At 51.5% G+C, this 285,561-nt stretch overlaps 2 protein-coding genes and 1 long non-coding RNA gene across 6 annotated transcripts; 2 read left to right on the top strand and 1 right to left on the bottom strand.

Annotated features, from left to right (window-relative positions):
* Positions 1-48,186: 48,186 nt before the first annotated feature.
* LOC101176140 lies at positions 48,187-89,786 on the bottom strand. The gene is made up of 5 exons (XM_030810239.1): positions 89,441-89,786; positions 69,521-69,686; positions 51,116-51,384; positions 50,410-50,541; positions 48,187-48,384 (listed from the first exon to the last, which is right to left on the bottom strand). The coding sequence occupies exons 1-3, from the start codon at positions 89,661-89,663 to the stop codon at positions 51,231-51,233; spliced, it is 543 nt and encodes a 180-aa protein (XP_030666099.1). The 5' UTR covers positions 89,664-89,786; the 3' UTR covers positions 48,187-48,384; positions 50,410-50,541; positions 51,116-51,230.
* LOC115834734 lies at positions 84,661-85,370 on the top strand. Its single transcript, XR_004029602.1, has 3 exons — positions 84,661-84,671; positions 84,978-85,028; positions 85,329-85,370. It is a non-coding gene; the product is annotated as an uncharacterized LOC115834734 (long non-coding RNA).
* A 72-nt stretch (positions 89,787-89,858) lies between the features above and the next one.
* Positions 89,859-158,776, top strand: CTDP1 (CTD phosphatase subunit 1). Of its 4 annotated transcripts, XM_030810235.1 has the most exons (13): positions 90,000-90,313; positions 102,217-102,300; positions 103,002-103,095; positions 104,910-105,038; positions 111,786-111,936; positions 117,427-117,517; positions 120,026-120,192; positions 121,344-122,384; positions 123,957-124,098; positions 124,249-124,455; positions 132,765-132,927; positions 141,521-141,687; positions 157,948-158,776. In XM_030810235.1, the coding sequence occupies exons 1-13, from the start codon at positions 90,000-90,002 to the stop codon at positions 158,084-158,086; spliced, it is 2,889 nt and encodes a 962-aa protein (XP_030666095.1). In that variant the 3' UTR covers positions 158,087-158,776. The 4 variants fall into 4 exon arrangements, with proteins under 4 accessions (XP_030666096.1, XP_030666095.1, XP_030666098.1 ...); XM_030810236.1 differs by lacking the exon at positions 132,765-132,927 and having other exon boundaries at positions 89,859-90,313; XM_030810238.1 differs by lacking the exons at positions 90,000-90,313; positions 102,217-102,300; positions 103,002-103,095 and adding an exon at positions 103,855-103,990 and having other exon boundaries at positions 157,948-158,304.
* Positions 158,777-285,561: the final 126,785 nt, after the last annotated feature.

The following is a 285,561-nucleotide window of genomic DNA, read 5'->3' as shown; positions in this document are numbered from 1 at the left end:
TTTCTGAGCCATCACAGAGTCAGGGGCATCCAGGGAGCACGCTGAGATGCAGCCTCTGCTTCAGCCCGACAGACATGTAGCTGCTTCTGGAGCACGCCCGGGGAACGCCCTTTCTTCCTGTGGATGCCAGCTGGACTCACTGTGCAGACAGGGCCTGAACCAGACCAGAGACACTGGCTTCTAGGCGAGGGACCTTCTCAGCGCAGGACCTGCAGCTGCCTTTCCCACACTCACACAGGCTCCTCCCATTGTCCTAAGAACCCTGTGGAGGTACAGGCAGGGTTACCCAAATGCTGACTCATGTGAGTCCGACAGAAGCACGGTGCCCGCCCAAGGAGTGTCGACCTCACGCTAGCCCCTGTGATTATTGTCACTGTTACTGTGAGCTGCTCTGTTCAGGAGGGGAAGCCATGCTGTGGAGGCTGAGGAGCAGCTGGGACGCGTGCCTGGCCCTGCCCTCCAGCTGGCCTCCGTTCCACGCGTGAGAACCTTGCCTAGAAGGCCCTGGGGGGGGGGGCCTCCTGAGCCCCCCACCCTGCAGCTCCCCTCATTCTCGTGCAGTGGGTCCCCTTTGCTGTTGGACTTGCAGCTTCTGCAGGCAAGAACCAGGTGACGTACCCTCCGTTCTCCAACAGCAGCTGTGGGGCAACTTGGGGTAGAAGTGAATGAATGAGTGACAAACTGAGGGTGCAGATGCCTTGGCTGCAGAGGAGCAAAGACAGACATTTCATTTGACTGCTCGGAAACCACGGAAGCAGGAAGAGAATGAAATGAAATATTTAAAGTGTTGAAAAAGGAAAAAATAGACCCCAACCTAGAATTCTGCACCCTGTGAAATTATCCTTTAAAGTGAAGGAGGAAAAAAAAGACTTTCTCAGAAAAACAAAACTTGAGGGACTCAGTTGTCAGTAAACCTGCCCTGTGAGAAATGCAAACGGAAGCTCTTTAGAGAGAAAGAGAATACTACTCAGATCCAAAGACAGGAGGAGTATTGGAGGAAAAAGCAAAGTAAGATAAAAACACCGTGTTCCAATTCTCCACTGATCTAATAGATAATGCATTTGGTCGTGTGTGTTTATATACGTTAAATATGTATGCTGACATATGTATATACGTATGGATGCCTAGGTATGCTATGTGTGAGTGAAATCAATTGCAGCAATGATACAAAGGATGGGAGGAAAAAATTAAAGTGATTTTGTTATTAGAAGGTGTCACACTATCCATGAAGTGGTATTCTATTATTTGAAAATGGGCCTGGATTAGTTGTTCATGTATGTTATAAACTTTAGGGCAACCATTAAAAAAAAAGTATAACTGATATGCTAAGAAAGAGAAAATGGAATCATATAATTAAAACCACAAAGGACAGAAAAAAAGTAGAAGACAAAAATAGGAACAGAGGACATGGGTAACAAATAGAAAACAGTAACAGACATGGTAGATATTAACCCAACTGTATCCATAATTACCTTGAATGCAAATAATGAAGATGCACCAGTTAAAAGATAGACTGTCCAGGAAACAAGACCCAACTGGATATTGTCTATAAGAAACCCACTTGAAATATAGGTACATGTAGATTAAAAGTAACTGGATAGAGAGATTTATACCCTGCTAACACTAAGGAAGTGGGAGTAGCTATATTAATTTCAGACAGTACACTTCAGAGTGGGGAGAGGGTCAGGGATGAAGCAGAGCATTCCATAGTGATAAAAGGGTCAATTTTCCAAAAAGATAACAATCCTGACAGTGGGTGTGACTGCCAACAGAGCATCAAACTAAACTACCTAAGGCAAAATGGAGAGAAATGCAAGGAGAAATAGATGAATCTACTATTAGAGTTGGAAACATCAATGTTTCTCTATCAGAAATGGATAGATCCAGTAGGCAAAAGAAAAAAAATCACTGAAGATAAAGTCAAACTCAACAACACCATCAATCAAATGAATATAATTGACATCTATAGACTACTTCATCCAACAGCAGAGTAACATCCTTCTTGAGCTCACCTGGAACATTCACCAAGACAGACCACATCTGGGTTATAAATCATACCTTAACAAATGTAAAAGAATTGTGTATTAGTCCACTTTTACAGCAGTGTGAAAGTGGACTATCTGAGACTGTGTAATTTATAAAGAAAAGAGGTTTAATTGACCCACAGTTCTACATGGCTGGGAAAGGCCTCAGGAAACTTACAACCATGGTGGAAGGCAAAGGGGAAGCAAGGCATGTCTTACATGGTGGCAGGAGAGCGAAGGAGGAAGTGACACCCTTTAAACCATCAGATCTCGTGAGAACTCACTATCATGAGAACAGCATGGGGGAACCACCCCCATGATCCAGTCACCTCCCAGCAGGTCCTTCCCTGGGTGAGAGCAGACATTGCCTGATTTCTGTTTGACATGGTTTGGCTCTGTGTCCCCACCCAAATCTCATCTCAAATTGTGGGGATTACAAATTTCAGATGAGATTCGGGTGGGGAGACAGAGGCAAACCATAGCAAATAGAAATCAGGCAATGTCTGCCCTCAGACCTCAATGGAGTTAAACTAAAAACCAGTAACAGAAAGGTAACTAAAAAATCACAAAATACACAGAGACTAAACAACACATTTCTACATAACACGAGAAAAATACCAAGGGAAATTTCAAAATGTTTTGGGCTAAATGAAAATGAAAACACAACTTACCAAAATTTGTGGGATGCAACAAAAGCAGTAATTAGAGGGAAATTTATAGCATGTATATATATTAGAAAAGAAGAAAGATCTAAAACCAACTACCTAAGCATCCATCTGAGGAGACTAGAAAAAGAAGAGCAAATTGGATCCAAAGTAAGCAGAAGAAAAGACACAACACAAATTACAGCAGAAATCAATAAAATTGAAGACAGAAAATCAATAGAGAAAAGCAACGATACCAAAAGCTAGTTATTTGAAAAGACAAAGAAAATTGATATGCCTGTAGCTAGGCTAAGAAAGTGGCCGGGCGCAGTGGCTCACGCTTGTAATCCCAGCACTTTGGGAGGCCGAGGCAGGCGGATCACGAGGTCAGGAGATCCAGACCACGGTGAAACCCCATCTCTACTAAAAATATAAAAAAATTAGCCGGGCATGGTGGCGGGCACCTGTAGTCCCAGCTACTCAGAGAGGCTGAGACAGGAGAATGGTGTGAACCCAGGAGGCAGAGCTTGCAGTGAGCCGAGATCGCGCCACTGCACTCCAGCCTGGGCGACAGAGCGAGACTCCGTCTCAAAAAAAAGAAAGTAAGAGAGAGGACACAAATGAATATCAGAAATGAAAGAGGGGACATCGCTACTATGGATCCTACGGACATTAAAAGGATAATAATGGAGTCCTATGAACAACTCTATGCCCATTTGTAACCTAGATGAAATGGACCAACTCCTTGAAAGACACAGTCTGTCAAAACTCACACAAGAAGAACTAGCCAATATAAATAGACCTGTATCTATAGAATAAATTGAATAAATAACTAACAACTTTCCAGGCCAGGCGCAGTGGCTCATGCCTGTAATTCCAGCACTTTGGGAAGCCAAGGCTGGAGGATCACTTGAGGCCAGAAGTTCAAGACCAGCCTAGCCAGCATGGCGAAACCACGTCTCTAAAAATGCCCAAAAGATTAGCTGGATGTGTTGGCACACATCTGTAATCCCAGCGACTTGGGAGGCTGAGGCAGGAGAATTGCCTGAACCTGGGAGGCAGAGGCTGCAGTGAACTGAGATCATACTACTGCACTTCAGCCTGGGCAACGGAGTGAGACTGTCTCAAAATTAATTTATTTATTTATTAACAAGTTTCCAAATCAGAAAACATCAAATCTAGATGGGTTTACTAGTGAATCTTGCTTAACATGTGAGGAATAAGTTATGCCAATTCTCTATAACCTCTTTCAGAAGATAGAAGCAGAGAAAATATTTCCAAACTCATCCTATGAGGCCAGCATCACCCTACTACCACAACAAGATGAAGAAAAGAAAACCACAGACCAATATAGCTCATGAACATAGATGCAAAAATCCTCAGCCGAATATCATCAAATGCAATTCCATGTAGAAAGAGAATTACACACCAAGACCACATGGGACTTACCCCAGGTGTGCAAATCTGGTTCAACATTTGGAAATGAATAATGTAGTCCATCACGTCAACATGCTAGGGAAGAAAAATTGCATGGTCACATCAAGAGATGCAGAAAAATCACTTGACAAAAAACCAGCACGCATCCGTGATGAAAACTCTGAACTAGGAATATAGAACTTCTTCAACTTGCCATAGAATATCTACAATAATAATGGTGAGAAACTCAAAGCTTTCCTACCAGGATCAGGAACAAGGCAAGGATGTCCTCTCTCACCGCTTTTCAATATCATACCAGAAATCCTAACTAATGCAATAAGACAAAAAGGGGAAATAAAAAGTATACTGATTGGAAAGGAAGAAATAAAACTGTTCACAGATAACATGATTATCTATGTAGAAAATCCAAAAGAATTGACCAAGAAAACAACAAAGAAAACCCTCCTGGAACTAATAAGCAATTATAGCAAGTTTGCAGGATACAAGATTAACATACAAAAGTCATTTGTCTTTGTGTATACTAGCAATGAACAAGGAATTTGAAATTAAAAACATAATACAATTACATTAGTCCCCTCGAATGAAATACTTAGGTATAAATCTAATAAAATATGTACAAGTTCCATATAAGGAAAACTACAAAACTCTGATCAACAAAATCAAACAAGAATAAAGAAATAGAGACCAGGAACAAGGCAAGGAGAGAGACTTCTCTCCTTGAGGATGCTGCAAGGCTCACTGCAGCCTCTGCCTCCCAGGTTCAAGCAACTCAAGAGGCAAGGATGCCCTCTCCCAGCTCTTCTCTCATGTTCATAGACAGAAGATTCAATATTGTCAAGATGTTCATTCTTCCCAATTTGATCTATAGATTCAATGTTATCCTAGTCAAAATTTCGGCAAGTTATTTTGTGGATATTGACAAACTGATTTTAAAGTTTATGTGGAGAGACAAAAGACCCAGAATAGCCAGCACAGCTCACTACAAAGAAAGGATGATACTGGCAAAGGAATAGACAAATAAATCAATGGAGCAAAATAGAGATCTCAGACATAGATCCACATAGATACGGTCAACTGATATTTGACAAAGGAGCAAAGGCGATACAATAGAGAAAGATGGTCTTTTCAAAACATGGTGCTGGAACAACTGAGCACCCACATGCAAATAAATGAGTCTAGACTCAGACCTTACACCTTTCCCAAAAAACAAACTCAAAATGAGTCTCAGACTTAGACACAAAACACAACACTATAAAATTCCTAGAAAATAACGTAGGAAGAAATCTAGACGGGCAACACCAAAAGTATACGTTGTGAAAGAACTGGTAAGCTAGACTTTCTTAAAATTAAATTTTTTTTGCTCTGCAGAAGAACACTGTCAAGAGTGATGAGAAGAGAAGACACAGACTGGGAGAAAATATTTACAAAAAAACACATTTGATAAAGGGAAAAATACGAAGAACGCTTAAAAGTCAACAATAAGAAAAGCCCAGTTTAAAAGTGGGCCAAAGACCCTCGCGGACCCCTCAGAAGATGGCAGATACACATGAGAAGATGCCCCGTCACAGTCATCAGGGAAATACAAGTTAAAATGAGGAGACACCTTCACGCGCCTGTTAGAACAGCCGGCCTCCAGAACACCGGCGGCATCAAGGGCCGGCGACGACGTGGCGCTGCAGGAACGCTCATTCACTGCTGGACGGGATGCAGAGAGCACGGCCACTTTGGGAGACAGTTTGGGACTGCTTACAAATGTAAACATGGGCTCTGACCCTGTGACCCAGTGTGCACGCACCTTGGTACCTGCCCAAAAGAGCTGAACTCCTTCGTCCACACGGAAACCTGCACACAGAGGTTCACAGCAGCTTTCCTCTCACTTGCCCAAACTGGGACGCGACCAAGATGCCCTTCAGTCGGTGAATGGATAAACTGGGCACTTGCAGGCAGTGGAGTGTCACTTAGCACTAAAACAGAAAAGGAACCATCAAGGCATGAAAAGACAGGGAAGCAGCTTGAATCCACAGCACTAACGGAACAAGCCAGTCTGAAAAGGCTACTCACCGCGTGAGTCCAACTAGACGACATTCTAGGCAAAACTATGGAGACAGTAGAACGATGACAGGTGGCCAGGGGTTTGGGGAGAAAAGGACAAATGGGCAGAGCACAGAGGATGTTCAGCAGTGAAACTGCTCCGGGGGCACCACAGGGCGGATGCCTGGGATCACACGTTCATCCAGACCCACCAAGTGAGTGGCCCCAGGAGGGAGCCCTGCAGTGAGCTCCGGGATCCAGACCATCGTGATGCATCCATGCGGGTTCATCGCCCGGCACAAATGCACATCTCCAGCCTGGGAGGTTGGTGGTGGGGGAGGCTGTGCCTGTGTGGGGGCAGGAGACATATGGAAACTCTCTGGACCTTCTTCTCCACGTTTCTGTGACTGTAAAACTGCTCTGAAAAAGTAGTCTTTTAAGAAAAATCAAACATTAAAAAAAAAGAGGCATAAGCAATGTCTAAGGTCACCCAGAACCTAAGTGTCTGCTGGGATTGAAACCTGCGTCATGGTCTGAGGGTGACATTGATGGGAGGTCACCTGGCTCCGCTCCAGTGCCTGGCCGAGCTCCAGCACCTCACTCCCTGGGCTGCCTGGACCACAGGAGGTGTGGAGTGGGAGCATTTTCATCAGCCCCCAGAAGGCAGGATGAGGAGCTGCTCATGGTCCCTGGAGGAGTAGCACCCACTATCCCCAAGACAAACGCCCGCAGTTCACCACCTGTAAGATCTGACGTGATCTAGACAAAGGCATTTTAAATCCATGACTCAGGAAAAACAGCGGAATTAATGGCGGGTTTGAGTGCTGGGCCCTCCCTGCCTGCATCGTGTCCAAATTCGCAGCCAGGGAGACGCAGACCCCACATCTCCTCTCCTCTCCTCTGGGAGAGCACACATCACACGCCGGCATCCGACAGTTTCTGCAGCGAGGGTCGCTCTGTGGGATAGAAGGTCCTTCGGAAGTGTCTGTGGAACAAGTTGCACTATTACTGAGCTACATATTTTTATATGAAGTGCAGGGAGAAGTTCATGATGACATTGCACAAGATTCAGGCTGGTCTGTGATGGAAAACCCAGGCTGAGCCAGGCAGCGTGGGGGACCCCGTGCTCTGTCCGTGTGGGAGCAGAGCCCGTCAGAACAGCCAAGGGCTGGGTGACCCGGAACAGCTGCCTCTGCCTGAGCACGTGGGGGTCCCACAGGTTCTGGACTCCCTCGTCCAAAAATCTGTGAGGCAGATGCCAGGGAGCTGAGAACGCGCCCACTTCCTGCTGGGGGCCACCCGGCCTCCTCCTGAGGAAGTGCTGGTGTGGAGCTGGGCACTCTTGTCCAGCTGTGGACTTCACAGGGGTGGGGATGAGGGTGAGACCCGAGGTCATGAGCTGGGGGCACCACCCATACCCGGGCACCGACAGCGGGTGGCTCGCAGTGAACCCAGCATCGCCTCCATGGCCTGTCATCATCGGGACTCCGCTGCAAGTGAAGAGGTGCTTGTGTCCCAGGGCACAAGCCGCCAGAAGCCCCAGAGGAGCACAAGGAGGACCCGCCAGGAGAGGGCCGGGTGCTCACGACAGGGTGGGCACCAGGTAGGAGGCCTTGAAGGACAGTGGGGATCCCCAAAGCCAGGAAGACGCGAACCACGTAAAGAAAACTCACTCACAAGGTATGAGAAATCGGCGTCCCTCCCTCGGCTCAGATTAACCAAGATGGCAAGTTGCATCCAGGGTGAAAGCCACAGCACCAGCCCGGGTTTGGGATGACACGGCGGCTGTGATCTCGGTAGCCACAGGCTTCCCCGTCCGACTCGGCCGAGAAGCCTCTCCGGCCACCCCTGAGCTCCGGGCTTGGACTCTGGAGTGGTTGCTGGAGTCACTTCCCACCGTGCCGGTCTAGGGCTGCAGGAAGGCACAGCATGTGGGACGCTGGCAACTCACAGCTGCCTCCCAGCCACACCCCCACCTCCTGCAGGCTCCAGGGCCCTTTGTCTCTGAGAACGAGAGCTGCACCTTGTCCAGAGGGTTTCACAGGTCTCAGGACTGGGAATGGCGCTGGGCGCGTGGACAGGTGAAGTCCATTGTTCCTGCTGCTGCCGATGTGAGCCGCAGCCCACACCCGCCACCAAGGGGGCAGAACGGCAGCGTGAATGGAGAACTACTCATTTGCCAAATCATTTAAAGCAGACTTTTCACAGCTGAGAATGTCACCGCAAAGCACAAATGACTTTGTTCCAGAAAGAAAAGGGAGAGCAGGGCACAGAGGCAGATCACGGGAACACGAGCAGCGCCTTCGGGAACACGAGCAGCGCCTTCGGGAACACGAGCAGTGCCTTCCACGCTGTCCGGGGAGGGCACCGAGACAGACCACGGGGACACGAGCAGCGCCTTCCACGCTGTCTGGAGAGGGCACCGAGGCAGATCAGACCGCGGCACACTGTCTGGGGGAACCCTCTTTACCAGTAAGGAAAGTGGTGCTTGAGGCTGAGAGGAAGAGACCGATTCCAGGTGAAAGGACTATTTTTAAAGACTCCCCAGCTAGCTGGTCTGTTTCTTCATTAATTTTCCTTAAAAGCTTCACTTGTGAGACAGGCAAATGCTCGCCACCTGCCCCTGCCCCTGCCCCCGCCCCCATCATAAACCAGCACACCTGGAGGCGGGGACTCACGGCAGGCAGGCCTGGGAAGGTGTCGGGATGTGCACCATGACCCACCTCCCGGGATGGCCACAGAGCTGGGGGTGTATTTTCTGCACTTTTTAAAATGACTGAAGCATTTCTAAGGTCAAAGTGGAAGGTTCAAATAGTCCCGCCAGAGCCCAGAGCAGCCCCTGGAATGTCCTCTCCAACACATTTACAAGGAAAAACCATCTGATTGAAAGCGAGAGACTCCGTGGTCACGTCTGTAATTGGCCAGAAAATCACCTCATGAAGGCAGTGTGTGGTTTGAACTATGTCTTATTCCAAAAGAATTTCATTAAATTATATTTTAATAAATGTGGGAGGTTATAGATGGCACTTCATTTCATAATAGAGCCTGTATGCCGTGGCAATTAGCAGTGGAACATGAGCAGGACTGAGCCCATCGTTGTGCCTGCGTAATGTTTTCATTACAGGAATTACAAATAATCTATTAATCTTCCTCTAAACACCCAGCAACATGCAAGCATTCCTCACCTCAAAGTCGGTTCTAAGTAAACAAAATAAGATGCCAAGAGGCAGCGTGTCAGCATAGGATTTACAGAGTGAATCAGAGGCCTTTGTATGATTGAAGATATCATTAGCCCTCGGGTGCCACGTGTGGCAGCCCCAGGAGCCGGCCTCACCACTGTGCAGGAGCTCTTCCTGTCCAGCCTGGTGGGTCTTTCTGGAAAAGTCCGTTTGCCCAGGTCCCGCTTGCCCCCTGCCACTGCCGTCGGAGGAGCCTCAGGGAGCCCCAGTGGGCCCCGTCCCTCGGGAACCAGCTGCTGCCACGGCTGCCACAAGCCACGTCCCAGAATGAGGGGCTCCCTCAGGAGGAGCGTGTGGCAGAGGAGAAACTCCCCAAGCCTTTCAGACAAAAATGTTAGGTCTGTTGAACTCTCCTGAGTGGCAGATGGAATGGGATGGCCCAAATCCGAAGGAACATCTGGAATCTCATCTTTCATCTTCTCCAACAGAAACGGACACCAGACTGGCTTTTGCCAAGAATACCACAGCCCTGGCATGATTTTTTAAGATCTATAAATTTATGGTAAATTTCCTCAAAACCAAATATTACAGCATTAACGAGGCTTGGGCTGGGCGCTGGGGAGGGGACGTCCAAATAGAGCTGCTGGGGGCAGCCCTGGGACCCCCTCTGGAGTCTCCTGTTCTGTGGGAGAGACCCTGACTCTCAGAATGCAGCAGTGGGCAGAGTGCGGTGGGTGACAGGGACATGGCCCTATGGGTGTTGGAGCCACTATCAAGACGGCTGAGGTGGGAGATCCCTGGGAGACTTGGCCCTGAGCCACTGGCAGAGGGCAGAGGGGCGTCTGTGTCTGAGGTCAGGCAGCCTCTGCCGAGGCACCTGTGCTGAGAAGCCACCTGTCCCTGGAAGCCACCTCCCTTCAGACGTAGATGGCCCTTTTTGCCTTGACTGCTAGGAAGCTGAGTGTTCAAAGGTTACCACTCTCTGAATCCCACGACCCCTGCCCTCCACCATCATCTCATCCCTGCGAAGTGGTCTGTTCTTGATTGAGAACAACCTCAAATCCCTTTTGGAAACAAATGGGCAATACATGAACGTGTGGTGGGAGCTCAGGCCCCCAGCCAGCTAGGAGACCCTTCCCCGCCCACAGGGCGTCCCTCCACACGGCTCCCAGACCCCCCACCTCTCAGACCCCTCCCCCACACACAGGGCGTCCCTCCACACAGCTCCCAGACCCCCCACCTCTCAGACCCCTTCCCTGCCCACAGGGGGTCCCTCCACACAGCTCCCAGACCCCCCACCTCTCAGACCCCTTCCCTGCCCACAGGGGGTCCCTCCACACAGCTCCCAGACCCCCCACCTCTCAGACCCCTTCCCTGCCCACAGGGGGTCCCTCCACACAGCTCCCAGACCCCCCACCTCTCAGACCCCTCCCCCGCCCACAGGGCATCCCTCCACACAGCTCCGAGACCCCCCACCTCTCAGACCCCTCCCCCACACACAGGGGTCCCTCCACACAGCTCCGAGACCCCCCACCTCTCAGACCCCTTCCCTGCCCACAGGGGGTCCCTCCACACAGCTCCGAGACCCCCCACCTCTCAGACCCCTTCCCTGCCCACAGGGGGTCCCTCCACACAGCTCCGAGACCCCCCACCTCTCAGACCCCTCCCCCACCCACAGGGGGTCCCTCCACACAGCTCCCAGACCCCCCATCTCCCTTCTCAGACCCTTCTCCAAGAAATGCTTTGAATGTCAGGACTAAGCTCTAATTTTCTATCTTGCCCCAATTCCTATCTAAGGGGCCTAGGGAGTCATACCCTTCAACCATGAATTCTCATCAGATGGGTCTTATTTGACCCTACATATATCGTGACTTACTTTCCAGTCTGACTCTGGCATAACATTATAAGACGATAAAAAAATCAAAATATTTCATCCCAAAATATAGTTCCTTGCCTGACCTTGAAATTACCCTGCAAAGTCTCTTGTGGGAAAATTCTATAGCGAATCCCCTTCCCCTTTGTTTTCCTTCCTTCCTTTGCAGATCCAGGAGATAATTAGATCAGAGCCGGGCACCTTTTAGGTCTGATAAGAAACATTTCACAACCTGCTCCCTCTGAAGTCCGCTATCTGAGAGCTTCCTCTGCTCAGTAAGACTTGGTCTCCACAGTCATTTATCTCAACCTCACATTTCCTTTCTGTTGATCCCAGGTCGTCTTAAACTCAACCAATTGTCAACCAGAAAATGTTTGAATTCACCGATAGCCTGGAAGGCCCCACTTTGAGTTGTCCCGCCCTTCTGAAGCAAACCAATGTATTTCTTCGATGTATTTGACTGATGTCTCATGCCTCCCTAAAATATATAAAACCAAGCTGTACCCCAACCACCTTTGGCACATGTTCTCAGGAGCTCCTGAGAGCTGTGTCACTCATATTCGGCTCAGAATAAATCTCTAAAAATATTTCAAGGAGTTTGACTCTTCGTCAACAAACGTACAAAGCAGTTGAAACACAGTATCAAAACAGTTATGAAAGTATTTTTTTTTTTTTTTGAGATGGACTCTTACTGTTGCCCAGGCTGGAGTGCAGTGGTGCCATCTCAGCTCACTGCAGACTCCGCCCCCCGGAGTTCACGCCATTCTCCTGCCTCAGCCTCCCGAGTATCTGGGACTGCAGGCACCTGCCACCACACCCGGCTAATTTTTTGTATTTTTAGTAGAGACGGGGTTTCACTGTGTTAGCCAGGATGGTCTCAACCTCTTGACCTCGTGATCCGCCCGCCTCAGCCTCCCAAAGTGCTGGGATTACAGGCGTGAGCCACTGCACCTGGCCAAAAGTATTTCTTAAGAAACAAAATCATAATGCAGCGATACATCCTTTCACACCGGTGCAGTAAGAACAGCATCCCTCGGTGGTTCCAGTGAACTCCATCATTCCACGTAGTGATGGGCAGACAGTGTTGTGAGCTATTTGCAACAGCTGCAGTTTGCATGAAACCACAACTTCTAGGTCAGGGGATTTAGCTTGCAGCATGAAGAAATGTCAGCTTCTTTCCTGTCTCCATGTTCTCCTGCTCTGACCCCAATCCTGCCTGGGCCCTTCAGTGGGTCCCAGCTCCCAGATGGGTCTGGGAGAGACCCTGCCCCTGCCCTGGCCCTGATCCCCTGACACAGGAGCCTTGTCGCTCATTCAGGCTGCAGGCCGAGCCAGGTACCTTCCAGCTACCCTCGACTATTCTGAAATACACATTTGGCCTTCCTCCCTATTTCCTGGCATACAACTCCTAAAGTCCTTGGGGTCTCCTAAGTGATGTCTGTTTGTCTGCTAAGGAGATGACAGTGGTTGGCTACTCAAGCTGATCCCCAACAGGACTGTCGGGGGGCTTCCAGTAATGGACTCTGGAGGTTCCTGGAGGGTGAATGCCCAAGGAGGGCCTGGGAACTCCGGCCCCTTCCCCACACCTCACCCCATGCACCTCTCCAACTGTATCCTTTGCAATACCGTCTATAATAAACCTGGTACACGTAAGTGCGTGTCCCTGAGTTCTGTAGCTGCTCTAGAGAATTAATCGAACCCAGCCTGTGGGCCAGAAGTTCCGAAGGCTCAGACTTACCGCTGGTGTCTGAAGTGGGTGTGGGTATGGGGGAGAGTCTTGGGGACTGAGCCCACAGCCTGTGGGATCAGACACTGTCTCCTGGGGAAAGAGTCAGAATGAATTGAACGCAGTCGGAGTCCCTGCTGGTGTCTGTGCAGAACCGACTGTTTGCTTGGTGTGTGGGAAAAACCCCACACATCTGGCCATGGAGTCTCTGTGGATTGTTGTGGGTAAGAGCAGAGAAGAGTCTGTTTCTTCTACTCAGGACCCCCAGGGCCACAGCCCCCTCCCCCCCCCCCACCGCCCACTGAGATCCTGCCAGGCAGGAGTATCTGCAGGAGCCTGTGTAGCCCCATCTCCACCCCTGCCCGTAGCCACAGAGCGAAATACAAGCAGTTACTTTTGGTCCTGCGATTCAAAATCCCCTTCGCCAGGCAGGGGACCTGGAGGCCTGGCCACTTTCCTGCAGTGCCGCCTCCCCCGCTGCCCTGAGAGGGCCTGCGTTCTCACTGGTGGGGTCTTGGGTCACCAGCTCGGACGCCCCTCCCAGGCGGTGAGCATTTCCAGGACCTGCAGGGCTGGGCGGGTGCCTGTGAGGGCCCCGTGTCTGGAGCTCCACACGCGGCCGCAGCCCCACCTCACTCCTTCAGGCAGAGGTTCTCCCACAGGCCGCGGCAGAGACTCCCTTCAGACCAGAACGTGGGCTGTTCACCCCCAAGGCCGTCCCTGCCTGGCACCTCCAGGACGGCGACCGCCCTGCTCCCTGAGGCTTTCCTGGGTTTGGCTCTGAAAGCCCCACACCCTGGAAACCCCTCGGTCCTGGGCAAATTGGCCGCCCTAAGGCCCAGCCTTTCTCAGATCCTCAGCCGGCCTCTGCCTCGCAGCTTTGGAGAAGTCGCCCAGGGTCCCTTCGAGGAGCCGAAGGCCTGGCAGGAGTGAGTCCCCAGAGGGCAGCATGAGGCCACCACACCCACCCAGGTGAGGTCCCAGGCTCCTCTGTGAGCCGCGTCCCTGTAGCCTGTCCTGAGACTGTCCTGGCAAAGAACCATACACTGGGGACTTAAAGCAATGGGACGTTACCCTCTCCCAGCTCTGGAGGCCCCAAGCCTGAAACTAAGGTGCCTCCGAAGGCTCCAGGGGAGGGTCCTTCCTGCCTCTTCCGGCGTCCCCAGGCGTTCTGGGCTTGTGGCTGCATCATTCTGCCCTCTGCCCCCTGGGCACGCAGCTGATTCCTCTGTTTGGGCCCATCTCTCCGAATTCACATGACCGTCCTTTGGTAAAGACACCAGCGCCAGTCCCTGACTCCGGGCCTTCCCTAACCCAGTGTGGCCTCATCTTAACTAAGGATGTCTACATCGACCCTATTTCCAAATAAGGTCACATTTGAGCTTCCTGAAGGACACGAATTTGGGGTGCTGCTCAGCCCAGTACTCCAGTTTCTGCAACAGAGAGCAGAGCCCCCACCGTGTCTCTGTGGCCAGGACAGTGCCCCTCACCAGCTGGATTCTGGGGTCCTGGGACCCCCAGGGGAACCTGGGCCGTGGGTCTTTCAGCTGTGGGTGTCCTTTATGGACACCGTCTGCCGAGGGCAAGTCTGACCCCCAAACTCTCAGCAGCCAAATGTCCCTGGGACACCCCCACCTGTGCCGAACAGCGCTTCTCAGGGGGACCACAGGCCTCAGGGCACACTGCTGCTAGATGCGCGCACACACGTGTGCACACACACATGCACACACAGACACGTGTGCACACACAAACCCTGCTTCAGAGCTCAGCCCCGGAGGAGCCCAGCCTCCTCACATTTCTGTACTTCTTCAGTCGGTTACAAGAGTTTGCATTCTTGATTGCTTACTTTGTATCTTTGTAACCCAACACTACTTTATTTCTTGAGGGTGTAGCATCCACCCAAATTCTCCGGAGTTCTTCTGGAAGGGGACTCTGTCTCTTCTCCCCTAAACTTACTATGTAGCATAACGATTCTTAAGCTTTAGAGAAAGCCATTGTTTAGCCTTTGTTGGCAGCGTGAACATAGTTTATCATCTTTTCCATCAGAAAATGCAGCACAGCACGGCCGTCCTCTGTCTCCACCTGTGTGCCCGGAGCCAGGGATGCCCCTCCTCGCCCTCCTGCCCAGGGAAGCTTCCCTCTGCCTCCCCCAGGGCTCTTTCTCTGCATTTGCCCCTGGCCCGGAGCCCACCCTGCTCTGCTCACCCAGCACCTGGACCCCTCGCCGGCTCCTGAGCTCCTGCCTTGGCTTCCCCACTGGGTCTGCGCTCCTCTGTGTGCTGGGGCTCCCACACCCGGTCTGCATTCCCCGCCTGGTCTGCGTTCCCCGCCTGGTCTGCGTTCCCCGCCTGGTCTGCGCTCCTCGCCTGGTCTGTGCTCCTCTGCTCTGTGTCGCCTCTGGCCCTGCTGTCACCACTGCTCCCAGCCTCCTCCGCATCCCAGTTCTCCATGACTGCAGTCCATGTGCAAAAATGCACAGACCCAGGACACCCGTGGAGACTGCGAAACGGTGAAAGGGTGTGGGGTGGGGAAACAGCTCTGGCTAGGGCCAGCCCCGCTCCCCACTGCCCTGGCAGCTCCTCGCACATCCAGCTGCACAAGGCACCAAGATTGCACACGGAGGAGCCTCATGGCCTGCGGGATTCATGGCTGCTGGCCAGAGACACGGCCCTCCAGAATGGTTTTCACAGCAATGGTGATTTTGAGGATTGGAGCCAGGCCCGGGACCTGCACGCACACAGGGTGCCCTGGCAGGGAGACCCCAGATCCCGGGCGGGGGGAGCCACTGCCCCTGTCCAGGTGAGCCACCGTCTCTGCCTCCTGCAGATGTCTTTGAAAAGGTCATCTGGACACGCCACAAGAGGCCGTGGAGCACTGTCCCCGACCACCCGCCCTCAGAGTCCCCGTATGTGAAACGCCAAGAGGGTTCCGTGAGGTGAGGAAGGAAGACGGCGCTGTGGGGGGTGCCCGGCGTTCACAGCGCTCACAGGAGCCTGCCTGGCCCTTCCTCCAGGCCTGGGGTGGCTGAGCACGGACCACACATGCTCTGCCTCTTTCCCCACGGCCTGTGGAGACACAACAGCGGCCACGCGGCGGGCAGGGCCTCCAGCGGGCGAGAGCCTCCACCTAACTCTTGTGCTCAGCACACACTACTGCACGCCAGCAACATGCCAGGGGCCTCAAGGGCCAGGGCACAGGGAGGGATCTCTGCTCCCAGGACAGGAGCCCTGTGGGGGGATCCAAGGCCTGAGCCCCCGCGAGCAGCTCCATCAGGGCCCGAAGGCCCGGTCTCCGTGAGGCCCAGAGGGATGGAGACTGACCCCTCGAGCCGGGCACTTCCCACAAGCTTCCTGTCCCTGCCCTCGGTACCCCTGAGGAGCGCGGCCCCTCCTCACTGTGGGTCCAGGCCCAGAGAGGAGGGCACTGGGGCTGCTGGGCCTTTTGGGGCAGGCCACGGGCACCCTCAGCTCCGCAGAGACGCCTGAGAGCCAGGGAGATGCCTTAGAAAGGCAGCTCCAAGTCTTCTTGCTGGAAGCTTTCAGCACTGAGTGCAGATGCCAGCCCCAGTCCTTGGCCCACGGACCAGGGCACAGGAGTCTGAAGCCGCTCACAACATCCTGTCCTCCAGGGCTTAAAACGCAGCCGGGGCTCACCCCCTCTCGGGGGCTTCTGTGTGGCCTGCACCTGTGAGGATGCCGGCGGGCTTGGCACACAGGTGGCACCGGGGTCAGCTCCACGGGCACTGCCCCCACCCTCGCTCCCGCAGTGCCTGAGCCCCGCAGCCCTCCCCACTGCTGGTGTGCGTGCACCTAAGGCCCCTCTGGGAGCTGCACAGGGTTCACGCCGGGTCAATCCACCGTCCACTGCACGGAGGCGCCAGCGGCCCGGGGCAGCTGTGCTGGGGAAGGCAGCAAAACCCTTAATCTAATGATGTTTTTCTCCACCCGCAACCCTTGCACGCTAGGAGCCACTCTCTCTTAATTAAGCTCAGCTCCCACATGCTTTTAACCATGCAACTTTAAAAGAAACATGTATCTTTCCAAATTAACGTTGTATCTAAGAATAATAAGAGAGCAAGAGTTGTACTAATTAACTTACCGTCGGCTACAGAACTCATTTGCCAGTGTCATGTAGGCTTCAAGGGGAGCCGACATTTATTCAGTACAGAGGACATTCCAGGGCACTGGTCCCACCTGGGCATCACCCCTTGTTTCCACAGAGCCCCGAGAGTCTCGGAGGCAGGAGCCCAGGGACAGTGCAGAGCTGGGACTTGGGTGAAGTGTGTCTCCCTCCCAAGCCTATTCCATATTCCAGAAGGATCCAGAGCCTTCCCTCCCACATGCCAGCTCACGGCATTGGCTACAGTAATAGTCAGTCTGCCTAGAGTGTGTGCTTTTGATTGAAAAAGCCAGGAAAAAATCTTTTTCAAAGAGTGGAATGTTCGAAGAATGGAAATCTGTGAAAATCAGCCCGTGTGATTTATCAGGGCTCATTTCCATGAGCCGCAGTTACATTCTCGACTGTGGCCAAGGACGCTGCCTGCCCAGCCTTCGCAGGGTGAGGCGCGGGGACACACGGTTTCCGGGACCTGGCCACAGGCCACTCTCCAGGACTGACTGCAGGGACCTTCGCCTCCGAGCAGCCAGGAGAGATGGAGACACCCAATCTGAGATGTTGTGACAGCTGCTTCACAGGCCGAGCTGCGGGACGATGGCAGCGCCCTTCCTCCACGCTGAGCTCCGGAGCTTGGAAGCTGAGGCCACCAGCTCTGTCCCAGCCAAGCTCTGAGCATCACAAGCTCAGAAGGAACAAACAGCAGGGTCCATGCTGGACAGAGTGCAGGGAGAGGCCCCTTGTCCCTCACCCACGGCACGGAGCATGTGATGGCAAACGCTTCTGCTCCGAGAGAAAATGGGCAACGCCTTTGCAACTGACCAAGCAAACACAGACACCAGATCTGCTTTCTAAAATTCCAGGGCTGTAAATCTCACACGCCCCAAGCAGGCAGAAAAACAGAAGAACGCTGTTCCAGAGCGAGTGCGCCCAGGGGTTCCCTGGGCTTGGAGGGGCTGAGCCTGGGAGGACGAGGGGCTGCGTGTGTGGATGGAGTTGGCGGAGCTGGTTGCTGCATGGCTGAGGGAAGGGGCTGAGAGGCCGTCAAGGCTCACCTGGACGTTCAGTGGTTTCCCAGTTCTTCCCCTCCAGCCTGCAGCCGCCTGCACCAATGGCTGGGCCCGGGTGGGATTTTCCAGCACGGGAGGGGCGAGGCAGCTTCCCTAGGCCGAGAGGCTGAGGGGAGCAGCGCCCAGCAGCAGGCGGACCTGAGGTGGGAACGCAGCTCAAAGGAAACGGCAGCAGCCAGTGTCCATGAGAGGACTGGCCACGTGGGCCCAGCTTTGGGGCTCAGGGAGGCCCCAAGACTCCCCACAGAGTGAAGCTGGGCCAGGTCAGATGCAGAGCCACGGCCCCGGACACACGACAGAGATACAGATGCAGAGCCACGGCCCAGCCACATGCAAGAGACACGTGCCCTATGCAGCCCCCAGAGCAGTGACCTCGGCACAGCAGGGTCCAGTGCACTCCAAGTGATGCCGTGTTATTGAAAATCCTCATATTCTGTAGAACACGAGGCCTTTGCTGTGGTTTATGGCCAGTTCTAGAGAGCCCAGGCTCTTGCCACTGGTGTCCCCAGAAAAGGGGGGACTCATAGAAGAGAAGGGGCCCCTGTGATGAACAGCTGGGCCCTTCCCCCCAAGCCCAGGGTAAACGGCCCCTCCGCAAGCCCCAGGAAGACGGGACCCCACGTGCTCCAGGAAGATGGAACCCCATGTGCCCTGGGGTGATGGAACCCCCACATATCCCGGGAAGCTGGGATACCACGTGCCCCAGGATCACAGGACCCCCCCCGTGGCCACAGGACACCGTGCACTCTCAGGTGCGCTGTCCTCCCTGACTGACCGAGCTCCCCCAAGGCCGTCATCACCTCCTAGGTAAGGGCTTTGCCTGGGTGAGCGGAAAGTGACCGCGAAGGACTTGCTCCAGGCTGGGCTGGGGCCTGTCCCAGCACCGTGGCCAGGCTGGTGGCCTTGGCTGGTCAACGTGCCTCCCAGTTGGTGTCCCTGCTGCATCTGCTGCTAGATGTGGGCCAGGACCCCAGAGCATAGGGGTGAGCTCGGGGCCTGCTCCACCAAGTGACTTTCTCTTTGGTAAAGCCCCTGCCACTCAGCCACCCCAGGGCAGGCTGAGCCCCCTCCTCTGAGCCACCCCAGGAGCAGGCTGAGCCCCTGCCACTCAGCCACCCCAGGAGCACGCTGAGCCCCCGCCTCTCAGCCACCCCAGGGCAGGCTCAGCCCCCGCCTCTCAGCCACCCCAGGAGCAGGCTGAGCCCCCGCCTCTCAGCCACCTCAGGGCAGGCTGAGCCCCGCCTCTGAGCCACCCCAGGGCAGGCTCAGCCCCCACCACTCAGCCACCCCAGGAGCAGGCTGAGCCCCTGCCTCTCAGCCACCCCAGGGCAGGCTGAGCCCCGCCTCTGAGCCACCCCAGGGCAGGCTGAGCCCCCGCCTGTGCTGCCCTCTGGACCCCAGCATCTGAGAGCAGAGGGTGGGGCCGTATTCAGACCCCGGGCCTGGCTGTCCTTCCTCCCAAATCTAACCCTAGCCCGGATCCACACCCAGGTTTCCAGCTCTCTGGGTCAGGCTCCCTGAGCCAGCACCCTCCAGAATGTGCCTCTCTTCAGATCACAGGCCAGCAGGGGGGCGAAGGACAGCACCGCCCCACCTTTTATCTGGGAGCTTGGCCAGGCAGGGGCTGGCCCGAGCAGCAAGAGCCTCCTCTTCCTCACGGCACGGTGCCTTGGAGGAGTTGCATCTTTTTGCCTCGGGAGCCTGGCGCTTCAGAGCCTCCCTGCACTCATCCATGCATGACGGTCACCTCCACTCGGGAATGGGCGTGAGTTGGGCAAAGGGCTTGGTTGGCTGTGCATATAAACTGGGCATGTGCTCTTGGAAATAAATTTATAAAATCCCCTGAGAAAGTAAAGTGGAGACAGCCGAGAGGGCCCCGCACACCTCCCTATGGAGGCCCAAGGCTGAGGCAGCTCTGTTTCCTCCTCACCGGATGCCAGGTTCACCCCAGGCCGTGAGAACCCAAGCCTGAGGCAGTGCAGCCAAAGGCCCGATCCAGCCCAGAGCCGTGCCCTGATTAGGCCCAAAGGAGAAGTCAGGATCAGGGAGAGCAGAAAACATCTGAGCAATCAGACACATTGGGAGTAAAGCTCCTGCCCACCGTATGGTAACAGGCAGAGTGAGTCAGGCAGACTGTGGGAATCTGTGTAGACGGGTTTGGTTGGTTTTCTTTGCTGTTGTGGGGGTGTTTGTCTCCATCTAATAATTTTCATTGTGTGCTAATAAGCACAGTGGTTTGGCCTGCATGGAAACCGCCCAGCCAGCCTTTTCTCTTTGTTATGCAAAGGTTTGTAGGGGCCCAGGACCTCCAGGGTCAGGGGAGGAGCAAAACACCTCTTCGATGTGGGAAGAGGGCTGACATGTCACGGCTGTGGCTACAGACGCCGAGGCAGCAAACTGACACTGCTGCCCCCACACCTCTGTGCCCTTCAGAGGGCGGCGGTGACCCATCGCCGGAGGGGCCCCCGTGACCCATCGCCGGAGGGGCCCCCGGCCAGGGTGGATGCTTTCCCACGGAAAATTGGGGTCCCCTTTGGCAGCTCCCATGGGTGACCAGGAGCACGGCCACATCTGCAGGACAATGGGAGTGGCCCAGCTGCCCTGACAGTGCCTCTTCCTTTGTTCCCTCCCTGGATGGGCCGAAGGGGTTGCCCTGTCTGGTATCTGCTGGATGACCAAGTTCCCTGAGCTAGAGCATCAGGCTGGCCTTCCTCTCCTTAAATAGTCTTCAGGATGGACACACTGCAGCTGTCACGCAGAAAGTAATGCCCAGGCCGGGCACGGGGACTCACGCCTGTAATCCCAGCACTTTGGGAGGCCGAGGCGGGTGGATCACGAGGTCAGGAGATCGAGACCATCCTGGCTAACACGGTGAAACCCTGTCTCTACTAAAAATACAAAAAACTAGCCTGGCGTGGTGGCAGGCACCTGTAGTCCCAGCTACTTGGGTGGCTGAGGCAGGAGAATGGCATCAGCCCGCGAGGCGGAGCTTGCAGTGGGCCGAGATCGTGCCACTGCACTCCAGCCTGGGTGACAGAGTGAGATTCCATCTAAAAAAAAGAAAGAGTAAAAAAAGAAAGTAACTGGCCCAAAACTGTATTTGTCATGCAGGTTCCCAACCTCCAGAGGCACTTTAAAGACCATATCCTCACAAAATAGGATCAAGTAAAAGCTGCTCAGTGGTGAAGACGTGGAGCTGGACCAGCCCCGGTGCTGGGTGCAGCAGCCACTGTGCAGGAGGCCATATCTCTACCGTCCGAGAGAGTTGGAGCCAGAACCACACCTGGAACCCCACTCCTCCTAGAATAGAGGAATGGCCCAGGTCACACCCCAACCCCACCAGTACAGCAGCTGCTTTGCAAAGTGGATGTCTGCAGGTGCTTCCAATGCATGTCAGAAGTAAGCTGGAGCCCCGTCCACACTCCTTCGTGCTCCGCTGGGAGGCTCTGCAGGAGGTGGCCGCTGGGTGGGACGCCAGAAGGTGGCTTCATCTTCCCTGCAGGCTGGACATGCCCCTCACTGAGGGTCCCAGGGTTTTCTTCAAGCCTCTGTGTCAGAGCCAGTGGGCAACTGTGCTGGCTCTGCCCACCCTGCCCACGTGGGCACACATGGGCACACCTGGCTACATGCGGGCACACATGGGTATCTGCAGGCACACGTGGGTACATGCGGGCACGCCTGGGTACATGCAGGCACACCCGGGTACATGCGGGCACACGCAGGTATCTGCAGGCACACGTGAGTACATGCGGGCATGCCTGGGTACATGCCGGCATACTTGGGTACATGCAGGCACGCCTGGGTACATGCGGGCACACGTGGGTACATGTGGGCACATGTGGGTACATGTAGGCATACTTGGCTACAAATGGGCACACATGGGCAGGGCAGCACTGGCAGCTGCTCACTGCCTGTCACAAGCCATGACCTCAGCTTTGACTTTGCAGGTATGCCAGGTTCAATTCGAAGGCAGGCCGTGGCAACATGTGTGTGCATATTGTATAAGCAATGTAGCTAGAAACAGTAGCTATTATTATCCTAAGGCTAAACATGGATTGTTTTTTAGGTGAAAATTCAAAACCAAGGGAAATTACTGCCATCAGGTTGTGGCTGCAGCCAGAGCTTGCCTCCCAGTCTCACACTCATGCTCTCCTGTGGAATCAGGCTCTGCAATTCTTTTGGCCGGAGCACAAAGGACCTGCGACACGGCCTGGGGAGACGGCTCCACCGTCTGAACAAAGCAGCAGCATGGAGGGAGGGGTGGGGGAGGCGAGCAGTCCCGGCTGTCTGCTGGCTTTCCGCTTTCTAAGCTTTTATTTTCACAGGGAGGAGAGAGAGGACGCCTGAGTTTGACAAGAGGGTCTCAGCTCCCGTGCTGGCCACTCTACTGCCGGCCACAGGGACTTCCGGGCCGTGGTGCCTGGCCGGCCTACTGGGTGACAAGCTTGGAGGACATGTGGAAGGGCCCAGCTGCTGTGAGGGTGCCGGCGTTCCCTCCCTCGCCTCCTGCCGCATCTGCTCTGAGCTGAGTTCTGCCATCACAGATGTGGGGTCGGCAGAGAGACCATCTGGCAATGAGGCACATGTGTCCGGATGGAGCGTCTGTAAGGGACGTTTGCAGATGACCCGCCGAGGTGATGGTGGAACCCGTCGGCCGTGGAAAGCAGGAGCTGGTGCTGGCTGTAGCGCCCGGACCCCAGGCCTCCCGCCTGTGGCCCAGCTTCCCGGCCGCCTCATAGCTCTAAAGCGAACGCCCTGGCCAAAGAGACACATCTCATCCCCAGCAGTCCCCAACTCCTGATGCAGCATGGGCCCCTCACTCACTCCTCCAGGCAGCCCGGGGCCTGCGTTGATAGAGCCTCTAGCGTGGCGGACCAGGTTCTGAGGGTCTTTAAAACAGTCACCAATGGGAGGTTTTGTTCACAGAAATTTAACATTGAGAAGCAAATGGAAACATAACAGAAAAGACCGATTACGTTTCCCAAGTTGGAAAGAATCGGGTTCCATCTGTCCGGGAGAAACAGGCGTCTCCACGTGCTGGGAGTGGTGCGTGGGAAGTAGAGGAAATCTCAAGAACAGCAAGCCAGGGTCGCTGACCCGCAGGGAGGGGCGCCAGGGGCCCAGGGTGGCCTCTCAGATTCACGAACCAGGGAAGGGACCCCAGTAGACGTGGACTCACCCACATCGCCCCTGGGGGAGGCTCCCCAGCCAGTTGAGGACATACCCGGGGCTCCAGCCCCACCCGCAGCCTCCCTCCCAGTCCATGAAGGATTCGTCTCACCCATGGCAGGAGGTTCTCACCGCGTGGCCTGTGAGTCCTGGCATGGGGTAAGTTCCCAGAGGCTCTGCCAGTGGGTCTGCAGATCAGAACTACATTTGTGACAATGCTAAGTGACACCGGGTGACAATATGTCACTACTTTTGTGACAATGCCTTCTCCAGCAGGCAACATCTGCAGAATGGCGACTGCATGGTGGGCACGGGACGGTGGCTCCACACCCTGCCTTCCCACCGCCAGGCACTTACTGTGCAGTAGAAACAACAGCTCCACTTTTAAAAGGCCCCCTGGGGCAGAAAAGCTTTCCGTTCTGTTCTATCTCGGCCTTGCACACAGCACAGCAGGTGGTCACAGGGAGGGGAGTACACAGGAAATGCAGGCAGAGTGCGTGTACCACACATGGAAGCTGACGGGACTGGGAGAAAGTGTGTGGCTGAGTCTGGAGCCACGGCCCCCACCCCCCAGCTACGTCTGTACCTGAAAAAACAACCAACAAGCCACAGTCATCGGGCCTTGGGCAGGCATTTTCTTGAAAATGAGCAAAATGAGCCTGTTGCTTTAGGGTAAACTTGCAGTATTTGTTGCCAATAACAAAATTTGAGCTTTCAAGCAAAAATTAGAATTTTGGAAAACTTGTATCCATCACTGTGAGCTTCCCAGTCAGCACTTCAAGACTTTTCCAAGGAAGTTGGTGGTGATATTCGCAAATGTGACTTTTGATATTAAATAAAGACACGCATCAACATTTGGAAGCTCCCCATGACTCGATGAACTGACCTTTTCCAATGACTGTTGCAGGATGCTATGAAGCCATGCCGGGTAAACCCACCCAAAGCACGTGATCGCCGCACATCACAGCCTGGCTGAGCGTGGAGCGCGTGCACTGTGGTCTCAGGTTCCACAGCAGCTCACCTTGAGGAAACCGTCACTTGCCATGTGTTGCGTAACGCCAAGAAAGACGATGTGCAGTGATCCAAAAAGGCTGGTAAATAATCCTCTGTCCCAACTCAATGTCTGTGTGTGGCCAGGTTTTCTTCTCAATTTCAACCAGAGCAACAGTATCACAGCAGTTCAAATCAGAGAACCCAGTGAAAGAGGTTTGCAAAATATAAGATAATGCCATTCTTTTTACTAAAAATATTACTAAAATTTTATCCTATATGTTAACACTTAATGGGTTTATTATTGCTGTTTTTAAACGGATCAGAAAAGGATGAAATGGTCTGCTTTGCAGCAATGTGGATGGAAGTGGTGCCCATTCTCTTAAGTGGAACAGAAAGACAAACGCTGCATGTTCTTACTCATAAGTGGAGCTGAATCACATGTGGACACGGAGTGTGGAATGACAAGCCGTAGAGTCCGGGAGGGAGTTGGGGGGAGAAAGTACTTAACGGGTACAGCACACCTTATTGAGGTCCCCTAAAAGCAGTGGCTTCACCACTGTGCAATGGGTGCCTGTGACAAAATTACACTTGTGCCCCATTACATAAATCTAAAATGTATAAGTAAATTTTGAAATGTAAACAAAAATGAAGCCATAAGTATTTTTAAATGTCTCAGTTCTAATTGCTAATACGGTATACATCTATACATATATACATACGTGTATATATATATTATACACGTATGTATATATTATACATACATGTATGTATATATACACGTATATACTTATATAAATACATGTGTATATATTTAGATATACATACATATGTATATATTTAGATACACATGCATGTGTATATATTTAGATACACATACGCATGTGTATATATATTTATATATACACATGCGTATGTGTATATTTATATACATATATATATATGTTTTTTGTTTTGTTTTTTTTTTTGAGACGGAGTCTTGCTCTGTCGCCCAGGCTGGAATGCAGTGGCGCGATCTCAGCTCACTGCAAGCTCCGCCTCCCAGGTTCACGCCATTCTCCTGCCTCAGCCTCCCGAGTAGCTGGGACTACAGGCGCCCGTCACCGCGCCCGGCTAATTTTTTTGTATTTTTAGTAGAGACGGGGTTTCACCGTGTTAGCCAGGATGGTCTCGATCTCCTGACCTCGTGATGTGCTCGCCTCGGCCTCCCAAAGTGCTGGGATTACAGGTGTGAGCCACCGCGCCCAGCCGCTAATACGGTATATTTTGAAGGTTATAATGCACAAAAACAAAAGCTCTGAGGGTCTTCAATAATTTTTAAAGTGTAAAAATGTCCCAAGACCAAAACGCTTAAGACCCACCGGTGACTACAGCTTGGCACACGCTGGGGTTCCTGCCCATCTGTTGACACAGCCGAGGCCGCCCTGCGCCCACTCCGAGCTCCCGGGCCCTGCGTGTCTTGCCCCGCGGAGGCCGCCGGGGCCCGGGCTGGGGACTTGGCCCGTCTAGATTCTGTCCCGGCCTCTGGGCATCGCCTCTCGGGAGCCGGACCCCTCGATCGCCCGCGGCTCCTCTCAGCTCCCCCAGCACAGTCCGATCCGCGCGGCCCTGTCCAGGCCCTTCGCGATTTGGCCCCTTCTCCCCGCGTCCGGCCGCAGCTGGGAGCACAGGGACCGGGGCCCCGGGAAAGGGAGCGACGCCCCAGGAATGACAGCGCTGAGCCCCTGCGGCGGGACAGGCTCTGGGCGTCTGTTTCATGGAGTTGGAAAGAAAAGAACGTTTGACTTTCCCCGAACATCGGCCGCCCGCGACTCACGGATCTGAGGCCAGGGAGGAGCCGCGGCCCCAGGAACCCCCCGGGGAGGCCTTTCGGGGCCGCAGTCGGGAGCCCGGGCCACCCCCAGCCCCCGCAACCTCCCCTCGTGGCCCCGAGAAGCCGGAGACCCTCCCCGCGGGACACGCGCCCCCCACTCCGAGCCCCCCGAGCTCCTGGAGAGGAGGAATCCGCCTCCGTCTTGACCCCGCCCCCGGGGACCCCGCCCCCCCGGGACCCCGCCCCCCGGGACCCCGCCCCCCCGGGACCCCGCCCCCCCGGGACCCCGCCCTCCCGGGACCCCGCCCCCCCGGGACCCCGCCCTCCCGGGACCCCGCTGCTGCATCTGCCTCTCCAGGCTCAGCCTTTCCCCGGGGGTCCCGGCCCGGTCTGTCCCCCCAGAACGTTCTCCCCCAGTCCAGGCCCGGGCTCCCCACAAGCGCCCCGCGACCCCTGACCCCACCGTCTGCCCTCGCCCGGGGCCGCAGCATGGGGGCTATTGCGGGGTCCCACGGGGGTTGCTTGGCCGCGCCTGGAATCGGCCTCAAGGTCCCCCCACGCCTCCCAGGGCGGCCGGACTCAACGCGCTCCCCGGGAACCCCGGACCCCGCGCGGACGAGCAGCTTCCCAGAGGCCTCAGGAAGCCCCGCCGGAGGGTGTCAGCGCCCCGCGCTCCAGCTCTGAGCAGGTCCCGCAAACGCCCCAGCGTGTCCCTGCCGGTGACCCCGACACCCCAACACCCCAACGCCCCGCACCGCCCTCAGCAGCCGCGCCTTGGCCAGCGGGTCCGCTGGTGCCTGCGGCCTCTGACATAGAAAACGAGGAAGGAGGCCGGCGGGGTGGCTCACGCCTGTCATCCCAGCACTTTGGCAGGCCGAGGCGGGCGGATCATTTGAGGTCAGGAGTTCAAGACCAGCGTGGCCAAGATGGTGAAACCCCATCTCTACTAAAAATACGAAAATCAGCCGGGCGTGGTGGCGGATGCCTGTAATCCCAGCTACCCTGGAGGCTGGGTTGAGGGCCCTCCCGGGCACGTGCTGCTCCCAGCGCTCTGGGCCACGGGCCTCTGCACCTGACGGAGACTCGGTGAAAAAAAGCTGCGAACACGAGGCCTAGAACCAGCTGCACAGCAACGCCGGCGACAGTCAAACCAACGCGAAGGGCCTGGCAGCCGCCCTAGCACCAACTCCAGCCGGCCTGGGTCACCACATTCTCCTGGGGGCTCCTGCCATGTCTGTTTACATGCTAACAGGATCACAGCAGACACTGTGTGAAATCAGTGTGAGCACGCTGTTCACATGCTAACAGGATGACAGCAGACACTGTGTGAAATCAGTCAGTGTGAGCACACTGTTTACATGCTAACAGGATGACAGCAGACACTGTGTGAAATCAGTGTGAGCACGCTGTTTACATGCTAACAGGATACAGCAGACACTGTGTGAAATCAGTGTGAGCACACTGTTTACATGCTAACAGGATCACAGCAGACACTGTGTGAAATCAGTGTGAGCACCTGTTACATGCTAACAGGATGACAGCAGACACTGTGTGAAATCAGTGTGAGCACGCTGTTTACATGCTAACAGGACGACAGCAGACACTGTGTGAAATCAGTGTGAGCACACTGTTTACATGCTAACAGGATCACAGCAGACACTGTGTGAAATCAGTCAGTGTGAGCCACACTGTTTACATGCTAACAGGATGACAGCAGACACGTGGTGAAATCAGTGTGAGCACGCTGTTACATGCTAACAGGATCACAGCAGACACTGGTGAAATCAGTGTGAGCACCTGTTTACATGCTAACAGGATGACAGCAGACACTGTGTGAAATCAGTGTGAGCACCTGTTTACATGCTAACAGGATGACAGCAGACACTGTGTGAAATCAGTGTGAGCACCTGTTTACATGCTAAAGGACACAGCAGACATGTGTGAAATTCAGTGTGAGCACACTGTTTACATGCTAACAGGATGACAGCAGACACTGTGTGAAATCAGTGTGAGCACGCTGTTTACATGCTAACAGGATCACAGCAGACACTGTGAAATCAGTGTGAGCACTGTTACATCTAAAGAGACAGCAGACACTGTGAAATCAGTGTGAGCAACTGTTTACATGCTAAAATACAGCAAACTGTGAAATCAGTGTGAGCACGCTGTTTACATGCTAACAGGATGACAGCAGACACTGTGTGAAATCAGTGTGAGCACGCTGCTAACAAACACCAGTGTAGGAGCACCTGTTTACATGCTAACAGGATGACAGCAGACACTGTGTGAAACAGTCAGTGGAGCACTGTTACATGCAACAGGAACAGCAGACACTGTGTGAAATCAGTGTGAGCACGCTGTTTACATGCTAACAGGAGACAGCAGACACTGTTGAAATCCAGTGTGAGCACACTGTTTACATGCTAACTGGACGACAGCAGACACTGTGTGAAATCAGTGTGAGACGTACATGCTAACAGGATACAGCAGACACTGAAATCAGTTACACCTACATGCTAAAGGAGACAGCAGACACTGTGAAATCGTGTGAGCCCTGTACATCTAACAAAGAGAACTGAAAGTCAGTGTAGACACGTTTACATGCTAACAGGACGACAGCAGACACGTGTGAAATGGTGACAGCAATCAAAGACACAGAATGTGAAATCAGTGTGAGCACGCTGTTTACATGCTAACAGGACGACAGCAGACACTGTTGAAATCAGTCAGTGTGAGCACGCTGTTTACATGCTAACAGGATGACAGCAGACACTGTGTGAAATCAGTAGTGTGAGCACGCTGTTACATGCTAACAGGACGACAGGCAGACACTGTGTGAAATCAGTGTGAGCACGCTGTTTACATGCTAACAGGATGACAGCAGACACTGTGTGAAAATCAGTAGTGTGAAGCACACTGTTTAACATGCTAACAGGACACAGCAGACACTGAAATAGTGAAAATGACATGCTAAAAAAAACACTGTGAAAATCAGTGTGAGCACACTGTTTACATGCTAACAGGATGACAGCAGACACTGTGTGAAATCAGTCAGTGTGAGCACACTGTTTACATGCTAACAGGACGACAGCAGACACTGGTGAAAGTCAGTGTGAGCACACTGTTTACATGCTAACAGGAGACAGCAGACACTGTGTGAAATCAGTCAGTGGAGCACACTGTTTACATGCTAACAGGATGACAGCAGACACTGTGTGAATCAGTCAGTGTGAGCACACTGTTTACATGCTAACAGGACGACAGCAGACACTGTGAAATCAGTGTGAGCACACTGTTACATGCTAACAGGACGACAGCAGACACTGTGTGAAATCAGTCAGTGTGAGCACACTGTTTACATGCTAACAGGATGACAGCAGACACTGGTGAAATCAGTCAGTGTGAGCACCTGTTTACATGCTAACAGGGCACCTGACAGCCAGACCACTGTTGAAATCAGTCAGTGTGAGCACACTGTTTACATGCTAACAGGAGACAGCAGACACTGTTGAAAATCAGTGTGAGCACACTGTTTACATGCTAACAGGAGACAGCAGACACTGTGTGAAATCAGTTCCAGATGTGGAAGCACACTGTTTACATGCTAACAGGATGACAGCAGACCACTGTGTGAAATCAGTCAGTGTGAGCACACTGTTTACATGCTAACAGGACGACAGCAGACACTGTGTGAAATCAGTCAGTGTGAGCACACTGTTTTACATGCTAACTGGACGACAGCAGACACTGTGTTGAAAATCAGTCCAGGTGCGGTGAGCACACTGTTTTACATGCTAAACAGGACGACAGCAGACACTGTGTGAATATCAGTGTGAGCACACTGTTTACATGCTAACAGGACGACAGCAGACACTGATGTGTGAGACCAATCAAGACGACAGCAGACACGTGTGAAATCAGTCAGACACTGTTTACATGCTAACAGGACGACAGCAGACACTGTGTGAAATCAGTGTGAGCACGCTGTTTACATGCTAACAGGACGGACAGCAGACACTGTGTGAAATCAAGTGTGAGCACACTGTTACATGCTAAAAAAGAGAACGAAATCAGTGTGAGCACACTGTTTACATGCTAACAGGATGACAGCAGACACTGTGTGAAATCAAGTCAGTGTGAGCACCTGTTTACATGCTAACAAACACAGACACTGTTGAAATCAGTGTGAGCACACTGTTTAATGCTAACAGGACGACAGCAGACACTGTGTGAAATCAGTCAGTGTGAGCACACTGTTTACATGCTAACAGGACGACAGCAGACACTGTGTGAAATCAGATGTGAGCACACTGTTTACATGCTAACAGGACGTTGACAGCAGGTAGCACACTGTGTTGAAACATCAGTCAGTGTGAGCACGCTGTTTACATGCTAACAGGACGACAGCAGACACGTGTGAATCAGTCAGTGTGAGCACACTGTTTACATGCTACAGGACGAAGCAGACACGTGGAAACATCAGTGTGAGCACCTGTTACATGCTAACAGGAACAGCAGACACTGTGAAATCAGTCATGTGAAAATCAAGCAAGTGTGAGCACAACTGTTTACATGCTAACAGGATGACAGCAGACACTGTGTGAAATCAGTGTGAGCACACTGTTTACATGCTAACAGGACGACAGCAGACACTGTGTGAAATCAGTCAGTGTGAGCACACTGTTTACATGCTAACAGGACGACAGCAAGACACTGTGTGAAATCAGTGTGAGCACCTGTTTACATGCATGCTAACAGGATGACAGCAGACACTGTGTGAAATCAGTCAGTGTGAGCACACTGTTTACATGCTAACAGGAGACAGCAGACACTGTGTGAAATCAGTCAGTGTGAGCACACTGTTTACATGCTAACGGGCGCAGACACTGTGGAATCATGGAGCACCTGTTTACATGCTAACAGGAGACAGCAGACACTGTGTGAAATCATCAGTGTGAGCACACTGTTTACATGCTAACAGGATGACAGCAGACACTGTGTGAAATCAGTGGTGAGCACACTGTTTATTTTTTGTTTTACATGCTAACAGGATGACAGCAGACACTGTGTGAAATCAGTGTGAGCACCTGTTTACAGCTAACAGGATGACAGCAGACACTGTGTGAAATCAGTCAGTGTGAGCACACTGTTTACATGCTAACAGGATGACAGCAGACACTGTGTGAAATCAGTCAGTGTGAGCACACTGTTTACATGCTAACAGGACGACAGCAGACACTGTGAAATCAGTTGAGCACCTGTTTACATGCTAACGGACGACAGCAGACACTGTGTGAAATCAGTGTGAGCACACTGTTTACATGCTAACAGGACGACAGCAGACACTGTGTGAAATCAGTCAGTGTGAGCACACTGTTTACATGCTAACAGGAGACAGCAAACTGTGAAATCAGTGTGAGCACGCTGTTTACATGTAACAGGAACAGCAGACACTGTGAAATCAGTGTGAGCACCTGTTTACATGCTAACAGGGACGACAGCAAGACAACTGTGAAACACACTGGTGAAGGTACACTGTTTACATGCTAACAGGAGACAGCAGACACTGAAATCAGTCAGTGTGAGCACACTGTTTACATGCTAAAACAGCAGAATGGAAAGCAGGAGCAACTGTTAAGAAAGGATGACAGCAGACACTGTGAAATCAGTCAGTGTGAGCACACTGTTTACATGCTAACAGGACGACAGCAGACACTGTGTGAAATCAGTGTGAGCACCTGTTTACATGCTAACAGGACGACAGCAGACACTGTGTGAAATAACAGTGTGAGCACACTGTTTACATGCTAACAGGACGACAGCAGACACTGTATGAAATCAGTAGTGTGAGCACTTTAATGCTGAGACAGCAGACACTGTTTACATGCTGCTAACAGGATGACAGCAGACACTGTGGACAGTCAGTGTGAGCACACTGTTTACATGCTAACAGGACGACAGCAGACACTGTGTGAAATCAGTCAGTGTGAGCACACTGTTTACATGCTAACAGGAGACAGCAGACACTGTGTGAAATCAGTCAGTGTGAGCACACTGTTTACATGCTAACAGGACGACAGCAGACACTGTGTGAAATCAGTCAGTGTGAGCACACTGTTTACATGCTAACAGGACGACAGCAGACACTGGTGAACAGCAGTGTGAGCACCTGTTTACATGCTAACAGGATGACAGCAGACACTGTCAGGGTGTGAAAACAGTCATGGGAGCACACTGTTTACATCTAACAGGACGACAGCAGACACTGGAAATCAGTGTGAGCACCTGTTTACATGCTAAGGAACAGCAGACACTGTGAAATCAGTCGTGTGAGCACCCTGTTTACATGCTAACAGGACGACAGCAGACACTGTGGTGTGAAATCAGTCAGTGTGAGCACGCTGTTTACATGCTAACAGGATGACAGCAGACACTGTGTGAAATCTCAGTGTGAGCACGCTGTTTACATGCTAACAGGACGACAGCAGACACTGTGTGAAATCAGTCAGTGTGAGCACACTGTTTACATGCTAACTAGGATGACAGCAGGACACTGTTGTGAAATCAGTCAGTGTGAGCACGCTGTTTACATGCTAACAGGACTGACAGCAGGACCACTGTGAAATCAGTGTGAGCACACATGTAACGGAGACAGCAACACTGGTGAAAAGCAGGTGAGCACACTGTTTACATGCTAACAGGAGACAGCAGACACTGTGTGAAATCAGTCCAGTGTGAGCACACTGTTTACATGCTAACAGGACGACAGCAGACACTGTGTGAAATCAGTCAGTGTGAGCACACTGTTTACATGCTAACAGGATGACAGCAGACACTGTGTGAAATCAGTCAGTGTGAGCACGACTGTTTACATGCTAACAGGATGACAGCAGACACTGTGTGTGAAATCAGTCAGTGTGAGCACACTTTACATGCTAACAGGATGACAGCAGACATGGAAATCAGTCAGTGTGAGCACACTGTTTACATGCTAACAGGACGACAGCAGACACTGTGTGAAAATCAGTCAGGTGGGATGTGGAGCACAGCTGTTTACAATGCTAAAGCAGGATGACAGCAGACACTGTGTGAAATCAGTTGTGAGCACGCTGTTTACCATGCTAACAGGATGACAGCAGACACTGTGTGAAATCAGTCAGTGTGAGCACGCTGTTTACATGCTAACAGGATGACAGCAGACACTGTGTGAAACAGTCAGTGTGAGCACGCTGTTTACATGCTAACAGGATGACAGCAGACACTGTGTGAAATCAGTCAGTGTGAGCACCGCTCAAACACAACCCTGTTTTACATGCTAACAGGATGACAGCAGACACTGTGTGAAATCAGTCAGTGTGAGCACACTGTTTACATGCTAACAGGATGACAGCAGACAGACACTTGGTGTTGAAATCAGTGTGAGTACGCTGTTTACATGCTAACAGGACGACAGCAGACACTGTGAAATCCAGTGTGAGCACGCTGTTTACATGCTAACAGGATGACAGCAGACACTGTGTGAAATCAGTCAGTGTGAGCACACTGTTTACATGCTAACAGGATGACAGCAGACACTGTGTGAAATCAGACAGTGTGAGCACGCTGTTTACATGCTAACAGGATGACAGCAGACACTGTGTGAAATCAGTCAGTGTGAGCACGCTGTTTACATGCTAACAGGACGACAGCAGACACTGAAATCAGTCAGTGTGAGCACGCTGTTTACATGCTAACAGGACAACAGCAGACACTGTGAAATCAGTGTGAGCACACTGTTTAGAAACACAGATGGAGACAGCTGGAGCGTGTGTGGAGGTGGGCCGGGGGACTGCGGCTTTTCTTAACAAGTGTCACAGTCCTATTTAACCTCTTATGTTATTTTAGTAAAAACTTGAACTAACTGTTAGAAAGGAAATCTACAAATCTGAGCATGGCAATCCCATTAAAAACGTTTGGTCTTTCCCATCGCCGAAAGGCCAGGGCCACGCTCCTGCAACCATCACTGCAAGGTCATCTCTTGCTAAATCCGCGCCCCAGGTGTCCTGAGCCTGCAGCTGGTTCCGCACTGAGTTGTGGTTTTCTCTAAATGCACGTACTCTGAACCAGTGAACAATCTGAGAGACGTGGGTACCTTTGCTGAGTACTAAAGCCAAGGTTGATTTGAAAGTTAGGCTGCTACAACCTGGCCAACACAGTGAAACCCTGTCTGTACTAAAAATACAAAAAATTTGGGCGTGGTGGCGGGCGCCTGTAGTCCCAGCTACTCGGTAGGCTGAGGCAGGAGAATCGCTTGAACCCGGGAGGCGGAGGTTGCAGTGAGCCAAGATCGCGCCATTGCACTGTAGCCTGAGTGACAGAGTGAGACTCCATCTTAAAAACAAAAAAAAGAAAGAAAAAAAAAAGAAAGGCTCATTGATTCCCATCAGCCTTTGACAGTGGAAGGGAGGTCACTGAGGGTTGACTGGAGAAGAGTGATTTCCCGAATGGGTTAAAATAAATAATTTATTGGTGACTCCTGTCAACATCAGCCAGTCCTGCTCATCACGCCCATCCCCTCCTCTGAGGGCAAATTCCAGTGGGGACTTTAGGATGGTGGCACCAGGGAGACCAGGACACCAGGGACATCAGTTCTGCAGGCGCGGCACACCTGGAAGCACAGGGCTGGCCTCCCAGGCTGACCTCTGACCCCAGGGTCATCTGAGGCCCGTGTCCATCCCACCATCCTGCTGCCACACACGGGGGTCAAGTGTGTTCCTCGCAAGCGTGGCCTGGTTTTGGATCACCGTGATAAAGGGCTCCGTGTCACCGAGTGGGAAGGGCAGAGGGTAAACCAGTGTTTAGCTCAGTGCCCCCATTAGCCTCCAATGGAGACATCACGGCGGCACAGGATCCACGTGGATCCATGTCACGTGGAAAATCCTATCTGGAGCAACACAGTAAGTGGGAATGAGACCCAACACCCTCGCTCCAGCTGCCAGCAAGATCCTGCATACCTAGCAATTGACGAGACCTGCGCCTGCCCTGGAGATGATTTCAGGAGACTTTGCAGATGCAACTGTATCTATCAGTAGCATGTAATCAGATGAAAAGTCCCAAATCCACCTGTAATTTTCACAAAAATAATAGGCAGGAATGAGAAGCCACAAGATGCCTCACCGGTGGGCTCATGGATCCTCTGCACGGCTCCCGCGGCCAGAAGGCAAATGCCCTCATGCTGATACTCATTATTAGTTAAATTTTCATTGCTTTGAGAGCAATTGCTTAGAGAGGCCCAATTTAAGAAAGTTTCAGGCCAGGCGCAGTGGCTTACGCCTGTAATCCCAGCACTTTGGGAGGCCGAGGCGGACAGATCACGAGGTCAGGAGATCGAGACCACGGTGAAACCCCGTCTCTACTAAAAATACAAAAAATTAGCCGGGCGTGGTGGCGGGCGCCTGTAGTTCCAGCTACTCGGGAGGCTGAGGCAGGAGAATGGCGTGAACCCAGGAGGCGGAGCTTGCAGTGAGCCGAGATCACGCCACTGCACTCCAGCCTGGGCGACAGAGTGAGACTCCATCCGTCTCAAAAAAAAAAAAAAGAAAGTTTCATATCCCCACATCTAAGTGAACAGAACAAAGAAATTGAAGAAATTCTAAATCTCTTTTTGAAAGATACCTCTACATATAAATTTAGACAGACTTTCTATTAAGCAAAAGTTGGCAACCAAAATTTGCATTAAAAAAACCTTTAACTTCACAATTTTATGTTTAGTATTTACCAGTGAAGAAACTCTGCAACCTATGACCTCACAACACTGCGGTCATCTAACAGGGCAGAGAAGCGGAGAATGGACGCTCAGTTCTCCTCCACTTGTCCAGGTGTTGTAGCTACAACCAAGAGCCAGAATAGACTGTGGGTTTCCGCTCACACGTGGCCAGACACCATCCAAGACTCCGCAGAAACAGGCAAGCCCAGGCTTGTCTACTGAAATGAATCCAGCGTTGGTTTGGTGTGAAGACCCCGCCCTTTCAATGTAATTTATTAAAGGTCATTTTCTTCTAGTTCAATGAATCCAGCGTTGGTTTGGTGTGAAGACCCCACCCTTTCACTGTAAGTTATTAAAGGTCATTTTATTCAGGGGTCCCTTCCTCCAACTTTAAATTTGGAAAACTAGAAAAGGTAAGACACAGACACCAACACTTTGACAATAGCAAATATCTCTGGAGAGCCTGAGGTCAGACATAAGGAGGGAGAGGAATTAAAAAAAAAAAAATGGTGAAGCAGAGACGCAGAGAGGTAGAGGCTCCTCCTGCAGACACAGGGCTGAGGTGTATACAGTAGGTGATAGAGGGGCTCCTGCAGACACGGGGCTGAGGTGTATACAGTAGGTAATGGGCTCCTGCAGACACGGGGCCGAGGTGTATACAGTAGGTAATAGAGGGCTCCTGCAGACACGGGGCTGAGGTGTATACAGTAGGTAATAGAGGCGCTCCTGCAGACACGGGGCTGAGGTGTATACAGTAGGTAATAGAGAGGCTCCTGCAGACACGGGGCTGAGGTGTATACAGTAGGTAATAGAGAGGCTCCTGCAGACACGGGGCTGAGGTGTATACAGTAGGTAATAGAGGGGCTTCTGCAGACACGGGGCTTAGGTGTATACAGTAGGTAATAGAGGGCTCCTGCAGACACGGGGCTGAGGTGTATACAGTAGGTAATAGGCTCCTGCAGACGTGGGCTGAGGTGTATACAGTAGGTAATAGAGGGCTCTGCAGACACGGGGCTGAGGTGTATACAGCAGGCTAGGTAATAGAGGGGCTCCTGCAGACACGGGGCTCAGGTGTATACAGTAGGAAGCAGGAACTGCAGGACACCCTGGGGCTGATGACAGTCATTGGGCCACATTTCAAGGCCAGATTTTCTGGGATTTTTGGGGAGGATGAGCTACATGCCCGGCTTTGTGGATTTAGTCCATGGAATTTGCAACACGATTTTCCACAAGTCATTGGCCCTGCCATTTAGACGGAAGGTATTGATAAGTAATACATTATTTATAGGCTCCGCTCAAAGGTATTTTCACATTTTTCTAGTCCTGGTGGAGACATTGATCTGCCCTGAATATTTAAACAGTGCTTAGATTTAACCCCGCTCCATGCTTTGTGCCCTGGCGAAGCTGGCCGCTGCCACAGCTCCAGGGTGTCACACTCCACATGGTCTTCCCCGCCTTCAACGGTCACTTGGGGCTGGAGATGTGGCCTAACACTAGCCCAGTCTGACTCGCCTCCAGGCTCTGGCTTCTGGCACCTGGACAAGGAGACCCTCACTTTCATGGTCCCAAGGCACTGTCAGAAACCACTTTGTGGTGTCAGGAAGAACCAGTCTCAGGATAGTGCAGAACAGGGAGATTCAAACAAGACCACGTGGTTGGTGACATCCCTGAGCTGCTGGGTCAAACCATCCCTGAAGCCTTCTCTTCTGGATGTCAGCTACAGAAGCTAATAGACCCCCTTCGTTATATTATTATTTAAGTCAGTTTGAATTGTCAGCAATCTGACTGATACAGCTCAGTGAAAGTTGAAAGTTATAGTTTAATTTCCTACCACTTTGAAAATCCTGCCTAGGCCAAAGGAAGCACTGAATGGTGTCTTCTAAGGGAAGTCCTGCTGTATGGCTTGTAAAGATTGGCTATTCGCGGTTCCCGCGAGGAGGAATTTCACCGACGCCACTGTTGCGGCACTTATTTTTCTGTGCATAAAGACTGCTAATTTAGGACTTTATATCCGCCACAAAAAAGTCAATTTTATGAGACTGGTTCCTTTTTAAAGCCCACCTCTCTGCAGTAAGAGAATATTTAATAGTAACAACAATATGCTTGTGAGAGCAAACGAGGGTTGCAGCTCCAGTGCAAGAGGCAAACCATGGCTAGTCTTGAAGATTTTCACTCATTTGCTTTTGAAGGAGCTGTTAACTGAAAACGTGGGACTCAGAGCTTCGGGGACTTTCCGTGTTGAGTGTTCCGCCAGCAGTGCTCGCATGTCTCAGCAGCACAGAGCTATTTCTGGGGAAAGCAGAAATCATAAACCCACTGAAAATACCCATGATTGATCCAAGCTTCCTCTTTCAAAGAAAAACCGGAAGTTCCTCCTTCCGTATTCTTGTGGAAAGCTTTGCAGGTGCAGGGCCATGGGGCCGGGGAGTCTGGGGAGCAGCCCTCCTGCCGCTGACGGGTCAGGCCGGCTCCGTGAGTGATTAATTCCCAGGTCACATTTCTGTCGACAGCTGGGAGACGATGATTAAAACTTGAGTGTGTTTATTCCTTTGCATTGGAACTTGAAAACATCAATTTTTTTTCTTGGATAAGTAATAAGAAAAGTAAAACAAGATGAAAGAAAGGAGAGTTTGTGCTATGGACACAGTCAAAGACCTAGAAAGGCCCAGTCCTGGAAGGAGTGTGGGAGCAGCTTGACAGCAGATGGACGGAAAGAGCCACAGCGGAGGCAGCCCAGAGACACCCGGAGATCAAGGGCACGTGGTCCAGGCCACGTTTCGAACCACGGGCAAGAGAGTGGCTGCTTCGATCCCTGGAATAGAGACCATTTTGGAAAGTTAATTTGGAAGCCTGTAAGATGCAAATTCCAAGCAGATTAAAGTTTGTAGTGATGGGGTTTTCTGTAGACAGACTTTTTCTAGATATCCAAAGAGCTGATCGGGCACGGGGCTCCTGATCTGCCTGCCAGGCTCCACGGGCAGAGCCTAGAGGTCCCATCCGGTGCTGAGGCTGAGCCACACTTGCCTCTGGGGGAGCTCATCGCCGGCTGCATCTGCAGGCTGCTCTTGCAACGCCCTTACTACAAAATGCAAAGAAGACCCACTCCACGTCCTGTCCAGCTGCCTCCGTGTCTAGAAAGGGGCCCGTCCACTTCATGTCTGAGTGACAGGGGCCTGCCCCGACAACACAGCAGCCCCGCATGCCACTGAGGAAAAGCCTCAGCGAGAACAGAGACGCGTCCGGGGTGCTGCCCGGGGGCACTTGGCTCCTGCAGGAAGGGCTGGCGGGACGCCTGCCGGGGTGTTTTGGAACATAAGCCACTCTGTGTGCGTCTCACACAAGCAATTTCTGCTGCAGCAAAGCACGGCCCTTCTCTAAGCAGGGCAACACCGGCCACCCTCCTCCCTGCCACTCAGGCCCCAGCTCTCAGCCCAGCCACACACGCTGCAAACCCGTGGGTGACATTTCCCCTTGCTTCAAACCTCCATCCCACTTTCTGGTTTTATTTTATTTTATGCATTTTATTCTATGTGATCTATTTGTAATCTGTTCTGGAACTAGGCCAGATTCAAATCAATTAACAAATTGGCTGCTTTAGAGTCTGGTAACCCCAACTTACCAGAGTCACTTCCAGGTGGATAAAGCCCCCATGTACAGGGATTTGGGGAGAGATTATGCAACGTTCTGTAGAAGTAATGTTTTTACACTAATTTGTTAATTGCAGAAGATCAGCACAGAATCTGAAACAGATCAGTAGGAACCAGAGAACGCCCACGCTGCAGCTGCTGCCCCCAGCCCACACCACTGCCCTGGGGCAGAGCCGCTGTCCGAGCGTTAAGTCTAACCGATCGTGCTTCCTCCAGAGCTCTCCACCCACCTCCAGAATCTGCACCGGGAGCAGCCTGTGTTTAAGGACTCTGATGGACAGACGGCGGGGTGGACGTCCCACCCTCACGAGAGAGGCTGCCGGACACGTAGCCAGGCCACTGCGCCCAGCTGGCCCTGCAGAGCTGCTGCAGGAATTCAGGCACGCTTGATTTGAGAGCAGCAAGCACAGGGACGCCCATTTGTCACATCCAAATAAGCAGGTGTCAGTCTTCCTGCCCGACTCCCAAATCAGGGCTGAAGCCTGCTCTCTTCAGCTTGAAATGAGTCAGCCCGGGGCTAGCGAGCAAGCTGGGGTTCAAGTGAGGTAACACTGGCCTGGCCCACCGAGGAGGAAGGGCTCACGCTTCAGGAGCAGAGGGGCCCCACCAGTCACTCCCCAGGAACAGGGGTGCAAGCGAGGAGGGGGCAGAGTGGGGAGAAGAAGCACAGGCGAGCCCCGAGCCAGGTCCATGAGGGGAGGCACAGCTCCCCCAGGTTTCTACATGGCCACCCGGTGTTGAAAGGGCTGGGGAACCAATGTCTCCAGGGATGGCTCCCATGGGCAAGCCCCCAACCTCAAGGGTGGGCTGCGAGGTGACACGGACAGGGCTGCAAGCCGGGCCGGGCTGCGTCCACCACTTTGCTGGGGTGAAGGAAGGTTGACCGGGATCTGGAATTCTCACAGGTGAGGCACAGGCACTGGGCACACATCTGCCTGCTCCTGGGGAACATGGTTGGAGGCCGAGGGCGTCCTGGCTCTAGTGGGGCCGTGCTGTGTCTTCCCTGCAGGCTCACCATGTCTCAGACTGTGGCGTTCCCTGCAATGAGTCCTGCCCGAGACGCAGGCAGGGCACTTCCATGGGGCCTGATATGGGGCTCTGTGATTCCGAGGGCAGCATGGCTGGGTGGAAAACCACAGTGAGAAGGTCATCGAGGTGTTTTCCACGCTAGAAGCACCCTCAACTCCAGTTAAACACACAAATCCACCACCCTGTCTCCAACAGCCCTGGAGAGCAACTGGGCTCCACTGACCTTAATGCCACTGGAGGCTTGTGTAGATGAACTCACATAGGCAGAGCTGCCCAGTGCCCGCTGGGGGTCCTTGCTGACAGGACTCCTGGGTGTTGTGGGGGTGAAAGGCATGAGTAAGTGCATCTGAAGCAGCAGAGAAGGCGTCACAGAAGAGGTGACAGCCCCGGGGACAGCTCAGGCCCAGGGAACCTGGGGAGGCAAGGGAGGAGGCATTTGGGCCGAGGGAACTTTCCAGAACCCGGCGAGGATGAGGGCAGACCATGTTGTTTTCTTCCGTTGTCTTGTAAAGACGCGCTCTTAGAACCAGCTCTGCTGGGTGACAACGCAGAGAAAAACACAGTTACTTTTGTTCTCTCCTGAACTTCAAGTACAGTAAAGAGATTTTGTAAAACAAAAAGCAGCTCACACAAGGGGAAAGAGGCAGAGACGTCTGCAAAGCAGAGGGACCTGGAGCCAGCATCTCTGTGGACCCCAGAAACGACTCTGACACAGTAGTGGGGACAGGGCACCCTGATTTAGATCCTGAACCCCAAAGCCCCTGGGACTGCGGGCCAAGGATGATGCCGGGGGGAGGGCTGGAGGTGCAGAGGGGCCTGCACAGGCTAAGGACCCTTCCCGGCCCCTGCCTCCTGGGGCCACCTCCCCTTCCTGTCTCATCTCTGCAGAGACTGAAGCGATCCCTGGGCCTGGGCAGCCATGAGCTCTGGAGGGAGTCCCTCTGCCCCAGCGCCAGGCCAGCCTCCTTCCCCGCTCGCTCCCAAGCAGGAGAGCCTCTCCTCCAGGGAATCCGACCTGCTGAAAAGGAAGCCCAGAATACAAGCAGACACGCATATCTGTCAAAACACCCGGGCAAACTCTCTGTATTGTGGGAGGTGACAGACAATGCCCCAAATTAACCTGCCCAGAGGTAGCAATAGCAGCTAATTACACAGAGCCTGGAGGTGAATGCTGAGAAAATCAGTTTAGAAATTTGGGAATGAATGGTCTGCAAAGATGAAAAGTGAGGTACAGGGTTAGGGACTGCTGTTTGCAGAACAAGCCTTAATAAAAATAAAAATAAACACATCCAAGTACAAACTGACCCTGAAAAGGACCAGCCTCCAACAGAGAAAGACGGGTTTCCTGATGGCAGCAGCCCCCGGGGTGAGAGTCCCAGCAAGAGCTGTTCACTATTCGGGAAACTTCGCCTGAAATTGGTACCCCCACTATTATTTTTGCATGTGTCTCCTAGGGAAGAGAAGAGGCTGGTTGGGTTGTGGAAAACTGATCTGTGAATTTCAAGTCTTCATCACCCCTGAGATCTCTTTAGGAAGAGCACCACGTTGGTGATGCTGCGTCTCTGAGAGCCTCCTGCTATTGGCGCCGTGTTAGGGAGCCGGAAGGAGGCTGAGAGGTTCTGAAAATGAAAGCAGAATGTTGTCCAGGCTGACGCGGGCACCTGGTGAGCAGAGGGACCGTCCATGAATCTGCGTCCCACGAGATGCACATGCAAACTGGAACTAATGCCTGCTCACAGCCTCATGACACTCGCGGCGTCAGTGCTCTGGGCAGGCCGTCCACACTTAAACTCGGTCGGCACCGGCGCTGGGTCGGATCCTGGCCATCAACCACACATTCTACAAGCGGCTCCTTCAGTGAGTCGCAACAACACTTGCTGATTCTGGGCCACAGTTTCCCCCTTGTGAAAGGTGAGGCCAGCACCTTAGCCTCACAGAAAATAAAAAGTGTCCTAGAAGCAGAGGGAAGTGTGGTTTAAAACCCATCAAAACCACAGCGAGGGCCTGACATCCCATCTCCCGACGGTACCACAGCTTCACAGTTCTAGATGAGAGTCACAGACCTCATTCCAGGCAAGCTGGGAACTCCAGCCAGGTCTGGGTTATTATTTCTTGCTAGTGATTTTTCAGAGAGGTTTGTATCCGCTGGGAACCATCAGTCACGTAGTTGCTGTGTGCGTGTGTGTGTACATGTGTGCGTGTCTGTGCCTGTGTGTGTGTACCCTGTGCGTGTGTGTGCTTGTGCACCTGTGCTCAGTGCCTGCGGTGTGAAGAATGATGGCAGTGGGGCTGCATGTGTGTGTGTGTGCCTGTGTGTGTCCGTGCATGCATGTGCATGTGTGTGCACCTGTGCTCAGTGCCTGCGGTGCAATGAATGATGGTGGTGGGGCTGCGTGTGTGCGTGTGTGTCTGTGTGTGTGCGTGTGTGTGTGTCTGCACCTGTGCTTGGTGGGATGAACGATGGTGGTGGGGCTGCGTGTCCTCCTACCATTGGCTCCGACGGTTGGAGCCAATCTGGCCAGGCCGGTCCATGCATTCTTTCTTTTAAGGATTTCCTTGGGTAAAGCCTCTGCTTGTGAGTTTTCATGCAAGAGAACGTTGAGTTAAAGTCATTTTAGGGAAAAAAAAAAAAAATCTTGTTTTGAATGATGTCCATGCCCTTCAAAACTGAACACAAAATTAAGAAATAATTGAGTACCCAGAATGGCAGCCTGTCTCAGAGTGGTAATAAGGTCAACTGCAAACCACACGGCCTGGTGCCCTACATGCGCTGGGCGGCCGAGCCGTGCTCCAGGGCCTGGAGGGCCTTGGGGGCGTCGGATGTGGCTTGCTGGCTGCAGGGCCTGGTCTGTGGACAGGTGAGTGCTGGGCCCACAGGATGTAGCCTGTGAGGCTGGCGAGGTGAGCCAAGACCTCTTATCTCCCATCGGGCCTTCTGTTCCCCTCTCAGGAAGCCCGTTGGTGGCCAGCTGAATGTTTAAACCCAAGTGCTGACCAAGAAAAAGTCAGGGGGAAACCTAGGGGCTCCCTAAGATGAGTCTCGAACACACAGGGAGGTTCAGGAGTCTTCATACCCAACCAAAAGCACTTCCTCAGGTCTGTGCTAAAATGTGTTTTTCCCTCAGAAAAATAAGCCATGCTTTTACACAAATGTGGAAAGTATGACAAAATAAAAGAAACTAGAAATCACTCACAGCATCACTACCAGAGGTAGCTCACGTCAGCATTTTTGTGGATTTCCTTCCACCTGTGAGCATGACTTTGTGTGTGTGTGTGTGTGTGTGTACACAAGGGGGACAGGATAAAGTTGTGTTGAAAACTACTAAAGTCAGGCTGCTTGGGTCAGAATCTACCCCACGGCTGGCTGTGAAATCCTACACGACAAGCCTACCCAGGGCTCGCACGGATGCTTAACAAGTGTCAGCTCTTAGTATTATATTGACTGCACAAATAATCATACGTGCTATATGTACAGTTGTGTGTCAGCCCCTTCACTTAAAGTCACAATGTGTACCCCACAGCACTGCACATTCTTTGAAAATATGACTTTCAAGGGCTGGCGCTTCTGTGAGGCGGCTCGGCTGCCGTCCGGGGGCTGTTCCGTCTTGCTGGATGCCTGTGGCACTTGTGACGATCGTAACACTGCAGTGAAAGCCTCACTTGTGAGCCTCTATGATTTGCTCTGATCATCCCTTAGGAGGAGCCCTAGGATGGCAGCAGGATGCAGATGTGGTTAGCACTGGGATTCACACTGCCCCGTGGCCTGGCTGAGATGCACCCACGAGGATCCCTCGCCCGTGGCCGCCCTCCTCGCCCAGCACTCCAGGCAAGAACGGGATTTCACGGCTGCTCTCATCTGCAGCTCTGGGATTATTGTTGAAGTGGAACATTTACGGCTTTTCTAAATAAAGTTTCGATTTCTATTTTTGTCCATTTTTATTAATAAGATTGTCACTCTTTCCTGATTGATATATGAATACTAGTAAACTTTGATTTAATATATTTTATAATTTTTTTGCAGATTATTATTGCAGTTTTGAAATTTGTTTATGCTGTTCTCTGACTTCTTGCCTTTGCTTTGTTTTTTCTTTTTTCATGTTTAGAAAGCTTTTCTCCATTCATTTTAATTTCCTCTAGTTGTTTTATAATTCAATTCAAAATTTTTAACTTTTAATCAATCTGTAATACATTTGGGTGCAGGTCTTAAATTATATAAATTTAAACAACTCTTCTCTGGTTTATTTTGTTGGTGGTAGTGGTGATGGTGGTGATGGTGATAATGATGGTGGTGATGACGGTGATGGTGGTGGTGATGGTGTTGATTGTGGTGATACTGATGATGATGATGTGGTGGTGATGATGGTGGTGCTGGTGGTGATGGCAGTGGTGATGGTGGTAATGGTAGTGGTGGTGGTGATGATAGTGATGATAATGGTGATGATTGTGGTGATAGTGGTGGTGGTGGTGATGGTGGTGGTGATAGTTATACTGATGATAATGGTGGTGATGATGGCGATGGTGGTGGTGAACTGCGGCCTCACATCCCCTGGCCTATGTCGGTCAGCCCTGCTGGCAGCTGCCCTCAATCTCGCTGGGCTGTGTGCACCTCCAGCTGGAGGAGGCTGACGGGGGCACAGCGCCCTCTCCAGTGGGTCCCCTTGGGAAGGAGCCTGCACAGCACTCCCAGTGACCCCAAGGGAACAACCCGCCCCCCAGGCAATGCCCTACAGTGCAGTCCGAGGTTCCAGGAGCTTCCTTTCTGCTGGATGGACCTTCAAGCATATTGACCCTTAGCTCCGGGTCATCCCATGGCCCTGGGGATGCAGCAAGGGGCCCAGCAGGCAGGGTGAGTTTTCCCGGAGCCATGTCTCCTGGAGAGCTCCTTAGTGGCTGGCAGAGAAAGATTGAGAGGACATTTTCCCCAGCAGGCCTGAGCAGAACACTGGCATACCCACCCTCACCCCTGGGCCGGCATCCTGCCCCTGCCGTGCCCCCGGCTCCAGCCCAGCCTCTCCACCTTGGTGGTCCAAATGCACCATGCCCCCTCCCCCAAAGTCACTTTCCCAGTGAGCTTCTCCCTGCTGCCTTGCCCCCAGCCACGGACTCCTGGCCAGTTTCTTCCACAGCCCGTGACCCGATGACTCACGTGTGGCTCACTGTCTGTCTCCCTCCCTGGTGGGACCGTGGCTCCTGGACAGCGCCTGGATACAGTCAGCTGGGCTTTGTTGCCTGGGCCGCCCAGCTGCCCCCTCCTGTCCTCCAGTGAGAATGAAGCCCATGCAGAGGAAGGCCCACTGGCCCCTGCCCCCTTTCTGTTGCACTAGGGTCCCAGCCAGGGCATCCACACTTGTCCAGTCCCATTAGGGACACCCCAGGTGTCTGTGCTGCCCACTCAGGCCTCACAGCTGGTGCTTCCTTGTTGAGTCAGTGAGCTTTCCTTCCCAGATGGTGTCTCAGCACTGCCACTCTGCCGTGCATGGCACCAGCGCACGCCCCATCCCTGGATGGTCACACTCCTGGGTAGGCCCTCAGCAGACAAGGCACAGTGACCGGCGCCTGTCTTAACCTGGGAGAGACACCTGAGCGGCCGGGACAAGTTTTACTCCTCCTTGCAAACCCTGGCAAAACATCCACAGAGAGTGGAGACTCCACAGTGCTGTCCCCTGTGCTCCGCGACAGGGATGGAGCTACTCAATCAAACCCAAATCCAGCCGTTCCTTAGGGCCTCGGGTAATGGGATGAGAATGAAGAGACAGCGGCCGAGACAGTGGATCCTGATCCCTCCCTGGGAGCAGCCTCTCAACTGCGCCATCACTGACGGCCCCGTCTGCCCCTGCATCACACGTCACAATGTTTTCATATTCTAAAGCACAAGCGCATGTTTCAATGGGGTCATGGATTTTGTAGTCATATTTTAGCTTGGAACTGGTAAGAAACTAAGGCAAATTAAATTCAACGCTAGTTTACACTTGTATTTTAAAAGATGTTGAAAATAAACAGCATGACGAGGCCCAAAGAGCCATTATAAACTCCTCGGAAACATCAGAAAAGCCATCTGAAATTAAAATAAATGACAATCCACCACTAAAAAATCCAAAACCTAAATGAACAAACCAACAGCCCGCAGCCTGCTCCGAGTGACGCGGCCTCCACACGGACCCTCCGCACCTGCAGAGCGTCTCTGGGTGCCCGGCCAGGCCTCCGAGTGACGAAGTCCCTTTAGGGGACAGACATTTACCTAGAACACGCCAACGTCTACAAGGTGTGAAATGGTCTTAATAAAGGGTTACATCTTCTGAAATGCTGCATTTTAAAATCCCGTCTCTCTGTCTTTAGGGTCCGTTTCCTTCCTAAGGCAGGTTCAGAGCCAGGCCTTGCTCGGCCTTCCCAGCCCAGCTCCGACCTCCTTCCGCGCTGGAAGCCGCAGCCCGCCCCGGCTCGCGGTGAGTCCAGGGGAAGCCACGCTCTGTGGCCACGGCTGTAATTCGAAGGGGCGGTCTCAGGCCCACCCCAGTGAGACACCAGCACCCGCACCAGCTCTGACTTTGCGCGCTCCAGACCCCGGCCAGGAGCTGCCTCTGGGGCCGCCTGCGCTGCGAGAGGACTTGGGGCCTCGGGGACCCGGCCGGACCGTCCAGCTCTTGGCTGCGGAGCTGCGCCCCCGTGGCGCGTCCCACGGCCACCTGGGCCTGGGCCTGTCGGGGACTCGGGAGGCGCCCCCAGGGTCTCAGGGGGACTCTGCCGAGGCGCGGCCTGGGCCCGGGGCGCTACGCGCGGACACGAGTGGGCGGGGAGGGAAGAGCAACCGCAGCCCCGCCGCCCCGTCCAGGGAGCCTTCCCCACCCGAGGCCGGCGGCTCAGCGCTCACGGGCGGCCTGGGGGCGTCTCCGGGAAGGACTCCTGCTCCTGCAGGAATTTGTCCCACGCAGAAGAACGAGGCCCCCGGGGAGCGCCCACGAACGCGGGGAGACGGCGCGGGGCCCTCGAGCAGATGCGGGGCGCTCCTGCCTCAGCCCGGAGCGGTGCAGCCTCGGGCCCTGCTCTCCGCCCGGGAAGGCTCTGCGGGTTCGAATCTGCTGTGAAATGTCACCGGCGCGCTCGCCATCCGCCGGCAGAAGGAGCCGCTCCCGGGGGCCTTTCCACTCCGGGAGGGGACGATGCGCTCCGAACCGCTCACGGGGAGCTTGGCCTGGTGGGTTCCAGGTGGGAGGAGGTGCTGCCCGCTCGGAGGGCCTGGGGCCTGGACAGCTGCGTGGTCCCAGCGCTGGGGTCCGCGCCGAGTGCAGCCCTGGCCACGTGGAAACCCGGGGCTGGCCGTGCCCACTGCAGTAGCGGTGACTCCGGCGGGCGTCAGTGAGGACCTGGAAGTGAGGCCCCCCCTCAGGGACCCGGGCTCCAGTCCCGAATGGGAATAAACCGTGTGGACCCCACATCCACGCAGAGCAGCTCGGAGCCATTGAAGGCCCTGGACCGAGGCTTCCCTGGAGGTCCCCGGGCCCCGCCGTGCGTCCGGAAGCTCCTGTGCCCAGACGCGGCGGGGCTGGGGCTTGGCTCTACCTAGAGCCCAAAACGTTTTCAATGTTCGTCTTTGATTTAAGATGAGAAAGCTTGGCTCAGTTCCGCTTCCACTTGCTGGCATCTGTGCCTCAACGAAACTTGCCAACGTCTGGAGTGTAAATAAGGGACTTCGACCTAGAAGTTTTTACAAGCTTTAAAGTTTCAGTAAAGTTGGGTAGAGATATTTCTTGGTAAGTTTGATGCCAAAAAAAGAAAAACATAAAAAAAGAAAAGAAAAAAGCATGTGTTTTGCCTTAAGGAAGCTTGGCCGGCTGCTCCTCATGGCCTGGGTGCCCAGGAGAACCCAGCTCTGCCACGCTGGTGTCTGCTGTCCCGACTGTAAACCAAAAATAAACTTCTAAGCCCCCAACCGACTGAATGGATCCTCCTCTCTGTCAAGGGGATTTCAAAGAAACCTGAAAAACGAGGTCAGGCCACGTGCGGCTGCCTCAAGGGTCATCCCTGCAGTGTCCGAAGCACAGGCTGGCGAGGGAGTGGGGGCTGGAGATGCCTCATTCTACCCTCCTCCTGCTGGAATTCACTCACAGCTGACCAGTATGAACTTTAAAACAGAGATCTTAAGGCTGACAAACAGGCTGTTGGTAGCAATATAAAATACCAAATTCCCACCTGACTCTAGTATAGCATCATATGACCAAGAGGAGGCCCTAGAAGCATCCAAATATTTTACTCCAAAATATATTTATTTGGCATATTTTTTAATGGCCCTGCAAAGCTGTCTCTTGTGGGAGACATTTACATTCTGTAGAGCATCCTCTTCCCTTTCCAGGCCTTTTTCTGATGCTGAAGAGATTGGCTGAGAGTCTAGCACCTTCTAAAGGTCTAAAGAGGAAACAGTTGCCATCTATTGTCTCCAAGGCTGGCCACCTATGAGACTTCATCTACATAAGAACCTTGGTCTCCAAACCCCTTCACCAAAACACTCCTTTCTGGTGATTCCACGTCTTTAGATAATAACTCTCAACCAATTGCCAATCAGAAAACCTTCAAATACACCTGTGACCTGGAGGCCTCCATTTCGAGTCATCCCACCATTCCAGACCAAACCCATGCCCACCTCACATATACTGATTGATGTCTGCCTGTAACTTCTGTCCCCCCAAATGTCTGAGCCAACCTGGGCACATGTTCTCAGGACCTCTTGAGACTGTGCCTCAGGCCTTGGCCACTCATATTTGGCTCAGAAGAAACCTCTCTAAACATTTTACAGAGTTTGGCTTTTTTCCCTCAACATGACACTGCCACCCACCAACTTGAGCTGATGAATAAAAATGGTTTCAGGTGTCTCCCTGCCCTCCTTGCCCCCCACAAAGAGAAACACGTTGTCTGAAACAGCCGGAATGTTAAGCTCACTTTCTTTGTTCCTGTTTTCAGCTGGAGGTTGTGCCAGGGGTTCTCTGGAGGTCCAAGTCACCCCGGAGACACAGGGACACCCCACAGCCACAACCGTCCCACATGGGAGTCTGAGTGGAAAGTGGGGGACTGGGGCACCTCGAATGGGTTAGTGGCACTTAGAAAAGAGTGACGTCTTCTCAAATTAAGTGACAGATGCCTTTCGTGGGATGAAGGGAGTGCTGTCTACCATGCTACCGTGGGCCACGGAAAGTCGGGAAGGGCTGTGGCACGAGCCGGCACACGGGAACGCTGCCGTGTGTGCCATGCAGGCAGCATGGGGCTCTTTCCTGAGCAGGGCCCCGCATGTGGCCACAGTGGTGGGCAAAGCTGGGGCAGGGACTCCAGGTGCGGCTGCCTCAAGGGTCCTCCCTGCAGTGTCTGAGCACAGGCTGGCGGTGTGTTCTGAGCCTGTGTGACGTCAGCCACTCACTTTGGCTCTGGGATTCCTCCTTCCCATTCAAAAAGGAGGATGTGAACAAAAACCCACTCATCTGTATCCTTGTGACTGCAGAGTATCAGGGCACCTCTGGAGAAACTGGGGGCCCCGCAGAAGAGCCCTACATGCCTCCCAGATGCCCACTGCACCCTCCTCCTGTAACAAGTAGCCATGCTGAAACTTTCCAAATCCCCAAATAAAGCCGTAGGCTGAGCAAGTCCCTCCCGGAGCGGTGGGCTCCTCCACTGTTTTTAAAATTGTGGTAAAACATAAATAACATAAAATGTGCCATTTTAACCATTTGTAAGGGCACGGTCCAGGGGGCTAAGCACATTCACGATGTTCTGTGCAGTCCTCACCACCGACCATCCCCAGCACTTTCTCATCCTCCCAACGGAAGCTCTGTCCCCGCGAAATGCTCACTCCTCAGCCCCGGCCCCCGGCACCCCCACCTGCTTTCTGTCTCTATGGACCCATGGACGCCAGAGACCTCCTGTGAGTGAGACTCACACATGACTGTCTTTACTGTGCATGACGTCCCCAAGATTCATCCATGGTATAGCCTGGGTCAGATTTTCCTTCCTTGTCCAAAGCTGAATATTCCACTGTAGGACGGACCACATTGTGTAGGTCCATTCCGCCCTGGATGGACACGCAGGTGGTGTCTGCCTTTTGGCTTTTGTGAATAAAGCTGCTGGGAACATGGGGGTGTAGGTGCTTCTTCAATATCCTGATTTCAATTATTTTGGGCCTATACTCAGCCTTCACTGTATTTTAACATGATTTTATCTTTCTTTAAGCCACTTTTTACACACGTCTATAAAATTTTAACTCGTTTAGTTGAGTGGTAACTGTAATTACAGTGGACCCTTGAGAAATGCAGGTTTAAACTACACGGGTACATTTATTAAGCCAGTAGTTTGCACATGGCAGGTCCTCCTGGCTGCAGGCACTGAGTGTGGGGACTGGTCCCATGTTCGAGGTTCTGGGACGCGTCCCCCAGGGACATCAAGGGACGGACGACGGTGCCACTTTTCATATTTGCCGCCAGCGCCATTGGGTTTTCTGCTAATCAACGCCCCTGACTGTCAGGAGGAGAGGAGACCTGGCAGTGAGGCCCCAGCGCAGACCTCGGGCAGGCTGGGCTCACCTTAGCCTCCCCGGGCTCTGTCCCAGCCTCCAGTGGCCTCCTGGCCTCGGGTTCCAGGCCTCTCACCATGAGGAAGATGACAGGCCCGGAGGTCCCGTTCTGATTTAAAACTGCGGACTCAGCCGGGACCCTGCAGGGCCTCCAGCCGCACCTGCTCCTCCCAAGCTCGGTCTCGGCCCGGTCAGCGCCGCCCCCTCCGCCCTGAGGAGGAACCTGGCCCTTCGGAAGTCTTCCACTGCGCCCTCTGGGGAAACCACGGCACCTCCCTTGCCAAAGCCTGGTTCCTTCTCTCCCTCTTTACCAGGCTGGGTTTTGCCGGCGTTGTCTGTCGGATGCTATGGAGATGGGAAAATGAATTTCATCTTTCATCTTGCACACGCCCTTTCTGAAGGCCCAGTGTTGCCCTGGTGTGGGGACAGTGAGGGGCAAACTGGAGAAGCCCCTGTGGACGCGCAGGTTGCCTCGTGACACCCCTGGAGGAGGCGCCCCAGACCCCCCAACGCCAGAACCCACGGGGCGGGGCCTCGCCTGGAAAGGGGCATCCTCTCCAGATGACTTGGAATACCTCGAACTATGCAATGTGGTGTATTTACCATGTAACACTGGTTACATGGTATTTTATTGGTTTTTTTTTTATTGTTGTATTGTGATTTTTCTTCCCCTCTGGGGTTGGTGGAACCCTCAGTTGCAAACGGGAATGCAGAGGTTCCACGATTGGAAATCATGAAAGACCACAGAGCCATGCCAGCTTCTTGGTAGAACTTTGTTTTTTATAAGCTCGATAGAAGATCTTATTAGCTTGATGATTCTTTGAGACCAGGTGCTATTCTTATCTAATTTATTTATTCATTTATTTCCTCAACAAGTATTTCTTAAATGACTTTTATATTCTCCCCCAAGCATCTTAAGCAGATGCTTAATAATAGGAAATAACACTCCCTTTATACAATAACATTACACAACGCCATCATTTGTTCTCATAAAGGCAATTAGTGCATGAATTTCCACCCCCACCCTCAAAAAATTGCAACACTGTGTGCGGTGGAGAAATCCTGGGCTGTCTCAGGTTTCTTCACTCCACACTCTCCCCAAGACACAGTGGGTAGTTACCGCGCTAGAAGGTGGCCAAGAGCATGTGTGTCTACAGGCAAGCACCTCACCCCCCTGGGGGTGAAAATAATTCGGAGAATGTAGAATATATGAAAAGAAAGTGTGGAGTTAAAGAACCAAAGCTCACAGACCATCTCCCCAGTAACGAGAGAGTTACTTAAATGCTTTGAATGTCACTTCTCTCATCTAAAAAATAGGGGTGAGGCCTCTAACCTCCCAGGACTGCCACTCAAGTCAAACCCTACCCTGAGCATGTGAAGCCTTTGAGGCCTGCGATTTTGGCTGACAGAGGCACAGGCAGAGGCCGGGGCAGCATGGGGAGCAGGAAGCCCCCGTGGCAGAACAAGAAGCCCCCCGTGGGGGAACAGGAGCCCAAGCCCCAAGGGGAAACAGGAAGCAGGTGAACTTGCTGCCTCCCCTCCCAGCTGGTGCGTCCCCAGCAGAAAGAGGCCCCAAAACACCGAGTGACTCAGCCTACGTCTGACCATCAGGCTTGTTTCCAAAACCTTGATTTCCAGGTTTCAAAATTGTAAGCTAAGCCCCGTCCATGGCCATTGCCACCCAAAGACCCCCTCAGACCCTCAGCCTGTATTCTCGCCCCCATAACTGCAAGCACTGCCCGGGATGGCCAATTCCATAAAGAGCCAGCTTCCTGACTGCATTATCCAAGGACGAACCTCCCCAGGACTGAGGAGTTCTTCCCCCGCGGCTGATCACAAGTGAATCAAGGGCCTCCTGCTTGGAGGCCCAAGGGGAGAGCAGGTGAGACAGAGTCATCCCTGATCAACAGGTGGACGATTCCCAGGTAATGTGGAGCACACATCTGCCTCTGGAAGGGGGCTGTCCCATTCTCGTGGAAGTCCAGGGATTTTTACTTCATCCTCCCACAGGCATCCTTCCTGCGCTGTTTCAGAGCCCAGAAGCTGGGGTGCCGCACAGGACTTGGCCATGTCTGCACCTCAACTGACAGTCACTTAATATGTTTCTCGAATTAATTTTAAATGTAATTTTGCTTTTCAACTTAGGCTCATTCTAAACAAAATGAGTGACATCATGGACTAATGTGCCTGTTATATTATTCTCCGTAACACATTCAAATTAACATATGATAATATGTAAGAAATAAGTAGTAAAATAAAGAATGTGTGTGCACATTCTTCCTAAAGAGCCTCTCTTGCACGGACAGGACTAGGCATAAGGTATTTGGGGAAACTGTCTCGCGATAAGTGAGGGGCGGAGGCAGGTGCCCAGAGGCCTGCAGGTGCCATGGGGCTGAGGCCGGCCTCCTGCGCGGAGTCTCGCCCTCCGACCTCCCTGGGGTGCGAGCCCCACCTGCAAGGCGGTGGAGAGAGGTCTCCATCTAGTGGCCGCCTGCTTCCATTACACTGGGAAGCAAGTTCCTGATCCTGAGGGTCCCGGGTTCCTTTTGGTGGATGAAAACCCTCCGGAAGTGAATAGCGGTGATGCCTGCACGTCCTTGTAAATAGACTAAAAACCCCTGAGCTGAACATTTTAAAGCATGAATTATATGGTTCGAGTTATATCTCCACTTTTAAAAGAACTTTTGCGAAAGGTTTCAATATATGAGCAGAAAAACACTGTTCACGTCTTCTTATGGTGAAATTAAAGCATCTGAAGCACAGTGAGCGTCTTTTTTACTTTGTCCAGAAACATGAAGTTTAAAACATCCAGCGACCCAAGTCTTCGAGATAGAAATGTTTCATTTGTGCTTTTCTGTAAGCCACAGCTATAGTTGCTACTAAACACCATGCTTCCAGGACTCTTTTATCTGATATTCTAATAAGTTGTTTCTTTTTAAGGGCACTTCTCCCTAAAAAGTGTTCTCAGGCTGCAATTACACAGATCTGAAGCGTGCAGCATACGCCTTTGCTCTCACTCTGCAGTGGAGCTTGTGGGTGTGGTTAAATTATGATGTTTTATTCTAAGGGGAGGCTAAGAACCATCTGCTTCTTGATGGAAACCATGTGTTATTACAAGACACTGCGTCAGGCGTTTTAACATGATACGCTCCTTGCAATTACGCTTACTAAACCGAACACCACTGCAGAATTCCCCTAATGTTCTCCTCACACCCCAACTCAAGAATCTTCCCCTGCACCTCAAATGGGATTGATCAGTGCAATTATTTTGTAAAGGTCTTTGTCAGTGGATTCAAAATAACCAGAAACAATAATTATTATTATTTAGAATTCAAGTGTAACTTTCCAGCTGAGATGGAGCCTCAGCTGTACAGGTGTGGACAGAGTGGAAAATGAGGTTATTTGTGTCCAGCCCATCTTCGGGGAGGGGAGACCCTGCTGCCGGCTCCTCATTGCCCGGCAGGGAGTGTCCTCCCCCAAAAGATGCTGGGATGTGGCTCCACAGGAGCCATGAATCCATGCAACCCTAGGCTTGTCACTGTCACAGTGCACGTTTCATGGCCTCAAACAGGTCTTCCTTGTGTGTAAACTTCAGAAAGTGCCTTCATGGGGTAACCACAGAAGTGCCACCGCAGGAAGCCTCTGCTGCCCAGCAGCAGGAAGCGGGGTCGAGTCTGAGGCCCCAAGGGAGGAGGAGCTGAGCTCTGCTGTAGGGAGCCCCATCCAGGGATGAGCAAGGCAGGAGGAGAAGGCCAGGGAGCATCCGGGGAACTCTCTGAAGGCCGCCTTCACTCTGGAGCCTGGCCGAGGCTCAGCTGGCTTGACCACACTGCGATATGCATCTCCCTCAACCCAGCCCTGATTCCTCTCCTTTCCTCACATAGCCGTTGACCCTAAACAGATCTGACCTGCAAAATCCAGCTGCATGTCAGCCACAGTCTACAATGCACAGTGGAGCCCTCAAAGACAGGATTATTTAGCCCAAAATGTTACCAGCACTGTGGTTGAGAGATCCAGAAACAGGCTGACCACGAAGAGACAGGAGGTACAGTTAGTAAGGCTGGTGATGAGAGGGCACATCACCACCTTGTGCTAAGGGAATGGTATGAGCAAACATATGCCAATAAAGACGAAATGCAAAAATGCCTAGAAAGACACAAATGGCCAAAACTGACTTAAGAAGAAATGGAAAATCCTAATAGGCCTACAACAAGTAAAGACATTTAAAAGTCTTCCCAAAAGAAAAGCCCTGTCCCCAGTGGCTTCATCGGTTGACTTTATCAAATATTTAAAGAAGAAAATAATACCAATTCTACACAACTTTTTCAGGAAAACAAAGAGTACGTAACACTCCCCAATTCATTCTATGAGGCCAGGATCACCCTGATACTAAAGCCAGATTAAGCATTATGAGAAAACTTCACACCAATATCTCCCACAAACATAGACACAAAAACCCCTAACAAAATACTAGCAAACCAAATGCAACCGCATATAAAATGGATTATAAACCAGGATCAATTAAAGTATATCCCAGAAAACCAAGATTGGTTTAATATCTGAAAATCAGTTAATCAATAGATATGAAAAATTCATTAACAAAATCCAATACCTTTCATGATAAAAACTCACAGCAAACAAGAACTAGAAAGAAGGAATGTCCTCCATCTTTTAATGGACATGTACAAAAAACCTACAGCTAACATCACGGTTAATCATGAAAGACTGAGGGCTTCCCTCCTAAGATGTTAAACAAGACAAAGCTGTCTATTCTCACGTTGTGCTGGAGGAGAAAAATAAATGTTAGAATTCACTAGTTTATTCACTTCCATGTAATGTACCAAGTAGACCTCAGGTGACAACTGTGCCACAGAACAGCTGGGAGGTACAAGAAGCTCTCTGGCTGTGCCAGACGAAGGGAGTGTTTAACTGAAAGTTGGGCTTGAAAATGTGAATTAGATTCACCCTAAAATATGTTTTCTTTTCTTTTCTTTTTTTTTTTTTTTTTGAGATGGAGTCTCACTCTGTCGCCCAGGCTGGAGTGCAGTGGCGCAATCTCGGCCCACTGCAAGCTCCGCCTCCCGGGTTCATGCCATTCTCCTGCCTCAGCCTCCCGAGTAGCTGGGACTACAGGTGCCCGCCACCACGCCCGGCTAATTTTTTGTATTTTTAGTAAAGACGGGGTTTCACTGTGTTAGCCAGGATGGTCTCGATCTCCTGACCTCATGATCCGCCCGCCTCGGCCTCCCAAAGTTCTGGGATTACAAGCGTGAGCCTCTGCACCTGGCCTGTTTTCTTTTCTTAATGCCTGACTTGTAACAATAATTTCTCACATTGTGCTGGAGGAGAAGGGGTGAGAACAGCCAGCCTTGTCTTGTTCAGCATCTTAGGAGGGAAGTCCTCAGTCTTTCATGATTAACTCCTTTCCAAGGAAGGAAGGGAGGGAGGGAGGAAGGAAGGAAAGGAAAGAGGAAGGGGGAGGGGGGAGGGGAGGGAGGAGGAAGGGGAGGAGAGGGTTAAAACCATAAATACTGAAAAGAAGAAATAAAACTGTCTATTGGAGATAACCTAATCCTCTATGTAGAAACTCTTAAGAAATTTACAAAACAGAACCCTACTGAACTAACAAACAAGCTTATCAAGATTGTAAGATATATCATTACACAAAAATCAATTATATTTTATATAATATCAATAAACAACCTGAAAATTGAATTAAGAAAACAATTCCATTTACAATAGCATCAAAAATAATAAAATAGTATTAAATATAACAAGACGTGCAATATTTGTTCACTGAAAGCTACAAAACATCACTGAGTTTTCATCAGCAAAAACCGCAGACATCGTAGAAGAGCAAAACCAATGGAGAGACATCCTGTGCTCTTTGAAAGGTTCAATATTATTTACATATTGTCTCCACAAATTGCTGTGATTCAATGCAATCACTATCAAAATATCCACATGTTTTTGTGGCAATTGACAAACTGAACTATTTATTTACATGGACCTGAAGAATCCAAAACAATTTTGAGAAAGAACAAAGTTGGAGAATGGATGCCCCTGGATTTCAGACTTCCTATAAAGCTACAGGGATCAAGATCATCTGGTATCAGCATAAGGATAGACATAAAGATCAATGGAACAGAACTTGAAATTCCAGGATGCTCATGGTCTATAGTGTAAAATGCAGCACTTTAAGGCATCCCCCGAGTGTGATTTCTTTCCGTTAAGGACTCTCTCAAGTCCAGCCCACCCTCGGTTCTATCTTGTGCTGTCTGTCCATGGCTCCAATCCCTTCTCTGTTTTGAATCACATTAAAACAGTCATCTGGGGACCTGCTTCTTAGAAACTCTCCAGTGGCTGTAATGGAAACCTGGCAGTGATAAGGAGAGAAGCAAACTAGAAGGTAATTTGTACACAAATTGCAAGTGAAATTTATAGAGGAAGAATGTTTCCTCTAACGCAACATTTTACATTGTGTATTATGAAAATTTTCAAACATATGCGAAAGCACCAACAGTTCTCAGTCCTGCTGCCCCCTCCAGCACCCTCGGTCCTCAGTCCCGCTGCCCTCCCCCCTCCAGCACCCTCGGTCCTCAGTCCTGCTGCCCTCCCCTCTCCAGCACCCTCGGTCCTCCATCCCGCCGCCCTCTCCAGCACCCTCAGTCCTCAGTCCTGCTGTCCTCCCCTCTCCAGCACCCTCAGTCCTCAGTCCCGCCGCCCTCTCCAGCACCCTCAGTCCTCAGTCCTGCTGCCCTCCCCCCTCCAGCACCCTCGGTCCTCAGTCCTGCTGCCCTCCCCTCTCCAGCACCCTCGGTCCTCAGTCCCGCCGCCCTCTCCAGCACCCTCGGTCCTCAGTCCTGCTGTCCTCCCCTCTCCAGCACCCTCAGCCCTCAGTCCCGCCGCTCCCTCCAGCACCCTCAGTGCAGCACCATCTTATCTCAGTCATACCCACTAATCCCTAAACCAGGTTATTTTGAAATAAATCTCAGGTACCATACTATTTCATCTCCAAATATTTCAGCATATATCTCTAAATGATAAGAATCTTCTTTAAGTAATATTCAAATAAGTCATCAGTTTTATGTTTAGGAATTATTTTTAAATAAACAGAAGAAATCCTCCCTTAAGTTGCATGGACAACCCACATTCAGCATACTAAGCCTAGAGGTCTCCTTTAAAAGGCATTTTAAGACTCATCAGATGATTTAAAGTCAAATGAGTCCTATGCTTATTTTTCCAAAATATGTACTTTTTCCAGTTTCAAAGAATGCATTATAATATGCAATCGCAAATAGCCTGTTGCTGTATGGCCAGAACAAATGTGTTATGAAAATAAATGTTAGAATGCATTAGTTTATTCACTTCAATGTAATGTACCCGGTAGACCTCAGGTGACAACTGTGCCACAGAAGAGTTGCGAGGTGCCAGAAGCTCTCTGGCTTCACCAGACAAAGGGAATTTTTACATGAAAGTTGGGCTTGGAAACACGAATCAGATTCACCTAAAATATGTTTTCTTTTCTTAATGCCAGACTTGTCATAACAATTTCATAAATTAAACCCGAGCTGTATGGGAAGGCTCAAACAGCAAAACATTCAATGCCATCTCTCCCTGCTATAATTAAAAACACACCTGGTGAAAATTCTAAGACAAAACAGGATCCCTCTAACTCGGAGTCGCCAGAGTCACCACCACAATCAAACGCACCCTAGAAGCTCTCGGCGGTGTGTGCGCGTGCGTGGGCTCAGGAGCAGACCCTCTGTTCCGACCCATGCTTCTGACCGGTGATTAGAAAGCGGCATGTTCTATCCTTGGCCCTGTCAGCCCTGCAGGGCGCACCAGCTGCTCTCATGGGCCACAGAATCACAGAGGCGCCCTCACCCCTCGGAGCGGCCTTCTCCTCGACAGCACACGAGCCATCTACGTTTTCCCGGTTCTTTTTCTTTCCAAAGTCCACATGTGCGCTACCACCTCCTTTAAAACACAAAAACAGAAAAGCAAAACGAGGAAAAAGGTAGCAGTTCCCTTTAGCCAAAGTGCAGCGCATTTGTTTTCATTATTCCTCCGTTTTACTGAGAGTAACGTGCCATCCAGACAAGCCCATGGGAGCGGTAAAAAGAGTCAGGGAATAGTCGATTGAGCTGGAATGGCCCCCATGCTCACGCGCCATATGGAGCAGATTTAATTGGCCTGTGTGTTAGGATGCATGGTGCAAACTGTTCTGACGCTAATCCATCATGGAATAGCATCTTCCATGCAGATGTACTTTTTGCTTATAGACACCTTGTCTTACGGAGCTCTCTCCCCACAATGACAAGATTCTGACAGTGGAGGCATCGCCTTCTCTGCATCACATCAGCAGGGCCATTCCACTCAGGGGGACTTTCCCCATTCTGCTCTTTTTCTCTGCCTCATTTATTGAAATAAAAGCAACCGCAAGGACCTGCCTCCTCTAAAATGCATGCTCTGTCTCAAAACCCAGCCCAAAAGGAAGAGGAGGAGGAAGAGGAGGAGGAGGGGAGGAAGAAACTCGTTTTCCCTGTTGGCCTGTTTTATGCGTTAAAAACACACTGAAGAAAAGTCGGGGGGGATTTCTACTTCTGACAATAAGGCAGGCCAGACACTCGGAAGGGTCCTCACCAACAAAACCATCCAATCCTGCCTGAGACTTGGTTTTCCTGCCAGTATCGGGCTTGAATGAAATAAGGGACTTCTTCAAGGCTCCCCTGGTGACCTGAATTCAGAGGAGGGAAATCCCATAATAAAATGGAAAAGGTGAGGTTGCCCTGGGAGGACTTGCCACAGCAGAGCCACCTAGAGATTGTCTGGGCCAGGAGGTGAGCTGGGGTTCCAGGCTCAGCAGAGGCAGCAAATGTGCTCCCCACTGGGACCCCCAGCTTGAGCCAGTAGTAAACACTACCGGGTTCTCACAGAGTGACATCAGCCACACCTGAGCTCACGGCCAAAGAGCAGCAAACACACGCAGAGGAACGCGTCCATGAGCAAAAGTCAGCACGCACAACCCGAACACAAAACAGACTCACACCCACAGAGGCATCAAAATTAGAGGTTAGAGCTGAAGAAACTGTCCAGGATGCATAACAGAAAAACAGGGAGGCAAAAAATATTTGAAAGATTAAGAGGGAGAGATTATAGAATAAGGTCTAACGAATATCTATTCATAGTTCTAGGAAGTGAGACCAAAAAGAGGGAAAAATGATTAATTAAAGAGATGATGCTTGAAAACCTGCAAGAATTGATGAGAGTCGTGAATACATAATATATTCCAAACAGAGTAAATAAAAAGAAATCCACCCATAGACACACTGCAAGAAAATGTCAGAACACTGAGGTCAGGCATGGTGGCTGACGCCTCTACTCCCAGCATTTTGGGAGGCTAAGGCGGGTGGATCACCTGAGGTCAAGGGTTCGAGACCAGCCTGGCCACCATGGTGAAACCCTGTCTCTGCTAAAAATACAAAAATTAGCTGGGCATGGTGGCAGGCACCTGTAATCCCAGCTACCTGGGAGGCTGAGGCAGGAGGCTGAGGTTGCAGTGAGCCAAGAATGCTCCATTGCACTCCAGTCTGGGTGACAAGAGTGAAACTCCGTCTCAAAAAAGAAAAAAAAATTTCAGGACACTGAAGACAAACAGAAGACAGATCACCTATGAAGCCAACAATAAGACTAACAGATTTTCTTTTCTTCTTTTTTTTTTTTTGGTTTTATTCAAGACAGAGTCTTGCCCTGTTGCCTGGGTTGGAGTCCAGAGGCACAGTCTCGGCTCACTGCAACCTCCGCCTCACAGGTTCAAGCCATTCTCATGCCTTGGCCTCCCGAGTAGCTGGGATTACAGGAGTGTGCCATTATGCCTGGCTAATTTTTGTATTTTTGGTAGAGACAGGATTTCACCATGTTGGCCAGGCTGATCTTGAACTCCTGACCTCAGGTGATCCACCCTCCTCGGCCTCCCAAAATGTTGGGATTACAGGCGTGAGCCACCGCGCCATGCCCAGATTTTCGACAGCAAAAATAGAAACTGGAATCCAGTGGAATCATGTCTTCTAAAAACAAATTGTCATTCTGCTGCTGTCTACCCAAACTGTCTTTCCACAATGAGAGCAAATAAAACATTCTCAAAGAAACAGAAACTGAGAGTTAAACTCCAATAAAACTTTCCTAAAGAAGTTCTAAAGAATGTGCTCTAAGCAGGTGGAAACTAATCCCATAAGGGCATGATGGAGTTATGCATAACATATCGTGTGGCGTGTAGCATGTATTACATATAGATTACATATTCTATAACTATTTTAGATGTCTGTTAGATATGCATTGTTTTAGCAGAACCAGTTCCTTTACACTGAGATAGATCTTTTTCCTAATAAATTATTTGTTACTTTAAAAAAGGAAGTTATAAAATATCAGAAGAAATGACAAACAAATAAAATGTTAAATATATGTTAAATCTAAACAAACATTGCCTATAAGGTAATAACCACAATATCTAACTTGGGAGTTATAAAAATTATAGAGCTAAAATATTGAACAATGATAGTTTGAAAGTCTGGAAAAGAGTGTTCTAAGGTTTATGTTGTTGAGAAGGAAACTGAAGTATTAAACTCAAATTTATTATGTAAGAAATGCAAAGTAAAATTTCAATGGCAATCACCAAAAGAACAACAATGGAGTGAACAAAAATTTTTAAAATAGATAAAAAAGCAGATCTCCATAGATTCCCAAAGGAAAAATGTGTAATAAAGGAGAAAAGATACATGCACACATATAGACAGAGAGAGAGACAGAGAGAGAGAGGAACCACACACACACATACACACACACACAGAGAGAGAAAGAGGGAGAGCGGGAGGGAAGACACACACACAAGCAAAGTTGATAAAACTGCAGGCGAAATTGGCAAATGCACTTTCAAAGTGAGAGATTTTGACACATCTCTTTAGACTATTGCTTTTTCAATTAGAAAAAAGTAAACATATAGTAAATTTGAGTAACATATTCAACAAGCTTAACTTATTAGATAGACATAGAATGCCGAACCAAATCAGAAAATAATACACATTCCTTTGAAGCAAATATTAACCATATACTGGGCTTTATGCTAACTGCATTAAATTTCAAAATAATAGCATCGTACATTTTATGTTATCTAACCGTAGTGCAATTAATTTAGAAATCAACAATACAAACATGAAGAAACTGCCTATATACATTTGGAAATTTTAAGATGTACTTCGAACTAACTCCTTCATCAAAGAAAAAGATTGCGATAGAAATAAAGCCATACTTGAATGATTGACTATTCTGAAACTCGTGAGAGGAAGCAAAAGTGAGATCTAGTAGGGCATTTATAGCTCTGAGGTTCGATTCAAATGAACACAGGCTTAAAATTAATGAGCTAAACATCCAATTTAAGATGATGAAAAAGAACAATAATGAATCCAAAGAAATTGGCAAATCCCTAGAAAATATAATTTCCAAAAGTGAAACATCTCATTTTGAGATGAGATAGGTCTAAACAGACATTTAACTATGAAAGAAATCTAATCAGGAGATTAAAATTTTCCCACAAAGAAATACCAAGAAAGGTTTACAGTTATATCAAACATTAAAAAAAGGTCATCCCACACTTATAAAAATGCTTTCAAAATGGAATTGAGACAGAAAAGAGGAAAGCTTCCCAACTCATTCTGTAAGCCCAATATACCTTTGATTTCAAATTCAGCAGGCATAACACAAGAGAGGAACACAGACGTTTCTCAGTTGTAAACATGGCCATAAAAAGATTAAGTCAAATATTAGCGAACTAAAAATCTACTCATGGAATTGTGTTTATCCCAGAAATGCATAACTGAATCTGGTTTTAGAAACAGAATAATGTATACATTACACATATGCAAATGTATGTATTTCCCTGTCTTAACAAAATGAAAGAGAAAAACCATATGGTCATCTTACCAGAGGCAGACAACCATTTGATACTATTCTAAAACAGTCATAAAAATCTTTTAGAAGACTAGGAATGAACTGAAGTTTCTTTAACCTGAGAAAAGACGGGCCAGAAAAACCCTTACCATAAATCTTTCCTGATGGAGAAATGTCGGAAACACTCCCTTTGCCATCTGGAATAAGACAAAGAGACCACTATAACTGATTCTCTTAATCACTGCACTACGGGGCTAAACTACCGCGGCAATGCAAGAAAAGAAATAAAAGCTACAAAACTTGGAAGGGAAGCATAAAACAGTCATCATTTATAAATGATAGGTTTTTTTTACAGCAGAAACTGCAAATAATCTACTGATATACTATTAGAAATAAAAGATCTTAGTAAGGTGAGTGCGTGGCGCCAGTTCATGAAAATCCACTGCAGTTCTGTAAGCCAGCAGCAATCACCCGGAAAACAGCAGTTTTAAAAAAGCTATCATGTACAATAGCAACAGAAAATAAAGTAACCAGGAACAAATACAAAACAAAAATGAGCAAGTGCTGTATGGAGAAAATCATAAAATCTTATTGGAGGACTTTGAAATGGACCTAAGCAAGTGAAATGGTAGACCAAGTTGACAGACGGGAAAATTCAAATCCCAAAACTGCCAGTTCTCCTCAAACTGACTTAGATTCCACACAGCTCTGTTAAGGCCCTAACAGGTTTTATCAATAAACTTGACACATTAATTCTACAAGCTATGAAACAACAAATACCAAGAACAGCCACAAAACTTCTGAAGAAACTTCTAAAGAATCGTGGGGCCCTGGTCCTCCCAGATGTCATGACTTACAGAGCTCTAGCAATTCTGACAGTGCAGAAGCCAGAATAGAAAATCTGGCCTGGCCGGGTGCGTGGCTCATGCCTGTCATCCCAGCACTGTGGGAGGCTGAGGTGGGCGGATCACTTGAGGTCGGGAGTTTGAGACCAGCCTGGCCAACATGGTGAAACCCCGTCTCTACTAAAAAATACAAAACAATTAGCCAGGCTTGGTGGCACATGCCTGTAATCCCAGCTACTCAGGAGGCTGAGGCAGGAGAATCACTTGAATGAGGGAGGCAGAGCTTGCAGTGAGCTGAGATCACACCACAGAACTCCAGCCTGGGCAACAAAGCAAGGCCCTGTCTCAAAAAAAAAAAAAACGGAGACTGGTATATATCAGAGATGACATCACAGATCAATGAGAACAGAAGTTTTTCAATATATAGTGCTGGGACGATTGGCTATTCATATGGAAAATGAATTGGATTCCTGCCTTACAGCATATATAAAACATCCATTTCTTATTAAGTAAACGGTTAGCTGTGAAGGGCAAATTTCATACGTTTTAAAAGTATAAAGGGAAGATATCTTTAAAATCCTCATATTAGGGAAGGCATTCTTAAAATTAACAGCTTCTGTTCATCAAAATATCTCATAAAGAAAATGAAAAAGACAAACCTAAAATTGGTAGACAACATGAGTGACATATAAACAATAAAATAGTTTCCTTCAGAAACCACAGGGGACTACGACAAATCAGTAACAAAAAGACAAACACCCCAACAGAAAAATGAGCAACAAACATGAACAGGCATTTCACAGGAGAAAAAACTCAAATGGCAGATAAAAAATAGAAAAACAAGCTAAACCATATGGTCATTAGGAGACTGACAACCAGAACTACAAGTTTTCATTTTCACACAGGTTTTTACCTGGCATGGCAGAGACATAGACTGTTGAGGATGTGGATGGAAAGGAACTCCTTTGTTGCTGGTGGGATTATAAATTACAACAACCATTTCAAAACATTGGTTGTCACTTCATTCATCGGAACATTTGCACACTGTATGCTTCTGCAGTCCCCTCCACACGCACACCCTCCTCCACATGCACACCCTCCGGAGGCTTTAACTCAGGTGCACTAAGAATCATACAGAATGTTCACTGCAGTACTTCCCATGAAAGCAACTAAATGTCCATGTATAAAGACTCAGGAACACATTCTGCTACACCAAATGTCCATGTATAAAGATGGCATGAACACATTCTGTTACAGCCACATAATAGGATACTATACAGCAATCACAATCAACAAACCACAGCCAAACAAAATCATATGGATGAAGATGCGGATACACAATGATTAGTGCAATAGCCATCACTGAAGAATGTATATGATGCTATTTCTATAAACCTCAGAAACAAGCCAAACTAAACAATATCTTTGTATGTGCATATATATATATCTTTGTGTGTGTGTGTGTGTGTGTATATATACACACACACACACACACAAAGATATATATATATGCACATACTCATGCAATAAAACACCGTAGAAAAGGAACATGATCAACCCAGGCTGAGGTTGGTGGATCTGCTGGTGGGGAAGCAAAGGGCAGAATGGGACGGGGAGAGCTCTCCAGCAGTTGTGATATTGGTGACACCCTGGATTTCAGGTCAGCTGATGGGCTCATTGTAGGGTTAGGCTTCATAGCTCACCCGATACGTTACACACAGTCTGCTCTGTACTGTATGGGGAGCCTGGAAGCTGGAAACCCTGGAGAAAAGTGGCCACACTCAGCACCTGGCCAGGCCTGAGGACCCGGGGCTGTGAAAGAAGCTAGGCCAGGGAGACTGTGAGGGATGGCAGGATGGAGATGGGGGCCAAGGAAACAGGCAGGGGTCAGAGAACACGGGGGCCCCATACTGCTCCTTGAGAGGTCTGAGTCCCCGAGGCCTTTGTGATACTCAGAGAAAGGAGGCAAGGTGAATGACAATGGCAGTCCTCTGACTCCAGCCCATGTCGTTCAGTTGGCCTGGTCCCAAGTGAAACAGCATTGCCGTCCACCGTGCCCTTGGTCCACAGAAGAGCGGCAGGGCCAGTGGGAGGGTGGGATGTCTGCGTGGGGATGACCAGACAGGGCTGCCCTGGTCTCAGCTGCAGAGCCTCCTGGCCCAGACCTCGCCCTGCACAGAGAAGGCCGGCAAGACTGCACTCCCCGCTGCTCTGTCCACGAAAGGTTGGCAGGGAACTCCCGCTGAGACAGAAGAGACCTGCTTTTGTTTTGCCCCAGGCTGCGGTGGCTCCAAGTTACACCAAAATGAAACCACGTTCGTCACAGAGAGCCCACAGGTCGGCGCCAGCAGCTTCCTTCACTCGTGAAAGCAGCAAGACCAGCAGAGGTGACACCCTGCGAGGATTGAGTCTTGTTTCCAGCAGGACACTTGAATGCCCTGGGCCTAATGGACCGATTCTTACCCAATGCTTTTCACTGGCGTCCTTGCCATTTTCCCCCAGCAATGTGCATCCCAGCTGCATCTCAGGAGAGACGGAGGAAGGTTCCTCGTCACATGCATCACAGCTGCGGCCCAGGAGGGGTGGAGGAAGGCCCTGCTCATGTTGCCCTCACCACTGCCTGCTGAGGGAGCGAGTTTCTGGGAGTGATATCTTGAGCCTCCTCCACTTGGTCTCCTGGGAGGGCTCATTCGTTCAGGTCCACAGGAGATTTTAAAGAGCTCCCTGTGTGATCGTGAGGTATACTGAAGTTTAAGAACCACTACTTTAGGAGGTTTGTGCTATTATAAGGCCAATATTCTGCTCTATTTTATGTTCTATAAATGTGAATTTTACGCTTTGGATTTTCTAAAAGAAGGACATGTGTTCTTATGTTGTTTATTAATATACTAAAAATATTAGAATAAAAACAACACGTGGAAATGGCTGCTTTAAATGTGTAAGATGCCCACCCCAGCATACCGGCACAGGCTTATCTCAGAGAGGCTACTGCTGCAGTGCCAAACCACGGCAATAAAGTGAATATCACAATAAAGCAAGTCACATAAATCGTTTCGGTTTCCTGGTGCTTTATAAAATTATATTTACACTATACTGTAGTCTTATTAAGTGTGAAATACCATTATGTCTTTAAAAATGCACACGCCTTAATTGAAAAGTAATTTATTGCTAAAAAATGCTGACGATCATCTGCCCCTTCAGCGAGTCCGAATCTCTTGCTGCCAGGGGGTCTTACCTCAATGCTGACGGCTGCTGACTGACCAGGGTGGTGGCGGCTGACGGCTGGGGTGGCTGTGGCAATTTTTAAAAATAGGACAGCAACGAACTTTATTGTGTTGATCAACTCTTCCTTTCACGAGAGTGTGTGATGCTGATGGATAGCGTTTTACCCACAGCAGAGCTTTGTTCAGAATCAGTTAATCTGCTCACACCCTGCCACTGCTTTATCAACTCATTTATGGAATATTCTAAATTCTTTGTTTCATTTCAACAATCTTCACAGTGTCTTCATCAGGAGCAGATTTCATCTCAAGGAACCACCTTCTTTGCTCATCCGTAAGCAGCAGCTCCTCGTCGTTCAAGTTTCATCCTGAGATTGCAGCAGTTCGGTCCCATCTTCAGGCCCCGCCTAATCGTCTAATTCTAGTTCTCTTGCTATTTCCACCACGTCTGAAGTTATTTCCCCCACTAAAGCCTCAAACTGCCCAAAGTTATCCCTGAGGGCTGGAATCAACTTCTTCTAAACCCCTGTTAATTGGTATTTTGATATCCTCCCATAAATCATGAATGTTCCTAATGGCATCTAAAATGATTTCCTTTCAGAAGGTTTTCAACTGACTTTGCCTAGATTCATCAGAGGAATCAACTATAGCCTTAGAAAACGTATTTCTGAAATAATAAGACTTGAAAGCCAAAATCATTCTGGGTCCTTGGGCTGCAGGGTGGATGTGGTGTCAGCAGGCATGAAAACAACATTCCTCTCCTGTACATCTCCATCAGAGCTCTTGGGTGACCATGAGCAGGAATTTTTCTGAAAAGAATCTTTCTGGCCAGGCGCGGTGGCTCACGCTTGTAATCCCAGCACTTTGGGAGGCCAAGGCGGGCGGATCACGAGGTCAGGAGATCGAGACCACGGTGAAACCCCGTCTCTACTAAAAATACAAAAAAAAAAAAAAAAATTAGCCGGGGGTGGTGGCGGGTGCCTGTAGTCCCAGCTACTCGGAGAGGCTGAGGCAGGAGAACGGCGTGAACCCAGGAAGCAGAGCTTGCAGTGAGCCGAGATCGCGCCACTATACTCCAGCCTGGGCGACAGAGCGAGACTCCGTCTCAAAAAAAAAAACTAAAAGAATCTTTCTGAGCAACAGGTCTCAAGAGTGGGCTTAGAACAGGCGGTAAACCATGCTGTGAACACAGGTGCTGTCATCCAGGCTTTGTTGTTCCACGGATGGAGCACAGGCAGAGGAGATTTCGCATCATTCTTAAGGGCCCTGGGATTTTCAGAATGGCAAATGAGCGCTGGCTTCAACATTAGCCCCTAACAAGGGGGTCAGCCTGTCCTTTGAAGCTTTGAAGCCAGGCACTGACTTCTCTCCACCTGTGAAAGTCCTAGACAGCACCTTCTTCCGACAGAAGGCTGTTTTATCTGCATTTAAAATCTGTTGTTCAGTGCAGCCTCCTTCATCAGTGGTCTCAGCTGGGTCTTCTAGGGAACTTGCTGCAGCTTCTCCACCAGCACCTGATGCTTCACCTTCGCTTTTATGTTACAGAAACGGCTTCTTTCCTTCAAACTCAGGAGTGAACTTCTGCTGGTTTCCAACCTTTCTTCTCTCTGAAGAAATTGGAGAGAGGCAGCTTCCTCGCCTCTCCAGCCTTCATGGAGCTGAAGGAGAGTTAAGGCCTCCGTCTAGATGAGGCTGTGGCTTCAGGGAGTATCATGGCTGGTTTGATGTTCTGTCCAAACCACTGAAATTTTCTCCTATTAGCAATAAGGCTGTTTTACTTTCTTATCGTTTGTGTTCACTGGAGTCGCACTTTCAATCTCCTTCAAGAACCTGCCCTTTGCATTCACAGTTAGGCCACCCATTTGGTGTAAGAAGCCTAGCTTTTGGCCTATCTCGGCTTCTGATGTGCCTTCCTCACCAAGCTTAATCATTTCTAGCTTTTGATTTAAAGTGAGGGGCCTGTAACTCTTCCTTTCAATGAAATGTGTAGAGGACATTGTAAGGTTATTAACTGGCCAGATTTTAATATTGTTCTGTCTGAAGGAATAGGGAGGCTGAGGACCGGAGAGAGACGGGAACGCCGGGTCAGTGGAGCTGACAGAACACAATTAAGTTTGGTGTCTCACGTGGGCAGTTACGGTGCTCCAAAACAATTGCAGTAGTAACATCAAAGATCACCGATGACAGATCACCATAGGTGATAAAAATGAAAAAGTTTGGACGACTGTGAGGATTACCAAAATGTGACACAGAGACACCAAGTGGGCAGGAGCTGTTGGGAAAATGGTGCCAATCGACTTGCTCAAGGCAGAGTTGCCATAAATTCAATTTGTGCAAAATGCAGTATCTTTGAGCACAATAAAGTAAAATGCAATAAAATGCCTGTGTATGGCAACCAGTTTGAGAACTATTTCACAGCGCACTGGTAACTGACTGTACTTAGAAGCTGCCGGTTTTAACAGAGCTCACCTGTGAAGTGGTGATGGCTGCCTCGCTGGGGCCCAGGACCTGTGCGTGGCTGGGAGCTCCCTCTGGGGGTCTTTCTTGGGCTCCAGGACCCGCAGAGTGTGAGTTGCAGTTCGGTGGACAAGCATGGCCAGGACAGATTGTGCTCCTGGGGACTGGGCGCCTTCCCCTAGAAAATCAGTGATGTGGGAAACGGCTGTATTAGTTATGAGTGACCTCAGTGAGTGTGGTTCTCAGCAGTCCTGTGAGAGGCAATGCTACTCTCCCATTTATATTTTTAAAAAGAATAACCCGGTGGGGCTTTTAAGCTTTTGGGATAAAATAAAACAGGAAAAGAAACAGCTTTTCTTGATAAGACCGATACATACCCCAGGTCTTCCTCCCTGAAAGTGTGACCATTGTTGAGAGGTTGAAAGAGAATGGCCTGCACCACATCCGATGACCGTTCAGCTTCCTTCCTTCCTGTAAAAGCTTCCACGGCATTTGGCAAGACTCCTCCACGTGCTATCCCATCCTTTCACTCAGTGAAAATGAGTGAAAATGGCCGGGCACGGAGGCTCACACCTGTAATCCCAGCACTTTGGGAGGCCGAGGCAGGTGGATCTCCTGAGGTCAGGAGTTCGAGACCAGCCTGGCCAACATGGTGAAACCACCGTCTCTACTAAAAATACAAAAATTAGCCGGGCATGGTGGTGGGCACCTGTAATCCCAGCTACTCAGGAGACTGAGGCAGGAGACTCACTTGAACCTGGGAGGCAGAGGTTGCAGTGAGCCAAGATCGTGCCAGTGCACTCCAGCCTGGGCAACAAGAGCAAGACTCCATCTCAAAAAAAGAAAAAAAATTAAAAACCTAGTTGTAAAATGTAAATTTGAAGGCACCTGTAGTATTTTAACGTAGACTATTTCTCACAGGTTAATTTTGGTGGAGGCATAAAAGTTGTTAGAATCAAAATGAAGGCACTCGTGTTAGAAAAACAATCAAACAAAAAGCTCTGATGAATGGAGCCAGCGAAGGCCGTGAAGAGAGCGTTCCCACATCCATCGAATAACAAAAAATATGATAGAAGATGCTGCAAAACCCAAAACCTTGCACAAAGACCAGCACAACCTTACACAAAAAATACTTCTGCAAGGATGTCTGCCCAGCCACTGCCTGTCCAACTTCAGACTGGCATCGCCCTTGCTATTGATCTTTGTAGCCCGGGATAATTCTTTCGAAATAATTCTGTCATCCTCCTAATTTTCCCTTTAAAACCCTTTGTCTTCCTTTACCCAAATATGCACGTAATTTAGTGTGGCATGTGTATTCCCATTTCAATGCTCTATTCTTGAATAAGTTACTTCTTCTTTGAGTGAGCCTCTCTCTGTTACTTAGACTGATACATATGGTGTCAGAAATGGGACAAGGAAAATATCACCATCGGAAAAATTATTTTTTATTCCCGTTTTTTGGAACCATTGTGCAGTATTTACTCCAGCTGTTTGAGCTCTTCACTTCCACAGCTTGGTTTTTCACCCTGGTGAGTCCTTTCTCAGGCTGAGCCTTTCTCTTTGTGCTGGAGGCTTTTTGATGCTACTCGGAATGTGACTTGGATGAGGCCGCCTTGATAAAGGACCACACATCCAGCCCGAGATGATAAACAGCCTTTTTGTCTTTTCTGCTAAGTCCTTTCTGGTACAAAGGCATAAATCTTTCTGGGTTGAATGCTCTGATTTGTACAGAATTAACATTCTCTCTGTAAGGCATGTCTTTACTTGTGAATTCACTTTTGATCTGCATGCCTAGTTTAATATTTTGTTCTATGTGGACACCTAGGTTAAAATTTTTGTGAACACTCTTACCTTGGTTCCTTTTGACTTGATTTGAGTCTTTCCCCTTGATGGTTTTTTAAAATCTTCTGAGAGCAAAAATAAACATTCTAAATGGTGAGTGCAGAATCGCTAACTAAAGGCCATCAGGGCAGCCGCCACCATCTCAAACATGGTCTAAACTCCTGATATTCCCTGGCTGGATTTGTAGATTTTTCTTTGCTCTCAAGAGATTAATAAGAATTGAATGAGATTCTAAAACATTAAGGTATGCCAGGTGTGCTGGGATTCCAGCCAGCTACACATTGTGGCCCATTCTCATGCACATTTTTTAAGTTATTGGCAAAATGACACCAAGGAAAATTCAGAGCTCAGTGGCCATTATTTGAACTCTCTAAAAAAGCAACCCTCTCAAAAAAGCAACCTTGCGGCAAAAGAGTTAACATGGAGTCTCCCAGGGTCTGTATCTCTCACCCAGCTTTTGTTTCTTTTTTTTTTTTTTTTCCTATTTTGAATTTTCTGACTCTTCTGGTGTTGAGATGAAACTCACTGCTTATGGCATTCTAGCCAAGATTTTTTTCAAAGTCTTAAAGGGCTTTCAAATTAACGGCTTTAGAAATTCCAACAGCTCCATGGTAACCAACAACCTAGACACCTTTTAGAGACATCCATTTAGGTTTGACTGACTAACAATTGCTTATGGTGATGGAGCACTTAACTGAAAAATTAATAATCTAAAAGAAAAAGAACTACATAAATATTTATAAATGTTTATAAAAGTTAGGCTCTCAGATTACAGAGGTCAAAAGCTGGAGCTCAGAGCAATAATGTAAGGTATGTCTGTCCAGCATAAAAATGTGTTACTTTTTCTGCCATGCAAAGTCCAAAAAGAAAAAGCCAAAAACAAAATAAAACCAAAACCCTGCTACAATGCTTCCTGCCCACATCTCTAACCAAGCAAACAAAACCAGCAACCAAAAGACATTTGCTGCTGGTTCAAGTCTACTTGGAGATTCTTATACAATGCAGTCAATCCTAGCTAAACTGTTTTTTTTTTTATAGATAGATAGATATAGATACAGATACAGATATAGATACAGATATAAATATAGGTATAGATACAGATACAGATATATAGATATATAGATTAGATAGAGATAGAGATAGAGATATAGATAGAGATAGAGATTACAGGGTCTTGCTCTGTCACCCAGCCTAGAGTATGGTGTTATAATCATGGCTCACTGCAGTCTTGACCTCCCAGGCTCAAGTGATCCTCCTGCCTCAGCTTCCCAAGTAGGTGGGACTACAGATATGCACCACCAGACATGACTAATTTTGTTGTCGTTGTTTTGTAGAGATGGGGTTTCACTCTATTGCCCAGGCTAGTCTAGAACTCCTGAGCTCAAGTAATTCACCTGTCTCAGACTCCAAAAGGGCTAGGATTACAGGTATAAGCCACCATGCCAGGCCCACCTAGCTAAAATGTAAACAATTGAAAATTTAGCCCTAACCTCATTTGAAAATGAAAAAAAAAAATAAGAAAGAAGAGGTGGGTGGGGGTAGAAATGGTGTTTTTTATTTTTATTTTTAAACTGCATGGAAACTGTTGACCCAAAATTTTGGTCCGGAGCCTTCATTAGATTTCCTATCAGGGTAAGTAGCACAAAACTAAAAATCTTGGTCCCCTGTTGTATTAGTCCATTCTCACACTGCTATAAAGATACTACCCGAGACTGGGTAATTTGTAAAGAAATAAGGTTTAAGTGACTCACAGTTCCTCATGGCTGGAGAGGCCTCAGGAAACTTACAGTCATGGCAGAGGGGAAGAGGCATGTCTTACATGGTGGCAGGCGAGAGAGAGCAAGCAAGAGCAGGGAAACTGCCTGATAAAACCATAAGATCTCCTGAGAACTCACTCACTATCACAAGAATAGCATGGGGAGAACTGCCCCGATGATCCAATCACCTCCCACCGGGTCCTTCTCTCAACATGTGGGATTATAGGGATTACGATAGGAGTGGAGATTTGGGTGGGGACACAGAGCCAAACCATATCGCCTAAGTTAGAACAAGGTTTTCTTAAAGTATTGATTTGCCCTTAGGAAAATTGCAAGAGGTTTTGATGTTTAATCCTGAAATCTGTTTCTTTTTTTCCCATTTTTTGTAGAGATGGGGGTCTTCCTATGTTGCCCAGGCTAGTCTTGAACTCCTGGGCTCAAGCAATCCTCCTGCCTTGGCCTCCCAGAGTGCTGGGATTACAGGCATGAGCCACTGGCCTGGCCGGCTTTTCCTGATGTGTCTGGATTATTCTGTGTAACCAAGAAAATTCCTGTGCTGTTACTAAGAGTCATGTAATTCCCTGCTCCAGGCACTCCTTTGCTTGTTTACAGTCCTCTATAATAAAGTGAACACTCATAACCCTGGACGCACTCTTCCTGTGTCTGATTAAATTCAAGTACCCTTTTCTTCAGGTTTGACTTCTGGGTTATCTAAGGAGAAGCAATCATACAGCAGGAAGTTTTTCTTTACTTTTTGTAACTAGCCTAAACACAAGACATTTTTACATTTTATCAAGTTAGATTTGTTTTTTAGTAAGTTTTTGATTACTCAAGCAGAAAATTGAGCTTTAAATGGGTTAAGGCTTTTACATTCATGTAACTTTCCGTATTTGCTTTTGAAGTATTTTAACTATCACTCTGCTTAAATGAATGATTAATATGTTATATGACATAACTTTTTTTTTTTTTTGAGACAGGAGTCTCACTCTGTTGCCCAGGCTGGAGTGCAGTGGTGCAGCTCACTGCAACTGCCACCTTCCAGATTCAAGTGATTCTCCTGCCTCAATCTCCCTAGTAGCTGGGATTACAGGCACCCGCCACCACGCCTGGCTAATTTCTGTATTTTTAGTGGAGACAGGGTTTCACCATGTTGGCCAGGCTGGTCTCGAACTCCTGACCTCAAGTGATCCACCTGCCTCAACCTCCCAAAGTGCTGGAATTACAGGCACGAGCCACCACGCCTGGCCCTGTGATTCTCTTTTGATCAAGTGTTTTAAACTTTTTGACATATTTGGTAGGCTTCCCAAATATCAGAATACCAAATTAAGTCTTTTTGACCTAGAACTAACTTTTGGATTTTCTATTTGTGCTCCTGGAGAGACTCAAAACATGTATCTCTCATCTTGTTGAGACATTAAATAATTAGGCTTATTTGGTAAATTGTAGGGAAGCATATTGTCAAATGATAAGTGATACTAGATCTTCTTTCAGATACATTTATGGGCATGTTGTTGATATGTTTCAAAAATTATGTAAACTCATAGAAATCTAGTATGTTATCAGTCATAATTTTGGTTGTTATATTACATTTTTTCTGACGCCGTATTTGTATGGCTATGTTATTAATGCATTCTAAAGATGATGTGAAATTTGTAAGTTTCATGGTCCTGATATCAGTCCAGCTGTCAGTCATGATTCCAGTTGTTATCTTAGAATGCCATATGTTGGCCGGGCGCGGTGGCTCACGCCTGTAATCCCAGCACTTTGGGAGGCTGAGGCGGGTGGATCACGAGGTCAGGAGATTGAGATCATCCTGGCTAACATGGTGAAAACCCCGTCTCTACTAAAAATACAAAAAAACTAGCCAGGCGTGGTGGCGGGCGCCTGTAGTCCCAGCTACTTGGAAGGCTGAGGCAGGAGAATGGCGTGAACCCGGGAGGCGGAGCTTGCAGTGAGCCAAGATCGTGTCACTGCACTCCAGCCTGGGCGACAGAGGGAGACTGTCGAAAAAAAAAGCCATATGTTGTATGTAAGTAACTAAATTTCCTTGATAATTAGGAATTTTCATCAGATTTTTCACCATGGCCATTCTAAGCATTTGGGCTTCTCTTGTTATTATTTTCAATTATTCCCTAAAAGTATTTGCAATCAACTACAGTCCCAAATTGCCTTTCATAAAAAGACTTGCAAGAACCCTTGGACACAGATTTCTGCTAACTTTAAGATCATGAACGGAAAAAGAATTTCCAGAACTCTGATGAAGAAACTGACGGGTCCATGACACTGCTAACCAAGATCAAGCAAAACAAAATACTAATTATATGAAATTTAAAAATTAACACAGATGTTTTAATGACTTTTATTTGAAACATTGTAAGTTCTTTACCTACATGTTTTATTTTCCAGATTTAAGAAAACTGTCTCTCAAAAGCTGTCTATAGTTTACAACAATTTGGTATAGTTTAGTGAACAAAGGTGGAGGCATTTGACTTTTCTGTCTACTTGATTCTTCCAAAATTTGGAAACTATTCATCTATATTCTTAGTTTTAAGTACAATACAATTATTTATATAAGTTCAACAAAAATCTATTCTCTCTTTACAGCAGGATACAATTGGAAACATTGATTATAGTACAGAGGTTTTGACTGAATATCATATTTGAAGGTATCCATAGAAAGCCTGGTTTTAAGACTCTCCAGCCTTACAATCAGTAAATAAAAATTGTCATTTCCTGGCAGGCCCAGGAACATTCAGGTTGTAAGTACAATCGAAGATCTGCCCAGGTTTGGCTTTCTAGCCTCAAGAGGTTTTTAAATCTGATAACCTATGTGATCAGTGTAGGGAGAAAAAGTTATGTTTCTAAAGAAAAACTATCATAGCCTTTTATTAGACTGTAGCTCTGAGCCTTGTTTTCGAGTTCTTGTTATCTACCTGTAGAATGGGCTAGATCCTGAATTCTCCTAATTTTCTCCAATGTTTGGCTATAATTCTCCAACTAAAAACTAAAACTGCTTCTCTCCTAAAGCCCTGTAAGATGAACCTAAACACGTTTTAACAAACAAGCCTCATGGCTGATGTATGGTCCACACATAAGGTTCACCAAACTGCTTGACGCCACAACCAGCGATATTCAAGCTGCAAACTGGGAGGAAAAGTTGATGTTTTCACGTTGTAAACAGTTTTCCCTGGACATTGGAACAAGACTCCATATCATAAGGAGACTCTAACTCCTCAACTCCTCTTAATGTCTTTTTCACGTGACAAGATAATGATGAAATTTCACCATCAGTAGCTTCTGTTGGTAACTTAACAGAATGTAACCTTCAAAAATCCTTTAGTAGTGCCTGTAATCCCAGCACTTTGGGAGGCTGAGGTGGGTGGATCACCTGAGGTCAGGAGTTCGAGACCAGCCTGGTCAACATGGTGAAACCCCGTCTCTACTAAAAAATACCAAAAATTAGCCGGGTGCAGTGGTGCACACCTGTAATTCCAGCTACTCAGGAGGCTGAGACAGAAGAATCGCTTGAACCCGGGAGGTGGAGGCTGCAGTGAGCTGAGATTGCACCACTGCACTCCAGCCTGGGCAACAAGAGTGAAACTCCATCTCAAAAAAAATAAAAATAAAAATCCTTTAGTATTCATTGATTAAATAAGAAAATGCCTGTGCATTTCTGATTGTGGTACCTGGATAAATTCCTCTGGGAAAGTTGAGACCCATATACACAAAAGAAGAAAACAGGCCACATCATTCAAGTCTTACCTAATTCCCTATGGTCATTGATTCATTCAATTGTCTTTAAGCCTACCGGGTTCATGGATGCAAACTGGGATTGTCATATTACTATTAATTTTACTTTTTATTTCCCCTTTTTAAACTTTGTATCTGTTACTTGTCAATTTTTTTTTCCATCCAGGATACATAGGAATAAAGATAATTTTTTTGAGATAGGATATTGCTATGTTGTCCAGGCTGGCCTTGAACTCCTGGACTCAAGCAATCTTCCCACCTCAGGCTCCTGAGTAGCTGGGACTATAGGCATAAGCCACCATGCCTGGCTACTTGTTAACTGATTTGCAGAAGTACAACTCCTCATAATATAATGCTGGCCCAGCACTTTCAGATGACAGCAAACGATCATGGAAAAGACAAAATTGAACTTAACAATGCACTCCAGGTAGACTTATCCAGGGAGCCACTCCCTTCAAACCTCCCTTGCTGCTCAAATGTGGCTACAAGTGTTTTGACACTGGATCCTAGTCACCAATCATTCCCCTCAAAGTGGGGTAAGACCACCACCAATGACAGGTCCAGCACGGAGAGGCATCAACACCCAACCACAGGTTGATTGATCAGTGATGCTTTCAAAGAAAGATCTTGATCAAAAGAGGAAATGCGAAAATTGTCAGAGTCAAAAAAGAGTCACTAGTGTTAAAGAAAAAAAAGTCAAAAAAGATTCACTAGTTTAAAGAAAAACAAACAAGCAAACAAACAAACACCCCTGACAAATAGAGTCAGGGAAGGTCATGAAGAGAGGGTTCTCATGCTTGTATATTGATAACAAAAATGATGACAAAACCCAAAGCCTGGCACCAAGGTTATCAGAACCTCACACAAAAGGTGCTGTGGCAAGAACACCTGCCCAGCAATCGCCTGTCCAGCCCCAGACTGGATCGTCCTTGTTACCAATCTCTGTACCGAGGACAATTATCTCAGAATAATTACGTGATTCCTTCCCTCTCTGAATATGCAGTGTTTACTGTGGAATGCATATTCCCATTGCAATGCTCTATGCTTGAAAAAATATATTTTTCTTTGAGAGAGGCTTTCTCTGTTTGTTCTTTAGGTTGACAGAAGTACTATGTTTTCTCATCTGTGCCTAGTGAGCTTTGAGGTTCAACAAACATTTTTGCATCATGATACTATGCTCTCACAGTAGGCATCAACTTATAGCAGGGTCACCCAAAACTTCTTCAGTGAGAAATGTGGTTAACATTTTGTATCAGTTTTGTAGAGATATAGTTTACAAATCATCAAATTTAAAGCATGCAATTCAATGGTTTTAATACACGTCCTGGGTTATAGAATCATCACCATAATCCAGTCTCAGAACATTTTAATCTCCCCCCAAAGAAACCCCATGCCCCTCGTTTCCCATGCACCTGCTCACTCCCCCAGCCCTGGGCAAGCGCTGGTCTATATTTTGTCCCTATGGACCTGCCTCTTCTGGACACTTCATATAAATATAATCGTACAGTATGTGGGCCTGGCTTATTTCACTTAGCATGATGTTTGCAAGGTTCATCCATGTTGTACCATGTATCAGAACTTCATTTTTTATGGCCAAATAATATTCCATTTCATGGACATACCAATTTTGTTTATCCATTAATCATTTGGTGAACGTTTAGGTCGTTTCCACCTTTTAGCTATTGTGAAAAGTGCCGCTATGAATATTTAGGTACGAGTTTCCATATGGACATATATTTTCAATTCTCCTGGGCATATACTTAGGAATTCTGGGTCACAAGACAATTTGATGTTTAACATTTTGAGGCCAAATGTTGTCCAAGGTTGCTGCACCATTTTACATTCCTGCTGGCAACTTATGAGGGTCCCAATTTCTCCACAGAATCACCTGTTACTGTCTTTTATTTTAATACACTTTATTTTTTGGAGTATTTTTAGGTTTAGGGAAAAAATGCACAGAAAGTACAAAGAATTCCCACATACTCTTCCATCCCCCCACCCCCAGTTTCTGCAATTGTTAACATCTTGCATTAGTGTGGTCCATTTGTTACAGGATGAACCAATATAATCACATTGCTATTTTTATCATTTTTATTATTATAGCCATCTGTCTTAGTCCATTTTGTGTTGCTATAACAGAATATCAGAGACTGGGGAATTTATAAATAAAAGAAACGTATTTGACCCAGGATTCTGGAGGTGGAAAAATCCAAGATCCAGGGGCCACATCTGCTGAGGGTCCAACAGTGTGTGTGAGAACAACAGCAAGAGGCTGAGGGTCCTCTGCTGGGTCATCCCATGGCAGAAGGCAAAGTACAACAGTGGGTGTGAGAACAAGAGCAAGAGAAGACCAAGCTCCCTTTCATCAGGAACTCACGTCCGTAATCACGAACCCACTCCTTTGATAACAGCATCAGCCATTCACGAAGGCAGAGCTGTCATGGCCTAATCACCTCTTACAGGCCACACCTCTCAACACAGTAGCACTGGGGATCAGGTTTCCAACACATGAACTTTGTGGGACACACTCAAGCCATAGCACTGTTTTGACAGGTATGAGTGGTTTCTCATTGTGGTTTTGATTTGCACATCCCTGACTGATGTGGTTTGGCTGTGTCCCCACCCAAATCTCATCTTGAATCATAGCTTCCATAATTCCCACGTCGTGGGAGGGACCCGGTGGGAGGTAACTGAATCATGGGGGTGGGAATTCCCTGTGCTGTTCTCAGGATAGTGAGTAAGTCTCACAAGATCTGATGGTTTGATAAAGGGCAGTTACCATGCACATGCTCCCTTGCCTGCCGCCACGTAAGACATGACTTTGCTCCTCCACCTTCCGCCATGATTGTGAGGCCTCCCCAGCCCTGTGGAACTGAGTCAATTAAACCTCTTTCCTTTATAAATTACGCAGTCTCAGGTAGGTATTTATTAGCAGCATGAGAACAGACTAATACATTGACCTTTAAAGATACTGAACATCTTGTCGTATGTTCACTGGTCATTTACGTATGTCAGCACCATTTGTTGAAAACACTTTTCTTTTGCCCACTAAGATGTCTTCACATCCTTGAAAATCAGTTGACCACAAATATGAGGTTTATTTCTGGACTCTAAATTCTATTTAGACTGGAATTCTATTCCATTGATCTACATTTCTATCCTGATGTCAGTACCACATTGTCTTGATTACTGTAGCTTTGTAGGGAATTCTGAGTACTCCAAATAATTTTTCAAGATTCTTTCTGCTATCCTGGGTCCCTTTCGTTTTTATGAATTTTAGGATCAGCTTGTTAATTTCTGCATAAAAGCCAGCTGGGACTTTGAAAAGGATTGTATTGACTGTATAGATAGATCTGGGAAATATTTCCTTCTTAACAGTATCAAGTCTTCTGATCCATAAACATGAGATATCTTTCAATCTATTTAAATCTTCTTTATTTTCTTTCAACAACGTTTTGCAGTTTTCAGTGTTCACATCTTGAACTTCTTAAGTCTATTCCTAAGTATCTTATTCTTTTTGGTGCTATTATAAACGGAATTGTTTGCTTATTTTGGCTTTTTCACTGCTGGTATATAGAAACACAACTGATATCCTGCAACATCGCTAAACATGGTTTTTCTAAGGTTTCTAAATGAATTCCAGCCGGGCACGGTGGCTCATACCTGTAATCCCAGCACTTTAGGAGGCCAAGGTGGGCAGATAACTTGAGGTCAGGAGTTAGAGACCAGCCTGGCCAACATGGTGAAACCCTGTCTCTACCAAAAGTACAAAAATCAGCCAGGTGTGGTGGCGGGTGCCTGTAATCCCAGCTACTCAGGAGGCTGAGGCAGGAGAACTGCTTGAACCTAGGAGGCAGAGGTTACAGTGAGCTGACAGCGTGCCACTGCACTCCAGCCTGGGCAACAAGAGCAAAACTCATCTCAAAAAAAAAAAGTATTCCATAGGTTTTTTTGTTTGTTTGTTTGTTTTGTAGAGATGGGGTCTCACTGTGTTGCCCTGGCTGGTCTTGAACTCCTGGGCTCAAGCAGTCCTCTCACTTTGGCCTCTCAAAGCACTGGGATCATAGGTGTGAGCCATTGTGCCCTGCCATAGGCTTTTTTTACATAAAAGATTAAGCCATCTTCAACAATCTTTAGAGATTGTTTTACACCTTTCTTTTGAATTGGATGCTTTTTTTCTTGACTAACTGCCCTGGCTACAGCCTTCGGTACACAATTAACTAGAAGGGGCAAGAGCGCCATTCTTGTTTTATTCCTGATTTTAGGGGAAGGCCTCCCATCTTCAAGCACTGAGTTTGATGTTAACTACAGGTTTTTGTAGAGGCTGTTTATTAAGCTAAAGAAATTTCCTTCCATTCCTTGTATGTTGAGACTGAAATTTAGCAGACAGCTGAAACACTGACTGAAGTTCAAAGCTCGGAACCTGAACGTGGGCCTGAGTGTGGCAGCTCCCTGAGGGGCAGAACTGTTGCCTTATATGACAGCTGGTGGGTATGGAGGAATGAAAGGAGCCTCCACTCCTTGCTGCCTTCATCTGGCTTCTGACATTTTCCTTCAAATGACATCAGGACCAGGGGCAAGCTGGGCTCTGTGAAACGCAGGAAGCAGGGAGCTGTGTCCACCCGCCAGCCTGCCCTCACCTCCCCAGAGCCTTGCCTTCTCTGTACTGCACACTTGGGCACGGTGAACCCAGCCCAAGGCATCATTCTCACCTGCCCCTGAAGTCAGACCAGTCTAGTGGCCTGCCCCTTCCTGCCAGTCCTCTCGTAAGGAGGGCAAAAATAAAACATCAAACAAAACATCAACTATATTCTATATTTCCTACATTATTCAGATAAATTGTATTTATCAAAAAAACTGTCCCGTTTTATTTTGATGGCCCTGGAGTGCGGCCCCTTTGTCAGCTGAGATCACAAAGATCTCTAATGCAGGCGACAGGAGCAGGGTCTGCAGTCGGCCACCTGGCTTCCAGATGCCAGTCCTGCCCTCTCCGGGCTGTGCAGCTGAGCACCCAAACCTCTGCAGGCCTCGCTTTCCTCTCTTATCTGTAAGCTGGAAACCGTAGCTACCTCAATGAGTCATGGTGCAGATGAAATGAGACCAGGCTCTGCAATGCACTTGGCACAGCAGCTGGCAAAGTGTCACCCGCCCCCCACGATAAGCACCATCCTTGCCTCTGCAGAGATGCTTAGCAAGGTAAGTGGGTTCTCAGTGTTAAGATTCACAGTGTAACCAACATCTGCAGCTGTTCATGATTTTGGCCTGAATGGGAAGTTAGGAAGAACTCATAAAGAAATCACAAAGGAAAGTAAAAAAAGGAAAAAAGAAAGTCATCAAGGGGAGTAAAAACTGGTTAACATTTCATTTTCTTTTCTTTTTTGGCCTAGAGATTACTGACTTTTAGAAACAGGTGTCATAGGCAATGGTCTTTAAAGAGCATCTAAATAGACCTGGAATTTGCTTTTTTAAATGTACTTAATTCCTATTACCTCTGTGCTTGTCAAGCAATTCTGGTTCACATTATGAAATGAGTACATTCTCAGGTTATTTAGTTCACAAATAGGAATATTTATTCCATTATGCCAAAAATTAAACAGAACTCTGCAAAGTGATCTCTAAAAATAAGTCTGGAAAATAATCATCTAATTCCAGTAGAGGCCTCTCACACTTTTCTTTTCAAATGTTAACTCCAGGCCGGGTGTGGTGGCTCACCCCTGTTATCCCAGCACTTTGGGAGGCCAAGGTGGGTGGATCACTTGAGCCCAGGAGTTTGAGACCAGCCTGGCCAACATGGTGAAATCCCATCTCGAATGAAAATACAAAAATTAGGCCGGGCGCGGTGGCTCACGCTTGTAATCCCAGCACTTTGGGAGGCCGAGGCGGGCGGATCACGAGGTCAGGAGATCGAGACCACGGTGAAACCCCGTCTCTACTAAAAATACAAAAAAATTAGCCAGGCGTGGTGGGGGGCGCCTGTAGTCCCAGCTACTCGGAGAGGCTGAGGCAGGAGAATGGCGTGAACCCGGGAGGCGGAGCTTGCGGAGCCGAGATTGCACCACTGCACTCCAGCCTGGGCGACAGAGCGAGACTCCGTCTCAAAAAAAAAAAAAAAAAGAAAATACAAAAATTAGCTGGGCATGGTGGCGGGCGCCCATAGTACCAGCTATTCAGGAGGCTGAGGCAGGAGAATTGCTTGAACCCGAGAGATGGGGGTTGCAGTGAGCCGAGACTGCACCACCGCACTCCACCCTGGGCGACAGAGCGAGACTCCGTCTCAAAAAAATAATAATAATAATAATAAATTTTAATTGTGGTTAAAAAATACATAAAATTTACCATATCAACTGTTTTTAAGTGTACACTTTAGTAGCATTGTTTATTCATATTGCTCTGCAAAAGATCCCAGAACTTTTTTTATCTTGCAAAACTAAAACTCTGTACCCATCAAACAACTGCCCACCCTGCCCCCAGCCCTGGTAACTACGGTTTTGTTTTGTTTCTGTAAATTTGACTTTAGGCATCTCACAGAAGGGGAATAAGACAGTATTCCAGAACCAAGGTCATGCCACTGCACTCCAGCTTGGCAACAGAGCAAGACTCTGTCTCAAACGAAAAAAAAAAAAAAAAAGACAGTATTTGCCCTTTCGCAGCTGGCTTATTTCACTTAGCATAGTTTCTTCAAGGTTCACCCATGTCGTAGCATGGGTCGGAATGTCATTCCCTTTTTTTTTTTTTTTTTTGGAGATGGAGTCTTGCTCTGTCGCCCAGGCTGGAGTGCAGTGGTGCGATCTCAGCTCACTGCAAGCTCTGCCTCCCCAGTTCACGCCATTCTCCTGCCTCAGCCTCCGGAGTAGCTGGGACTACAGGCGCCCGCCACCACACCCAGCTAATTCTTTGTATTTTCAGTAGGGACGGGATTTCACCGTGTTAGCCAAGATGGTCTCGATCTCCTGACCTCATGATCCGCCCACCTCGGCCTCCCAAAGTGCTGGGATTACAGGTGTGAGCCACCACGCCCGGCCTTCATTCCTTTTTAAGGCTCAATAATATCCCATCTCATAGCTAGGCCACCTCGCTTGTCTATTCATCTGTTGATTGATGCTATGTTGTTTCTGCCCCTTGGCTACTGTGAACAGTGCAGCTGTGAATATGGGTGTGCAAATGCCTCTTTAGACCTTGCTTTCAATTATTTGGGTAAATATGCACAGGTGGGACTCCTGGATCACATGCTAACTCTAAGAAAAACCTCCATGCTGTTTTCATCATAGCCATCCTAACTCCACGCTGTTTTTCATCATAGCCATCCTAATGAGTATGGAGTGATTATCTCATTGTGACTGTGGTTTGCATTTCTCTAATGGTCAGTGATTTTGAGCATCTTTTCATGTGCCTACTGGTCATTTGTAAATACGACTGTCCCTTGGTGTCTGTGGGGGACTGGTTCCAGAACCTCCCACGCACCAAAATCTAAGGATGCTGGGAGTATTTGCATGTAACCTATGCACACCCTCCTGCGTCTTTTAAATCATCACTAGATTACTTATAATAGCTAATGCAAAGTAAATGCTATGTAAATAGCTGTTATACTATATTGTTTAGAGAACAATGAGAAGGAAAAATCTGTACATGTTCAGAATGGGTGAATTGTTTTAATAAAAATATTTTCAACCCCTGGCTGGTTGCATCCAGAGATGCAAAATCCATGGATAGAGTGCTGACTGTATATCCTCTTCAGAGTAGAGTGCTGACTGTATATCCTCTTCAGAATAGAGTGCTGACTGTATATCCTCTTCAGAGTAGAGTGCTGACTGTATGTCCTCTTCAGAGTACAGTGCTGACTGTATATCCTCTTCAGAATAGAGTGCTGACTGTATACCCTCTTCAGAGTGCTGACTGTATATCCTCTTCAGAGTAGAGTGGTGACTGTATATCTTCAGAATAGAGTGCTGATTGTATATCCTCTTCAGAATAGAGTGCTGACTGTATATCCTCTTCAGAGTAGTGTTGACTGTATATCCTCTTCAGAATAGAGTGCTGACTGTATATCCTCTTCAGAATAGAGTGCTGACTGTATATCCTCTTCAGAATAGAGTGCTGACTGTATATCCTCTTCAGAATAGAGTGCTGACTGTATATCCTCTTCAGAGTGCTGACTGTATATCCTCTTCAGAGTAGAGTGTTGACTGTATATCCTCTTCAGAATAGAGTGCTGACTGTATATCCTCTTCAGAATAGAGTGCTGACTGTATATCTCTTCAGAGTGCTGACTGTATATCCTCTTCAGAGTAGAGTGCTGACTGTATATTCTCTTCAGAGTAGAGTGCTGACTGTATATTCTCTTCAGAGTAGAGTGCTGACTGCATATCCTCTTCAGAGTAGAGTGCTGGCTGTATATCCTCTTCAGAATAGAGTGCTGACTGTATATCCTCTTCAGAGTAGAGTAGAGTGCTGACTGTATATTCTCTTCAGAGTAGAGTGCTGACTGTATATCCTCTTCAGAGTAGAGTGTTGACTGTATATCCTCTTCAGAGTAGAGTGTTGACTGTATATCCTCTTCAGAGTAGAGTGTTGACTGTATATCCTCTTCAGAGTGTTGACTGTATATCCTCTTCAGAGTAGAGTGCTGACTGTATATCCTCTTCAGAGTAGAGTGCTGACTGTATATCCTCTTCAGAATAGAGTGCTGACTGTATATCCTCTTCAGAATAGAGTGCTGACTGTATATCCTCTTCAGAGTAGGGTGCTGACTGTATATCCTTTTCAGAGTGCTGACTGTATATCCTCTTCAGAGTAGTGCTGACTGTATATCCTCTTCAGAGAAGTGTCTGTTGAAGTCCCTTGCTCATTTTTAAATGAGGTGACTTGTTTTACTGTTGAGTGGTGGTTCTCTATATATTCCAGATATTAACCCCTTATCAGATACATGATTTGCAGATATTTTCTCACATTCCACAGGTTACCTTTTCCCAGCACAGAAGGGAAAGGCTGATTATGTCCTTCGATGCACAGAAGTTTCTAAGCCTGATGTCATCTTAGTTTTACTTTTGTTGCCCATGTGTTTGGTGTCACATCCAATAAATCACCACTAAATCCAATGTCATAAATTTTTCTCCTCTGTTTTCTTCTAGAAATTGTATACCCTTATTTCTTGTTTAGTCTTTAATCCATTGAATTAATTTTCACACAAGGTGTCAGATAAGGGTCTTGGGGGCCACATGTTGGCCTGTAAAACAGTTAAAGGGTCCCAAGCATAGTCACATATGTGCAGATGATGTTCACACACAGATACCCAAGCCCAGGAGATCTTGGACTCCCCAAGGCCATATTCTATTCCTACAACTGCTATCCTTCGCCTTAACCTCCTTTTGCTCTGGCCTCGCTAGCACAGACCCTTGTATGCTAATCAAATGACACAGTTGAGTTTGGAGGAAACATACATCAGTGAGGAAAAGTGACCACAGAATCCTTCCAGGTTTCACCAAAACCACCCAAGATGTGGATAAAACTAGAATTCCAGGGAGTGGGATTCCTCCTTTTCCCCTGGGCCGCTACGTAAAGGTGACTGCCTTACAGTCCCATACCTCTTATGTGTGGCCCCAGTATCCAATTTTTTAAGACAGGGTCTTGCTCTGTTGCTCAGACTGGAGGACAGTGGTGCAATCACAGCTCACCGCAGCCTTGACCTCCTAGGCTCAGTGGATCCTCCCACCTCAGCCTCCTGAGTAGCTGGGACTCCAGACAGGTGCACGCCACCACACTCAGCTAATTTTTTGTAGAAATGAGGTCTCACTATGTTGCCCAGGTTGGTCTTGAACTCCCGGGCTCAAGTGATCCACCTGTCTCAGGCTCTCAAAGTGCCGGGATTACCGGCATGAGCCACGGTGCCTGGCCCAAATTCATATTCTAAACATGAAAAGTTTTGTGTACTTCATTTGGCAGGAAAGTCTAACCTGAATTGGCACAAGATGACCCATGATCCTTTTCATCCTGCTTGTATTTTGCTGCAGGAATATCAGTTTGATGACGGTGTTGCCCCAGGCCCCAAGTAGAATATGCACACGTCACTTTCCTAAAATCAGAACCATTCAGAGTTCTGAAATACATGAAACACAGCTGTTTCTAAGATTCTTGACTAAGAGGTTGTGGCTTATGCTATTTTTCCTGACTTTGGCCTCACTTTCTTCCCAATAAATGTTTTAATCTGTTGATACTAATGTTTTTTCTCATGATACTTGTAAGATAGCTGATTTTAACAAAAGGTGGCACACCAATTAAAGACATGGTAACTTTCATTTGCTGTATAGCATCTCTAATTGGAAGACCACACGGCATCTATCCAGGTTGGAGTTGTCATCATCTAGTGATGTCTACATCTGTCTACCTAGATCAGTCTGTCAATTCCATCGAGGTCTGTATTTCAAAGTCCCTAAATAACACACGGTTCTTCCCATTTTACAGAATTATTTTTTCAAACCAAAGTTCACATACTGCTGGTGGGAACAGATTCAAATAGGGACTGCTGACACATACCAACAACCTTTGAGACAAACCTGTTCACAGAGTGAGTGTGGAGCCCTTGGCCCCCCTACTTTCTGTCACAGACCCCGACATCACCCAGGACTTGCGCTGTTGTTAGTGCTCAAAGGAAAACTTTAGAAACATTAAATTTACTGAGTAAAGAATGATTCAAGAATCAGGGAGCCCCTCAAACCAGAACAGGCTGAGAGAGACTCCAGTGCCGCTGTGTGGCCGAAGACTTACGGACAGAAAAGGGAGTGAGGCACAGAAGGCAGAGGTGAGGCCTGCAAACAGCAGGGTGGCTACAGCTCGCGTCTGGCTTATTGGAACAGAGTTTAAAGTGCTGCTGCCTGTGACTGGTTCAAGAGTAGGTTATAGTGTCCACACATCCAATTAGATGGCTGTTCACTACGTATGGAGAAACCTACAGGCTAAACTCACAGTATGTAAGGAGGCGGCTTCAGGCTACATCTGAGTAGTCTGTCCTTACAGTGCGAACCAGGGGTTCGTGGGAATTCTTCTTCATCCAGTGGTCTGTAAATGTCGCCCATGATTTAGTTTTGCTACCTGGTTGCTGTTTTTATGGGATTGTGAGAAACTGAAAAACTGTGACTGCTGGTGCCATTTTCCCACAATCCCCATTTTTGAAAAATCCCATAAACGCTCTCTCGTGAGCACCACACGTTTTCCCTTGTAGTCACAGGGCAGGGGCTGGAGAAAGCAGTAGAGACAGTAAAAAACCCACAGCTACAAAAAATGCACTCCTAACAGCAACTAATGGCGAGGGCTAAAAGGCACTGTGCCCCTTCTGGGCCATTCTAATTACATTTAAATGGTTTTGAGAAAAGAGAATTTTTATCTGAGGAACGCGAATCCTTTTAATTATCAGGCCAAGAGAGACATTCAAATGAGGCGACAATCGCGCCCTACTACCCCGACCTGTGTTCACCTCTTTAAACTGCTACTGGTGGCAACAGCACCACAAACAGCTATAAATTAACCTAATGACGCCACACTGGACACTACACCCACACTCAATAGCTTAACAACATATAGTCAGTCATTAATCAATGTTATTTCTGTAAACCAGTGAGAATCCCTCACAAAAGTTCCTATTAGTCCACTCCCTGGCCCCTTTTTTTGCCTTTAAAATCCACTGTTAACTGGAGTACACATTCAGGACGCCTTGAATTTGTGCTCAAGCGTGGCCCAAATAAACTCTCTACTTAGAGAAACTGTGCCTCCGCTCGTTTTCAGGCCAACAGTTTCCAAAATGTTAGTACTCAGCCATGTCTGAATACTAACAGGAGAAAAGTCACCATATAAAAGTGAGGGGGAAAAGGCAAATACAGGATAATCCCAATTGTACACAAAATTTATATATGTAAGGACAAAGATACATAGTAAAAAAAAGAATCCTGGCAGGTATTAAGGCTGAAAAAACAAAAACAGTCCAGAGCGGCCTGGCTCAGCCCAGCCTCCCGCCTCGGCCTGCCGAGTAGCTGGGACCTCAGCCACCGCGCCCGGCTAGGTATTAATGAATCTATTTTAGAGATAGGGTCTTGCTATGTTGCCCAGGCTGGTCTCCAACTCCCAGGCTCAGGTGATCCGCCCGCCACAGCCTCCCAAAGTGCTGAGACTACAGGCTGGGCCGCCCGCCCGCCAGCTTAATTCACGTAAATTCCAGACAAACGTAGAAACTGGCTCCTTTAGTAAGTCACTCGCGGCTGCTGCTCATCAGGGTTCGCCCGGGGCCACCGAGACCTCGCGCCGGTGCCCACCCTCCCGCTGCGGTCCGATTTTTCTGAACCAACCAGGCGCTTCCGGACGCCTTGCCCCAGGCGGGCCCAACGCCTGCGCGGGCCGAGGGCGGCGCACCTGCCCCTGAGCTTCCGCATCGAAGGTGAGGTCGGAGGAAGAGAAGACCGCAGCCCCCAAGCTCCCGCGGCGTGGGGTCCGGGCGGGACACGAGGCGGGGCCACCAGGAGGCCGACAGCCTCAGGTCTCTGGGGCCGCTGCGCGCACGGCATGCCGGGACCCGTAGTCTCGCGACGTTGCGACTCGCAGTGCGCGATGGGAGTCGAGGAGAGCGGCTCGCGGTGCATGCCGGAACTGGTAGTCTCAGGAGGCTGGGTCTCGGCGCGTGACGGGGTAATGGGACGCAGGCCTGCGTTGAACGCTGGGACTCGTAGTCCCGCCATGCCCTGCCCGCGGTGCACGCCGGGATACGTAGTTCCGAGCGCCCCAGGACCGTCACTGGGACTGGGGGACAGCGGCCCGCGTTGCATGCCGCTGCTCCACGGTGCCGGCGCTCCGAGGAAAAGTAGGTAGGGCTCAGGAACGCAGTTCTTCACGGCCGGCACGCAGGCTTGGTCCCAGGACGGAGCCGGTCCCAGCCCCGCGCGGCGCTCGTGTTTACTCGCGCACGTACGCACGCACGCACGCGGCGCCCTTGCCGTGACGTCACGCACCCTCCAGGAAGTCGGCGCGGGCCAGGCGGCGGGTGGAAGCCGGTACTGAGAGGAGCTGCAGCGTCGCCGCCTGGGTCGTGCCGCCGCGGTGGGCGCTGCGCTCTGAGCGCAGTGCAGGCCCCGTAGCGACCGCCCGCCGGCCCTCTGTCCGCGATGGAGGTGCCGGCCGCGAGTCGCGTTCCCGTCGAAGGCGCCCCGACGGCGGCTGTGGCCGAAGTGCGCTGCCCGGGGCCCACGCCGCTGCGCCTGCTGGAGTGGAGGGTGGCGGCGGGCGCGGCCGTGCGCATCGGCTCGGTGCTGGCCGTTTTCGAGGCCGCCGCCTCCGCGCAGCCCGCCGGGGCCTCTCAGTCCCGTGCAGCCTCCGGGGGCTGCGTGCGCCCCGCGCGGCCGGAACGCAGGCTGAGGTCGGAGCGCGCGGGTGTGGTGCGGGAGCTGTGCGCGCAGCCGGGCCAGATGGTCGCCCCAGGGTGAGTGCGCTGGGCCGGCGGGGGTGGGGGGGCCGAGGGCGGGCGGCTCTGGGGAGGGATCCTGGGGGACCGCCCGGGCTGCTGCGTCCGCGGTGGGCAGGGGCGTCCCTGGGGAGGGGGCGATAAAGCGGGACGCAGGCACTGCGCTTCTCCCTTAAAACTGTATAGTCACCACCTGTGGTTTTACCAACGGGGAGCATTTTGAGATAAAAGGGAAGGGTCCTGCGTAGCGACACGAAGTTACTGTTTGGGAAAGCGATGGTGTTTGTTTCTTTCTGCAGTGATAGTCCCCGCCCCTTCCTTTAGCTCCACCTTTGTGACTTAGGAAAACTCACGGGTGGCTGTGAGCACAAGAGTCATCAGGCAGGCTCCAGACCTGTTATTGAAATATAAACGTTGGGTGTGTGCACATCTTTAAATTTTTGTAAACTTTGTGAAACGCAGTTGTAAAACCTGGTGCAGTTCTGTTTCGTGGCTAAGGAACGGGCGGAACCCAGGCCTGCAGCGAAGGCAGTGGCCCCGTGGTTGACCACAGTGGGCATTGTCGCAGGCTGCTTGAGGGTGACGTGGGCGTGTGACAGACTCCACAGCTCTCAGTAACTGTGCTCTGACCCCAGAAGGGGATATGTTTCCGTAACACCGAAGTGTCCAGCCATGTCTGAATCTACCCTTGTGTTCTGGGATGGGCGGGCACGTGGGCACGCGTGTGCGCCTGGCTTTGGTAGTTTTGATTGTGAGAACAGAAACTGCAGGGAGAGGTGGACACTCCAGCCTGCAGTGGGCCGGGCGTGAGCCCCCTCTGGGAGTGGTGCGGCTCCTTCCGGGGATGCCACCGTCTCCCTCCTCCGCAGCCGCCGCTCCTCGTCCCTGTGGCTTGCCCTGACCCTGTGTTTGTTGAGGACCTGTTCTGCATCTGGTTCCGCAGGAGTGAGGACTGGGACAGGAGTCTTCCCATCAGCCCCAAAACGTCCTGGCTCCACTTCGTTTGGAGACGGAGCCTGGGTCCTTGACCCTTGGCACGGGCACTCATTCCTGCCCCCTATGTGCTGGTGGGTGGGGCTGGGAGGTTCAGGGCCTTGCCTCCCAGAAAATGCCTGCACGGCTTCCTCAGCGGGCACTGGCCATACCTGGGAGGATTGTGGAGGCAGACCCCAATGCTGGTGCATTCCCTGGACAGAAAACCCCAGGATGGAAGAGCCCTACTGATGTTTCATTCTGTTTCTCTGATTGTACAGAAAGGGCTACTTTGGCCTAGACAGGTAACTTGGTTATGTGGCTAGTTAGTATTGAAATTCCGTGTTCAGTCAGTCTAGTGAATGAAACCAACCCAGTACATCAGTCAGCCAGGTCATGAGCTTGATGACAGGTTCCCAGCAGTCAGTAGTGTTTACAGGAAGGTGCTGTTTGAGATCTTGGGGTACCTCACAGGGCCCTTTGAGACACTGAGTGATATCATTTCTCCTCAGATGGAGCGTCTGTGTAGCACCAGATGTTCCTCTGGTTCCAGGAGGCTCGTCTGTCTGCCTCCGGTCCATGGGCGGCAGGTAAATCCCTGCCTTAGAGAAAGCCACAGATGGTGCTGCCTGGAATTTGAGGTGCCTCCTTCCCCATTTCCGTGTACTCCTGTGGGTTTGTGTACAGGGGTTTTATGAGCGTTCTGGGAGTGTGGTGGTGGTGGTGTGACGTCAGCATTTCCGGAGGTGTTCCTGCCCGTGCAGTGGGCGTAGATGCCGTATATCCAGGAAGGAGCGGCTGGAAAGGCTTTAGTCTAAAGCCCTGTGTGCACGTGCCCTGGCAGTTCTGGTCGTCTGTTTGGAATCAGGTTCCTGCCTCGCAGTTGCATTAGTTGGCTGAGTTCGGGAGGTGCATTTGCAGCAGGAGTCCATGCTGCTGTCAGTCGGCTCCGTGCGGTCCGGATGACGCTGCCCTGGCTCTGGGGGGCTGTCGTTGGGAGCCGGTATGTGTTGGCCTCCCCAGAATGCCTGCTGCACCTTTGTGGGACACAGCTGAAAATTACGAGATTCAGTCACTTGTTGACAGATTTTGTGAACAGGGTGGGTTACAAGTGCGTTTCTCTGGCAGCACCCCTGTGATGGGAGTAGCGCCCTGCAGCGTGGACTTGGGGTGGCTTTGCCGAGGTCTCTCCGTAGGGAGTTGCAGGTAGAAATCTCCGCAGCTTTTGCTTAAAGCCCAACAGTGAAGGATTTCTCCAGGATGTTGAGTTCCAGCTCAGCAGCTCTTTATACACAGTTTACAGCTGACCCTCGAACAACTTGCTTTGGTCTGCGAGGGCCACCTTTATGTAGATGTTTTTCAGTAAATCGTCTGCTCTCCGCATCCGTGGGTTCCACGCCCGACACTGTTTGCTGGGTGTGGAGCCCAGCCTGTTTATACAGAGGGCTGACTTTCTGGATCCGTGGGTTCTCCAGGCTGACTGCAGGACCTGAGTATCTGCGGCTGCGGGATTTGGTATCTGAAGGAGTCCTGCAGCCCATCCCTCGTGAGACTGAGGGACTGACTACCTATGGAAGTCTTTCCGTAATAGATTGTGCCACTTTGTGATGAAGTAGAGAATATTGGGCATAATTCCATCCTGATGTTGGAAGGTGATGGGCGTGAGTTTAGTTCTCATCCCTGCGATGCCTCTGGGACGTCGGTTGGTGAAGAGCATCTCCCTTCCTCCAGAGAGCCTGAGTCACAGTACTTTCACTTAAAAGGTTTTTCCTGTGTTTTTCTTTTTTTCTCTGATTGCTGCTGTGGCCATTTCCAGCAACAGCCCCGCAGTTCTCTTCTGTAGTGTCACACCACTTGGAGGCTGGAAGATGAAGACATCAGGGAAGAGGAACTGCCTTAAACCGTCAGTGACTCTGCTCACCAGCCCAAGTGTTTGACTTTTACTAAGCAAGTTCCCAGAATTGCACATGGGCTGTTTTAGAATTGACTTATCTTGACCACCTCTAAAAGTTTTCTTGAAGTTCCAGGTTCCTGAGATCTTTCTCTGGGAGAGCAAGCATTTGGTTGAAGTTTGCTTTAAACGTTTGTAGACTGATTATCGGGCATTGACCCTTAGAGTACCCCTTTCAGATTATGCAGATAACACGCACTTGTATAGACAAGCATGGGCAGAATCCACAACTGCTTTTGTGGACGCTCCAACCCTGGCTTCAGCTCATCTGTGCGTGAGGGCAGGGGAGGTGCGGAATCTGCTCCTGGGTTTGTGCTGGAAAGAGTCTCCCCCTTTTAGCACGGACCTCCCAGCGCCAATGGAACCCTGTGGCTTTTGGTGAGAGAGAGCAGGTCCTGCCCAGCTGACGGATCAGAAACTCAGGTGTCAGAAACGGGATTTCATGGCGGCTGCCTGAGGAATGCGCAGGCGATCTGACGTTGGAATTCTGGCTTGGGTGAAGCCCGTGATGTGGCCACACAGTTTTGGTCCCCCAAGGGCTTATTGGGTGCCTGCGTGCCCTGGTGGCTCCTTGGTGAGGGGCCTTTGGAGAAAGTCTTGGGAAATCAGATTTCCCGAGGGTGTTGTTGAGGACATCGCTGACAAGGTGTGGAATACACGGGGAGGACAGCCTGTCTGTCTTGAGGCTTGGTCGCTGTGTTCACCCTGCGGGCGTTGTGAATTAGCTTCTTGCCCGGGACGGTTTTGGGACTGGGGGGTGCCTACCCATTACTGTTCCTTTATCTTGATCCTTTCACAGGGCTTATAAAAATACTTATTTTTCAGGAATAACGGGAAGTATCTTTGAAACATAGCATTAAATCTGCTAAACTGGAGCTTGCAGAGAGCAGACAGTGGCAGCCTGAGTGTGCTGAGCTCAAGCGTCCTCTCGTGTGCCATCACCTTAGTGAAGGTGGCCCTTGACTCCACTGGCCGCCGGCTGCTTGACAGTAACTTGTTTAGCTGAGACTGTGTTTGAGAAACTGAGAGGTGTGGGTGTTGCTTGTACACATGCAGCCAGCACACTCACAGTGCCGAGGAGCAGAGTGTGCGCTAATCCAGAGCGTAGATTAGAACGTCAGTCTAAACAGTTCTTTATAGCACGGAATTTTAACAAAGTAAGAAGAATCCCACGTGGGTATGTGTGAGTGAGCCTTGTGTAGCTTGGTGTTGGTTACTGAGGCAGAGCACTGCGGAGAGAGGTAATGGAACCTGTGGCCCCATAAAACCTTCCTCTGTAAATAGCAGGTGTGAGTGAACCTGTGAAAAGCACCAGCACCAGCCAGGCAGGGTGGGTCCGTGCCCTCGTTGCCTGCGTTGTTGTCACCAGCAATATTAATCCTGACCACATCATTGGTTATTTTTAGACAAAGAACCATTCTGGGAACTTAAAAATACTGCATTTGGGTGAAGTTACAATAGTCACTAGATTGTCGTTTTGATCTTTAATAAGATTGTATGTTTTTGTCAGGCTTCATCCTATCTGGCAGAAGTAAGAACCTCCTCACTCTATCGGAAAGAAACTGAGGTTCCAGGAAGTTTGGACCTGCCCTGCCCCTTACGGGGTGTGAGGGTCCTGGTGAGGAGGCCTGCACTGGAGCAGTTGGCTTTGTCAGTTCACTGGTGGGCCTGCACCGGAGCAGTTGGCTTTTTGTCCTGAGCATACCACCAGGGGGTTAAAGTGTTTTCAGGCTGGAAGCATTTGATACCATGGCTCCCTGGGGTCTGTTGAGGTTCTGAGGCAAGGACTTTCCTTGCAGGTCTGTTTACCCAGCAGAGAGGGCAGTAGAGTCTGAATGGTGTGGTGCACGTGGCGCCACGTGGTTTTGAGGCGTGCTGGGAACTGGTTTTGTTGGATGACTCGCTCTAGACCACAGTGGCAGTGTTGAAGCTTTCCAGCCGCGGTTCTGTGTGGATGTGTGCAGTGTTGGGAATCAGGCTGGGCTGCCCTTGTTCCTTCTTCACATTCCTCAGACGTTGTGCTTTACAGCCGCGTTTTCAGTAACCGCTGCCAGAGCCCTACCTGTGCGTGTTCTCCAGAATGGCTGCGTCTGGGCTGTGGGCGACTGAAGCAGGTGCAGAGCGTGCGCCACAGCTGACGACTGCACTGGACTCCAGCCTGGGGCTCCCACCCCTGTGGCTGCACAGGAGACAAGACAACAACACTTGTTCCTTTGAAGCTGTTTGTTTTTTGTTTTGAGATGAAGTTTAACTCTTGTCACCCAGGCTGGAGTGCAGCGGTGCAATCTCAGCTCACTGCAACCTCCACCTCCCGGGTTCAAGCGATTCTCCTGTCTCGGCCTCCTGAGTAGCTGGGATTACAGGCGCCTGCCACCATGCCCAGCTAATTATTGTATTTTTAGTAGAGGCAGGGTTTCACCATGTTGGCCAGACTGGTCTCGAACTCCTGACCTCAGGTGATCCACCTGCCTCGGCCTCCTGAAGTGTTGGGATTACAGGCGTGAGCCACCACGCCCAGCTAATTTTTGTATTTTTAGTAGAGGCAGGGTTTCACCATGTTGGCCAGGCTCATCTCGAACTCCTGACCTCAGGTGATCTACCTGCCTCGGCCGCCTAAAGTGCTGGGATTACAGGCATGAGCCACTGCGCCCGGCCACACTCGGCTAATTTTTGTATTTTTAGTAGAGACGGTTTCACCATGTTGGCCAGGCTGGTCTCGAACTCCTGACCTCAGGTGATCCTGCCTCAGCCTCCCTAAGTGCTGGGATTACAGGCATGAGCCACCACACCCAGCCACTCGGGCTCTTTTGGGGCATAATTTTTGACTTCAAAGTTGCAAGAACAGTGCACAGAATTCTCATACTAGCTTCACCCCAGATTCCGCAAATGTTAATGCTTTGCTGAGTTTGCTTATCTTTCCCCATGCACACACACATTTTTTGGAGTAGGAGAGTTCGTTGCAGGTGTGATGTCACTTCACCCCTAAATACTTGAGTTTCCTGAAAACAAAGATGTTCTCTTACATAATTGGTGTGCAGTTACCAAAATCAGAAATGAACGTCCAGGCAGTGCTGTTTCCTGCTCTACAGATTTCCCCACAGTCCTAATAAAGCCCTTTGTAACAAAAACAAACCCTGGACCCCACGTGGCGTCGCTGGCTACGCCCTCAAGAGTCTGCTCCTCCGTCTTTCTTTCGGTATCATTGCCTGGTTTGTAGGACATCCCTCAGTTAGATCGCAGCTGTGCACTCCAGTGAGACTGTCCCAGAGCCTGCCCTTGATGAAGGTGGTGTCTGTTGCAAAAAGTTACTCCTTTTCCTGCTGTAATTCAGTATCTTGAAAGAGATACTTTGTTACTACATAAATACATCCTCACCAAGCTGACCCACTGTTTTGGGTATCTTGTCAGTGATTCCTGCTTGAATCGCCTCATTTCTAGGATGATACTCCAGCGGTGGTGTTCTCAATTCCAGCCTTTCTTCTCCGTTTTTTGGTTGACTTTCTGCCATAAGAACAAATAAGGCCGAGCATAGTGGCTCGTGCCTGTAATCCCAGCACTTTGGGAGGCCAAGGTGAACAGATCACCTGAGGTCAGGAATTCGAGACCAGCCTGGCCAATATGGTGAAACCCCATCTCTACTAAAAATACAAAAATAGGCATGATGGTGTGCGCCTGCAGTCCCAGCTACTCAGGAGGCTGAGGCAAGAGAATCACTTGAACCCCAGAGGCAGAGGTTGCAGTGAGCTGAGATCACACCACTGCACTGCAAACTAGGTGACAGAGAGAGACTCAGTCTCAAAAAAAAAAAAAAAAGAACAAATAATTAACATGTCTATTTAGCAGTGTAGGCTTATGGTTTCTTATTTTATTTAATGGTTTATAATCTGTTATTGTTATTATTTGCCTTGACACACAACTTATCCCAGCTGTGGCCGGCGGGATCCCCGTGGTGCTGGTTCCCGGCAGCTGAGTCTTGGAGCCCTGCCGCCGTGTGTGCATAACAGATTCTAGGCTGCTGCTCTCCTGGCCACAATCCTGGAATCAGCCATTCTCCAACAAGTCGTGCTTCCTCTTAGTGGAGAATGACATTTAGAAACCCAAGGTATAGGTCCAAAAAATATACTCTTCCGTCTAAATACATTTCTACACTCAGAATGTTGGAACTTAGGGAAGACCCTGGAGCCCTCCTGATCTGTAGAAGTAAGGGACAAGTTTGGACCCACCTGGTGCAGATGCTCAGAGATGATGACGTCCGTGGTCCAGGCCCAGCCCATAACCCTCTCTGATGTACCCATGCCCTCAGACCTCCCCTGAGAGAGCTGAGAGCCCAGAACCCCGCAGAGTTTGGTACTTACTATACTTGTGTATTTTGAGGAAAATAACTTGTTTAGAAATTGCATGTCATGGCTTTCTCATGGATTTTCTTTAGGACAAACCAAAAAATATTTATTGGTGACTGATTGGACATTTTTGGGCTGAGCTGTTTGGTTGGGTGTTTTTACGTTTGTGTATCCGCATTAAAGAATCCACAGCGTGTCACTCCCCGTTTTAAGGTGTGGAGACGTTTCTCTGCCTGGAGCTGGAGCGTGGAGGCTGGAATGAGAGCATTCAGGGCTTTTCACCCCTGTTTTGTGTCAGCGTCTGCAAAGACAGTGTAGAAATGTCTCGTATTGAGAAAAGACGTTGCCCTCTGCTCCCTGTCTGCACGTGGGTTTCCTGGCCTTTGCACACACAGACATTCTGAGCCAGATGGCCTGGCTGGGAGCATCCTGCATGCTGTGGGATGCTGAGCAGCTTCCCTGCCTCCAGGTGTGATATCCAGGAGTGTCTCCAGCCACTGCAGGGGTCCTGGGGGAGCAGAGCCTGCACTAGAATAAGACAGGCAGAACCTTTCAACCGCAGTACAGAAAATTACGTGACTCTCTGACGTGGCTAGTATGCGAATGATTTTCTACGAAGGCCCGTGTTTGGTCCACGTTGCTGGAAGCCGGGGGAGTGCTGCCCACGTGCACTGGGCGCAGGTGCCCTTGGCGTCAGGAGCCAGCCTTGGCTCTGCCACCGGGACCTTGCATGGTTGTCATTTCCAGCCCTCACCTGCTTCCTCCTCGTCTGTCAAGACCCAGCTGTTACAGCTGCTGTGACACTGTTCTAAGAAGTTTCCTTCCTCATGTAGAACAAGGCATCTGCTGTAGTCATCTGCCTGTGGCACCTCGGTCTTGCAGTCCCTCTTGTCTGACTCTATTACACTGTTGGTGACAGCAGGCAGTTGACTCAGCTTATAGTCAACTTTCTTCAGACCTCAGGCTGCGCTGATGGCCCGAGGGAGGCCGTTTGTGGGAAGCAGGGCCAGCTTACACTCGCTGTTAGACCTGTGTGCTGGGGAAGGCAGGTGGCACCTGGTCTTGCTACCAGCACTTCCTTGGAGCAGGAGGCCCCCGTCCTTTGTGGCAGCCTAGTGTCACTGTGTGAGGGGTCACAAAGCTTCCCAGGCAGGACTAGGGCTGGGGAAGAGCGGACGGCTCCAGGGGACTGGGTGGGAAGAGTGGACGGCTCCCAGGGTGGACTCGGGTGGCAGAGTGGACGGCTCAGGGGACTGGTGGGAAGAGTGGACGGCTCCCAGGGTGGACTCAGGCTGGGGAAGGTGGACGCTGGGGCTCGGGTGGGACGGTGGATGGTGGGGTGGGGAAGAGTGGAGAAAACTTTGCAGAACACACTTTGCAGGCGTCTGGCAGCCGTTGATCCATTTGTGTGAAGCCCCACTGGCTGGAAGGTGCCCCCCGCCCACTGCCGTGGAGTTTTCTGGGCACCTTGGTGGGTCATCCGTCATCGGTCATGCCTTTGAGTCTTTCAGGACTCCTCTGTTCCGTGCGTTTACGATGTAAGCTTGATAAGTTCTGAAGTCAGGTAGTAAAGGTTCTCTGTTATTTTTGAAAATTGAGATTCTAGTTTTCCTGAATTTCCATATGAATTTCAGAAGCAACTTCTCAATTTTACAAAAAAACACCTGTTTATTGGTTAAGCTAGAGACACCATAGATCTTTCTTCATGTTAACATGTTTGGGAGAGATTAGCAAAATCCTCCTAGTTCATATTTGAGGATTCCTTTCCCTCTCTTCCCCTTGCAGGGGGTAGAGCAAGGAGCCCGCCGTGAGCTGGTGTCCTACGTGGGGCAGAGGGTAGAGCGAGGAGCCTGCCGTGAGCTGGTGTTGTGCGTGAGGCAGGAGCCGTGCAGAGTTTCCTTGCAGAAGGCTGGTTGCAAAATGATGTCAGCTGGAGACCAGGAACGCCTGTTAGAGGGACTGAGGCTCCCAAGTGGGGTTGCTGCCAGGACTGGGGGAGCAGTGCCTGGGGGAAGGCCGTGCGGCCATTGGGAGGACTGGGTTTGGGTGTTGGTGGTGGGGCTGCAGAGCCCTGTGGGTGGACGAAAACAGCTCAGCCGGGGAGTTGGGGGCTGCCAGGCATCAGGGAGGAGCCTGGATGTGGAGGCCCCACGTGTGATGGCAATGGGGACACAGACTCCTGGGTGGGGATGGCCCCTGTGGCCTCAGCAAGCAGGGAGCAGGTGTCCCTGAGGCCTGTGAAGCCTGGCAGTGTCTTTGACCAGGCGTGGTGACCGGGAGGGAGGATGGTCCAGTGTGGGGTTTGTGCATTCATTTTTTTTTTTTTTTTTTCCAGAGGTTGGGTTTTTTAGGTTAAGTCTGCTCACTGGGGCATTTTAGGGCAGAACTCTAATCATTCATTGTAAAGTATTTTGATAAGATTAAAGAAATCATACTTGTCACCTTAGAAAGTTTAACACACCTTTTCAAACAAGGTGTCACTATTTTGTTGTCTGGTTTAAGAAAAAAAACCTGATACAGGTTGAGTCTCCCTTATCCAAACTGCTTGGAAACAGAAGTGTTTTGGATTTCTGGATTTTTTTGGATTTTGGAATATTTGCATATATACATGACGAGATGTCTTGAGGATGGGACCTGAGTCGAAACGCGGAATCCATTTATGTTGCATATGCACTGTGTACGCACAGGGTCAGGATTAGGGTTTCAGGCCCAGGACCCAGAGCAACTCAGGTTCTTGATAGTCACTGGCAGCCCACTCCATCCCCGAGGGCTCGGAGCCCCGCACCGTGTCTCCTCAGCACAGTTCCTCCTCCAGGATGATCTGCACACGCCCATCCTCCTCCCCAGGAAGAACTCCCTTCCACTCCCCTCCAGGCTGCAGACCTGCCCCTCCCAGTCTCCCTCCAGGATGCAGGCTACAGACCTACCCCTCCAAGTCTCCCTGAAGGATGCAGGCTGCAGACCCGCCCCTCTGCTCCCCTCCAGGATGCAGGCTGCAGACCCGTCCCTCCCAGTCTCCCTGCAGGATGCAGGCTGCAGACCTGCCCCTCCAAGTCTCTCTGAAGGATGCAGGCTGTAGACCCGCCCCTCCCAGTCTCCCTGAAGGATGCAGGCTGCAGACCCGCCCCTCCAAGTCTCCCTGAAGGATGCAGGCTGCAGACCCGCCCCCCCCCACTCCCCTGCAGGATGCAGACCCGCCCCTCCCAGTCTCCCTGCAGGATGCAGGCTGCAGACCCGCCCTCCCAGTCTCCTGCAGGATGCAGGATGCAGACCCGCCCCTCCCAGTCTCCCTGCAGGATGCAGGCTGCAGACCCGCCCCTCCCAGTCTCCCTGCAGGATGCAGGCTGCAGGCCCGCCCCTCCCAGTCTCCCTGCAGGATGCAGGCTGCAGGCCCGCCCCTCCCAGTCTCCCTGCAGGATGCAGGCTGCAGGCCCGCCCCTCCCAGTCTCCCTGCAGGATGCAGGCTGCAGGCCCGCCCCTCCCAGTCTCCCTGCAGGATGCAGGCTGCAGGCCCGCCCCTCCCAGTCTCCCTGCAGGATGCAGGCTGCAGACCCGCCCCTCCAAGTCTCCCAGCACAGCCTGCCGTGGCACAGTGGGCATGGAGGATGTGGCTCCGCCTTGTTTCCGCCTGTGCCCTGATCGTCGCGCCCTTTCGATGACATAGCTGGGGATCTCGGTGGGCCATGGGGCATCCCGCCTGGAAAGGTCCCATTAACAGATGCAGCTTGGGTGGCTGTCTCATGTCCGCGGGGCACAGTGGTCGGAGCAGCCCAGCCGGGAGGGGGGTGTGGGGGCTGCGAGTACCTGGGGGGGGTGCTGAGTGCTGAGCAGCCTCATGTCCGTGGGTGGGGTGGTCGGAGCAGCCCGGCTGGGACAGGAGTGTGGGGGCTGTGAGCACCTAGGGGTGGATGCTGAGTGCCGGGCGGCCTCGTGTCTGCGGGGCAGGGTGGTCAGAGCAGCCCGGCTAGGACGGGAGTGTGGGGGTTTCGAACTCCTAGGGACACTGAGTGCCGGGCAGCCTCGTGTCCACGGGGTGGGGTGGTCAGAGCAGCCCGCTGGCGTGGGAGTGTGGGAGCTGCAGGCACCTAGGGGTGGGCGCTGAGTGCTGGGCGGCCTCTGGTCTCGTAGCCTTCAGATTTCAGCACTTCTTCCATGGCTTCTGCCAGATGACCACTGTTTGGACAAATAAAACAGTTTGTGTTTATATAAAACGAATGTTACAGTAGTTTTGTCAGGAAAATGTAGTTGCATCAGCCTCTCTCTAGACTGGGAATGATATGAAAGTTTTAGATTTTATAAATTCTCTATCAGAAATGTCAGAGGATCACATCTATATAGTGTATTTTGAGACGACTTTATGTTATCCCCAGGTCTCGTCTTTGGACCAGACATCCTTAGTTTTTTCAGCTGTTCACGGGTGGCCATGGGGGTGGTGAGATGTGGTGGCGTGTCGTTTTTCGTGAGAGAAACCCGTAGGTGGAAAGTCCTTTCATTTTATAGACAAAGAAATGCCCTCAAGGGGTGATGTCACCTGCCTACAAAGTTATGCAAGAGTTAGTGTAGAATTGGTATAAAAACTTAGATTTTAAGATTCTTACTCGGGGGCTCTTTTGATAAACCAAGAGATTTTAAAGTGTTCTTCCCTTTGTGTTTCGTAGAGCGGTTCTGGTGAGATTAGAAGGATGCAGCCACCCGGTTGTCATGAAGGGCCTGTGTGCTGAATGTGGCCAAGACCTCACCCAGTAAGTATCTGGAAGAGTGAGATCGCTGCCTGCCGGGGCTGGAGGTGGTGGCCTCCGGGGAGTCTGAGAAGCTGTGTTGGGAGCATAGTGAGGGCGTTGGTTTCCCAGCGGCAAATGCAGACGCCTCCCTTGGGCCCCACGCGGGTCACACTCAGTGGGTTTCCTTGGAGGCAGTCCTTCCTGCTCTGCTGTGTCACCCCAGCCTCATGCCATTCTCAGGTGTGTTGTGGGGGCGGGGGTTGCTGGAGGGCTGAGACCTGTTTTCTCCTGACTGTGAAGACGCAGATCGCTGAGTGCCTGGAGCATCCCCTCCCTCAGAGCAGCCTGGCTGGGCCCCCGAGTGTGCCATGCTGGGGGCTGCTTTACCTCTAATGCCAAGTGGGAGGTGCAGCAGCTACTTCTTCTGCATTTTCATGGTTGAGGGCCTATTTCTGCTTCTGTGTGACTTTGCAGTTTGTGTTCATGAAGAACTGTGGCTCTGTGTGTTCGTGAGTGTGGCCATGAGCTCAGTGTTTCCACCAGTTTTCCTGTCTTTAAACAGCGGAGAATGTCTCCACAGTTGCCGACAGAATCAAATTCTGTGCTAAGATAGCAGCGTGTGTCTGTTAAAACATCAGCTGGAATCCTGTCACTTAGAGCCCAGTGTGCATCTGTGCACAGGGACTCAGCTGAAAGCCCTAAACCTGTCCTTGCACTCACAGGTTGCAGAGTAAGAACGGGAAGCAGCAGGTGCCGCTGTCCACGGCGACCGTGTCCATGGTGCACAGCGTGCCGGAGTTGATGGTGAGCTCTGAGGTGAGCCGGGCGTTAGTGGCGGCGTGTTGGGGAAGCGTGGTGCTCTGAGGAGGGCGGCTGCAGGAGGAGGGCGGCTGCAGGAGGAGGGCGGCTGCAGAAGCACTGATGTGTGGTTGTCATCGTTGTTACTGAAACAACCCCTCATCACACGGATGACTTATGGGACTGCTGCCTTCCTGAAACAGGGACGGTTGCCCTTGGTTCTCCACAGACAAGTCTGCCTGCAAAAGTGACTCGGGGCCCCAAGGCTGCATGACCTGCGTGTCGGGAACACCGGGTGCTGCCGCCGCAGCTGTGAACAGCCAGGCTCAGCCTGGGTTCCCTCGAGCCAAGTCCTAACTGGGGAGGGATGTGACAGCTGCTTGTGGAGCTCAGGAGGTAGCCGTGCCGCCAAGGCGTGTGCCGGATGAGCCGGAAGGGCAAAGCGTATATTGGGGCAGATGATGGCAAGGAGTTGGTGGCCAGGGGTGGGGCGGGGGCAGGGGGACGTGGGTGGCAGCACCTTGTTGGCTCCAGGAGTGGCTGCTGCTGGTACCAGTGGGAAGCTGGCTCGGGAGAGTGGGCACACGCAGGGGTGGGTTGGGGGTCCCAGGAGTGTTTGCCTTGTAGCCGACAGGAGAGCCTATGGGGGGTACCTGGGGTGGAGAGAACGGGCAGGTGTTCATGTGCCCAGTGAAGAGTGAGATGGGTTTTTATCTTCGAGTGTCTACGCCTCGTTTATGTATTTCAGGAGTTGCTGGGGCACTGTGGGTCAGCGGCTCCGGGCACCTCCTATGCTTGAGGCAAATGCCGTCTCCCCGACCTCGCTTCACCCCGTGGGTGAAAATGCTCTGGGAGCCGAGAAAAACTAGTTTGTGATCTTACAGACTTCAGGGCTGCACAGTTTTGTAAATAGGTAAAACACTTTCCAGTGTTACGATTTTAGTAAATTCGTGCTTTTAAATGATGGACACCAATTTCAGTCTATCTTTTTATGGGAAAAGCAAAATGCCAGATACAGGATTCTTGGTTTTCTGAATTACCAAACTTTAAACCAATGTAGAATGTGTGTGCATAAACCAAAGCTGGCAAGTTTGAGGGTGAAGGGAGGAGGAAGTACCCCCCATCTCTCCGGCACCTGCCGGCCCCTCTGTGCTTTTCCCTTTGGGGACAGGCACGGGAGGAGGTCCCCCCTGAGCAGGACCAGGATTTTGTTGTGAAGGGTGAGGGCCAGTTACAGTGAGAAAGGTCGCGTGGTGCGTCCTAGCACGTCACATCCCGTGTCCCACGCCGGGCCCCTGATGCCGAGGTGGCTGGGCCCTTGTTAGGAGCACCACTCTGGGCCCCGCGTGGAGGGACACCCCGATGTGCTGTCGCCAGGCCCCCGGGTCTCTTTGAGGCACAAGAATAGGCTGAGCGTGGGAGGTTCTGAGCTCATCGCCCTTGCCCGTCTCTGCTGCCCAGCTTTGGCTGCCCAGCGTCTCCCTTCTCCCAGCCAGCCGACTTGGTTTCTTCATTAATTTTGCAGCTCACTTTTATTGAGCACTCCATACTGTTGAATCCAGCTTTTATAGAAACAACCAGTTTCCCTTCCCCCTCGGTTTTCATTGGCTCACGTATTTAACTGAATTATAAAATTGTGGTCACAAGCGAGGTTGCCGTGACCAGGTTGGTGACCGAGGCCTGGCTCTCGGCCCGTACGGCGCAGGCCATGGGGCGTGCCGGGGGCTGGAGAGGAACGCATTGATACCGTTTCGTGTTTCTTGATGAGATGGAGTTTTACCTTGAATGCAAACATACTGACTTTGTCATTTCTTGTTTCTTTTTAATTGTAGCAAGCTGAACAGCTGGGAAGAGAAGACCAGCAGCGACTGCATCGAAACCGGAAGCTGGTGCTCATGGTCGACTTGGACCAGACGTTGATTCACACAACCGAGCAGCACTGTCAGCAGATGTCGAATAAAGTGAGTGCGGCCGGCACCTACGGACGGTTTCCCGGGAATTGTGGGTCCTAGAATTTTGATTCGGAAGTGTGTTATCTTGTTTTTTAGATGATTTCCCGTAGGTCAGCCTGGATTTGGAAAGCAGACTCGCTAGTTCTGGCCGTGGGCCGTGTGTCTGCCGGGCTGTTGGGGAGCATCTGCGGCCCCTGGACAGACATCCCAGCACCCACTGTGTCTCGCACTTCCTGCCGTTTGTGTGGGAGCCCTTTGTGTGCCTGCCCAGTACGCTGTCGGAGAGGGCGGAAGCCTTCCGAGCCTGTGAGGATGGTGCAAGGCGTGTCCTGAGAGGGGCGGTCTTGGTGGGTAGGACGTTGGTGTTGGATGCATTTGTGTCGCTGGGACGTCGAGGGCAGGTGGACGCCTGGGTTTGTGCTTGGGAGAACTGGGCTGCAGGAAAAGGCTGGGTGGGAGGTGGCCAACGTGCATTCTGCAGGGGAGATACGGGGGAAACACAGGGTGAGGGCAGAACCCTGTTTAATGCACACGAAACCCTTCCTGCGCCTCAGCTGTGTCCTCAGGATGGAGCCAGAGTAGCTGAATTTCTAGACCGAAGGCTTTTATTGTGTGCCCAGAGGTTTGTCCAGAGGCTTGTGTTGGCCTAGACGGTGGCCATCAGGGAGGCTCTCACCAACACTGAGTTGTTTTTCAAATGTTTGCTATTAAACATATAGTATGTGGACTCTGGCGTTAGATTTGGGATTTCAGAGGCCCATCAGTTCTGACCTTACCAGTTCCTAAAGGTTCCTGGGGATCTTGCAGGTCTCGATAGCAGACACCTGGCAGGCGGGAGGGTGCACCACGGAGCTGGGCATCCTCCGCTGCTGAATGCCGGGGTGTGGTACCAACAGCTGGGACAGATTGATGACAGTTACACGTAAGTCACATTTGTGACAAGCTTCGTCTGGAAGAAGTTTGGTTGAGTTTGGCCTAGTAAGTCAGGTGGTCAGGGCGATCTGCTCAGGTCCCCCAGGTGGCACAAACTCTTGCGTTTTATGCTGTTTGCAGAATGAAGACAATCAACTGCCGTGCTGCTTGGGAGTTTCCTTTAGGGCCGGAATTCAGGCCTCACCCACAAAACAGCTTCTATTTCTGGCTGTGTTAGTCATTTCTGTGTATCATGGCATCTTATACAGCAGTCTATTCTTCTATGCAGTATAAACTGTGACTAGATATTTTCAGATTGCTTCGTTCATACCCATTACTCTACTCACTAAGGTTTTTTTTATGCCTATTTTCTGACAAACTAGGTATTTTGAAGGATGTAAGGACTTTATGAAAATACATTCTGCACACATGAACCTTCTTGAGTTGCTGTGGCTGTTGCCTGCTTTTATTGTGCCTTTGGAGTTGGGCATTGAGTGGGTTTTATAGGCACACCTCATTTTATGGTGCTACACGGATACTGTGTGTTCACAGAGAGGAGGCTCGGGGCAACCGGGCTAGCACGTCTGCAGGTGCCATTTTCCAGCAGCGTGTGCCCTCAGGTGTTGTGCCACGCTCTGGAAATTCCCATGTACTTCAGGCTCTTCGTTAGTGTTCTGCTGTGACAGGGAGCTGTAGTCAGTGATCCTTGAGGTCACTGTTGTCATAGTTGCTTCATTAGTGTTCTGTCTGCTATAGGGATTTGTGGTCAGTGATCTTTGAGGTCAGTGTTGTCATTGTTTTGGGGTGCCACGAACCACACCCACATAAGACGGCAAACGTAATGGGTAGATGTGTGTGTCTTGACGGCTCCACCAACCGGCCATTCCCTGTCTCTGTCCCGGTGCTCAGGCCTCCCTATTCCCTGAGGCACAACAGTATTGAAATTAGGCCAAAGTAGTAACCCTACAGTGACCTCTAAGTGTTCAAGTGGGAGGAAGACTCACCAGTCTCTCACTTTAAATCAAAAGGTAGACGTGATTATGCTTAGTGAGGAAGGCACGCCAGGAGCCGGGAAAGGCTGCAAGCTGGGCCTGTTGCGCTAAACAGCCAAGGTGTGAATGCAAAGGAAAAGTTCTTCAAGCAAACTAAAACGACTTCAGTGAACACACAAATGATAAGACAGTGAAACAGCCTTATTGCTCAGAAGGAGAAAGTTGTAGTGGTCTGAGTAGAAGATCAAACCAGCCACAACATTCCCTTAAGCCAAAGCCTAATCCAGAGCAAGGCCCCAACTGTCTTCAATTCTGTGAAGGCTGAGAGGGGTGAGGGAAGCTGCAGAAGAAAAGCAGGAAACCAGCACAGGTTGGTTCATGAGGTTGAAGGAAGAAGCTGTCTCCGTAACATGAAAGTGAAGGTGAAGCAGCAGGTGCTGTTGGAGAAGCTGCAGCAAGTCCCCAGGAGATCTGGCTGAGATCACTGATGAAACTAAACACACTAACAACAGATTTTCAGTGCAGACAAAACAGCCTTCTGTTGGAAGAAGATGCTGTCTAGGACTTTCGTAGCTGGAGAGGAGAAGTCAGTGCCTGGCTTCAAAGGACAGGCTGACTCTCTCGTTGGAGACTAACTAATGCAGCTGGTGACTTTAACTTGAAGCCAGTGCTCTTTTGCCATTCTGAAAATCCCAGGGCCCTTAAGAATGATGCTAAATCTCCTCTGCCTGTGCTCCATCCGTGGAACAACAAAGCCTGGACGACAGCACCTCTGTTCACAGCATGGTTTACTGACCATTCTAAGCCCGCTCTTGAGACCCATTGCTCAGAAAGAGATTCTTTTCAGAAAAATTCCTGCTCATGGTCACCCAAGAGCTCTGATGGAGACGTACAGGAGAAGAATGTTGTTTTCATGCCTGCTGACACCACATCCACTCTGCAGCCCAGGGCTCAAGAAATGCTTTCCACCTTCAAGTCTTATTATTTAAGAATTACATCTCCTGGCCGGGTGTGGTGGCTCACGCCTGTAATCCCAGCACTTTGGGAGGACGAGGCAGGTGGATCACGAGGTCAGGAGATCAAGACCATCCTGGCTAATACGGTGAAACCCTGTCTCTACTAAAAATAGAAAAAATTAGTCGGGCGAGGTGGTGAGTGCCTGTAGTTCCACCTACTTGGGAGGCTGAGGCAGGAGAATGGCGTGAACCCGGGAGGCGGAGCTTGCAGTAAGCTGAGATCATGCCACTGCACTCCAGCCTGGGTGACGGAGCGAGACTCCGTCTCAAAAAAAAAAAAAAAAAAAAAAGGCCAGGCACGGTGGCTCACGCCTGTAATCCCAGCACTTTGGGAGGCCGAGGCGGGTGGATCACGAGGTCAGGAGATTGAGACCACGGTGAAACCCCATCTCTACTAAAAACACAAAAAATTAGCTGGGCGCAGTGGCGGGCGCCTGTAGTCCCAGCTACTCGGGAGGCTGAGGCAGGAGAATGGCATGAACCGGGGAGGCAGAACTTGCAGTGAGCCGAGATCGCGCCACTGCACTCCAGCCTGGGCGACAGCGAGACTCCATCTCAAAAAAAAAGAACTACATCTCCTAAGGCTGGAGCTGCCTTAGAGAGCGACTCCTCTGATGAATCTGGGAAAATCGAACAGAAAATCCTTCTGGAAAGGATTCACCATTGTGACATTGTGAGTGCCACCAGGAAGGTCAGAGTATCCGCATCAACCAGGAGTTTGGAAGATGTTGATTCCAACCTTCATGGATGACTTCCAGGGCTTCAAGACCTCAGTGGAGGAAGGGGCTGCAGGTGTGGTGGAAATAGTGAGAGAATTAGGAGTGGAGCCTGAAGATGACTGAACTGCGGCAACCTCAGGATGAAACTCGAACAGATGAGTTGCTTCTTACGGATGAGCAAAGAAAGTAGTTTCTTGAAGTGGAATCCGCTCCTGGAGAAGATGCTGTGAACGTTGTTGAAATGACGACAAAGGATTTGGAAGATTCCATCAACTTAGTTGATAAACCAGTGGCAGGGTCTGCGAGGATTGCCCCTAGTTTTGAAAGCAGTTCTTCTGTGGGTAAAATGCTGTCAAACAGCATTGCATGCTACAGAGAAACCTTTTGTGAAAGGAAGAGTTGATTGATGGGACAAACTTCATTGTCATCTTATTTCAAGAAATCGTCACAGCCACCCCAGCCTTCAGTAAACACCCCTCTGATCAGTCAGCAGCTGTCAGCATCAAGGTGAGACCCTGCGCCAGCAGAGAGAATATGACTTGCTGAAGGCTCAGATGGTTGTTAGCGTTTTTTAATAATAAAATTATTTTTATTATGTATTTATTTTTTATTTTTTGAGACGGAGTCTCGCTCAGTTGCCCAGGCTGGAGTGCAGTGACACAATCTCTATATCCTGCAGCCTCCACCTCCCGGGTTCAAGCCATTCTTGTGCCTCAGACTCCCAAGTAGCTGGGACTACAGGCGTGTACCACCACACCTAGCTAATTTTTATATTTTTAGTAGAGACAGGGTTGTGCCATATTGGCTAGGCTGGTCTCGAACTCCTGACCTCAAGTGATCCTCCCACCTCGGCCTCCCAAAGTGTTGGGATTATAGGCGTTGAGCCACCGTGCCCAGTGATTTTTAATAATAAAGTTTTTAAATTAGGTACTTTGTTCTTTTAGACATAATGCTATTGCACATTTAATAAGCTACAGTAGAGTGTCAGCATGGATTATATTCACTGGGAAACCAAAAAATTAATGTGATTCTCAGTATCTCCAGGATAGGCCTGCTGAAGACAGTTGGAGTCTAGTTATAATGTGGCTGTTTCTCAGTTGTATGGTCTGGAAGGCGACAGTGTCCTGCTGTCGTGGGGAAGGGGGTCTAAGTATGAACTGTCTGTCCTCTGCCTGCTCAGTAGCAGTTACTGTGCCCCACTTGACATCCAGAGGAGACCCTGAGGCTGGTGCCTGGCCCTACTCCTGGCCCCTCTGAAAGCAATTTCAGGGGTCAGAGGTGGTGCTGGCCACACCTCCTGAAGCCTGGACAGCTGCTGGACTTTTTACTCTGTGAGTAATGGGAAGGTTGTTACTAGAACTTCTCACTCCTAAATGTTTAACAGAGTAGCTTCTTCATGAGGGTTGTAACCAACTTAGAGCTAGAAAAATGTGACTGAACTTAAGTCATCTACCTTTTTCTAAAGCCATTAAGAGTAAATATTTTACTGAGAAAATAACAGGATTTAAAGGATCGAAGTTTAACTTCCTAAGGAAAGCAGACTTATTTGCATGTTGATCATGTGTAAGCGAGTCGGTATTGCTCATTTCATCTGTCTACTAAATATGATTGAGAATTCTTTCAGCTTTCGTGTTGTATATGTAAATGACAGAAACTGTATCTGAAAATCACCCATGCGTTATACCAGGTTACCTGGGAATGTTGATTTCCTTTATACAGTAGCTCAGGAAAACACTGTCAGCACGTGATGTGGGTGGAGGTTTGTTCAGAGCAGCTGCGGTGGCCTTGCTGTGTAACACGTGTCAGCATTTGAAGAAACAGGCAGAAGTGACATCAGTGGTTATCTCATAGTTAGTGTAGGTCGTTACTGTTGGCATGGTTATTGGGGATGGTTATTGTGTAGTTATCACAGGTTGTTACTGTTGGTTATTGGGGGTGGTTATCCTAGGCGGGTCGTTGCAGGCAGGTAGCTCTCGTGAGTAGTTAGTGTAGCTACCATCGGTGGTTATCATGTAGTGACCGTAGGCTGTTACTGTTAACGTGGTTACTCAGGGTGGTTATCTTGAACAATTGTTGCAGGTAGGTGGTTATCCTAGTTGCCATGGGCAGTCAGTATTCACACTCACTGAGGGCATTCCCACAGCAGAGAAGGCCACACTCGCTCACTCTTACCGCGTGCATGGAAAGTACTTACGCAGTGGGTTTTAAATGCCACAGGTAGCCCCTTGCACCAGTTAAGGTCACGTCCTTATTTGGAGGGGCGGGTGGACATGCGTCCTCTGTCCCACGTGGAGAGGCATGTACACACTTCTATCCCCTGTCCCACGTGGAGGGGCGTGTACACACGCATGTCCTCCGTCCCACGTGGAGGGGCGTGTACACACGCATGTCCTCCGTCCCACGTGGAGGGGCGTGTACACACGCATGTCCTCCGTCCCACGTGGAGGGGCGTGTACATGCGAATGTATGTCCTCTGTCCCATGTGGAGGGGTGGGCACGTGTGTCTTCAGGACGCCTGTCGGGCACACGTGTGTCTTCAGGACGCCTGTCGCGGGCACACGTGTGTCTTCAGGACGCCTCGGGCACACGTGTTCTCAGGATGCCTGTCTCGGGCACACGTGTGTCTTCAGGATGCCTGTCAGGCACACGTGTCTTCAGGACGCCTGTCTTGGGCACACGTCTGTCTTCAGGACGCCTGTCGGGCACACGTGTGTCTTCAGAACGCTTGTCTCGGGTACACGTGTTCTCAGGATGCCTGTCTCGGGCACACGTGTGTCTTCAGGATGCCTGTCGGGCACACATGTGTCTTCAGGACGCCTGTCTCGGGGACACGTCTGTCTTCAGGACACCTGTCGGGCACACGTGTGTCTTCAGGATGCCTGTCTCGGGCACACATGTGTTCTCAGGACGCCTGTCTCGGGCACACGTGTGTCTTCAGGACGCCTGTCGGGCACACGTGTGTCTTCAGGACGCTTGTCTTGGGCACACATGTATCTTCAGGATGCCTGTCTCGGGCACACGTGTGTTCTCAGGACTCCTGTCTCGGGCACACAGGTTGTGGGGACGGCCGGGGCTCCTCAGGCCTTTTCTCCCGACTGTTGCTGCTGTTCTTTTCAGGGCATCTTTCACTTCCAGCTGGGCCGGGGCGAGCCCATGCTGCACACGCGCCTGCGTCCGCACTGCAAGGACTTCCTGGAGAAGATCGCCAAGCTGTACGAGCTGCATGTCTTCACCTTCGGCAGCCGGCTGTACGCACACACCATCGCAGGTCAGTCAGCCGCAACCGAAGGGGCCATGTGAACAGTGGGTTTCTTTCCTGTTTTCGGTGATGGTTTCTTAAAGATGAAGAAAGAAAAGTCAAGAAGCTCTCCGGCAACTCACTTGTAGTCTTAGGGTTGGTCATTGTGCAGGGAGTTGTGAGAGGTAAGGGAATTCTGCCACCAGGGCTGTTGGGTGGGGCTGCGGCCGCTCTGGCGGGGTACGGTACTGGGTGGGCTGCTTTGGAATTTGTCAGGACCACATGGGCACGTGGAAACTTCTGTGAGCGTCCTCCAACAGATACCTTCTTAATCAGTTCACAAGGACTTTGGGCCAGGCTGCTTGTGTGTGCTCTTGCTGGGTGCTCCCACTGCACACAGCATGACTGTCCCCTACCTACACATGGGTGCCCTTAGGGTTTAGCATTTGCTTCTGTCTCCCTGGGTGATAGCGTGAATGCCAGGCTGTGGTGCCCACTGGGAGGCAGCACCAGCAAGACAAATCAAGGGGACAATGCCACGGGATGGTGACTGTCCCATGTGGATGAAGCGAGGGGATGCCACAGGATGGTGACCGTCTCTTCCACGTGGACGAAGCAAGGGGACAACGTGGGATGGTGACCGTCTGTCCCACATGGACAAAGTGAGGGGATGCCACGGGACGGTGACCGTCTGTCCCACGTGGATGTGGGCACCAAGTGGCAGTGTAGGCAAGCTCCTCCGTGCTGGCTCCAAAGGTTGTTAGATTGAGCATTTTAAAATTCAAAGGTCTTTCTAGATTGGTCCTCGTCTTTTGTTGTTGTTGGGGAAATGAATTTCGAATCCTCCTTTAACATTTAGTGCCTTTATAGGAAATTGTGATCATGACCTGTAATTCCTCTTGTAATTGAAATTCAAGATATTCACCTGTGACATTATGGCTGCTGCTGCATGGTTGCCTGAGATAGATGATGTGAAGACGAGTAATTATGCACAAGGGTGATATGGCTCACTTCCTCAGGCCAGTAAAGAAATAACGCCTGCTATGATCTCAGGGTTTTACAGCCCCCAAGTCCATATGTTAAAACCCAGTCTCAAGGCCAGGGTGTTAGGAGGGGCGTGGGAGGTGGTGACGTCGTGAGGACTCCATCCTCATGAATGGAATCAGGGCCCTTACCCAGGTGGGTTGTGGGAGCTGCAGGAGATGCAGCAAGCCGGCGCCCACTGACCTGCAGCCAAATCGCTGGCACCGTGGCTGGACGCCTGCCTCCAGAACTGTGAGGAAGGGACGTCTGTTCCTGAGTCACCCACGCTATGGAGTTTCTTTAGAGCAGCCCAGGCCGACTAAGCTGCCCAGCGTGTGGACATAGACCCCCAGATCCCTGCGTGTGTTCCAGCCCCAGATTGTGCCATCGCAGCCAGTGCCAGGCACCTCCCAGGGGCCAACCAATAAGTCACACAAACCGCAGTGACACTGACGCCCACTCAAACCAGACAACTGAGCGGGGCGTCACTCTCACAGTAACAACAAATGTCAGGGAAAGACTAAAAACCAGAAAATTACTCCTCATGGGCATCATATCCCTGGCTGTCCCCTATTCTCTGTTTTTTTGTGTGTGTAATTTTGCCTAGTTTGTCTTAATATATGCACAAGTTTATATACTGTTCTTTTCACATGAGATTTCATCACTGAGAATTTATCTGTCACGTTGTTATAAATCTTCATCATTTTATGTAAGATTTTTTCCCCTCCTCTGTGGACCGGCTCTTCTGGGTGAGTTCTACAACCAGGATGGTTGGGTGAGGGAGTGGTTCCTGACCCCCAGGATTGTGAGGGCCGCACGCCCCATGGCCTGCTCCCTGGGAGGGTGACGGATTTGCCTCCCGCTTCCCACACAAGGTGCACACAGCGGGCACAGCCCGGTGACCGGCACGTCTGATTCCTGAAGGCGGCAGTCCAGGATGTGCCGGTGATGTTTCTTCTTCTCCTGTGCCATCTTCCATACGTTGATCTAGTGCCCGTGCAAATGTTTCTCATTTGGGGCTTCCTTCTCCAGGTCTCTCTCTAAAGCTGGGGTTCTTTAGGTTGGCTGTTTCACACGTCTTGCTTATCCTTTCTTGAGGTGCATCAACGTTTGCTGGTCAGAGTACACGAGCCCCAGTGAGGATGAGCATGTGGAAGGCTGGGGTCTGTTTAAATGCTTGGCTGGAGGAGGTTTGGGCTAAAAGCAGAGGGGTCCCAGGTTTTAGCCGGGCCACACCCTTGCCGCCCGTCACACCAGCAGGCAGGGCATGGGTCACCGCAATCAGATTCCACATTCATGAGGCCTCGTGTGGCAAAAGATAAAGCAGGTGACGAGAATGCCATGTTTCTTTATCAGCCTGAAAGCTGAAGGGAGCCTGGTAGCTGCTCGCAGATTCAGCAGAACATCCATACAGACAGACATCTGCAGGCTGCTGAGCCGCTTAGACAGCAGAGCAAGGAGCCTGCTGGTGGGCGCTTGGCTGCGGAGGGCCTCGAGCACGGGTCCTCCTGCAGTGAGACCAGCTAGGTTTGCCGAGCCTCACCGGGCCCTGTCTGGTGCCTTCTCCGTTTCAAGCTCTGCTTTCTATGCTAAAGTTCCAGTATTCCAGTGTGTCCAAGAGATGTTGGCCAAAACCAGACGAAGACATCACAGGAAAACTGCAGACCAGTATCCCTTTGAACATGGATGCAGAAACTCTCAACGGAACACGGGCCCTCGAGCCCAGCAACACGGGAGGGGGACTGCGTCCAAGCTGTGGTTCAGGAAGGCTGAGCTTTGCTTCGTCGTGGCTGGCAGGATCTGTAGAGATGACCTGGGTCAGCTTTTCTACAAGTGAGAAAGTGAGGTCCAGACTGAAGCTTGAGGTGGTTGCTGAGCATCCGCTTTTGATGCTTTTCATTTTGAAAGTGACTGTGTTGATAAGCGTGCGTGCTTTCAGTATGACTGGGACAGAGATGTTAAGGGTTTGGGATGTGTGTCATTTATCTGACTGGAGAGACGCTAATAATTCTATTAACAGACTTTAGATTTAGCGACTGCGTGGCCTCAGTGGTCATCTAGAGTTTACATATCGTAAGAAACAATTGCATTTATTTCTCCTTTAAGTCCAAGTATCTTTTTGTTAATGAAATACTAACAAACCAGTGATATCAGGGAAGGGAAAGCTCCTGGCAGTGCTGCATTTGAGACGTCTGGAGGTGGTGATGCTTCAGCCAGGAAGCAGGTTCATCTTCCCGGAAGATCTTATAGATCCCAGAGTGCATTGTGCATAGTGCCACGGGGCCGCAGGGTAATTGAGGTGGTGCACAGAGCAGCTTTTGTGTTTTAGTTGTAATGTGTATGTTTTAACCTGTATCGAAAACAGCAAATGTGTTTCTCGCGTTTGTGATCTCAGAGGTGGTGGTGCAGAGGTTGGGCCCAGTACGGATGGGCGCAGGGAGTATTTGATTAAAAGCCAGCGTGAAAACACTAGTGATTATGTGGAGTGCAGTCAGGGCGCATTCAGATCCGGAAGTGGACCCCGTGTGCCACGCGGAGATGTGGAGCCAGGCGTTGCAGGGCGCGTTCATATCTGGAAGTGGACCCTGTGTGCCATACAGAGGCGTGGGCGTTCCAGGGTGCATTCAGATCTGGAAGTGGACCTCGTGTGCCATGCGGAGGCGTGGAGCCAGGTGTTCCAGTGAGACTTAAGTCTTGCGAGAATGTGGGCTGTGTGGTCAGAGTTTGGGTTCATGGTGCTTTTGAGATGTCTCGTCTACCTCCTTTGCTTCATGCGCAAATAACGGTTATGCGGGGGACCTGCGTGCCATGACGAGACCACAGTCCCAGCTCCCGACTCTGGACCGGCTCACTCTTCTGCAATCCAGTCCCCCTTTTGTTCCATGGCATCTGCACGTGTCATGCCAGATAGAGGTTGTGTGTTAATGTGTTCAGTTTTCTTATAATTTCAGCCTCTTGGGAGAGTAATAATTGTGTTGTATTCATTCCTGTACCTTATATTCCTAGCAAAATTCCAAGTAATGTTAAACTCAGTAAATGTTGAATGAACAAGTACCCTTAAACACGTTATCTAGGTGCCATGGAATACCTATCTCTTGAGTATGTCCAAATTTATGGCTTCAGCCACTTGTATGATGAGTAGCTAAAACATTTCTTTTTGAGGCTTCATAATTAACTGTAGCTTTTTCTCTCCAGAATGTTTTAAATGGCTGGTGAAATTAAATTGATATTGAATTTGATGCCTCCAACGTATTTTACCAATGGAATTAATTACCTGAAAAGCCTGTTTTGTTTTTGTTTAGTACCCCTACTTCTACAAACTAAAATACGTTTACTATATATGCTGTGGTTCTTGTAAATTAGCAAGAGATAACTTATTTTTAAATTTATTTAAAAATATGGGCACTTTACTGTAAATTGAAGACTTTGCAAACTTAGGAAGATAATACAATAGGCTTAAAGTTCAGAAGATAAATTTATAGATCAAAAAACCCAGAATGGAGGTGATCCCAAGAAACCTCTGCCTGATTTGTTGATTGTGACAGTGGTGCTTCCTGAAGCATAGAAGGGGTGTTCTGGCTGATTGTCGACTGTGACAGCTGTGCTCCCTGAAGTGTAGAAGGGATGTTTGCAGATAGCTTGGTTTTACTGTCTTTAAGGAGTCGAAGCCGAGCATCAAGCAGGTGAAGCTCTTTAGAAAATTACTGTTAAAAAATTAAACTAGACTTGTAATTAACGGATGCCATGTAAAGTGCAATTGTCAAATGTAGCCCAAGCCGATTCTTCGCTGTGGAAGCACCTTCTGCACTAGCTGGTCAGGATGGTGTCCCGGGTGTCCTTCCTTCCCAGTCTCCTCTGTCAGGCAGGCTTCCTTGATGTTGCCTAAATTACCAGCGTTAAAACGTGTATGATAGTGAGAAATAACCGGCCTTTCTGTGTATTTCTGCAACACAGCATGTGAGTTTGTATAATTCTACTAAAGTAACTTGGGAGGAGCAAACTTCCTTGATAAGCTTTCCTCCACTAACCATTACAGTGAGAGCGGTGGGCCGCCCGCCTGGGGTTAGGAAAGATCATATCTTAGGTGATGCAGAGTAATTTCAGCTTAGTGTCCAGACTCCGTCACATGAAGAACCACACGCAGAGTGTTTTGAGATCGAAAGATGACTTACCTGTTTTACTTATACCAATGCCTTCCATAATTTTCATATCCATCTGGTTTAGATAGGCACTTCAGTAGGATATTACAAATTTTTCATGTTAATAGAATTATAAACACTTATAAACATGGTTTGTGTTTGAGAAATAAGTTCACCATTAGAGAAAAGAAGCCCTACATGAGCCGTGTCTTACCTCAAAAGGGATAAAGTGTTTGGTGCCAATTCATCATGTTTTGTGTCTGCCACTGTAAAAAAAAAACATTCAAGGCTTCACCATGTGCCGTGTGACCTAAACGTGTCTCAGGTATGTAATCTTTGTCCTGTTTTCTTTTCCAAGGCTTTTTAGACCCCGAGAAGAAGCTTTTTTCTCATCGAATATTATCAAGGGATGAATGCATTGACCCATTTTCTAAAACGGGAAACCTTAGGTATGTACCCAGCCGCGCTCCTCATAAAGACCTCTCGCCGTTCATTTCCCATTTCAAAAATCGCAGCTTGAGATTTAGAGCAGTATTTCTTTTTCTTTTTCTTTTTCTTTTTGAGACGGAGTCTCGCTCTGTGGCCCAGGCTGGAGTGCGGTGGCGCAATCTCGGCTCACTGCAAGCTCTGCTTCCCGAGTTCATGCCATTCTCCTGCCTCAGCCTCGTGAGTAGCTGGGACTACAGGCGCCCGCCACCACGCCCGGCAATTTTTTTTTTTTTTTTTTTTTGTATTTTTAGTACAAACCGTGGTTTCACTGTGTTAGCCAGGATGGTCTCGATCTCCTGACCTCGTGATCCTCCCGCCTCAGTCTCCTAAAGTGTTGGGATTACAGGCGTGAGCCACTGCACCCGGCCTAGAGCAGTATTTCTGTATTGATGTTTTTTAGGAATTTAACGTCCCCTTTCCAGTTTTCCTTGTTAGCCTCAGAGTACTTAGAAAGTTCCTTTCTAACCTGTACTCCCACTGTCTCCCAGGTGCCTTAGCCCTGGTGCTTGTGCAGGGCCCCCAATCCAGGCTCTGCCCCATCCCGACAGCCGTGTCCTGCCCTGAAACTGCCCTTGAGCTGGGCTTTTGTGTCTGTGGAGCCATGGACTGTCATCCTCTCTGCCTCGTCTCTGTCAGATGGCACCGACTCGATGTCAGCCCGCCACCTGACGTTGTGCATCGTTTGCTTAACCAACCCTGGCATATGTGATCATTCTAGTCCCTTTACCTCCAAATTTTCATTCCTATGCGAAGACCTGGCATTGAGATTTGTGGTTGGAGACGCAGGAGGCAAGTGTGCGTCCCCACAGTAGCCAGCTGTGAAGGATTTGGCCCTTTTGCCTCTGAGTATCTAGGGAATGGCCGGGGCTCCTGGGGAACTCAGTGACTGGACTTTCGGGCCCAGAACCCAGGAGGGCAGGCATAGGGACGGGATGGCATCAGGGAGGTGGCAGCCGAAAGGACCCCAGTGGGCAGAGGAATGTTGATAACCCCACCCCACACACAAGCCTCAGCAGCTCTGTGGGGCGGGGCCACTGGTTTAGGGGCAGTTCTTGACATCAGCATCAGCATCTGAGGTTTATAATTTTCTTAGGATCTTGCCTGTGTTAATCCTACTAATAATTTATAAAATCCTAAGTCACTTGACTGTTTTGCCCATATTTTTGCCTTTTGCCATTTCTTCCTTTCCATCAGCTCCAGAGCCCCTTCCTGTCAGCTCCTCTGAGCTTTTTTGACAGGGTGGGCCCCTCCTTGCCCCTCCGCAAAGACTTTTTAATATTCTTTTATATGCTTTGACGTTTCTTGCCCACTGTGTTCGAGGAATTTCCCCATTTCCACCCGAAAGTCTGTCCTTGCTGGTGTAGCACCACGTCAGGCGTGGCTTGTTTTCCCGAGGAACCCTGGCAGTCACAGCCTCAGCTTCAGCCGCTTCCTGGCTCACGGTGGCCACCCTCGTCCCAGTACCTTGGTTTTTACATTTAGGGAGTCCCCACAGACTGTGAGGCCTATGCATGCTAATGTTAACTAAGAAGAGAATCTGAAAGTATTTACTTCAGAAACCTCCTTTTTGCTAGTTAGCGCCAGAGTGAGTAGATTAATCAGGGCAAAAAAGAATGAGAGGTGCTGTTAGTGATGTGTTAGGGGAAGAGTCACCTGAAGGCAGAATGATAGGATCGAATGGGGACACGCCCAGGATAGGCCCTAGTGGTGGGCCCTGTGGTTTGATGGAGGTAGCTGGCGGTCCACTTAGAAATTCTGCATCGGCAATGGGTCTGGTTTTTGTGTTTTTGTTTTTGAGATGGTCTGGCTCGGTTGCCCAGGCTTAAGTGCAGTAGTGCGGTGTCAGCTCACCACAGCCTTGACTTCCTGGGCTCAAGCTATCCTCCCACTTCAGCCTTCTGAGTAGCTGGGACTATGGGTGCACACCACCACACCTGGCTAACTTTTGTATTTTTTTGTAGAGATGGGGTCTTACTATGTTGCCCAGGCTGGTGTCAGACTCCTAGGCTCAAGAGACCCTCCTGCCAAGACCTCCCAAAGTGCTGGAATTACAGGCATTAGCCACACGGCGCCTACCCCGGTCTGTTTTCAGAGTCAGCAAATTCTGGCCTTTAGGCTACCCAGCCTTGTTTGTACATGAAGTTTTATTGGAACATGGCCACGCCCACATGGTCAGAGTTGGGTTTTGTCCCTGTGGCCCGTAATGCCTAAAATAGTGACTCTGGTGCTTTAAGAAACGGTTTGCGAACTCCTGCTTGAAGGAGAATCAGAAACAGTGGAGAAGATGTTACTGAGGTTTAAATGTGACCCAAACAGAAAGGGCTTCGGGGCAGCTGGTGTCCGTTTCTGATTAACCTGCTGTCTGCTGGTTACATGTGGATTAGAGTCTTAAACTGTTACACTTGGCAAGATGAGTGACTACAACTTTTCATTATTATTTTTTGTAAATTATGCATTTTCACTTGTAGAAATCTCTTTCCTTGTGGAGACTCAATGGTTTGCATTATTGATGATCGAGAAGATGTCTGGAAGTTTGCCCCCAATCTGATAACTGTGAAGAAATATGTATACTTCCAAGGTACGGGTGATATGAATGCACCCCCTGGGTCGCGAGAATCTCAGATGAGAAAGAAAGGTGGGTAACCTCCTTCCTGATTCTCTAGAAGAATTTTCATTTGCTTGTTGTTTAGCTCTTCTTATTTCTTATCTCTATTTTGACTGCTATAAATTCAAGATACACTTTGTTTTTTTATTTGTGTTTCAATAGAGATTTTTGGATTTATTTATATAGTACTGAAAAACAGGATATTATGTTGTTTCGATTTGGGCTTTAAAAAAAATGGCCCTCACTTAAGCATTTTCCCAGTTGAATAAAAACAGGATGCTGTTTAACCTAACGCATCTGAATAACTCCTTTCATCCCAGTTTTCCTTAAACACACCCCTGGGTATTGGGCCATGGCGTTCTATAGAGAGAACGAATGTGGGGGCGGTGGCTCTGCGGGGAAGAACGGTTCCCGGTGCGCAGTGGTCAGGCCTAGCACTGGCTGAGGCCCCAGAGAGCAGTGTGGTTTAACCTGTCAGGCAGGCATTCAGCTGATGTCCACCCTACGAAAAATTAAGAGTTTTTTGGTCTTTAGTTTTTTTAAAAATATTTTGAGGCACACACTTACTGCTGTAGTCACTAAAATGGAACTTGGAGGTTAAGACCAGGAGAGGGCGAAACTGGGAGCATTCCCGTAGAAGGTAGAGACTTTCACCAGATGGGTGGGGTCAGCGTGGAGTTGCTGACTTCCTCCAGACCATGGCTTGGGAAACCGTGGCCACGGTGGCACCAGGTCGTCAGGGGCTGACGGCCACGGTGGCGCCAGGTTGTCAGGGGCTGACGGCCACGGTGGCGCCAGGTCTGCAGCCCAGAAACCTCTAGTTGTCCTTACAGGTGGAGGATCCCTCCTCCCCCAAATCCAAAGCTTTTTGAGTGCCCACATGGTGCTTAAAGGAAATACTAATTAGGGTATTTTGGATTTTTCAGATTTGGGATGTTCAGCTGATAAGTATAACGCAGATACTCCAAACTCAGAAAAAAATTCAATATCCAAAACATCCTTGGTCCCACGCACTTCGGGTAAGGGGTGCTCACCCCGTCCAGCTCTTCACAGCAAGGTTGCCAAGGCCTGGTCTAGAGGGTGATGGAGTTCACTGCCATGGAGAAGGGTGCTGCTTTAACTTGGAACATTATTTAATGTTTAATGCTAAATTGCGGTAACTTTTCCTTTTGCATATTTAGTAAATCATTCTTCTCGAGGCACTGAGGTCTCAGAGCAAGCTCCGCCTATGAGAGACCCCGAGGGGGGAACGCAGGCCCCTGGAGAGGAGCCCAGCAATGGCCTGGAGAAGCCTGCACGGGAGCTGAACGGCAGTGAGGCCGCCGCCCCCCGGGACCCGCCCCGCCCCGGGAAGCCGGACGAGAGGGACACCTGGCCCCCTGCCCAGGCCCCCACCAGCAGCCGAGAGCTGGCAGGCGCTCCTGAGCCCCAGGGATCCTGTGTGCAGGGTGGCCAGGTGGCACCGGGACAGCGGCCTGCCCAGGGTGCCACGGGCACTGACCTGGACTTCGACTTATCCAGCGACAGTGAGAGCAGCAGTGAGTCTGAGGGCACAAAGTCCTCCTCCTCCGCCTCTGATGGCGAAAGCGAGGGGAGGAGAGGCCGGCAGAAGCTGAAGGCCACCCCAGAGGGAGCCGGGGCGCTGGCACAGGGCAGTTCCCTGGAGCCGGGGCAGCCTGCAGCACCGAGTCTCCCCGGAGAGGCCGAGCCTGGCGCGCATGCCTCGGACAAGGGACCCGAGCTGGGTGGGCAGGAGGAGGGCGAGCGGGATGGCCTCTGCGGCCTGGGCAACGGCTGTGCCGACAGGAAGGAGGCAGAGACTGAGTCACAGAACAGCGAGCTGTCGGGGGTCACCGCGGGCGAGTCCCTGGACCAGAGCGTGGAGGAGGAGGAGGAGGAGGACACGGACGAGGATGACCACCTCATCTACCTGGAGGAGATCCTGGTCCGTGTGCACACCGACTACTACGCCAAGTACGACCGCTACCTCAGCAAGGAGATCGAGGAGGCGCCGGACATCCGCAAGATCGTGCCGGAGCTCAAGAGCAAGGTGCTGGCAGACGTGGCCATAATTTTCAGTGGGCTACACCCGACAAACTTCCCAATAGAGAAGACGCGGGAGCATTACCACGCCACGGCGCTGGGAGCGAAGATCCTCACTCGGCTGGTGCTGAGCCCCGACGCCCCTGACAGGGCCACGCACCTGATTGCCGCGCGGGCTGGTGAGTGCTGCCTCCCTCTGCCCTGGGCGTGGTCAGCCCCACGGGCTCCTTGCAGGCACTCCTTAGAGTTGGCATTGCTGTTTATCTCACTCAATTTTCAGAAACATTTCCCAGAATCACCATCTTTTAAGAATAGATCATGACATTGGGTGAAATTCGAGTTTGGGCACGTTCATGCTTTCGGACCGCAGTCATCGCGCACACCGTTTGGTGGTGGGAGTTACTCGTGTGCGGTGTAGAAAGTTCAGCCTTCTCCCTGGAGTGAGCCATGGCCGGGTTGGAGAACAGGAAATCAGCGATAGGGGCGTAGTGGAGAAACTCGAGGCAAGAACAGGAGGCGGGGCCCTCAGTTCGCAGGTAAAAGGTTGACAAACCCTCTGAGTTAGAAAACTAAATGCAAAGTTTCAGCTGAAACGCTCACAGAAGGACACGATGTGGCTGGGAGAGCGGAGGACAGGCCTGCTGTCCCCCGACGGTGAAATCTGTCCCAGACGGGGCAGGCTGCTCTGACATGTTGAAACTTCCGCCAAATAAAACAGAACCTTTCAGCAATAGGTGAATCTTGAAGGAAAGACTTACACCCCGGTGCTTAAAAAACCCAAATTCCTCGTTATTCTAGTTATTCTGTGAAAATGCTCCCATAAGCACCTGGATTTTCCCTCAATGAAGATTGCCTGAACCACTTCAGGTTCTGCTTCTCCAATCGCGCTTCGTGTCCTGGTGGCGTTTCCTGAGAGGGCTTCTCAATGCGTGGCCCTGCCTCTAGGGCTCAGGGTAGCCTTGTGGGGTGAGCTCATCCCTGTCCACGCAAGCTCCCTGACAGCAGGTGTGGTCTTATTTGAGGCCATGGCTCTAGCACGTATCATGTGGTGTTGGACACGCATGTGCTCAGTAAAGCATTTGAATCGAGGGTAAATGGAAGGTTCCATCTCAGTGTGAAATAGCCGGGTGCTAGCTGCAGGACAGAGGCGGGCTTTCCGTGGAGCCTAGCGACACCCTTGATCCCAGGAGAAAGCCAAGCCCTGGCCTCCCGTGGGCTGTCAGACCCTTCTCTCCTGAACCCACGTGGAGCCGGGCCAGGCCGGGGTCCTCCTTAGCCCCTCAGGTGCCCGTCTGCCCTGTCCCGTGAGTGCCCAAGCTGCTGACCCTTCTGAGCATGGAGCTGGGCCAGGCCAGGGTCCTCCTTGGCCCCTCAGGTGCCCGTCTGCCCTGCCTCATGAGTGCCCAGCTTCTGACCCTTCTCTCGCTTTCCTTCCTTCCGCCCGAATTGTGCTCTCGTTTCCTTTTTGCTTCTGTGTTCGTGGGCTCACTGTTGAGGGGCTTTCCTGAACACATGCTAAGAGAGGTCCTCCCGCTGCTCACGTCACCCGCTGTGCCCGGCTCCCCGTCTGAGATCCACCCCGTCCCACTATGGCTGCTTATCCCTGGCCTGGGAGATGGGAACCTGCAGTGGGCAGCCCTGGTGGGGTGCAGCTGGGTGAGGGCCCTGAGCCCTGGAGGGGTGCAGCCGGATGTGGGTCCTGAGCCTCCAGTGCTGGCTGGGACAGTCTCACGCAGCCAGGTCTCCCGCAGGCACAGAGAAGGTGCTGCAGGCGCAGGAGTGCGGACACCTGCACGTGGTCAACCCTGACTGGCTGTGGAGCTGCCTGGAGCGCTGGGACAAGGTGGAGGAGCAGCTCTTCCCGCTCAGGGACGATCACACCAAGGCACAGAGGTGGGTCCTCGCTGCGCCCAGCACGTCCCTGCCAGGTGTTCCCTTCCCGGACAGCTGTTGGTTCACGCACCTGGGCAGCGTCCACTGGGTGTCTCTGCCCCGCGTCACCGGGACGCCCCACTCATGGCCCTTGTTCTCTTCCTCCGACAGGGAGAACAGCCCCACGGCCTTTCCCGACCGGGAGGGTGTGCCCCTCACCGCCTTGTTCCACCCGATGCCGGTTCTTCCCAAGGCCCAGCCTGGCCCCGAGGTTCGGATCTACGACTCCAACACAGGGAAGCTCATCAGGACGGGTGCCCGGGGGCCCCCAGCGCCCCCCAGCTCCCTACCCATCCGCCAGGAGCCCTCTTCCTTCAGGTACATGGCGGCCCAGCCACTGCCCCCAGCTAGTGAGGGCTCTTCAAGCTTGCTGCTCCAGTCTATTGGGGGGATGGCGCCAGTTGCCTGAAGTGAGGGCGGGTAGAGGCTGCAGGCAGTGACCCCTGCTTCCACCTCGTGGGAACGCCGCCCCCGCCTGCACTCTCAGGTCCTTTTGTTTTTCTCTCCTGTCTTGGGTCCCAAAACTGAAACAAAACCCCCACGATCAGCCTCTCAGATGTTGTCCAGGCACCTGCATGTGCACACCTGTGGCCGCCCCGCAGAGCACTCGGTCCTGGGAACACTCAGCAGAGAACGGGTAGAGCGGGGCTGGTTCTGAGCCCCCCGCCCCCCTCGCCTTGCCGTCTGCTCTCCGCCGGCTCCACGTTTGCTGCTCTGCCAACCCCGGGCTGCCCTCTTCGTTTCCACACAGAGCAGATGCAGGGGTGGTGGCAGTGGCGGTTGGTAAACAGCACCGTGAGGAACGGAAGCTTGCTTGGACTGGAAGGCGTTGGTAGCCGGGATCTGTGCTGCCCTGGAGAGGAGAGAGTGCAGGCCCTGAGGGATGCTTCCTGAGCACGTGGCCTCTGTGCCTGTTTGCCCGTGTGGACCCGAGATCAGCCCTCAGCCTAAGGTTGTGGCCCCTGCAGACCCCATGTAAATGGCTGTGGGACATTCTTGGAGATTTAAGTGAGGAGTCTTTGTTTGTACCGTGGTGCTTGAAATTCAACCAAAAGTTTAACTCGATTAAACTTGACCCAGGCGAGGAGCACCCACCAAGACCTGGTGTGCGTTTGCCCCTGGAAGCCCTCTGACAGGTCACAACACCTCAGATCCTGCAACGGGTACAGAATGCAGGCTGCTAGAGGGAGACGGGCGCTCACGGTTAATGGGGAGATGGAGAGGTACAGCTTGATGTCCTTTTTGAGCCTTTGCAGGATCCAGCACTGTCCCTGCGTGGGGACGCTGAGGCCTGGAGTGCACGGCCCTTCCAAGTCAGGAGCAGGGGTGGCCAGAGCGTGGCCTTTGCACAGTGGGTGGCAGCTCCCGAGGCTGGGTGGACAGGTGAGGAGGCCCCGCCAGGCACCACGGCAAAGCCGAGTCAGCTTTCGGGAGAGGCCACTCCCTCTGGAAACACACTCTGGTTCCTCCCTGGTTTTCTGTTTCATAGATTGTGTTTTGTCTTTTATGATTCTGGAGAGCAGCGGGTGCCCCTCTCGGCTGATTTCACAGCCCTTGAGGTCATGGTGGGGAATGTTGCTAACAGGAGGAGTTGGGTCGGGTGACTGGGAGGTGGGCAGGTGCAGGGTGGCTGTGGGCAGCTGGGCCGGTGCTGGTGGCCTCCTGTGCAGCAGCCTGGCAACGCTCTGGGACCTGGGGGATGGGGGGTTTGGGATGAATCTGAGGTCCTCCATTCTGATGACAGGGAAGAGGATCCCTAGCCACAGAGATGATGTCATCCCTGATGGATAGGAAGCCGTCCTGGTGATGTCACCTCCCGTTAGGAAGGCGTCCTGGTGACGCTGTCACCTCCCATCGTGTTCTGGTGACGATGTCATCTCTTGTCGTTAAGAAGGCGTCGCGTGGTGATGTCGTTTCTGGTCTTTAGAAAGGCTTCCTGTTGCGGGCTGATTGGGTTTTTAATATGAGGTGTCTTTCCAACACTGCTTCTCTAGCTCTTTGAGGCCGGCAGGTGCCTGCAGTTCAGTTTGTTTCTGACGCTGACGTCCCACAGTTGGCATCAGGCCTTGAGTCTAGGGGCCCAGTCCCACCAGACTGCCCTCATCTTGGACCCCCAGGCCACGTCACCGTCCAGCTTGGCCACAGTGTTGGGGGTCCCCACACACAGACTTGTGCAGTTTTGATAATCTGCTGAATCGGCTCATGAAACTCTGGAAAACATTTCATTCAGCAATACCAGTTTATTTTAAAGGCTCAAGAACAGCCAAATGAGGGGGTGCCTGGGGCAGGGTCCGGAAGGGCCCTGAGCATGGTACGTGCCCCCTGGAAGCTCTGCGTCCTTCCATCTGTGGCAAAGGCATAGCTGATCCCACCCGCTGCCCACTTGCTCCTGCGAAGCCTCCTACCCTGGAGCCGCTCAGGCCCAGCCCACGGCCACCCTCACCACTGCGGTGTTCCCAGGGACTGGGAACAGGCCTCTTTCCGTAACACCAGGGCTTTGTCCTTTGGTGGTACTCTTACTTCTTCATTTGACTTAATTCCAACTCTCCAGCCAGTTGACAAAGCTCCGGGACCCTTATGAGAACAGCGTGGTGAAGCCTGGCCTGTGGGATTGCTGTGGGCCAGTCAATCAGGGAACGGGCCAGCACCACCTAGAGCAGAATGATGCGGAGACCCCACCTCTAGGAAGTCAGGGTCTGTTCTGTGCTGTGATTCTAATCAGTAGAAGCGCGATGGCAGGACAGATACGTGCATTGAAGTGATACTGCTGAGTTTTGGTTTCCAAATTATGTGATAATTTAAAGCAGCCACACAATCAGTACTGTGAACAGCACCTGTTCTTTAGATGCTGCTTTTCATACTGTTGAATAAAATGTGCAGGGGGGTGGCTTGCACTGCAGTCCCAGTGCTTTGGGAGGTGGACCCGCAAGGATCTCGAGCTCAGGAGTTCAAGGCTGCAGTGAGCTGTGATCGTGCCCCCGCGCTTCATCCTGGGCCACAGGGTGAGAGCCTGTCTCAAAAAAAAAAAATTTTTTTTAATAATTGAAAATAAAATCACAAACCTTTGACTTATTTTTTCTTCGGTATTTTTATTTATTTATTTTTTTGAGACGGAATCTTGCTCCATCGCCCAGGCTGGAGTGCAGTGGTGCAGTCTTGGCTCACTGCAACCTCCGCCTCCCAGGTTCAAGCAATTCTCATGCCTCAGCCTCTTGAGCAGCTGGAATTATAGGCACATGCCGCCACGTCCAACTAATTTGTGTATTTTTAGTAGAGATGGGGTTTCACCATGTTGCCCAGGTTGGTCTCAAGCTCCTGTCATTGTCTTAACCTACATAAAGTGGTTAAAGATTAGATACAAAACTGGTTTTTTAATAATTCAGCCTTGTTTGAAGTGAGCTAGGAATTTCTAAGATCAATGAGAAAAAAATAATTATCTGAAAACAGACTTGCAGATGGTAAGCTGGATTTGAATAAAGTCAAACACTTTTACTTGAATGACACTAATAATATGGCAGCCGGTAACTGTGTATGTGTTCTGAAATGTGTATAATTTACGTGAACAGCAGCAGTTCAGTTTCGAATGGCACGTCGTAAACAACTGTTCAGCTGTGCCTTTCGTGACGAAGATGCACACTGGGCTGTAATACATTTGAATTAGCTGACTTTTGATGAGATTTTCCTCTGTTTTTAATCTGAAAGTGTAATCTGCACCAGAATATCAATATTACTTCATTTAATACCAGCTCATTTATACGAAAGGATGTTAATGTGATTTGTTAGGTTGCGATAATCGTCAGTTTGGTGGCGGGAAGCAGCGTTGTTGTGGCTGCGGCAGCTGGCCACCTGGCCTGCATGATTGCAGGCTGGACGCACCTTTGTCATGTTAAGGAAATGTCTCTCCCTTCGCTTGTATGAGTTCTCCTAAAATGAGCCTGGGTTCTGCTTTTTGATACTTTTCAAAATTGATGAAACGACCTATTTATATGAGAAAAAAGGAATCCCTGTTTGAATGTCCCCCTCCCCAGGCTAGACGTAGTGCTGGAAGTCTGAGGAAACAGGACCAGCCGGCAGGAGTTCTGAGGGGCCTTCGTGCTGCAGTGGGGACCTGGGCCTGTGTGGACTGGCCACGCCTCTGCTCACACCCTACCTTTTCTCTGCAGGCCTCCATCTTGGAGGAACAGTAGAGTGTTTTCTTCTGGTTTAATCCAAGAGTCCCCTCTGCTTGTCTGAGTTCACGTGGCGCCTGCCCAGTCCCCTGCACTAAATAGAACTGTGTCCGCAATGCCACTCCACGTGTGGACGCCTGGTGCCTGCGGGACCACTCCGCCTGTATAGACGGGTCCAGCGTGGTCTCCTGCAGCCACCGTCACACCCTTGGAACAGCACTGGTGCCCTGCAGCCTGGTTCCCCCGTGGCACCCCGTCTCACGGTGGGTCCCACGCCTGAGTAGCCCCAGGCCTCATCTGTCACAGGCATCGGTCACCCAGTTCCCCCGTGGCACCCCATCTCACAGTGGGTCCCACGCCCGAGTGGCCCCAGGCCTCATGTGTTGTGTGCATTGGTTGTGCTGCTGTGGAGGTGGCCCCGACTCCCCACCATCCTGAGAGTGGCGGTTCCTCATTCTGTTCCCGGAACCCAGTGCAGACCCCATTGTGACAGGACGCTTGGCGGTGAGGGCAGTTGGCCCTTCGTGCCTGGACTGGTCCTCATCTAAGGCTTTGAACATTGTACGTTTTTTTGTTTTTCAGCCTCCTCATTTCTTACCTTCCTTCTGCTTGCTTTGGGATTATTTCTTATGACTTGTTTTGACAGTCAAGTGTGGTCTAGAGAACTCAAGCGGAGTCTCTGGTGCTTGCCCGGATTCCTGCTTCCGTCCTCACGGGAGCTTCCCTCGGGGTCCCTTCCCTCCCGACCTGCCCTGCGGTGTCCATCATGCTCTCGGGGCAGGCCCAGGCCCTCTCCAGTCCCTCCCTCGCTGGGGGACGTTTTCATGGGACAAGACTCTGGGTTGATCTTCCTTTTTCTCAGGGCCTGAAAAACATCCAGCTTCCTTCTGGGCTCCGTGGTTCTGATGAGTGATCTTCTGTCTTTGACCGTTTTCCTGTAGGTAAGCTGCGTTTTCTCTTTCACTGCCTTCAAGGTTTTTCTCCGTCTTTAGTTGAGGTTTGACGACGAGGTGTCCTGGTGTAGATTTGGAGGGTTTACCTTGTTTATGTTTGATTCTGCTTTTTGAGTTGGAAGGTTTATGTCTTTTGACGTCTTTGGGACATTTCCAGCCATTGCTTTTCAGGGCCATCTCTGCCATGCTGGGACGGCAGGGACACGGATGCTGAGGCTTTTTGTATCTCGTGCGTCCCTAAGCTGTGTTCTTTTTCCTGTTCACCTCATTTTCTCTTGTCCAAGTTGGGTGATTTCCGTTAGATTTTCGGGTTCACAGCCTTCTTCTGTCTCCTTCATTTGCTGCTAGGCTGTCCATGACATTTTTTGGTTTTAGTTTTTATTTTTTGTTTATAAAATGTCTGTATCTTCTATTTCTTTGCCAACCCTTTTTGTGTTTTTCAGTTGTTTCAAGCATATTTGCAATTGCCTGTTGAAGCATTTTTATCGTGGATGCTATAAAATCGTTGTGAATTTTAGCATCTCTGCCCTCTCAGCTTGGCTTCTGTTGGTTGTCCTTTTCTCCATAGTTTGAGATCTTCCTGGTTCTTGCTGTGACAAGTGACATTGGATTGAAACCTGGACCTTTTCACATCATGTTAGAAGACTCTGGATCTTATTTAAACCTTCTCCCATCACTGATTTTTTTTTTTGGACCATGCTCCAGCAGCAGGAGTGGAGGCCCCCGAGTTCCTGCCATTTGGGATAGGAGTCCAGTTCCCCACACGGCCTCTTTTTGATGCCTGAGAGTGGGGGATGGAGGTGACGCCGTTGCTGGTGGATGGCGGTGGGGGATGGAGGTGACGCCGTTGCTGGTGGATGGCAGTGGGGGATGGAGGTGATGACGCCATTGCTGGTGGACGGCAGTGGGGTATGGGGGTGACGCCGTTGCTGGTGGATGGCGGTGGGGGATGGAGGTGACACCATTGCTGGTGGACAGCAGTGGGGTATGGGGGTGACGCCATTGCTGGTGGACAGCGGTGGGGTATGGGGGTGACGCCGTTGCTGGTGGACGGCTGTGGGGGTGGGGTGACGCCGTTGCTGGTAGACGGCTGTGGGGGTGGGGTGACGCCGTTGCTGGTGGACGGCTGTGGGGGTGGGGTGACGCCGTTGCTGGTGGACGGCTGTGGGGGTGGGGTGACGCCGTTGCTGGTGGACGGCTGTGGGGGTGGGGTGACGCCATTGCTGGTGGACGGCTGTGGGGGTGGGGTGACGCCATTGCTGGTGGATGGCTGTGGGGGTGGGGTGACGCCGTTGCTGGTGGACGCTGTGGGGGTGGGGTGACGCCGTTGCTGGTGGAGGCTGTGGGGGTGGGGTGACGCCGTTGCTGGTGGATGGCTATGGGGGTGGGGTGACGCCGTTGCTGGTGGATGGCTGTGGGGGTGGGGTGACGCCGTTGCTGGTGGACGGCTGTGGGGATGGGGGTGATACTGTTGCTGTGGCAGTCCTGGCTCCCCACGTCATCATTGCTGGCACCATGGGAGGAGTGTCTGCATCTCCAGTGGGGGCTGGTGAGAATCCTGAGCCTCCTGCATGGGTGGGTGGGGCCTCATTGCTGCCAGTGGGGTTGGATGTCAGGCTCCCCGCAGGCTCCTCCATGGCCTTCTCTGAGACCCCAGAGGTGGGGTGTTTGGCTGGAGTAGAGCAGTTATCACAGGTTTTTAACATTTAGTTGAAACATTTAATTCAGTTTAAAATAACAGTGCAGTTGGCCCTTTGAACAACACTGCTTTGAACTGCGTGTGTCCAGTTATACGTACATGGGTGTTTCAGCCAAATGCAGATGGGAAGCGTGGCGTTTGCGGGATGGGATGCGTGGCGTTTGTGGCGTTCGCGGTGTTCACGGGATGGGAAGCGTGGCGTTCGCGGGATGGGAAGCGTGGCATTCGTGGTGTTCGCGGGATGGGAAGCGTGGCGTTCGCGGGATGGGATGCGTGGCGTTTGTGGCGTTCGCGGTGTTCGCGGGATGGGAAGCGTGGCGTTCGCGGGATGGGATGCGTGGCGTTCGCGGTGTTCACGGGATGGGAAGCTTGGCGTTCGCGGGATGGGAAGCGTGGCGTTTGTGGCGTCCGTGGGAGGGGAAGCGCATGTTCACAGAGGGCCGCCAAGAAGAGTGGACTTTGACAAGGCTTGGAAAGTCCTGAATTCCAAACAGCGCAGATCAGCACTTTCAGATTACTGGGCAGAAAATCTTCTCTCCATTAGTAAATAGCCTAACACGGTTGTGTCTTTTTAGTTTTGTGACTTTGACTTAGTGCCTGTTTTCCTTCACCAGGATGGGTTTTATCCCTTCGTCCTCGTGCCTGTCCCGAGCGAGCTGGTATCTGGGACGCACGCTCAGTGCCTCCTGGTCTCGTCCTTTGGTCATCCAGGGAGGAACCAGCAGCTAGAAACAGCCACCTCTCAGGAGGGCAGCACCACCCCTTTCCCAGAGGCTTGCCTTAAATTCCAGCAGTCAGAGGCATGCATCAGAATATATTAATAAGATTGACACATCCAGATCGAGAAAGATGTGTACAGAGAAGAGAAACCATTTCAAACGGAGCTGTGGTTTTAACATAGCAGAAAGATCCTTGAAACAGAAGATTGGCCCTTTCTAGTTGATTTATTACATTAATATTTAACTATACAAGCACAAGATTTACCTTTTTCTGTTTTTTGTGAATTTTTTTTTTTTAAGATGGAGTTTTGCACCGTTGCCCAGGCTGGAGTGCAGTGGTGCAATCTCGGCTCACTGCAACCTCTGCCTCCCAGGTTCGAGTGACTCTCCTGCCTCAGCCTCCTGAGTAGCTGGGATTACAGGCGTGCACCACCACACCGGGCTAATTTTTGTATTTTTAGTAGAGATGGGGTTTAGCCATGTTGGCCAGGCTGGTCTCGAACTCCTCACCTGAAGTGATCGACCCGCCTCGGCCTCCCAAAGTGCTGGCTTTACAAGTGTGAGCCACCGCGCCGACCTGTGAAAGGATTTTAATTTTAGCCTACTGATGTCTGTTTTGTCACTTTGCCGTTTTTTGTGTCTGTTTTCGTAGCCTGGAGATGTTGCATTTTCTTGTTTTGTGTTTTGCCGTTTAGCTCTCCAGACCCTATTTTGAGGGTGAATGACATGTCCTGGGGGTTCCCAGAACACGGTTCATCTCCCGTCTCTCTTTGCCCTTTATTCTAAGATGCCAGAGCCCGGCAGATGCTCTCTGCCCCACGGGGGTTTTGTGGATAAAAGAAGGTGGGTGTTATTTTTCCACAGGACAGTCAGAAACATGTTTTGCCACTCAACCTGGCTCAATTAGCAAATTCTGATCTATTAAACTCTGAAAAGCGTATTGGCGAAACATCACGTTTTTTCATACGTGTTCCCTGTTGGGGTGTGTGAGTGTTTATCTGGTCCGAGAGCCAGGAGTCTGATTCAGTGCGGAAAAGTGCAATTCAAACTGACCTTCCTCATGTGGGACCTGTGAAATTCCTTTCAGAGCGGTTCCGCCACCCCAGCCGCAGATGTTTGGCGAAGAGCTGCCTGACGCTCAGGACGGAGAGCAGCCTGGCCCTTCTAGAAGAAAGCGACAGCCCAGTATGTCTGAGACAATGCCGCTGTACACTCTTTGTAAGGAGGATTTAGAGAGTATGGACAAAGAGGTGAGCCAACCACACGCCCTGGTGCCCACGCCGGCGCTCGTGCTGGGGCCGCAGAGCTATGGTGTGCGGGTGGATTGCTGAGCTGTGCACGTGGAGGCAGGGCTAGAATTCTGCACTTGCGTAGTCGTGTCTAGTTTGGGACTAGCACTTGTGTTTTTCATGCAACTTCCTATTCAAGGAGACCTAGAACAGCATTAAGCAGTGTGTCCGGCATGAGAACACGTCGAAGTTGTGGCTTAGGATTCGTGCCTGCGTCTTCACCAGGACCGACGCCGCCCAGCCCCTCCGGCTCTCCTGGCCCACCCCAGGACATGGGATAGGGTCTGGAGGCACTCATGGTCGTGATGAGGGGTGATCCTGGAGCCGGTCAACACACTCTGCCCGACGCCAACCGGCTCCCGTTGAGAAACACTGGAGGGCTGTGTGTCCATTGCACATGGGCCTTAAACACACACACACAGAGTGACTGGTGATTCTCACAGCTCTCGTTATCACAGCGCGAAAGAGCTTTAGGCAGCATCGGTGGAGTTGGGGTCTCCTCAGCCAGGTCCTGCTTGGCTCCCGTGTCCTGTGCCCCTTGGCCCGTGTGCTTCTCCTCTTGCATCCCAGGCCGCCCCCGATAGAAGGTTCCACAACAGTCAGGATGTTAGGGATGGGCGATCTGCGCAGCACCGTCCTTCGGAGACTGTTCTTTAGGAGAACTGTCCTGGGAAACCACATCCCGTGTCCTCCTGCAAGGTGCCCTCATGGGTGGCGCCTGTGTGGGGTCCTCGCCCGCAGCCGGTCAGGGCACAAGCCGTACCCTTCCCTCAGGTCTTCGTGTTCCCACCAGAGCCCGTCCTCCCTGCCCGCCTGGCACCGCTGTCCTCTGGAGAGAGCCGCCATTCTGTTTGCATCCAGAAGGCAGCAGAAGTTTCTTGAGGAAAACAGCTCCTGTTTATTTTCAACAGTAGCAGAAAAATGCAGATAGTTCTATTCAGGACAGACTCGTCTCAGTAACTCAGGTTATCACCTTTAGACGCCCGTTTATCTTGTGAGGATCAGGCCCTTTTTTCAGGTGTGCTGAATTTCTCTGCCATTTTTCTGTCTTTTTGAACATTAGCTGTTTTTTGTTTCACAAAAATGTTTTGTCTAAAAAAATTTTTTCTCAGCCACTACCTGTAAGCCCAGACCACTTTATTTAAGATTCCAGAAGGTTCTGTATAAGAAACAGCCACCTGCCTAGGACCAGGGGTGGGAGGAGAGGAGGGAGGGACGCTGCCTCTTCCTGCCTGGAAGCTGCTAACACGTCCCATCTCCCTCTTGGTTTCCTGGTCGGGCGTGGAGGACTCAGGGTCTGTTCCCCACCCAGTCCTGTTTCAGGCAGTGGTGACAACTGGTTCTTAGTCATTCGATATCAAAGGGGGTTGAATTCTCAGTGGGAGACAGATGTCTTGAACGCACTCAGCAGCTTTCAGCCACCCCAAAACCTAATCCTTTCTCAGAAATAAAAAGCGATCGTAAACCCCCAGATGTAGCTCTTCGGGAACAAATGGTATTGAAAGCGGAAGGCTGCAGCCGTGGATTGTTCTGTGCATGGGAGAGAGGCCAGAGGGTTTTATGTTCGTGAATATTTAAAGCCTCCTTGATTCTCTGTGAGTCCTGGGCCCTTGAGACAATCAGCGCCTGCAGGCAGGAGAAGGGGTCAGAGGAGCCCCAGAGCCAAGGACCTGAGGCCTCTAGAAGCTGGAAGATGTGAGGAAGGGATTCTCCCGGTGGACACCTGGATTTTGGTCCCGTGAGGCTCGTATTGGACTTCTGACCTGCACAGCTGTGAGGTCGTGAATTTGGATCTTTTGAGCCATGGCGCATGGTTATTACAGCAGCCTCAGGAAGCTCCTTGTGGCCTGGCCCTGGCCTGACAGCCTCGTCTCACATCTGTCTCTCTTCCACTGCCTGTGCTTGGGGCAGATGAGGCAGCTGCACCCCAGATAAGCCTATCTCTCGGGCCCGTTGCCTGCACCCCACCGTGGGCCTGTGAGATGGACTAGGTACCTGCCCGTGGTGCTGCCTGGAGGCTGCCATGGCCCCTCTTCATCCTGGGGATACATGGGGTGGGGCTGCCACTCCTTTTGGGGCACAGACGATGGGGAGTCAAGGGGATCTGGAATCAGGGTCAAGTGCAGCCTGTCGGGGGACCATTGAGTGAGGGGTGTCGAGACCTCTGGCCATTTCCGGCACGTCAGTGTATTAGATGGGCGTCGGCTGCTCCAGTGGTAGAGGAAGGGTCTCCATGTTGACAGAGGAGAGGCAAAGCTGCTGACCCAAGAGTAGCCCCTGCCATGGGGGATGCTGCTCCCACCCACACTGACAAGGGCTTCCCCGCCCCTCCTGTGAGGAGCAGCTTTGAGAACTCACGCCCCGTCAGTGCTGTGGGAATGCGTGCCCAGTTCCTTGAGACCCAGTAGGCATCTGGATTTCTCCTTGGGTTTAAACCACGGAGGCTTCTAGAGCTAGCAGACCACTCACTTGATGTCACTGCTTTCAAAGAAAACCGGTCCCCTGTGTAGCACGTGCTTCTGACCTCCACGTCCAGAACGTGCCTAAGCAGTGTCAGGCATGGTGTCAGTAAGCGTTCACCTGCAACGGCTTCGAAGAAACCTGAAAGCCATGAAAATTAATGTAGTTTTATCTTAACCGTTTTTAAATTCTGCATTTAATATACGTGGAAGCCAAGAAATGTGATGACTCCGATAAAATGCCTCAAGAACAGAGGCCGGGTGTGGGGCCACCATCACCAGGAGTGCTCCCAAAATCACGTGGGATATAAGAACTCACTAACATCAGGAGTGCTGCCAAAATCACGAGACGTAAGAACTCACCAACGTCAGGACTGCTCCCAAAATCACATAGACGTGAGAACTTGCTGACACCAGGAGTGCTCCCAAATCACGTGAGACTTGAAACTCGCTAACATCAAGAGTGCTCCGAAATCACGTGAGACTTGAGAACTCGCTAACATCAGGAGTGCTGCCAAAGTCACTTGAGATGTAAGAACTCACATCAGGAGTGATCCCAAAATCACGAGACGTAAGAGCTCGCTGTCATCAGAAGTGCTCCCCAAATCACGTGGGACTTGAGAACTCGCTAACATCAGGAGTGCTCCCCAAATCACAAGACGTAAGAACTCGCTATCATCAGGAGAGCTCCCAAAATCACGAGATGTAAGAACTCTGTCCACTGTCACCGGGAGTGCTCACAAAATCACGTGATACGTAAGAACTCACACCAGGAGTGTTTCCAAAATCACGTGAGACATAAGAACTCGCTGTCACCAGGAGTGCTTCCAAAATCACGAGACGTAAGAACTCGCTAACATCAGGAGTGCTCCCAAAATCACTTAAGACATGAGAACTCACTAACATCAGGAGTGCTCCCAAAATCACTTGAGACATGAGAACTCACTGTCACCAGGAGTGCTCCCAAAATCACAGGAGACGTGAGAACTCGCCCACATGGATTTTTCTTCTGAAGGTGACTCTAAAGCATGCACCCTCACACAGTCCCTGAGTCTCCTCATGGTGGGTGTGGCCGGAGCACTGTGCCCGGTGACTGTGTGTGAATAGCACTCAGTCCTCACACTGCAGCCTCAGCACAGGACGAATGTGTGTTGTGTGTATGGATCCTCACACTGCAGCCTCAGCACAGGACAAGTGTGCGTTTGGCGTGAGCGGCCTCGCGCTGCGGCCTCGGCACAGGATGAGTGTGCGTTTGGCGTGTGTGGATCCTTGCGCTGCGGCCTCAGCACAGGACGAGTGTGCGTTTGGTGTGTGTGGACCTCCCGCTGCAGTGTCAGCACAGTACAAGTATGGATTTGGCATATGTGATGACTGCCCAGGCCACATGAAACAATTACATGGCACGCCTGGCTACCAAAAACAGGTTGAAGGCAACATGTGAAAAGTTTCAAGCTGTCATAAAAAGTTAAAACTTTGCAGATTCTTATTGCTCATAAAATATGCATGAAATGTGCATGGACGTAGAGCCTCAAAATGGTCCAACCTGGAGTGTGCTCTTATGCAGTGTCCAAGCTGCTTCTCTGCAGTTGGCACCGGTGAACACAGTGGTGCTGCATCCCAGCCCAGGGCTCTGTGCTCCTCTCTAACACCCAAAACTGCTCCCACCTGTCCTTCAAGACCCCTCTCAGCTGCTACCTTCCCACAGATGTGCTCTTACCACCCCTCCGACCCCCCGAGAAAGGAAGCAAAAGGTGTTGGACACAAACGAGGACTGCGGATGGCAGCCACACTTTTCTCTACACATGGACGCGGCCATCAGTGTCTTTCAGCAAACGACTGCGGACGGCGGCCACACTCATCTCTACACATGGACACAGCCATGTGTGTCTTTCAGCCAACGAGGAACGCAGATGGCCACACTCGTCTCTACACATGGACGCAGCCGTGCGTGTCTTTCAGCAAACGAGTAACGCAGATGGCTGCCACACTCATCTCTACACATGGACGCAGCCATGCGTGTCTTTCAGCATATGAGGAACGCAGACAGCGGCCACACTCGTCTCTACACATGGATGCATGCATGCGTGTTTAAGGAACACAGACAGCGGCCACACTCGTCTCTACACATGGATGCAGCCGTGCATGTCTTTCAGCATATGAGGAACGCAGACGGCGGCCACACACCTCTCTACACATGGACGCAGCCATGCGTGTCTTCCAGTATTTTTTCGAGGCCAGTCTCTTTTGGGAATCCATGATATGAATGTTAAACGTCTGGTCCTGTCCAGAGGCCCTTGAGGTGCCACTCCTTTTCTTGCTGTGCTTCTGACGAGGCCGTTTCTGCAGCTCCACTCCTAATGTCTGTGGAGTCTTGGAGCCTAAACATGTTAGCGAAGCTGTGTTTGTTGAACTCGACATTTGTTCAGGAAGTGCTGGGCACCTGTTACCGTGGAAGGCCTTCTCCCAGAGTTTCCAAATTCGGCAATTTCTGAATGCCTTGAGTTTGTTTTCCAAGTTTGGGTTTGCTTTTTTTGTTTGGTTTTTTTTTTTTTTTTTGAGACAGAATTTCACTCTTGTTGCCCAGGCTGGAGTGCAGTGGTGCAATCTCAGCTCACTGGAACCTCTGCCTTCTAGGTTCAAGCGATTCTCCTGCCTCAGCCTCCCAAGTAACTGGGATTACAGGCATGCGCCACCACGCCCAGCTAATTTTGTATTTTTAGTAAAGACAGGGTTTCTCCATGTTGGTCAGGCTAGTCTCGAACTCCTGACCTCAGGTGATCTGCCCGCCTCAGCCTCCCAAAGTGCTGGGATTACAGGCTTGAGCCACCGTGCCCAGCTGTTTTTTGGGTTTTTTTTACACGTTGTTAAAGGTCCTCTTTAGTTGAAGTTTTCTGTTCATAAAAGCATCTTTGCAGTTGGCATTATTTCACTTAAAAATTCATTCCACATTATAGTTTTTCAGGCAAATTTCGATGTCACGTTTAATAGAGGTTTGTTCCTTGAGACTTGAGCTTAGAGTGCATGTCGTTGGCCAGTTGGATGGTGGCCTTTTCACAGGAGGTGCCACGTCTTGTCATCTGCTGAAGCCTACGTGTTTCTGCGCAAACGCCCGCCTGTCTCAGCCAGCTCACAGAGACTCACACTCACGTGTCGGTCCCCCTGCAGGTTCTTGTGTGATCATGGAACTACGGGGAAGGGAAGGTGCTGGAACCAGGGCTGGGAGGTCACCGGAGGGTTGAGGAGGGGCCCGTCCCCTGCACACCCCTGTGGGAAAGCCTGCTGGGCCCCAAAGCCAGCATCTGCTACCCGTTCAGCTGCGTTACCCCGTTTCTGCCTGTTCTGCTGGGCGCCAAAGCCAGCATCCACTGCCCCTCCGGCTGCATTACCCCGTTTCTGCCTGTTCTGCTTCTCGTGCTCAGGGTGCTTTCCTGACCTTGCTCTGTGTCTCTTCTCGTTTCCCGTCCTCTCTTTCGAAGCCGTCCCTCCTCACTCCAGGGCAGAGCTGGGGAGAGTTTTATTCTGTAATCTGGGGTCGTGCAAGGAGGTTGGTAGAAACATTTCATTTCCGTGCGTTGACAGGATACAGTAGCATCTGGGGTTATCTGTATTTGCCCTTTGGTAGAAATTCCAACACTTAGGTATGAATTCATTCGTGTTTTTTCTTTTTACATCCTTGTAAATTTTCCTTAAGATTAAAAAAAATTATGTTAGCATGTTTTAAGTAAAGTAAATACAAACGACCGTCAACTTTACGATGGTTCGCTTAACAATTTTCTAACTTTACCGTGATGTGCAAGTGACGTGTGTTTGGTAGAAACCACACTTCAAATTAGAAGTCTTGACTCAGAATTCTGTAGAACAGCTTGTTCCAAGTCAGCCTTGCGCTGGACAACTTTGCCAGCGATGGGGTCATGTCTGAGTGTGGAAGGCGGCTGGGCCAGGTGTGCTGACACGTTTTCAGCCTGTGATGGGCTCATCTGGACGTGACCCCATCCTGAGTCCAGGAGCCTCTGTAGTGAAGAAAACTGTTTTTCAAAAAGTGAAGTCACCTTTTTTGTAAAAACAAGCCCAGGAAAGGTAGGTATCATTCCCACACCAATACATTTACACGAGTCAGGCCGAAAGAGGGGGGAGGAGCATGGTGTAGACGAGGTCAGGTTTTAATGTGAATGTGTGCTCACATTTCTGGCTTGGCTGTGCAAAGCGTGCCTCCAGATCTTCCAGATAGCAGCACAGGGACACGTGCCAGGCTGCCCTGCCTCACCAGCGTTGGCACAGACATCTGAGGCCCTCCCAGGTGGGGCGCTAGTGAGGGTCCCTCGGGGTCCCTGGGCTGCCGTGCTGGACGGCCCGCCGGCCCTTGGCTGTCAAATGTAAAATAACAGATTTTAACAGGCTTTTTTTTTCTCTCTTGACAAGGTATGATGCCATGTTAAAGGCCCTAAGTATTTCAAAATAGAATTTAGAGAATTATTCCCATAGGAGATTTGCCATCCAAACAGTAAATTCAGTGATGTAAGCGTTCTGCTGAAGTGTGAACATCAGTAACCTCTTCGAGTAACCAGATGCTCTTATTAAATACCATTTCATGCCAGCGTCCCTGTCCCTGGTAACGTGTTACTTTTAGAGATCATTATAATGACCTGATGATAAAGCCACTGCCTTAACTCATTAACCATTGGTTAAAATGTTTCTGCCTTTTAATGATTCAGCCAGGGCACATGTGCTGTGACTCGCTGGACACGTGGCGAGATGAGTTTGAAATTGCAGAGTGGACAGGGTGGATGAGTCGGCCTCGATGCGGGCTCGGGAGCTGAACCGTGATTTCTGATCAAAGCGGCCTCACACTGACTGGACTCGGCCTCGACTGCTGCGAACCGCACCCATCTCGCCCGTCTCAGGACTTGTGCTCTGTCCTCTGTGGCCGTTTCTCGTACCTGCTGCGGGGGTAGGGTTGGGTCGGCGTCGGTGAATGCACCGCGAGGCCCCAGCCAGGCGTGCACCCCCAGATCCCTCCTGGGAAACAGCCTGCGCTGGGGGACTGTGGTCAGGCCGCCCCGCCTCACCTGCCTGTCTCGGGGACCACGGGACTGTGCCGTCACACACAGACGCCCTCAACATGGGAGAGCTGTGAGCAGGGCTGTGAGCAGGGCTGTGCTCTCGGGATGGGAGCCCCCGAGAGAGCTGCCCGCCAATACCCCTCCGACGTGATCCGTGCTGGACATAAAGTACTCTCCCCTCCGCTAGTCGTCGGCCGAGCGGGCCCCTCGCTCCTGGGTGCAAGTTCTTTCTGCACGTCCTTCTCCCATCTCCGTGCAGTTCAGGAGAGGAGGCGAGAGCTTGAGCTCACCTCCCCCGGCACTGGGCTCAGCCTCTCCCGCTGCCACGTCGAGGCACTGATGGTACCCACTTCCCGCCTGCTGAGGTTCGGGGAGGCTGAGGTTTGGATATGGTACTCCCATCACCTGCTCGCTTGCCTGCCGCCTCTGTTCCCACTCCCGTCCGCGTCACACGTGTCAGGCGTGGGGCCGGCCGAGCTTACCCCAGGTGTTCAGGAGTCGCCCTCTCTGCACGTTTCCCACATTGGAGGCGTGCCCAGAGCGAGCGGGTGGACATCTTAGCGAGCATCCCTGTGGCGCAGCCACGTCTCCACCCCCAGGTGGCTGCTCTCCTCCCAGATCCCAGGATGGGAAGGACTGGGGCGCCTCCCCAAAAGCCCTGCCACTCAGGAATTGTGCTGTGAATCTCATTGATCTTGAAAATTTCAAGCAAATATGCTGATTATTCACCATAAAATCCAACAGTGCACTAGGAATAAAGTCCTGTTCACATAAGGGACAGAAGGAATTTAAACCCAGTCTTTGCCTGCGAACCGACTGTCTGGGTTTGCTCTGTGGGTTTCCAAGTGTCTTTTGCCCGGGGCTTTGTTAAGGATTGGTTGAGTTTCAAGCCCCAGGGCTCAGGTAGAAAGCAGAGTGCCACCTCCAGCCCCCACGCTGCTGCACTCAGAGCCCTGGACTCTGCCGGGAGAAGCCTGTTGCTGGGGGACGGGGCCCGGGAAGGAGGTCTGTCACTGACTCTTGGCTGTTTGTCAGGTGGACGACATCCTCGGAGAAGGCAGTGACGACAGCGACAGCGAGAAGAGGAGGCCTGAGGAGCAGGAGGAGGAGCCCCAGCCCCGGAAGCCAGGGACCCGCAGGGAGCAGACGCTCGGGGCACCGGCGTCCAGCGAGAGGAGCGCAGCAGGCGGCCAGGGGCCCAGGTGAGTGCGGGGTCTGAGGGGGGAAGGGCCTGACGCGGGCTCCCGGAGGTGACTCTGCCGTCGGTGGGCCGCCTGCCTGCATCTCGTTCTTCACGCCCTCCCCCATTCTGTGTGTGACACCAGCAGCTTCCAAACTCAGCAGCCCCTGGTGGTGGCCACTTGGTTGTCTCCATGCTGACTCCATGTCATCTTACATGTGCACAGGCGTGTGTGGGGTCTGCACGTGTGCACAGGAGTGTGTGTGAGGTGTCTACACATGTTTGCAGGCGTGTGTGAGGGTCTGCATGTGCACACAGGCATGTGTAGGGTCTGCACGTGTGCACAGGCGTATGGGGATCTGCACGTGTGGGCAGGCGTGTGTGGGGTCTGCACGTGTGCACAGGAGTGTATGGGGGTCTGTACGTGTGCACAGGCGTGTGTGAGGTGTCTACACGCGCACAGGCGTGTGTGGGGGTCTGCACATGTGCACGCAGGCATGTACGGGGTCTGTATGTGTGCACAGGCGTGTGCAGGGTCTGCACGTGGCACTGCTGGTCAGGAGCCAGCATCCTGCATGTCAAGGGTGGTGCCTGATGTGGGTCCCCCGCCGGCGACAGTGGTCCCCGCCTCTGGTGTTTGGTCTGTCGGTGGGAAGAGCCGAGTACCGTGGTTTGCTTTCACTTCCTTCGCCGTGAATGAGGCCTGTTTTGGGGCATTTGGCCGCAGCAGCACACTCTGAACGCTGCTCACCTGCTCCTTGTGACTGGTCAGTGTTTTCTGCATTGCCGTGAAAGGTTATCTTTTTGTCACCTTTAACTTTGATGACATTTCTGCCATGCAGAGATGTTACTGTTGTGCAGATCTTACAGCTGCTTGGTTCTGAATCTTGTCCGAGAATCTTAACCTTATGTCTTTTCCTTGGATGCTTTTATGTTTGACTTTTTCTACATATGAATCTTAGTAAATTAAGAATTACTTTTTAGTAAGGGGGGGATTTAGCTTTTTCCCAGATGATTAGCTCATGGTCCCGTCGCAGTTTCTGACATCATCTTTCCCCACTAACCAGCTTTGTTCTCTGGCTCTGTGTGCCTCTGTCGAATGGTGGGGAGGAGCCGGTTTGCTTTGAGAGCCATCTTTTCTCAGGTTGGTCGATGAACATGCATGAAACCCGGGGTGCGGAGAGGTCCCCGTCCCACGTCCCCACGCATGTCCTTGCGTGAAAGGCACCCACCTCGCTGCCCGGTTCTGGGTGGTGGGGGAGACCTGCCGTGCCCTTAGCAGGCATTTTGGGTGCCGTCTCTTGATTCTTAGTGTTCAACATACAGACTGCGTCTCTTCTTGCCTCCGCCCTGCCAATATCAACACGCCAGGATTTGGGGGTGTGGAATGACGCGGTGTTTCCTATGACCGTAAATTGCTTTTACCAAATAGAATAGGACACGGTGATGCTGTTCCCTTTCTTAAACATCTGTTTTACCTGGATTTGATAATTACCTCACTTTTGTTAGCTTTCTTCCTTTTTGCCTGTTTCCGAATCCCTGGCTGCCTCTCCACTCCACTCCCCCAGCCTCCCCCCAGGTCCCCGCCTCCCCCCGCCCACCCTGCTCACCGCCCCTGGGAGTTGCCTTCCCCACTCTCTGGGGTGTTCTCTGTCTGCATTTTGGTGGAGTACGTCTCCCAGAAGCTTCCTGAGAAAGTGTCTTTGTCCTGTCCACACGTCCACAGTCGGCGAGATGCGTAATCCCCAGGTGGCACCATCTCCTTGAGGATTTAGAAGCACAGCTCCCGTCATTAGCTCCGGGGCTGCTCCAAGGCTGTCTGAGGTAACCTCGGAGGCTTTGTCTTGCCCACCCGTTAGACAGGATGTGGCCCCCCAGGTCCTGCCGACATCCTCAGTACAGATGCGTGTCCCGAGGATTTGCCCAGAGAACTTGGTCTCCAGAGCCTTCTTGCGGCTGCTGTGGGGCTGTGGGCCGGTGTGTTGACCTCTGCGTCCTGGTTTCCTCACCTGTGAAATGAGGTAGGAGCAGCGCCAGCCTCGGAGGAGCTGCTCCCAGCTTCAGCAGGTGAGCAGGGGGCGCTCCAGGTGCACGTCTGGTGTCTGCGGTGAAGAAGACAGTGCAGACTGCTTTCTTTCTCCCCACGTCTGGTCTTACTCTTAGGCTCTCCTGTAGGTGAATAAACAATATTTCAAGAAAAGAGTGTAATTCATTCGGGCAATCCAGTTACAAAATTGGGCCAGAAATTGCAGACAAGACAAGATAGTCATTGTTCGTTTGCAGGAATTACTTACAGAAAATCACTTGATTTGCAGCTCTGTGGTTTAGCAGGGAAATGAGTGCAGCTTCTCTCCAGGCAGCCCACTCTGTGTTTACAACGTAGAAAGCAGCATTTTCCAGCTGTGTTGAAATGATGTGAAATTGTTTTAGGAGAGATTTTGAAATTCCGTATTGGGCGATAACAAGCCTTGGTTTTTCCCACATGAATTATGGGGTGGTTTTGCCTGGCCGTACCTTCCTTCACTTTTCGGTGTAGACCCGTTAGGTCTGTCGTGAAGCTCTGGGGTCAGGCCTGGGGAAGGCAGTCATTGGGGGCCACTAGGAGGGTTCCACTGCCCTCCCCTGAAGACCCTCCAGGCCGGGGCTGAGCTGAGCCGGCTCCAAGGAGTCTGTCTGCCGCGGCCATGTTAGTATCTGTGGATTTGCAGCGTGCTCTGGGTGTGAACATAGGTGGTTTTAACCTGACAGTTTTTTTTCTAATTAAAAGAAGAAACCCAAAGTGTTTTTCCACTAAGACCAGTCAGGGTATTGCTGGCGGCCAGCGATGTCATCCAGGAAACGTGCTGCGTCTGTGTCTCCCCCTGTGGGCAACTGGATGTGGTGATCAGCGGGTTGGGACCCAGAGCTGCAGAAGACTTGGGGGCCAGGACTGGAGTTAGCACCCCTGGGTTCTTTTTTTTTTTTTGCTAAATGACCTGCCCACGGCAGAACTGACCCTCACTGGTGAAACCACGCGAGCATGATTAGAAAACCCCTCTGCTCTGGTGCGGCTTCCATGCTGCCCTCCCAGCTGCAGGAGGCGGTTGGGGCTCTGCCTCTCCATTCTGGCTCCTCTGGCAAGGACCGGATCGGTACTGTACTCGCCATTTCACTCTATGTCTTACAGACTCGGTGGGCTTGGGTGATTTTAGAATTTGGGATCAGGAGAATAAAGTGTCCTGGGAGTCTGTTCAGGTTCTGCTGCGCAGCCTTCATACCCGCCGCCAGGACGGGTGGGACTCGGCGCTTGCTCCCTGCCTGCGCCACGCCTACGTTTGCAGATCGCTGTGGGCGTGTAGCCACAATAGCAGCCTGACTGCTGGGGGCCGTGTGTGCCCCTTGAAAGGGTGGGGCGGTGGGGTCTGTTCAGCTTCCTGGGTGGGGCGGTGGGGTCTGTTCAGCTTCCTCTCAGCTGGGTTTTTGTGACTCTTGGACTTTGGGGACCTCACTCCTTCCTTAAAGACCAGGGACTTCCAGTTTTATTTCATTCCTGTTTGGGTATTCAATGAGACGTGAATGTTTTAAAATTTTTCACATGAAATTTTTGCTTGTAATGAAGTAAATGTGGTTTGAGTTTTTTATTTTCGCCTGTCGAACACGTAGGTTTCATCATGATTCTTTCCCGTGAGTGGCGACACGTTTCATACGGAAGCCGGAGGTAGCTCTGCTGTTTCCCGTCAGTGCTCTGGCTGGTGGTACCTCTTGCTAATTTCGCATGGCCAAGCTGTTCCACAGAATCTTAATGTCAGTTGAACTTGAAAATGAGTTTTAACAGAAGGGGGAAGGTTGTGTTTTTTACTTGTCTACCAAGAAGTGATTCATTCTTCTCTCAAGTCAACAAACATCAGATGCCTGCTCTATATGCAGCCGCCTGCTGGGCACTTTCACTCCTTAAAATAAATCCTCAAAATAAAAAACCAAACAAGACATCTTCAGAATGTTTAAGGATCTCACAGACACATCATCCCACCACCAGTTCCTGAAAAGAACAGGCACCCAGGTGAGGCGAGGTCTCCTGTGCAGGTGATCTGCCCCTGCGCCCGTGGTTGGGTGAGGTCCCCGTGTGGTTGATCTGTCCTGCCGTGGGTGAGGTGGGTTGATCTGTCCCTGCGCCCTTGGTTGGGTGAGGTCCCCGTGTGGTTGATCTGCCCCTGCGCCCTTGGTTGGGTGAGGTCCCCGTGCGGTTGATCTGTCCCTGCGCCCTGGTTGGGTGAGGTCCCCGTGCGGTTGATCTGTCCCTGCGCCCGTGGTTGGGGGGGGGGGGGGGGGGGGGGGTCCCCGTGGGTGATCTGTCCCTGCGCCCTGGTTGGGTGAGGTCCCCGTGCGGTTGATCTGCCCCTGCGCCCGTGGTTGGGTGAGGTCCCCGTGCGGTTGATCTGTCCCTGAGCCTATCCTTTTATGCTTTTGGTGGCAGGAGGTGAATCATCGCTCACAAAGGCAACTTTAAAATATACCATAGCCTCTTTCTTCAGATCATTCCTAGAGTTCGTGGAGAAGTGAAAACGACGTTGAGCTAACTGCCAAGAAACAGCACAGCATTGGTGGGAGCTGTTACGTTAGTGGCAAGAAGATGAGCTGATCGTTCCCATGATCTGTTGACAGAGACAACAGCTGATGATGGCTCCCTAAGTACTCAGAGATTTTAGTCCTGGCGTCGTTTCCTGTCCATCTGGTGCAGTGATAAATAGGAAAGGAAAACAGCACCACGTTTTAAAGGCTTAGTTTCCTGACACGAGTACCCAGATCCCAACACTCAGCTCTTCTCCACAGGGGTGTGTGGTCAGCCTGCATGGGAGACGCAGGGCGGCCCGCAGGGCCCTTCTGAGGTTCACCTCCTCTTGTCCGTTTGGGAGGGTTGCGTGAGCTCCCACTCTTAGACAACAGGGAATAGTGCTCAGAAACACTCACACATCAAAGTTGTTTTTAATCTTGGATAATTAACTAAGAAAGATAATCTTTAGGAGAGAGAGGAGCAGAAAAACTATTCAAAGACATAATGACTGAAAACTCCCCAAATTTAATGGAAAACATTAATTTATACGTCCCAGAAGCACAACAAACTCCAAGTAGGATGAACACAAGGATCCTTACCTGGGCACATCCCAGTGGAAGAGGAAATGCCGGGAGCAGGGCTGGGGGCCCAGAGGAAGCGTGACACGTCGTGGGATAGAGGCCTGGGGGCAGCAGAGGAGGCGTGAGGCATGGGAGAGAGGCCTGGGGGCAGCAGAGGAGGCGTGAGGCATCCATGGGAGGCAGGCTGAGGGCAGCTGAGGCGGCGTGAGGCGTCCGGGAGAGGCTGAGGCAGCAGAGGAGGCGTGAGGCATCCATGGGAGAGAGGCCTGGGGGCAGCAGAGGAGGCATGAGGTGTCTGTGGAGAGAGGCCTGAGGGCAGCTGAGGAGGCGTGAGGTGTCTGTGGAGAGAGGCCTGAGGGCAGCAGAGGAGGCGTGAGGCATCCATGGGAGAGAGGCCTGGGGGCAGCAGAGGAGGCGTGAGGCATCCATGGGAGAGAGGCCTGGGGGCAGCAGAGGAGGCATGAGGTGTCTGTGGAGAGAGGCCTGGGGGCAGCAGAGGAGACATGAGGTGTCTGTGGAGAGAGGCCTGAGGGCAGCTGAGGAGGCGTGAGGTGTCTGTGGAGAGAGGCCTGAGGGCAGCAGAGGAGGCGTGAGGCATCCATGGGAGAGAGGCCTGGGGCAGCAGAGGAGGCGTGAGGCATCCATGGGAGAGAGGCCTGGGGGCAGCAGAGGAGACATGAGGTGTCTGTGGAGAGAGGCCTGAGGGCAGCTGAGGAGGCGTGAGGCATCCACGGGAGAGAGGCCTGAGGGTGGGAGAGCGCATCACGCCACAGCTGCTTCTCCTCAGAGATGGCACCACCACACCCAGGCCCCTGTATCCAGCAAAACAACCGTCAGAAACAAAGGCGGGGTTTTCCCAGACAAAGTGGGAATTCACTAGCAGACGCACCTTACGAGAAGTTCTAAAGGAAGCTCTTCAGGCTGAAGGCAGGTGACTTGGATGAAAACCTGAATCCACACATACAAGCGAGCACCAGGAATGCAGATTATGTAACTCTGTAAGGTAGCGTGTTGCTTCTCCTTTCTTCTTTTGATTTAAAAAGCAGTATAGTTTTATAGTATACGACTCTATGCCCGGGCATGTGGTGGCTGTGACTCACGCCTGTAATCCTAGCATTTTAGGACGCCAAGGTGGGCAGATCACTTGAGGTCAGAAGTTCAAGACCAACCTGGCCAACATGGTGAAACCCTGTCTCTACTGAAAATACAAAAATTAGCTGGGCGTGGTGGCGCACACCTGTAATTTCAGCTACTCAGGAGGCTGAGGCACAAGAATCACTAGAACCCAGAGAGCAGAGGTTGCAGTGAGCCAGGATCATGCCACTGCACTCCAGCCTGGGCCACAGAGCGAGACGCTGTCACAAAACAAAATAAAACAACTCTTTGTACCTAATTGTATTGTTGGGCCCATACCATGTGGAGATGTAACGTTTGCCAGTAGCTGCGCCGAGGAGGAGCCTGGGATGAAATGACAGCAGATGGTGACTGGAATTTACAGCAAGAGCTGAAGAGACCCAGGAGTGCTGAACAAGAAGGTTGGTCTCACCACGCACCATGCACCTGCTCCCCCTCCTGCTGTAAATAATTACAGTGATGTATTGTTGGGTTTGTGGCATGCATGGATGTGGTATTGTACAGTGAAGCAAGGCTGGGCGTGGTGGCTCACGCTTGTAATCCTAGCGCTTTGGGAGGCTGAGGCGGGCGGATTGCCTGAGTTCAGGAGTTCGAGAACAGCCTGGGCAACATGGTGAAACCCCGTCTCTACTAAAATACAAAAAATTAGCTGGGCATGGCAGCATGCGCCTGTAGTCCCAGCTACTCAGGAGGCTGAGGCAGGAGAACCACTTGAACCCAGGAGGCGGAGGTTGCGGTGAGACGAGATCATGCCACTACACTCCACCCTGGGCAACAGAGCAAGACTCTGTCTCCAAAAAAAAAAGTGAAGCACAAAGTGAGGAGTCCGAGTGTGCGAGTGTGCACCCGCTCCCCCCCCCACTGTAAATAATTACAACAATGCATTGTTGGGTTCATGGCGTGCACGGATGTGGTATTGTACAGTGAAGCACAAAGTGGGGAGGGGCCGAGCTGTGCAGCAGCCGTGTCTCCGTATCGATTTGGAATTAGGCCAGCATGAGTCCAAAATTGATTCTGATCAAGTGAGATGTATGTATGCTAAACCCAAGAGCAGACGCTAAGGAAATAACTCAAAATACATCGTGAAACAGATCATAAAAGGAAAAACAAAGGAAAATAAACCTTGGGACCCACCATCACGAAACTAAAGGGAAAAGTCACACTGGGAACTGCTCAGGGCCAACCTGCCTCCCATTCTATCCAACCTGCCACCCATTCTATCCAAAGCCACCCTCTGCTTGCTGAGACAGATGCAGATCTGATGGTCTCCTTTGGAGAGGCTGATCAGAAACTCAGAAGAATGCAGCCATTTGTCTCTTGCCTACCTGTGACCTGGAAGTCCCTCCCTGGTTCCAGCTGTCCCACCTTTCCAGAGTGAACCAGTGTTCATCTTACATATGTTCTTTCATGTCTCATGTCTCCCTAAAATGCATAAAACCGAGCTGTGCCCCGACCACCTCAGGCACGCCAGGCCCTCCCGAGACCATGTCACGGGCAGGTGCCTCCAACCTTGGCAAAATAAACTTTTTAAGTTAACTGAGACCTGACACAGATACTTGGAGTTCACAAAAGGAACCAAAATGTTACATTAGACAATATTCACTTAATGCAAAAGAAAACAGAAAAAGGAAGACAGGAACTAAAACTACATGAGACATGAAAAACAATAGAGTGGTGGGTGTGAACGCGAGGGGATTCAGAGCTTTATGAGTGGATGAACAACTGGGTCAGAGGGCATCACTGTAGGAAAGCTGGAGTGTTCTCCTGATACCAGAGAAGACTGAATTTAAACAAAGAATGCTTCTACGGTAAAGAAGGGCGCTTTATCGTGATAACGGATGGAATTACGATGCTAACAGCTGGATCCATCGGGAAGAGTGACGGTTGCTAGCACATGTGCACCAGAAGTGAGAACCAACTCACCAGAGGCAGAAACTGACAAGCAAAGGCAGAGGCGGGCATGGTGAGACCATGGAGGTTCCCCCACCGCTCAGTCATGGGGGGCAATGTGGGAGGACGCTGCCCCTGGAGGGCCACAGACCAGTCCTGAAGCTCTTACAGGAACGCAGGAGACCCTGGAGGGTCTTGAGGAAGAGCAGGCCAGAGGACACACGTCCTGCTTCTGAATAATGGAGGCTGGTGTGATGAAGGCGTGCTGGGCCGTGGAACAGAAGTGTCCGTCCCGGAATGGCCCCGTGTCCGTGGCCAGCTGGCTCTCAGCAGGGGTACCAGGCCACTCCATGGGAAAGACTTGTGGGTCCTGAGAGTGGGGTGGGGAATCAGAAGGTGCTCCTGGGATTAGGAGGTGTCCCCACGACACGTAAGTTCATGTGAGTTTCAGGCTTTTCCAAAGCAGTTGTAATGAGTGTGGCATGGATAATTTTTTGTGGGGAAGATGAGCAGTCAGCACACTTAACGTGTTGTGACTGGATCGTGCGTCCCTCCCATGCGCGTACTGACCCTGCGTCCCTCCCATGCGCGTTCTGACCCTGCGTCCCTCCCATGCGCGTTCTGACCCTGCGTCCCTCCCGTGCGCGTTCTGACCCTGCGTCCCTCCCGTGCGCGTTCTGACCCTGCGTCCCTCCCGTGCGCGTTCTGACCCTGCGTCCCTCCCGTGCGCGTTCTGACCCTGCGTCCCTCCCGTGCGCGTTCTGACCCTGCGTCCCTCCCGTGCGCGTTCTGTCCCTGCGTCCCTCCCGTGCGCGTTCTGTCCCTGCGTCCCTCCCGTGCGCGTTCTGTCCCTGCGTCCCTCCCGTGCGCGTTCTGTCCCTGCGTCCCTCCCGTGCGTGTTCTGACCCTGCGTCCCTCCCGTGCGTGTTCTGACCCTGCGTCCCTCCCGTGCGTGTTCTGTCCCTGCGTCTCTTCCGTGCGTGTTCTGACCCTGTGTCCCTCCCGTGCGTGTTCTGTCCCTGCGTCCCTCCCGTGCGTGTTCTGACCCTGCGTCCCTCCCATGCGTGTTCTGTCCCTGCGTCTCTTCCATGCGTGTTGTGACCCTGCGTCCCTCCCATGGGTCTTCTGACCCTGCGGCCTCTTCAGGGTTTGCCACTCGAGGATGTCGGAGGTGGAGGCTGTGTTCATTCTCCCTGCACACAGCGCGTGGAGTTTTGGTTTGTGAAGGTTTGCTTTTTCGTGTTTTCGTAGCTACACAAACTGCATCTCTTGGAAAAGTGAGGGCCTTTTGACAACCGCTGTCACTGTGAACAGGTCAGGAGGCCCTGCCTTGCCCACCCCATACTTAAGGGCTTAAGAGACAAGGTCTCACTCTGTTGCCTGGGCTGGAGTACAGTGGCACGATCGTGGAACCTTGAACTCCTGGGCTCAAGGGATCCTCCTGCCTCAACCTTCCAAGTAGCTAGGACCACAGGTGCACACCACCATGCCTGGCTAATGTTTTTAAAATTTCTTTGTAGAGATGGGGACTCCCCGTGTTGCCCATTGAGACCAGCCTGGCCTCACACTCCTGGCCTCCAGCAGTCCTTCTGCCTCAGCGCCCCAAAGTGCTGGGCCTACAGGCGTGAACACCGTGCCCACTGTGCCTCCCGTGCCTGGGGGTGTTAAAGTGGTCTTTGACGCGCCGGGCTGAAGGCTTCTGGTCACGCACCTTGACTGTGTGCTGCTGGCCGCTCCGGTGCCTGCAGTTTAGAATTTGGGTACAAAGCTGCTGAATCAAATAGTGTTTTTTAATGATTGCCCAATTTTAAGTGAGAGACATTCATTTTTTTCCAGACCTTTCATACCAATACACAAAGCAGCAATTCTTACCCTAAAATAGCTCACTGAACTTCCCTCTTTAAAGAGCCCCGGCCTGGCCGCAGGCTCTCGGAGGAGAGGGTCAGGTGTGAGCGCCCGGCCAGCTCCCTGCTGGGAAGGGCCCCTGCTCCTCTTCCACCTGTAACACACACAGGTTCATTCTAATGCCGTGAGATTGCTGAGGAGAGCATGACGATGTTTACACCCAGAGCTGTGGCATCCCCACTAGGGCCCTGCGGGGACTGGGACTCAGGTGCAGACGCCACGGAGGGAGGGCACCGCTGGCTGTCACTGGGCCCGGGCCCGCTCTCAGCAGCAGACCAGCTCTTGCCGCCTGCTTTCCTTGGCAGAGCCCAGCCCTGTGTTGTGGGTGGTTGGACTGTTGGTCCCGCTGATGTCATCTGATGGGTTCCCTGCAGGGCCCCGCGGAGCCTCCCAGGCTTGTGTGCGGCTTCATCTGCTTTGGGCAGCCCCACGCCGCCCTCACGCCATGTTCCACTCCAGGGTGCACTGGGGAAATAATCCGCCTTGCGCAGCGCCTCCTGCAGGTGTCCCGGTGCGTGCAGACCTGGCCACGCCAGCGCGGGTTTTTAGTGACGTGACGGCCTCACCGTGAGCAGCACTGGTCTTCCCTTTTCTTCGTGCAGCCACGCTGGCAGCGGCCACGGGAACCCTGTGCCTGTGGATTGCTCCATCCCCTTTGGATTAGATGCTGGTGTGACACAATTGTGCGTTGCTGCACTGACGGATATCTCTCTGGTGCCAAATCGTGTGCACTGTGACAGCCCAGTTGCTTGGAAAACTGAAATATGGCAGGGTGGGGGGGAGGGTATACATGTATATTATTCTGTTTGTATTCTTGCCTTATTCCACGTTGAATTTGAGACAAATGTTAAAGCTTTAAATTTTCCCCAAATTAAATCTGTTAATATTTCTCTATGGAGCTGTGCAGCTGGTTGTATAAACAAAATACAAGTATTGCATGTTATGCTGAGGAAGTGAAGCTGGTATCAGTTACGGACATTTACTAACCATAGCTTGCAGCTGTGTCTAATGTTTGAGGTAATTTTTAATGACTAAAGTCCATTCGTCTCATATTTTTAAATGCCACACTCCAAACATCGTTTAACCAAGAGCAAAGGTTTTGTGCCATCTTAGTGAAGCACTCCCTGTGCTTCATTACGGAACGAGGCCGAGGGTGCGGCATTCTCAGCACCAGGAGGGACTGCGCAGGGCCTGGGGGACCCATGGAGAGAGAGGTGCTCCCGCCCGGGCTCTGTGGCCCCTCAGGGTAGAAGCTGTTGACCTGGTCCCAGACACTCAGCCTCATGTAAGCCCTGGCCCTGTCTCTCAGTCAGCTGCGTTTTCCCAAAGTGCATGGAAAACGTTTCTCAGCATTCTTACGAGCATCGTGGGGTCCAGGCCCCTGTTGTGAGATGGGAATGGTGGTGCCTGCCCGTGGGTTTCTTGTGAAAATCGAAAGAAGAAGCACTTAGTACAGCTGGCCTCAAACCACAGCGTCCGCAGCTGTGGATCCACAAGAAACTGTTTCCAGCGAGTGCCGTGAGTGCCTGCGGCCGCCTCATCTCACATGACAGCGACAGAATCATGATCAGAGGCCTTTAGAGTCATCATCATGTCTATGCGTGAGCCGTGACCACGTGAGCCGTGTCTGTGTGTGAGCCGTGTCTGTGTGTTTGCCGTGTCTGTGTTTGCCGTGTCTGTGTGAGCCGTGTCTGTGTGTGAGCCGTGTCTGTGTGTGAGCCGTGTCTGTGTGTGAGCCGTGTCTGTCTGTTTGCCATGTCTGTGTGTGAGCCGTGTCTGTTTGCCGTGTCTGTGTGTGAGCCGTGTCTGTGTGAGCCGTGTCTGTGTGTGAGCCGTGTCTGTTTGCCGTGTCTGTGTGTGAGCCGTGTCTGTGTGTGAGCTGTGTTTGCCGTGTCTGTGTTTGCCGTGTCTGCGTGAGCCGTGTCTGTGTGAGCCGTGTCTGTGTGTGAGCCGTGTCTGTCTGTTTGCCATGTCTGTGTGTGAGCCGTGTCTGTTTGCCGTGTCTGTGTGTGAGCCGTGTCTGTGTGTGAGCCGTGTCTGTCTGTTTGCCATGTCTGTGTGTGAGCCGTGTCTGTTTGCCGTGTCTGTGTGTGAGCTGTGTTTGCCGTGTCTGTGTGAGCCGTGTCTGTGTGAGCCGTGTCTGTGTGTGAGCCGTGTCTGTTTGCCGTGTCTGTGTGTGAGCCGTGTCTGTGTGTGAGCTGTGTTTGCCGTGTCTGTGTGAGCCGTGTCTGTGTGAGCCGTGTCTGTTTGCCATGTCTGTGTGTGAGCCATGTCTGTGTTTGCCGTGTCTTGTTTGCCGTGTCTGTGTGTTTGCCGTGTTGGTGCGTGTGCACAGGGCTCTCCAGCAGGAGCTGAGGTGGTCCCTTCCATGGGCTCGGTTCCACCCTGCCAAGGCATGCTGGCGTTTCTGAAGGTGTCCTGCTGTCAACAGCACACTGGGTGTTTTTGTCGGCCTTGTGAGGGGAACGTATTTGTAAACCTCAAACAGAGAGCCACAGCTGGCGTTTCCCATTCTTTGCCATCCTCTTGCTGCCGTTAGAACTCTGTCTGCCACGGATGGCTTCCCCGCTTGATTTTAGAAAGAAAGGAATTGTTGGAACTTGTTCTTGTACCTCTCGCCCTCCTCCTCCTCTCCCTGCTTGCCCCAGGGTCCCTCCTGGCTGATGGCTGCCCTGTCTTCACTTTCTGTTGGGGACCCTGCCCCCTGCTCTGCTCAGTGCCCCTGGTACATCCAACCCAGCATCGCTGTGAGGGAGTCAACCACCCTGCCAGCACCCCCGAGTCTGGCCCCACTAGGAGGGACCAGGGCTCCCTTGAGCAAGGCGTCAGCACACAGGCAGGGAGCTGGGTCACCAGACTGTTAGGGTCGCACCACGCACTCCCGAGGCCCCGTGCACGTGAGATCCAGGCCCGCCCTCTCCTGGACTTTGTGACTGTCCCAAGTTCGACCTGAGATGGCACTTCGGCTTTCGTGTTCACAGTCATGACTGCCCCTCCCCAAGGTCAGCGCCGTGCACTGCCCTGGGGGCCTGAAACGCCGCCTCTGTTCGCAAGAGTCTTCTGCCCAGTCCACCTACCAGTGGGCTGAGCTCTTCCGGGGGTTCGGGGCACCCCTCGCTGCAGCACCTTAACATTTACGAACCGTCTCTATCTTGTTTGTTTCAAGTTCTCAAAACGGAGTGAGGTGGAGGAAGCCTAGTGGGAGGACGGGAGCCGGGTTTTCCTGGAACAGCCGTCAGCGTGTATTCGGGAGGAAGAGAAATGACTGATGAATTTGTTAATTGCCAAAAGCTTGTTGCTGTAGCAACCAGAGGCCAGACTCATGGCCCTGACAGCGTCGTTGGTGTCAGCAGAGACTGGAAATAAAGGAAACTCGTGCATGATACGCCTAGCATCCTCAAAGCAAACAGCGGGAGGTGCCCAGCCCAACACAGGCACAGGCACAAGGTCTGCTGATGAGGCACGGAGGGGAAGCAGGCGGTGCCCAGCCCAGCACAGGCATAGGCACAAGATCTGCAGACGAGGCGTGCAGAGGGGAAGTAGGTGCACAGAAAAGGTGTGCGGAGATTTTTTTCTTTTAAGACAGGGTCTCGCTCTGTCGCCCAGGCTGGAGTGCAGTGTTGCGGTCATGGCCCAGGCTCACTGCAGCCTCCACTTCCTGGGCTCAAAGGATCCTTTTTCCTCAGCCTCCCAAATAGCTGGGACTCCAGGCATGCACCGACACTCCCAGCTAATTTGCAACCCCTCACTCTCATATAGCAATTAAAAGTAAGCCTTTATTTCTCAGTAGAAAATATTCATTCCAGTTGACATAAAAATGACAAATTCGTTTAAAACTTGGATGGCAGTATATTAGGGCATGCACTTCCCACTACTCTGCTTTTTTTTTTTTTTTTTTTTTTTTGAGACAGTCTCGCTCTGTCACCCAGGCTGGAGTGCAGTGGTGTGATCTTAGCTCACTGCAACTTCTGCCTCCCAGGTTCAAACAGTTCTTGTGCCCCGGCCTCCCGAGTAGCTGGGACTACAGGTGCCCACCACCACACCTGGCTAATTTTTTGCTAATTTTTTTCACCATGTTGGTCAGGCTGGTCTTGAACTCCTGACCTCAGGTGATCCACCCGACTTGGCCTCCCAAAGTGCTGCTATTACAGGCGTGAGCCGCCACGCCCTGCCCACTCCGCTTCTAAATGATGGGATGCATTGCTTTTAAGGAAAGGATCTCATGGATCCAGGGGTCCCAGTATGTGATGAAAGATGGCAGTTCCCATCTTACACGGCGGGCTGGACTCAGAGGCAGGCTGGGGAGGGAGGGGCTGGGCACAGAGGGCAGGTCAGGGAGGGAGGGAGGGAGGCTGGGCACACAGGGCAGGCCAGGGAGGGAGGGGCTGGGCACAGAAGCAGGTCAGGGAGGAGGGGCTGGGCACAGAGGCAGGCCAGGGAGGGAGGGGCTGGGCACACAGAGGGCAGGTCAGGGAGGGAGGGGCTGGGCACAGGCAGGTTAGGGAGGAAGGGGCTGGGCACAGAGGCGGGTCAGGGAGGGAGGGGCTGGGCACAGAGGCGGATCAGGGAGGGAGGGGCTGGGCACACAGGGCAGGCCAGGGAGAGGGGCTGGGCACAGAGGGCAGGTCAGGGAGGGAGGGGCTGGGCACACAGGGCAGGCCAGGGAGAGAGGGGCTGGGCACAGAGGGCAGGTCAGGGAGGGAGGGGCTGGGCACAGGCAGGTTAGGGAGGGAGGGGCTGGGCACAGAGGCGGGTCAGGGAGGGAGGGGCTGGGCACAGAGGCGGATCAGGGAGGGAGGGGCTGGGCACACAGGGCAGGCCAGGGAGAGAGGGGCTGGGCACAGAGGCAGGTCAGGGAGGGAGGGGCTGGGCACAGAGGCGAGTCAGGGAGGGAGGGGCTGGGCACAGAGGCAGGTCCAGGAGGGAAGGGCGGGGAGGGGCTGTCATCCTGCGGCCCAGTGCCTGCCACCTGGACAGGACTTGGAGTTCTGGGGCCCTTGTGTTTCTCTCATGCCGTATTCCCTGGACCACGAACAGTTGGGTTCTCTGAACGAGCTTGTCGTGACTGATGGGCTGTGTGTGCCAGCCCACGGGGTTCTCTTGTCTTCTGTTGGTTCCATCTGATCGGCTGATTTTATTCCTTTTGTCTCTTATAAATGAACTGTGATTCTTCTAATACCAGCAAGAATGGTTTCAAGTTATTACTGTGCTATATAGTTTGTGTGTTAGCCTCAAGTGCATGTGTTACATGTGTGCTGTGTGTGCGTGCAGCTGTATCAGACTTATTACTGTGCTATAGTTTGTGTGTTAGCCACGCGTGCTCGTGTGTTATATGCCTGCTGTGTGTGTGTGAAGCTGTATCACACATGTGTCACATAGGTGTGTATGTTAGCTACATTGTATCTACGTTAGCTAAGAAAATAGGGTATTCACATATGGTGACTGTCACTAATTTCTCTCAGTGACTTTTCAGGATTGTAACTGAAGGCTCGTATGCCCCAGTTGCCCCTAATCAGGGTAAAGTCAAAACAGCCTGTGCACATTTAGCGAGGCTTCCATCTCTAAGGTTGTAGTTGAGGTTCCTTGGTGCAGTGGGACGTCCCAGCACGGCACCAGGAGGGAGGGTGTCTGGCAGGACGTCAGCCGGTTGGAATTTCAGGGCTCTGGGGATCTCGTGGGTGTGCCCTGTTCAAGTCGGCCGACATCACAGGAACCAGTTGCATCTGCAGCAGCTCATAAGGAAAGCCTAGTGGCACTAGCTGCATATGCAGAGGGCTGGTGTTCTCTTGGCTTGTTTATTAGAGTCATTTTAGCAGCGGCCTGAGGAAATGAGAATTTGTAGACCGTGGCCCACTTGATGAGCTGGGAGGTGCTTGTTCCCACAGCACTAACAGTTACTCTGACAGGTGATCTTACTTTTCTGTCCTGTTTTCCTGTTCTGATGTCTTCTGGCATCACAGGTGAGCGGCCGGAACGTGCGTTTGCAGCAGGTGAACAACCGCTTTGTCAGTGGTGTCCTCGTGTGTAACAGGGCCGGGGCCTCTTCTCCTGCCCTGGGGCTCTGCTGTCCACATGCATGTGACGTGGCCCTGGGTCAGTGGCCTGTGTGCGTCCTCGACCAGGAAATTGTGCTGTGTCTTGTGTTAAAACCACGGAAGCCGCTTTCCAAATGCAGACCAGGCGGTGACCCGGCGTTGTGCGTTTGCCACAAGCGTCTCACACCACGTTTGCTTCTCTGCAGAGGCCACAAGAGGAAGCTGAACGAAGAGGACGCCGCCAGTGAGTCCAGCAGGGAGTCCAGCAACGAGGACGAGGGCAGCAGCTCCGAGGCCGACGAGATGGCCAAGGCGCTGGAGGCGGAGCTCAAGGACCTCATGTGAGCGCGGGCGGCGGGCGGGGGCTGAAGCCTGGCCGGCCTCCAGCAGAACTCGGACGTCCCCGGACCAGCCCTCAGTCTCGGCCCACACTGCTTTCTCCCCAAAGGACATGTATATTTGCAGAGCTCCACATACAGAAACACATTATTTTGCAGAAATAGGTGTTTTTAAGAAGTTTTACTACAGGAATGTCTACTTTTGTAAGTGACAGGTGTTAAAGGCCCCGGTGTGCTGTGCCAAAGGGCTCAGCAGAGGCTCACGTGGCCCAGGCTGGTGCGCCCGCTGTCTCCCCTCGTGTACCAGAGCACATTCCTTAGGGGACGGCTTTGGGGGTCCCACGAGACGTGGACTAGGAGTTTAAGCAGGACAGCGTGCGTGCGCGCAGCGCCGAGCGCAGCACAGACACTCCTGGAACCCCCGCCGCCTGCTGCTCCCTCCTAGGGAATCCGTTTCCGGGGAACGCCGTGACTCTCGGGCAGCCTGGAGCTTCCTGCAGCCTCCTACGCAGGGTCCACACCACGTGGCCTGGGCTGCCATCCTGCCTCCTCCCACTGGCATCCTGGCAAGGGGGCGTTGCTTTTCCTGGGCGGCCTTTTATGTCTTGGAGACACCTGATGTAAAGTTTCTGTAAATCTATTTCATATCTGACCCACCAAAAAGATTTCTCTTTAATAAAAATCCTTTTTGTAAGTTCTCTCCTCGTGGGTGTGTGGCAGCGGTGAGCACCCGCCTCCTCCCTCGCTGGGATCCAGCTCCTTAGCTGTGAAACAGAAACGAAAAAAATCCCCACGGACGGGACCGTGTGGAAGGCAGAAATGGAAACCGCAGAACTGCGAGCGTGATGATCTCAGGGTTTCGCTTCTGAGCATAAGAGGCTTGTAGCTGGTATTTTAAAACGGTTAAGTGTGAAGAATTACACTCTTGCATTGTTTTCATCCTTCCCTTTTGTTTGTTTGGGATGTGGAGGCCTGAGAGCTGTAGGTAGGTGCTGGGCTGTGGCCACCACTGGGACCCCTCCCGGCCAGCAGCCTCGGCTCATGTCCCCTTGGCTCACGTCCCCTCCTCCCAGCATCAGTCCCGCAGTGTGGCGGGTGGGAGGCTGCACCTCGAGGCCATGGCCCTTCTCCAAAAGCACACACTCCTGTATTCCGACGGCGCCCTCCCCTGACCACAGCTCGGGAGGCGGCGGGTGTGAGAACTCTCCGTCCATGGGATGTGGCTCTCGCGGGACCTCCAGGCTCCGGCTGTCTCCGCTGGGTGTGGGGCCTTTCCTGTGGGGTTTTCAATGGAGGTTGGCTGGGGAGGGAGGCCTCCTCTGGGTAGAGGACCCCAGGGGTCCTGGTGCTGTCATCAAGATACAGCGACATGGTGGCAGAGGAAAGGCACCGTTACCCAGCAGCATGCCAGCCCCAGGTGACTGTTTCCTGTACTAACTAGGTTATTTGCAGGGCTGAGTGAAGAGGCAGCTTTACCACCCAACCCGCCTGTGGGTTCTCCGGGGTCTGCAGTCTGAGGAGGCTGCAGGATGACCAGACACCTGTCAGGGAGTTCTTCCTGTCCAGAGAAGCAGGAGGTGAACTGGGCCCACCTCAGGCCTGATTTCGCCATGAGCAAGAACGTAAGATGAACTGGACAGAAAACAAAAATAGATGCACAAGTTGATACCCAAAGAAAGCAGAAGATTCTACAGTTTATAGGGAGGGGCACAAAACGTGTAGGGAGTAATGTGCTGGCCAGAGGCGGGGCAGGGGCCGCTAGGGGCACAAAGCGTGCATTGAGTAATGTGCGGGGGCGGTGGGGGTAGGGGACAGAGGCCGCTATGGGGCACAAAACGTGCAGGGAGTAATGTGCTGGGGGGGTGGGCGGGGACAGAGGCCGCTATGGGGCACAAAACGTGCAGGGAGTAATGTGCTGGGGGGTGGGCGGGGGCAGGGGCAGCTAGGGGCACAAAACGTGCAGGGAGTAATGTGCTGGCGGGTTGCGGGGACAGAGGCCGCTATGGGGCACAAAACGTGCAGGGAGTAATGTGCTGAGGGGGTGGGCGGGGGCAGGGGCCGCTAGGGGCACAAAGCGTGCATTGAGTAATGTGCGGGGGGGGCGGGGACAGAGGCCGCTATGGGGCACAAAACGTGCAGGGAGTAATGTGCTGGCGGGTTGCGGGGGCAGGGGCCGCTGAACGAGGCCTTGATGCTTTGTGGAGACCTGTGGGAAAGGCTGGGAGACCTTCCCTCCTTCCGCAGTGGTTTCTCCCTGAGGGCGATTCTGCATGTGGTGGTTCCTGCTGGGACCAAGGTGGCCCCTTGTTCTGCTCTTGGCCGAGTCCCCTCTGACTTCATAGGGGTGCTAATGAGGCTCTGCAAGGCCTCCTTAAACACAGTGTGGAAATACAGATGGTGCTGCAGGGGCAAGCAAGAACGGGGACCCTCTGCTGCCGGGTCTGGCCTAGGGGTGAAGAAGACAGGAGGAGGGTGGCGTGGTAGCTGACTGTGCGGGGCCTGGTGACAGGAGGGGCCGGGCCGCATGCGGCATTCAGGACCAGCGTGGCCCCGGGTGTTCCACCTGTTCTGACCGTGTGGTCTCTACTATTGTTGGCAGGTTGATGATGTGTTTCTGCCCCCACCCTGTGTGTCCTAAAAGGCCTTTTTAGCAAGGAGGACCCAAACCCTTCTCCCGAGGGAACAGAGCATGCAGGGGAGATGCAGCAGGTTCTCTCCGACGCAGAAGAGCAAGGGGTCCCCAGTTCCTGGAGGAGCGGCAGGATTGCCCTAGGCTCTAGGATCGCCCACGGGGGCAACGGGCCAGCACCCCCAGCCGCATTTCTGCACAGCCATGCTGCACACCTTCTCCGTCACGTGTTGGAGGTGGGTCTCAGCACCAGCACATCCACGTCGATAGCTTAAAATGGGACTTTTCTCCCGCCTGCCTCACTGTTGGCCCACCCCCATGCAGCAGCGGGGACTCCAAGGGCCCCGTCCTGTCCTCGGCTCCAGCCTCCATCAGCACCAGCTGTGTCCTCGCAGCCCTGACTGGAGCAGCTCCCAAACTCTGCTGCCCGGCGGTCCCCTGACCCTGCCCACAGCGATGGCAGCCTCCCGAAGGCTGGCCCAGGACGGCATCTCCACGTGGCAGCCCCCGAGTGTAGTGTGTGTTCTAGACAAAAGAGCCAGGAAGTCATCTGTGGGACTGTAATCAACGTTTACGCAATGTTCTGTGCTATGCGAAGAAACCACTGAATGTTAGGGAAAATATTAAATACTGAGTAATTGTACAACTGTTCCAAATCAAGTCTTAAGAAGAAACTTGAACTTGCTTCCTTTAGTATAAATTTCATGTCAGGTTTTCAGCTTGAACTGGCTGTAAGGAAATTTGTGATTTAGAATTTGAAGAGGTAACTCCTTAAATTTCGAGATAGTCGTTGTATAAATAGATGATAAATTTTAGACCATTCAAAAATCTGTAACAGTTAAATTTAATGAAATTTCCTTTTCTCTTTTGAGAAACGGAAAGTTGAAATTTTTTATAACAGCATGCGCAGATTTCATATCTGATCAGTTTTTCATATTACATTTTCAAAACAACCATGAAGCTCTAGTCTGCATGTGCACTTGCTGTGAGACGGTGCCTGGCAGATGTGGAGATTGGGAGGTGGTGGTTCTCCGCCTGGTGCCCACCCAGGGCTCACTCTTAGCGCCAGACATGCCGTAGGTTTTGACAAATGTCTGATGGCGTGTCCACCACTGTGGTGTCGCACAGAATTGTGTCCCCGCGTATCCACCACTGGTGTGGCACAGAATCGTGTCCCCGCGTATCCACTGCTGTGATGTCGCACAGAATCGTGTCCCCATGTATCCACCATTGTGGTGTTGCACAGAATTGTGTCCCCACGTATCCACCACTGGTGTGGCACAGAATCATGTCCCCGCGTATCCACTGCTGTGAAGTCGCACAGAATCGTGTCCCCATGTATCCACCATTGTGGTGTTGCACAGAATTGTGTCCCGGCGTATCCACTACTGGTGTGGCACAGAATCGTGTCGCCGCGTATCCACTGCTGTGGTGTGGCACAGAATCGTGTCCCCACGTACAGAATCGTGTCCCCCACATGTCCACCACTGTGATGTCGCACAGAATTGTGTCCCTGCATATCCACCACTGTGGTGTGGCGCAGAATCGTGTCCCCGCATATCCACTGCTGTGGTGTGGCACAGAATCATGTCCCGCATATCCACCGCAGTGGTGTCGCACAGAATCGTGTCCCCACATATCCACCACTGTGGTGCCGCACAGAATCGTGTCCCCACGTATCCACCACTGTGGTGTCTCACAGAATCGTGTCCCTGCATATCCACCACTGTGGCATCACAGAGAATCGTGTCCCCACGTATCCATCACTGTGGTGTTGCACAGAATCGTGTCCCCGCATATCCACCACTGTGGGTGGCACAGAATCATGTCCCCTCGTATCCACCACTGTGGCATGGCACAGAATTGTGTCCCTGCGTATCCACCACTGTGGTGTCGCACAGAATCATGTCCCCGCGTATCCACCACTGTGGCGTGGCACAGAATTGTGTCCCCACGTATCCACCACTGTGGTGTCACACAGAATCGTGTCCCCGCGTATCCACCACTGTGGTGTGGCACAGAATCGTGTTATATGACTGGAATTAGACAGTATGTAGCCTTTTCAGATTGGTGTCTTCCACCCAGTAATATGCATTTAAGTTTCCTCCATGTCTTTTCGTGACTTGAGAGCTCATTTCTTTTTAGCACTGAATCACACAATTCATTTACCCATTCACCTACTGAAAAGTAATCTTGGTTGTTTCCAAGTTTGGGCAATAATGAATAAAGCTGCTCTAAATATCTATATACATGTTTTTGCTGGGACATAACTTCTTAATTCCTTAGGGTAATGCCAAGGCATGTGATTGCCAGATCCTACGGTCAGAGTGCATTTAGAAACTCAAATTGTCTCCCAAAGCAGCTGTGCCATTTTGCATTCCCACCCACAGTGAATGAGAGTTCCTGTTGCTCCATGTCCTCACTGGCGTTTAGTGGTGTCAGCGTTCTGGGTGGCGGCCTTTCTGTTGGGTGTGTGGTGGGCTCTCACCATTCTTTAGTTTGCATTTCCCTGATGACGCAATGCAGAGCATCTTTTCTTGTGATTATTTGCCATCTCTATATTCATATCTTCTTTGATGAGGTTTTAAAATATTTAGCCCATTTTGAAATCAGTTTGTTTCTAATTGTTGACTTTCTCTGTTTTGTTTTGTTTTGTTTGAGGCTGAGTTTCACCATGTTGCCCAGGCTGGTCTCGAACTCCTTAGCTCAAACAATCTGCTCGCCTCAGCCTCCCAAGGTGCTGGGATTACAGGCATGAGCCACCACGCCCGGCGAGTTTTGGTTTCTGATTAAGAAAGAGTTTTGTATGCATTTTGGAGAACAATCCTTTCTCACACATGTCTCTTGCAAGTCCTGTCTCCTAGTCTGCCTTGTCTTCTAATTCTCTTGACAGTGTCTTTGAGAAAGCAGAAGTTTTTCATTTTCATGAAGTTCAGCTCATCAGTTAGTTCTGTCATAGATTATGCCTTTGCTGTTGTGTGAAAAGGTTCACCACCATACCTAGATCATGTATGTGTTCCCTAGGGGTTCCATAGTTTTGCATTTTATAGTTAGGTCTCTGATATCTTTTCAGCCAATTTTTGTGAAAGGTGTAACGTGTGTGTCAACATTCATTTCTTTGCATATGGGCATCCAGTTGTTCCAGCACCATTTGTTAAAAAGACTTTTCTCCACTGTATTCCCTTTGCTCGTTTGTGAAAGATCAGCTGACTGTATCTCTGTGGGTCTGTTTCATCGATCCATTTGTCTTTCTTTCACCTGTACCTCACTGTCTTAATTACTGTCGCTTTAGTTAAGTCTTGAGGTCAGGTAGTGTCCGTCCTCCAGCTTCTTTCTTCTCCTTCAGTATTTTGTTGGGTATTCGGGGTCATTGCCTCTCCATATAAACTTTAAAGTCAGTTTGTCAGTATCCACAAGATAACTTGCTAGGATTTTGATTAAGATTGCATTGAATGTATAGATCAAATTGGGAAGAACTGACACCTTGAAAGACTCAATATTGATTCTTCCTATGCATGTACATAGAATATCTCTCTGTTTCATTCTTCTTTGACTTTGTTGATCAGAGTTTTGTAGTTTTCCTGATAGAGATCTTATCTATGTATAGTTAGATTTATACAGAAGTATTTTGTTTGGCACAGGTAATGTAAGTGATACTATGTTTTTAATTCCAAATTCCACTTATTCATTGCTGGCATATAGGAAAGCAGTTGACTTTGTGTATTAACCTTGTATCCTGAAAACTTGCTGTAGTTCCAGGAGGCACTTGGTGGGGGCAGTCAAATTCTTTTGGATTTTCTACACAGACAATCATGTCATCTGCAAAGAGTTTTATTTCTTCCCTCCCAATCAGTATACTTTTTATTTCCTTTTCTTATTGCATCAGTTGAGACTTCCAGTATGATGTTGAAAAGGAGTGGTGAGAGGATGTCCTTGCCCTCTTCCTGATCTTAATGGGAAAGCTTTGCATTTCTCACCATTATTGTAGATTTTCTGTGTCAAGTTGAAGTTCCCCTTTATTCCTAGTTTACTGATTTTTATCATGAATAAGTATTGAATTTTTGTCAGATGCTTTTTCTGCATCTGTTGATATGCTCACGTAATTTTTTTTGTTGTTGATGTCATGGGTTACATTGATTTCCAAATGCTCAACCAGATTTGCATACCTGGGGTAAATCCCAATAGTCTTGCCGTAGAATTCTTTTTATGCATTGTAGCTTTCAATTGGATAATATTTGGTTGAGGATTTTGCATCTGTGTTCATGAGAGATATTGGTCTATAGTTTTCTTATTTTCATCTGGTTTGTGTAACAGAGTGATGCTCGTCTCATAGAATGAGCTTGGAAGTATTCCCTCTGCTTCTATCTTCTGAAGGAGATGATAGAAATTTCATATAATTTCTTCCTTAAATGTTAGGCAAAATTCACCGGTAAACTCATCTGGGCTTGATGCTTTCTGCTTTGGAAAGTTGTTTATTATTGATTCAATTTCTTCAGTAGATATTGGCCTATTTAGACAGACTGGTTCAGCAGAGTGTGTCTTTGAAGAAGTTGGTCCATTTCATCTGGGTTATCACATTTGTGGGCATAGAGTTGTTCATAGTATTCCCTTATTATCCTTTTAATGTCTGTGGGATCTGTAGTGATGTCCCCTCTCATTTTTTGATATTAACAATTTGTGTCCTTTTTTTTTTTTTCTTACCCTGGCTAAAGAGATATCAATTTTCTTTCTTTTCAAAGAACTAGCTTCTGGCTTCCTTACTTTTCTGTATTGATTTCCTATTTTCAATTTCATTGTTTTCAGCTCTAATTTTTTTATCACTTCTACTTGGTGATTGTTGTTTTTTGAGATGGAATCTCACTCTGTCACCCAGGCTGGAGTGCAGTGGTGCAGTCTTGGCTCACTGCAACCTCCACCTTCTGGGTTCAAGTGATTCTCCTGCCTCAGCCTCCTGAGTAGCTGGGACTACAGGCACGCACCACCACGCCCAGCTAATTTTTGTATTTTAAGTAGAGACGGGGTTTCACCACATTGGCCAGTCTGGTCTCGAACTCCTGACTTCAGGTGATCTGCCTGCCTTGGCCTCCTAAAGTGCTGGGATTACAGGCATGAGCCACCGCACCCAGCCTATTCTACTTTGAATTTAATTTGTTATTCTTGTCTTATTCAGGTGGAAGCTTCAGTTATTGATTTTAGATCTTCTTTTCTAATATATACATTCAGTGCTCTGAATTTCTCTGAAGTACTGCTTTTGCTGCATCCCACAAATTTTGGCAACTTGTGTTTTCATTTTCATTTACTTCAAAATATTTTTAAATTTCTCTTGGTATTACTTCTTTGTCCTGTATGTTATTTAGAAATGTGTTGTTTAATTGCTGCATGTTTTTGTGATTTTCCAGTTATCTTTGTTACTGATTTTTGCTGTAATTTCACTGTGATCTGAGAGCAGACACGGCATGATTTCTCCTCTTTTAAGTTTGCTGAGGTGTGATTGATAGCCTGTCTGCGTGAGTGTTCCTGTGAGCCTAAGAAGAACGTTACTGTGCTGCTGGTGGATAACATTGTCTGTAGATGTTAATGATATCCAGTTGATTGATGGTAGTGTTGAGTTTGACCGTATGCTTACTGATTTTATACCTACTGACCACCCTGTCTCCTCCCCTCCTTATAGCTCTTGCTGAATTTGGGGTTGTTTTGATTTTTGCCTTTTTGTTTTGTTTTTGTAGCTGACTGCTCCATGACAGCAGGAATGCAGTTTGGTTGGTTGATGTAGCTTCTACTCTCAAAACAGAACTGGCTCATAATATGTGTTCAACGAAAGTTTGTTGAATGAATAAATGCAGGTTCTCAATTCCCGGTATCTTGCAGTCATCCACCTAATGTGGCTCAGCCTCCAGGACTTTGTATTTTCCTTTGGTCTACTTCCCATTCCACGCTGCCCACTGAGTTTGTTTTTTCTCTGCCTCCAATAACATTTTACTTGCTAGGATCACACTTGCCCAGTTCTGATTGCCCATGCCAGTTGGGAAGGCAGTAGTGAGGAAGAGTGCACAGGTGCCTGCCTGTGGTTTGTGAAAATCCCTTTCAGATCCTGGCAGTGGGCTGTGGGCTTTGGTCTTGGTGTTATTCTTTTTTCCTTTGCCTGTGTCTTTGTAACTACTTTAGAGAGGAGATTGTGGAGGCTGTATCAGGAACTGTTAGAAGTCTTTTAAAAAATACTTACCATTTTTACTTTTTAATGGAAAATGGAGGCTGGATATCCCAAGAATCAGAGGTTATGTAAAATATATGAAACGTGTGATTTTTAAAGAATGAAAATGAATAAAATAGGATAGTTAGGCAAGAAAAAGAAATAAAAGGCATTCATATTGGAAAGGAAGAAGTAAAACAATCTTCACAGGTGGCATTGTCTTGTATATTTAAAAAGCCTAAAGAACCTACTAAAAAACAATTAGATACAGTAAGTTCAGCAAGGGTACAGGATGCAAGATCAGTATACAAAAATCAATTGTATTTCTATACACTAGCAGTGAACAACCCAGAAAAGAAAGAAAACAATTCCATCTGCATGCAAAAGAATGAAATTAGACCCTTACCTCACACCATATACAAAAACTAATTCAAAATGAATCGAAGACCTAAACATAACAGCTAAAAACTCCTAGAGAAAAACAGACATAACTCTGTCTCTTGGGTCAGTCGAGGATTTCTCAGATTTGACAACTAAAGCACAGGAACTAAAGAAAAAATAGATAACTTGGACTTTATGAAAATTACCAGCTTTTATGCTATAAAGAAAACTACCGAGAAAATGAAAATACGAGAATTGGAAAAAATATTTGCAAATTATCTATCTGATAAGAGTCTAGTGTCTGCAGTATATAAAAACTCTTACAACTCAACAATAAAAAGACAATCAATCAGATGTAAAAATGGGCAAAGGATCGTGACATTCCCAGAGAAGATGCACAAACGTCCTGCAGGTGCATGAAAAGCTTCCCATTTCATTCCCACTTCTTTGGGCAGGAGGATGTGGAGTGAGGAGTCAGAGCAGATGAGCGTGGGGTTTCCTTTAGGGGTGGTGCAGATATTGTGGAATTAGGCTGTGGTAATGTTTACACAACTGAGAATATACTGAAATTCCACTGAATTGTACACATTAAACGGGTGAACTCATGGTATGTGAATTAAAATAGTTTTTAAGAGTAAGTAAAACCCAGCTGGGTGTGGTGGCCCACACCTGTAATCCCAGCACTTTGGGAGGCCGAGGTGGGTGGATCACAAGGTCAGGAGATTGAGACCATCCTGGCTAACACAGTGAAACCTCATCTTTACTAAAAATACAAAAAATTAGCCAGGCACAGTGGTGGGTGCCTGTAGTCCCAGCTACTTGGGAGGCTGAGGCAGGAGAATGGTGTGAATCCGGGAGGCAGAACTTGCAGTGAGCTGAGATAGCGCCACTGCAGTCTGGCCTGGATGAAAGAGCGAGACTCTGTCTCAAAAAAAAAGAGTAAGTAAAACAACCACCCGTTAACCCAGCACCCTGCGTAAGAAACAGGATTCTTGGAGCCCTTCCTGTCTGGATACTCCCCTCCCCTGCCATACCCTTAGACAAATCCTGAATTTCATATTAATCACTGATTTTTTTCTGCGTAATTTTACCACGTGCATATTTACGCTTAAGACTGTATGTTTGGTTTTGCCCATTTTTGTACTCAATACGGTCTTCAGCTTACCATGGTTTGACAGTAGTTTTTTGACTTTAGAGTGGTTCCAAAGGGATACACATTCAGTAGAATCTGTGCTTCAAGTATGCACACAGCCATTCTGCTTACCACTTTCAGTTCAGTAGTCAGTACATCATGAGATATTCAGCACTTCATTATAACATCGGCTTTGTGTCAGACAAGTTTGCCCAACTGTTGGCTAACGTAGAGTTCTGACACGTTTAATCTGGGCTGGGCTAAGCCATGATGTTTGATGTGTTAAGTGTTTAAATGCATTTCCAACTTGGGACACTTGGGTTTATCAGGACGGGACCCCATGGTAAGTAGGGAGGGAACCTTTTCTTTCTGACTTCTCGTGTGCGCTTCAGGGTTTTGTCCGTGCACGCAGCCGTGGTCCGTCACTGCCCTCCGCGCTCAGCAGTGTTCCTGTTCCACAGCTTGTCCTCCTTTCGCTGGACGTTTGTGTTGCTTATGGCTCTTGTTATACAAATGCAGCTGCCTGAGCATTCTTTACCTGTGTCCTGATCCACTTGTGAATGAGCCTCTGGGGTTAAATACCCACAAGTAGAGTTACTGGGACTAGGAGGCACCTCAGTGCAGTTTTCCTGGATAGTGTGGAATTAGTTTCTCAGTCAGTGATGCTGGTTCACACTCCCTCCCAGTCAGTGATGCTGGTTCACACTCCCTCCCAGTCAGTGATGCTGGTTCACACTCCCTCCCAGTCATTGATGCTGGTTCACACTCCCTCCCAGTCATTGATGCTGGTTCACACTCCCTCCCAGTCATTGATGCTGGTTCACACACCCTCCCAGTCAGTGATGCTGGTTCACACTCCCTCCCAGTCATTGATGCTGGTTCACACTCCCTCCCAGTCATTGATGCTGGTTCACACTCCCTCCCAGTCATTGATGCTGGTTCACACTCCCTCCCAGTCAGTGATGCTGGTTCACACTCCCTCCCAGTCATTGATGCTGGTTCACACTCCCTCCCAGTCATTGATGCTGGTTCACACTCCCTCCCAGTCAGTGATGCTGGTTCACACACCCTCCCAGTCAGTGATGCTGGTTCACACTCCCTCCCAGTCAGTGATGCTGGTTCACACTCCCCCAGTCAGTGATGCTGGTTCACACTCCCTCCCAGTCAGTGATGCTGGTTCACACTCCCTCCCAGTCATTGATGCTGGTTCACACTCCCTCCCAGTCATTGATGCTGGTTCACACTCCCTCCCAGTCATTGATGCTGGTTCACACTCCCTCCCAGTCATTGATGCTGGTTCACACTCCCTCCCAGTCATTGATGCTGGTTCACACTTCCTCCCAGTCAGTGATGCTAGTTCACACTCCCTCCCAGTCAGTGATGCTGGTTCACACTCCCTTCCAGTCATTGATGCTGGTTCACACTCCCTCCCAGTCATTGATGCAGGTTCACACACCCTCCCAGTCAGTGATGCTGGTTCACACTCCCTCCCAGTCAGTGATGCTGGTTCACACTCCCTCCCAGTCAGTGATGCTGGTTCACACTCCCCACACCTGGTCAGCCAAAAATGGCTTTTCCAACAACAGAAGGACCTGAAGGGAAACCTCACAGCAAGCCCCTCCCAGGTGGGCGAAGTTATGTCTTTAGAGAGAATATTCTAAACCCTCAGAGCTGCAGAGCCAGAAAGCTGGGGCCCAGGCAGTGTCATCAGCCTTCCCAAAGTGTCTGCACGAGCTCATTCCCACAGTTGATGGAATGACATTTAACTGTCACCTTTCTCTAGAAGTGACCACCAAGCACAGAGAGTGGTCTTCAGGCTCCTGGACAGTTCCCTGCAAGGCCTGATGGGTGGTGACCGTGTGGCTGGCAGCTCGCAGTTGATGGAGACTGCACAGCCATCAAACATGATGTCAACAAGACACCAGGTTTTAGGAAACAGCCTCCAAGGTGCTGCTTGATGTTTTCACTGCGGGTCGTGTGCTTGGCCAGCCTCCACCTGCCCGGGAAGCTCCCTCACCTGGGGATGCCTCTGCTGGTTCTCCTGAGACACAACCCTCGGGGGCACTGATGGTCCCCAGGTGACCAGGCTCACCAGCCGTATAGTCCCAGTGCCGCCGTATAAAACTGACCAGGGTCACCAGCAGCACAGCCCCAGCCCCATGTGTGAGTGACCAGGGTCACCAGCAGTGTAGCCCCAACCCTACATGTGAGTGACCAGGGTCACCAGCAGTGTAGCCCCAACCCCACAAGTGAGTGACCAGGGTCACCAGCAGTGTAGCCCTGGCCCCGTGTGTGAAAGTGTGGTTTTGTCCTAGGTCCAGGAAGCCCATTTCCAGCACCATAGGGTGGGTCCCAGGGCTCTGTAAGTCGGAGCCGCCCAGCTGGCTAGGATTGCTTCTTTGGAAAAGCAACAGTGATTAATGAGATGATGCAGAGGGCAGAGGCCATGTCTGCCTTCAGCCCTGGTGTTGGGAACGTGGCTGCTGTGCCCACACCCCAGGCTTCTGAAGAGAGGAGAGCCGGGCATTGGCACCACTTTAGCCCCTAGGATTATTTTTTGTTGTTAGAACTAGTTTCTAAAGATTCATTTTTAACATTTTGCAGTGAAGAAGGAAGGAAAGATGTCAGTGAGCACCCCGTGAACAGTCAGCTCGTGACACCTGCCGGGGATAACGAAGACGCTGTCAGCAGCTGGAGGCTGAGCTCTAAGCAGTGCTTTCCCGGGGAGGCCTGGAAAGGCTGTTGTCTGAAAGTCAGAAACTGGCTCAGCCCAAGCTGACAGAATGACTTACAGATGAGCCACCTTGGCCAGAGATAAACATCCCTGGGGTTGGGTTATGTATTTGTCAAGGACAATTAAGAGGCACTTTCTTTAAAAAGCACAATTCTCTGGGAACCTCGAGATCTTTGGAAGAGTCGGGGAAGTGCAATGATGCGTTCTGCTGCGCCCTGAGACAGAAGGCGACGACCCAGACAGAAAATGCCTTGAAAGTCACTCAGATGTCACCTCAAACCTCCCTTCATTCCAGGCAGTTCCCGGAAGATGCATTTTGATCATCGAAGGCGTGAGTCTGCTGCGCGCATTGCCTTGACACCTGGCACCAATGCTGCTGTTTCTTTTCAGGTGCGAGCTCAATTAGGCTGAAAGCTGTACCCGCCTCTCCTGCACTTCCCAGGCCTACAGCAGCAGCGTGCTTGCAGCGGGGCCTCTTGTGCTTGAGGGAGGCACAGGTCCAGAAAAGGAGCCTGACCCACCCCAGGAGGGCCCTGTGCTGCCTGAGCTGAGACCCTGGGATGCCCCTCCCAGGCCTGGACCCTGCAGCCCTCGTGGGACTCACCAGTGTGCACGCTGGGAATAAACGTGGATGTGCAGCCTGGAACCTTAGTCTCTAGGTCGAGAGGGAACCTAGGGTGTGTTTCCCTCCTCTTCCGGCTCAGCTGGGGGTGGGAAGGGGCTGTTGCCCCTTCTCTCTTCTCCCCGTTGTTATCCTGTTGGTCCACTGCAGCCTGGGGTCCTGGAGAGAAGAGCGCAGCCCACCCTCCTCTTCTGCTCCCCTCGCCCACCCATAGGAAGTGCTCGCACAAGCTTTGTTTCTCCTGTGTTCCTCCTCCTGTCCGTGCCTCCCACCCACAGTCCTTCTCCCTCCAGCTGTTTCCCATCCTTGCTCCGCCCACCAGGAGAGCTCTGCTCATCGCAGGAGGCCAGACTTCTGGAATGTTTCTCCCAAAGTCCCCCACTTCCAGCCTTAATTCCATCTCACCTTTTTTATTAAAAAAAAAAATATTGATGGACTCCAGAATGGCTTGTTAGACACTGCTAGGAACCCCACAACTGAAAATCGCTCACTGTGTTGAATCATGTTTTTAGATGAAGGAAACTCCCTTGAGGGCCCCTGCAGAGCCCTGACCACCTTGAACTTTATTCTGACAGCTTTGCCCAGCATCCAGGTAAGGCTTCCAGCAGGAAACCTGCTGGCCACAAGCTCAGACGGCTCTCCTCTCAGTGCAAGACTGAACAAGGATGAGGCCCTTCACGCCAAGGACATGAGTAAGGAAAATTGCCTGTTTTGGCCTCAGCTTGGGCAAAGGAAGGGGAAGAGTCCTCTGAGAATTAGTAACGACAAGCTGGTCCCTAAGCCAAGATTTATGCCATGTGCATTATCTGATAAACCTCAAGTGGATAATGGGGTTGATGGTGGCGTCCTCAGTGGCCGGCAGAAGTGAGCACACATCCTTTCTAAAGGAACACAACTTAGATCTCAACTAATTCCCCAGATAAAATTATAGATAACTTGAGTAATAAAGATCACAGAACACCACGAGGGAGAGGCAGGAAAACAGCAAACCACAGTGGCAGGTGTCGGATGCTCAATCGTCACAGAAGCTGAGACAAGCAGGTTTGATCTATGTAAGGAAATAAAGGAAAGGGGTGTGTGTGACAGAGACTATTAGAACATCGTCACGGGGGCCGGATGCAGCAGCTCCACCTGGAACCCCAGCACCCTGGGAGGCCAAGACAGACGGTTCGTTTGAGCCCAGCAGTTTGAGACCAGCATGGGCAAGATGGCGAGACCTTCTCTTTACAAAAAATAATTTTTTTACTTTTTAAAATCATCACACATTTTTGGAGATGCTTTTTCACTTTAAAAATCCTATTTAGAGTTCAATTGAAATTTAAAACTCAATGGACAGATCAAAAAGCACATTAGACACAGCTGAAGAGAAAACCAGTGAACTGGAAGCCAAATCCAAAGAAATCATTCAGAAATCAACGTGGCAAGATGGGAAATATTGAAGAGAAGATGAAACACATGGTGGTCGGAATGGGAAGGTCCAGGGTGCATCTTGAAATCCAGATTTCCGGAAGAAAGTCTGGGGAACATGAAAAGGTAACTGAAGATATGATGGCTTTGAATTTTCCAAAATTGCTTAAAGACCTCAAGCCTTAGATTCTAGAATCTCACTGAATCCAAAATAATATAATTAAAATGAAATCAGAATTTATAGTGGAATTCAGAACAAAAATCCTAAAATTTGCAGATAATTTAGATTCTCTGAAACATTCAATGGAAACAAATAGAAGACAGAAGACAGGGAAAACACATCTTCAAAGTACTTAGAGGAAATAACTATCAGTCTAGAACTGTGCCCAGTGAAATTATTGTTCAAGATCAAGGGTAGAGGAAAACACTTTGAGACAAAAGCTGTGAGTTTGCCACCAACAGACCCCCATGAAAGAAAATCCTAAAGGAGGTTGTCATGGCCCTGTGAACCCCACCGGAGTGCCTTACCCTACTCAATATTGGAGGTACATATCACTAATAACAGAGATCCAAAAATAAAAGATACATACCTACATATATTAGAGCTGTGCTGTTATGAGCAAAATCTGATAAGACTATAAAGAGAAATTGACAAATTCAGCAGCATTTTGGGAGATTTTAATACCTCTTTCAATAATTGATAAGACACACACAAATCAGAAAGAATACAGAAAAATGACCAGCATAATACAAAAGTTTGGTGTAATGGACATATATAGGGTATTTCCAGAGTTTTCTGATCGTTTAGAAACCAATGAAATGTTAACTAGAAAAACTTCTCACATTTGGAAATTTATATTAACTCGTGAGCCAAGAATCAGTCACAGTGGAAACTGAACAGACATCTGTGTGAAACACATTTGAACTACATTTCGAAACTTGTGGCAATGCAGCCTAAGTGATATTTAAACATTTGGTTTTCTATTTGATAAAACTTAACATCCATTCACGTTTGAAAAGGGGTCTCTAAATTTACCAAGAATAGACTCTTCCTTAACCTAATGGGCAGCCTCATAAAAATCTACACAAACTTGTAGTTTTTTTTTCTATAAGTAAACTTGCAGTATTTCTTAGACATAAGGTCTTGCTCTGTTGCCCAGGCTGGGGTGCAGTGGTCCAACCACAGCTCACTGCAGCCTCCAAACTGCTGGGCTCAAGTGATCCTCCTGCCTCAGTCTCCAAAAGTGCTGGGATTATAGGCATGAGCCACTGAGCCTGGCCCCAAACTTGTAATTAATACTGAAATATTAGAGTATTTACTGTTAAGTTCAAGAAAAACCCTACTTTGTATTATTAGATTGTATGCTTGCCTCTAATGCCCCCAAATTATAAATGATTGGAATTAAAAAGCATTTATTTGGTAGCAAAGTCAGTGTACATATGTCATTTCCATTTCTAGGAACTAGAACAAGCAAAACGTAATTTTAAAAAACTTACAGCATCAAAAAATTGAGTACTAAGAATATATCTAATTTAAAAACAAAGCTCTTTGAGAAAATTCTACAGTTTTATTGAAAGTATTAAAATCTTAACTGGAGAGTGGCATGGTCATGGATAGACTTCGTATCTTAAAGGTGTCATCCAAGTGAATCCAGTTTCATTACAAATGTCAAGTTTTCAGTGGAGAAGCCACAGTCAGCTTTTGCTAAGCTGCGCTGCAGTAACGAGTGATCCCAGAATGCCAGTGGCTTCCCACTGCAAAGGCTTTCTTCCTGGCTGAAGGTGCACGCCATCCCCAAGCTGGCAGCCACTCTGCTCCTGCATCCATTCCAGGCGGAGTCTGATGTGGAGCCAGGGTGTGTGGGACCCGGGCGAGGCAGCTCCCACGGGGACACTGCACACCAATCAGTCTTGGCCAGCCCCGACGTGGACCGGAGGTGAGGAACAGTGGGCAGAAACCCTCCAACCACGGGCGCAGAACAACGCGATGTGATAACACTGGAAATTGCTGTTCGTTTGAAGTGCAATGTGCAGACTTGGTGCTGGAGGCGGAGCTGGGAAGCAGGTGTTTGAACGTGAGATGGAAGCATTTTTTGGAAATTTGCTTCCTCAAACGCTCGGACTGGCTGTGGGCAGTGGACAGTTAAGGAGACCCAGTGAGGCCCCCAGATCCACAGCCGCCGGGCAGGGCCTGAGCCCACGGTGGAGCCCGAGGAGGTCGGGGGGGAAGATCCCCAGGGTGAGCGGCCCTGGGGGCAGCGGGGAGGAGGGGGTGGTCCCCGCACAGGAGCCTCCGTGGGCTGCTGACCAGGTGGGATGTCCTTGTGGGAGCTGATCCAGAGGGAGGAGGTGCGGGGCTGGGAGGCACAGGGAGCCCTGCAGCCTGGTGTCGGCACCACTTCCTTCCCCCACTGTGGCAAGTTCACACTTTCTCTGCAGCCTCTGTGACTCGCCTCAGTTCCTCAGGACACTGTGGCGCCATGGAGGTCTGTCCCCTCCCTCCTCCTCACAGCAGAGACCCAGGGGCATGAGGCGGCGTCTGCTCCAGAGTGGGCCCGATGGGCCTCTGGGCCGGGTGAAACCATGTGCACAGAAAGCTTGCAGCAGATGAGAAACATAGAAAATGTCTTTTATTCTCTGCTGCTTTTCACACTAGATGTCAGCTTTCAGCTGGCGGGATCTGGGGTGAGAGGGCGTGATGTTTCCCAGCGTGAGGGGAGCAGGTGCTGCCGCAAGCTCCCCAGGGCTGGGGTCGGAATCCGAAGGCACAGGGCGGCCTCCCCTCCACGCCAACCTCCCCTCCACGCCGTCCTCCCCTCCACGCCGTCCTCCCCTCCACACGGGCCTCCCCTCCACGCCATCCTCCCCTCCACACCAACCTCCCCTCCATGCCGTCCTCCCCTCCATGCTGTCCTCCCCTCCACGCCGTCCTCCCCTCCACACGGGCCTCCCCTCCACGCCATCCTCCCCTCCACGCCGTCCTCCCCTCCACGCCGTCTCCCCTCCACATGGGCCTCCCCTCCACGCCGTCCTCCCCTCCACGCCGTCCTCCCCTCCACACGGGCCTCCCCTCCACGCCGTCCTCCCCTCCACGCCATCCTCCCCTCCATGCTGTCCTCCCCCACGGCCTCATCCTTTTCTAAAAGCCCCACCTCCGAGAGGCACAGGAGGGCGATTCACAGAGGGTGTTTTCGAACTGGGACAGGACGGCTTCAGGAAGCCTTTAGGAACTGTTCTGCCTGCGAGGGCCGTGCACAGGGGCAGTTAGGACCCTGCCGTCTATGCACAGGGGCAGTTAGGACCCTGCTGGGTGAAGGAGGTTTTAATGGGCGCATCTCAGCACTGGGACACCTGCACAGCACACACCGCGGCTGTTGTTTCAGGCATCTGGGGACGTCAGACCCCCCAGGTCATCAGGCAGGTGGTGCATCCGTGAGGGAGGTGAGGAGAGGAGGGTCGGGTGCAGGGCCAGGTCCTGTCCTGCTGCGTCCATGAGGGAGGTGAGGAGGGTCGGGTGCAGGGCCAGGTCCTGCCCTGCTGCGTCCGTGAGGGAGGTGAGAGCCTGCCTGGGCACAGGGCCTGGGTCCTGTCCTGCTGTGTCCATGTGGGCGTCGTGAGGAGAGGCGGGTCGAGTGTAGGGCCCAGGTGCTGTCCTGCTGGGTCCATGGGGGAAATGAGGAGACGCTGCCGCCAGCTCACTGCCAGGAACGTCATCCTTGGCTGGGAAGGAACGTGGAGTCAGGAGGCTGTGGCCACCAGCCCCAGAGACCCCCAGGCCTGAGCTCCCCTCCCCTGGACACCGGGCTGCCCACCCCTTGCCCAGGCAGGGGCACCGTTGACCAAGACCCAGGGCTGCCAGCTGGAAAGCAGCAGGAAGGGGCGCATGGCGCTGTCCAGCTACCACGGAGTGGAAGGCGTTGTGGGTGCAGGGCAGGTGCCACCCACCCCTGCACCTCAGACACGACCCCTTCTTTCCCTGCTTCTGAGGGTGCAGGAGGAGCACCTTTCTCTGCCGCACTGGCCCAGGCGGCTCTCAGTGTCTTCTGACCTTGCTGTGGCAGGGATGGCCTCCGAGTTACTGGGAGCCGGAGCCTCAGAGCCGGGGCACCCTCTTCCCACTGACTGCGGGCCGGACCCCTCTCCCAAACCAGCACTCGGCCTGCCCAGCCAGGTCCTCCTGCCCAGGTGCTGCCCTGGCCACCCGACTCTCCAGACGTCACAGTCTCCGACAGGCAGGACGTACCCCACTTGGAATTGCGTGATTTCCGATACTTCCAGTGGCTTCCCTGGTCTTGGTGTTAGAACACATGAGCAAAGCGAATTTGTCAACCAAGGTTAGGACGGAGACCAGCTCCCCACACCCTTGCATTCCCCAAAGCACTTGCCTCATGTCCCAGGCAAGCCTGTGACCTGCAGGCGACATCATGTGTAAAACACATTCGTTTTTGGTTTTGATTAACCCTTCAGCTGTCCTTTCCCTGCACGGACGCCTGACGCTGCTGGAGGAGCTCTGATTGTTGATCCAGTGGGAAGAGCCGCAGGCGGTGAAAGCCTCAGAGGAACGAGCACTCTTTCCCCCCGGGCTCCTCGCAAGGTTTTCATCACAGAGTGGAGGAGAAGGACCCACAGAATGTACCCATCTGAACAACCCAGAGAAAGCAGGCTGAGGAAAATGCGCAGATATTCGTATCCAACATTTGTATCTTCAGAGTCCCAGGGTAAGGGGAGGAACATTAGGCTGAAAGAGCAGTCGGGGACGTCGTGGCCAAGACTCACCACATTTGGCAAAATACAGAAACCTGCAGATCCAAGGAGCTCGCAGCGCCAAGTAGGACAAACCCAGACACACCAGAATTAAACATCTAAAAACTAAAGATGAAGACGAACGCTTTGCAGAGCGTGGGGAAGGACCCACGGCCTGCAGGGAACCCCAGCTCCAGTGGCAGTGGGTTTTCCATCTGAATCGTGGGGCCCGAAGGAAGTGGGACTGTTTTTAGGCACCGAAAGAAAAGAAGCTCCAAGAGTCTGCATCTGGCAAAACTGTCCTCCCTGGAGCCCAGGGCCAGCCGCCCGCATTCCTGGGATGATTTTGGACGTGCAAATGTTTCTGCAGGGTCTGCTGGGCCCCACATTATGGACCTGGATGTTACTGTTAGTCAAAGAGGAAGTTGCTTTCGCAGCAGGTCTGTGGCTCAAGAAGCTTTGCACCTTGGTAAAATGTTAAAGGAACAGCAGCAAACGGTGACTAAGGGTGAAGAGGCGAAGCTGCGCCAGCAGTGGAGGTCACGGCCGAGGGTGCCGGGTGGGGCGGCAGCAGTGAGCCCCAGGTACTGGCCACCTGCAGCAGGGACCTCACATACCCGTGGCCTGGCCAGTGGGCCCCCACCTGAGCGACCCGGTGAAGCGGCCAAGCCCCTGGGCGTGGCCGTGGTCAGTGGCCCCAGGCGAGAGGTGGGGTCACCTGACGACTCAGGACCATGCAGGTACCCACCGTCAGCGGGTGTGGTGTGCACAAGGCTTTGCACGGCCCAGCCCATCCTACCCGGACTGCAGATTCTGAGCAAACCATGCTGTTGCTATGTAGACCACTGCATTTTAGGTTTTTGTGGGGGTTTGGTTTTGTTTTGGACAGGATCTTGCTGTGTCACCCAGGCTAGAGTGCAGTGTTGTGATCACAGCTCACTGCAGCCTCCGCCTCCCGGGCTCAAATGATCCTCCTGCCTCAGCCTCCCAGCTGACTGGGACTACAGGTGCATATGCACAACACCGCACCTGGCCCGAAGGGTTTTTTGAACCCAGCCTGATACCATCATACTCAGAACACTTTTAAAGAAACCATGTTCCTCTAAAACGTATCAAGCGAGGGCAGCCCCCTCTGCCCGGTCCTGGATAAATCAACCCAGTGGTGTTTCGGAACCCCACGGAGGCGACATTAAACCCAAACCTTAAGGCCATTTCAGGTCACAAAGACAGGGCCTTATTCCAGAGCGTGGAGTGTTCAGTCCAGCACATCCATCAACACCTGAATGTTCCCTGTAAAGGGAGGTGTCCTGCATCGTTCCCGTCGCGTGATCTCATGCGTGGAGTCAACAGAAGTCGAACTCAGGCAGGAGCGGGAGGGTGGGCTCCAGGGTGGGGAGGGGCTGGGGAGAGGTAGGTGGAAGGACCCCATTTCTGCTACATGGGAGGGGATGCTTTGAGTCAGTAACACAGTGGCCCCTGTCCTCAGGGGACACATTCCGAGCCCCCACGCATGCCAGAAGCCCGGTACCTGTGCTATGCACTGATTTCTTTTTCCTTGTTAATAGTTTAACCAATAGAAGATTCCTTCTTTTGGTGGATTCTTAGCAACCTCAGCATGTGACTTTTTTCCTGTCTTTCCTGAGCCGAGAACTTTCACCTTTCCACGTAAAGACAGCACTTTCGGCTTCTCCTTGGCAGGTCTGAATTGCCAGCATGATTGCTCTTGTGCTTTGGGGCCAAACATTATTAAGCAAAATGAGGGTCACTTGAACACCAGCACTTTGGCACCGCGAAAATCAGTCAGACAACTGGGACGTCTCCTGAGCAACCAACGGCAAGGGGCGCCTGCAGTGCGGACGAGGGGCGGGCCCCGTCCTGGGTGGGGCGGAGCGGGATGGATTCTATCGCCTGCTCAGAACGCTGCACGATGTCAAACTGGTACTTGCCAGGGACAAGAAGGGACATTCAGCTTTGGGACGCGACCAGGAGGTCTCAGAGAGAAGCAAGCAGCTGCGTCCCTGTGCCGAGGCCGCGGGCGTGGGCGCCTGTCCTGGAGCCCGGGGTATTGGCGGCGCCCAGGGGGAGCCCAGTGACCCATTGTGGCCCCATGTCCCACAGGCTCACCGGAGACAAGCCCTTGTTTTTGCAGCCACTGTCTTGGCGTAGCAGCTGCGACTCCTCCCCTGAGGTTTCTGGCGCTCCGTTCTCCCTGCGCACTCCCCAAGTGCCTCACTGAAGCCCCCACTCCCAGCCCTTCCTGTCTCCGTCAAGGGCCCAGCACAGAGCGGGCGCTCAGAGTCTACTCGCTGGTGCAGAAGAGACAGCAGCATGAGAACGGGCACTTCTGGCTCCGGGAGTGACAGGGGAACCATCCAAGAGGGTCCTGCTGGGCTCCAGGCTCAGGACGAGGCCCTCGCAGGTGCCTGGGGGTGCAGAAAGACCAGGAAGATGGGGTGGGGCTCCAGTGCCCCCGGCACACCCCCGAAGGGGCCCCCACATCTGTCGGTATCCAGGCTGGATCTCCATACAGGATTCGGATTGAGGAAGGGGTTCCCTGATAGATAAAAGTCGTAATAATGACAACATTGTTCTAATAATGAGGACGTTTGAAATATCACTGGTCTCAGTCACTCACCATTTACTTTTGGCACCAAAAAAAGAAGAAAAAAAACACACGGCATTGTCTTTTCTTTTTTTGTTGAAAAAGCCAAATGTTTCAAAACGCAGGTGGAGAGCAGCCCGGCCTGGCCAGAGCTGCTGTGCAGCCTGGAGACGCACCGCTCAGCTCATTCATTCCCATCCAGGACGCCGCTGCCCCCTTAGTGAAGAAGAGAGCACAGCCCCCTCGGCTCTGAGAGCTCCCACGCATGTGCGCTCCACGAGGAACGTCACGAGGAAAATGCAGACTGCACCCTGGAAGGGTGTGGAGTGGAGTGGGGCGGCCGGAGCCCATCCTGCCGGCCTGGGCAGTTCCAGAATCCAGCCAGGGCTAGAGGGGTGAGCGGAGCACGAGGGGCAGGCTCTCCAGCTGGAGCCTTCCTCTTGCAGTGGCAGGAAGAGGGTGGGTGCCCCGTCCCCGTTTCTGCTTCCAGATCTTCACACCCTCGTCACGCCGGCAGCTCTGCACGGGGCTGCTCCGGGAAGTCCGGGCCTGGCACTGCCTGTGAGGCACGTGTGCCCGTGTGCAGGTGACAGCGAGGGGCTTATGCCCAGAGAGGAGCCACACGCCCTTCCTGCTTCAGGAAAATCCAGCCGAGAGCAGGTCAGCTCAGCCCAGCGGCGCGTGGAGGCCACCGCATGCCCTCCTTGTCCGCCCAGTGCCTGCACTGCGTTTGGCCATTGCCGTCCCCGTGAGGCAGTTCCTGCTGTGTCTGCGGTGACCCGGACCCTTGCTCAGGCATTTCCTACGATGCCCCTCCGTGTGGGCTCCCCTCACGCGTCCTTGGGATCATATTCATCGTTTTCTGTTTTCACAGGGGTCCACCGAGATCACGGTGCACCTTCCCCAGGCGCCGTCTTGAGAGGACCAGGTGTCTGCGTGTGCCGTGGCCGCGGGCGGGCCAGCTAGAGCAGTGTCTGCCGGGCGTGTTCCCTGCTAAGTGGCTGTTTTTGTCACTGAGCAGCAGGGAGACACAGCATTTGAGACTCTGCAGACCTCCTGCCTCCCACAGGTGTTGGCCCCTCATCTTGGCACCCCTGATGGTTCCACCGGGAACGACGGCTCTGTGGCTTCTGCAGCTCAGCGGCTTTCTGTTTCCCTCACTCCTCCTGTATTTATTAATGGAAATTCTACCCTGAGGAATGCTGGCTCTCCTCCCCTGCCATGCCCTGATCCACTTATTCACTCGTCTCATCAGTGCAGGCTCGGGGCGCCAGCTCCATTCTGGGGTTGGAGTCCACGGCTCCTGCCGCCAGGTTCTCAGCTGGTCCCCTTCTGGCCGATTCATGCTCATTCAGGCCGGCTCTGTCCTCTGACACCCAGTCTCACTCCTCCAGCCACGTCTCCCTGTCCTGCTGCCACCCCTCCATCTACTCAGCTGTGTCCGGCCACGGAACGACTGTGTGGCCTTCAGAGCTGGCCTGATTGCACCTGCTGTTCAGACCTGAAGGAGCTTCCCCTGTGCCTGCACCACCTGGCCCCCCAACCACCCCCTCGGATGCCACGTTAGAGTCCCTTTGTTTTGTTCGCCGTGGGGCAACAGTGCCCAGCGGCAGCTGGCAATGTCTGGAGAGGCATTCGATTAACACCTTTGGGGTTGGAGGTGCCGCCAGCCCCAAGGCATGGGGACAGTCGGGCGGCAGGGGGCTGCTGAGCACAGAACAAAGAAGGACCCAGAGCAGATGACCTGCAGCGGCCAGGATCGCTGCTGGGAGAGCCAGGCACCTGGAGACCCCACCCCGGCTGGGTGGAGGAGCTGCTGCCTCAGAGGCTCACCCTGAGTGTGTGAGGAGGCAAACTGTTTCCTTCTTCCGGAATCCCTGAGGCTCTATACACATGCTGCAGTCATACATGAGTGTGTGTGTGTGGACAGGTGTGTGTGCATATCTGTATAGCTGTGTATCTGTGTGTATAGGTGTACGTGCATCTGTGTATAGGTGTGTGTGTATCTGTATAGGTGTACGTGTATCTGTGTATACAGGTGTACGTGTGTGTATCTGTGTATAGGTGTAGGTGTGCGTATCTGTGTATAGGTGTGTGTATCTGTGTGTATAGGTATACGTGTGTGTATCTGTGTATAGGTGTACATATGTGTATCTGTGTGTATAGGGGGTGTGTGTGTGTGTGTATCTGTGTGTATAGGTGTACATGTATCTGTGTATAGGTGTGCGTATCTATGTGTATAGGTATACGTGTGTCTGTGTATAGATGTACATGTGTGTATCTGTGTATACGGGTGTGTATCTGTGTATGGGGTATCTGTGTGAATAGGTGTACTTGTGTATGTCTGTGTGTATAGCTCTACGTGTATCTGTGTATAGGTGTGTGTGTGTATAGGTCTATCTGTATGTCTACACTGTGCATGTGGGTACACACGTGTGCCTGTGTGCTTGTGTGTGTATAAACATGTACATGTGTACGTAAGAAAACAGACAAGCCCAGGCGTGGTGGCAAACGCTTGTGTCCCAGCTACTCAGGAGGCCAAGGTGGGAGGATCACTTGAACCCAGGAGGTCAAGGCTGCAGTGAGATGTCAGCGTGTCCCTGCACTCAGCATGGGTGACAGCGTGAGACCCTGTCTCTAAAAGACAGAAGAAAGATAAAAACAGAGCAGTGTTTATATGTTGGAAAGTGTCCCGAGTTTCCCGTCGTCATGGCTGCAAGTCGTCCCTCCATTCTGCGCATAGGGCTTGAAGGGGCTATGACTTGACGTGCATATGCTCATCTTGAAAGAAAGTGTTTGGCCGGGTGCGGTGGCTCACGCCTCTAATCCCAGCACTTTGGGAGGCTGAGGCAGGCAGATCACGAGGTCAGGAGATCGAGACCATCCTGGCTTACACAGTGAAACCCCGTCTCTACTAAAAATACAAAAAACTAGCGGGGCGAGGTGGCGGGTGCCTGTAGTCCCAGCTACTTGGGAGGCTGAGGCAGGAGAACGGCGTGAACCTGGGAGGCAGAGCTTGCAGTGAGCCGAGATCGCGCCACTGCACTCCAACATGGGCGACAGAGAGAGACTCTGTCTCAAAAAAAAAAAAAAAAAAGAAAAGAAAAAAGAAAGTGTTTATCAATTAATGTATTTATTCAACAAAACCATAAAACTGTCTGTGTGGGGAGGTGGTGAGCTGTGCTCTGTGCTCTGCTGAGTGCCTGGGGGATGGTGGCTGCAGGATTATGGGACTTGGCCCCACAGTTCCCACGGCCAACCCCGCAGTCCCCATGGCTGCTCCTTGTCTGGTGGGCCCCTCCCTCTGCCTTGCTGTCCAGAGCAGTGACATCCCCCACAGTGGGGACTCCGGCCAGCGCTGGATCTGTGTGCTGTGGCTGGGCTGAGCCCTTCCATGGGGCCATGGCGCCCCTCTGCCCTCATGATAAATGATGGGTGTGGGTGTGGGTATGTTGTGTGTTCACCCTTCAAAGCTGCTCGAGACGTGTGTTAGCCTCGGTCCTTCGAGGAAACGTGGAAGAGTCCTCGGGGAAGCTCTGTGCCGGAGGACGGGAAGGCGCTGGAGGGGCGAGGAGGTGGTGAGCAGTGACAGGCTAGGGAGGACGGGAAGGCGCTGGAGGGGCCAGGAGGACATGGGCAGCGACAGGCAGGGAGGAGCTCAGACTGAAGCACAGCAAAGAGCCCGGCTGGCCCATGGGGGTCCTCGAGCCCGTCGCCTGCCAGGAGAGCTGTCCACAGAAAGGGGACCCGTGGGGTCCCTGCCACCTGCCGCTGGCCACAGCCCTCTGGTCATCTCAATGCAGGCCGCCAGTGGGGGACCAGGTAGCATGGCCACCACACAGGCTAGAGGGGACAGTGGTTGGTCCCAGGACCAAGAAGCTCCTCAGAAATATGATCCAAGGAATCCATGAATGGGAACATTTGCTCTGGACGTGCTGAAGTGGAATTACCCCTCTAAAATCTGACCTACAGAGATGAGATTTTTAATTTTTGTTTTGCTTTTAAATCCAGTCTGTATGGGACAGTGGCATGGGTGAAGACTGATGACCACGCGTCTCCACAGTCCAGGACTTCCTGAATGCCAGGCCTGAGGCTCTGGCCCCCAGGGCGGGTCCGGCGGGTTCCGTGGTTTTCCAGCGCACCTCACTGGCTCTTGCAAAGGGCAGGCTTGGATTGCTGGGAGGATCGTGCTGAAGTGAAAAATCTAAAGACATCCAGCGACAAAAATAGGACACAGACATCTTCACACTCACCCCCAGAGCAGGCTTTAGGGTTTGGTAAGAACATCTTTTGCAGAATGACAGCCTGGAGGCCCCTTTGAGAATTCCAGGACCTGTTAACCAATCACAAACTGAGAACCTGCTGGGTGATGAAAGTGAGGGCAGGGGTGGGGTAGGGGGCAGGGGCAGGCGGGAAGGCTCAGGGCAGTGGCTCTGGGCGTGAGAAGGGGAAGATGGCTGGCTTCCCATGAGCCAGGTTGAGAAGGCAGGCCAGATGCACCCAATGGCTGGAAAGAAAGAAGCCTGGGTTTAAGTTCTGGCCCCACAATCCCTAAGGTGAAACTAAATGGACAGGGCATGTTTAGTGCTTTCCAAGGTAGGATATAAATAAGGACCCAAAGAGCGCCCCAACCAGGCTGGGGAATGTAAGGGTGTGAGAACAGGCAGCCCAAATTGGAGGCCCAGGATGGAGGATGAAGAATGAAGAAAGCTTTAGGGTAGAGGCCTGTCATGGAGGATGGAGACAGCTCTAGGGTGGATAGTCCTGGAAGATGGAGACAGCTCTAGGGTGGAGGATTGTCATGGAGGATGGAGACAGCTCTAGGGTGGAGGATTGTCATGGAGGATGGAGACAGCTATAGGGTGGACTGTCCTGGAGGTTGGAGACAGTTCTAAGATGGAGGACCGTCCTGGAGGATGGTGACAGCCATCGTATTGAACGGCTCCCACACAGTTGGGAAGGCAGCAGGAAATGAGGTTATCTAAAAAAATTCAAGTGGGACTTGTAGACTTCCGAGAGTGGTGGATATTTTTGGAAGTGTTGGTGGGGTCTGTGCCGTGTAGGTGAGCCTCATACTGCACAGCCGTTCACACTCGGGCGTTAGCTGTCCTCTGGGTTGGATAGCCTGAGAAAATGATATTTAATATGAAGACAGGCATGAAAAGGCTGTGCACCCGCATGCAGAGGCCAAACCTGCCTGCAGCTGTGTCTGTCTTTGGTTATTTTTCTCCAAGTTCCCGCTCTTATTCCTCCATGCTCCTGTCCCTTCCTGATTTGAGAAACTGCTGCTCCAGATGCTTCTCGTTTCTCCTGCTCTCCACAGCCTTGCCCTCCGTGACCCCTCTGCTCCGTGGCCTCCCTGTGCGGCTAGGCAGCCTCCTCATTGCCGAGGCCGGGGTGGTGCTCCCTTGAGGCACGAGCATGTTGAAGCATTAGCAGCTCCAGGTCTGCCCGGAGGAGGGCAGGGGGCGTGAGCTCTTCTTCCGGGATTCCTGACTCTCCAACTCTTACATGATTAGGAGTCCACACAGCTGACAGGCCGTGCAGGGGCCGGAGGCTGAGGCCGAGGCCACGCACTCTACACTGGAGTGGTCGCAGCTGCCCTGCTGCTGTGTGGGGAGCCGCTGTGCTCCCTGTCCCTGCTGAGCCCTGAGTCCCGACGCAGAGGGAGAGGCCTGCTCCACAGTCTCACGATGCCTAGTCTGTGCTCACCGGCTCCGAGAAGCATTCGCGGCCGCGTGGCCCAGGGTCTCTGATCTCAGCCTAAGTACACTGAGTCTTATTAAAAAGACATCTCTGAGGAGGGAGCCTCGAATTTGCTGCTTAACCTTCTGTGTGGGTTAGTCAGTGAGGGGGTGGGGCGGCCCCGGACCCCCTGCAGGGACGGTGCAAAAACAAGTGTCCAGAGACAAAGCCTCCTCAGGGCTGCGCTCCCAGGAGCTGTCTGAGAACACAAGCTAAGGAGAGAGAAGAAAACCTGAGGACCTTCATCAGAACAGCACACAGAGTAACAATAAGGGGTTCCTGTTCCAAAGTTCATTGTCTTTAAAAAATCTGTTATGTGAAGTATGTCAAAAAGATCAGGTATTAAAAAAAGGTATATGCTGAAGACAGCATAAGCTATAGATGTATGTATTTAGCTGTGGTTTTCCATTTCAGCAACAGAAAAAGATACAAATATGACACCCACGTGCATAGAAACTTAAATTTGTTTGCATATATTACATTATAAATACATATGTGCGTTTTAAAAGATTATTCCTGGACCCAGCCCCACGTGCAGCGTGCAGAGTGATTGTTGTCTGAAGAGACCCACGTCCCCCCAGCTTGGAGGAAAACAGGATGACACGTTCCCAGCCACGCTCCCGTTCAGTCACGTGGGGTCGGTGGGCCGATCGCTCGCCGTGGGCTCTGAAAATACGTGTGTGGCTTAATTTCGAGTTCTTGATGGAAATTCCTCCAACTCTTGAGAAAAGTGCCGTGGGTGGGTTGAAACAGCTCACGCCCCCTTCAACAGTAAAGCCCTCTGGAACAGCGCCCACGTTGCGGAATGCCTGCAGCCAGCAGCCGCCCTGCCAGCCTGGCCGGGCCCCTGGCCCCAAACGGAAGCATCTGCCTGGTCATCACCCACGAGCCCCCTGGGGGCGCGCAAGGCCGCGTGGCCGTCGGAGACTCCATCACGGACTACACGTTGTCAGGTCCCCGCACAGACTCCAAAGCCCGGGGCCTCAGCTCCGCCGCGGTTTAAAAGCCTTTTGTCAGCCATCCTTGGGCCAATCACCGTCCTCTGCCACTGAAAACGTGTGGTTTCATGGAGAAGAAGTGATTTCCAAAGGGAGGTGCTGGTCCTATGAGAAGGGGCAGTTTAGGGCAAGAAAAATAACTGACGTCACTCCCCCACACACAGGCCCAGACTCGGAGGTCGGAGGTCGGAGGTCCAGGAGGAGACGTGCAGGAGAGAAAACCCAGGTGGGTCTTTACAAAAGGAAAGGGTCACCTGTGCAAAGTGTGGGCGGGCCCGCCCTGACCTGGCACCAGAAGCCGGGGCCAGAGGCCGCCTGGGAAGGCCAAGCACAGACACCGGTGTGGCCTGAGAGGAGTCAACTCTGGACACCAAAGAAGCCGGAGGGTTGGGAGGGAGCACCCCAGATCCAGCCTTGGGGAGGAAGACGCAGCGACCCCTGTGAACATCAGTGCTGGCCGGGTGCACACTGTCTGCCCTGGTCCAGCCAGGACTTTGCTTCCTGCATCTTAGGCCCTGCTGACCCCACCCACCAGAGGCTGCCCTTTGATGCTAGGCACGGGCTTCCTGGACTGGGACCCTGTTAGTCACTTAAAAATCCTAAGTCCCAGCCATGCACGGTGGTTCACGCCTGTAATCCCAGCACTGTGGGAGCTGACACTTGTCCCAGCACTGTGGGAGGCCAAGGTGGGCAGATCACTTGAGTCCAAGAGCTCAAGGCCAGCCCAGGCAACATGGTGAGACTCCATCTCTACAAAAAATAAATAGGTTAGCCGGACGTGGTGGTATATGCATATAGTCCCAACTACTTGGGAGGCTGAGGTGGGAGGATTGCTCAAGCCTGGGAGTTTGAGGCAGAAGTGAGCCGTGATCACCTCACTGCACTCCAGCCTGAGCGACAGAGTGAGATGCTGAGTCAAAAAAATAAATAAATAAACAAAATGAAAGGCAAGACACTGAGCACTGGCCGAGGTTCCACATTTCACTGCCAGGCAGGGAGGCAAGAGCGGCGGACCCCCCTTCTCTCATCTGCGTCTCGATTTGCCCTCCTTTTTCTGCCTATGAAGCTATTACACATTTTCAGGTATTTCCAGTACACTCACACATGCACATACGTATTAAGCAAACGGTAAGAATTGTAAAGAAATACGCATGCAAACAGAATTCCCCAAGAATATTTGGCCGTGTGATGACCTGATATGAGACATGCAAACCAGTTATAACAGGCGAGCCTGAGAGCCTTGAGCCTCCAGACCGCTTTTCCTTCAGGGTTTCATTTGAGTGCAGTAATCCAACCATCACTCACAGGTCAAGCAGGAAAAGCAGCGTCACCACTGTGCTGCTAGGCCCGGCTCCAAAATAACCACGGCTTGACCTGCACCCTCCCTGGAGTTAACACCACAGCCACCAAGTGCCCGGCCAGGGCTAATCCAATGAGAAGGTCCCTGGTTTCAGAACTGAATAAACAGCCACCTCGTGGCATAAAACATATCACGTCCTTGGAAACTGGAGCTGCTCTAAGGTTGCCCTTTGCAAATGAAGTGACCCCCTGTCCCTGCTGGCCTGGAGGTATCTCGCCAAGTCCCGGGCGCTGAGAACCACGCACCACCTCCTCTGTGACTTTTCTCCTCAATCGTGTCCCAAGCATGCAGCCCCAGCCTCCGCACCAACTCCGCGTGTTCAGCATGGCTGGTGGTGGGGGCGGCCAGGAGGAAGCAGAGCCGGGATTGGCTCCCAGCATCCCTGATCCCCCCAAGGTGCCCTCCTCGCCAGGGAAGGAAGTCCCAGCTAAGCATCAAGGAGGCTTATCCTTGAGGGAAAGGCCTGGAGACCCCTGGGAGCATCAATGGCGGCCCAGGCCCCACTGCCTGGCAGGGCACGTGGCACTCCAGCGTGCGTCTTCCACCATAACAGACGCGGGAACGCGGGGACCTTTAAATCCCACTCGGGTTTTGTACAAAGGGCAGCTTAGGAGGGACCTTCTCCCTCTGTGCGCTTCGCAACAACGCTTGTCTCCCACGAGCCCTGGTGTTTCTCTAGATCCAGAGGGCTGTTGCATTTCCTTCTAAAATTCAAATGTTCCCCTTTATAACTTGGCCAGAGTCCAATCTGACACACAAAAAAACAAAAACAACAACAACAAAACCCCACATTTTAAAGCTATAGCAGCATTTGGCATTTTTTCTCATCAGTGGCAAACTTGTCCCTGGTCGCTGCACCTGCCTGGAGATTCCCCAGCAGCCCTCGCCAGCATCTCACGGCGCCCACCATCGCTCTCTGTACCTGTTTGAAAAGCTGCGGAGCCTTTGTGTTTTGGTCCTGATAATCTCTGGTTCATAAGTGTTGAGGGGTAAGGAAATATAGTAAAATATGTGCGCAGGGGAACAGTTCAGATGCCGGGCTTCTGCCCCCCAGCATGCAGCTTCCCTCTCAGGGTGAAACGCCAACTCTGCAGCCCGGCGACTGCTCCCCAGGTGACCGTTTCCAGAGTCAGGTGTTGGCCGTGGTCAGGTTGACCCGCCTGTTCTCTATAAGCGGTGTGTGTTGTGCCCGGGTGTAGGTGCCCTGAGGTTTCACGGCCCCCCAGCAAGCAGCCCCAGGCCCTGCACGGGATGGGCCCTTCATATCCATTCCCTGTAACAGACAAGCAGACAGATGAGGCCATGGTGGTCCCTCTGAATAAACGATGCTTCACAGAAGTCTCCTCTTTCAAAACACGTGCAGTGAATGACTCGGGCTTCAGAGCCACCCTGGGGTGCCGTCGGCCCGTGGGTGATGGAGCGGCTCTGCCTGGCTCCTCTCGGCTCTGGCGCGGCAGGTCTTCCTGCTTTCCAAGCCCGTGTCCCTGGCGCCAGCACAGAACTGAACTCGCCCTTGAGTCGTGCGGGACGAGACCCCGTGCTGCGGGCGCAGCGCCCTTTGTGGGCGGCGCATGGTGGCTGTCCTCCGTTTCCCACCCGGCATCTACTGGGCCTTGTCCAGTGTCACCGGGAGCTGCAGGCTGGGCTAGCAGGTGGCTCCCACGCCATCCCCGTGAGCTCCGCCTGGCCCTGCTGCTCCCGCTGGGAAAGCTCAGACCCATAACCCAGCCCACTTGGCAGCAGCGTGCCGCCTGATCAGCAAGATTTGCTCCCTTTGAAAATCTCTGTTGGGCGGCCGGGCGCAGTGGCTCACACCTGTAATCCCAGGACTTTGGGAGGCCAAGGCGGGCAGATCACGAGGTCAGGAGATTGAGACCATCCCGGCTAACACGGTGAAATCCCGTTTCTACAAAAAAACCAAACAAACAAACAAAACACACACACACACACACACACACAAAATTAGCCGGACGTGGTGGCGGGCACCTGTAGTCCCAGCTACTCGGGAGGCTGAGGCAGGAGAATGGCGTGAACCTGGGAGGCGGAGCTTGCAGTGAGCCGAGATCGCACCACTGCACTCCAGCCTGGGCCACAGAGCGAGACTCTGTCTGAAAAAAAAAAAAAAAAAAGGAAAAAAGAAAATCTCTGTTGGGCATCTAAACGCACCCGAGCTTCCTACTGCATGTCTCCACGAGAAGCCGGGTCTCCGAGGCGTGGCTCTGCAGTACCCGGAGTCCACGTGTCATGGGGCATGCGTGGAGCTAAGCTCATGCCTCAGAGCTGATGAATACTGGGAAGCCTCAAAAATGCCCTCCAACTAAAGGGGTCTTTTTAAAGCTGCTTCTTGTTGATATTTATCTCACCATCCAACAAGCAAACATTTGTATGCAAAGCAAACTTGGAATCAGCATTCCTGCCAGTTACCAAGGAAAAATTTGCCCTTGTGATGCTTCACCTGGTGATTACATTTCCCACTTCCGATAACAGATGGGAAAATGCACACTGCCGGGGGAGGAGGGGGAGGGAGAAGAGGGGGCAAAGGGCAGCAACAGCAGCCTGCAGCCAAACTGTAGCATCCTCAGACCCCCACAAGCAGTGGTGCCTGTCCATGGCACCGTGACGTGCCTGTTCCATAGGATGACATCACACAGGATGATGTCCCATGGATGACATTATAAGGATGACGTCACAAGGATGGTGACACTTTTAACCCGGGGCGTAGACTTGGGAAGAGCGTCTATACACTTGGTGTTGCCCAGTGCGTCCTACAAGTAGGTTACGAAAGGGCAACCGGCCCCACGACGTCACGTGGAGGCACTGGGGCGACGCGGAGGGGAAGAAGTGGAGACAGTCGGCGCGCTGGGTGGGAACGTGGGCCAAGGCTGATGGCAGCCTGGTAACTTTGGGGCCTGTGACAGGCGGGCCCTGGGGTTGAAGTGTAGAAAAGATGAACTCAGTGGCTGAGGAGGGAATGACAAACAGGAGCCGAGTTTCCAGAAAACCAACCCCTCTTCCCTCCCACTGCTTCACCCAAAGGAAAGAATTTGGAAGTGAAGCTCTCCCCGCGTATGGGCTCAAAGTTGCCTTTAAAGGCTCTGTGCCTCTCGCCGGGGCCAGTCCCCCAGAGCGTGGATGACAGACGCAGCCCTGCCCTTGGCTGCTGTGCATGCCACGCCTCCCTGCGTGGTCACGCCTGTCACCTGTCTCTGTGCCGTCTCCCGCGTGGTCACGCCTGTCACCTGTCTCTGTGCCGTCTCCCTGCGTGGTCACGCCTGTCACCTGTCTCTGTGCCGTGTCCCGTGTGGTCACGCCTGTCACCTGTCTCTGTGCCGTGTCCCGTGTGGTCACGCCTGTCACCTGTCTCTGTGCCGTCTCCCGCGTGGTCACGCCTGTCACCTGTCTCTGTGCCGCCTCCCTGCGTGGTCACCCCTGTCACCTGTCTCTGTGCCGTCTCCCGCGTGGTCACGCCTGTCACCTGTCTCTGTGCCGTCTCCCGCGTGGTCACGCCTGTCACCTGTCTCTGTGCCACCTCCCTGCGTGGTCACGCCTGTCACCCGTCTCTGTGCCGTGTCCCGCGTGGTCACGCCTGTCACCTGTCTCTGTGCCGCCTCCCGCATACGAGCGGAAACACCTCGATTACAGAGACCCTCTTTGTCACAGCTCAGCACACGGCCCTGGACTGAGGGGGTAACTAGGGAAAGCTCTTCAGTGAATGAAAGTGAATCGTTTACAATAATAGGAAACAACTCACGGTACCTGTGTCCCCGCGGACAGTGTTTCCAGGGTGGCTTTGAGCCGCCGGAGTGCTGTAAGGCAGAGTGTCCCGGGTTTGCGGCTTGGCTGACCTCTGAGTCAAAGCGACTGGGGCATTGGCTTGGGCTCCACAAGGATGAGCAGGGGTGGCCCCTGGCCGAGCCACCGCACGCTCCCCTTCCCCAGTTCCTGACGGCATCCGCCGTACGCACATGCTACAGAAACACGTGTCCCCTTCCCAGGGCACCCAGCAGTAACGCATGCTCCCTTCCCAGGGCCCCCGGCGGTAACGCTGAAGAATTTTAAGTGCTGGGTCCCGCTCTGGACCCCACAACTTAACAGCGTGGGAACACTCAGGGCGGACTTAAGCCACAGCCACACGGATTACTCAAGTGTTGGCAGATAAATCTCATGAAAACTTGCTGACAGAATTGGAATTATTCAGCTTGAAGAAAGGAGATGAGCTATGTTCATAACAGCCCACATCTCTATTTTTAGCCCCTGCAATTCCCGTTTTGGGGGCTGGGAATTTGGAGGGTGGTCAGAGCCCGTTCACTCTGGGGGCTGCCACTGCCTGCCAGGGAACCTGGTGGGGGCTGCTTGGCAGCTCCTGAGCCAGCTGCCCCCTCTGAACCTGTTTTCTCCAGTGAGCCGGCCGCACCCTCTGAACCTGTCAGGTTCACATTCTCCTTCGTGGCCATGAATATTCAGCCCCCAAACAACGAACATAAACAGGGTTTTGCCTTTTCTATTTCCTCTAAACTGTATCTGAGGCCTTACTAAACCTTCCTCACCTGTGCAATGAGAAGGGACCAGATGACTTCTAAGATTAAGTAGAAGCAACTAAAATCTCATTTCAGCTCCAAAACAGCCCGATTTTCTTTATTTTAACACAGTTTGGAGTGGACATGCAGGTGCACGGTCCCCTCAGGTCAACCCTGCCCTCATCCCACCCCAGGGGCACTGGCAATGCCTGGAGGCAGTTCTGATTGCACAGCATGGCATCAAGCGGGTGGGGCTGGCCTGCTGCTGGCACCCCAAGACACACAGGACGCCCGTGTGGGAGAGCCCAGCCAAAGGCCTACGTGCCATGCCGAGGCAGGAGAGCCTCGCCTGCTGTCACTGGGTCAAGTCCCTGGCACTGAGCTGTCACTGGCCACAGTGCTATTCCCCATGAGGTCCCACAGCACGGGGCTCAGCCAGACCTCACCACCATTGCCCCGGATCTCAGCTATTCCCCATGGGGTCCCACAGCACGGGGCTCAGCCAGACCTCACCACCATTGCCCCGGATCTCAGCTATTCCCCATGGGGTCCCACAGCACGGGGCTCAGCCAGACCTGACCACCGCTGCCCCGGATCTCAGCCTGGTTCATCAGGGTCGTTCGTGCCCCTGGCCACAATAGCCATCCTCAAGAACACGGCATCTGAGCCACACCAGCCAGGGAGTTTTGCCAGAACCTTCTCTTCACTGGAGCCACTAAGATGGAGCCTGGAAACATCGGCCTCTGTCTCCCTGCATGAGCACCTGCTGGGGCAGGGCCAGGATGGGGCAGCAGTGCCAGACACAGGGAGAGGGCATGTGCCCCACAGACTGGTTTGAGCCAGGGGCTCAAAGTAAAGGGGCAAACTATAGAAATAAAAAAGTAAAATCATCACTGTCTAGTAGCCTACCAGGAGAATAGGAAGTGTTTTTACAAAGCCTGTGATTGTTTTATCTCACCTGAAGTTGGAAATACATCAACCAGAATTATTTTTCCTTCCTTCCCCTTCCTTTTTTTATGTGAGGAAGTCTGAAATTTAGGGTCTTTCTGTTTAACTTTATTCACTCAGTTGTTCTGTGGTCAGGAGCAGCACTTTAAATTCTCAGTATTTTACAAAGTCGTGAAATAACCTGCTTGTAAAATGCCGCTGGGGTAAATCAGCAGCTTTCACAGCTTAAACCCCAAAGGTCTGACGTGGGTGAGCAGCTCCTGCTATACCAGCGAATGTGGCTTCAGGGACAGGGACCAGAGAGTGGCCAGGGTCCGCTTTCTGTAGGTCGTATGCTTTCCATGTTTTATGACTGTCGAAGTTACACAAGTTGTTTGTAGAAAATACGGAAAATACCAAGAAGCAGGAAGGGGAATCGGAATCCCTCAAATGCAGCGTGGAGACGGTGTGACTTTGCCTCTTGTTTTCTTTCGTTCCTGCTTAGTGTGAGAGGCCTGCTTAGGTGCTGACAGGTGTGAAAGGCGCTAAGCCTCCAGGCATCCAGCAACCCTCAGCCGCGTATCGCACAAATCCCGGGTTTCGGACGAGTGTGAAGCTTACGGAAAAGCCAGGTGGCTTCTCCAAGGTGGAGCCGCAGGTGGACAGGAGAGCGTCGGTGACCAGGGTCAGATCCGGTGATGCGCAGTTTTGTCCTGCCTTTCACCTGAGCTCCTGAGCGGTGCCCGATGCAGAGACAGTCTTCAGAGACCCTCCTAGTGGCCGCGTGTACCACGTGGTTGAACCCCGAAGAAGGCTGGACGTCTCCACGGTTCCCAGTTTTTCAATATTGTGGACGTGATGCCTATTAACATTCTTGGACCGATACTTTTTCGGCTCTCGCTTATTTCCTTAGGAGAGAATTTCAGAACAGGATAGCTGGGGCAGTTAAAAGATACTTGCCTAATTTTATAGGAAAAGTGTCATTGTTTTAATTTGCATTCTTTAATTATAAGTGAGCTTGAACAGTTTTTTCAAATGTTCGATATTTACATTTTTTGTCACTTTTATTTTAGTCCTCTGCGAAGGAGCCTCTCAAATATTCCCGGAGCACAGGCTAATTTAGAACATCGTATCCTGACAAGGCGGCCCAGCCAGGGAGGAGACGCCGGGGTCTGCGCAGCGGGGCGGGCGCTTCCCGGACCCGGGGGAGGCGGGACGCAGGCGGAGGCCGCCCCGGGAGATCGGGGTCCCGGGTGTGGGGGACACGGGCTGAGGCTGTCGCGAAGCCTCTGACGGCCGAGGCGCTCCCGGTTTTCGCGGCGCACGAGGCTGGTCCGAGTGCTCAGAGTCGGGGCCGCGACGCGGGAGCCCGGCCCAACCCGCGGCCTCCTGGGTCCCTCCTAGGGGGGCCGCAGACGCCCCCGAGCCGCGTCCCCGGAGCGCAGAAGATCCCCGCGCACAGCGCAGGCCCTGCCGGCCCGGTGGACCCGCTTCAGGACGCAGAGGGGGCGCGTTTCCTCCGCGGCGCCTGCACGGCCTTTGCCCGCCTGCCCCGCGCTCCCGTCCAGCAGGCCCAGCTCGGACGAGGCTCAGCTGCCGCCCGCGTTGCCTTTGTGGGTTTTTCTGCGGAAGCCCCTTTTCCTCGGGTGGATGGGACCCTGCGCGTGGAACCCCGCACACCCCCCGCTGCGCCGCGGGCCGCTGGACCCAGCCCTTCTCCACGGGGGCGCTGGGGAGGGGCTCCTTCCTCCAAGGGAGTCAAAGCGGCTTCCACCCCGGAGCTTCCCGAGGGAGAGAAACATTTGTCTCACACCCCGACGGCAGCCCCGCCCCGCTTAGAAACAATACGGCCTGTTTGCTAATGAAAGGTAAAATTAATCCGTTTCTTCGGAACACCCGGGGTCGCACCCAAGGCGTAGGTGGGTCTGCCCTGTGCCAACGACCTCCGCCGCCCGTTGGCCCCCCGCGCAGGGAACCGCCCCGCCCTTCCCGGCCACCCCCAGGAGCAGGGGCTACTCTTCCTTCGCCTTCGCTCCTCATGGGCCCCCGCGGGCGGCGGTCCCCGCGTCCCTATGGGATGCTGTGTCGGCCCGGCTCAGGGTCTCTGGGTTCTGGGGACCAGAGCCCTGGTGGTTGGACAGGGCAGGTGCAGGCCCCGGGGCTTCTCCCACAGACAGCGTGGCCTTTGCTCTGGGAGCACCCAAGAGCAGCACCGCGCAAACCCCAGCCCAGGCTTCGGGAGGGCGCCTGGCTCCAGCGCTGCATACACTGGGGCAAGGCAGGGAGAGCGAGCACGCACATATATGCACACTCACACATACACACACGCACACTTGCGCACACACACATGCACACTCACATGCACATGCATGCACACATGCACCCACACACATGCATGCACACACATGCACGCATTCACATGCACATGCATGCACACACACGCACACTCCCACGCACACACATGCACACTCACACATGCACCCACACACATGCGCACACGTGTGCATGTACTCACACGCATGCACACTCATAAGCAATGCACCACACCCACATGCATGCACGCGCTCTCATGCAGTCACACCATGCACATGCACGCACTCATGTACACTCACACGCATACACTCACATGCACACTCATGCATGCACTCACAGATGCACACTTATGCATACACACACATACATGCACACTCACACGTGCACACACACACGCACGCACACTCACACATGCACACTCGCACATGCACACTCACATGCTTGCACACGCACTCCCATCTCACAGACCTGGGCACACAGGCACACACGGATGTGAGTCAGCAGCACGGGCGGGCTCGCTGCAGAATCTGAGCGAGGCACCTCCCACGGAACCTCCGTGTCCTCCCAGGACGGAAGCCCCAAAGCTCTGCTGCTCCCAGGGGGCCCCGCACGCCCCCCGCCGCGGGGGCAGGACGTGAACAGGCCAAGCACTGCCCTGAGCAGCAAAGCAGGCCCTGGAGCCCGGCCGGCTCAGACGCCCGGCAAGAAAAGCAGCCCATCCACGGACCAGACCTTAGAGCCGCAGGCGCACAGCGCGGTGCACACGCCAGAGGCAGAATGAGGAACGGGGCTTGCGGGCTGGACGCTGGTGGGGACAGGAGCCTCCACAGGGGCCGCTGCGGGAAATTCCCAGGCCCTAGGCTTTTTGCGCAGCTTCCCAGGCTTTTTGCGCAGGGATCTCGTCTTGTCCTTGGTATTCCAGAGGCCATGACCAGACTCTAGTCTCATAAGAAGTACAGAAATTCCTAAATTGCTCAGAGGTGCCTCCTGTGCCAAGGAAAGGGACGTCCGTGCCCCTCCTTGTCCCGGGGAGCCCAGCTCCATGGCGCCCGCTGTGGAGCTGCGGTTCTCACCATGGGCAGGTGCAAGGCCATAGACTGGTGTGGTCAGACCAGAGGACTCCGGCGTTCACCCTGGGCCCCAGGGACTAGTGATCCCGCTCCCCAGCAGAGCACCGCCCAAAGCCCCGGGTGCTGGAGCTGTCCTGCGAGAATGAACAGGCAAGAGACACAAGAGCGTGGCGGGGCCTTCTGAGGATGCGGTGCAAGGGCGCTGTTAGCACCGGTGCGAGGCGGCAGCGCATGGAGGAAGCCTCCCATCGTAAGCGCGTTTCTGCCTGAAATGCACATGTCCTTATAGGCAGCGGTCTTGCCACTCATGGAGGGAGAGGCAGCATGTGTTTAAAAGATGAGCACACAAAGGCCTGTGCACCTGCCGCGGAGTGGCGTCCTCTGGGAGAAGCTGGAGAATTTGAAGGGGTGGACAGGAGGCGGGAGACAGGGGAAGACCGAGCTCAGACCTGTAGGGGCTGCTGTGCTGGCCCAGAGTGTCCAGGGTTTGGGAGTGGAGGAAGGAGGCAAGTCTTTTCCATTTAGGGAGAAGCCACACAGACCCTGAAACCTGGTCCCCACACGCAGACCCAAAACCCAGTCCCATCCCAGGAGGCTGGGCCACCACTGTAGTGGGTGTTGAGTCCCTTACTTTCTGCCTCACCTGTTGCACTGAGCCCCTTCTGCGCCATCCTCACTGTCACTTGCAGGAAACACCTGTTCTCTCCATGCACCTGCTCCGATGCACTGACTTGCTACCAGGAAGGTGGCTGCTTCCAAGGCAGGCCAAGATGCCTGCGGCTTGTTATTCATCTGAGAATGGCTCCTTGCTCTAATGGGGTTTGGGGGAAGAGGGGACTGCTTCCTTCCCTCCCTCCCTCCCTCTCTGTCTGTTTCTCCCCTCTCTCCCTACCTGCCCCCCACCCGTCTCTCCCTCTGTCTCTCCCTCCCTCTCATTCTGTCTAGCACTTTCTCTCTCCATTCTCCCTCTGATGCTCCCTCTTTCTCAGCGCTGTCTCCTGCCTCTATGATCTGAGCAAGTTTTCTGTGGAGATCGAAGTCAGGGGGTGGGGTGGGAGCAGCTTGTGTTTTTGGTAGAATTTCAAGCATGTTTTACAGGATGAGCTGACACTGCCGGGCCATTATCTTTCCTGAGCAATAACAGCAGCACCTCCAGGTCTTGGGTCTTATCACCATATCGTTCCCGAGTGTGGCTTTTAATGCAGCTAATTACATAGGGTGTTGTCTTCTTCCACAGTTTTCCAGCCTCTCCAGGGCAGAGGCTGTGTCTGGTGTATGTTCAGGCACTGGGTAGGTGCTTAACACAACATGTGAACAAATATTTATTGAACTGCATAAAGGTAAACCACTCCATTCACAAAAGAGAAGTGCCTCTGTTGAGAATATCATGGATGCCACGTAATTGGGGGCAAAAGGAAGCCCCAGTCACCCACAGCCGTTCACAGCACACGGTGCAGGGCTGGACAGTGCAAATAACTTACAGGGGTCTTCTCATCAAATCCAAGGCCATTTCCCAGAACTGTGACAGTAGTGAAATGGAATGTTACTTTCACAGCACAAAATTGACAGAGACAGAAAGGACGTCTGCATTCCACTGTGGGTTTAAATGAAACGATGAGACGCTTGGAAGAAGCGCTGGCTGCTTGCTGCATCAGGAACGTTTCATAATAGCAAAGGCACTATCGGGAAGTGTTATGTAAGCTGTCCATTAAAGACACTGATTATGAACGTTCACAAATATAAAAACCGCACGGCATTGTTTGCTGGCCTCAACCACATGCAGCTTGCTTTCAGGAAGAGGGAAGAAGTGATCACAGAAGGTGCAGGTCACTGCTGGGATGCCCCCTGGGCTGAGATAACTGAACGTATGAAACTGCTCCCTTGCCAACAGCTCAGTAAGAACGCAGCTGCTTCCATTACAAAAGAATCTGGCATGAAGAGCCGTTCGTCAGAGAGCCCACCAGAGTCGTGTTTACATTTGAATCCACTTCCAACGTTTTAATTTACACAAATTTCAGGAGCACATCTATTAGCCAAGTGGAAGGTGGTCTTATCCTCTGCACCACACGTGGGTCCGAGACCCCAGAGCAGAGTCGTCTCCCTCGCCAAGAATGCGCTCGGCAGACGGGGACTCGCAGAGTGAACATGTGCGGGTTTCAGTGGACGGCTTCCCATCTGGAGCTCAAGTTAAGATGAGGAAGTAGAATAACAGTAAATGTGGAGTTAGGGAATTTAGGGTAGAGATTAAAGTAATGAACAGAGGAGGAAGCCTGAGAAAGCTCCAGAGAGACCCTGTGTTCCCTGTGAGGTGAAGAGTCTGCTGTCAAAGCCGGTTGGCACTGAGAAGAGGCACCCGGGGCAGCACCCGCCAGGAGCCTCCTGGGAGAGGGATGGGCCTGCGGGCACCTGGGGGAACCGCACGGACACAGACGACGCTATAAACGCGGGGGAGACATCAGGGACTGGAAACAGAAGGACAAGTGTTTCGAGCAGCCGCCCAGTGAGCCAGAAACCCCGCCACGCCATGGCCTCTTCCCTCAGCATGCAGAGAGGGAGGCTGCAGATGCCAGAAATGGGCCCCTGTCTCCCATGAACAAGAAACAGAAAAAAAGGGAGAGAGCAGAGAGCCAGGCAGATGTGCAGAAGAATGAACGTGTGCGAAAGACAGACAGGGGGCCGGGGAAAGGGAGCGGGCGGAGGTCGGGAGGGCTAAGGGACACAGGTTTCTCGGTGGGGTGGTGAAAGTGCTTTAAAATGGATGTAGTAATGGCTGCACGCACTGAATAAACTAAAAACCACTGAATGGTGCAACTTAAATGGGTGACTAGTATGGTGTCAATTCTATCTCAGAAAAGCTGCAGAATATATCATCTTATTTTGAAAATCAGCCAAGATATGAAAATTATAGTAAATGTCTAGAAGAAAATGACTAATTTGGAAAATACTAGTAAAGAAAGTAATTTGACATCTAAGTTTATGACAGTACCGTCCACTTCCTCACTTCCACCTTCAGTGAACGCTTGCCAACAACATGCTTCAGAGCCCGGCCCCTGCCAAGGCCCAAGGACACACATCTGAAGGTCCCCCTGCCCAAGAGGCTTAGCACCCAAGACAGATAAGCCAGTGGACACACAGGCTCGCTATTCCTTTTCTTTTCTTCCTTTCTTTTCTTTTCTTTTTTCTTTTTAATTTTTTTCTTTTTTTTTTTGAGACAGGGTCTCTCTCTGTCACCCAGGCTGATGTCCAGTGGTGTGATCACAGCTCATTGCAGCCTCCAACTCCTGGGGCTTAAGCAATCCTCCCACCTCAGCCTCCCAAGTAGCTAATATTACAAGGATGTGCCACCACATTCAGCCAATTTTTCAACTTTTTTTTTTTGTAGTGACAGGGTTGTGCTATATTGCCCAGGTTGGTCTTGAAATCCTGGGCTCAAACAATTCTCCTGCCTCAGCCTCCCAAAATGCTGGGATAACAAGAAGGAGTCACTGTGCCTAGTCTATTTTTTATGAAGAAATAAAATTTCAATTGTAATGTTCACACCAAGGATTTTCCTCTAATAATACATTGGTTGGGATTCAGCAATGTCACCACAGTCAAGAAAGTGGGTCAAGATTTGTCTGTGAAGATGTTTATGGCAGAGTATTTTAAGATAGTGAAAAACTGGAGAAAACATCAATGTCAAATAATAGAGCTTCAGTTAAAGTGTGGCAGCATCCCCAGGTTGGAGATCTATTTAAAATGGTGTTGGAAAAAATGAAAAGTGTGCATTTCCTTTTGTGCAGTGTGTATACCCTGCCCAGTGTATATTTATGATGCGATTTTTGTATAATAAACCAAAATTTATTTTTACATAAAAAATGACCAAAGTAGGCCGGGCACAGTGGCTCATGCCTGTAAGCCAGCACTTTGGGAAGCTAAGGCAGAAGGATTGCTTGGGCCTAGGAGTTCAAGACCAGCCTGGGCAACACAGTGAGACTGTGTCTCCCCAAAGACTAACAAAACTCTCTGAGCGTGGTGGCACATCTGTGGTCCCAGCTAGTCAGGAGGCTGAGGTGGCAGGATCACTTGAACCCAGGAGGTGATATGATCGTACCATTGCACTGTAGCCTGGGCCACAGAACAAGACCCTGTCTCGAAAAAAAAAAGAAGAGACCAAAGTGTTTAGGTGCCAAAATGTTAACAGAGATAAGTTTGGATGATGAAGATGGGATTATTTTCTTATTTGTGTTTTTCCACAAAAAGTTCACACATTTTCTACAATGAGCATGCGTTACAAAAAACATCTTAAAGTGTTTGTTCCTTTCCTAAAAGAGAAGCCACAGGAAGGTGCAGGCGCATCACCTGGGACCCGTGCCTCTAGGATGACCACAGTGCGAGAGTGTGCGTGAGCGTGCACGTGTGTGTATGAGTGTGTCCATGTGTGCCTGGATGAATGTGGTTATGAGTGTGCGGATGCATGTGCATGAGTGTGGCAGTGTGTGAGTTGCACGGATTGCCGATGTGAGTGTGCACCTGTGTGAGTGTGATTGTGAGTGTGACAGTGGTGTGTGATTTAGAAAGGGGGGTCATGAGCATGAACAGGAGCGAGTCCCACCCTCTGTGGCCCTGTCCCCGCATCCTTGTGTCCTTGCAGCCCATCACCAGTGCTTTCTTAGGGCACCACAGTGCAGGGGTCCCGGGACCTGAGCATCTGGAAGGCCCAACACCCTCAGTGTCTGCCTAACTCTGCTGTCAACAACAATCAGAAGAAAGGGAACACATGAAACATCCGAAGTTCAGAGACAGAGCAACAGGAACCATGAACGGGAAGGAGACACACGCAGGAAGGAGACACACGCAGGAAGAAGACACACGCAGGAAGGAGACGCACACGGTGGGGAAGGCTGCGGCTTAGGGAGACGAGAAGAGCACAGAGACGAGTTACGAGGAACACGCACGAGGCCCCATCCCAGAGACATGGGACCAATTTACAAGATGACAGCGGGAGGGAAACACACGCGAGGCCTGTCCACATCTGAGAGACGCGGGACCGATTTGCAGGATCACAGGGAGAAGGAACTGGGTTGTACAAATCGCCTGTCAAGGGACGTGTTTCATCCGCAGGCTGTGCAGGTGTGAACTGCCCTTGGGCAGGATGCCGCACTGCGTCCTCGCTGTAAGTTCAAGGTCCCATTTTCAAGACTCAGTTTGCAGATGTGTTCAGTGTTTCAACATTCTGGAAACATTCCAGATTGTGACGGGTTTTGCAAGCACCTAAAATAATGATGATCGTTGTTAGTTTGTTTGCCGTGAGCCAGACATGTCCTAGCGTTGTCTCATTTAATTAGTAAAACAGTGAAGTGCGTTCTGCTGTTATAGACAAGGAAACTGAGGCACCACGCGTTAGGGCTTTGGTCCAGGGTACACAGACCTTCCCCACTCCAGGACCGACGGGGGTCATGCAGCACCACCACCCCCGATTGGTGAACATTAGCCAATACTAAAAAAACTTATTAAACAGACCACATTATTTGTTGTCTTTTTTTGTGTGATATTGGCAGGTTACTAGTTCGGATGCCTGATTCATTGTATTTTGATTTCTGAAAGTCTCCACTGACATCCTCCCAAACAAAATGGGAAATGAATCAGCAGGGTGGGCGTGGAGTCACAGCTGGCGTCCGGGCAGTGCTCGGGGACCTGGGCTTGCCGGTGTGACCCCTTTTTTTGGAAACATGAATTATACTGATGACTTGGATGGCCCAGCTCGACTGAGCGGTTGTCCAATGGCTTCAAATGAGAAGGAAGCTAACAAGCTGCGTAACAGAATTAAGATTCTGAAACATCTGACAAGCCTCATGAAAAAGTTTAACCTAATAAAAACTACTGAAATAAAATGTACTAGGGACAAATCGTAATATACAAAACCTAGACTTTTAAAGAATCAAGTAACTGAAAATCATGGGGCAAGCCAGGGCTGTCTGAAACATGATGTGGTGCCTGGAAAGGCTGGTGAGCATTTTGGTTGGATCAGTAGAGGTATAGAGTCTGCAAAAGGGAGGTGATGGGCTGACTGCACTCTGCACGGTCACAGCCACCAGAGACTGGGTCAAGGTGCAGGGTCTGAAAGAGGCAGCCAGGGCTCTTTCTGAACAGGCCAAGAAGAACAGACCGAGGTCAGAGAATGCATAGCCTGAGAAGCCCTTCAGACCCCCACGTCCAAACCACCAGCTGTGGGGCAACCCCTGCGTGCCAGCACAGACAGCGCGATCTGAGTTATCTTGTTTACTTTTCTAATGAGTGTATTTAACAGGGGCCTCTGGGATAAAGGGGTCCTGGCTGGTTCGGCCTCCTGCAGCTGCAAACGTCCACTGGATCCCCAGGGCAATGTCCCCAGGGGCAGATCTGCTCAGCCTCAAAGGCCTCCGCTGACCACCAGCTGCCCCCCAAAAAAAGCAGCCTCTGCCCTTTCAGGGGCAGCAGTGCAGGCACCTCCTGCTCTGAATCCGGTAGATGTTTCCATGGAGAAAAGCCTCCCTTCCAAGGCCTGGTGCTCTGGCTGGAGCTGGAGAGGAACGTTTCCTTTTGTGGATGCAAATGAGAAACATCCACTCACTAGAGGCTCCGCTGCGGCTCCAGGATCCATCCCACAGAAGCGTCCGGAGTCCTCACAGCTGGCGTCTCCTGGGGATCCGCTCGACGAGAAGTGCCTTGGCTGTTGACTCAAAACCCACAGTCCTGTCCTTCCAGAGTCTTGGGCCGGGTTCCTCATCTCTTCCCCTGTACCCCAAAGGCTGCTTTGGAGTGGTCACAGCAGGCAGGAGGCAACCTGTGCCTCTGGAATGACCACAGTGCGAGAGTGTTTGTGTGTGAGCGTGCATGCGTGTGTGTATGTGTCCATGTGTGCCTGGATGAATGTGGTTGAGTGTGTGTATGCACGTGCATATGAATGACTGGGGTTATGAGAGTATGTGAGTGTGCACCTGTGTGTGATTACGAGTGTGGCAGTGAGTGTGTGAGTTGCACGGATTGCCGATGTGTGTGCACTGTGGATGGGGGGGTGGTGGGAGTGGAGGTGGGGGTGGGGGGGGAGTGTGGAGTGCACGGATTGCCGATGTGTGTGCACCTGTGTGTATGATTATGAGTGTGGCAGTGAGTGTGTGAGTTGCACGGATTGCCGATGTGAGTGTGCACCTGTGTGAGTGTGAGCGTGTGTGCCCCTGCCAGGGCGTGCGCTGGTGGGTGCGGTGTGCACAGTGGGGCCCGGGCCTCCTGCCCCCCAAGGGCAGCTGGGTGGGCTCCGTGCTCCCTCCAAGTGGACTTGGCCCCCGGCTCCAAACCCAGCCGAGGGTCAGCTCACTCCTGGAGACCCGCGGATGTCGCAAGGGGGCGCCGCGCCACTGAAGGCCGGGACGGGGGCGGTGCGCGGGGCGGTGCCGGAGTCCGGGATGCCGGCTCCAGAGACGCCGCGTTCCGCCCCGAGGAGGCCGCCGGCCGGGTAAGCGGAGCCCGGAGCTCGCGGAGTCTGGACCGCAGGTAAAGTTGAGCGCGCCGTGGGGCCGGGGGTGGGGGGTCCGCGGCGAAGGAGCCGGGGCCGCAGTGGGCGGTGGGGCGGGGGGCGCGGGCTCCTGTCCTGTGGTTCCGCGCGCAGCTGCTTCTCCGGGTGCGCGGTGCGCGCGGGCGCGGGAGGGTCGAAGGGGACCTTGGAATCCCCCTGTTCCGGCCAAGGGGGCGGGGGCGGCTCGGGGCGGGGCGGGGCTGGTGCCTCCCGGTCCTGCTCAGCGCCCGGCGTCCGGGAGTCGAGGGGGGCGTCCGGCCGGAGGCGCTCGCCAGTCTGGCCGCGCCGCGCGTGGATGGAGGTCTCGGCCGCGCATCGCCCCGTCTGTTCGCGCTAGTCCTGCGGGACCCCGGGTGAGCGGAAGGCGAGGAAGGGGCGCGGGTCTCGGGAAAACCCGACTCTCCCGGCGCCCGCCCCGGCTCGGTTAGGGGCTCACCCGGCTCGCGCGGAGAGCGGGCGGGGGGTGGGCGAATGCTCGGCGCGCTGCGCCTTTCCCGGTCCCCCTTCTCCCCGGAGATGAACGCCCCACTCCCGCTCGGACACACGGCCGCGCCCCCACTCTGCCTCCTCCGACCAGCCGGGGCGCGGCCCGAATTGGGGGAGAGAAGACCCAGCTCCCGCAGCCGCGAATTCTGCAAACCCGGAGCCCATGCGCCCCGTCCTCCCGCCCGGGGAGCTCCCAGCCTTGCCCGCCGAGCGCAGCCCGGGTCAGGACGGTGGTCACTGGGGACGAGGAGTGTCCCTCCTGCGGGGCTCCCGGGTTCGGGCGGACGGAGGGGGCGTCCGGCAGGTGAACTGGGCTCGCTCCGCGTCCCGAACGTTCCCCCAAACCCACGAGTCCCGGAGACCCTGGGGCGTCCTGCGATTTCGGAGTGACCGGTGGAGCCCCCGCCCGCGCGCCTGGCTCCCGGGGTCTCCCCACACAGCAGGGGCTGCGGGGACCCCTCTGTCACCTCCTCCAAAGGGGCTGGGAGCAATTCCACCTGCCTGGAGAATTCCAGGAAGTCCTTTCCCTGCGGGAGCCTCCTGGGTCCCCCCTTGTCCTCTGGCTGCAGAGACCTCTGGCTTCGGCGTGTGCTCAAGGTGAGCGCCGGGCAGGTTGTAAATAATGGATTTTGACCCAGTTGGGAGATCTCGGAGTGATTAAGTGGAGAGGCTGTTCCACCCTCAGCCCTGCCCAGGCAGCTGGGTGACCCCGCGGGCCACATGCCACAGGGGCACGGACTCAGCCCTGAGTGGTTTTCGTTCTGCTGAGAGTCCAGGAGGCTTCCCGAGACCGCGAGCAGAACCGCGGAAGAGGGGCCCCTCTTCCCCCACCCCTGTTCTCTGGGATGGTGCAGGGTACAGAGTTGGCCTCTGAAGGTTCTTCCTTAGCAATTCCTAGTCAGAGGGATGGGATTGCCGGGCTCTCTTAGGGAATTTGGGGGGATTGTGGTACATTCTGGGGATGAGGTCACCTTGGCTGCCACATTCTCGGGACTATGCACTGTTGCCACAAAGGGTTGCTGTGTCCCCATCTTCCCTGTGGAGAGGTGACAAAAACAACTTCCAGGTCTGTCCAAGGCCAGTGCCGGTTGTTATATTCCACTTTGCAAAAGTGTGTTTTAAATCTTGAGATTTCGATAATTTAAGGGAAAAATTGGTGTTTTTGTAGGCATGAGAAGAAAAGGAGGGAAGTGAGTTCTCAGCTGCCACAGGCAGGAGGCTGCTCAGCTTTCCCTTTTGAGCGCCTGGCTGAGCCCGGCCTGTGCCAGGCGCACAGGAAGTATGTGGGGGGCGGGTGGCTGAGCTGTGATTCGGGGTTTCTGCCCAGCGTGCGGCTGGGGCTGCATGGCTATAGTCACAGGTGCAGGTGCCTCCACTCATGGGTCATGCTGGTAGGAACAGGCCGGTCAGAAACGATAGCATGGTGGGTTTTGCCCTGGTGAAAAGCAGGTGCTTGGGTTCTGAATGTCTCGGGAGGATCTGCGCAGCTTTGTTGTTCTTTTGTCTGATGGTTGGGGGCTGCTTTTCTGGAAGAAGTGGGTCTCAGGCAGGCACCTGGAGGGCAGCGCGAACGGAGGGCTGCTTGCCGTGGGAGGCACGTCGCTCTGCAGCCCTGGCAGGCGTGGGGGCGGGACTGAAGGGAGCAGATGGGGCTGTGCCGACAGGCATGAGCTCTGGGGGCCGGGAGGGGTGGCAGGGCCTGCAGGACGAGGACACGCAGGGCATCCAGGGACGGCCACCTGTGTCTGAGTACTGCGCGCCTGTCCACGGATGGGTAATTTTGTAATGAATGGGGACATCTTAGGGCTAACGCTTGGTCAGGGATGTTCTTGGTGGTAAGGAAAGGAGCCATGGGGCCCTCGCTGCGAGTGAGGTCGCTCAGACAGAAACGGGTGCTGCCATCAGGTGGCCCAGCCTGTAGGCAGGAACCCAACGAGGGCGGGCGTTGACCGAGGGTGTTTAAGACCCCCTTCCTCAGGTGAGGCTTGGGAGGCAGGATCTCGGCCCCCTAAACCTGCTGAATCAGAGCCTGCCTCTGACAAGACATGTACCCGGCCTTCCCGTGTGGGAGGCACTCAGGGTCCTTGCTGGTGTCGGAGAAACAGCACTGGCTCCTTCACAGCGGCGGCTTCCGGCAGGAGCCTCAGCAGTTCCTTCCCCGGGCGGGCGGTGCTGAGCAGACGGGAGGTGGGCTGGTGCCTATGCTTGCAGTCGGCCTGGCGTGTCCCGCGGGCACCCGCAGGCTCCGCTCACCCGCGGGCTGGTTGGTAGGGACAGGTCTGCTTGGGGAACCACAGCGAGGAGCACCCAAAGTAATGTCAAGTCAAAACGGGTCCCCGGTGGGGCCAGGAGTTCACCCAGACTCATGGAATTGCTAACAGGAATCTTATCAACAGCCGGTTCAGCCTTTTCATGTGATGGGAGACCATGCCAGGCAGCTGCCGACAGTCTGACCACGAGGAGCTCTTGCTGTTGAGGCACTGTGAGCCATCAGACAGCCTCCCTCTGCAGACAGCCATGCGGATGTCCGGGGCGGCCGAGAGATGCTGGGCAGGCCTTTGACTGCTGGTCTCTGATGCCCGGCACGTCAGATGAGAGGGTTGAACTGAATGATGACGCCCTGACCTTTGTCAAAATCAGTAATACATTCCCTCAAAAAGAAACCATGCACTATTTTAGTTTGATTGTGAGTTTAGAAAAAGGCTAATTGAAATGTAATATAAAAATAGCACAGAAGACCTTTATGTTGTCTTTTTCAATTAAGGAAGCTGAGACTGTGTGAGAACCGGTACCTGTGAAGGCCTCAGGCCTCATCAGCTCTGCGTCCTCCTCCCCCCAGGGGATCCTCGCGTCTCTTAGTCCAGCGGGTCCAGGTCCTCCATCCCTGCTGGGTTTCCTCAGCTGGGGCCTGTGGAGGGGCCACACCTGCCCCACACCGCCCACCCTTCACCCAGGCCCTGGGAAGGAGGGGATGCACACGCTGGGCCCGGGAGCCCTCCGAGGCCATTCCCAGAGTTTAATGGCCTTCTGGATATTTTTAACCTTCTCAGATAGTTAAGCGATGGAGTTTAAATCTTAGATTAGACGTGAGTAGTGAGCACATGAAATCAAAGGCTAGAATTATGGGGCCCAGTGTAGCTTCAGAAACCTTCAGGCTGATCTGAATGGGGCAGCAGTTTTTACTAAATTCCAGCTCGAAGAGGCAAATGTATTCTTGCATAGGATTAGTGCAGTGGCAAAGGTTGTGTGGTCCTAGTTGTTCCTGGCTGAGCTCCTGGGTGTGGCGCACAGAGGGGCTCCTGTGCGCCCAGCAGGGTGCTCTCACCTGTGTCTCCGCCCTCGAGTGGAGGGATTCATTGCCCGCGTTTCTCGTCACACTCATCACCTGGTTAATGGGAAGCCACTTAGCCAGGGACTTCGGGGACCCCTTCACCAGGGGTTCCAGGTGGTGGGTCAGGGTGGGCCTGGAATTGACTCTTAGCACATGTCCTACATAATGTTCATCTCTGAGAAGTTTTGGAAATGGTGATTAGTGGATGTGACTTGTGTTTTCGTAGTGAGATGGAATAGACAGAAAATATGAGCATTTCATACACTGTGCAGTTAGTTTTGTGTGTTCCTGGTCATAGCATAACATGTTTTTCTCACTGTGGGTTTTTAAGTCAGGGAAAGAGCTGACCAAACTACAGACAGTTTAGAAATGTTCAATTTTCTGTGCAGTTTAGAAATGTTCAAAAAGCACTTAGAAGACTAGGTGGACGCGGCTCATGGAGGGGCGTCTGGGGACCCTGGAGCAGTGAAGGTCGGCCCTCCCAGCCATGCCGCTCCGGTCCGGAGAGCCTGCCCCCCCCCCCCCCCCCCCCCCCCCCCCCCCCCCCCCCCCCCCCCCCCCCCCCCCCGGAGAGCCTGGCCTCAACACCTGTCCCAGCCTGGCCCCTGCAGCATCAGCACTAATGGGGTAGGCCTGGCTGTAACTTCTGCACCCACAGCTAAGCAGGCACTTGGCTGGCTCCCCTGCCTTCCTTCTCCAGCTCAGGTTCACACCCCAAGGACACCCTTCCTGGCACTGACACCTGTGTGCACACCTGAGCCACCCCCAACCTGGCAGATAACAGATTCTGAGCGTACAGTGGCTCTAGCATGCATCTGTTACAGCTGGGAGGACAGTTCCTGGCTTTTTTTTTTTTTCCTGTTCTTTTGGAGGGGATGTCTTTGTGTGCAGATTAACAGGAAAAAATTCTATGACAAGTTTTATATCGGTACATTTTATTTAACATCATAGCAATTGATGCAATGGAGTGAAAATGCTTTGGTGAAATAAAATGCATTAAAAGTTAATGCTTGGCTAGGTGCGGTGGCTCACGCCTGTAATCCCAGCACTTTGGGAGGCTGAGGCGGGCAGATCACCTGAGGTCAGGAGTTTGAGACCAGCCTGGTCAACATGGTGAAACCTCATCTCTACTAAAACAAAAATTAGCCGGGCGTGGTGGCAGGCATCTGTAATTCCAGCTACTCGGGAGGCTGAGGCAGGAGAATTGCTTGAACCCGGGAGGCGAAGCTTGCAGTGAGCCGAGATCATGCCACTGCACCCCAGCCTGGGCGACAGAGCAAGACTCCGTCTCAAAAAAAAAAATAGTTGGCCGGGCGCGGTGGCTCACGCCTATAATCCCAGCACTTTGGGAGGCCGAGACGGGTGGATCAGGAGGTCAGGAGATCGAGACCATCTTGGCTAACACGGTGAAACCCCGTTTCTACTAAAAATACAAAAAATTAGCTGGGCGTGTTGGCAGGCGCCTATAGTCCCAGCTACTCGGGAGGCTGAGGCAGGAGAATGGCGTGAACCCAGGAGGCGGAGCTTGCAGTGAGCTGAGATCGCGCCACTGCACTCCAACCTGGGGGACACAGCGAGACTCCGTCTCAAAAAAAAAAAAAAAAAAATAGTTAACGCTCATGAGGTTGCCTGATCACCTCTGTAGTCACAGGGCAGGGCCACCTCCCTCACCTCCAGGCCTCCAGTTCTTCTTCCCGGAGGTTCACAGCCACTTCAAGATGACAGTTTCTGACTGTGAACAAATTTCCTTGATTTAATTTTCCCTTGTTTTCTGCCAAAAGAAAAGACATCTTCTAGAAGAGGGAAGATAGGAAATATGTATCATTGGCTTCTTTAATACTTGCCAAATTAGAAACGGAAACATTCTAGGGTGAAGAAAACAGTGGCTAGGCGTGGGTGCGCAGTGCTGGGGACCGATGAGGGGGCCTGCGACTCTGGGACTCCCATCGTGTTTCTTCCCTGAGAACCTGCAGGGCCGGCCGTGATTCTCACCTCTTGTGGTCCGAGGCTTCTGCTGGGCTGATGGAGGAGGCGTTCTCTCCCATCCCACCCCAGCAGGGAGCCTGCCCTCCTGTCCAGGAGCCCTCACAGCTCAGCAGGGGCCCTCCCGCATCTCCCGACCACAGGCCCCAGTCCCAGCCAAGGTTCCAGGATGCCAGCAGGTGCCTGAGACTGGGCTGCCTCCAAGTTTCTCCTTACTGTGATGGCCCCGGGGCCATGCTGAGGCTTCCGCGTTGGTTTCTCCGGGGTTGGTGCTGGTGGATCAGAATCTTAGGCCTGGCCTGGCCGTGTCACTCCTGTCTCACCTTCAGGGAGCTCCAGCCTGCAGCAGGCCCATCCTTTGCTGGTGGCAGATTATTCCTCAACATGGGAATCTTGTTCCTTTTAAAAGTGCTGCATGGCACTGAATGCCTCCAGACCTGGGAGCATGATCACGGGGTGGCCAGAACACCTGCCGCCTCGGGGTCTGTGCCGTTCTCTGAACCGAGGCCCCATGGAAAGGTGCTGCTCAACCCCACGCTAAATCTGGCCACCTTCACTGCAGGCCTACGTGACCTGTTCCCCAAAGGCCACAAGAAGAGGGCATTTGAGAGCGTGTTCTTCTTGCCCAGGCCGGAAGGCACCAGCCACAGCCGCTGGACCCTGGCCCTGCTGGACTCTGCCTGCCAGCACCCACTGATCACTGCATGGGGTATGCACATGGTGTGCTGAGCTCCTGCCGGCCGGTGCTGCACCAGGCTCCGGGGGGACTCAGTACCCAGGCCACACACCTAGGGCTCCTGGCTGGAGCCAGTGCTGCGTCAGAGGCCCAGGTCCTTCCCCTGACAGGCTGTGGCTGTGGGGGGCCCTCCCATGGGTGCTCAGGTGCACCCGTGGCCGGTCCTGAGCCAAGGTGCAGAAACACACCCCAGCCCCAGAGCTGCTGACGCACCGCTGCTTCCTGGAGTCTGTGCTTCAGTCAAGTCTGGGCTGATGCTCTTTGATGTGAACCGCAGTTGTCGGCCTCTGAAGAAATCATTTCACACCAAAGGGAATGTGGCATCAAAAAGAAGCCAACAGTGAGCCCCACGGGAACAAGCGGAGGGCCTCTTCAGGCTTCCAGGTACAACAAATGCAATTTAAGATGCCTTTTATTGCTTTTTCTCACATTCTAAAAGCAGTATACTTTTATCACAGAAGACTTGGAAATGAAAATTAAAAAGAAGTATAAATTACTTTTTAAAAATCTTGCGTAAGATTGCAACTATCCAGAGGTAATGGCTGCTAATACATTAGGATAGTTTCAATGTGTAGTTATAGAATGACCACACACACGCACACACACACACGGATGAAGGCTCTCATGCATGTTTGGGGTTATTTCATATTGTTATATCGAAAGCATCCTTTTGTTTGGATTTATCAAACTCTGTTTCTGTGTCCTCCTGTTATTGGCCACGTAGTTTGTTTCCAGTTTGTCGATGTTCCAAATACCACTGTCATGAACGTATTTGTAGGTACATCTTTGAAGAAACTTTGCATATCGTCAAAAGTTAGAAACACTAAGGTCTTACACATTATGCCAGCTCATTTCTCGGGAAAGCTGTGCCAGATGCATCCTTCACATTCTCCGCCTCACCGCACTGCGTTTCAGCACTTTAACCTCTTCTCAATTTTCCAAATATGTGGCTTTTTGCTGTAAAAGTGATACATGGTCATTAGGAAACACATGCGTGGCAGGAGGTGTAACAGGAGGGCCTGCCGCGCACTCGGGATGAGGCCGACACCTGCGGAGCTTCCTCCAGACTTGGGCCCTGCTGGCTGCACCCACACGAAGGTGCACTGGCTACAGGTTGAGTTTCTAGAAAACGCTGCGCTTGATGACGTCTGGCTAAGGCTGAGTGTTTTTCTCCATTGCTTTTTTTTTTCCCTTCTATCATCTGTTTCTCAGTGATGATCTTAGTGGCTTCCTGTCTCCCTTTTGTCACATTTCTGGCCTTCTGGTCTTCACTGTGGTCCTGGTGGCCATGTGCCGCCTGGTGCCCTGGAGGGCTGCAGCCTCTTCACCTGATGGCCTCATCCACCATGGGTGATTGCAGGGCCAGAGGAAGTTAAATTAGCAGACGTTTCTGAGTTGAGTGTGAGCTGGATTCTGTGCTGAGTTAGAGCTAGAAAAATGTCTCCACCTGCTAAAATCTAGAGTCTAGTTGTGGGGGAGGAGGAAATATAGACAGACGCAGGCCCACATGCACACACACACGCGCACATGCGTGCACACACACGCACCTAGGGGACAGGGCAGAGCCAAGAAAACAGGAACATGACGAGAGACTGGAGTGAAGGCCCCAGGGAGTGACAGGTGGATTGATCCAGCCAGGCCTGAGCTCGCATCTGTTCACACAGAGCTTTGGGACGTTAGGGTGACAGAGGAAGGAGGCGGCCGGGATAGGCCACACAGGTGGTGGGAGCCTGTCTCTAGGATGAGTTTCTGCCTGGGGTCTTCCTCTCCCTGCCAGGGTGCAGGACAGCAGGTATCAATCTCGCCCGGTGGGACTCGGTGGTCCCTCATTCAAAGGGGCTGAGAGCCAGACATCCAGCCCACGAAGCTCACATGGAAGCCACTGTGTGGTCTCAGGCAAGGCCACTGTGTCGGGGGTTGGGGCGTGAGGCCATCAGGAAGCCCCCTGAGCATTCGTAGTGGACGGTCTCATGGGTGTTTCTTGCACTGTGCTCTGCATGGCCTGCAACATGGTCTCACTCGTTGCTGGGGGCCCCTGAGTTATGGAAATTATTCTAGGATCCTTCAAATGCTTCACTTAACTCCAGCCAGGCCTTGAGAAGAAAGCATTTTAGAACCAGAGGTTGTCTTTTATCTCTCAAATGATGGTTTTTAGAAAAATATTGGTAAAATTAATACTTGCTAGGAGGAAGCATCAGAACATGGATTCTCTAACTCTTCCTTAGGGTGTTTTGATTTACTGATGAATTGGCCTCTGTCTCTCCTTTTGAATGCATTAAGCTTTCCTTTTTAGACTGTAATGGTGACCCTTTCTCAAATAAAACCAGAACTAACGGCTTCAAAACCACTCCAGGCAAAATTAAAACAAGAGAAAATAACATTCTTTCCTTTTCATTTCAAGGGCAGTTTTCAAAAATCTGCATTGACTTAAGGCTAGAAAGAGAAAATGCATACATGGAATTTTCTTTCTACCCTTACTCATGGATCTAGGGTCTGCATGGGGTCTCAGATTTCCACCAGGGGCAAACTTCCTCATCTTTCTTCATGTTTAAATGTTAGAAATAGCCTGAAGCCTTGGGCTGCAGAGAGCTCAGGGGTGCCTTTGAGCTGGACAGAGCTCTGTGGAGGAGAAAGCTGACCCCGGAAGGGTTTGGTCTGGCCAGCGAGGGTCAGCACCCACCTCAGCCTGCCTGTGTCTGTCTGCACCTCAGGGTCACACGTGCAGATGGACTGAGGGTTCCGAGTGGGTGGGTCAGGGATACCGGGAGCTCGTCGCGTAGTCTGGTGTTTTTGCATGAAAGTGAGGTCCTCTGAGGGAGATGCACCGTCTGAGCCTGTTCGTGTTGGGGTACCGCGAGCAAACCTCACGCCCTCCTCACATGGCCGACGCGCTCTGCATCTGCCCCAGGACATGGACGATGAGCCTTTCTGCTCCACTGTAAACGCCCGAGCACCCAGCGCCCTCACAAGAGAAGCAAGTGCTCAGTGACCACCTCAGCGGCGCGGACTGCTCTGACACGTCACCCCACCGGGATTTCTAGAACGCCCCTGCACTCGTGCGTCCACTCCATTTTACAGATGAGAAACTGGTATGACTCCCATGTACGTGGCCCAGGCTCACAAATTCTCTCTTCTTAATGGTCTCACGCCTGGCCCAGCCCTTCCTCCCTCCCGCCGCAGCACAAGCTGAAGAAGCAAGTCCAGCTGTGAAGCCCCCACCTCAGCCTCGGCCCCAGAGTCCGCACTCTGAGAGGCTGCTCCGGCCTCACTGACGGGCACTCCATGTCATATGCCCGAGTCTGTGCTCTGCGGAGCTGCCGGGGACGCGCTGACCACTCTCCACGTTACGGGCGCCCAACGCACCTATCGTTTATGCAGCTTTCGGTTCTAAACCTCGCTCCCAGGAAGGCGGATGTTCACGCCCACTCAAGACATACTTTTCAGGTGGTGCAGCCCAGGCGTCCTCCTGCCACTAGGAGCTGTGGTCACCTCGTCCAGAAAAAACAAGAATGTGGCCAAATGCCCGCGGCTGCCCTCTGCGTCTCCTTCATTGTTGCCGGTTTTAAAGCTTCTCCTCCCACTATCGTGACGCTCCAACTTTCCGGGGCTCATGGCGTTGTGGGGCTGGTGGGCAGTGTCCTGTGCTCCTTGGCATCTGGCTGTGGGTTCTGGGCTCAGCGCCGTCCACAGAGCCAGCCTCGCGGAGCCGCCTGCCCATCGCACTGGGCCTGGGTGGAAGAGCCGATGAGGATGAAACCTCGAGGGAGCATCCGTCAGAACCTGTGTCGCACCCAGCTGGGCTTCTCATGTGCAAAGCCAGAATCTGATTTAAAAGCCAGGGAAGATGGGGGCGGGGGGGTGGGGGGACTTGGAAATAGTCTAAAGGAAAAAAATGAGGTGAAAGGGACAAAAAGAGAAACTTGAAAAGGAAGCCTTGGAAAAGAGAGACGAGAGGGTGGACAAAGAGGGCCAAGATGAGACTGGAGAATTTCTGATCAGTGGGGAGGGGGGAAGCACCACGCCCAGTCCTGGAGGGGTATTGCTGGGGGCTGCCCGGCACAGAAAGGGAGCTCTACAGGGCAGACAAACCCAGCTTTGGTCCCATCTCATGTCAAATACTGATGCCGAGTGCTGGTGAGTAAAGGCAGGAAACGTAGAAATCAAAAATTAAAAAACAAAGTAGCCAGATGCAGTGGCTCATGCCTAGAATCGCAGCACTGTGGGAGGCTAAGGTGGAAAGATCACCTCAGAAGTTTGAGACCAGTCTGGGGAACATAGCAAGACCCTGTCTCTAAAAAAAAGAATTAGCCAAGTGTGCTGGCACAGGCCTGTAGTTGCAGCTACTTGGGATGCTGAGGTGGGAGGATCACTTGAGCTCAGGAGTTTGAAGCTGCTGTGAGCTATGATCACACCATCACTCTCCAGCCTGGGTGACAGAGTGAGACCCTGTATAAAAAAACAAAGCAAACCAAAAATCCTAGAAAAAACTAGAAGTAAATATATGCACAGTCTCTGGATGATGAGGACTGTCCAACCTTAGAAGCATGAGTCAGGCTCTTCTCAAAAACAAAAACCAACCAGAACTTAGAGTCAAACGATACTCAAAACTCAGCATGTTGTTGTATACTAGCAATGAAAAACCTGGAAAGGAAATTAGGAAGACCATTTACTATAGTATCAAAAAGAGTAAAACCCCTAGCAAGAAATGTAACCAAAGAGGTGTAAGACTTGTATGCTGAGAACTACAGAACATTGCTGAAAGAAATTACAGACCTAAAGAAATGGCAAGACATCCCATGTTCATGGATAAGAAGACTTAACATTGTTAAGGTGGCAATACTCCCAAACTGATCTACAGATTCAATACAATTCCTATCAAAATCCTAGCTGACTTTTTGCAGAAATGGACAAGCTGACCCTAAAATTCATATGGAATTACAAGGGACCAAAGTAAGTGAAAAAAATCTTAAAAAAGAACAAAGTTGGAGTTCTCACACTATTTATTGAAACTTACTACAAAGCTATAGTAAGCAAAATAGTGTGGTATTGGCATAAGGAAAACATATTGATCAATGGAATACAATTGCGATTCTAGAAATAAACCTACACATCTGTGGTCAGCTGACTTTTGATGAGAGTGCCAGGACCATGCAATGGAGAAAGAATAGTCTCTTCAGCAGATGGTGCTGGGACAACTGGATTCCATGTACAAGAGAATAAATATCCAAAATGTCCATGATACAATAAAAAAAAAGTCACTCATCAAGAACCAAGAAAACCAAAACATAAATGAAAAAAGACAATTAACAGACACCAACATCAAGCTGAATCAGACGTTGGTTTATATGACTACTATTTTAAAGTAGGCTTCACCAATCAACGATGGGTTTAAAATGCTTCACCAATCAATTATGTATTTTCCTGAAACAAATGAAAGAATAGAAAATCTTAGCAAAGAAATGAAAGATATAAAAAAGAAAAAAATGAAGTCATGTAACTGAAACATATAACAACAGTTTTTTAAACTCTGACTGCATGGGGTGAACAGTAAAGGGGAGATCACGCTGGATGGAATTAGTGAACCTGACCCACAGAAATTACCCAACATCAACAGAAGAGAGAAGAAAGACTGGAAAGCATGGGCAGAGAGTCGCAGGGAGTTGTGTGACAATAACAAAAGTGTCAATACTTGCATCATCAGGCCCCAGAAAGAGAGGAGAAAGAGTGGGGCTGAAAAAGTATTTGAAGAAAGAATGCCCCCAAAACCTCCCAGATTTGGCAAAAGACATAGATCTACAGATTCAGGAAGCAGAAAGACAACAGGAAAATCTCCAGATACTTGGAAATTAAATAACATGCCTTAAAATTATCTATGGGTCGAAGAGGAAGTCTCAAAGGGAAATTTGAAACACATAGAACTGAATGAAAGTGAAAATACAACACAGCAGCCTATGTGAGATACAGTTGGAACAGTTCTGGGGGGAGGTTTATAACATCCAGTGCTTAGATTAGAAGAGACGAAAGGTCTCAAAGTAATATTAATAATATGTTACAAAATTGAATTAATTCTTAAAAAGTCCTGAAAAATCTCCAGACCAGGTGATTTTACTGGAAAATTCTACCAAATACTTATAGAAGAATTCATTCTACCAAACATTCAAAGAAGAGAAGGGAACCCTTCCTCACTCAATGTGAGGTTTAATGAGGTCAGCCATACCTGGCGACCACATTAAACAAACACATTACAAAAAAAGAAAACTAGAAAACTGTAAGCCGGGCCTGGTGGCTCACGCCTGTAATCCCATCACTTTGGGAGGCCAAGACAGGCAGATCACTTGAGGCCCAGAGTTCAAGACCAAGCTGGCCAACATGGCAAAACCTCATCTCTACTAAAAAGACAAAAATTAGCCAGGCGCGGTGGTGCGCACCTGTACTCCCAGCTACTCAGGAGGCTGAGGCGCTAGCATCACTTGAACCCAGGAGGCAGAGGTTGCACTGAGCCAAGATCGCACCACTGTAGTCCAGTCTGGGTGATAGAGCAAGACTCTGTCTCAAAAATAAGTAAATAGGCCAGGCACAGTGGCTCATGCCTGTAATTCCAGCACTTTGGGAGGCCACGGAGGGCGGATCACGAGGTCAGGAGTTCGAGACCAGCCTGGCCGACATGGTGAACCCTCATCTCTACTAAAAATACAAAATTAGCCAAGTGTGGTGGTGGTGTAATCCCAGCTACTCAAAAGGCTGAGGCAGGAGAATCGCTTGAACCCGGGAGGGGGAGGTGGCAGTGAGCCGAGATCGCGCCATTGCAATCCAGCCTGGGTGAGAGGGCGAGACTCCATCTTAAAATAAATAAATAAATAAATTTAAAAATAAAAAAGAAAGCTATAGACCAGTATCTTTCACGAATTTACATGCAGAACCCTCAACAAAATATTAGGAAATTGAATCCAGCAATGAATAAAGTTGCTGCACCAAATGAGATTTAATCCAGGCACACAAGTCTGGTTCAACGTTCAGAATCAAACACTATACTCCACCATATCAACAGAAGAGATATACAATCATATTAATTGATGCAGAAACGCTTTTGACAAATCCAACGTCTACTCACAATAAAAACTCCCAGAAAACTAGAAGTAGATCCTCAATTTGATAAAGAACATCCACAAAAAATCCACATCTGAAGCCTTTTCAAGAAATGATGTAGGTGCAGTTTGTCATCCATGGGTGGGGTGGAGTGGGGGGAGGATGGAGAAGCTTATCCTAAACCTTCCACCTACTACACAAATCAACTCAAAGCAGATCACAGACTTAAATGTAAACATAAAACCATAAGAGTTCTAGAAAAGATAGGGGAAATTCACTGGGACACAGGGGTAGGCAAAGCCTTCTTAGACTTGATACCAAAGGCATAACCCATAACAAGCAAACTTGATAAATTGGACCTCATCAAAATTAAAAACTACCCTGCAAAACACATTTTAAGAGCATGAAGGATAAAACTACAGAATGGGAGAAAATATTTGCAAACCACGTATTCACTAAAGGACCAAAGTTTGGAATATATAAAGAACTCTCTAAATCACTGGTAAACAAACATTCAAAACATGTCCAGTTAGACATGTACAAGGTGTGTGCACAGACCTTTCCCTGTGGAGAACTCACAGAAGGCAGACAGGCAGGTGCAAAGACACCCAACACCGTCAGCCTTTAGGGAAATGCAAATTTATACCACCGTGCCCCTACACATCTACCAGAGTGGCTGAAATCAATAGAAAATATTGACAACACCGAATGCTGACAAAGATGCAGAGAAATGACCTCTCATGACTCGCTGGGAATGTAAAATGGCTCAGCAACCCTAGAAAACAGTTTGGCCGTTTCTGATAAAACTAAACATGTCACTCCCATATGACCCAGCAATTGTGATCTTGGGCATTTACCCCAGAGAAATGGAAAATATATTCACATAAAAACCTAGATACAAATTTTCATAACAATGTTATTACTAACAACCAAAAACTGGAATTGTCCCAGAGACCCTTCCACAGGTGATAGTTCGATGATCGCCCTTCCGTACTGTGGAATACTCTCAGTAGAAAGGGACGGATTATCGGTACACACAGAAGCTTGGATGAATCTCCAGGGAATTAATGCTGCGTGAAGAAAGCCAGTCTCAAAATGCCATTCCATTTACACGGCATTCTTGAAAGGACAAGCTTACAGAGATGAGAGCAGATTAGGGGCTGCTGGGGTTTTACAGAGCTGGGAGGGGGTGGTGGGAGTGACTCTGCCTGCGTGGGTCACCATCAGTCCTGGCGGTGAGATTGTACTGCAGTTTTTCAAGAGGCCACCATTGGCGGAAACTGGGTAAAGGGTACAGGGGATCCCTTTGTATTTTTTCTTGCAACTGCATGTTAATCTATTATTAATCTCAAAAGGTTTAATTCTAAAAATGTATATGTACATATATAAAGGCTTAGTAGAAGTTCTGGGTAAATAAGTCACTTTAAAAGTAGTTACTTGTGGGGTGTGGATTTGTTTTGAAGGGGGAAGGTTGAGGATGGCCATGTGCTTTTACCCTGTGTGCTTTTTTTTTTTTTACGATGAAAATACATTTATGTTTTAGTAGTGTAATTTCAAATATAAACAGATTAGGGTCAGGAAGTCTTCCCAGAGAAAATGAATTTAATATGCAAAAGGATGTTCTTTGCAGTATTCATGAACTAGCATGGAACTTTAGTATCAAAATAATGTCTGACAATAGGGAAATGTAAGTAAATTAAGATCCATCCTCAGGGTGAGGTATTACCCAGTTTCCACCAAAATGCTTATATCCAGGCACAGTGGCTCACGCCTGTAATCCTAACAATTTGGGAGGCAGAGGTGGTAGGATTGCTTGAGCCCAGGAGTTCAAGATCAGCCTGGGCAACATAGTGAAATGCTGTCTCTACAAAAAAATAGAAAAAATTATCTGGATGTGATGGCAGACGTCGGTAGTCCAGCTACTCGGGAGGCTGAGGTGGGAGGATCACTTGAGCCTGGGAGGTCAGGGCTGCAGTGAGCCGAGATTGCACCACTGCACCCCAGCCCCAGGGTGACAGACTGAGACCCTGCCTAAAAAAAAAAAAAAAAAAAAAAAAAAAAAAAAAAAAAAAAAAAAAAAAAAAAAAATCCTTAAATGGTTTATGAGAGTGTTGGGGAGTGTTCAGTGATGGCTTCTTAGTGGAATCAAAGAAGAATCAGAACTTTATTTCTGCTGGATTTCTGAGGTCAGTGAAGGAACCACCGCTCAGCAAAGACGTGACCTCACTCTAGAGCCCTGTGCCCGGCTGTCCCTGCCCACAGCACAAACCCCCAACTTCTCCACCTTGCTCCCTTGCTAAACCATTCTGTCTGGAGCAGATTCCCTGTGGGGAGAGAGAAAAGAGGGGCTGTTAGGAAAGGGGTCTGAGGAAGCTCTTCAGCGTGAGTGTCCTGTCCGCTGTCCCCTGCTCCCTGACGCAGCTGCTCTAACCCGAGTCCGGGGCTCCCCGCTGGCCTGTGTGCCCCGATGGCGCCCACCACCCTGGAGCTGAGCCGCACTGCCACAGAGGGGTGGCGGCCAACATTGCTGAGCAAACATCGAATTTGGCGACCACGTAAAACTATGCAGAGACGAGAGGGAAAGACGTCCTGCAAAATGTATGGTGGCTGTTTCTGGTGGTGGGATTGGGTATTTTTGTCTTCGCTTTTATTGTACTGTCTGATTTTCCATTTTTCCACGGATTACTTTTATAATTGGAACATTGCTTTTTATGCAGATGAACATCTAAGACTCGTTTAGACAAACTGAGGTAGAGAAAAATAAGAAACATCAAAACATACCCTGTCCTGCCCTGGGCTTTAATCCTCATGAGGCCACACTGTTCAGAATCAGCTCAGGGACTGTGGCATTTCGGGGTGTCCTTGCTGACAGGGTATTTGGCGGCCCCCGAATTCCCTCCTCAGAGGAGGCAGCCGTGGGGGACCCTGCAGCAGCTGTAGTGGTGTGGGACTTGGTAGCGGGGTCCTGACAGCGGAGGACCCAGCGCATCTGTTCTCAGCGGAGCAGCTGCCCATCTCCCCCTCCCCTCCCTTCCCCATTCTCTGCCCTCTGGGGGCTCCACTCTGGGTAGGGGCGGCACCCCAGCCCTGCACAGGTGCTCTTTTCCCTTTCCTGTATGGCTTGATGATTGTTAATAAAACTTCTTCAAAGTTGGTTTTCCAAACGTGGACGATGTGGGAATGAGACATTTGAGTTATTCCAGCTCCCTGTTTTTCTTCCAGAAATGGATAATGGGCCCATTTCACATTGAATTAAAAGGCTATTAAGGCGTGCAAATGGTGTGAGCAACGTGTCATTTGCTGTTTCTCACAAATGTGAAATTTTCCTGGGACGATGTCCTCGCTGACCTGGCTGAGTGGCAGATCGGGAAACGTTCGCTGATCCCTGAGTGAAACCACGGCGCAGTGTGGAGGGCCCAGCCTGGGGTGAGCAGAGAAAGAAACCAGGGACCAGACACGCCAGGTCACAAATCCAGAACTCACCAATTGTGTTACTGAGCAGAACCAGTGCCTCGAGGCTGTGTGGAGGTGACAGCAAAAGACGCAGCAGCCTCAGGTCCCTTTACATGGCCTGAAAGGCAGGGCTGTCACACGGTTGCCACTCACACGCCTGTCACATGGTTGTCACACAGATGTCACACACAGTTGTCATGCCTGGCTGTCCCACATGGTTGTCACATGTTATCAGATGTGCTTGTCGGACACAGTGTCACATGGCCATCACATGGTTGTCACACACGTGTCACACACAGTTCTCACGGTTCTCACACACACAGTTGCTGTACATGATTATCACATACATGTGGTTGTCATGTGGTTTGCACATGGTTTGCACACACAGTTCTCACACAGATGGTTGTCACGCAGTTGTCACACATGGCTGTCACACACGGGTTCCCACGTGCATGTCACACACAGCTGCACTCTTGTCCCTGACGGCACACTCAGTGGAGGGGCGGCAGGCCCCATTCTGCCCTCCCTCCGCGCCTCCCACCTTCAGCTGCCCCTCGGTGGCACGGCATGGTTTTTGGCCACAACCTCCTGTGGCCTCACAGCTTCGGTGGGCTCCACATCACCTTCCCCACTCACTCGCAGACCCTCGGACCTGACTGTGAGGACCCCTCTCTCATTCCTGGTTTGAGCCCGTGGAAGCCCAGGTCTCGGGGTGGGGGTGCCCTGAAGGTGCTGTGGGGTGGTGCGTTGGGCTCTTTGCTGAGGTGCATGGGTGCAGAGAAAGAGGACACGCTACTGGACCTGCCACCCAAGGGCTCAGGGTGGGTGCTGCCTCCTCACCGGGTGGGCGGGAGCCTGCCTGTCGCCCCAGGACAGACGGCCAAGGCCCTAGGCAGAGCACAGACCCTGAGGCAGCACCTTCGGGCCAGGAAGAACGAGCCACAGAGGGTGGGCGTGGTGCCTGTCCTGGATCCATGTGTGGCTGCTGTGGCCACCCGGGAGAGGCGACGAGATCTAATAAGGAAGCTCGACTCATCAGAGCGGGAGACAGCACCCCCCACCCACCTCCTAGAAGGAGGCACAGATGGAAACGGCTGAATGAGACCCCAGAGAGCGGTCACACTCGGGTGAGGAGCCCAAGAGGGGCGTGGAGGCTGGAGGCCCGGCCCATGCCCACCTCGGCCAGCCCGTGAGAGATGCGCCAGGGTCGACTGCAGACTCTCAGCCCTCCCCAGGGCCGCCCCTCCCTCCTCCCCTGCTGCCTGGCCCCCTCGATTTTTCTAGCAAATAAGCAACAGCACGTCAGGAAACCATCTTAACTGAGAATTATGTTCCTGAGACAGGTGATGAAGCTATTTTTAGAAGTCTGTCACAGTTAAATTATATAAAAATTAAATGACCCCAGCCCATCAGTCGGGTCACCATGTACGACAGTCCCTCCCGCCAGCATCTCCGATGCGGAAACTGCTCGTTCAAGGGCTGGGCACTCTCTGGTCTGAAGATTTAGGATTAATAAGGAACTGCCCAGAAATCAGTTCGTACCTGCGGGAGACGTCCGTGTCCTGAGGCAGAAATGACCGGCAGGCACTTTCCAACAGGGTGCTCCGTGGGGGCTTTGGGGCTGCTTTAGGGGCAACTCATTCCCAGGCAGCAAAGAGGGGCCCCTGGCAGCTCCAGCCACCAGAAGCACCCAGCAGCTGTGAAGAGCCGAAGGTCCGCAGGTCTGGCCGGGCACTGAGCTTGCCTGTGAGATGCGGCCATTGGTGACTAATGTCCGAGAGGCATCAGGACTCAGCACAGTGCCCAGTTCTGCCGGGGGCTCCACAAACATTTGGGTGTTGAATGAGAAAACAGACATCTAAGAATAGCATCAGGAGATGAAAAAAACAAAAATAAGGGAAGAAGAAAGAGCAGAGAGACTCGTGCCACAACAGCAGAGGGAACAGCAGCTCTGCCGTAGCTGTGGGGTGATAGGACCCCTCTCACTGCTCACCGAGGCCGGCGAGGGCACCCAGGACCTGTCAGAGGGAGAAAGCCGGCAGCCTGCAGAGACACCAGGCAGGCCCTACCCGGGTGCAGCCCAGGATACCACGGAGCAGCTCAGGCGGGCCAGCCTCAGCCCAGCTGGCACAGGGAGGCAGCCTCACCAACCGAGGGGCCCTTCCTGATGGCTGTATGGGTGAGGCTGAGCCTCAGGTCACAGATTAGGGGGTCCCTAGGGAGAGCTGTTGCTGCCAGGCCTGGGGTCCCCACAGCACCTGTCCCACCTGGCACCACCCTGGACACCGGACCCTCCTGGCAGGAGACATGGAGCTGGCACTCGGTGTCCCTTCAGATCGGGCTGTGTTGGGCCTGGGTGTCACCCATGGACAATGCTCATGCCGCAGGGTTTGTGTGAGCCCCGTCCTCCCTACAGGTGAGCTGAGCGCTCAGCCAAGGACCCGGCCAGGCCTCGCAGCCAGCAGGCTGCAATAGAGGCCGTCCACCTCCCCTACGGCTCCTCGGTGTGACTGGGGTAAAATACACGTCACCTAAGGTATTCCATTTTAACTATTTCAAGTGGACAGTTCAGTAGCATGAATTCCATCTGCCGTGCTGTGCAGGCATCACCACTTTTTGCCAAATTCTTCTATTGCCCCCAACAGGAACTCTGTAACCACTAAGCAGTAACTCCCCCATAGTGCTACCTCCAACCCCTGGTAAGGTCGACTCTGCTTTCTCTATGAACCCTGCTATTCTACAGATTTCATGTAGGTGAATCACACAGTGCTGGTCCTCCAGTGTCCAGCTTCTCTCACTCAGCATAACGCTCTCCAGCTCCAGCTGCGCTCCGAGGAGAAGCTCCTTCCTTCTCGGAAGGAGGTGCATGTCAGAACCTCCTTCTGTTCTGTGTCTGGGCAGTGCCCTGGTGCAGGGTACCCCACACTGTTTGCATCCACCCTCTGATGGTGACACATGGGCTGTCCCCACCATTTGGCTAATGGGACTGATGCTGCTCTGAACGTCGGCGCTTGTATCCTCTGTTTGAGTCCATTTTCACTTCCTCTGCACTTTTTGGCTAATGGGGCTGATGCTGCTCTGAACGTCAGCACGTGTATCCTGTTTGAGTTCCTGTTTTCACTTCCTCCAGGCATGTTCTCAGGAGGGAAATGCTGAGCCAGATGCCGATGCTGCTGCTTAACTTTTAGAGAATCTGCCAAACTTCCACAGCAGCTGAGCCATTTTCCCATCGGCAATCCTGAGGGCTCCAGTATCTCCCATCCTCACCAGCACTTAGGATGGTCTGTCTTTCTTATTACAGCCATCCTGGCAGATGTGAAGCAACAGCTCATATCTGCATTTTCCTAATGATGAGTGATGCTGAGCATCTTTTCATCTGCTTGCTGGGCATGTGTACATCTTCTTTGGAGAAAAGTCTGTTCAAATGGGTACAATGTACATTTTTTTTAAAAAAAGGCTATTCAAGTTCTTTGCCCATTTTATTTACTTATTTATTTAGAGACAGGGTCTCACTCTGTTGTCCAAGCTGGAGTGCAGAGGTGCAATCAGCCTCAACCTACCAGGCTCAAGCAATCCTCCCACCTCAGCCTCTGGAGCAGCTGGGACTCCAGGCGTGCACCACCACACCCAGCTACTCTTTGTATTTTTTGTAGACAGAGGGTCTCGCTATGTTGCCAGGCTGATCTCAAACTCCTGGACTCAAGCGATCCTCCCACCTCAGCCTCCCAACGTGCTGGGATTACAGGTGTGAGCCACCATGCCCGGCCCCTTTGCCCGTTTTTAGATTTGGTTATTTGTCTTTAGTTGCTGAGTTAGAGAAACTCATTATATGTTCTTGATATTAAGACCTTATCAGATATATGATTTGCAAATATTTTCCCCCAGCCTGTGGGCTTTCATTTTGTTGATAGTGTCCTCGGATGCACAGAAGTTTTTAATTTGAATGAAGTTCAGTTGATCTATTTTTATTTTGTTGCCTGTGCTTTTGATGTCATTTAAGCAACCATTGCCAAATCTAACGTCATGAAGATTTGACCACATGTTTTATTCTAAGAGTTTTATAGTTTTATCTGTTAAATTTTGGCTGTCAACCCATTTTTACCTGAAATTTTTTTTTTTTTTTTTTGGCAGAGCCTGGCTCTTGTCACCCAGGCTGGAGTGCAGTGGCGCAATCTTGGCTCACGGCAACCTCTGCCTCCCAGGTTCAAGTGATTCTCCTGCCTCAGCCTCCCAAGTAGCTGGGATTACAGGCACCCACCACCACACCCAGTTAATTTATGTATTTTTAGTAGAGACGGGGTTTCACCATGTTGGCCAGGCTGGTCTCAAACTCCTGACCTCAGGTGTTCCACCTGCCTTGGCCTCCCAAAGTGCTGGGATTACAGGCGTGAGCCACCACGCCTGGCCTTTTACTTGAATTGTGTATATGGGGTGGGGTCGGGCTCAGCTGCACCCTTTGTGTGAGCACGTCCCCATCTTCCTGGTGCCATTTATTAGGAAGGCCCTCCTTCCCGAATTAAATGGTCCTGGTACTCTTTTCCCAAAATCATTTGATCATAGGTGTAGGGTTCTTCTCTGTGCGTCCTGCTCTGCCCTCAACTGCCCTGTCTGTCCACGTGCCAGGCCACGCATCTTGATCGCCATAGCTTGGCAGCACCTTTGAGATTAGAAGTGTGAGGCCTCCATCTTTGCCCTTCTTTTTCAAAATTGTATTAACTATTCGTGGTCCGTTAAGACTCCATAAGAATTTTAGGACGGGCTTTTTCATTTCTGCAAAAAAGCACTGTTAAGATTTTTGTAGGCCATTCTAGAAGTGGGCTGAGTGAATGTACCAGTTGGCTTTGTTGTGAAGAAATCCCAGCACTGATATTTGGGGCTGGGATGTGAAGGCTTCAGTAAAACTTGTCAAATTCAGACTCAAGGTGCCTTTTGTACCATTGTCCTGGGGTTTAAGCAGGAAATGTTAGATTTTTAAAAGCTTTTTATTTGAACAATTTTTAGACTTATAAGAAAGTTGCAGAATTTGTAAAGGTTCCCATGTCTCTCACCCACCTTCCTCCAGTGTTGGCAGAATGGTCCAGACCAGGGATTCCCACTGGCCCCGCCCTGGTCACTGCTTTAAAACCCCACTCAGATGTCACCTCGTTCTTCATAGTAGAGCCACGGTTCTGCCCAGGGCCCCTCACCATCGTTCCCATCATCCGTCTGTAACAGCTCTCCAGTTTGTTTTTGTTTTTGTTTTTCACAATATTGATACTTTTTAAAATTATTATTTTTTTGAGACAGGGTCTCGCTCTGTCCCCCAGGCTGGAGTGTAGTGCTGCAGTCATGGCTCCCTGCAGCCTCAGCCTCCAGGGCTCAAGCATCCTCCCACCTCAGCCTCCGGAGTAGCTGGGGCCACAGGCATGAGCCACCATGCCTGGCTAACTTTTGTAGAGATGGGGGTCTCGCTGGGTTGCCCGGGCAGGTCTTGAACTCCTGACCTCAAGGGATCCACCCACCCCGGCCTCTAAAGTGCTGACAGGTGTAAGCCACCGTGCTGGGCCTTCAAACGTGTGATGTGCTCGCCCCGAGAGACTGGAGCCTGCTGCGTGTGGCTCTTTTAGTCTTAAGCCTCCCAGATTTCATGGAAACACATTTTCCACAATTACCTGGGAGAGCCCGTGTCTCCCCACGCTTCCGTGGGGTTGTGGATTCCTTGTGAGGCATCTGGGCTCATCGTGGGCGTTGGTGTTGCGTGTGGGTGTGGCTCACTTGTAGCATGTGAAGAGCCCGTGGAGCACCCCAAGGCTTTAGGAGTCATTGCCTCTGGGCCAGGCGCGGTGGCTCACGCCTGTAATCCCAGCACTTTGGGAGGCCAAGGCAGGTGGATCACGAGGTCAGGAGATCGAGACCATCCTGGTTAACACGGTGAAACCCCGTCTCTACTAAAAATACAAAAAATTAGCCAGGCGTGGTGGCAGGTGCCTGTAGTCCCAGCTACTCTGGAGGCCGAGGCAGGAGAATGGCGCGAACCCGGGGAGTGGAGCTTGCAGTGAGCTGAGATTGCGCCACTGCACTCTGGCCTGGGAGAAAGAGCGAGACTCCGTCTCAAAAAAAAAAAAGAAGGAGTCACTGCCTCTGGAAGGCCCTCGTTCCCACGGCCCTTCCCACCTCCCTCCATGGGGAGACAGCCTTAGTTTCTGTTCATCCTCCTCTGTTCCTCCTGCGCAGCCAGGCAGGCACCTGTGCATTTCAGCTGGCCCCTGTCTTACACCACAGGTGGCAAATCTCTGCCTTTCTTCTCACTTTGCCTTCTCACTTAATGTCCTGGAAGTCACCCCGTGGCAGGCCTTACAGACCTTCCTCCTTCTGGCACATGCCCCAGCGTGTGGACACCCGCGTTTACTCAGCGACCTTGCTCTGTGTGGGCACTGGGCTGTTTCCAGGGTTTTGCCGTCTCCACCTGTGCTGCTGTGAACACCACATGTGGACCTTTTCATCTCTGCAGGGTTGACTCCCAGAATTGGGGTTGCACAGAGGTCATTAGCCAGCTGGATGTTGTCACATTCCTCCCTCCTGAGAGCTGTGCCCCGTGTCGAGCACTGTTTGCTCACAGCCAGGCCAGGGGTTGTGGTAGGATTTTTTAATTCTTGCCAGTCTCGTGGGTGAGAAATGGTATCTCGGTATTGTTTTAATCTGCACTTCTTTAATTACGAGTGCGCTTGAGCATTTTTTTGATACGTGTGAGAGTCATTTTTATCTTTTGTGAATGGCCTGTTCATGTTTTTCCCCATTTCTCGATGGGGTTTTTGGTCCTTCACCCCCTGATGTTTAAGAGTTCATGCTATATGAATTTTTCCCCTTGTTGTTTTTCTTTTGCACGTGTGCCCAGCTCTTTATGCACATTTGAACCTTAGTATCGACATGTCCAACTCCATAAAATAGCTTACCCTGTTTTACTGGGATTGAGTGGAACTGATGAGCTAACTCCAAGAGGAAGCCACCTCCCCAGCGCCAAGTCTCCTGTCCGGGAGCACTGCTCGCTTTCCATTTGTTCACGTCTACTTCCGTGTTTTAAATTTGTTCTTGTAAAAACAGTACACATTCCTTGTGAAATTTGTTCCTACATGTTTTTGTTCCTATTGTAAATGGACTTTTTCTTTTTATCAATTTAATTTTTGAGACAAGGTCTCACTCTGTCACCCAGGCTGGAGTGCAGTGGCACGATCTTGGCTCACTGCAGCCTCCGCCTCCCAGGCCCAGATGATCTCCCACCTCTCAGCCTCCCAAGTAGCTGGGACTACAGGCGCCACCACATCCGGTTAACTCTTGTATTTTTTGTAGAGACAGGGTTTCGCCATTTTGCCCAAACTGATCTTGAACTCCTGGACTCAAGCGATTCCCCCACCTTGGCCTCCCAAAGTGTGGGATTACAGGTGTGAGCCTCAGTGCTTGGCCATAAATGGACTTTTTCAATGATTGTGTTTTCTATTGTTTGTGTATAGGAAGGCTGTTGATTTTATAGCCTGCTACTTTTCTGAATTTTTTTATTCAATAAATGAGTTTTGTCATTGATTCTCTAGGATTTCCAAGTATATGATTATCCCATCTGCAAAGAGAGATGGTTTCACCCCTTCTTTACCCGCTCTATGCTTCTGATGGATTTTTGCTGTCTAGTTGTATTCATTAATACCTCTTGTATAATGCTAAATAGTATCAGAGGTAGTGGGTATCCTTGTTCTTGATTGCCATGGAAATGCCTCTAGTGTTTCTCCATTAAGAGAACTTAACACAGGCTGCCGGTGCTGGCGAAATATCCCTCAACGCCCTGAGTATTTGTCAGAGGCTGCTTGGTATCTATGGAGATGATTACATGACTTTTCCACCTAAATTTGTTATTACGGTGCATGATGTTAATGGATTTCCTTCTACTGAACCTACTTTGCACCTCCTGGAACAAATTCTACTTTGTCATAGTATTTTTTTCTTAAGAGGCATTGGATTCTGTTTAATAATATTCTGTTTAGAATTTTTGCATTGGTATTGATGAGTGATATTGAACTTAAGTTTTCTTTCTTCTTATTATATTTGGTTTAAATATCAGTGTTTGCTTACTTCATAAAAGGAACTAGAGAGCTTTCCTTCCTTCTCAATGTTCTGAAATAATTTGTAGAGTGTGGAGACTATCTTGGCTTTATAATCTTGGGAGAATTCTCTGTAAACCTGTCGGGGCTTAGTGCTTTGTATAAGACAGTCAGTAGTAACTTTGTTTCTTCAATGGAAATGGGTCTGCTGAAGTTTCTAACTCTCCTGGGACAGTTTTTGGTATCTCTGTTTCCCAAGGATGTCTGCACTTCCTCTAGGTTTTCAAATGTGTTTGCATAGAGGACTGCAAAGTGTCGCCTCTGGTTGTTCAGTCTGTTTCAAACGTTACATTTCTTGAATATAATAATGTGGCTTTAAAAAAGAAAAAGGAAGACACTTGAAGAATGGGAAAATATCCCTAAGTCATCCTACAGCTATAAGCCTTGTTTTCAAAGCAGCACATCACAGACTCGTGTTTACCGTCAGTTTACGAAGAATGCGCTGATGTCTGGGTCCATAAAAACATCTTTCCTGTCCTTTTCTGCTGTTGGCTGACAAGCTGCCTCTTCATAAAAAATAGCTTTAACGCCTGAGAGTTACAGAAGCTCCCCTCAGCGAGGAGGCTCAGAAACCAAGGAGGTTTTACCAAGTCCCTGTCAGTGAACATCAACTTGACTGACGGGGTGCAAGCTTCAGGAGATGAAGTGTCAATAAGGATTAATACGAAGGTACATCAATCACGCTGTCATTTCACAGGGCTTCAGTTTCTTTCTGTAAGAACCTGTCAGATGTGATTTTCCCTCTAAAATTAGAATCGTTTTTATTCCTTTTTCCAGTTACTAAAATTACCTGTATCGTCGGGGAAAATACAGGAGGACAGAAAAAAGAAAGTAAAAATCACCTGACCTGACCATGCACTGTCAGCCTGTCGGTGGCCCTCCTTCCGGAAGTTTCTTTTTTTTTTTTTTTTTTGAGACAGAGTCTCGCTCTGTCACCCAGGCTGGAGTGCAGTGGCACGATCTCGGCTCACTGCAAGCTCCGCCTCCCGGGTTCACGCCATTCTCTTGCCTCAGCCTCTCCGAGTAGCTGGGACTACAGGCGCCCGCCACCACGCCCGGCTAATTTTTTGTATTTTTAGTAGAGACGGGGTTTCACCGTGGTCTCGACCTCCTGACCTCATGATCCGCCTGCCTCGGCCTCCCAAAGTGCTGGGATTACAAGCCTGAGCCACCGCGCCCGGCCTCCGGAAGTTTCTTTATGCATCTGCCCGTGGACGGGAGGTGGGAGCGCGGACACCTGTCGCCCTCTCAGCCGCTCTGGGACCTGCCCTTTCTTTGAAACGCTGTGTCCAGGGCATGACCCCCATCGAGACGTGGGCCTGGGCGGAGGCTGCAGCTTGAGAGGAAGCTCTCAGCGTCGGGGCCTGTGCCCTGCCGGCCGCCCTGACCCTGGAGGAAGACGGGCGCCGACACGTTGTGGGCGACAGGAAGGGCCGGGAGCTCTGTGGCCGTTGGCAAGGCCAGGAACCCGGGTAGTCGAGCTGAAACTGTGATCTGGGGCGCAAGGCCTCCGTGGGAGAAGGGCCGCGTCAGACGGGGACCGAGGGCCTGGCTCTGGGAAGGTGGGTCCCGCTCTCTTCTGAGGCAGGCAGAGCTGCAGGGAAAGCAGGTGTGTGGAGGCCCCTCCAGAGCCAGGCTCCAGGCGCTCCAGGGACGGCGCCCGTTCTGCTCCCTTCCCAGGCCCGCCCAGCAGACGCCACCGAACGAAGCTTCACAACTGAGCGAGCAGCTCCTCACGGAAGGTTAAGTTCGGCGCGTTACGTCATTACGTTCAGTGAAAGAACTGAGTGAGCAGCTCATCACGGAACGTTAAGTTCGGCGCGTACGTCATTACGTTCAGTGAAAGAACTGAGTGAGCAGCTCCTCACGGAAGGTAAGTTCGGCGCGTACGTCATTACGTTCAGTGAAAGAAGGTGTGGGAGTGATTAATCACTTGTTTGATAAAATTGATTGAAAAAGAAATTACCAACTAAAAATTATACTTATTAAAATGTAAAAGTTTAATTACAGTTTCTGGGAAATTCGCCTTGGTTTCTGCCCGCTTTCTGTTGAGGACATCGAGCTTTGCTGCTTGGTGCCTGAGAGGACGTGGCGCCCCCGGCGATGCAGGGGCCGCGCCAGCCTCTGTTGCTCCTCTGTGGGGTGGTGACGGCCTCAAGCCTCCCTCTGGGGACAGGCTGGGGACTCCCAGATACTGAAGCTTGGCAGATACCCGCCCCCCCACATGGTCATGGATCCGGGGCTCGGGCCAGCCCAGCGACACCCTCCAGGCCTCAGCGGTCCTGTGTCCACCCCGGAGCCCCCAGGACAGGAGGTGTGGGTGGGATTCCTGCAGGAAACCATAAGGGTTTCAAACCAAGCCTCCTTTCGTTTTCCCTGGCGGTGTCAGCATCGCGCCTCTAAAGAGTTCTGTTTCTTGGTCAGAGTTCCAGGTGAGATGGTATCTCAGGCAGGAGACGTCATCTGGCCCCAACCAGGGTTTCGGCCCCACCAGTGGCAGGGCCTGGGGACTGGTGGTTTAGCACACGGCTCTCAAACCTGTGTTGGGAATTTTTAGGACCTCCAGCAGCTTGTGTTCGTGGAGGAAGGAGGGTGTGGGAGAGGCCCTGGAGTCCCAGTGTCTGAGAGGCCAGCAGAGGAGGGGCTCAGGATGGAGCGGGAAGCGCGGGGAGAAGAGCAGGGACTCACAGCCTCCCCCCGGATTTCGCTTCCTCTGAATGCAGGCCCTGGAACCCCGCTCATTACCCGCCCACCCAATGCCGCAGCTCTGGAAATGCAGCTCGGTGGGCTGGACCCAATTCTCTCCATGTGGCTCCACAGGAAAAATACTGATGCAAATTGCTACTTCAGAGACAAAAACGGTTTTAACAATGTACCAATTATAATCCTTTTACCTATATGTTTAAACAGAATTAGCAGTTAGAATTATACTGGAACATAATATTCTTGTTTCTTTCTTTCTTTCTTTCTTTCTTTTGAGACGTAGTCTCCCTCTGTCACCCAGGCTGGAGTGCAGTGGCGTTGTCTCAGCTCACTGCAACCTCTGCCTCCCTGGTTCAAGTGATTCTTGTGCCTCAGCCTTCCAAGTGGCTGGGATTATAGGCACACACCAACACACCCGGCTAAATCTTTGTATCTTTACTTGTAGAGATGGGGTTTCACCATGTTGGCCAGGCTGGTCTTGAACTCCTGACCTCAGGTGATCCGCCCACCTCGGCCTCCCAAAGTGCTGGGATTACAAGCATGAGCCACTGCACCCAACATAATATTCTTAAAACTCTTAGGCATACAGACATGTAGGAATACTTTAAGACATGACATGCGTGCGTGTGTGTATGTGTGTGCACACTGCGTCATTGTGTGTCTGCCTGTGTCAGCGTGTGCATGAGTCTGTGTGTGCAGGTGTGTGTGTGTCTTAGTGTGCATGCATCTGCATGTATCAGTGTGTGCATGTTTGTGTGCATCTGTGTGCAAGTGTGGTGTGTGTGTGCAATGTGTGTCTGTGTGTACATGAATGTGTGCATGTGTCTGTCTACATGAGTCTGTGTAGTGTGTGTAACGTGTCTGTGCATGTGTGTGTGTGTGTGCATCTGTGTGTGTGCATGTCTGTGCATGTGTCTGCATGTGGGTGTGTGGATGTGTGTAACATGTCTATGATGTGTTCATGTGTCTGTGTGTATGTCTGCGTGTGTCTGTGTGTGCATGTCTATGTGTGCGTTTGTCCATCTACAGGAATTTGTGTGCATGGGTATAACATGTCCATGATGTGTGCCTGTGTCTGTATGTGGGTGTCTATGTGTGCACGTGCATGTAACATGTCTGTGTGTACATGTGTCTGCGTGTTTGTGTGTGCCTGTGTCTGTGTGTGTGTCTGCGTGTATCTGTGTGTGTGTGTCTGTGCATGTGTCTGTGTTTGTCTTATGTGTGTATGTGTCTATGTATCTGCACGTGTCACTCCCTGGTGACCAAGTATCTGCCCCCCTCTGTTGCATCATTCATGGCCCGTGTTTCTCAGGTGATTGCTTTTTACTTGAAGTGAGTCAAGTAGCTAGTCAGCCTCTGCCTCCCTATGGCTCGTGGGTCTTTGCCTCACACCAGTCCGTCTCTGCCTCCCTACAGCCGGTGGGTCTCTGCCTCCCTACGGCTAGTAGGGAGAGACCTAGTAGTCTCTGCCTCACACCGGTCCTTCTCTGCGTCTCTACAGCTGGTTGGACTCTGCCTCACACCGGTCAGCCTCTGCTTTCCTGCGTCTGGTGGGCCTCTGCCTCCATCTCCACACTGTACTGGCTGTTCGGGGGCTCCGCTCGGGCTCAGGGCCTGTGTGGAAAGCTGGTGCCGGGGCAGCTCACACCCAGGGCAGCCTGGTCGGCCTTAAGACGGGGGCCTTGTGTCTGAGCCTCCAGGTCATCGTTCTTACATTTTAGGGTGTGACACTCCCATCTGTCTAACTTGTTAGGAGAAGGCAGAGAGGAGATAAGAAAAAGGAACCAATTCTGTGAAGCTATTATGTTTTCATTTGTCTTGTCAAAGCCTTGCAGTTGGAGATTCTGTGCTTTTGTGGAGGAGAGTGGGGATGCTGTCTGAGAAAAAGGCACAAACCATCACGCTGTGATTAAATTGGTTGTGGGAATAAATAGCAAGTGTTCCCCCTGAAGTAAGAGTTCTTAACCTGGGACTGGTGGATCCATGTGGCCACGAGTAGATTCTGCAGGTTCCATGGAGCCTAGTGGAACCCAGGTGTGTGGTTGTGGACCTGTTGTGAGAAGATGAATCGTGTTCATCCGCTGAGGGCTCATGGTCCATCCCAGGTCAACACACCTCCCCTGAAAGCAGAACGTGACGTGTTGTTTCAGGGGTTTGAGAAGTGCTGGCAGGGCTCTTATGGGATGGCACCATTTGAAAGGGGCACCTGTGACGAGCCCCACACCGGACACCCCATAGAGGGCAGGAAACACATCTGCAAGGGAGGCCTCCAGCCAGAGCTCACTGGGACATCATCTTTTCCAATTTAACTGTCACACTTAAAATATCTCAAAACACGGATACCTGCAAAAACATTTATTCCTCAGCTTACATAAACCGCAGGTGGTGTTCAAAGTAGGAAGGGTGATGGAATGTGGGGAAAGAAGCAAAGGAAGGGCCTTTGGCCGTGGGTCCCTCCAGAACCTCCCCAGCTCCGGAGGCCAGCGAGAGAGATGCCTCGAAGAGACTCCCGAGTGATGAGACCCCTGAGCGTTCCCTGCGTACAGAGCCTTTGTCAGAAGGGTTCCCTGCAGACAGAGCCTTCGTCGGGAGGGTTCCCCGCGGACAGAGCCTTCGTCGGGAGTGTTCCCTGCGGACAGAGCCTTCGTCGGGAGGGTTCCCTGCGGACAGAGCCTTCGTCGAGAGGGTTCCCTGCGGACAGATCCTTCGTCAGGAGCGTTCCCTGCGGACAGGGCCTTCGTCAGGAGCGTTCCCTGCGGACAGGGCCTTCGTCAGGAGGGTTCCCTGCGGACAGGGCCTTCATCAGGAGCGTTCCCTGCGGACAGGGCCTTCGTCAGGAGGGTTCCCTGTGGACAGATCCTTCGTCAGGAGCGTTCCCTGCGGACAGGGCCTTCGTCAGGAGGGTTCCCTGTGGACAGAGCCTTTGTCAGGAGGGTTCCCTGAGGACAGATCCTTTGTCAGGAGGGTTCCCTGCATACAGAGCCTTTGTCAGGAGGGTTCCCTGCTTACAGAGCCTTTGTCAGGAGGAGAGCCTCCTTCAGGATGTGCCGTCCTCCCACCCCCACCCTTACCTGGTGGGCGGCTGAGGTGGTTGTCTCCTGGGTGCTTTATAGAACCCTGAGTTGGAGCAGCACTCACATCCCAGCCTGGGCTCTTCTCCTTCACTGTGACCTCCACCTGGGAGCTGGAATGCAAGGAGCAGCCATCAGAGCAAACGTCTAGAAAGGGCTGGGTGGATGCACACCAGAAGCTTCTCCATAGCTAGGCACCCCCGGGCAGAGCAGGTGTCCGTGGCTTCCCCACACTCACACACCACCCCCTGGTTCCCAGCCTACTCCGAGGTACATCTATCCACTGCTCATAGCTTGCCCATCCCCACCCACGAGACCTCATCTGCCCATCCTCACCTGCCCTTCCTCACCTGCCCTCACCTGCCCTTTCTCACACCTCCTTCCTCACCTGCTCATCCTCACCCGTGAGACCTCACCTGCCCTTCTTCACCTGCCCTCACCTGCCCATCCTCACCTGCCCTTCCTCACCTGCCCGTCCTCACCTGCCCTTCCTCACCTGCCCTTCCTCACCTGCCCTTCCTCACCTGCCCTTCCTCACCTGTCCTTCTTCACCTGCCCTCACCTGCCCTTCCTCACCTGCCCTTCTTCACCTGCCCAGGCCTCTTCCTTTTCAACCTTGTCTTCTACTTCCCTCCCTCATCTTCTCCCCACTCTCTTTTGCTGTTTTTCGAAACCCCACTCCTCCCTTCTTCTCCACTCTTTTCTGGTATTCATGAAACCTTGGAACTGGGAGAGCTGTGCATATCATTCGCCCTGATTTCCAGAGACCTGGGACTGCCCAGGCCACAGCCAGATCCTGCTCTCAGGACCCTCGGGCTGCAGACTTTTCCAGCCTGTATGGCAAGACTCCTCTTTGCACGGTGCTAAGCAGCCTTAGAAGAGTGTTACATGCTTCAACGTGTTCTCAGAAGTGGATACGATCTCTCCTGTGGCTCCTCTGGGAGGGCTCCTGCGTCTGCTTCTTAAGCCCCTGGCACCTTAAGGTAGATCACGGTGAGCCTTGGAGTATAAATGGCTGGGACGTCCTTGTTGTCTGCTCCCCTGCTGTGAGCCTGGGCTGCACCCAGTCTCCAAGGAAAATAGCCTGGTTTCCTTTAAAATTGGCAATGAAGGATATTTTATAACTTTTTTGAAATTTGTATAAATTTTTCTTATTACTTCAATGTTCCTCAAGCTCTATAATTAAGAATGTCTTAGCATCTAACTTAAATCTCTCTTGCTACGGGGTTTTTTTGTTTTTTTGAGATGATGTCTCACTCTGTAACCCAGGCTGGGGTGCAGTGGTGCGATCTTGGCTCACCTACAGCCTTGACCTCCTGGGCTCAAGCAATCTCCCCATCTCAGCCTCCCAAATAGCTGGGACTACAGGTGTGCGCCACCACACCTGGCTAATTTCTTGTTTATATTTTTGTAGAGACAAAAATCTCACTATGTTGCCCTGGCTGGTCTCAAACTCCTGGGTTCAAGTGATATGCCTGCCTCAGCCTCCCAACGTGCTGGGATTATGGGCATGAGCCAGCGTACCCCGCCTCTTGCTGCAGTTTGATTTGACTGTTATAGTTGGTAATTTTAGTTGTGATTTTAATTGTTTTTCTTTCAATTGCACGTTGTTGGCATCATGTCTGAGAAGTGAGAAATCAGAAAGTATAAGTTCCTAGAACAAAACCTTTAAGTTTATAGAACAAAGCCCAAATCTGTTTGGCTATGACAGTTTCAAAGAACAAACCTTTGCTGAAACGTCATTTCCACGGATAAACAAGGCTAAGTCCAAATACGTGGTATAAACGCATGGATAATGAACAAATGAACATCAGTAGTTAGGTGGTGCCCAGTGTGGCAGCATCTGGCTGGCTGCTGTGATGGGAAGTGTTGCAACAGCGAGTTTGTGTGTGTTCAAGCTGCAGCCTGGGTTTTTGTGTCAAAGTGTGGCCAAACTCTGCTCTGAGCCAGTTCTGCTGAGTAGGCCGGGAAGAGAAAGGCCGAGGGTGGCGATCCTTGCTAGAGGGTCAGGGTTGTGCACATCTGGCCACAGATGCTCTGGGCAGCACAGCTCCTGAGACAGGGCAGCCCAGGCCAGCAACGTGCAGGGCAGTGCCTCTCCGGCCAGGGGACGGTGGGCTGAGGAGGCCACCCAGTGCAGCGGCAGAGGGCCGTGCTTCCCGTGGTTAACCTTTAAAACCCCTTCACGTTAAAGCATGTCGAGGTCGGTGTCAGTGAAGGTGAGCTGGTGACCTGCAGCAAGAGCCCCAGCCAGCGTCAGAGCGTCTCGGACCAAAGATCAGGCTGCAGAACCCTGATAAAGCCCCGTTTGCCTCGGCGGCACCGGCACTGAGCAAACGTCCTGTCCTCCGACATGGCAAATGGGGGTTTTCTTTCTTCTGTTATTGACTCATGTTTTACAGTAGGTTGCAGCCATTATGGTTTTAGACTCTCAGTTTCCGGGAGGACATCTTTTGTGCTGGCCACATCCTTCTGACACACACCCATCCACCATTTCCGGTACAAGGCCTCAGGTCTCACCCGGACTTTGTTGGGGTGATCAGACCCAACACCAGGTCGTGGGCGACAAAGCCCGGCAGAGTCAAAGGAATGAGAAAAAGACAGTTTGAGAGAGAAAGTGGGACCGGGGTCCACCGAGCTCTGGGAGCCCACGCTATTTAATGGTACTCAAACAAACAAACAGCTGGTGGGGATGTGGGGTTTAAAAGGAAACAGTGTATCGAGTGAATGAGAGACCTATGGCTGCTTGAGATAACGGGAGTGCTAGAAGCAAGAAGCCAGCAGTCTAGCAGACATGCAAGCCCTGCCTCAGCTTCTCTCCCAACAGACTTCCCTGTCAGGAGTCAGCCACTCTCCCACAGGAAGCATTCTTGAGCAGGAGGAGCTGGTTCCTGACGGCTGAGTGCACCTTCAGTGGAGAAGGCACGTCGCCGAATAAACTCAGGAGCCATGCTGGGTGTGTTCACATCCAGTCCTCTGGCCAATGGAGTATTTCCCTCTTGTTTATACTGAGTCTGTCGAACAGAACCATCTGTGCCACCCACACCCATGGTGTCGGCCACCCATGTGGGGAGCAGTAACAAGACACACCCACCCCTCCCAGCCAGGGACGTGTCCGTAGAGAGATGTGGGGAGTAGGAACCCCCATCCCGACCCACCGGTAATGAGGAGCCCTCCCTCACCATGGATGTCAACAGAAGCCTCGTGGGGAGTGTGCACTTCTGTCCTCACTGCCAGCAGAGGTGTTGTCCCTCTCTCCCCTGGCAGAGCGGGGCCAAAGGAAGCCAGCCACAGCAGAGCCAGCATCTGAGAGGCTCAAAATGTCTAGGTTTCCATGGAAATCAGCCCTCATACCAAGAGCCAGAAAGATTTCAAATCTGGTGAAAAGGGACAGTCAACGGCCACTGACACCAACACTAAGATGATAGTAATGTCGAAATTATTGGGCACAGATTTTAAAACAGCCATTGTAAAAATACTTCAGTGGACAATTACAAACATGCTTGAAACAGATGAGAAATAGTCTCAGCAAAGCAATAGAAGCTATAAAATAAAGCCAAATGGGAATTTTAGATGTAAAAATAACAATAAATGGAATGGGAAACTCAATGGTTGGGTTCAGTGGTAGACGGAGTGGACGTATAAAAGAATCAGTGAACTGGAAGGTAGATTGGTAGAGGGGAAACACGATGAGGAAAGTGTGAGTAAATGCGATAGACTTTCCTTCTCTGCATGAGTTTTCTGAATTGCTCGATGGTGGGGGTAAAGAATGTGAAAATTCCTGATGTGGCTTTAAGGCAGGTAGAGGAATGTTTAAGACTATTATTTATAGATGGGATGTGGGACATATAAAAGAAAGTGATGGCTCTACACTTCACTTGAACTGGTAAAATAACACCAGTGGACCATGACAGGTTGTGTGTATATAATGTAATACCTAGAACAGGTACAAAAAACACAAGAGATAAATCAAAATAGAATTGTGAAATAGTGAAGTAATCCACAGGGAAACATGAAGAAGAAAACAGAAATAAAGAACAGAGAACAGAAAACAGTACAAAATGGAAGATTAAAGTCCTAACGTACAAATAATTTTAGTAGGTGTAAATTATGTAAACAAAACAAAAATCAACTAAAAACAGAGATTGGCAGAGTGGGTTTAAAAGCATGACCCAGTGATAAGCAGTCCACAAGAAAGTCTCTTCAAATATAACAATATAGGCAAGTTGAAAATAAAAGGAGACAAAAAGATACATCATGTAAACATTGATCAAAAGAACGTTGTTGTGGCTATGTTTGTATTTGATAAGGTAGACTTCAAGGTAAATAATGTTACCAGAGACAGAGAAGAAACATTATGTAAAAATGAAGGATCTAAGAGGACATAGCAATTCTAATGTATATGCACAAACAACAGAGCTGCAAAATATGTGAACCAAAGGATGACAGAGTTTAAAGTAGAAACATTCACAGTTGTGGTTGGAGGTAACATCATCATCCAGCAGATCTATTTGATATTTAAAGGATACTTCACTCAACAAAAGGAGAATATTCCTTTTTCTTGAGGTAACCATGAAACATATACCAAAGTTGTGTTAGTCCATTTTCACACCGCTGTACAAAACTACCTGAGACTGGGTAATTTATGAAGAAAAAAGGTTGAATTGACTCACAGTTCCACATGGCTGGGGAGGCCTCAGGAAATTTACAATCATGGCAGAAGGTGAAGGAGAAGCAAGACCTTCGTCACGTGGCTGCAGGAGAGAGAGAGTGAGTGAAGGGGAAGTGCCACACTTTTAAGCCATGAGACCTTGTAAGAATTCACTCACTATCATGAGAACAGCATGAGGGAAACCATCCCCGTAATCCAGTCACCTCCCACCAGATCCCTCCTCGACACATGAGGATGACAATTCAATCTGAGATTTGGGTAGAGACACAGAGCCTAACCATATCATTTCAGCCCTGGCCCCTCCCAAATCTCATGTCCTCACATTTCAACACAATCATGGCTTCCAAATGGTCCCCCAAAGTCTTAACTCATTTCAGCATTAACCCAAAAGTCCAAGTCCAAAGTCTCAACTCAAATAAGACAAGTCCCTCCCACCTATGAACCTGTAAAATCAAAAGCAAGTTAGATATTTCCAAGATAAAGTGGAGGAACAGACATCGGGTAAATGCCCCCATTCCAAATGGGAGAAATTGGCCAAAAAAGGGGGCCACAGGCCCCATGCAAATCCAAAACCCAGCAGGTCAGCCATTAAATCTTAAAGCTCTGAGATGGTCTCCTTTGACTCCATGTCTCACATCCAGGTCACACTGATGCAAGAAGTGGGCTCCCATGGCCTTGGGCACCTCGGCCCCTTTGGCTTTGCAGGGCACATCCCCCATGGCTGCTTTCACTTGCTGGCTCTGAGTGATGGTGGCTTTTCCAGGCAGATGGTGCAAGCTGTTGGAGGATCTACCGTTCTGGGGTCTGGAGGACAATGGCCCTCTTCTCACAGCTCCACTAGGCAGATCCCCAGTAGGGACTCTATGTGGGGCTCCAACCCCACATTTCCCCTCTGCTTTACTCTACTAGAGGTTCTCCACGAGAGAAAAATCATCTCTCTCAAGTTCAAAGGTCCACAGATCTCTATGGCAGGGGCAAAATGCCACTAGTCTCTTTGTGAAAGTATAGCAGGAGTGACCCTACTCCAGTTCTTAATAAGTTCCTCATCTCCATCTGAGACCACCTCAGCCTGGACTTCATTGTCCATATCACTATCAGTATTTTGGTCAAAACAACTCAACAAGTCTCTAGGATGTTCCAAACTTCCCCACATCTTCCTGTCTTCTTCTGAGCCCTCCAAACTCTTCCAACCTCTGCCCTTTACCCAGTTCCAAAGTTGTGTCCACATTTTCAAGTATCTTTGTAGCAGTGCCCCACTCCAGGTACCAATTTTCTGTATTAGTCCATTTTCACACCTATACAGAACTACCTGAGACTGGGTAATTTATGAAGAAAAAAGGTTTAATTGACCCACAGTTCCACATGGCTGGGGAGGCCTCAGGAAACTTACAGTCATGGCAGAAGGTGAAGGAGAAGCAAGACCTTCTTCACATGGTGGCAGGAGAAAGCGAGAGTGAGTGAAGGGAAAGTGCCTCACTTTTAAACCATCAAATCTCAGGAGAACTCGCTATCACAAGAACAGCAGGGGGGAACTGGCCCAAAATCCAATCACCTCCCACCAGGTCCCTCCCTTGACATGTGGTGATTACAAATCAAGATGAGATTTAGGTGGGGACACAGAGCCAAACCATATCAAAAGTATACCATAAAACAAATCTCAACAAATTTAAAAGAACTGAAATCATACAAGCATTCTCAGTGTGGTTCTCTGACCATAATGGAATAAAACTGGAAATCAATAATAGAATAATCTTCAAACCCTGGAAATTTAAATCATACTTCTAAATAATCCTTGGGCCAAACAAGACTTTTATTTTTTTTTTCCCCTGAGACAGTGTCTCTCTGTCGCCCAGGCTGAGTGCAGTGAGGCGATCATGGTTCATTGCAGCCTTGACCTCCTGGGCTCCAGCAATCCTCCCACCTCAGCCTCCTGAGTAGCTGGGACCAAAGGTGTGCACCACCCATGCCCAGCTAATTTTAAATTTTTTGTAGAGTTGGGGTGTCCCTGTGTTGCCCAGTCTGGTCTTGAATTCCTGGGCTCAAGTGATCCTCCCACCTCAGCCTCTCAAAGTGTTGGGATTACAGGCATGAACCACCTCGTCTGGCCCAAAGAGGAAGTCTTAAGGGAAATCAAAACATACATTGAACAGAATGAAAATATATACACAACATATCAAAATTTGTGAGACAAAGCTATACAGTGTTAAGAGGGAAATTACATTAGAAAAAAAGAAAAACCTCAACGTACAATCTCAGGTCCCACCTCCAGTACCTGGAAGAGGAAGAGCAAAGCAAGTAGAAGGAATGAAATAATGAAGAGCAGAAGTCAATGGCGCTTAGCCCAGTAGAACAATAGGGAAAAGCAGTGAAACAAAGAGCCGACTCTTTGAAAGGATCAATAGAATAAACTTGGCCAGATGCAGTGGCTCACACCCGTAACCCCAGCACTTTGAGAGGCCAAGTCAGGAGGATCATTTGAGTCAGGAATCCGACACCAGCCTGGACAAGACCCCACCTCTACAAAAATATAATTTTAAAAATAAATTAGCAGAATATGTGGGCGCATGCCTGTAGTCCCAGCTACTTGGGGGGCTGAAGGGAGAGGATCACTTGAGCCAAGGTCAAGGCTGCAGTGAGCCATGATCATGCCACTGCACTCCAGCCTGGACGACAGTGCAAGACCCGGACTCTAAATGCATAAATAAATAAATAATTCCTGGCAAGCTCAACAAAATTAAGAAGAGAGAAGACACACGTTACCAACGTCAGGAACAAAATAGAGGACATAACTGCATACCCTGCAGACATCAAAAGTGTGAGAAGGGAACACTGCCAACAACTCTACATGCACTTTTGACAGCCCAGATCTACTGGACCAATTCCTTGGAAAATACACACTACCACAACTCACCCAGTTGAAATAGATCATGCGAATAGTCCTATAACTGTTAATAAACTTGAATTTGTAAATTAAAAATTCCTGAAAAAGCAATCCCCAGGCCCAGATGGTTTCACTGGAGAACATCTAAACAACTAAACCTCTGAGTAAACACATAAAGAAGAATTAACACCAATCTATACTGTCTTTTCCAAAAAATGGAAGAGGAGGGAACATTTTCTTTTTTTTTTTTTTTTGAGACAGAGTCTGGCTGTGTCGCCCAGGCTGGAGTGCAGTGGCGCAATCTCGGCTCACTGCAAGCTCCGCCTCGGGTTCACGCCATTCTGCTGCCTCAGCCTCTCCGAGTAGCTGGGACTACAGGCGCCCGCCACCACGCCTGGCTAATTTTTTTTTGTATTTTTAGTAGAGACGAGGTTTCACCATGGTCTCGATCTCCTGACCTTGTGATCCGCCCGCCTCGGCCTCCCAAAGTGCTGGGATTACAAGCGTGAGCCACCGCGCCCGGCCTGAGGAGGGAACATTTTCTAATTCATTTCATAAAACTAGTATTATTCTGATACCAAAACCATTCAAAGCAATACAAAAAAGGGAAACTACAAACCAATATCCCTCCTGTATATGCATTAAAACCTTATTAAATATTAGCAAATAGAAATCAGCAATATGTAAAAGGAATTATACACCATGGCCAAGTGGAGAGTTTATTCCAGGGATGCAAAGATGATTCAGTACTTAAATTCAATCAGTGTAAGCACCATATTGACAGGCTAAAGAAAAATCACATCAGTTGATGTAAAAACTTTTAAAATAACACCTGTTTTGATAAAAATTCTCAAAAAATAGGAATCAAGGGGAAGTTTCTTGACTTGATGAAGAGTATCTACAAAAACCTATAGCTGACTTACACTTAATGGTGAAAGACTGAATGTTCTTCCCCTCAGATGGAGAACAAGGCAAAAATGCTCACTTTCATCACTCTTATTCAACATATAACTGAAAGCTCTGGTCACTGCAGTAGGTAATAAAATGAAATAAAATGTGTATAAGCCAGAAAGGAAGAAATAAGACTGCCCCTATTTGCAAATTACATGATTGTATACACAGAAAATCCCAAGAAATCTACAAAAAGCCAAAAAAAAAAAACTCTTAGAACTAATAAATGAATTCAGCAAGATTGCAAGACATAAGATAAACATACAAAATCAATACACTAGCAAGATACATGGACATCAAAATTAAACATAGAATATAATACCCTTTACAATTGTTCAACAAAATGAAATACTTAGGTGTGAGTCTAGCAATACACGTATAGAACTTTAATGCTGAAGACTACAAAAGGCAAATAAAAGAAATAAACAATCTAAATAAATGGAGAGTTGTATCGTGTTCATTTATGGAATTAGCTTATTAAAAATGTCAGTTCTCCCCAAATTGATATAAAAATTTGACGTTAAGCACAATTTTTATCAAAATCCCAGTGATTTAAAAAATATATAGATGAGATTATTCTAAAATTTATATGGAAAGTCAAGGGTACTAGAATAGGTAAAATTATTTGGAAAAGAAGAATAAAGTGGGGAAAATCCATCCACCTGATTTCAAGGCATGTTATATAGCTATAATAATTGACACTTTGTGGTATTGGTGGAGGGATATGTACATAGATCAGTGGAATAGAACAGAGAACCCAGAAATAGATCCCCAAAATTTCCTGATTAACTTTTGACAGAGGTTCAAAAGTGATTCAGTAAAGTAAATATAACCTTTTCAACAAACCATAAGACATCCATAAGCCAAAAAAAAAGAATCTTGACCTAATCCCACACCTTATACAAAAATTAACTCAAAATGGATCATGACTTACATATAAAACTATAAACATTACAAAAATAACAAGAGAAGCCTGGTTGTGGTGGCTGATGCCACTAATTCCAGCACTTTTGGAGGTTGAGGTGGGTAGGATTACTTGAGCTCAGGAGTTCGAGACCAGCCTGAGCAACATAGTGAGGCCTTGTCTCTATGAAAAGTAAAAAAAGTCAGCCAGGCATGGTGGTGCACACCCATAGTCCCAGCTACTCAGTAGACTGAGGTGGGAAGATTGCTTGAGCCTGGGAGATCAAGGCTACAATGAACTAGACAGAGGCTGTAGCAAGCCATGATCACACCATTGCACTGGTGTTGCCTGGGTGACAGAGCAAGACCCTATCTCATAATAAATAAATAAGTAATAACAGAAGAAAAACTTTGAGATGTTGGGCTAAGCAAATCATTCTTGACACCAAAAACACAGCCAATGAAAGAAAAAAAAGGATAAATTGGACTTTATCAAAATTAAAAGATTTTGCTCTGCAGAAGACCTTGTGTGAAGGTTTTAAAGATAAGCTGTAGACTTTGAGAAAATATTTGCAAACTACATACCCAACTAAGTACTAGTATTAAAATGCATTTAAAAACTCTCAAAACTCAACAGCAAAATAACAATCCAAATAGAAAATGCGCAAAACACATAAAAAGATATTTCACCAAAGAGAATAGATGACAAAGAAGTGCATTAAAAGGTCTTCAGTGTCACTAGCTATTAAGAACATGCAAATTAAAAGACAGTGAGTAGTGATGTCATCAAGATAGGAGCAAAATAGGAGTTTCCAGTTTTCATACTCTTAGAGAAACAGTTTGAACAACCATCCACACACAAAAATACCTTCACAAGAACTAAGGAATCCAGGTGAGAGATTAGCACCTGAATGGAGCACAGGAATAAGGAAAAACTCATTGAAAAAGGAGGGAGAGTTTCACATTAACTCATACCACTCTTCCCCCAAGTCCACACAGCACAATATGGAGAGAGATACTCTCCACATAGAAGGAGAATGAAGCGAGCACTCGACTTCACTGTGGACCCCAATACTAGGTCCCTCCCCCTCCCCAGAGTGAACCTTGATGCCAGGCTGGCCCCTGCAGACCCAGGTGCCAGGACTGCAGCTACAGGCCTAGCCTCCAGGCCCACCCTAGCTCCAGGCAAGTCCTCGCAGCCACATGCTCCAGGCCTACCCCAGCACAAGGGTGGCCTCTGCAGCCCAGGTACCAGGCTGGCCCTTGCAGACCCAGATACCGCCTACTCATATAGACCCAAACTCCAGGCCTGTCCCATGGACCCAGGCCCCAAGTTGGCCCTTGTAAACCCAGGCAGCAAGCTAACCTGCCTGAGGACTCCAGCAGCAGGCCTTCCTATGGAAGCACCCTTGCCCCAAGAATCTCTGGGTGGGCTGACTGATAAAGGGTTCTCCTTGCCAAAGCCAGTTTATAAAGACTGGAAGAGGTGCTTACTTCTTTAAATACTCAGATACCAATGCAAGGGCACAAGGATCATGAATAATCAGGGAACATGACATCACCAAATACACAAAATAAAGCACCAATAATGAAACCTAAAGAAATGGAGATCTACAAACAGCCTGACAAAGAATTCAAAATAATAATCTTAAAGAAGTTCAGTGAGCTACAAGAGAACACAAATAGACAACTAAACAAAAATCAAGAAAATAATACATGAGCAAAATTAGAAGTTCAACAACAAAGAGATAGAAACCATAAAAAAGACCCAAACAGAAATTCTAGAGATAAAGCACGTATGATTGAATTGAAAAATCCATAGAGATTTCAACAGTAGACTCAATTAAACAGAAGAAAGAATCAGCAATCTCAAAGATAGGACATTTGTAGTTATTCAATCAGAAGAGCAAGAAAAAGTGTGAAGAAATCCTAGAGACTTATGGACTGCCAGCAAGCAAACCAATATATGCATTATAGGTGTTCCAGAAGGAGTGGAGAATGAAAAAGGTAAAGAAAGCTTATTTAAAGAAACAATGATGGAAAACTTCCCAAATTGAGAGAGGGAAATAAACATCCAGATCCATGAAGCCCAAAGAACCCCAAATAAATTAAACGTAAAGAGATATTTACCAAGACACATTATAATAAAATTCTCAAAAGTCAAGGACAATGAGAATTTTGAAAGCAGCAAAGAAATCCATTTATCACATATAAGGGAACTTCCCCATAAGAATATTGGCATATTTCTCAGCAGAAACCTTGCAGGCCAGGAGAGAGTGGGATGATATATTCAAAGTGCTGGAAAAAAATGTCAACCAAGAATATTATACTTGGCAAAGCTGTCCTCCAGAAATTAAGGAGTGATAATGATTTTCCCAGACAAATAAAAGCTTAGGGAGTTTATCACCACTAAATCTGCCTTACCAGAAATGCTGAATGTTCTTCAAATTGAAATGAAAGCTCACTAATAGCATGAAAAAATATTAAAGGATAAAACTTACTATAAATGTAAGAAGTAAGAATATAGTCAAATTCAGAATGTTCTAATACTGTAATGGTGAGTCATAAGTCAACTGTAATGCCAGCATAAAAGTAGAAAGACAAAAGTATTAAAAATAAGTATAGCTACAGTAATTTGTTAATGGATACATAATATATAATGTAAATTGTGACATCAATAACATAAAATGTGTGAGAAGAAAAAGTATAGTTTCTGTTTACAGTTGAAGTTAAGTTGTTATCAGCTTAAATAAACTGTTACAACTAAAAGATATTTTATGTATGCCTCATGGTAACTAAAAAGAAAAAAATTGTAATAGATACACAAAAGAGAAAGAGAAAGGAATCAAAGCATACACTCTGAAAAAATTATCACATCACAAAGAAGACAGCAAAAGAGGAAGAAAGAAAGGAATTACAAAACAGTTGAGAACAATTAACAAAATGGCAGTAGTAATTTCTAACCTATCAATAATTACTTTAAATGTAAATGGATGAAATTCTCCAATCAAAAGACATGGAATCACTGAATGGATTTTAAAATAAAATCCAACCCTATGCTGCCTACAAGAGACTTGCTTTAGCTTTAAGGATATACATAGGCTGAAAGTGAAGAGACAGAAAAAGATATTCCATGCAAATGGTAATCAAAAGAGAGCAGGGGTGGTTATACTTACATCAGACAAAATATATCTGCACTCTCATAATCACTGTAGCATCATTCACAATAGCCAAGATATGAAATCCACCTAACTGCCCATTCATGGATGAGTGGCTGAAGAACATGTTATTGACATATACACACAGACACACACACAACAGAACATCATTCAGCCTTGAGAAATGTGTAATGAACCTGGAGGATGTTATGCTAAGTGAAATAAGCCGGGTATGGAAAAACAGTAATGTGTGATCTCACTCGTATGTGGAATCTAAGAAAGTTGAACTCACAAGCAGAGAATGGTGGTTGCCAGGGGATTGGGGGTTGAGGAAGTGATGTTGATCAAAGGGTTGTACAAGATTAATCACTTCCAGAGATCTAACATGCAGCATGGTGACTATAGCTAATAATACTATATTGCATACTTGAATTTTTCTAAGAGAGTAGATCTTAAATGTTCTCACCACACACAAAATGGTAACTATTCAAAGTGATGGATATATTCATTAGCTTGATTATGGTAATCATTGCACGATGCATTCATATATCAAAACACCACAGTGTGCACCTTTAATTAGACATCAATAAAGTGGGACAAATGAATACAATGAGATGTCACCACACACCTATCAGAATGCCTAAAATGAAAAATGGTGATATCAAATGCTGGCAAGGATGCTGAGAAACTGTTTCTCTCATACATTCCTGGTGGGAATGTTAAGTAGTACAATCACTGCAGAAAGAATTTGGCAGTTTCTTTTTTTTTTTTTTTTTTTTTTTTGAGATGGAGTCTCGCTCTGTCGCCCAGGCTGGAGTGCAGTGGCGAGATCTCGGCTCACTGCAAGCTCCGCCTCCCGGGTTCACACCATTCTCCTGCCTCAGCCTCCCAAGTAGCTGGGACTACAGGCGCCCACCACCACGCCCAGCTAGTTTTTTTTTTTTTGTATTTTTTAGTAGAGATGGGGTTTCACCATGTTAGCCAGTTTCTTTAAAAACTAAATATGCAATTAGCCAGTCAGTAAGAGGGAAAAGGATAAATTGAATTTTATCAAAAGTAAAACCTGTTGCTCTGATGAGCATTTATCCCAGAGAGGAAAAGCAAACTGTGTGGAAATGCTTATAGCCACTGTGTTCATAACAGCCAAATCCTGGAAATAACCAAAATGTTCTCCCACTTGTGGTTAAACAAACTCTCGTGCATCCATCCCATGGAATACTACTCTGCAATAAAAAGGGATGAATTCCTGATGTATTCAGCAACCCAGATGAATCTCCAGGGAATTATTCTGAGTTGAAAAAGCCAATCCTAAAAGGTTACATAGGGTGTGGTTCAACATTCATAACATTCTTGAAATGACAATATTATGACGATGAAGAACAGATTAACAGTTTCCAGGGGTTTGGAAGGAGGTGGCTGGGAAGGCAGGGGGTGTGGCTGCGAATCCGAAGGAGGGACCTTGGTGTGAGGAGAGCTCTGTGTCTGGATGTGTCCATGTCGGCGTCCCAGTGGAGAGGGCGTTCCATGGTTTTGGGGAGGCTGCCACGGGGAAAATTGAGTAAAGGGTGCAAGGGTGCCCCTGTAATTTCTCTTACAACTGCATGTGAATCTGCAATTACCTCAAAATTTGATTTTGAAACTTTTTGGAGCAATTATATGCAGCTCTACTGTACACACCCTGCTTTGTGGATAAGAGTTATTAATTACCAAATTTCTATATGTATTATAGACTTGGAGATTGTGTCCCACAAATCATAATTGAAAAATAATTGTCAATTTCTCAGTCAAAAACATGGCTAAAAATGGATCTCATTAGCAAGTTCTCTTCTGAACAGAACCAAAACCCTTGCTAATTAGATCTTATACACTTCATTTTATACACTTGTGTGTATTTATGAAAAATAAAACCCCTTTATAATTTATGGAACTTTGGCATATAGAAAATAAAAGTGGCTGGGCGCAGTGGCTCATGCCTGTAATCCCAGCACTTTGGGAGGCTGAGGCGGGCGGATCACAAGGTCAGGAGATTGAGATCATCCTGGCTAATACAGTGAAACCCCGTCTCTACTAAAAAATACAAAGAAAAAATTAGCCAGGCATGGTGGCAGGCCCCTGTAGTCCCAGCTACTCGGGAGGCTGAGGCAGGAGAATGGCGTCAACCCAGGGGGTGGATCTTGCAGTGAGCTGAGATGGCGCCACTGCACTCCAGCCTGGGTGAAAGAGTGAGACTCTGTCTTGGCCAGGCGCGGTGGCTCACGCCTGTAATCCAAGCACTTTGGGAGGCCGAGGTGGGTGGATCACAAGGTCAGGAGATCGAGACCATCCTGGTGAACATGGTGAAACCTCGTCTCTACTAAAAAATACAAAAAATTAGCCGGGTGTGGTGGTGGGCACCTGTAGTCCCAGCTACTTGGGAGGCTGAGGCAGGAGAATGGTGTGAACTTGGGAGGCGGAGCTTGCAGTGAGCTGAGATCGTGCCACTGCACTCCAGCCTGGGCAACAGAGCAAGACTCCGTCTCAAAAAAAAAAAAAAAAAAAAAAAGAGTGAGACTCTGTCTCTGGGAAAAAAAAGAAAGAAAATAAAACTATTTCAAATCAAAATAGTTGAGACTCACATGTGAACTCATATGTGTATCAGAAAGAGATTACAGGAATGATGCTAATATTACTCATCTTTAATTTACAACAAAAATCTCTTGAGTCATATTTTATTCAAAATTATTTATGTTTGGCTTTTTTTAACCCATGGGTGATTATAGTCTTCATTCATCTAATGTTTTTCTTGATAGGACAAGTAAGAATTGAAAAATAAAAAATTCATTGGCACACTAAATATTAGCCTGGAACTGAAGTTAGATACATTGTATTTTAGACAATTCTCAGCTGCAGTCATATGCTCACTGATTGGTTGAAGAAGTCATCTTATTTAGATGGTTTTTCCAATTGCCGCATGGCCCTGTTTGTGAACCCGTGTCACCGCCGAGGTTAACAGTTCCAACTGAAAGGCAAAGTGTGCATCTGGAAAAAGGCCCCATGGAGGAGCCTAGAATCGCCTTCCTGAAAGGCGTGTGTGGGTCACAAGGGTCTCATTTTCTGCAAACAAACTCGTTCGGCCACAGGGCGGCCAGTGGTAAGAAGACATGGGGAAGTTAAGTGACACATTAACCAAATTTGTGAAGATGCCAGAACAGAGGCAGGCAGCGGCTGATAAAAGCGTTTATCTGCAATGGCTGGATTATCTGGCAACATCTACTGCATGACAAATGCTTTAAGTCCTGAACAGTTGGCTTCTGAGCTTCAGTGAATCCTCTGAGCTTCCTCCTTGCTTTGCTCCTCCTCGGATGTCAGCCCTCCTGGGTTTGTACAGGGTCCCCCAGGTGCCTTGGGATGTGGGGCTTCTCCGTCTGGAACTATGGACATTTGGGGTCGGATAGCTTTGCTGGGAGCCATCCTGGGCACTGTGGGTGTTGAACAGTATCCCTGGTCTCCATGCCTCCATGCCAGGAGCATCCCCAGTCGAGACAATCAAAACCTGGACATTGCCAGGTGCCCCGTGGGAACTGAGGGTCGCAGTGGATCCCAGTGGAGAAGCCCTGGTCTGGAAACCACGCTGAGCGATCTTTACCCGGCAGTGAGGACCACGCTTCCTGTGGAAGCCCTGGTGGGTCTTGCTCATGTAGAGTAACAGTCCCACTAACTGCAAAGCACCCACCCCATGGGCCATCATCCATGTATGTAAGCACTTACAGAGATTCTAATTTTAACTGAGAATGGTAAATATTATTATATCCCAGTGACTTCTTTTTTTTGTTTTTTTTTTTGAGATGGAGTCTCGCTCTGTCGCCCAGGCTGGAGTGCAATGGCACGATCTCGGCTCACTGCAAGCTCTGCCTCCTGGGTTCACGCCATTCTCCTGCCTCAGCCTCTCTGAGTAGCTGGGACTACAGGTGCCCGCCACCACGCCCAGCTAATTTTTTTTTGTATTTTTAGTAGAGACGGGGTTTCACTGTGGTCTCGATCTCCTGACCTCGTGATCCGCCCGCCTCGGCCTCCCAAAGTGCTGGGATTACAAGCCTGAGCCACCGCGCCCGGCCCAGTGACTTCTTATTGATTACATTTGAGAAATCCTGATACTCTTGGTAGTGGCAGTTGCAGCTTTTCCCGGTGACACACGCTCATATTGCGTGTAGACCCACACTTTCTGTGGCATCCTGGAGGCTGGCACCTGGCTTGCTGGTGGCAGTGGGGCCACGTGTCCCCTGGGCCAGGCTCATGATCAGGGATGGTGGTGACACAATGCCCGAGGCACTAAGCTTGTGGTCCAGTTAAGCCACAATTTAATTTAAACTGCTTGAGAGTCCATTTCATTTATTTACGTGTATTTAGCCAGATTTAAACAAAATACTCACTGTTTTCCTTGGGACTGAAGGAGTGGATTGGCAGGGAGGAATCCTGGGCAAACGGAGTGAGGGATGGGGTGCGGTGCGCGGACCCTGACCTGGGGCCCTGAGCACAGCGAACTTGCAGAGCTTCTCCCGGTGAAGGCGGAATGTCTGAAACCCCAGCATGGGCTCAGCAGCTGCCAGGGGCCAGTGATGAACCCAAGCCTCATCTGTCCTCGATCCCTGGGGCTAATGGTGATGCATATGCTTCTAAGTGGGGTTTGCCTTTCGCTTGGAAGGAAATATTAAAATTATTTCACCCTAACCCGCTGCATTCGTTGCTTAGAGCTGCGCAGCTTAAAACACCAGAAATGTATTCTCTCAACCCCGGGAGTCCCAAGTGCAGAGCAGGGGTCCGCAGGCCTGTGCTGTCTCTGAACCGCTGGGGAGGGGCCTGCGTTGCCGCTCGGGCTCCTGCAGCACCGGCCATCCTCAGCCCTCCTTGGCTGTGACCTCGGCCTCTGCATCCCACGACCTCAGTGTCGGCCTCTCCCCTCTTATGGGGACGCCAGTCCCTGGACTCAGGCCCACCCTAGGGGCCTTGTCTTAGCCACATCCGAAAAGACCCTGTTTCCCCATGAAGTCCGTCTCACAGGTCCCGGGGCTGAGACTCGCACACGCTTCCGGGGACGCAGTGGAACCCACAGCTCTGCCTTTGGGCAGCAGCCATGTGGGGGAAGGAGGCGGGGACCGTGGCCCACAGGCTGGGGCACAGCTGGACTGTTCTGTGTATTTCGCTGAAAAAGCAGCCTGTCGCCATGCCTGTCCCCGGGAGCATCCGTTCCCCAGAGGCCGCAGCATTCCCGGTGAAGCCAGACTGCCCGGCTGGAACAGCCTCCTCCCTGAGGAGTGGCCTCTGGCAGGTGGCTTCAGCCCTCTGTGCCTCGGTCCGCATGGGGCCCTTGTACCCACGGCATAGGCTGTTAAGGGTTAATGACTGCCTGGCGCCTGTGAATTTCTGTGTGTTTGTTGAATCAACAAAGTAAAAGAGCCGTGGATAACGAGTGCTTCCTGGACACGGGATCCGTGCGGACACAGGAGAGGCCTGGGTCCGAGTTCTCCCTCCCACGCAGGCCACTCGGCCGCTCTGCACGCCAGGCCCCACCTCCGCATCGAGCCCCTCTGCCAGCCCCACCCTGTCTTCAGCCAGCCTCCCTTAGAGGGAGCCCGGACCTCGCAGCCTGGACCCCTCAACCTCCACAGCCTCCCCAGAGGGGCCTCCGAGCGTGGTCCCGTCCTTAGCCCCTGATTCCTTTATTCGGAATTCTAATGTTCTCACCGCTGACTACGCGCAGGCGATGTCCCGGGCAGCAGAAAACAAATCACACACAACCCGCCCTCCCAGCGCTGAGCTTCTGGGGGGCACAGGCGCCCCTCTTGGCTCAGAAGGTGGGGCCCCGCACCCCCATCTGACCACATCCTCTGCCCTGTGCTCGGGCAGGTGCGTCGGACCTCAGCTAGGGCAAGGTCGTTCACGTGCAGGAGCCGCATCTGGACAGGCCGCACCTGCCTCCCCTGCCCGCCTTCCCCTGCTCAGCGTAGGAGCCTTCTGTTCTGGCAGCAGGTTACACCAAGCGCAGCGGTAACGACAACCGTTGTTTCTTAGCTGTCGTGGTTTCTGAGGGCCAGGATTTCTCAGGGCCCAGCGCGGACGCTTGCCTTTCTCTGGTGCATGAAGTCTGGGCCTCAGCTGGAGGCAGAGCAGAGGCTGGGGCCACCGGAAGCCTTGTTCTCGCATGGCTGTGGGGGCTGATGCTGACTGCCGGCCGCCCTGGGTGGCCTGGGAGCAGGAGCGCGTGGAAGGCCCAGCCTCTCTGAGACCCCCCACATAATCACACAGTGAGAGGTCCGCTGTGGTTTAGTGGGAGGGACCCGAGACCCCACCCAGGCTCAGTGGGAGGGACCCGAGACCCCACCCAGGCTCAGTGGGAGGGAACCGAGACCCCACCCAGGCCATGGGAGGGACCCGAGACCCCACCTGGCCATGGGAGGGACCCGAGACCCCACCTGGCCATGGGAGGGACCCGAGACCCCACCTGGCCATGGGAGGGACCCGAGACCCCACCTGGCCACAGGAGGAGTGTCCCGAGCACCTAAAGGGCTGGCAGGGCCGTGTGAAAACCCGCCGGCGTCGCTGGTCCTGGCTCTCCTGACCTGCCGCCTCCCCACTGGCGTCATCCATGTACCCAGCACACACGTGCACACATACGTGGATACATGGACATAAACATAAACTTCACCCAGACAGCCGAAGCCCCTCCCTCTGTCTAATCACATCTTCCTCCCTCTCCATGCAGAAGTGATTAAAGTTCGTATAAAATTGGGATTATTCTGTTCCTTGAATATCTGGTAGAACTCTTGATAAAGTCATTAGAGTTTGATTTTTGGAAGAAAAAGGTATTTGTAATTACTCTTTCAGTTCTTTAGCAATTTTGTATTTATTCAGAGTTCCTATTTCTTAAGTCAGTTCTAGTAGTCCGTGTTTTATTGTCTTTATCGGCATGAAGCCATCCAGAGTGTCTTCTCATGACGTTCTCTTCTCTACCAGATCTGAAGTTACTCTCTTTTCTGATCCTCATTTTTAAATTTGAGCCTTCTCTTCTTTCCGCTCGATTCTGTTGTTTCCTTTCTCATTCGTCGTTTTGAGAATGCATTTTGGCCTCTCTGCCTTTCTTTGGGTTTTCACAGTAAGACAATCTTCTGAAATTTTTTAGCTATGATGAGTTTCTTCTTAAAGTTACTAAGCGTACAGGCTTCATAGTGTAAATCCTTTTCTGTGAGTTTCCTTGTATAAAACTAGGAGAGATCATGGCCCAGTAAGAACTCAAACTCATGTTGCTTTTGTACCCACGAGGGCAGGCGCTGGAGATGGTTCAAGACCAGGTGGCTGCACAGAGTGGACGGAGCCTGCGGTTCCAGCTCCCGCGTGGAACGTCCGCGGAGCCCTTGTGTTACCAGAAAGGGGTCCCAATCCAGACCCCCAGAGAGGGTTCTTGGACCTTGTGCAAGAAAGAATTCAGGGCATGTCTGCCGTGTGCAGCAAAAGCAAGTTTATTAAGAAAGTAAAGGTGAATCGAAGCTGCTCCATAGACAGCAGGACGTTCCCGAGAGTAAGAGGAGGAACACATACGATGCTTGTTTATATATAAGATTTAAAAAAGATCATAGGGAGATGTGCTCTGCTACAAGGGCTTGTGATAAAGGATTAATTTTCTTTATTAGTATATTTTGTAAGAATTAGTATTTAAAGCAAAATTGGGAATGCTTCTGTTCTCAAGATATCGGGATATCAGGACACTCCTAAGTCTGGGTCTGTTTAGTAAACGTTATCAATCTGTTCCCTTAGCCATAAGCATCTAGAGTCTAGGAATACCCAAATTCCTGGGAGTCAGCCCAGCAAGTCCCAGCCTCATTTTCCAGCCCTCGGTCAAGATGGAGTCGCTCTGGCTGGAACGCCTCCGACACTCAGAGGATGCACATGATATTAAACCAGTAAGAGCAGACACTGCAGATACTACCCTTGATCTCAAAGAAGTGACCTGATAGCCTTTTCAAGCTACGCTGTGTGTGTGTGCATCTGCGGGTGTGTGAGAGTGTGTGTGTATGTGCAGACAGTGTGCAAGTGTGTGAATGTGTGTGAATGTATTAATGTGTTTGAACGTGCATGTGTGTGAATGTGTATGCCTGTGTGAATGTGTGTGAGTGTGTGTGAATGTGAGTGTATGTGAATGTGTGTGTGAATGTACATTGTGTGAATGTGTGTGAATGTGCATGTGTGTGAATGTGTGTATGCATGTGTGAATCTGTGTTAATGTGTGTTAATGTGCATGTGTGTGAATGGGTGTGCATGAATATGAGTGTGTGTGCACGTGCACATGTGAGGACTTATGCACCAGGACTATTCTAGGCATCCACATTGGCTGTCAATCCTCACAACAGCCTTGTAAAATAGGTGCTATTCTATTAGGATTTATTTTCGTTTTATAGATGCAGAATCTGAGGCTTAGCAAAATTAAGTCGGTTTTTCAGGGCTGTTTGGCCCTTGCGGGCCGCGGCACTCACCTGGGTCCGTCTGCGCTCGCTCTAATTGTTAACGCTGCAATGAGGCTCTGCTCGTTAGACATCCTGTGAGGACTCGGGTTGGGGCTGGAATTGGGGGGATGGCAAGCGCTGTGTGTGCATGAGTGACACTTCACTACCGCCAGCAGGGTCCCCCGCCTCCAATGACCTTGTTTAAGGGAAGCGCGCTCCCATTTCCCAAGCGCCGGCCCCGGGGAAAACGTGGCGTGGGCATCGTCATTTCCAATAACGCGCCATCAATCTCCAGCAGTGCAAACGATGCCTGCTCTGAACAGTTCAACCCCATGAGGAATTTTTTTTTTTTTTTTTTTTTTTTTTTTTTTTTTTTTTTTTTGAGACGGAGTCTCGCTCTGTCGCCCAGGCTGGAGTGCAGTGGCCAGATCTCGGCTCACTGCAAGCTCCGCCTCCCGGGTTCACGCCATTCTCCTGCCTCAGCCTCTCCGAGTAGCTGGGACTACAGGCGCCCGCCACCACGCCCGGCTAATTTTTTGTATTTTTAGTAGAGACGGGGTTTCACCGTGGTCTCGATCTCCTGACCTCGTGATCCGCCCGCCTCGGCCTCCCAAAGTGCTGGGATTACAAGCGTGAGCCACCGCGCCCGGCCCATGAGGAACATTTTGTATTCAACTTAATCTTTGCTTTATGTCTGTAATATCAAAGCATGTCTAAAGAGCCCGTGCACCGTCAGAATCTATTTAATTGTACATAAGCAATTTCGACTTTAATTAAGGAAGCAGGGGAAGCGTTGCCTTAGATCTCAGCCTCTGCACTCGCAGAGAGCTTCTCAGTACAGGGGCCACTGGGAGCCGTTCCAGCCTCCCTTGAGGTGCCTGGGACCACTTGGGCTTTGCCCCGACAGTGACGATCGCATTCTTCGAAGATCACGGTTGTCCACGCAGATGGCGGCTCACCAGCGTCTGCCCCTGGGCGTGGGCCGCCCTCTGGAGATGAGCTGGACTTTGAAGCCACCAACGGGGAACGAAGTGGCTTCTCCAGCTTCCCCGACAATCAGGGGCGGAGCCGTAATTAAAGTCCAGGCCTCCTGCCCGGTTCAGGGTTCTTTGTGGTACAAAGCAGTGTCCGTGTGGGGATAGGCCTCCTACCTTAGCAGAGTCTTTGTCATTTCTTTGGGGCTCCCTGTGTCAGTGCAGACCAGTTCCACCCACTCCCACCGTGGGGCAGGCCCTGGGCTGGACACGGCACTGCGTGGATGCCCCATGTGTGTCGGACGTGCCGAGAGCATCCCGGGCAGCCTGAGACCATTCCTTCCCTCGTCTGTCCCTGCGGCAATGCGTCCTGGTCACTTGTGTGTGCCCTGAAGTGTTCCCAGGAATACGAGGGTGGGCAAAGCGGACGGCGGGCATGTCCTCGAGACACTTACATCCTGGCGGGAGTGGACAGAAAATAACACTGGGCAAAAATAATGCGCGAATCATTTAGTCCTTTAGGGGAGAAAAGGAAGAACGCAGCAAAGTGAGGTGGGCCTGGGCTTCAGCGTGAACCAAGTGGTGCAGGTGAGTCTGATGAGAGGTCAGGTTTGAGCAAAGGCCGAGCGTGAGGGGTCACCGTGGGGTGAGGGGTCACCGTGGGCATCACCGAGCAGCTCTTCAGGCAGAGGAATGGCTGTGCTGAGGCCTGAGGCGGGACCCGCCTGGGTGCCGAGGGGAGCAAGGAGAGGCGGGACAGACGAGCCTAGTTAGGGCTATGAGCTCTGGCGTTTTGAGCAGAGGGTGGTGTATGGTGTTAGGAGGCCCCCCTGGTCGCTGAGCTGGGAACAGAGGGCAAGAGGAGGAGGCGGGAACCTGCTAGGGCTGTGGGTGCAGCGGACAGGAAGCTCAGAGCAGAGGCTGCAGCGAGTCAGGAGCTTCTAGATGCCAGGCAGCCGGTGTCAGCAGCGCGTAGCTGTGGGTGACCCCCAAGGACTCTGGCGGAAGGCCTGGGTGGGACTACAGGCCAGGCCCAAAGCCTCAACATCTGTGCTGGGGGGATGGCCCCGCGCTGGGGACAGATGCGGCTCCCTCTGGGGCCCGAGACGGGCGCCACCCCAGGGTGGGCACTACTTGAGTGGCAGGTGGCTCGACCCCGTGGGCCTCAGGGCCAAGTGGGGAGCGGACTCAGGGGGCTTCCCCCTCTGGTTTCCAACCTCGGGGTCCAGCCTGGGAAACAGCACAGACCGGTTTCCTCTGGAATCCACCATGCATGGGAGGAACGAGCAGGCCAATGTCCAGGCTAGCCCTGCCTGGTTCCAACCCCATTCTGCAGGCGGCCCCTGGGGAGCACAGGCTGTGCCTATGGCTGTTTCCTGGTCGTGGGCTCAGGTGTCCAGGACTGGCCGCGGAGGGAAGGCAGGGGGCTGCCTGCCCACAGGAGGAGCAGAGCCGGGCCTTCTGCTTCCGTCACCACCCGGCAGAGCCTCACTGTCCCAGCCCCGTTCACCCAAGCCCCCAGCCCCTCTGTGTGGGCAGCAGTGGCTGTGTGTGCCTGGGTGCCGTGTCCTGCCTGGGTGCCTGGGCGCCGTCACAACACTCACATGCAGAAACACAAGAGCTTCTAGATTCCCCAAGCTCAGCATCAAGTTCCCCTGGCTACGTTTATTTTAAAAGTAAATGTTACAGAGGTCCCCGTGGAGGGCCCGGGGTGCCCAATTCCTCATCCTCAGAGAGCCTTTAATGACAGACCTCCTGCCTTCCGTAAGGCTGGTAAAATCCAAGTCTTTATACATTGCCTTTCATTGGCTTTTTTTTTTTTGAGACGGAGTCTCGCTCTGTCGCCCAGCCAGGCTGGAGTGCAGTGGCGCGATCTTGGCTCATTGCAAGCTCCGCCTCCCAGGTTCACGCCACTCTCCTGCCTCAGCCTCCCAAGTAGCTGGGACTACAGGTGCCCGCCACCATGGCCGGCTAATTTTTTGTATTTTTAGTAGAGATGGGGTTTCACCGTGGTCTCAATCTCCTGACCTCGTGATCCACCCGCCTCAGCCTCCCAAAGTGCTGGGATTACAGGCGTGAGCCACCACGCCCAGCCTCATTGGCTTATTCTTGCCCCTTCTGAGCTTCCTGGTAAATCACTTTTGGTGATTTTACTTTCTCCTCCATGTGTGACTTTTCTGTAATATTTGCCTCCTGTGGACCCCTGATGCCTCTGGGAGATGGTCCTCAGCATGAGACCTTTCTACTGTCAATCTTGTCTACTGACTGTACTTTTTCATTTCTAGTTTTGTTTCTTATTTAGATTCTCTGGGGGGTTTTTTGTTTTTTGTTTGTTTTATTTTTTTGTAATGTCTTTGCTTTCCCTAGTGTTTTTAATTCCTTCGTTCATTATTTTTTATAATCCTATTTTCTAAAGTTCCCAGGAGGCTGTGTGTGCTGGTGTGTGCTCACGGTGGACTGTTGCTGTGTGTGGTTTGTCATTTCAGTTTCAGTTCATCTTGGCTGGGGCTTTGTCTATGGGAATCCCATGAGGCTTGAACTGAGAGTGCCTCCGGGCCAGTGCCCTGCTGACATTGGGCTGCATACTTCTTTGCTCTGGGGGCCCGTCCTGTGCAGGGTGTTGGCAGTGTCTCTGGTTTCTACCCACTGGATGCCAGTCACAGCAGTCATGACCATCACAGATGTCTGCAGACCTTGCGGGCTGCCCCGGGGCAGAATCGCCCCCACTGCTGGGAACTGCCGCTTTGACTGGTTCTCTGCTTGGTTCTGTCAGTTTTGGGGGTATCGATGGCCTGCGACCACCTTTGTGCGTGATCATGTCTTGGCTGTATCACCCACCAAAATTCCAGCCTCACCCCACTGTGCATGCTAGGCTCGTAGACACACTGCATTGTTTTTGACCTGGCCAAGCAGAGAGGCCTTGAAACCTTCCAGTACTGGCTGGTGGGTTTCCTTCCTGATCATATTCCGTGGAGGGGACCCTGCACGGCCCATGCTTTCCTTAGATCAGTTCAGCCTCTGCCCTCGTGCTGTGGTGGCCGTTCCCATTCACCTCTATTGTCACTGAACCAGACCCCACGCTCTTGACGAGAGTGTGTTGTCAAACTGGTTGATCTAGTCTAACACCTTGTGGCAATTCAAGATGCTTATTTTTGCTCTTATGAATGAAATTGAGCATTTTTTCGTATGTTGAAAGCCTTTTCCCCCTTTGATGTGAACTTTATGTCAGTTGGCTCATTTTTTTCTGTTGAGCTGTGCGTTGTCTTTCTTTTTCTGACGTTTTGCAGAGAATGGGGAGGAACTCCAGGGCCTTCAGAAGTAACTTTGTCATCTCCTAAGTTAAGTAATTAGCTTTAGAACACTTCTAATGTAGCATATAACTTATGTCCATATGTTAAAATGTATGTTCTGGGAGGAAGAAAGCCTTTTACAGCTTAAGTTCCAGGTTAAACCTGATTATCCACTTATTTTAATAATTATTCATCCCTGCCTACAAAAAATGGAGCGTGCAATGGATTTGGCTACAAGGGAAGTCAACCTGCCCTGCAAGCCTGGCGCGTGTGCTCCGCAGGGACTGGAGGGGTGGGGCGTCAAAGCCACGATGCTCTGCAGTAATAACGCAGGCAACTCTCTGTCCCTTAGGGTGAAACTGGACGTTCATTTTCCAGGTCGAAGCCACTGGTCTCAGCTGTGATTTCACCGGTTCCCTGAAAGAGAGTACCCTGTACCTTCACAGAGCCAGGTAAACCCAGAACCTGCCAGAATTGGGCAAGAAACCTCAAGTCGTACTGGGATTATCGTTTTCCATTTCAGAGAGGGTCTTCTTGGTGGGTTCTTGTGCCTTCGGCTGATGGTGAAGCTGAGACTCTGGCGACTGCTGACACACACCTGTCAAAGGCATGCCTCACAGGCAGCCCAGAACTTGGGCGCAGCCCCTTCCGAACCCCGCCTGGGACCGCAGAGGACAAGGGAGCTCACAGGGCCGTCTGCCGAGCCACAAAGGGCTCCAGCAGCTGGGTTTTCCCACTAGGCTTCTTCGACAAACTGGGACAGCTGCTGCTTATTCCGGGCAGTTTCTGAGGCAGCACGTTCAGACAACTTCCTGCCACATTAGGAAGCTCCGTCTTGTGAGCCCTGGGGAGGCCGGCAGGTTGGAACCTTTGGAGCCTTTAATCCCCCAGAGCGCTTGACTTGTAGGGCTCGGGAAATCTCCGCAGCAGGTTTCCATGACCTAAGCAGCTGATTGCTTTTGAATAAAATCAGGCGCCCTGCTCCAGCCCTTCTGCTGGGCCAGCCCTCCCAGAGGCTCTCCTGCTTTGCGGACCTCTCTGCCCGCCCCCCACAGCCGCCCCCACGCCGTTCCCCACGGCCGCCCCCCCACGCCGCCCCCACAGCCGCCCCCACGCCGCCCCCACAGCCGCCCCCACGGCCGCCCCCCACAGCCGCCCCCACGGCCGCCCCCACAGCCGCCCCCACGGCCGCCCCCCACAGCCGCCCCCCCACAGCCGCCCCCACGGCCGCCCCCCCACGCCGCCCCCCACGGCCGCCCCCCACGCCGCCCCCACGGCCGCCCCCCCACAGCCGCCCCCACGGCCGCCCCCCCACAGCCGCCCCCCACGGCCGCCCCCCCCACAGCCGCCCCCACGGCCGCCCCCCCACGGCCGCCCCCACGCCGCCCCCACGCCGCCCCCCACGGCCGCCCCCCACGGCCGCCCCCACAGCCGCCCCCCACGCCGCCCCCCCACGCCGCCCCCCCACGGCCGCCCCCCCACAGCCGCCCCCCACAGCCGCCCCCCACAGCCGCCCCCCACGCCGCCCCCACGGCCGCCCCCCCACAGCCGCCCCCACGGCCGCCCCCCACGCCGCCCCCACAGCCGCCCCCACGGCCGCCCCCCCACGGCCGCCCCCCCACAGCCGCCCCCCACAGCCGCCCCCCCACAGCCGCCCCCACGCCGCCCCCCACAGCCGCCCCCACGGCCGCCCCCCACGGCCGCCCCCACAGCCGCCCCCACCGCCCCCCACGGCCGCCCCCCACAGCCGCCCCCACGGCCGCCCCCCACAGCCGCCCCACGGCCGCCCCCCAGCCGCCCCCCACAGCCGCCCCCCACAGCCGCCCCACGGCCGCCCCCCACAGCCGCCCCCCCACGCCCCCCCCCCCCCCCCACGCCGCCCCCACAGCCGCCCCACGGCCGCCCCCCCACAGCCGCCCCCACGCCGCCCCACGCCGCCCCCCACAGCCGCCCCCCCCCCCCCCCCCCCCCCCCACAGCCGCCCCCCACAGCCGCCCCCACAGCCGCCCCCCACAGCCGCCCCCACGCCGCCCCCACAGCCGCCCCCACGCCGCCCCCACAGCCGCCCCCCCACAGCCGCCCCACACCGCCCCCCACGGCCGCCCCCCACGGCCGCCCCACAGCCGCCCCCACGGCCGCCCCCACAGCCCCCCCCGCCCCCACAGCCCTGTGTAGTGTTGGATGAATCGGACTTGTCTGTGTTCCTCAGATCTATGCTCCAGGCCATGTCCTTGGCATGGGGTGTCTGGCACAGAGGTTTAGATCACATGTTCACTGAGTGAACCTTGGGGCATAGAGGCACACATAACCATTTGAATCCTGACCACGTCCCCCTCTTCTCATGCAGCGAACTTGGCGCTGAAGGTCACAGCACACGTGGTGTCGGTGATTACTGAGCGCTTCTCTCCTGGCCTCCATTGCAGTAGCCATCTAAGGAGCTTTCTCCCATTCAGAAGCGACTTCTGCAATTCTTCACTGGGGTGCTGAGCTCTTACTGGCAAGGTAACTAACGGCATTTTGTTAGGCTGTCTTTCCCTCCCTCCTTCCTTTTCATTTGACTTTTCCCCCCTAAAATCTTGAGTGAATCACACACTTGGGTCGAGTGGGCAGTCTGTGAGCTACACTGAGCAAACCCACCACGCCCCCTCTTCTCTGGTTCCTGAGTTGCCGTAGTGGTGGGTTTAAGCTTTATTTGGCAGAGGTCCTAGGATACAGTTGTCAGCAACAACCAGAAAAAGGGCTTGATGTTGACGGTGGAAGGCAGCGGCTCTCGAGCCTCAGCAATGAGGCTTGCGTGTCACTGGATCCCCCCCCGAGACCTACTCACTCAGAATCATTTTTATAAATTGAGATAAAATTCACGTAACGTTATATTTACCACTTTTATGTGCACAATTCAGTGGTTTTTAGTGTATTAACAATGTTGTGCAACCATCACCACTATCTAATTCCAGGACTTTTCATCGTCCCAAAAGAAACTCTGAGCCATTAGCAGCCACTCCCCATCGCCCCCTTCCCATCCTCTGGAACCCCCTCACCAGCTTTCTGTCCCTGTGAATTACTTATCATGGATATTTTATTTTATTTATTTTATTTTTTGAGACAGTCTCGCTCTGTCTCCCAGGCTGGAGTGCGGTAGCATGATCTTGTCTCACTGCAACCTCTGACTCCCGGGTTCAAGTGATTCTCCTGCCTCAGCCTCCCGAGTAGCTGGGACTACAGGCACCCGCCACCGTGCCCGGCTAAGTTTTGTATTTTTTGGTAGAGACAGGGTTTCACCATGTTGACCAGGCTGGTCTCAAACTCCTGACCTCAAGTGATCCACCTGCCTCAGCCTCCCAAAATGCTGGGATTACAGGGGTGAGCCACCGTGCCCGGCTTGGACGTTTTATATAAACGGATTCCCACTATATGTGACCTTTTCTTCCTGGCTTCTTTCTCTCAGCATAGGCTTTATCCACACTGTGGCATTAGCAACACTTGGTTCCTGTTTGTGGCTGCATAACATTCCTGTATGGAGGCCCACATTTTGCTTCTCTGTTTATCAGTTGATGGAATTTGTGCTGTTTTCAGTTTTTGGCTATTATAGTAATGTCACTGTGAACATTTATGTGCAAGTTTTTATGTGAGCACATGCTTTCATTTGTCTTGAGTGTACATCTCGGAGTGGGGTCGTCGGGTCACATGAGAACTCTGTGTTTAAATTTTTGAGGAACTGCCAGACTGTTTCCCACTGTGGCTGTGACATTTTATATTCTCACCAGCAATGTACGGGGGTCCAATTTTTCCACACTCTTTCCAACACTTGTTGGGTTTTTTTCCCCATTTGTTTGATTGTAACTACCCTAGTGGATGTGAAGTGGTATCTTGTAGTTTTAATTTACGTTTCCGTAATGACTAATGATATTGATCACCTTTCATGTGCTTATTAGCCATTCACATACTTCCTTGGGAGAAATATCTGTTCAAGTCCTCTGCCCATGTTTAAATTGGGTTGTTTGTCATTTGTTGTTGAGCTCCAAGAGTTCCTAATATTCTGGATACTGGACTCTTATCAGACATGTGACTCGCATCTCTTTTTTTTCCACCGTTACTTGTCATTCATTTTCCTGGTCCTGTTCTTTGATATAGAAGAGTTTCATTGGAATGCAGTCCAATTCATCTTTTTTTCTTTTGTTGCTTGTGCTTTTGGCATTCTGTTTCAGAAACCAATGTCTCATCCACGGTCATGAAGCTGTACACTCTGTTTTCTTCTACGTGTGTTTTGGAGTTTTAGCTCCTACATTAAGGTCTTTGATCTAGTTTGAATTAGTTTTTATATATAGTGTGATGTAGGCGTCTTGGTCCATTCAGTGTTGCTATAAAGGAATACCTGAGGCCAGGTAATTCATTTTAAAAAGAAGGTTGTGATGTCATCATGATTCTGATGTCTGAAAATTTCAAGATCAGGCACCTGCATCTGAGGAAGGCCGCAGGCAGCTCCAGTCATGGCGGAAGATGGCACGGAGCTGGTGTGTGCAGAGACCATATGGAGAGGGAGGAAGCAAGGGCTAGGAGTGCCAGGCGGGTTCAACAGCCAACGCTGGAGTGAACTCATAGAGCGAGAACTCACTCATTACCATGAAGACACCACCCAGCCATGCGTGAGGGATCCGCCCCCATGACCCAAACCCCTCCCATTAGGCCCCACCTCCGACACTGGGTATTAAATTCCACTATAAGATTTGGAGGTTAATATCCAAACGATAGCAGGGTCCAACTTTATTTTTTTACATGTGGATATCCGTTTGTTGGAGACACTATTATTTTTCCATTGAATAGTCTTGACGACCTTGTCAAAAATGAACTGACAGTAGATTTATGGTTGATTTCTGGACTTTCAATTCTGCTCCATTGATTTTTATGTCTCTCTTTACGCTAGTACTATACTCTTGATTGCTGTAGCTTTATACTCAGTTTGAGTAAGTAGTAATGTACTAGTCCGTGTTCACATTCCTATAAAGGAATACCTGAGACTGGGTAATTTATAAAGAAAAGAGGTTTAATTCGCTCATGGTTCTGTGGGCTATAAAGGAGGCACGGTGCCAACGTCTGCTCAGCTTCTGGGGAGGCTTTGGGAAGCTTCCAGTTAGGGCAGAAAGCAAAGGAGGAGCAGGTGGAAGCAAGAACAAGGTTGGGGGTTAGGTACCACACACTTTTAAACAAACAGATCTCATTTCGACACGAGATTTAGGTGGAGGCATATAATAAAATGATATCAAGTAAGTTTGAGCCCTCCAACTTGGTTCTATGTCAAGATTGTTTTGGCTACCTTGCATTTCCAATAGAATTTTAGGTTCAACTTGTCAATGTCTTCAAAAAAGTTACTGGGATTTTTTTGTGTGTGGTACCTACCCCCCAACCTTGTTCTTGCTTCCACCTGCTCCTCCTTTGCTTTCTGTCCTAACTGGAAGCTTCCCAAAGCCTCCCCAGAAGCTGAGCAGACGTTGGCACTGTGCCTCCTTTACAACCCACAGAACCATGAGCGAATTAAACCTCTTTTCTTTATAAATTACCCAGTCTCAGGTATTCCTTTATAGGAATGTGAACATGGACTAGTACATTACTACTTACTCAAACTGAGTATAAAGCTACAGCAATCAAGAGTGTAGTACACGTGGATTGTATTGACTGTTGATCAATTTAGGGAAGATTGCCATCTTAACAATATTAAGTCTTCCAATACATGAGCATGGAATGTCTTTTCATTTATTTAGTCTTAAAATTTTTCCACCAATGTTTGTAGTTTTCAGTTTTCACTGTAGGTTTCAGTTTCCACTCCTTGGTTAAATTTATTCCTAAGGATTTTATTCTTTCTGATGCTCTTATAAATGGAATTTTTTTAACTTCCTTTTCCGATTATTCATTGCTTTTGTATAGAAATACAACTGATTTTTTTTACTGATCTCATGTCTTGCAATTTTGCTGAACCCATTCTCATAGTGATGTGTGTGTGTGTATGTGTGAGGGTATGTGTGCGTGTGTGTGTGCACGTGTGTATGTGTATGTATGTGTGCGTGTGTGTTAAGGTTTTCTGTACATAAGATCATAAGATCAAGTCATCTCAAAATATAGTTTTACTTTCTTCTTGTGAGTCTGGATGCCTTTTATTTCTTTCTCTTGCCTAATTTTTCTGACTATAATTTCCAGTACAATGTTAAGTAGAACTGATGAGAGCAGGCATTTCAGTCTTGTTCCTGGTCTTAGAGGGAAAGAATCCAGTCTTTCACCGTTGACTATGAAGTTAGCGGTGAGTTTTTCCTACGTGGACTTTGTCATGTGGAGGAAGTTCTCTTTTAGACGTAGTTATTGAGTTTCTTGTTTAATCAGGAAAGGATGTTAGACTTTGTCAAATCCGTTTTCTGCATCTATTGAAATTATCACATGATTTTTCCCTTCATCCTATAAATAAGCATATTAATTTTGTGTATTGTGCCACCCTTGTATTCCTGTGATAAATCTCTATGGTAAACGATCAAATGGTCATCATGTATAATCCTTTTAATATGAAGCTAGATTTATTTTACTCGGGTTTTGTGGAGGATTTTTGCCTCTGCTTTCTTCTCTCTTTTTTTTTTTTTTTTTTTTTTTTTTGAGATGGAGTCTCACTCTGTTACCCAGGCTGGACTGCAGTGGCGCAATCTCGGCTCACTGAAACCTCCGTTCCCAGGTTCAGGCAATTCTCCCTGCCTCAGCCTCCCGAGTAGCTGGGATTACAGGCACCTGCCACCACACCCGGCTAATTTTTGTATTTTTAGTAGAGACAGGTTTTTGCCATGTTGGCCAGGCTGGTCTCAAACTCCTGACCTCAGATGATCCACCTGCCTCGGCCTCCCAAAGTGCTGGGATTACAGGTATAAGCCACTGTGCCGGGTCTTTGTCTTTAGACAGTTTGTGGTGCGTCAGTGTGGATGTCTTTGAATTTATCTTACATGGAGTTTGTTGAGTTTCTTAGAGGTGTAGATTAATGTTTTTCATCAAATTTGGAGGGTTTTTTAACCATATTTCTTCAAATATTCTTTCTTCCCTGTTCCCTCTTTCCTTTCGGGACTCTCACTATGCAAAAGTTGGTACATGTGATGGTCCCACAGGTCTCTTAGGCTCTGTTCCGTTTTCTTCAGTTGTTTTCTTTCTGCTCCTCAGATAGGACAGCATCAAATGATCTATCTCCAGTTTCTCTGATTATTTCTTCAGCGTGTTCATAGCTGCTGCTGAGACCTTCTAATGAGCTTTTCATTTCAGCTATTACACTTTCAACACCAGAATTTCTATCACCTTTTTTTAATATAACTTCTGTCTCTTTATTGATATTCTCTATTTGGTGAGACATCATTCTCACAAATTCCTCTAGCTCTTTGAAGATATTAAATAAGCTTATGTGAAGTCTTTTCTGGTGAGTCCAATATCTGTGTTTCTTCAGTGACATTCTGTTTTAGTTCCTTTTTCCTGTCTATGAGCTACACTCTTGTATTCTTTGTATGCCTTGTAATTTTTTGTTGAAAATGAAATTTTTAATAAGTGGCAGTTCTGGAAATCAGACTCTCCCCTCTCCCCAGGAGTTTTTGTAGCTACTGTGGTTTGTTGAGTAACTTTTGTGAACTAATTTTGTAAAGTCCATATTCTTTGTCTGATGTGGCCACTGATGTCTGTTCCATTAGCTTAGAGGGCAGCAAGTGATGGGACATACAGATTCTTAAACGTCTGGAATGAAAACTAAAACTTGTTTTTGCAGATGGGCTCTGTGTGTCTTGGAGCCACCTTCAGCACTCAGCCAGGCTGGTCAAGCCTCTGTCTTATCACCTCCTGCTCGCAGAATCTGAAGGTCAGCCCGAGGAAGGACTTCAGGGACTTCTCGGGTTTTTCCCGGCACGTGCGCAGCCCAGGCATGTGCGTGGCATCCAGATTCCCGGGAACTCTTAGAACTTTATCAAGCTCTTATTTCCTAAATCATCTCATTCGCCAGCCTTTCGTCCCCAGCTTTTTGTTTAGCCTGTGGTGCCAACTATAATCCATTGCCTCAGGCAGCAATGGCTAAAACACTTTCCTATCAATGTTTTTGACACACACTCCCCAAGTGGCTGCCTTTGCACAGACGGAGTTCCAAGATACTGGAGACAAGGCAGGAGTTTGAGCCGGTCTTCCACGGAGCCAAAGTAATTACGATTCCTGGCCAACGAGGCCTGTAGCTTCTCCTTCCAGTGCTGGTACCGGGAATGCAGGCAGTTGCTGTCCCCGCGGAGCTGGGGAGCGACAAAGCTTATTATTGTGATGAAGACTCAGCTGTTCTTTCTCAGTGCCCCACGGTTGGTGCAAGCTTTTGGTTAGTTTCCAGAGGTCCAAAAAAGTTGACTCGACGGTTCTCATCAGGTTTTCCACTGTGTGAAGGTAGGGATGGACTTTTGGAGCTCCTTATTCCGCAGTTTCTCCGCCTCACAGAATGCGGAGTAGGGCCAGGAATGCGGTTTTCCAGCAGGTCCCCTGGCTGATTCTGACGTGGCTGCTCCGCGGGACACACCTTGAGAAACTAAGCTAGGACTCCGCCTCTCCCTCCAGACATCACGGCGTCCTCACCGGTCGGTGGGGTCCGCCCTGAAACATCTGGCTCTTCGGAGTTTGCATCGATTTGTGAAAGCTCCGTTCGACCCCTTGTTCCAAGCCCCCTAGTGTGAGAACCCGGCTGTTCCCTTGGTGATAACTCAAGGCAGGTCGCCACCTGGCGGGGTCCGCCGGACGCTTGAGGGTCCCCCATGCGGACCAGGTGCAGAGGTCTGGCCTGCGGAGGAGCGGGCAGTGGGCGAGCGGAGGGGTCTCCGAGCTCACCTCCGAGGGTTCGGTGCCGGCCCGGCCCCTGGATCCCCGCGGGCGGACGCGCTCCCCCAGCTCAGCCCTCGCGGCCCTAACGCGCTCTATTCCTTTTGCAGGAGCTCGGCGGGAGCCCCTCAGTCCGCTCCGGCCCTGCGCATGGAGCCATGGCCCTGCTACCCGGGCGGCGGCGGCGGCGGCGGGACACGCGCCCGGCACGTCATCATCAACGTGGGGGGCTGCCGCGTGCGCCTGGCCTGGGCCGCGCTGGCGCGATGCCCCCTCGCGCGCCTGGAGCGCCTGCGCGCCTGCCGCGGCCACGACGACCTGCTGCGCGTGTGCGACGACTACGACGTGAGCCGCGACGAGTTCTTCTTCGACCGCAGCCCGTGCGCCTTCCGCGCCATCGTGGCGCTGCTGCGCGCGGGGAAGCTGCGGCTGCTGCGGGGCCCGTGCGCGCTGGCCTTCCGCGACGAGCTGGCCTACTGGGGCATCGACGAGGCGCGCCTAGAGCGCTGCTGCCTGCGCCGCCTGCGCCGCCGCGAGGAGGAGGCGGCCGAGGCCAGCGCGGGGCCGACGGAGCGCGGGGCGCAGGGGAGCCCGGCGCGCGCCCTGGGACCTCAGGGGCGGCTGCAGCGCGGCCGGCGGCGCCTGCGCGACGTGGTGGACAACCCGCACTCGGGGCTAGCGGGCAAGCTCTTCGCCTGCATATCCGTGTCCTTCGTGGCCGTCACGGCCGTGGGCCTCTGCCTGAGCACCATGCCGGACATCCGCGCCGAGGAGGAGCGGGTGAGCGCGGCCGGGGGTGGCGGGGACCGGGGCCAGAGCTGGGACTGGGCTGAAGTCTGGGCTGCGGGGAGGTGGGTGGGGGAAGGGGCGCGGGGGCAGCCATGGCCAAGGCCTAGGACCAGGCTGGGGGCTGCCGGGGCTGGGGTGGGCCGGGGCCGGGGCCGGGGCAGGGCTGGAGGTGGCCGGGCTGAGGGAGCGCCGCTGATGGTGGTCTTGGCAAACCCCCACCCCCAGCGGGAGACAACAGAGGCTCCAAGTTACATTCGGTTTCCAGACGCAGCATCCGGTCCACAGGCCTCCGCCGGAAACTGCTCAGCTCGTCGGGCCTTCAAAGTTTGCACAACGTGGAGCTAAAATATTGGGTATCCGGGGCCTAGAGTATTGTGTGACATTTGGTCATTCTGGACCAAGGAGACCCAGCCGCATTGTTCCAGGGCTGGAGGACAGTGCCAGGGCCAGGCAGGCTTCTGGCTATGGAACCGAGGTCTGGGTGCCGAGGTCTGTGTGCTGAGAGGTCTGGGTGCTTAAGTCTGTGTGCAGAGAGGTCTGGGTGCCGAGGTCTGGGTGATGAGAGGTCTGGGTGCTGAGAGGTCTGGATGCTGAGGCCTGGGTGCTGAGATCTGGGTGATGAGAGGTCTGGGTGCTGAGAGGTCTGGATGCTGAGGCCTGGGTGCTGAGATCTGGGTGATGAGAGGTCTGGGTGCTGAGAGGTCTGGATGCTGAGGCCTGGGTGCTGAGATCTGGGTGATGAGGTCTGGGTGCTGAGGTCTGGGTGCTGAGATCTGGGTGCTGAGGTCTGGGTGCTGAGAGGTCTGGGTGCTGAGGTCTGGGTGCTGAGATCTGGGTGCTGAGGTCTGTGTGCTGAGAGGTCTGGGTGCTGAGGTCTGGGTGATGAGGTCTGGGTGCTGAGGTCTGGGTGCTGAGATCTGGGTGCTGAGGTCTGGGTGCTGAGAGGTCTGGGTGCTGAGGTCTGGGTGCCGAGGTCTGTGTGCTGAGAAGTCTGGGTGCTGAGGCCTATGTTCTGAGAGATCTGTGTGCTGAGAAGTCTGGGTGCTGAGGTCTGTGTGCTGAGAAGTCTGGGTGCTGAGGCCTGTGTTCTGAGAGATCTGTGTGCTGAGAAGTCTGGGTGCTGAGGTCTGTGTGCTGAGAGGACTGTGTGCCGAGGTCTGGGTGCTGAGAGGTCTGTGTGCTGAGAAGTTTGGGTGCCGAGTTCTGTGTGCCAAAGTCTGGGTGCTGAGAGGTCTGGGTGCTGAGAGGTCTGGGTGCCGAGATCTGGGTGCTGAGGTCTGTATGCTGAGAGGTTTGGGTGCTGAGAGGTCTGTGTGCTGAGAGGACTGTGTGCCGAGGTCTGGGTGCTGAGAGGTCTGGGTGCTGAGAGGTCTGGGTGCTGAGAGGTCTGGGTGCTGAGGTCTGGGTGCTGAGATCTGGGTGCTGAGGTCTGTGTGCTGAGATCTGGGTGCTGAGGTCTGGGTGCTGAGATCTGGGTGCTGAGGTCTGTGTGCTGAGATCTGGGTGCTGAGGTCTGTATGCTGAGAGGTCTGGGTGCTGAGAGATCTGGGTGCTGAGAGATCTGGGTGCCGAGATCTGGGTGTGGATCTTCCTGCCCCTGTCTTAGACTTCCTGCCCCATCCGTCCTGTCCCATTAACCTGACAAGGTCTGGGCAGAAGTGTGTGTCCTTGTGGGTCAACCTATGTTACCATGAGGAGGCAAGAGAGGGCGAAAGCTTGCCAGCATGTGTCATGTCTGGGGAAGGACCGTGAGCTCGGCGTGTGTCGTGTCTAGAGGGGGACCGTGAGCTCGGCATGTGTCGTGTCTGGGGAAGGACCGTGAGCTCGGCGTGTGTCGTGTCTAGGGAGGGACCGTGAGCTCAGCGTGTGTCGTGTCTGGGGAAGGACTGTGAGCTCGGTGTGTGTCGTGTCTGGGGAAGGACTGTGAGCTCGGCGTGTGTCGTGTCTATGGGGGGGACCGTGAGCTCGGCGTGTGTCGTGTCCTGGGACGGACTGTGAGCTCCGGGCCCTGGGCCTGGGGGTTTGTGTTGCCAGAGTGGTGAGGTTCACAGAGAAGGGGCTGTAACTGTGTCTGAACGGGCATAGCTGAGTGTTGCCCTGGAAAGGTCTCCCTGCATTTTCCGATGGCCACACCAGGAGGCAGAGCACCCCACCAAGTGGGGGTGGGGCACCCCTCCCCTCGGCACCGGCCTCCCTGGACTGTGTGGAGGCCCCTCCTCCCCTCGGGGCAGAGCACCCACCGTCAGCACCGCAGAGCCCCTGCCCGCCTGGGGGACACTCATTGAAGGGCACAGCAAGGAGCTGAGCTGACCCAAGCCCGCGGCCCGAGTGCCAATCTGACTTAAATGCAGGTTTGGAAGTCAGCTGCCGCCTGTAGTCTGGGTGTATGGTGGCCAGGCTGCCTTCCCCCGTCGTCCCCACGAGGTCCAGGTCCCGATCGTGCTTCCAAAAGGGGCTGGAGTGTTTGGCTGTCCTTGGTCGAATATCCAGGAGGGAAAATTCATTTGTGTCACATTAGAGAATGGGAGAAGTGTGGGCTGCCCCAGCTACAGAAGTCACCCCAGGAACACCAGCCCTAACCCTTACTGTGCACCCCAAAACGCCAGATCCTCTCAGGGACAACCCTGGGCTCGATGGCACCCAGCCCTTCACACTCCTGGCACGCGCCCCTAAATCGCTTGTCCAGTTAAGAAGCAGTCGCTCTCCCCGTGGGGCCTGGTGACCCGTGTCCGAGCATCTGGTTAAGAAGCAGTCGCTCTCCCCGTGGGGCCTGATGACCCATATCCGAGCGTTAAGAAGCAGTTGCTCTCCCTGTGGGGCCTGGTGACCTGTGTCTGAGCGTCCTGTTAAGAAGCAGTCGCCCTCCGCGTGGGGCCTGGTGACCCGTGTCCGAGCGTTAAGAAGCAGTCGCCCTCCGCGTGGGGCCTGGTGACCTGTGTCCGAGCATCCGGTTAAGAAGCAGTCGCCCTCCGCGTGGGGCCTGGTGACCCGTGTCCGAGCGTTAAGAAGCAGTCGCCCTCCGCGTGGGGCCTGGTGACCTGTGTCTGAGCGTCCGGTCAAGAAGCAGTCGCCCCCCGCATGGGCCTGGTGACCCGTGTCCAAGCGTCCTGTTAAGAAGCAGTCGCCCTCTGCGTGGGCCTGGTGACCCGTGTCCGAGCATCTGGTTAAGAAGCAGTCGCTCTGGCCGGGCGCGGTGGCTCACGCTTGTAATCCCAGCACTTTGGGAGGCCGAGGCGGGCGGATCACGAGGTCAGGAGATCGAGACCACGGTGAAACCCCGTCTCTACTAAAAAATACAAAAAAAAATTAGCCAGGCGTGGTGGCGGGCGCCTGTAGTCCCAGCTACTCGGAGAGGCTGAGGCGGGAGAATGGCATGAACCCGGGAGGCGGAGCTTGCAGTGAGCCGAGATCGCGCCACTGCACTCCAGCCTGGGTGACAGAGCAAGACTCCGTCTCAAAAAAAAAAAAAAAAAAAAAAAAAAGAAGCAGTCGCTCTCCACGTGGGGCCTGGTGACCCGTGTCCGAGCGTTGCAGCTGCTGCTGGCTGACTGGAGGTCTCTTTCGGAAGCGATTCGGTTGTGTGGGTGAAGAGCCAAGAAAAGATGGTTCTCACTCCTGTCCTAAGAGAATATTTCAAAGCGTGAGAATCGACGTGTTGGTGACGTAACAAAACCGGAAGTCAGGGCGCTTCCGAGTGTCCAGCTGGGGGCTGGTGAAGGACGTCACCTTCTGTCCACTTGATTGATGGGATGTGGAAACTGTAAAATGATGGTGATTCCAATGAAAAAACGCTCAGCCTCACTTTAATTAAATAAATACATGCTGGATCCCAAACAGGGCAAGGCCCAGCCCAACTCAGGCCTCAGATGAGCCAAGTCCGTGGTTGACCATCCCAGGCCGGCCGCTGAGGGACGGCGGTGGGACCGTGACTCGGTGCTCCCTGCAGAGCACGTGGGTGCGAGCATTTTCGTGCTGTTTGTCAGGACACGAGTTCTTGAGAACTAGGAGTCGTCGTTACTGACAAAATGTGAGCTCTCTGAAGGGATGTGTGTGGGAGTCCGAGTCCGGCCGCCACACGGGTCGGCTTCCGCGGGGTTTCCTGCGCGCACTGTGCTGTCCCAGGTGCAGGGGTGGGGGTGCAGGAGTCGTGAGCACCCCTACACACAACTCTGCAGACACTGGGGAGACTCTGAGCCAGAGTCCAGCCAGGACAGCCTCCTGGGTCTCCTGGGTGCCTCGGAGAATGAGGGAAGCCCAGGGTGCTGGTTGCTTTCAGTGCCCGCCCCGTGCTGAGTCTCCTGCCCCGGGCTGCGACCTGCACAGGGACAGTAGCTCCCTGTGGGGGAGGGCTTGGCTCAGGGACCACGGAAACGCCTGGTCTGCTGCACACAGTGGGTGCCGAAGAAATAGGAAGCCTCAGTTATGTATGAGCAGAACACGCCTGCTGTCCCCAGCAGTGCTCAGGACCTGAGAACCCGGCTTTGTCAGTGTGAGCTTGGCTCTGGGCTGCCTGGGCTGGGAGCAGTTGTTGAGTCCGAGCCCACAGGGGACGCACTGGCCCACAGGTGTGCTGGGACGGCCCTGGGGACCGGAAGGTGGACACCTGGACCCGCCCTGCACTGTCCAAGCAGGCTCTGTCCTCTGCCTTCTCACGTGGGATCATTCACTCCATTGCTGGGCCTTTCCCAGGAGAGAAAATCCGTTCTATCCCAAACCCACAGCATCTTTGTGGCCAGGCGTTAGGGTGATTTGCTCAGCTGTTTATCTTGCCTGTGGCCACAGAGGTTACAAACCAAATCCTAAACACCTGTAGCCCCAAAAGTTATCCTGAATTCTCTGACCCCCAAAAAGTACATTCTAAACCCAAACACACATTCTAAACCCAAACACACCTGCTGCACCCCCAACCTCGCCATCTTTCCTAGGAGAGGTCACCAGTGGTCACAACCTGCAGACACCTCAGCCGCCACCACGCAGCCGTGGCATGGACGTTTTAATCCAGGCTGTAGGAACACAGACGGGCCTGAGGTCAGAGCTGGAGTGGGAGTTGTCACCCGTTCCCAGCTGGCGGAGGCTCAGCCAGGCAGGACCTCCCACCTCTGGGCCCCCAGCCACCTGGGGGTGGGCACCGCTTGTGCTCCTCGTTGCCCTCATGGGACCTCCAGTGAGTCTGTGGCCTTCGGGAGTTTAGGCTGCGGACAGCTACGTGGAGGAGGCCGACCACCTCTCTGCTCCCCTCCGTCTGCTCCCAGACGAAGCCCCCCACGCCAAAGGCGCCCTGTGAACATACAGATGGGATCACGAGCTTCAGCTGCCATGGGACCTAATGGCCGCGGAATAATCGGCAGGGAGCGGTGTCTCCTGCCGTCTCTGACGGCGACGGGGCTTGATGATTGCAACGACGTGGCATGGTTTTGGGGTCCCGTGGGCTCTCTGTGGTCAGGAGTGCACCAGTGTTGGCTTCCTGCCGGTGGACGTGGCCCGGTGACGCCCATGGTGAGGATGCGGAGCGCTTTGGAGGGATGGGTGGTGGCAGCTTCCGTGCCTGCAGAGCTGCACGCTCCCTCTGCGCCGGGCGGCTGCTGTGCAGCCTGGATGGCGTGAGCACCCACGGGCTGGCTGGAGGCCGAGACAGACTGTGCGTCTGCTCACTGGAGACCTGCCTGCTGGCCCACCCGCTGTTGGTGGAGGTTTGTGGCTGGAGGTTGTTTTTCAAAATCCATTGCTTCCTTGTACATTCAGGCTGATTTTTGGCTCTGTTAATTGATTTTTTCTTTTAAACTCACATGATTAAATTAAGACCAGTATAATTAGTTATAGATTTCATGACTGGGATTTGAAGCATTGAATTCACTGAGAACATTTTTGCAACAGCTTTAAAAGCTGGTGGCCAAGTTTCTTCTGCACGTGGGCAGACGTTGCAGACACTGAGTTGTGTCACCTCACAGAGTGAGTTTTGTGGATGTCGAGTTGTGTTGATCAGGGTTCTCCCGAGGTGCAGGATGAAAGGGTGTGGCTGATTGGCAGGCGTCAGCTCACCCGGTCCTGGAGGCTGGAGGCCCCACGCTGCAGTCAGCACACCGGAGACCAGCAGAGCCTGGGTCTGAGTTCCAGCCCAAAGACCAGCACTGAGAGACTAGGAAGAGCTGCGGTTTCCGTCGAGCCTGAGGCAGGAGAAAGTTCCCAGCCTGTGGCCAGGCAGGAGGGGTCCCTTGCGCTGGGGAGGGTCAGCCTTCGTGTCAGGCACAGGCCTCCGGGGTCCGCCGTGAGGGTGTTCTGTCCACCTGCACCTGCATGAGGCTAAGCCTTACGAGCTGACAAATTGCACCTCCCGCCTCCTGGCAGCGCAAAACGTGCTTGCGTCTGTCGCAGCCTGTCCTGTGGGGGACCCTTGGAGACCTGACCGGCCTCATGGCAAGGATGGACACGGGGTGTGGACAGGACGTGGGGTGTGGCCTGTCCCTACAACCGCAGGCAGAGTTGTCCTGGACCTGAGCACCAGCTGGCGGGTTCTGCCTTCAGAGCTGATTTCTTCAGAAAGTGCAGGCAGTGGGGCTCCTAGGGCAGCTGCACTGGGCCGTGGCCCCTTCCCATCCATGTGGTATATAACAAGGGCTGTGTTAGGGCCACAACAGATCCAGACTTGAGGATCTCGGTGGACGTCAGCCGGGGCTGACGTCTTGCAGCAGCAAGTTGAGTGGGCAGTGCAGGACCAGCCGGTGGCCCCCTGCATCCCGGAAAGCTCCCACACCACCAGTCTCCACCCAGGGGCAGTAGAGGGTGGGGAAGGCAGCCCCCTGTGACGCCTTGGCGGAGCCTCTGCGTCCCGTCCGTCTGCGTCCCATTGGCCTGGACGTCTGCGGCGCAGAGGGGCGGGCATCACATCCTAACCCAGAGGCCACAGGCCTGGGCAAAGCTGCGGGCTCTTTACCAGGGAGGCAGGTGCCAGTCAGCAGCGTCTGCCACTGCAACATTGGCAGCAAACTCCTGCCAGCACCAAGTGAGGACCCGCAGCAGATGTGTCACCAGGGCCAGCTGCTCTGGGGCCGCACGATGCCGCCGGGCTGAGCTCTGGGAGGCGGGCAGGGCCCAGTGATGGCAGCGCTCCTGTGCACGCGGCTGGCCGCACACCCCTGCAGCCCTCGGCACCCCTGTGGAGGGATCAGAGACCCTGCGGAGGCTCGTGGAGGCCTGCAAACAGCAGGGCCTGGAAACCCCCTGGACAGGGGAGGAAGGTAACGGGTGGCGTTCTCTGCTCTGCTTCCTGCACAGATTTGATGGGGAAAACATGGAAGATTTGTGTTTTGGATTTTCACTTCAGTCTGGCAAAAAAAAAAAAAAAAAGCTAAAATCCCTGATATAAAAGCTTCAAAGCTTCAGTATTTTTTTGTTTGTTTGTTTGAGATGGAGTCTCACTCTGTCACCAAGGCTGGAGTGCAATGGTGCAATCGCGGCTCACTGCAATCTCCACCTCCCAGGTTCAAGTGATTCTCCTGCCTCAGCCTCCCGAGTAGCTGGGACTACAGATGGCACCACCACGCCCAGCTAATTTTTGTGTATTTTTAGTAGAGACGGGGTGTCACCATGTTGGCCAGGCTGGCCTTGAACTCCTGACCTCAGGTGATCCACCCGCCTCGGCCTCCCAAAGTGCTGGGATTATAGGCGGAGGCACCGCGCACGGCCAATTCTTTTTCCGTAAAATCCCTCCCAGGTCTCCGGTCTTTCTTCTTGCCACAGTACGAGGCGCAGCTGCGGGCTGGCTTAGTTCTCAGACTCCAAGTGTGACTGCCACTCCCGTCCAGCTCTGGCTCTGACAGCGGCAGGGCTTGAAACATTCTCTCCATTCTGAGCCTGTTTCCTCACCAACCAAATGCAGATTCTTCAAAGCTGTTGAGATTAAGTTGAATAATTTATGTGCCTTGCTTTGGACAGTGCTCAGCACACAGAATCACACAGCGAGGTCTCTCTCCCCTTTCGCAAACAAGGGAAGCGAAGCCTGGTGTGGCCCCCTGTGTGGTGGCCATGGGGAGGGTCTATGGGGTGGGGACCGCCCCTCCGGGAGCCGGCGTGCGCTGTCCTCCTCTGATGACACAGCAGGAGTGGTCGGTGTGCAGCAATAGCCGGGAGGCTCCCAAAAGGACCTGCTAGGAAGAAGCCAGGTAGCTCTGCCGGTGGGGCCTGGGGACAGGATGGGCGGCAGGGTGGGCCACACTCGGGCAGGAAAACAGGAATGCGAGTTCTCGCGTTGGACGTCGGTCCCAGGCTTGAGGCCCTCTCCGGGGACTGCCCTCTTCCACCCGGCGCTTCTCGCCTTCTGTCCGTATCACTTGGGAGACTTCCCGTTTCTTCTTCGTGGACTTTGTTTTTTCCCGGGCTGTTGTTTTTCTCAGTTCTGTGCCCTGCAGGGGTTTCTGTGTGTTCCCTGCCTCCCCAGGCCTCCCCCACACTCCCGTTCCCTGTGTCACTCCCCGTGCTGGCCCATGGCGCCGCTCCTGCCGCCCTCCCCTTTAACCACCTGTCAGTCTTCCCACATCCTCTGCGTGGCCACCGGCCCCTCTGAGCACATCCAGGCCTGCGCTTGGCCTGTATGCAGCTGTAAGGGCGTCGGGGAGCCCAGCCCTAACTTTCCGGCCGTGAGCCCTGGACGGGAGCGTTTTCCTGGGAGCCGGCACACCCCGTGTCCTCAGTGTCTGTCCGCGGCATCTGAACTTTGCGATTTGGAAAGCAGGAGTCTGGGAGGAAAGCAGGGGAGGCCACGGAGCGGCTGCGGTTAGAGCTGGCGACAGTGTCCGCTGAGCTGCCACACTCGGCTGGGAGGCGCCTGGGACTTGGAGGGGAGTGGATTTAGCCCAAAGAAGGCAGCATCTGCGGCGTCCAGGTCCAGCCTGTGAGAGGCGCCGGCCTCGCTGCCGAGGGGACATCCTTGTCAGTGACATGCTCACGCTGAGGCCACTGAAGAGTCAGACACATTTCGGGCCACTTTGGGCTTTGACGGGGACATCCCGAGGACAGCCGCCTGCCCCAGAACCCAGTGGGAACAACTGATCCAGTTACGGCCTCAGGTCAAGCATGGGGTCAAGAGGCCAGGAAGGCGCTGTCTCCTGACTGCCTGGGGAATCCTCGGCCCTCACGTTCCGCCCTCACTGCTCCTCCTGCCTTTCCGTATCACAGGCTGAGGTAGGGATTCTGCTCCTGAACTGCATTTTGTTGGCAGATTGAAGAAAAGCTATATAGCCACCACCATCAGCCACCTTCCTCTACGCCATCAGCCATAGAAAACTTAATAGAAAAATTATTCTGGTCACCCTAATAACAAAAATATGAAAGGCCTAGGAATAATCTCAGCAAGAGAGGTTCTGTGTCTACCGGGAGCAGCGCCGCCACAGCGGAGGCGAAGAAAGGAGTGAACAGGGCACACCTGCCCCATTGGGGGAGCCGTTCCCCGAATTAACACACACACTTACTGCGCGTCAGTCAGAGTCCTAGCCGGTGTTTTGGACTCTCACAAAATAATCTTTAAAATCTAGAGAAATGTGTATGAAGATGTGCCGGTGGATTCTGGAGAACAAAGAGAAAAGTACAAAGCAGGGAGCCCACCCCAGAATTGACTCTCTTCTACTGCATAAGCTTCCCCATGGGTTCAGATGGCAGCCTTCTGTCTGTGGGTCATTCTGAGGCTGGGTTTGGGCTTGGCATGCTCTGTCCTTGAGGCATCAGCTGGGGTCTCCAAGGTGGAAGCTGGTGCGTCTCCGCTCCCTCCTCTCCAGGAGGCCGGCCCAGGCACGGTGGTGGGAGAGCTTCCAGGGGCACCAGGTCCCTTTCAAGGGCTCTGCCACGGTCACGTGTGCTCCTGCCCCGTAGGCCAGCGCAGGCCAGGACTTCAGGCTTCCCTCCTCCCCATCGCCGTTCCTTCCTGTGGTAGGAGTGGGGGTTCCTGGAGGGTGTCAGGAGAGGGGCGTCTCCAGGTATGTGACAGGCCCCATGGAGACTGATGGGGCTCAGAAAGCCACACCCCAGCGGGACGGCCTCTGCAGCAAAGCGGCTCCCCACCTTCTGCCCTGTGATCTCCCAGCCTCCATCTCACCCAAGGCTGCCAGAGAAACTAGAATCTCTGTTCCCCAAGGTGGGTCATAGAAACCACAACCCCTTTTTTTTTTTTTTTTTTTTTTTTTTTTTTTTTTTTTGAGACAGAGTCTTGCTTTTTCACCCAGGCTGGAGTGCAGTGGCGCGATCTCGGCTCACTGCAAGCTCCGCCTCCTGGGTTCATGCCATTCTCCTGCCTCAGCCTCTCCCAGTAGCTGGGACTACAGGCGCCCGCCACCACGCCCGGCTAATTTTTTGTATTTTTAGTAGAGACAGGGTTTCACCGTGGTCTCGATCTCCTGACCTCGTGATCCGCCCGCCTCGGACTCCCAAAGTGCTGGGATTACAAGCGTGAGCCACCGCGCCCGGCCACCACAACCCCTTTTAAAGCTAGCCTGAGTTATCCCCCTAACTTCCCCACTTTTCTGTGTAAGGCCTGGCCATGAGGAGATTGCCCTACGTTGTCTGATGGGGTCCTAAGACCCCCATTCCAGAAGGTCCTGCCCCATCACGGGAAGAAAGAGCACTGCCCAGAGCCCAAATCTGAACAGGCAGCCCTGGGGGCTCCTCTCAGTCCAACACCACGGAGCACACTCGTCTGCCAATCCCATTTCCACTCCAGCTTCACTGAACCTACACATACAAAGAAATTGTTTCCCTAAATCTTAGGGTCTTCATGCCAAAGGCTCCTGTGTCAGTAAAACTCCCACCGTGAGTTTGTCGTGTGTTTCTCCTGTCGGCCTTTGTTATGGGGTTGGCCGTGACCCTGACAACGGGGAGGAAAGAGATCACTCCCGTCCCACCCTACACGACAGCAATGCAGACCCTGGCACGGGGTTGGGGACAGCGGTCCTGAGTCGGGGAGATGCAAGTCTGGCCGAGAGTGAGACTGTGGTGCTCACAGGGTCTCTGCCTGCTGGGGGGCCTGGGTCTCTGCTGCTGAACTTGCCCTGAGCCCCCATTAAGTGCAGAAAACCTTGATGGGGGAGGCCGTTGTGAAGAGCAGTTGGACCGGCCTGCAGCCCACCTAGTGTCAGCCCCCGATGCCCCTGATCCCCCGATCCCCGATGCCCCTGATCCCCAGATCCCCGATGCCCCTGATCCCCCGATCCCCCATGCCCCGATGCCCAAAGCCCCCGATCCCCCATCCCCCGATGCCCTCGATCCCTGATCCCCTGATCCCCGATGCCCCCGATCCCCCAATGCCCCCGATCCCCCATCCCCAGATCCCCGAACCCCCATCCCCCATGCTCCTGAACCCCGATCCCCCATCCCCGATCCCCCGATACCCCTGATCCCCGATCCCCCATCCCCCGATCCCCCGATCCCCGATGCCCCGGATCCCCCAATGCCCCGATGCCCAGCACACTGATGCACAGTTGGGGTTGCTTCTTTCCTAAAACAAAATTCCTGCTGAGCCAGTAAGAACAGATTCCCCACTGCACTGACGTCCGGCACGCAGTCCCCAGGCTGGGACACTGCCCAGCAGCCCAGTGGCAGGAGCTCGGAGCTCACTTGCTTCTTGCCCAGGCCTGGGGTTGGTGCAGCACCCACAGCTCATGGGCCACAGCAGCAGAAGGTCTGTGGCGTTTTGGATCTTGCTGTTGCCGGGCAGTGGGTGTCGGCACCACATCCAGGACCCACCTCCCGCCTGGTGCCGCTGCCATCACAGTGAAGCTGGACTGAAACCCACAGACAGGCCCAGCCCTGCCAGGCAGTGTGATCAGGCTGGTGCTGCGGAAGGGCCCCACCAGGCAGGTATGATTGAGCTGGCGTCTCAGAAGGGCCCCGGCCAGGCAGGAATGATCAGGCTGGCTCTGTGGAAAGGCCCTGCCAGGCAGGTGTGATCCAGCTGGCTCTGCAGAAAGGCCCCACCAGGCAGGCATGATCGGGCTGGCGCTGCGGAAAGTTGCAAGGACGCTGCGTGGGCACTTGGTGGGCCTGGGCTGGGTGCAGAGCACCTAATGGAGAGGGGTCACCTGCGGCATGGCCACCGCTGTGGGCTGCAGTTCCCGGGAAACAGCCGTGGAAACCAGCGGCTCAGGGACAGGACAGGGGCTGCAGGTGCCGAGCCGTTGTTCAACCTGATTGAATTCTAACTCGTGATTTGGAACGATTCTGTCCCAGGAAGGATGCCCTCTTCTGCATCCACAGGCAGCGGTGCCCTCTGTGAGCAGCTTGCTCACCTGTGTCTGTGGTGTCGGTGCCCTGAGGGCAGGGCCGGCCCCCTCTCTCCGCACAGCTGGGTGAATCATCAACAACACCCTTGGCACCATGAGCACTCGCACCTGCAGACCGCCTGGTCTCGCTCTCGGGCACCAGCTGTGCCGGGCCCGGGCCACTGACTCCGTGTCCTTCTTGCAGATGCCTCTCATGGTGTTTGACACAGAACACCATGCTCAGAGGAAACCTCAGCATGTGCTGGGGTCGGGGGGCCCTAGGACGGCCAGGCTCATTTCAGCAGGGGAGGGCGAGAGGACAGAACGCCGAGGGGAAGCTGTGCCGATTTTCTGCAGACATGAGGGCACAAAACGAGTTAACGTAGGGTGCGCAGGAAATCGAACTGACGCGTCTGCTTCGGTGCAGATAATTCTTCGGTGCAGATAATTCCAGACGAGCACATCCTAGGCAAAGGCCTATTGTGCTGTTTTGAAACAGTTTGTTCCCTTACATAGATTTAATATTCTGCTTTTCTGTCTTCATTTGACTGCAAGAGGCCTTTTCTGTAGATGAGTGAAAAGAATAAACCTCAATTCAGTTCAAAGTCAAACTGTTACGAATTCAGTTACTAAAATGAGTCAATAATTATTTTCTTTCAGGTACTTAGGGAGCTAAGGGTTAAAGTCTGCGGACAGAGTCGCTGCTGACCGAGTGACCGCCGGTGAGGCTGGGTCCCTCCAGGGGCTGGCTCCAGGCTCTCGGTGGCCGCGGCTGTTTGCCCGGTGGACAGGTTGGTGGAGGAGAGGAAGTGTCCAGAAGATACACAGGCAGCAGCGAAGGGACGCAGAAGGCTGAAGATTTGACTACACACTAAATAGACCTCAGACCCCAACGGGAAAGTTGCGAGCTGTGGGGTCCCTGCACGCTGAGCCCTCCCCCGCCGTCGGGGGCAAGTGCACCCGGCCTTCCCTGACCTTGTTCTCACACCCCCGTCCCCCCCGAGAGTCATGGCACTCAGAATCAGCCTCGTTCCTGGCAGGCTGAAGCCGTGGAATCTTCTATGCTCTGAATTGAGAACAGAGGCCCAGGAGCACCCACACCTGGCATCTCTGGAGCCTCGGTCGGGGTGACAGGTGCAGCTGCAGCCGTGGTTATTGGAGGAATGTGGCTTGGTCCTTCTGTTTACTGTCACTAGGGAATAAAAGCAGGTTGATGCCAGGGCCAACGCCGTGTCAGCGGAGACCTTGCCTTCTGAGAAGGGCTCCCGGCCACTTAGGTTTTCGGAGGCGGCTGGTCACGGTCCCTGTGCCTGCTCAGCCTGGCCCCACTCCATCCTCCACTGCCCTTGCCCACCAGGCTGCACGCGCACTCCACCTGGCACCAAGGTTCCTGTGGCCATGTCCTGAGACTGTTGTCAGAACAGCTGTCCCCACACTGTCCGTCCCGCGTCATGGTTCCTGATGGCACCAGCACTGCCGTGTGGTGTGGACATGCCCGTCCCGTGTCGTGGCTCCCGATGGCCCCTGCCCCACATGTCAGTGTGCGGAGGGTGTTTGATGCCCACGTGGCAGTGTGCGGAGGGCGTTTGATGCCCACATGGGAGTGTGCGGAGGGCGTTTGATGCCCCACAAGGCAGTGTGCGGAGGGCGTTTGATGCCCACATGTCAGTGTCGAGGGGTTTGATGCCCACATGCAGTGTGCGGAGGCTTTGATGCCCACATGTCAGTGTACGAGGGCGTTTGATGCCCACATGTCAGTGTGCGGAGGGTTTGATGCCCCACATGGAGTGTCGGAGGGGTTTGATGCCCCACATGGCAGTGTGCGGAGGGCGTTTGATGCCCACTGGAGTGTGCGGAGGGCGTTTGATGCCCCACATGGCAGTGTGCGGAGGGCGTTTGATGCCCACATGCAGTGTGCGGAGGGCGTTTGATGCCCACATGGGAGTGTGCGGAGGGTGTTTGATGCCCCACAAGGCAGTGTGCGGAGGGCGTTTGATGCCCACATGTCAGTGTACAGAGGGTGTTTGATGCCCACATGTCAGTGTGCGGAGGACATTTGATGCCCACATGTCAGTGTACAGAGGGCGTTTGATGCCCACATGTCAGTGTGCAGAGGATGTTTGATGCCCCACAAGGCAGTGTACAGAGGGTGTTTGATGCCCCAAATCTTCCCCAAGGGCAGCCCTCCTCGCACCTGTGCTGCATTCCTCCCCTTGACAATACCGTAATTTATTCAGCCTGCTCTCCTTTCATACAGAACATTTAAGTTCCTGATTTTTTTTTTCTAATAAAAATAATACTTGGACTTTTGATTAGGTAATGGATTGGCTACATCTGTTGACCTCCTCTCATTTCTTGAACCCAACTGAAATGATCGTAAAGGGAGAAAAGAGTGTAAATCCACATGGACAGTGCAGGC

Source organism: Nomascus leucogenys, chromosome 4, assembly GCF_006542625.1.
Source record: "Nomascus leucogenys isolate Asia chromosome 4, Asia_NLE_v1, whole genome shotgun sequence".
NCBI lineage: Eukaryota > Metazoa > Chordata > Mammalia > Primates > Hylobatidae > Nomascus > Nomascus leucogenys.
This window is presented reverse-complemented; position numbering and strand designations above follow the sequence as displayed.

What these genes read in the sequence shown, in the direction of transcription:
- LOC101176140 (XM_030810239.1), bottom strand. Translation starts at nt 89,663, where the DNA reads ATGCAACGCGGGCCGCTGTCCCCCAGTCCCAGTGACGGTCCTGGGGCG. An exon ending in CTCGACTCCCATCGCGCACT is followed by an intron (nt 69,687 to 89,440) that starts GCGAGTCGCAAC and finishes CTGATTTTCTAG; the next exon opens with GGGAAGGCGCCCAGTCCCCA. An exon ending in CAGCCATCACCACTTCACAG is followed by an intron (nt 51,385 to 69,520) that starts GTGAGCTCTGTT and finishes CCATCTCCATAG; the next exon opens with CATCCGACAGACAACGCCGG.
- CTDP1 (XM_030810235.1), top strand. Translation starts at nt 90,000, where the DNA reads ATGGAGGTGCCGGCCGCGAGTCGCGTTCCCGTCGAAGGCGCCCCGACG. An exon ending in GATCACACCAAGGCACAGAG is followed by an intron (nt 124,099 to 124,248) that starts GTGGGTCCTCGC and finishes TTCCTCCGACAG; the next exon opens with GGAGAACAGCCCCACGGCCT. An exon ending in TAGAGAGTATGGACAAAGAG is followed by an intron (nt 132,928 to 141,520) that starts GTGAGCCAACCA and finishes GCTGTTTGTCAG; the next exon opens with GTGGACGACATCCTCGGAGA.